The 261,782-nt window shown below is 34.0% G+C and overlaps 18 protein-coding genes and 6 pseudogenes across 19 annotated transcripts; 12 read left to right on the top strand and 12 right to left on the bottom strand.

The window, feature by feature from the left end:
• Nucleotides 1-14,918: 14,918 nt before the first annotated feature.
• Nucleotides 14,919-17,986, top strand: LOC120211931 (probable galactinol--sucrose galactosyltransferase 6). Its single transcript, XM_039210397.1, has 4 exons — nucleotides 14,919-15,122; nucleotides 15,219-16,588; nucleotides 16,670-17,014; nucleotides 17,161-17,986. Exons 1-4 carry the CDS (start codon nucleotides 14,922-14,924, stop codon nucleotides 17,852-17,854), a joined length of 2,610 nt encoding a protein of 869 aa, XP_039066328.1. The 5' UTR covers nucleotides 14,919-14,921; the 3' UTR covers nucleotides 17,855-17,986.
• Nucleotides 17,987-18,103: 117 nt separating this feature from the next.
• On the bottom strand, nucleotides 18,104-21,790 carry LOC120211930 (zinc finger BED domain-containing protein DAYSLEEPER-like). The gene is made up of 2 exons (XM_039210396.1): nucleotides 21,674-21,790; nucleotides 18,104-20,283 (listed from the first exon to the last, which is right to left on the bottom strand). The coding sequence occupies exon 2, from the start codon at nucleotides 20,256-20,258 to the stop codon at nucleotides 18,225-18,227; it is 2,034 nt and encodes a 677-aa protein (XP_039066327.1). The 5' UTR covers nucleotides 20,259-20,283; nucleotides 21,674-21,790; the 3' UTR covers nucleotides 18,104-18,224.
• Nucleotides 21,791-43,345: 21,555 nt separating this feature from the next.
• LOC120211988 (crocetin glucosyltransferase 3-like) lies at nucleotides 43,346-44,141 on the bottom strand. Its single transcript, XM_039210441.1, has 2 exons — nucleotides 43,705-44,141; nucleotides 43,346-43,655 (listed from the first exon to the last, which is right to left on the bottom strand). The coding sequence occupies exons 1-2, from the start codon at nucleotides 44,139-44,141 to the stop codon at nucleotides 43,346-43,348; spliced, it is 747 nt and encodes a 248-aa protein (XP_039066372.1).
• Nucleotides 44,142-46,504: 2,363 nt separating this feature from the next.
• Nucleotides 46,505-47,847, bottom strand: LOC120211794 (transcription factor MYB82-like). The gene is made up of 3 exons (XM_039210269.1): nucleotides 47,631-47,847; nucleotides 47,276-47,405; nucleotides 46,505-47,111 (listed from the first exon to the last, which is right to left on the bottom strand). The coding sequence occupies exons 1-3, from the start codon at nucleotides 47,758-47,760 to the stop codon at nucleotides 46,670-46,672; spliced, it is 702 nt and encodes a 233-aa protein (XP_039066200.1). The 5' UTR covers nucleotides 47,761-47,847; the 3' UTR covers nucleotides 46,505-46,669.
• A 4,370-nt stretch (nucleotides 47,848-52,217) lies between these two features.
• On the bottom strand, nucleotides 52,218-53,173 carry LOC120211987 (putative pentatricopeptide repeat-containing protein At1g12700, mitochondrial). The gene is made up of 3 exons (XM_039210440.1): nucleotides 52,912-53,173; nucleotides 52,650-52,754; nucleotides 52,218-52,549 (listed from the first exon to the last, which is right to left on the bottom strand). Exons 1-3 carry the CDS (start codon nucleotides 53,171-53,173, stop codon nucleotides 52,218-52,220), a joined length of 699 nt encoding a protein of 232 aa, XP_039066371.1.
• Nucleotides 53,174-62,770: 9,597 nt separating this feature from the next.
• On the top strand, nucleotides 62,771-73,484 carry LOC120211795 (auxin-responsive protein IAA29-like). Its single transcript, XM_039210270.1, has 4 exons — nucleotides 62,771-63,096; nucleotides 72,931-73,175; nucleotides 73,261-73,345; nucleotides 73,433-73,484. Exons 1-4 carry the CDS (start codon nucleotides 62,816-62,818, stop codon nucleotides 73,482-73,484), a joined length of 663 nt encoding a protein of 220 aa, XP_039066201.1. The 5' UTR covers nucleotides 62,771-62,815.
• A 12,947-nt stretch (nucleotides 73,485-86,431) lies between these two features.
• On the top strand, nucleotides 86,432-105,420 carry LOC120211927 (annotated as a pseudogene).
• LOC120211929 (BRAP2 RING ZnF UBP domain-containing protein 1-like) lies at nucleotides 95,766-99,211 on the bottom strand. The gene is made up of 11 exons (XM_039210395.1): nucleotides 98,843-99,211; nucleotides 98,587-98,695; nucleotides 98,039-98,153; nucleotides 97,838-97,935; nucleotides 97,512-97,618; nucleotides 97,118-97,367; nucleotides 96,817-96,870; nucleotides 96,537-96,680; nucleotides 96,369-96,433; nucleotides 96,134-96,188; nucleotides 95,766-96,053 (listed from the first exon to the last, which is right to left on the bottom strand). Exons 1-11 carry the CDS (start codon nucleotides 99,127-99,129, stop codon nucleotides 95,898-95,900), a joined length of 1,440 nt encoding a protein of 479 aa, XP_039066326.1. The 5' UTR covers nucleotides 99,130-99,211; the 3' UTR covers nucleotides 95,766-95,897.
• LOC120211928 lies at nucleotides 102,376-104,875 on the top strand (annotated as a pseudogene).
• Nucleotides 105,149-108,349, bottom strand: LOC120211986. Its single transcript, XM_039210439.1, has 10 exons — nucleotides 108,344-108,349; nucleotides 107,945-108,032; nucleotides 107,772-107,860; nucleotides 107,333-107,431; nucleotides 107,083-107,204; nucleotides 106,860-107,004; nucleotides 106,622-106,714; nucleotides 106,113-106,186; nucleotides 105,761-105,814; nucleotides 105,149-105,676 (listed from the first exon to the last, which is right to left on the bottom strand). Exons 1-10 carry the CDS (start codon nucleotides 108,347-108,349, stop codon nucleotides 105,646-105,648), a joined length of 801 nt encoding a protein of 266 aa, XP_039066370.1. The 3' UTR covers nucleotides 105,149-105,645.
• Nucleotides 108,350-108,715: 366 nt separating this feature from the next.
• Nucleotides 108,716-111,793, top strand: LOC120211985. Its single transcript, XM_039210438.1, has 6 exons — nucleotides 108,716-108,720; nucleotides 110,344-110,522; nucleotides 110,967-111,061; nucleotides 111,162-111,259; nucleotides 111,382-111,566; nucleotides 111,699-111,793. Exons 1-6 carry the CDS (start codon nucleotides 108,716-108,718, stop codon nucleotides 111,791-111,793), a joined length of 657 nt encoding a protein of 218 aa, XP_039066369.1.
• Nucleotides 111,794-115,403: 3,610 nt separating this feature from the next.
• Nucleotides 115,404-118,345, bottom strand: LOC120211926 (glucan endo-1,3-beta-glucosidase 14-like). The gene is made up of 3 exons (XM_039210393.1): nucleotides 117,990-118,345; nucleotides 116,364-117,406; nucleotides 115,404-115,678 (listed from the first exon to the last, which is right to left on the bottom strand). Exons 1-3 carry the CDS (start codon nucleotides 118,039-118,041, stop codon nucleotides 115,601-115,603), a joined length of 1,173 nt encoding a protein of 390 aa, XP_039066324.1. The 5' UTR covers nucleotides 118,042-118,345; the 3' UTR covers nucleotides 115,404-115,600.
• Nucleotides 118,346-143,554: 25,209 nt separating this feature from the next.
• Nucleotides 143,555-145,601, top strand: LOC120211925 (axial regulator YABBY 5-like). Its single transcript, XM_039210392.1, has 5 exons — nucleotides 143,555-143,677; nucleotides 144,354-144,465; nucleotides 144,545-144,593; nucleotides 145,242-145,317; nucleotides 145,531-145,601. Exons 1-5 carry the CDS (start codon nucleotides 143,636-143,638, stop codon nucleotides 145,588-145,590), a joined length of 339 nt encoding a protein of 112 aa, XP_039066323.1. The 5' UTR covers nucleotides 143,555-143,635; the 3' UTR covers nucleotides 145,591-145,601.
• A 1,931-nt stretch (nucleotides 145,602-147,532) lies between these two features.
• On the top strand, nucleotides 147,533-153,458 carry LOC120211924 (annotated as a pseudogene).
• A 4,463-nt stretch (nucleotides 153,459-157,921) lies between these two features.
• LOC120211922 (CBL-interacting serine/threonine-protein kinase 24-like) lies at nucleotides 157,922-163,904 on the top strand. 2 transcript variants are annotated; one of them, XM_039210391.1, is made up of 15 exons: nucleotides 157,922-158,040; nucleotides 158,152-158,353; nucleotides 159,106-159,168; nucleotides 159,258-159,329; nucleotides 159,449-159,556; nucleotides 159,643-159,717; nucleotides 159,813-159,866; nucleotides 159,972-160,088; nucleotides 160,544-160,633; nucleotides 161,146-161,223; nucleotides 161,500-161,619; nucleotides 162,059-162,175; nucleotides 162,699-162,755; nucleotides 162,846-162,920; nucleotides 163,519-163,904. In XM_039210391.1, the coding sequence occupies exons 2-15, from the start codon at nucleotides 158,189-158,191 to the stop codon at nucleotides 163,579-163,581; spliced, it is 1,254 nt and encodes a 417-aa protein (XP_039066322.1). In that variant the 5' UTR covers nucleotides 157,922-158,040; nucleotides 158,152-158,188; the 3' UTR covers nucleotides 163,582-163,904. The 2 variants fall into 2 exon arrangements, with proteins under 2 accessions (XP_039066322.1, XP_039066321.1); XM_039210390.1 differs by having other exon boundaries at nucleotides 161,146-161,265; nucleotides 163,519-163,903.
• Nucleotides 163,905-175,199: 11,295 nt separating this feature from the next.
• LOC120211808 (ethylene-responsive transcription factor WIN1-like) lies at nucleotides 175,200-175,945 on the top strand. The gene is made up of 2 exons (XM_039210278.1): nucleotides 175,200-175,330; nucleotides 175,414-175,945. Exons 1-2 carry the CDS (start codon nucleotides 175,251-175,253, stop codon nucleotides 175,943-175,945), a joined length of 612 nt encoding a protein of 203 aa, XP_039066209.1. The 5' UTR covers nucleotides 175,200-175,250.
• Nucleotides 175,946-198,802: 22,857 nt separating this feature from the next.
• LOC120211809 lies at nucleotides 198,803-199,210 on the top strand. The gene has a single exon (XM_039210279.1). It carries the CDS (start codon nucleotides 198,843-198,845, stop codon nucleotides 199,164-199,166), a length of 324 nt encoding a protein of 107 aa, XP_039066210.1. The 5' UTR covers nucleotides 198,803-198,842; the 3' UTR covers nucleotides 199,167-199,210.
• Nucleotides 199,211-200,716: 1,506 nt separating this feature from the next.
• On the bottom strand, nucleotides 200,717-203,704 carry LOC120211799 (protein BUNDLE SHEATH DEFECTIVE 2, chloroplastic-like). Its single transcript, XM_039210273.1, has 5 exons — nucleotides 203,545-203,704; nucleotides 203,356-203,456; nucleotides 201,766-201,829; nucleotides 201,331-201,427; nucleotides 200,717-201,011 (listed from the first exon to the last, which is right to left on the bottom strand). Exons 1-5 carry the CDS (start codon nucleotides 203,600-203,602, stop codon nucleotides 200,933-200,935), a joined length of 399 nt encoding a protein of 132 aa, XP_039066204.1. The 5' UTR covers nucleotides 203,603-203,704; the 3' UTR covers nucleotides 200,717-200,932.
• Nucleotides 203,705-219,207: 15,503 nt separating this feature from the next.
• On the top strand, nucleotides 219,208-221,483 carry LOC120211921 (1-aminocyclopropane-1-carboxylate oxidase 1-like). Its single transcript, XM_039210389.1, has 3 exons — nucleotides 219,208-219,340; nucleotides 219,473-219,696; nucleotides 220,790-221,483. The coding sequence occupies exons 1-3, from the start codon at nucleotides 219,239-219,241 to the stop codon at nucleotides 221,370-221,372; spliced, it is 909 nt and encodes a 302-aa protein (XP_039066320.1). The 5' UTR covers nucleotides 219,208-219,238; the 3' UTR covers nucleotides 221,373-221,483.
• Nucleotides 221,484-223,687: 2,204 nt separating this feature from the next.
• Nucleotides 223,688-226,330, bottom strand: LOC120211920 (annotated as a pseudogene).
• A 750-nt stretch (nucleotides 226,331-227,080) lies between these two features.
• Nucleotides 227,081-232,842, top strand: LOC120211984 (annotated as a pseudogene).
• Nucleotides 232,843-232,902: 60 nt separating this feature from the next.
• Nucleotides 232,903-260,873, bottom strand: LOC120211918 (F-box/kelch-repeat protein At1g55270-like). Its single transcript, XM_039210388.1, has 4 exons — nucleotides 260,863-260,873; nucleotides 259,802-259,822; nucleotides 235,186-235,263; nucleotides 232,903-234,429 (listed from the first exon to the last, which is right to left on the bottom strand). The coding sequence occupies exons 3-4, from the start codon at nucleotides 235,210-235,212 to the stop codon at nucleotides 233,170-233,172; spliced, it is 1,287 nt and encodes a 428-aa protein (XP_039066319.1). The 5' UTR covers nucleotides 235,213-235,263; nucleotides 259,802-259,822; nucleotides 260,863-260,873; the 3' UTR covers nucleotides 232,903-233,169.
• LOC120211919 lies at nucleotides 241,347-244,637 on the bottom strand (annotated as a pseudogene).
• On the bottom strand, nucleotides 247,439-251,764 carry LOC120211916 (mediator of RNA polymerase II transcription subunit 17-like). The gene is made up of 8 exons (XM_039210385.1): nucleotides 251,563-251,764; nucleotides 251,253-251,460; nucleotides 250,181-250,294; nucleotides 249,930-250,015; nucleotides 249,375-249,762; nucleotides 248,866-249,294; nucleotides 248,455-248,772; nucleotides 247,439-247,955 (listed from the first exon to the last, which is right to left on the bottom strand). Exons 1-8 carry the CDS (start codon nucleotides 251,649-251,651, stop codon nucleotides 247,629-247,631), a joined length of 1,959 nt encoding a protein of 652 aa, XP_039066316.1. The 5' UTR covers nucleotides 251,652-251,764; the 3' UTR covers nucleotides 247,439-247,628.
• Nucleotides 260,874-261,782: the final 909 nt, after the last annotated feature.

The following is a 261,782-nucleotide window of genomic DNA, read 5'->3' as shown; positions in this document are numbered from 1 at the left end:
AAATTACCCCACGTTAGAGATGGCCACGTAGCATGACTGATAAACATAATAAGAATCTCATTTTCAATTTATGCTATGACCTGGAATGTTAGGTATTTTTTTAAAAAAAAAAATCAAAGAAAAATAGATGAATGATTAACATGAAAAATAATATTTATGAACTATTATTTTTAAAATGAAGTATTAAAGAATTATATGATTTAGAATATAGTGTTTAAAATTTTGGGGTTTAAAATTAAACAACAAATAATTTTGATTATTGTGTAATGGAACCATCCCTTAGGATTAAACAATAGATGATTTGAGGTTTAATATATAATATTTAGGATTAAACATTAAATTATTTAAGATTTAGAGTTTAAGGATAATTGTTAAATAATATATATGATTTGAGGATTAGAATTTATGGTTTAAGATTAAATAAATGATGATTTAGTGTTTAAGATTGAGCAACGAATAATATTATTATTATATAATAGAATCATCGTTCAGAGTTAAAAGATAAATAACACGAGATTTAGAGTTTAGGGTTTAGAATCAAATAATATATGGATTAAGATTCACTGTGTAAGGTTAAGCAACATATAATTTAGGGTCAAGAAGCACAATGGGTTAGAAAGGTGAACTTTATTTTTGGAGTCTGACTCGTAAGTGGTTTTGAAATGAATTTTGATTTGTTATTGACAGTGACGGAATTTGGTGATAGAGTTTGGGGGACAACTTAAAACTTTAAAAAATTTAGAGGTTTAAATTAAAAAATTTAAATTTTTTGAAGAGTTCAATTTATATTTTCTTCAAAAAAAAAAAGGGTCTAATTAAAATTTTTGAAAATTTGAGAGACTCAACAAGAATTTAAAGCATGGTGATTCTGAAATTTTTTTAACGAAAAATACAATTTAAATTTCGAGATTGTACGATTAAATCCTTAATAAAATCATAATGGTCGGCAACAAAAGTTTAGGGTTAAACCACTATAATAATAGTTAATTCGATTAAGTGAACCCTAGATTAAGACAACTTGGGATTCTAGATTTATCTTTGTTGTTGCTTTTGTATGCAAATCTCGTGGGACGTGGCATTGGATTTGGGTAAATGTTGTTGAAATACAGATAAAGTACAAAACAACAGATCCCATGAGATGGGGAAATTACGTCAGCTTGAAATTTGACATAATCCTAATCATATATCAATAATTGATGAATGATGCAAATTAACTTAGTTGATTAAGTCTCCTTTTCAAATCATTAATTATATACCTGTAAAAACACATCGCTTGACAGGTGAATAAAAATAAGGGTAAATTATGTGTTTAGTACCTAAATTATAAGTGTTAGTCCGTTTTAGCACCTAAACTTTCAAAAATTTCAAAATCATACCTAAAGTTTAGTTTTTGTTTCATTTTAAGTACCTCGCCGTTTAAAACTTTAGTTTTTCTTTCATTTTAATATCTCATTTAAGATTTAACGTTAAGTTTTGAAAAAAATTGAAAGTTTAGGTATTAAAACGGACCAAAACTGATAGTTTAGGTACTAAAAGCGTTAAGTTTTTTGACGGCGGGAGTACTAAAATGAAATGACAACTAAAAGTGAGGCATGGTTTTAAAAAATTAAAAGTTTAGGTACTAAAACATACAAAAATTGATAATTTAGGTACTAAATGCATAGTTTACCCTAAAAATGCAAAGTGAAAGAAATAAATATACTTAAAGAACTAATTTGTGAATTAAAACATTAATCTTTCCTCATTAAAATTGGCAAAAAAAAGTTCTATCAACTTTTGCATTATTAGGAATAAGTATGAGATCCGAATTCGATTGATTTTGACTCTACCTAGGACCAAATTTTTTAAATTCAAGCCTGAATCGGATCGAATTTGGATTTAGGATTAATTTTTTTAATCCATTAACAAGACTTGAAAAAATATATATACTTAAAGGATAAATTTTTGAATTGAAACATTAATTTGTTCTTGTTAAAAATGTCAAAACAATTTTCACCACATTGGATATGGATGAATATGAGACTCGAAGCTGACTGATTTTGATCTGACTTTTTAGGGTCAATTTTTAAAAGAATTGAGTTTGGATCAGACAGACTCTGATTTTATGATGAAAAATTTTCGACTCGTTCTGACCCAAGATAATAATATAATTATTCCTTATATATTTAAGGATATTTTTAATAATACCTTTCTCTATCTTTTTTCTTCTTCTTCCAATTAGGTCTATATTTTACTTAATAAAAAATAATTATATATGTGTGTGTTAAATCAGATCGAATGTGAACTTTTACCCTAAAAATCAGATTTGATGAACTCTCTCTAAATTTAAATTAAGTAACGAGTGAAGCGATAAAATGTTAGAGTCATTCAAAATTCGGCCCGACTCATACCCATTTTTATATATTTCCAGTTCATCTTATTATGAAAGGTGAATAGGGATGGACACAAGATTTTATGTTAAGGGGGTGAACTTATAAAATTTTAAAGGAGAGCAAACTTATAAAAATTTAGAGAGAGCGAAAATTGATTATAAAAAAAAATCTAAAATATAGGAAATTTGAAAATTTAAGGGGGACGACTATTAGTGCCCTAGACATATTGTATGGACATGGTATTTTTTATTATTGGGTTTTATTATTATAATTTACTTGCAATTTTATTTTTAATATCCTTGAATAATATTGTTAATTATTTTAAATATCCTAATCGATTATTATTGTGAGAACAATAATAAAATAAGATTGGTATGAAATTTGATAGATATTCATGAGATGAATATGTGAATGAGATTCAAACCAAATTCATATGTATTTGTTGAGAACAAATATTAGATTGACTAGTCTTGCGATTAATACATTGATTAAAGTTATATATTAATTTCAAACAGTTATGTCATTAAGTCATGAATTGTTACAATTCTCAACATGATGATTATTATGTTTTAACATAGTCAAACGTTGTCTTTAATCTGAAAATTATAAAGGTTATGCTTGAACATGACATGAATCATGTAGTGAGATATTAGTGACTAAGATGAAATTTATCTCTCTTATCATTAGATAAATATCTCAGGGCCCCTTGATGATTAGGAATGAGAAATGGAAGATTGTGCTTAAATGAGTTAATAGATATCAATGTAATTTGTTTAGTTAGTTCAATTGAGTATCGAGAAACTAAAGAGATAGGGATATAAGGTTGACATTTCCATGTCTTATATTCTATCAAGATATCATGAAATAAAAATATTATGACATGAGTTGTGTTAAGGTTATCTCGGATCATAAGCTTTCCATTTAACTTGGGTAGTCATAATGCCTTTGTAACACCCCAATCCAGTTCAACCCGAAGACCCATGGATTACAATGTCACACAGGGACTACCAAAATAGTAACCCAAAAAGTTTCCTTAAAAACTATTTATAATCACTGGAAATAAAACCATCCATAGTAATAAAAATAAAACAAGATAATTTGGTTTACAAAATGATAGAAAGCTCCCAAAATACATCCAAAATAATACAAACACTGAGTACCAAATAAAGTTACGACTGAATACAAAATAGGTCTACAATAGTACATGTCCTCTAAGATAACTCAAGTCCTCTAAGATAACTCAAGTCGTACTCTGAAGGTATCTGCTAGTCTGAACTGTTGTACTGGAATGGCTGGTGATGATAACTCCCCTCGAACTGCCCCTAAAAACCTACGCACAAAAAACATTCCGAACATTGAGCTTATGAGCTCAGTGTCTCACTAATAACTGTACTATACTACATGTATTCACTAAATCACATAGCTGATGAAACAAGTCTAAACATGCAAAACTACTGATTAACTATTGAGTATGTATCATGGTGCAACTGAAGTTTTTGCATCTCGGAGCTCACGCACCCTTCTAGCTCTTTTGATATACCCTTGGGTATCTAGGGTGAGATCCGAAGCTGCATCACAAACGTACACCTACCAACTCATTCCATTGAGTCTTTGGGCATTTGCGCCCAGTCGGTTGTTAAGTGTCTTGGCACTGACTTGGATATCCACCGACTGTCATTATTTTGCTAAGAGGAACTCGGGTGTCATGACTGTTTCTCGAGCGTCAAATAAGGTTAGTTTTATGTAACCCTAGTTGTTATTGTTTCTACTGTTTTGATATTTATTATTGTTCTCCCTTAAAGTCTTATTTGTTGTTGTTCTGAGTATATGAAGACCTCGAGTCTAATCCCTTAATCATTGGACTATTTATCGAAAAATGTCTGTGGTTACCTATATTGACCCTTCAGTATCGGTATTTAACCTTTGGTATCGATACCCATCTGCTGGTATCGATACCCTCTGACTGATGTGGCTTTTGGGTTAAGGCAGTATCGATACCCTAGGATGAGTATTGATACTACGGTATTGGGGTATCGATACTTGACTAAGTATCGATAACAAATTTCAGTTCAATGTTTTGAAAAACACCCTAGTATCGATACTCCCTATAGGGGTATCGATACTTCTGCACCGGGTATCGATACTCTTTGAATGAGTATCGATATTGCCCTTTTAAAGTTGCCTAATTTTTTTCCTGAATGATGAAAAATATTGTTCTTACATTATTGATACCGTCACTACGAAATGCTCTATTTTGGTACGAAATATCCTATCTTTCTGCCCCAAATGCCCTATTGAGGTCTCCAACTGATGTTTAAGTATTTTATTTGATATTAGGGGTCATAAATAGGTCTTAACACTGCTAAAACACCCAAATTATGAATCTATCATGAAAACGCTTCAAGCTTATGCAACCTATCAAATATTATCTAAATGAGCTACACATGGTATAAGTGAGTTAGAAATGGGTTACCTTGAGCGTCTAGACTGCTGAGAGAGTAAAATGGCTCAACCCAAGGTGAGATTTTCTTTCTCTCTTACTTGATAGTCTTCTCCAACTTCTCTCACTACAAGATAATCAAAGTATTGTTTACTAACTAGTTTTAGGGATTAAGGAGGGTTTAAAGACACTTAATCAATCTAGAAACATCAAAAAAACGGGTTGAAATCTTGAAATCTCTTAAACCCACGAAAACATGTTATTGGTTTCCATGGTGAAATGGTGAAGTCGAGGGCTCAATATAAAGCTGTGAAGATGTTGGGTTCAAACATTACCTTGGCTTGCTAAGAGGTGTTAGAATTAAGCTAAAGTTTTTACCTTTGCTTTAGCTTCCAAAGGGAGAAGAAGATGATGAATGGAAAAGGAAGAAGAAAATGAAGAGTTGAGAAAAAGGGAGATGGGGACAACATGAGATCACCCACAATTAAGAACTATTCAGTTTTTGATATCTTTAATGGTGAAATTACTTCCTTAGTCCCTCTGATTCTGACTGTAAACTAAAAACACCCTTTTTTTACTCTTCATTGGGCTTGGCTCAAGCCTAAATCCATCTCAATTTAGGCCAAAACTCCTCATAAACTAAAGAAATAAATTTAAGGCCCAACCTGCGTTAGTACAAACCTCCTAACCTAAAATTCGGGGTGTTACAACTCTTCTCTCCTAATAAGAAATTTTGTTCTCGAAATTTTGCCTGAGAAGAAGAGATGAGGATATTGGAGCTGTATATCCTCATTTGTTTCCCAAGTTGTTTCCTCGATGCCATGGTTCCTCCATAGTACCTTCATTAAAGGAATCATCTTATTCCTTAACTCTTTTACTTTTCTTACCAAAATTCTATCTGGTTCTTCTGAATAGGTCATGCCTGAGTTGACTTCAATATGGTCTAAAAGTATGACTTACGAATGATCAGAGCAATATTTTCTAAGCATAGATACATAGAACACATTGTGGATGCGCTCCAACTCTGGTTGTAAGGCTATCCTGTAAGCCACTGGTCTGATTCTCTTAAGCATATCATAAGGTCCTATGAAACGCAGAGTCAACTTTCCCTCATGGACAAAGAGAAGCACATTCTTCTATGGGGAAACCTTGGGGAATACATTGTCCCCAGCTACTAAGTCAATGTCCTTATGTTTCAAATTTACGTAAGACCTATACCTGTCTGAAGCTTCCTTTAGCTTTCTCTGAATCAACCAAACTTTATTCTCTGTCTTTCTAATCAGGTCTGGTCATACTATTTTACTCTCACTAAGTTCTGTCCAACATAGCAGAGTCCTACACTTGCACCCATACAAGGTCTCATACAGAGCCATCTGAATTCTCGATTGGAAACTATTATTGTAGGCAAACTCCACTAGAAGCAAGTGGTCCTCCTAACTACCCTCTAGGTCAATGATAATACACCTGAGCGTGTCCTCGAAGATCTGTATAACTTGCTCTAACCGGCCATATGTCTGAGGCTGGAAAGCTATACTGAAGTGTAGTTTGGTGCCTAAGGATTTATGGAGGGCTAAAAGTGAAAAGTAAATCGTGGGTCTCTGTCTGATATAAGAGAGGTCGATACACGGTGCAACCTCACTATCCCACGGATGTACAACTGAACTAACCTCTCTAAGGTATATTTCATCCTAACAGGGAAAAAGTGAGTTGATTTGGTTAAGTAGTCTACTATGACCTAAACTACGTCATGCCTCTGTCTGGTCATTGGTAACCCGATCACAAAATCCATGGTTACCCTATCTCATTTCCACTGAGGAATCTGAATGGGTTGAAGCAAACCTGAGGGAACCTGGTGTTTCATCTTAACCTGCTAACACACTAGATATCTCGCTACGAACTCATACATTTTTCTTTTCATGCCCGACCAAAAGAATAATCGGCGTAGCTCCTGATACATCTTATTATTGCCTGGGTGCACTGTGAATGGATTGCAATATGCCTTATGAATAATCTTACTACACAACTGAGTGTCTGCAAGTATGCATAAATGACCTTTCAAGTACAATACATCTCTATCGTACAACTCGAAACCTGGGGCCTCGCCTTGACGGACATGTTCAATCTATTCTCAATCGGTTATCTGAATTCTTTAGTATTTTGGTTTCATCTACCAATTCTAGTTTAACTCATAACTCGGTTAATAATCCATTATCACTGGATAAACTCAACCATTCTAGAATGGCTCAAAACTCTGATATTGACTTCCTGCTCAAGGCGTCCGCTACAACATTGGCCTTTCCTAGATGGTAATCTATTACACATTCGTAGTCCTTAAGCAACTCAACCCATCTGCACTGTCAGAGGTTCAACTCATTCTGACAGAGGAGATACTTAAGGCTTTTGTGATCGGCAAAGATGTGACACTTCTCACCAAAGAGGTAGTGCTGCCAAATCTTCAAAGAGAACACCACTGCTGCTAATTCAAGGTTATGAGTAGGGTAATTACACTCATTAGGCTTAAGTTAATGCGATACATAAGCCAAAACTTTACCATCATGTATCATAACGTACCCAAGTTTATTCAACGATGCATCACTAAAAACTATGAAGTCGTTATCCGACTCTGGTTGGGTCAACACTAGGGCTTGAGTAAAGATGACTTCAACTACTCAAAGCTCTCTTATCGCTTCTCATTACATACGAAAGAGTCTCTTTTATAAAGTAATTTGGTTAGTGGGGCGAATATTATCAAGAAACCCGATTAATCCAAGAAAACTACCTTTGACATATTTTTATGTGGTTTCTATCCTACTATGGCCTAAAATTTCTAGGGGTCAACTCTGATGTCATCTGTTGAAATGACATGCCCGAAGAATGATACATCTGATAGACAAAACTCACACTTTCTGAATTTGGCATACAATTGTCTCTCTCTGAGGGTCTGAAGGACGATACAGAGATATTGATCATGCTCTTCCTCTGATCGGAAGTACACCAAGATGTCTTCTATAAACACCACTATAAACTGATCTAAGTACATGGGTGGAAGACTTGATTCATTAGGTCTATGAATATCGCTTGAGCATTGGTGAGTCCAAACGGTATTGTGAAGAACTTGCAATGAACGTACCTCATCCTGAAATATGTATTTGTTACATCTGTATCCTTGACTTTCAACTGATAGTAGCCTGATAGCAAATCAATTTTTGAGAAAATGCACGCCCCTTTCAACTGGTTGAAAAGATCATCAATCTTGGGAAGTGGGTATCAATTCTTGATGGTTAACTTGTTTAACTGCATGTAGTCGATGTATAACCTTATCGACATATCTTTCTTTTTAATAAACAAGACTGATACTCCCCAAGGAGAGATACTATCGGCTGAAGCCCTTCTCTAACAACTCCTGAATATGAGCCTTTAGCTCTTTTAGTTCTGTCGGTGCCATACGATGGGAGCAATGTACACCAAAGTTAAACCTGACATTACCTTAATGCCAAAATCTAACTCATACTTGGGTGGAAAACCCAACAATTCCTATGGGAAAATATTGCACTATTTGGATATCCTCAATGGTAGGTACTAAAATTCGAGTGTCAACTACATGAGCCAAGAAGGCCTTATGCCCTAGGTCGATTATCCTTTAGGCTTTCAAAATTGAAATTATCCTTGTCTATCGGGACCTCTCACTAGTCGTTACTAATTTGGTCCTATCAATTGTTCTGAGTTTAAGCCACCTGGCTTTGCATCTCAAACTAGAATCGTACTCAGTTAGCCAATCAATCCCCATGATTATGTCAAACTCTTTGAAGGGTAACTCCATCAAATCTACGGGAAAGGTCTAATCCTAAATTCTTACTAGACAACACATAAAGATTTTATCCACGAGGACATCTAGACCTAAGAGGCTCGTTACTCCAACACTTATCACGAGATCCTCTTCTAAGGTTTCTATATCTTGGACTAAGTTAGAGCAGATGTAAGACTGGGTGGAATCAGGGTCTATTAATGCGGTAACTGGAATGAAAAAGACTGTAAATGTATTTAATATCATATCCACCACATCGATCTCCTATCGGGCTCGCACATCATACTATCTGGATACCATTATCGGCTCTACATCGGTCACTGATCTAGTTGTTCCATGGCTCTACTACCCAAACACAAATACTACCACCCCTAGCTGGCTCTCGCCCCTTCTGTACTGACGGTACAAATCTATGAGTCATTGTGGATGTCGTACCCTGAGCACTTGGGCAATCTCTAACGAAGTGGTCCAGAGAGTCATAACTGTAGCAACCCCTCAAACCCTACTAGTATGTCCTTGAGTACCTCTTCCCACACTTAGAATAAATAGGGTGAGTGAAGTCTCGGGTTGACTCACTAGTGCTACCCTCGGAGGCTAAGTTCAATTGTCTCATCTTGGAATCAGACCAACCTCCTCGACTAGAACTATGCCCAATCCTCCTTAACTGAGTTGCTAGGGATATCGACGAACCTTGACTGTCTTTGGCCCTCTTAGCTAGAGTATGAGATGAACTTACTGGCTCAATGGCTCTCTTGATCTGTCACAGAGTATCGCTGGACTATCTATAATGTCTATCTAACGGCCTCTCGACTATTTTGGCCTGATGGGTCAACTACGCAAAGACCTTGGGAGAATCAGCTGCAAGGTATGTTAGAATGTCATAGCGAAAACCTACGCTAAACCTACGACAATGAAGTGTCTCTGTCAGAATTAGCTCTGTATCATACTTGCTAAGTTTGAAAAATTCTCGCTCGTACTCTATCACTGAGCCGTCACCTTGAGTTAGGTATAGGAACTACTCCATTAAGTCGTCAATGTGGATCTACCCATATACTTCTCTTGAACTCGATGAGAAACTGCTCCCAAGTCGGCCTTTTTGGTTTCATCTCCATTTCAATAGTCTCCTACCACTCTATCGTGTTACCCTTAAGTAGGGCGGTAATGTACTCGAGGTTACCTACTGGAGTAAGATGTAACTGCTTGAGGGTATAGAGTGTCTCTTTAAGACATAGGTCGCATGTTATAGGATCCTCCTCCTCAAAACTGAAGAACTCTATGGAATTATATCTACGGAGTCTCTATTGAGGACTCATGAGGAATGGCCACTGGCTGAGCTGGGGGTACTGGTGAGGGATGTTGTGCAGCTGAAGTATTAGGGAGAGACTTAGCTAGCTGTCTAAGTACAAATGTGAGGTCCTTGAAAAATGTAGCCTCTTCAACCCCCGCATCTACTAGTACTTGCATCTGAAATGTATCTGAGACAAACTCATCGCCATAATCTACTGCTAGTGATATATGAATCTCATCCCTACCCTCCTAACTATGGGTTGAATCGTCTAACATGGGTGTTATATGAAATTAGAAAGAGAAATGTGATCATCATCGTCATTCCAGTTGTTATTGTACTCTTGACTCCCGAGAGGTATGTGCATATACAGACACTGCCTGACTCTAACCCACGGGTCCTAAGAATGACTAAACTTAGACACTATAATACCACTAAATGTAATACCCTAATCCAATTCGATCTCAAGATCCATGGATTACAACGTCACACGGGACTACTGAAATAGTAACCTAAAAGTTTTCCTTAAAATATGTTTATAATCACTGAAAATAAACCATTCATAGTAATAAATAAAACAAGATAACCTGGGTTTACAAAACGATGAGGAGCTCCCAAAATACATTTAAAACAATAAAACACCTAGTACCAAATAAAGTTACGACTGAATACAAAATGTGTCCACAATAGTACATGCCCTCTAAAATGACTCAAGATGTACTCTGAAGGTCTCTGCTAGTTTGAACTAATGCATTAAAATGTCTAGTGAAAATAATTCCCCTTGAACTGCCCCTAAGAACCTACTCACGAAAACACATTCTGAACATTGAGATTACTAGCTCAGTGTCTTACTAATAACTGTACTATGCTATATGCATTCACTAAATGAGATAGTTGATGTCACATATCCAAACATATAAAGCTACTGATTAACTACTTAGTAGTCATCATGGTGCAGCTGAGGATTCTGCATCTTGGAGCTCACACATCCTTCTAGCCCTTTTGAGATACACTCAGGTATCTAGGGTTAGATCTAGAGCTACATCAGAAATGTACACCCGCCAACTCACTCCATTAAGTCTTGAGGCATCTGCGCCCAATCGGCTACTAAGTGCCTTTGATATCTACTAACTTTCATAATTCTTCTAAGAGGAACTCGAGTGTCCTGGCTATTTCTCGAGCTTCAAACAAGGCTAGTTTTATGTAACCCTAGCTGTTACCATTTCTACTATTATGATATTTATTATTGTTCCCGCTTGAAGTCTTATTTGATGTTGTTCTAAGTATATGGGGTGCCTCGAGACTGATCCCTTAATCCTTGGATTATTTATCCAAAATTGTTTATGGGTACCGATACTAACCATTCAATATTGATATTTAACCTTTGGTATCGATAACCATCTGTTGGTCTCGATACCCTTTAACTGATGTGGTTTTTTGGGTTAAGCCAGTATCGATACCCTAGAATGAGTATCGATACTACGATACTAGGGTATCGATACTTGACTGAGTATCGATACCAAATTTTGGTTTGATATTTTGAAAAATACCCTATTATCGATACCCCTATAAGGAGTATCAATACTTCTGCACCGGGTATCGATACTTTTTTGAATGAGTATCGATACTACTCTTTTAAAGTTGTCTAATTTTTGCATGAATAGTGAACAGTAGTGATACTATTCTTACAATATCAATACCGTCTGTTTTGGTATGAAATATCCCATCTTTCTGCACCAAATGCCCCATTAAGGTCCCCAACTAATGTTTAAGTATTTTATTTGATATTAGGGGTAATAAATAAGTCTTAACACATGCTGAAACACCTAAATTATGAATCTACCATGAAAATGCTTCAAGCTTATGCAACCTACCAAATCTCATCTAAATGAGCTACACATGGTATATGTGAGTTAAAAATGAGTTACCTTGAGCGTCTAGACTGTTGAGAGAGTAAATGGCTCAACCTAAGGTGAGATTTTCTTTCCCTTTTTCTTGAGAGCCTTCCCCAACTTCTCTCATTATAAGAGAATCAAAGCATTGGTTACTAACTAGTTTTAGGGATTAATAAGGGTTTAAAGACACTTCCTAAAACTGTAAATATCCAAAAATGGGCTAAAATCTTGAAATCTCTTAAACCCCACAAAAATATGTTCTTGATTCCCAAGGTGAAATGGAGAAGTTGAGGGCTCAATCTAAAGCTCTGAAAATGTTAAGTTCAAACATGACCTTGGATTGCTAAGAGGTGCTGGAATTAAGCTAAAGTTTCCACCTTTGCTCCAGCTTCCAAAGGGAGAAGGAGATGGTAAATGGAAAGGGAAAAATACAAGACAGACTTGAGGAAAAAAGAAGAAGGGGACAACGTGAGATCACCCACAATTAAGAACTATCCAGCTTTTGAAATCTTTAATGGTGAAATTACTTCCTTAGTCTCTCTGATTCTGAGTGTAAACTAAAAACACCATTTTTTACTCTTCATTGGGCTTGGCTTAAGCCCAAATCCATCTCAATTTGGGTCAAAATCGTCATAAACTAAGGAAATAAATTTAAGGCCCAACTCAGGTTAGACCAAACCTCCTAACCCAGAATCTGGGGGCATTACAGTCTTGCTAGAGATCACTTATAACTTGCAGGATCAAATATGATCTTGTCTACTGTCAACGTTAATTAAACCTATAGGATTGCACATTAAGAATGGATAAGAATAGATGTGTTTATTACTCTCAATAATAATATAAGATAATGAGATTATTTTAAATGGGCTATTTATTATTCGAATTTAAGAAGCTAAATTCATATTCTTTTGAAAGAATATGTTATTTATTATTATTATTTATTTGATTCAAGAATAATGTTAAATAATATATTTATTAAGTTTTGATTGAAATTAAATTCCTTATCAAATAAGGGATATGATCTAATTGTTATTTAAATTAATTAAAAACGTATGATTTAGCTTAACCCTAATCAAGTCATATATATATAAATATTATATGCATGAGGGTAAGATTAATTACTCATCCAAAACCAAAACCACAAAATAGATTTTGAGAAAAACATATTAGAACTAACATTCTATAACTATTTATCGTTTGTTCGCGTGTGGATACTTGTAGAGGGTGGTCGTTTTTTAGAAAGGTAGAACATTTAGAGATCGAAACAAAATCAAAGACATCATAGAACAATTTTTGAATCAAAGATTAAAGTAATCTCACGACTTTATTTTATCATTGTTAGTATGATATGCATGAGATTCTAAAATTAACCAATGTTATTTAAATTTTCGTTACGTTTTCCTTGCCTTGATTTTCAACATCTACCGCCTCGTCCACCCCTCAATCCATCTCTAAAAGCCCAAAAAGTGAGTATATATATTAAAGAAAACACAAGAGAAAGCCTTGATTGAACTTCATCAGGGATAACAAATGATGATAAATGATATAAATCCAATAATTGGTGATGAATCTCATCTTCTTATATAACTTTTTGGCAAGTGATTTTATTATATTATCATATAAGCTTGGAAATAAAGATATCAGCAGCATGCATGCACATGTTGAAGGATTAAAAACCTTAATTTTAGAAAGAGATTATTTATTTATCTGAAAATAAATTTATTTTTGTTAATTCTGAATAAGATAAATTATTATTTTAAAACCTTTTCAGTGTCACCATGAGACCTTGATATAGTTGGGGTGCAAAATATATTTTATAAGTTTTCATATAATATCTAAATTATTTATATTTTATCTATTATTTATTTAAAAACATTTAAAATATTTTAGTTTATTGTAAGAAATGATAACAAAGTTATATTAGGGATGGATAAAACGAGACATGACAAAATTTTGATCATTCTAATTGCTACACGATATATTATAATATTTCATTGAACTTATACGTATCCCAAATAATTAAGATAAATTCTTTGTTGTCGTTGTACCTCGATTTTAGGGTTTTATCTTAATCAATTTGCATTGATCCGTATCATATATCTAATTTTAATGAGTACATTTCTTAGTAGTGATTTAGTATGGACAGATTAGATAAAATTAGAAACATCGAAATGTAATAAAAGTAACAAACATGAAGAAATTTTAAATAAAATATAAACCCTATATTGAACTTATTGAATGGTATTGATAATAATTTTTTTATTTAGAAAAATTAGATTTAAACAACTACGTCTAATAAATTTGAAATTAAAATATTAAATCTTAAAATTAAACCATAATAGTATTACTTATAAAATCTAGGGCAAATTACTTGTTTAGTATTTAGACTGTCAGTTTTGGTCTGTTTTAGTACATAAACTTTTAATTTTTTAAAACCATACATAACGTTTAGTTTTTGTTTCATTTTAGTACATTGCTGTTAAAAACTTAACGACACTTCATCTTTTATGGGTAAATTACATCATTCATCATTCATCACTCAACTATCTTCTTACTCTAATTTTGGTACTAAAGTTTGTAAATGTGAGATACTAAACCGAAACAAAAACTAAATATTTGATATGATTTTTAAAAAAATTAAAAGTTTAGATACTAAAATAGACTAAACTGATAATTTAGGTATTGAATGCGTAGTTTACCCTAGAATCTAATAAAGTCCTATGATTCCGAAAGACATGATTTTGGTTTAAAGTCAAATAATAATATTAAAAAAATGGTTCCTTGAAGAATTGTCCAAAGCAAAATACAGAACGGAAGCTACGCGTTTGGCGTACATTCGAGGCGCGTGAATACGTCAAAAAGTGCGTACGTGGATAACAATCATCCCGCAACAAGAAAAACATGTTATTATCCAAAACAAGACGACAACAGTACCTTGCACGTGACAAAAAACCCCTCGAACGTGGCGCAATCTAACCAACGGCGGCGAAGGATTCCCCGCCGTCCGATACGTCGCGCTAAAAGGATTATTCGTGAACCTATCAGGAAATCGGGAACTAATCGAATCAAAGAAGAAGTTTTTATTTTATTCTTTAAAAAAAGGGGCTCTGATTGAAGGGGGGAAATGGTGTCAAATACTTGTTACTGTACACGATTGTTGGCTATAAATAGGAGTCGTTCTTTCAATTATCTTCCCTCTAAATCTAAACAGCCTGGAAATTCACTGTTCTCTCCAATCTTTTCAAAGCTAAATCTTCAAAGACGTTTTAATTCTGGGTTTTCCAGAGTTTCTCATAATCCAGCGTTGTCGGTGTTATCTTTTAAGGTAATTCTAAGCTCGATTTTAAGTGTTTGATGTTTTGTTTTCATGGTTTCCGAAAATGGGTTAATTTTGTTTTTTTGTTGTTGTTGGAATTTTCAGAGAAGTGATTTAAAGAAGCAGGAGGAGGAGGAGGAAGAAGAAGAAGGGATGACGATTAAACCGGCCGTTCGGATCGCCGAGAGGAAATTAGTCGTGAAGAACCGGACAATCCTAACCGGAGTTCCCGAAAATGTTATGGCGACGTCCGGCACGGGGTCCGGTCCGGTGGAGGGGGTTTTCCTGGGAGCTGTTTTCGACGAAGAGAACAGCAGGCACGTGTTGCCCATCGGGACTTTACGCGACGTCCGGTTCATGTCGTGTTTCCGGTTCAAGCTATGGTGGATGGCCCAGAAAATGGGAGATCAAGGCAAAGACATACCCATGGAGACCCAATTCCTATTGGTGGAAACCAAAGAAGGGTCCCACCTGGATTCCTCCGGAGAAAATCAGATCGTTTACACCGTCTTCCTCCCGTTGATCGACGGCCCGTTCCGAGCCGTTTTACAAGGGAACCAGGACGACGAACTCGAACTGTGTTTAGAGAGCGGCGACGCCGACACCAAAGCGTCGTCGTTTACACATTCCGTTTATATCCACGCCGGCACCGATCCTTTCGCTACAATCACGGAAGCAATCAGGGCCGTCAAGTTACATCTCAGAACTTTCCGGCAACTACATGAGAAAAAATTGCCCGGAATCGTCGACTATTTCGGGTGGTGTACCTGGGACGCTTTTTACCAGGACGTGACTCAAGAAGGCGTCGAAGCTGGGCTCGAGTCTTTAGCAGCCGGCCGAACGCCGGCGAAGTTCGTGATCATCGATGACGGATGGCAATCCGTAGGAGGCGACACAAACAGGGAAGAAACTCCGTCGTCATCTGCTGATCAGTCGGAAACGAAACAACCGCCGTTGCTCCGTTTGACGGGGATAAAAGAAAACGAGAAATTCCAGAAGAAAGACGATCCGAAGGTGGGGATCAAAAACATCGTCAACATCGCAAAGGAGAAACACGGGTTGAAGTACGTGTACGTCTGGCACGCGATCACCGGGTACTGGGGCGGAGTCCTGCCCGGGGTTGACGAAATGGAAGGATACGGGTCGAAAATCCGGTACCCGTTGGTTTCCAAAGGAGTGGTGCATAATGAACCGGGTTGGAAAACCGATGCGATAGCGGTTCAAGGGTTGGGTTTAGTGAACCCGAAAAATGTGTACAAATTTTACAACGAATTGCACAGTTATCTGGCGGATGCGGGCATAGACGGAGTTAAGGTGGACGTGCAGTGCATTTTGGAAACCCTCGGCGCGGGTCTCGGCGGCCGAGTGGAGCTGACGAGGCAATATCATCAGGCTCTCGATGCATCGGTCAACCGGAATTTTCCCGGTAACGGGATCATCGCTTGCATGAGCCATAACACCGATGCACTCTACTGGTGATTTTCTTTTGATTGTTATTGTAATTTGAATTTTTGAATTTAGGGTTTTGTTCTGATGTTTGAATTGTGTCGAAACAGTTCGAAACAGACGGCGGTCGTAAGAGCGTCGGACGATTTCTACCCCCGGGATCCAGTCTCACACACCATCCACATTGCGGCGGTGGCCTACAACAGCGTTTTCCTTGGTGAATTTATGCTGCCGGATTGGGATATGTTCCACTCTCTTCATCCGGCCGCCGAGTATCACGCCTCGGCACGCGCTATTAGCGGCGGCCCGCTCTATGTCAGTGATGCCCCCGGACGACACAACTTCGAGCTCTTGAAGAAACTCGTGTTGCCTGATGGGTCCATTCTCCGTGCTCGTTTGCCTGGACGGCCTACTCGCGATTGCTTGTTTACGGATCCGGCTCGTGATGGTGTTAGGTAAGATCAGCTCTTGAGCTCTGTTCATCTGGTACTGGAATTGAATTGATAAGCTATATATGCATTAGAAAGTGAACATGTACACCGGAGTCATCGGTTTAAATCGTTTGCATTTCCTTATCGTCTCTGTTTTTCTTCGATTGCAGCTTGTTGAAGATATGGAACATGAACAAGTACACCGGAGTCCTCGGTGTTTACAACTGCCAAGGTGCAGCATGGAACAGAGCTGCAAGGAAGAATACTTTCCACCAAACCAATACGGACTCCATAACAGGCCATGTGAAGGGTCGTGACGTCCATCTCATTTCCGAGGCCTCGCTGGACCCTGAATGGCCCGGTGACTGTGCAGTATACTCCCACCGGACCCATGAACTAATCACCCTTCCATACAATGCATCCATGCCGGTTTCCCTCAAGGTCCTCGAGCATGAAATCTTCACACTAACACCTATCAAGCACTTGGCACCAGGGTTCAGTTTTGCACCCTTGGGACTTATCGGCATGTACAACTCCGGTGGCGCCATTGAGGATCTAAAATATGAAGTTAAAGATGGAGCCAAACTATCTGAGCTCGATATCGGATATGAAGGTGAAAGCAGTGGTCTTGTCGGTGCGATGGTGGAGAATTCTAGCAATGAATTGGTAGGAAAAGTATGGATGGAGATCAAAGGTTGTGGAAGCTTTGGTGCTTATTCATCAGCCAAGCCGAGGAAGTGCACCGTCGGATCTAGTGAAGTCGAGTTCGATTACGATTCTTCCTCTGGGTTGCTGAAGTTCGGTTTGGGAAGAATGCCGGAGGAATGGAAGAAGGTCCATGTTGTTGAAGTTGAGTTGAGTTAAACGTAGCAGAAGAGTAGTATCAGATTCACAAGAGAGTAGATTTGCCTCCTATTTTTTTACCCATTTTTTTAGGTTTCATGTATTAAATATGGAGTGAAAAAATTGAAATAAAAGTTTCTTCTTGCTATTAAAGCTTAATGTACCAATTTGAATATGGATCAAAATTAGAGTACGAGATAAGTATTCGATCGAATCGAACAAACTTAAATGAATCAAGATAACTGTAAAAGCTTAAAACAAGGTATGCTATATTAAAAATTCCTCAAGTAATTAAGGTTTTCATGTCCATGCATCCATACAAATACAATTGTTTTCTAATTGTACAAATTAAAAACCTAACAGGTGAAACAGCATCCTAACATGACTACATCTAAAATTCCATTTTAACTAGTGCATTTGATGCTACGTCAGATCCATGATGAAGCCAGTCCTTGGCACAGATCAGGGCTTCCACAGTCTCTGGTCGCAAGGAGCTTCGGTACTCGTCTAGTTGCTTGATTGTGATATCAAAGACCGAATCAGAAGCAGCAGCCGAAACTGGAATCGACAAAATGTCACGAGCCATCTTTGAAAGTGTTGGATACTTCATCTTGTTCAGCTTCCACCACCCTAAAACGTCGAAGTCTTGGACACGAGGCAACAACGACTCTTCCAAGTACTGATACAGCTCAGATTTCATCTGCTGGTTGCTAGTCTCCATAATGTAGACATCGAAATCCAAAAGTCCTTGGTCCGAAAGAAGGTTTCCTTGATGAGACTCGTCGCACTTCCCGTTTCCAGCATTGCCATCTTCTGCATAAGTTGGTGTCAAAGGCAGTGGAAGCGCTACATATTCAATAAAGAGCTCATTAATTCCATCATCAACAATTTTGATATATGTGGGAGCATCTTCACCATATATCTTTGTGAAACTGAACTCGACAAGCTTCATCTTGAAACGAGGATCCATGACCACAGCAATTGCCAAAATCAAGCTACAATCCCTCCAGTACTTATCAATCTTTTCTTGCATCGACTTAGCAAGATTGCTGATGAATGGATCCTCGCTAGTGATCGAACGACCCAAGTCTGCATGTATTTTCCAAGCTTCATGAAAGAAAGTTATTGCAGTAGGGTTAGTTTTAGTTGTAAGGATGCTAGCTGCATCGAAGAGAGGTTTCAAGAAAGTGCATAAAGTCTCAGCCAGCTTCCAGTCTTCCACCAACGGAGCTAGCTTATAATCCAGATCAGATGTAACCAAACAGTTAAACACTTCCTTCAATTCGGTAGCAGCTGCCAGCATATGGTATGTTGTGTTCCACTGAGTTTGATCATCAAGAATCAGGCTCTTTTCACTTGGCACTTGAAGCTGGTCTTTAACATGGACAAACTTTTCATCATGCGAATCTGAAGTCATCACGTACTTTACACTATCACGGATTTTCTTGACAATCTCTTGCCCTGCACCGAGCACATCCTTTACCATGCTGCTCAAAGTACGAGCTACACAATTTCCAAGTAACAGTTGACCATTAAGAATAAGGGGATTCTTTGTACAGAGCAGAGGTCTAAGATTTTCAAGCCCGGCTTCAATTGTAGGATGATTGAAGGTGAGGGAAAACAACTTGCCTTCCAAACTCCAGTCTGATAGGCAGGCAGCAACAGCATGACTTACAGCAGAATCGGAATCGGGATATGGTTCCATTATGACATTGAAAACACGTCTTTGCAACTTCCATTCGAAATCAATGAAGTGTCCAGTTATAAATACATAACCCAGTGTTTGTTTCGAAGTCCACATGTCTAGTGTAAGACAAACACGCCCGGGAATACCCTCAATAAACTTCATGACGCTTTGCTTTTCCCTGAGGTAAGTTGCAACACAATCCCCTTGAACGGTGTTGAAACTGACTTTGTCAAACCGAGGCTGAAGATTCTGAACAAAAGCTATGAATCCCGGATGCTCAACCATGTGAAGAGGGTACTCGTGCATGATAATCATTCTCGCAATTTCAAGGCGGCAACGGTCCTGATCAAATGGTATGAAAGGTGAGCTCGGAGTTCTATAGCGCCGTTTTCGTGTTTCACTTCCACCAACCGTTGGTGTATACGAGGAGAATTGATTGTTATCCTGGTCACGTAGGAACGCCCGACAAGTACCTTTAGCAATGTGACGTTTGAGGTGGCTGGTCCCTGCTACCTTGGAACCAGTACTATAAGCGAAACTTTGTTTGCAACGGTTACAGCATGCTCTTCTACATCCAGGACTCACGTTTTCGATGGTGAAATACTCCCAAACCATGGACTTCTTTTTCCTTCGCTTAGGCTGCGGTTTGGGCTGCGTTTCAGGACTAACAAGAGCCAGCTCATTCTTATTCTCCACCGGGGCAGTTTCCATTTCGAGCACTTCTGTCATTTCTTCCATTTTGATCTAGAAGTAAAATTCGCAGCTGAAATCAAAAGAAAACTTCAAAAAGGAATTCATAACATCCATACATATCAAAATAAAAGAGCAGCTCCAATTACCATTAAGGTTCAATAAGCTCATCAAAACAGAATCTTATCAGCTTTGAGCTGCAAAAAACAGTCTGGAAACTACATACTATACGGAATAGTTGATGAACATCACTATAGACAATGAACTCTAAAATTCTACCCACGAGCTGGCAATCCATGATCAAATATAAGTAGGACGGTAAATGAGATGAAACGGATCATGAACTATTCGAGTTCGACTCGGTCAATACTAGAATCAAATGAACTCGATTCAAATTCTTAACGAGTCAAAACAAGCTACTTTATATCAGACTTGAAAAGATAATATATTTTAATTTTAATCTTTAAATTAAATTATTAACAACATTAACATTTATATGTTGTTTTCTTAAAAAATACTATAAGGTTTTTATGTATTTAAAGTTCATATTTCAACTTGAGTTGGAGCTTCAATCAAGCTAAGTCTGAAAATATTTCGGGTCAAAATCTTTCTGGGCTCGAATCGAGTTTCTATTTTTGATTTCAAATCTAGCTTAAAAATTTGAAGCTCGAGAGCTTTCGAATCGAGTTTCGATTTTGATTTCGAGTTAAGCTTAATAATTTTAAGCTTATGAGATTTAGAATCGAGTCAAATCAAACTCAACTTTAAACTGTAGAGTAGAGTGGAGATTGACCCAGCTTGTTTGCATATGAGTCAGGCATTTCACATCTGAGCAGACCCAAATTATGCACCAGAGCTAAACTAGGCATTTCACATCTGAATGGCCTTTTCTAACATCGTCTACGTTTTACATAGCACAAAAGAGGAAAAAAGAGTAGATCTAGGGTTTCAAAATTATATTTTCGAAAAAACATAATAAACATGAAGAAAAAGGAAAAGCCCAGATCAAACCCAATTCGATTTCAAACGCAAACTTCCCAGAATCCAGATCAAGAGCAACAAACAAAACAAAACAAAACGTTAAAAACCCAGATCAACAACAAGAGCAAAAAGACCCATTAACATTACAGAGGCAAAACATGAGCTTAAGAATAGGGGACTTTCAATAAGTACATACGAAAGTATGAAATCACCAAATGAATTCATATAAACAGCAAATCAGTTTCAAAACAAAAACTCCAACTTCTGCAACTTATATAAGGACAACCCCCCCCCCCCCAATAATTTCTCATGCTTGATAACACAATCGAGAGCAATCATCGTTAATTCCCCCACAACACTGAAACACCAAGCGTTTAAAATCGAAGCTCAAAACTTTACAACAACATAGCAAACACTAAAGAAAGGAAGATCGGACAGATGAGGAAAAACCCAAAATTATGTTAAGAGGAGGAGAATTTTACCGGTCAAAGCCCCAAAGAAAAGCGATCTGGGAGCGGATAGGAAGGCCGGAAAGTGAGGCCCGTTGAAGGGGAGACAGATCTAGGGTTTGGGGGAGGAGGAAGACGAAGAAGATTTGGGCTTTGAAACAATCATCTGCCACTCTCTCTTTTTTGGTTTTGGACTTTTATTTAGGGTTTGGTGGGAAGAACCAATTTGACTTTGAAAGGCAGCCCAATTGGCAATAATGGCTGGTGTTAGGGGTATTTTGGGCCAACTACATTCTTTCATCAAATTAGGAGATTTATTTGTAATATTGTTAATAATTGAATGACTTATGATGTAATTTATTCAATATAAAGTTATTAGAATTTTTTTTAACAGTTCTTTTTATGGTTTATTTCATTTTTAACAATAACGATATGTTTGTGACAATCGATTAATTAAATGGTTTATTTGTAACCTTTTAAAATTAGATGACTTATTTATATAATTTCATTAATAATTGAATGACTTGTTATGTAATTTACCCTAATTTTAATTAAGCTTAATTGAAAAAAAAAGACTTTAGGTACTTCAAGTGAAGAATCAGTTATGGGGAAAAAAGTCCTTTAACTGTATCAATGGATTTATTTATTTATTAATTTGGGTAAGTACATGGTATGCGTGTAAGGATAACTCTTAATCATTTGATATTAAACACTCACATCCTTGACATTTGATATTATCTACGCTTGGGTTTTTTTTGTCAACTCGACCCGATCCGAATATATATATATATATATATATATATATATATATATATCTCCACCTAAAATATTATTCGACCTAAGTTTAGAGGTGACTTCATCCGACTAGAATCATACTTTACTTTTTAAGATAAAACCCGAATCTGACCCGACGTTCCTCGAAATAAATATATTTATAAAAAAATATTATTTTTATTCAATAAAATATGGATCTAATTGGAAAAAATATAGAAGGTTATTATTACAATTATCCCTAAATATCCAAGGTAAATTTATATTATTTTTTGGGTTGAGCCGATTATTTTTTATCATAAACCTGAACTCGACCCGACTCGAACATATTTTCTAAAAGGCTCGACCAGACTTGACTGAATCTGAATTTTTTAAAGAAAATTGACTCGATTGATTCAGATTGAAACCCGTCGAATTCAAATATCATACCCATCCCTCTATAGAAAACATTTAACAATTATACTTAATTGCAGTTGAGGTTAAAATATTTAAATATTTCCTGATGTATTTTATATGAAACAACCTTTCACCTCAATATGAGTTCTTTAAAAAAAACTATAACACACGTAAAGATAAATAGTCTATACACAAATTTTCAACCATGTTGTGGTACTTTTTTCGAAATAATTTTTGATTGGAAATAATTATGATTTTATTTTTTGAGAAATTGCGATTTTCGTTTTAAAATTGGAGTCGCCGTCGACCTTTTGGTTAGGTAGGCCGAATATTAAAAAGATCTTTAAAAACAGTTTTAAGAAAATTATTTTTTAAGACGAAAATTGGTCTGCGTTTAATCCGAAATTCATTTTTAAAGATTCGGGAGTCGGTTGTGCATGGGGAAGGATAAGCACCTCTACAACGCCCAAGATTAGGATCTCTCTATTATATGTCATCGAAAATGGTGAGGTTTTATAAATTTGAACTCGATATTTAAATTACGATCTTTTTCATTTCTATGACCTTTTTTTTTAAAATGAGTGAATTCATTTTTTCAAAATATTTAACTCGATGAAAGGTTTAATCCACTCGGTTTTATTTAAAAAAGGATGTCATCTTGCTACGTGAATTAACAGAAATTAAAATCCAGTTATATTAAACGTAATTTTGTTAACTCATGACGCAAGACAACATTGCCTTGAATTCTTGTGGAGAACGAGTAATCGAATGCATAATTTATGAGTGCAATAATAACAAATGACACATATATAAAATAGAATAGATATTCATATGAAGTAACGAATAGATAAATAAACTAAGGGAAAAAGTAACAAGCTAAAGTAAATAAAATAGATAATAAATATTTACTTATCAATATAATCGTGTCAAAAATAAAAATATATAAATAAAAGATTTATTTAAGAAGATTAAATATAATTAATTGACTCGGTATATCATAAATATAAGTAAATAACTAAATAATATTAACATCATTTTATTCGAGTAACCCTTGAAAGGGCACTCCAGGCTTTTGGAGATCTTCCATAGGTTAGTCGAATAATTAACACATAATCTCATGAAAATTTTAAAATATTAAAATTAATATTTAAAATATGCATATATAAAAATATATACAATATATATTAATATGCACCATATATTTAGAATTTAATTTTTTTTTTACACACTTTAGGAATACTAATTGAAAAATATAAAGACTAAAAAAATTAAATTAGTAAATCTATAAACTTGAAACAAACTAGGTACTAAATAAAGATAATAAAAAAAACCAAAAAAAAGGCAAACATGGGTCAATACCATTTTATTTCATGACAACAAACCAACTGAAATATTGATCACACTCGAATATAGAATTTATATTAGAAATTAAAATCCTAATAAGCATTTTGAACTGATACTAGTGCTAAGGACCAAAACGTAATGAACGTGAAATTAACAACCATAAACAATAATTTACCCAAAACATAATAATAAGCTTGCGGTGACTAAATTGAAATAAATTGAAATAAATTAAAATTAAATATAAAAGATAATTATTAGGACAGTGATCTAAATGTAAAAACACTCTAAAATCAGAGGGACTAAAGCATGATTATCTCCGGCTATTAAACCAAAAATACACAACATACCAAAAATGGATTTATTACAAGATAAGGCCACAAACATCGAACATAATTGCAAAACAGACACTACACATGATCAAAACATAAATACAAGGCAGAGTTAGAGGGATTAAAGCCAAATTAACCCCTAAAGTTTCACTATATAACACACATTTCTTTTCTTTTTCTTTTCCTTTCCATTTGTAACTAAACCCTCCCCCCCAAAAATCTTTCATCTCTCTCAACTCTTTCTTTTCCCTCTCGCAGGAGACCCTATCGGAAACCTACACCATCACTTAGACCACCTCTCCGGCCACCATGAGCAGTGACCGAAGTTCCTAAACCCCCCAAATCTAATCACCCCGATCTACTCCCCTAAACCCAAAACAGAGCCAAAAAAAAGCCTAAATAAGGACTAAATACACCCTAAACTAAGACCCACCCTCTCGGCTTCCCTACTTCGGCGATGCCACAACTCTGACGAGACCCACAAAAACCAGTAAAATTTTTCACTTTCCTTTTTCCTTTTTATTACTATATTTTTTTTTGTATTCGAAATATGCTGGAAAATAAAAAAAATAAGCTTTTTTACCTTTATTTTTTTTTGCTTCCTATTGCTTTTCGAAAATGAGGGGAAAAAAGAAGTTCCTCCCAGCTTTTCTTTGTCTGGGTTTTATACCCGATTTTTTACAAAGATTTTATGCGATTTTTTTATAATAAAAAAAATCGAATCCCACTTGTTTTTACATCCACTGTGCATGATTGTTGATGATGAAAACCGGCCACATAGGGGATGTCCTCCTAATCAAATAGGTGAGGCCATTTAATTGCCTTGGATTTGATGAGAATAGGTTAGGTGGCTCTGGCTTGATGGTGGCTTCGCTGACCGGCACAGCTAGAAGGTGAGAAGATACTGGACGGCGACGACTGAAGAAGCACATTAGAATTAGGGTTTAGAATTTAGGGTTTAGGATTTCATGTAATTGGGTCCGAGTAATGGGCTCAAAGTTTATAAATAATAATAATAATAATAATAATAATAATAATAATAATAATAATAATAATATACGTTAAAATAACGATTGAAAAATGGTGACTACACATGTATGAATAAATGTATGAATAAATGTATGAATAAGGAGTTAGGTTAATACTGAATATGAAAGAGAGTTCATTAATAGTTGCCCAATGAAAGAAAACAATCCGAACCAAGTAAAAAAGAAGACTAAAATGCAACCCCAAGCTGATATAAAGAAAGAACCAAAGCATTTTTTTATGTAATAAAGAAGAGGCACTTAAAGAACGATTGTGTTAAATTTAAGAACCGACTTGAAAAGAAAAGTAAATTAATCTCACTTATATTTTTTCTATCAAATATTATTATATTTTGATATTTTTCTCTCACATATAAAATTATTTAAAATTTAAAATATTTTAAAATAACTATAATATTAAAAAAATAAAAATGTCTTCAATTTTTTGAAAAAAATGGTAATTAAACACTCAAATGACAGTTATCTCATCTATCACATCATTATTTATCGTATATCGCCATAATAATATCGTTGACTATTATATTTATCTTGAGGATGATAGATCGGTGCTTGAGAGAAGTAAACACCTCGTGGAGACTGTGTGCCGAGTGCAAAAATGGGGGCCAGTGCGTGGTGAGCCTGTGAAATGAAGGAGAACTGATGCGAGCCAATGGTAACGTCCACTAGTAGGGTGGGTGAAGGTGAATTCCGATGGGGCTCGATAAAAGAGTGCGGGGCTAGCAGCGTGTGGGGGGCTTATTAGAACTAGCATGGGAGAATGGAGAATGGGTTTTACAAAATTCATTGGTATTTGTTATGTTACGGAGGCTGAATTACGGAGAATATACTTGGGTCTCTTGTGTGGATGGGACGTGTGGGAACGACCAGTTATTTTGGAAGTCGATAGCCTCGAGGCTATTCACACCGTCCGGCGAGTGGCTGAAGACAGTGGCACAATAACGTTATTGGGACACATAATGGTACTGCTCCAGCAAGACTGGAGTGTCGAGGTCCAACATGTGCGAAGGAAATGAAATAGGGTGGCCGATGGCATGACGAAAGAAGTGGACAGAACGATATATGAAACTACATGGTACTTGGAGCCGCCTCTCAGGGTGGTCGAGTTGCTGCAGGAGGACTTTAACACTGTTAACTCACCTAAACTCTCCGAAAACCATTAAATAACTCGAGCGAACCCTCCACAGAAATAAAAAACCCCAACAATCAGAAATTAAACTGCAACATGAAAAACCACAACACCATCTAGCACCAGATACATATGACCGCTCTCTCAGACATGAGAACAATCAACGAATCAAATGAAAAACCTCCACCTTCAAACCAAAAACGTACACCCTATATGGAGTTAGAACTAACTCTGGGTTACCACATTAAAGGAGGTGGGAAGTCAAGTTCGTGCACGTGCATCGCGAAGGAAACATGATAACGCATGGAATGGCGAAACTAACAAGATCAGGAGATGGCCGATTATGCATGGTCTATACACCGCCCAACGAATTGAAGGCGTTGCTGATGGCAGAAGAAAAAAAACCAAGTTAATAAGTTAGGAAGTTTTATCTCTTTCTTATCAAAAAAAAAAAAAAGATTTATCACTATATTGTCTTTATATTAATTTCTCATGCACGAATAACAATAATGTCTATAAACCGACACCTAATTCTCAGAAATCCAAAACAGGGCATGATCCAAACATTTTTAAACGGTGAATTACATCACACATCATTAAATTATGTTTAAACAACTATTTTATCAATATTCATTTAATAATATGAGATGATTATAAGATAATTAAATTTGCACGAACCTTAAAATTTTGGTTAGTGACCAAAATATAGATTTTGAAAATTTAGTGGCTAAAGTATAAAGTTTAAAAAAATTTAGGGACTAAAAAGGTAATTTTCAAAAGTTTAGTGACCAAAAGTGTACTTTTTAAAAGTTAGGTTTTTGAACCCATAAATGAATAGTTCACCCTCAAGAATGATGTTTTGGTGGGAATCAGATTTTTGATCCAACATTTATGTTAAAAGTAGTAAAATATTAAAGTCCGGTAAAATTGGAAAATCGAATCGAACAAAAATTTTGAGAAAAATTGAAGGATATTAAATTAAACTTAGAAATATTATTTTTCACATTTTAAAATGATGAAAAATAATATAGACCATTGGATTTGAGAATTTATTTCCATGTTCAATTTGGATCGTTATATAAAAATGACAAGATTAAACTTCTTGGAAAGTTGCATGGATAAAGTTGTCAAGAGTATAATATTTTGTTCATCGTTGACTTTGGAAGATGATAACCAACATGTGGCTTGGTATGAATGTAATTATCAAGTTTCATTAATGGTAAAATTGCCATTTCCTAATTAAATGAATTTTAAATTCATTTAAGTTTAATAAGTGACAACTTAACATGAAATTAACTATAAATTTCATGAAAATAAGGCCTTCTTCAACTCAATTTCGTGCTCCTCGTAACCTAGGTAAGAGAAATTTTATTTTTCATTTTTTAGCAATTTCCTTTGGATTTTGGATCAAACTGTGAAATAGAAAATTGTTCTATTCGAAAAGCTCTATCATTTGGTACCATTATTGCATGCTAATCTTGCTTAAATGTTAAGTTCTCATATTTTAGGGTTTATGCTCATGTTAGGATTTTATGAAATTGAGTTAGGGGTTTGATTGTAGAGGTTTCAAAATGTTGAATATAGGTTGATATCATGCTCGAATCAAATTGAAATCATGAAACCATACCCCCTTAACATTCGTCCTAAGCTTTTGGAAGTGATAAAATTTATACAAGGGTTAGAAATGATGTAAGAAGGAACCTACAAGCTTTAGAAAGTTATTTGGATCAGTTTGTAATTTTGAGAAAGATGGGGGACCTATTCAGAAATTTTGAAAAGTTATTGTGTTGATGTGTAATTATTCAATACATAAAGTATTATGCTGTAAATTAATGTTAGAGTGATGAATTTGGTGTTAGAATGTGAAATTTGACTATTTTGGGAAGTTGTCAAAGTTTGAATAATAAAGGGCAAATATTAAGGAAGTTAGTGATTTAAGTGGTAATAATTGAATATTTGAGGTATTGGGATGGAAATTAGATGCTGGAAATTTAATTAAGTTGTTTGAGACTTGAATTGAAGTAAAAAAGGCAAAGGACTATATAGAATAAAATGAGACTTGAATGGTCAACTTGAAGTGTTAAAGTCAACATTTATGTTGTGACATGAAATTAGTATCGAATGATTTTTAGGAATTTTTTTCTATTGTGTGCCTATGTTAGTGAGATTCCAACATGTGGTTTGAAATGTACATGTTTTGTAAATATGAATTTATTTAGATTGTGTGCTTGAAATCAAGATCAAACAATGTTAAAGCTAATGAGAGCTTAAGGATGAAATATGAATTTCTAAGGAAAATTGCAAGTTAAGGACTCCAGGTGAGTGCATATTTAATTTGTATTTATGATATTGTGCAAACATTGGCTTGCGATTAGCCAATGACAGAGTTTTTATGGTAAGAAGTGGCTCCTAAATGTTATAAAATTTTGTGATTTATGCATATATGTTCATTTGGCATGCTACTAGAATTAGTGAATAGCTGAAAATATAAGTAAAAAATATATGAGTTTTTAATCGAGGATAGGTCAGAAAACAAGGCAACAAATTCTGCTCAAAATAACTTGTGTAAGTCAACTTTGAAAATTCACTATAAATTGTACAAGATGAACTAGAATGATTGCCTTATATGGTCAGATTTTTATTCGAGTCTAGTTTCCATTAGTATAAACGGAATAATTTTTAAGTGTATATATTAATAGATAATAATATTTCTTTAAAGGTAATGCAAACTGCCATCATATGAAACTTGTCATAAATTATGTTTTCATGTTACTCCTATGTTATATGCTATTATAAATGTTAAAATGAGTTAACTTTATTACATTTGGCATGATAGTTAAGATTATTTATTTCATGACGAATATGATGTGTTTATGTTTAAGAAAGTTAATTGATGATGATTATGATATATAAAAGTTATGTGAAATGAAATGTTTAGGGTATGAATTGCCCATTATGTTATGATATGAAAAGTCAATTATGTCGATATATTGATATCTTTGATATTCAATAACGTATAATAATTAATGGAAAAACTCATTGTATGTTGCATTGAGAGTCATAGGTACACTTGGTATGCTAGGAAGTTGAGTAAAGTTCAAGTTAAGTCAAGTTATGATACATTCGTGTACATTACGTATCGCACCTCTTGTGCATATGATATGTTTTACACTTAAAGTACATCTTATGATGATGATTGGCACCATGAAGTGCCTAGTGCGTACATTATGTATGACTCACATACCTTGCATTCTCATAAATATGCATTGGGCTATGAACTTGAAAATAAGATATGGATCTGAAATAAATTTTGAGTTAGGAAACGAGTTCCAAATCTGAGAATGAGTTCTAAAATGTGAAAGTGAATATGAAAGTGAAAATGCAAATGAGATATGAAAGTTTTGTATTGTATATGAATGAAAAAGAATATGATATGACTATTATGTATAATATTGTTTATCATGGCTTTGATATGACTATTATGTATGATATTGTTTATCATGGTTTTGATAAAATCATGAGATGATGATTTGCAGGTCTTTGATGAGGAAAAATGACTTTCGTTTTATTTTAATATCCCACCATTATAAACTTAACATTAAATTTTGAACAGGGTACAAAAATGAAACAAAAACTAAAGTTTTTAATTGTGGGGTACTGAAATGAAACAAAAACTAAACCTTAAGTATGATTTTTGAAAAAATTGAAAGTTTAAGTACTAAAACATATCAAAATTAATAGTTTATGTACTAAACACATATTTTACCCCATTTCAAATTACTATCAAATAGTGTATACATTGGTCAAAATTAGATAGGGGTTATAGCTATAAGTAGATGCATAACATAGAATGGAAAGGAATCAATCGCGTGAGCTTACAGCCAAATGTACCTTCTCATGTATTTCATATGTCATGCATGCATTCTATCCGTCGGCGCAATTTTAGACTTTTCCTTCTTTTTTTTTTTTTTTTGCTGCATTGTTATCAACATACAGGTAGAGTCCGTAAGAACGAACGTAGAATCTTATATTAGGGAAACGATTAATAAAAAATTCTATAAGAATAAATTTATAAAATTTTAAAGAAGGTTAAACGGATTATCAATCGATAATATAAAAAAAATCTAAAATATATAAGAATTTGAAATTTTTAGAAGACGACCGCTCTCGTATGCTCCCGTTGATCAGTCCTGCATAGAGGTCCTATTCTATATCTCTAATCTCTGTCTCGTTTACCCTATAATATATGCCTACACCAAAAAACCAAACTGAAAATATTAGTGGAAGTGGATGGATCTTCTCCAAGTACTTTTTGTTGCTTGTAAGATGAATGATGAGAGACACCCACAACTATTTGAGTGTAAGGCAAGTGGGAGTACGTGCATGATTCTCATAACATGCACGTGGATTTCAGCTAAGCCCTATAATCAATGGCGGGTGTAGTTTGAATTCTCATCATGTCTTCTTAAAATCTGAATTTCTTTATATTATAATTTATTTTATTAAAGGTGTATGCCCTAAACTTTTATTTATGTTCACCTCATACGAAAGATTTTTGTCATTAATATATACGTGTCCACTATTAACAAATTTATAGATCTGTCACTGTCTATAACGTGTCAATATTATGAACATGACTGAAACTGTCAAAATATAGTGGTCGAGGGACTCTAATATCTCATGCAATTCAATACTGTTCATACTATTTTTTATTGTTTTAGTTGCATTTTGAAGTCGTTGAAGTCGTCTAGGGACTCTAATATCTCATACAATTCAAAATTGTTCATACAATTTTTTATTGTTTTAGTTGCATTTGAAGTGTTTTTAATAAAATAATAAAAATAATTAATGGGATTGGTTCAAGTGGTAAGCAACTTGATATTGTTTAAGCAAGGTCTCAGGTATAAGTCTTTGTATATACAGAAAACCTCCGTTAGGAGACTCACCCATCAAAAATCAGGTGTGTGACCCAGGTCGATCTAGATTAGTCAAGGCAAAGCCTTGGAACTAGAGAACAACCAAAAAAATAAATAAATAATAAAAATAAGGGTTTCATAAAATTTAATCATGTTTTCATGATTTCTTAATGAAATATTAAATTAATTGTTTGAATAATGAAATATGCTTTTATTTTATAGAAATTAATTTTAAATTTTCATTCATAGTTTCGAAAATGGCTTGGCTCCGAGAGATTGAAATTTAATACTAAGAGTTACAAGGAGAATCTTTTTATAAGGATTTAATAGAAAGATTATGTAAAATTATTTTATACAATCAATTTATTCTAATTTTAAATCTTAAGTTTACACATTATGTGTACAACAAAATTTCCTTTTTATAATTATTTTTTGCTAAGATGATTATAAAGTAGTATTTGTTATAAATACTTTCAATAATTTGACAATGAACTTTCAACCACACTGCTGCAGTTGTTTGTGATCGAATCCGTGACCTCTAGGAACAATAATGATTCATTTAACCACTGAAGTAAGTTTGTTCGTGCATAAAATTAACTTTTTTTCATGAAAAGAATATAAAGAATCTAAATGGCATCTTATGAATAAGAAACATGAAACCAATATAGTAATAATGAAGGTTAACTATACAGATGATCACTTATGTTTGTGTTTTGTCCATTGATTTCAATAAACATAAGATATGATCACTTTCGTTTTTATTTAATTAAGATATGGTCACTTTCTTTTTTATTTAATTAAGATGTGGTCACTCCAAGTTAACTGTCGTTAACAACTGTAAATATTTTGATATAATTACATTTTTGGTCCCTATTATTTACATATTCTCTCAATTTAGTCCTAATTTGATATAAATCTTAAAGGTTGAATTCTCATTTTAGTCCCTTTATTATGCTTAATTTTGTGATTGTTGTTTTTTAAAAGTTAAATTACATTCTTAAATATTAAACTTTGACCATATTTTTGTTTTGATCATTGAGGTATAAAAAGTTAAAACTATAGTACTAAAGTTTTCTAATTCATTTTTTGTCATCAAACCGTTAATATTTTTAATGCATTTTATGACGTGATTTTTTTCTTTTATAAAAAGATTTTAAATCCTTTCAATTATCATCTACCAAAAATGACATAGATGGTACAACAATGTTTACCTTTTACCACCCATTTTCTTCTCAATAATTTTGTTTTTATCAAAATTAATTCAAAATCAATTGAAATCAAGTCAGAATTTTAATCTTCTAATGCTCAAATCTCTGTCGATAATAGTCCGATGAAGTTAGTTTCATAATATATTATTTTTCTTATTGAAAGCAAGTTTCTTACTATTTAAATTTTTGGTTGATCACGTGTAAAACCATTAATCCGAAAAAGTTTTTACCCCTCTAAGAAAGAAAGAGATAAGTGTTAAAATTTTGTGAATTTTATAAATATTTTGACAAAATTAAATTGATAAACGACAGTAAAACAAATTTATAAGTGTCCAAAGTGGCCAAAGATATAAGAGAATGTGATAAAATGATAGTTGGTAAACAATATAATTAGACTTTCTTTATCATATATATCAATCGAATAAATCTTATAGTTAACAAACTAAAATAACAGATTTAAAAGTAGGACTAAATTGAGAGAATATGTAAACAATAATGGCCAAATGTGTGATTATATCAAAATATTTAATTGTTGTTAACGGCAGTTAACTCGGGGTAACCAGATCTTAATTAAATAAAAACTAAAGTGATCATGTCTTAATTAAATAAAAACGAAAGTGACTATATCTTATGTTTTTTTAAATCAGTGACCAAAAGTGGATAAAACATAAATATAAGTGATCATATGTGTAGTTAACCCTGATAATAAAAGAAGCAAATTAAGAAGGACTAATGGAAGGACAGTTTGTTTGCCCCATCACCAAAAACGTCCCTTTTCTTTTTGTTCTTTTGCCTCTTCTTCATTATTGCTTCTTTTCCTCTCTTTTCTACTTACCCTATATACAGATATTGCACTTGGTTATCTTTGTTCCACTCAATCAAATATTTGATAATCAACGCTCAATCACCCTGCTATAGTCGTTGATATTCGAACCCGTAGCCTTTAGTAACAACAACAATTCCTTTAATCACTAAAAGAAGTTAGTTCGTGCGTAACAATATTATAAAAGATCTAGGATTTTATCTCTCGATCATGTAACTGATCTTGATTAGTTGTTTAATAGAATCTATATTGATTGGGGAGTCCCTTTAAGGGAATCATCATGAGTTCGAGTCCCCTAAATGATATTTTCTCTCCAATTGTGTCATCATATCCGCTAAGTTTTTCATGTTCTATAATCAAGTTTATGTCATCTTCAAACTCTTAATAAGATCATCAGACGGTGTCAAAATGTAACATCCCTATGATAATTTATCGGTATAATGTTGGGACACATTCTCTAATATAATTAAGATATTATTTTGATAACAAGTCCAACTATGTATGACTATGTGTATATATTAACCATCGATACGAATAGCAATTATGATTCTATATCTAACACCAATATCATTGATTAAAAGTTGTACAACCATCAATTATGTTTTTTTTATCTAAATCAGACAATCGATATAATTATTTTATTTCAATCAACCAAATGTATTTTACTATGTTTGTATTTTACTATATTCATGTGATATATATTTCAATTATTATTATTATTTCAATACTAATTTGCATATATCATATTCAAAATTATTGAGTTTTGTCTTATAGTAAAGCATCGAAAAGAATAAAAGGTGTACGTTGAAACGGGACGGGGCGTTGATGGGAATGGCTGAGAGCTTGTCGTCATCCGTTTTTGTGGGACAGTGTTGTGTCATATAACAGCCTGTTAAGTATAAACAGTGAAATTGGGGAATGGTGGCCCAAAGCCTCAATTATGAATTCTCAAGATATACCCACGGATGACAATTTAAACCGAAATCGATGGTTTTCGATCTGATTTGATATGGTTATATTTTTTTAAAAAGAAATTTGAGTTTGAGTCAGATAGAGTCGAATCTTTTAAGTGAGTGAGGTCGGAAAGTGTTCGGGTAGAAAGTAAAAAACTCCGACCCAACTTGATTCGAGAATAATAATGTAATTTCATTAAAAATACATATTATTTTTTAATTAACTCCTTATTTTATAATAGCAAGTTATTTTTTTTAATTAAGCTACGGTGATTATAAAATAGTATGTATTCTAAATACTCTCAATCATCTAATAATGAATCGTTAGTGTTCGAACTCGTGACCTCTAGAAACAACAACGATTCTTTTAACCACTGATATAAGTTGGTTCGTGTTACTAATGAGCTATTTAAAACAGGCTAAAAAAAGCTGAATTTGGTTCTATTATCGTCTTACTTAATTTATTCTTAAATAAGATTTATTGAATGCATTCTGTGACTAAACTAAGTGTTGTATTCCTTTGAGATCCTGGGTTCGATTAGTTACATTTGTAGGGTGTTTGCGTTGTCAATGATCAAAAGAAATTATGAAAAAATATTACCTTGTAATTAGTCCAGATTAATAAATTGATCTGCACATGTGAATCGATCCTAGGCTCCACGGACTTTTTGCGCCTTGGTGCATCTTGCTCCATGGTTCTGGTTTGATATTAGAAAAGTCTTGGCAAGTATTGGGAATATTTTGCGTTATGAACAGATGGTCAATGGGTGTTGGTAATTTGTTCATTTGTTTCTGTTGTCTCACTTCTGCCTAGTGTTTGGTCGTGTAAGGTATTTGGTTCCTAAGCTCTGGTGTTTTAAGCTTTTGTTGCCTCTGTCGAGTGGAAAGTCTTTGCTTGTTTAGGTTAGTCTGATTGTGTCGAGGAATTTGCGTAGACTCGATCGTGTAAAGGCTGGTTTGTCGTTCGTTGGCGTGTAATTATCTTTGTATTGCCCCGATCGAGCTGTACTCTTTCTCCCCCATTTAGGGTTTCGGGTCTTTGACGAGGCTCTCGATTGGGGTTTAAATAATTTCTAAAAGATATTTATCAACTATTAATAAAATAATTTACATAACATTATCTAACAACAATAAATTCAATAATTATTTCTTAAAATATGTAATTTATTTTACAAGAATTAATTTTCAAAATTTACAAACGGACTCTTACTCACTTTAGTACCAAGGCAAGAACCATTTTATGATACCAGAGCAAGATTTGAAGCATATGGGGAAATGAAGTTACCTCGAAAAGAATGCCAGAACTATGGGACAGATTTGAAGCGTATGGGGAAAATCTTAATCACACTATGAACTATGAGAAGACCATTGTGATGATTTCGACTTTCAGATGAGGCAGATTCAGTCGCGGAGCCACAGGTTGGTGAGAATGGTACGTGTTCATCCTAGAATCCGAATTTTCTTCGATTAGTTACTTTTTTTACAGATGGTGTCCATCCTGAATTTTTATCTGTACTCACCCTAAAATTCCGAGCTCATAAAAACATGATTCTTTGGCTGGTCATCCGATGTCTTGGTGGCCGGTCTTAGCGGAAAAGTGCGATTGGTTTGGTCATTCTTAAATTCCATCGAGTCCTTGCAGATCTTTAGTGGATTGGTTGGACGATGTTGGAATGTCGAGACTGGAGTTTTTTAAAGCTTGGTGGTAAGTGTTCACTGTGTTTCAATTAATAATGTATTTTCGTCCTCCTAAAATTTTATAAGTTCGTTCACTCAAATTTTTTTTTATATAGAAATTCACTCATAATATAAGATGATATGTCCATTCCTGAATAACTTAATAACAATAATGTATTGTTATTCATTCTTGCAAAAATGTAAATTAGGGATTATTATTTTTATTAACCATGAGTTTTTCTTTTGTACGAACCAAACAATCTCAGTGATTAAGAAATTTGTTGTTATCTCTCGAAGTCCCGAATTCAAGTATAGCAAATGTCAAAGGTACGAATGCTCATTGTGTGTTTGAGTCTTTCAACGTAATTATTCATACAAAACACTATGAAAGTATGCAAAACTACTTCATTTTTACATTGGTGTAAGTCCCCCCCACCCCCTCTCCACAAAAGTAATGGCTTAAGAGTATATGATGTCCTCAAACATAAAAATAAAAGTTAATGAAGCCCTTAAATTCTTTTACACCCAGAAATAAATATGATGCATATTATTAGAGTAGTGTGGTCGGAATTTCATTATGAACCTGTTGAGTCTATACAAGATTTATATAACTGTCGTTAGAGTAATAAACTCAGTTTGAGTATATTTTTTTTACGTAAGTTCTCATTGTATTCGAGTATTTATCCTTATAAATAAATATTATAGATTAAAGTTAGATGTTAGTTGATTAACCCTTAAATTGTGTATAGTAGTAACTCTCTTGTACTCTCCTTTTCAATAGGGTAAAATTTCTCCCCATTTTTTTTTAGTTTTTTGTTAAGATTTTTTTTTCTCAGCAAATAGATTTTATTCAATTGAATCGAAAAAACGCTTAACTCGTATTTGTGGGCAAAACTTTCGAGATAATGTTCTGAAAAAAATTAATTCACGAGATAAATCACTCCCAAGATTAATTGCTCAAATAAGGTGAAATCCACAATGTTGGTCGTAGGTCGCCATGGTGTTGGTCGTAGGTCGCCATGCCTTCCGGGCGACCTACTAGGTCGCCATGTCTTCCCGGCGAGCTACAAGAGATTGCATGTGCCATGCACGTCCCAACACGCTGGGCATCCGAGGTCATCCGAGAGCATCCGAGGCCATCCGAACGAGCTATGCGAGGGCATCGGAGGGCAATCGAGCGAGCTATGCGAGGGAATCCGAGGGCAGCCGAGCGAGGGTAGGTCGCCCGGAGTGCATGGCGACCTACAAGGTCGCCCGGAGGGCATGACGACCTACAAGGTCGCCCTGAGGGCATGGCGACCTATGTGTTGGGACGTGCATGTGACATGCAACACGTTCATTCTCTCTGTTTAAGCAAGGGTAGGTAGCCCGGAGTGCATGGTTACCTACAAGGTCGCCCGGAGTGCATGGCGACCTACGGCAAACACTGTGGATTTCACCCTATTTGAGCAATTAATCTTGGGAGTGCATTAGCTCGTGAATTAATTAATTTCAGAACATTATCTCGAAAGTTTTACCCGTATTTGTGGGCCTCACACATATATTTTCTTAACCTTAAATCTTGCATCAATGTCATCAAAATCACTCTATCGACTAACATGTAGCAAGAGAAAAAGGTTAACCTCGTCTTTTTTGTTGCCCTCTCGATTCTTAAGGTTTTGTCTTGATTAATCTGGACTGATCGGGGTCGCATACCTGATTTGGTGGGAGGGACTCCCAACGGGAATTTTCTGCATACACAAGGACTTGAACTTGAAATTTACTTAAGTGATATCAAGTTGCTTACCACTTGAAACAACCTCATTGGTTCAACCTCATCTTTGTTCACCATCACTCACAGTGCCACTGACATTGATGTTTAAGGAACCCATTAAGCCCCATGAATCGTGCTCATATCTCATTTGATTGAACAAAAGTCATTCAACTACTATATTCATTCGAAAAAAGATACTAAGAAAGTATGTTTGCTTTTCTTATTCATGGTAATAAAAGAATAAAAGCCAACATGGACCCTATAAATATGAGTAAAAACATGGGTGCCCCATTCTTTAAACAAAGACTCAATACCATCCTTGGAAAATCTATGTTCCCATTGAACCAATTTTGCAATTTCTACATTAAACTAAAGTATAATAATCTATACAACAACAACAAAAATCTATAGGTTGTATTAGGCATGTCATTCAAGCAGGTCGAATTAGGTCTATTTAAATCAAATAGATATATTTCATTTCAAGCTCGAGTCATTTAAATTTGAATTTTGGGTTCTTTTGATCAAGCCATTAAGATTAGAATCATCTCATATTTTGGATCTATTTTTTAATTCAAATTAGAGTTGATAGGTTTAGGGTATACATAAAATAACAGTAGTTAGTTGAAAAGGAGATTAAAGTTTTACTTATTTTATCCACACTTGAAGTTGTTATTTTGCCATACATATAAAACATGTGGCGGTCCAAAAGTATAAATGTTGAGAGATGAAAAGGAAGGATCGAGGGGCTAGTGGGGCAGTCGTTTCCTAAATTTTTTAATTTTTTTAATATAATTTAAGTTTTTTATTTTTTAATTTTTTTAATATAATTTAAGTTTTTTATATATTTTATTGATAAATTATTTTTTTTTATTAAAATTTTATTAGTCCAATCTTAAAATTTTATAAATTCGCCCCCTAACAATAAAACTTTTGTGTTCATCCTGTTCGGCTGTTTCGAGTTTCCTCCATGGACGTGAGGCTACTTTTGGTAGTGGCATTCCCACTTATCCCTCAAAATCATGAGTGTGTGTGACAAGAATTGCCTAATATTAAAGTTTCAACATTATTTTACAGTTTCCCACGAGACTTGACTGATTGAATCCCTTCGTTGAAAGAAAGAAAGAAAGAAAGAAAGAAGAGCAAAAACCAAGGAGTGTGTTCCCTAGTGCAGACCCAAGGTAAGGCTCCTTCAGCGCCGGTGTCCCCGCTTAGGGCTGCTGCCAAAACCAAACAATTGCTTACTGCTTTATTTAAAATGTTTGGGAAATGAAAACTAATGAGATCGCTTAAGCAATATCTTGAGTTTGAATCTTTGTGTATATAGAAAATTTTCGTTGAAAGACTCGTCCATTAAAATCAGTTGTGCGATGTGGATTAGTTCGAATTAGTTAGAGTGAAACTTTAAAACCGGAAAGACAACAAAGAAAATGCTTGGAAATTAAAAAAAACAATCATCTTTCCCCTCCATTGGAAACTTCTTTATACACAATCCCCTTCGCTGACATTCTGCACTCATGTTCCCAAGATTCACCTACCCTAATCTCTCATTCTCTTCCCTCCAATATTTCTATTTGATGTTATACTCAAGAGATGATCTTCGAAAACCACAACTACTCCACTAATTAAGAGTCTCTAATAGATCTCTCTGCTTACCCGAGCCTTCGAGAAATCTAAAGTATAACCAAGACCTCTGGCAAGTCTACGTGAAACACCACATGCTCATTTAATCCGATGACCTACTTATAATTATCCTATGCATGATACCACCAGTTAAGGATCATTGTAGATACCTATCAGCTAAGATTGAGAAAGGGGGTCAAACCTTGGCAATTTACACGTAATGATCTTCACCCTCTTCTTCATGACCAATTCTCTCGTAGAGCTTATATAGAGCCAGTCAAATGGTCGTTCTCTAACCGACCGCAACTCGTCGCCCAAATCAGTAGTCGTAAACCAATTGCAGTATTGCTAGTTTGATTCTAAATGGATATATACATATAAGCGAACTACCTGTTACTTGATTAACCAAATGCAAGCATGATAATGGAGCAGAAAGGTGGGGAAGTTAAAATAATACACCATGATTCTAGAAAAAGAATAGTACAGTCAAAAGGGTTTTCAATTTCCTTTTCTTATAGGTTTTTAAAGGAGAATATTTGAGGTGCATGCGCAATAGGAGGAGTTTGAACTGTATTGAGTACAAACCAAGCATGGGGAAACCCTAAAAACCCACTTTTGACATCATTTCCCTCACCTTCTTCGCCTCCCCATCCCTAGGCAAAAACCCTTCCCTTCCTCTCTTATATCAACATCCCCTCACCTCTTTTCTCCTTCACTCAATCTCTAATCTCCCCTTCTTTTCCTTCTTCCTATTGTTTGGATATTGATCACTATCTTATACATATGATTTATACATACGTGTGCTCACAGTGACAGATGTACGTATATTTCAGGGTGGGCAAATGTCAGTCCTGAATTTTAAATTTCTTTCAGTTAGTTATTTGTTTTACAGATATACTGAATGTGTTTCCCGTGAAATTTTATTCCTGCATCTGTCACCACTGTAAACATGTTGACAGCTTTTTCTTTTATTTCTTCGCTTAAAAACCCTAATTGAGTTGAACCCTTTGAAAAGTATGTCTTGTTTTTCTTATTGATTTGATGGGCAATGAGCCAACAGTATGATGATCTTTAATGAATAATTTGCTGAAAACGTCGAGGTTTTTACGTTTTCTTATGAATGATTTCATGTTTTGTGTGCCCCCAAAAACATCATATCTTTACTGTGTGATTCACTGTCTTGCTTCTGGATTATTGGTCTAGACTTTTAGATGGTCTTCCATCATGATTAATTTCACTGACTAGTCATAGTAATTGCACCCAATTTGCCTTGATTTTGACTCAATTCAAGGAATACAGAATCATGAATTTAAGATCCCACTATGTCATTAATCATTATCATTTCCATCCACCATTATCACCTTCCTTTTTTCCCTACCAAAAAGAAAATCAAATTTATTTTCATGGGGGACCCTAAATAACTTTATTTCAACTACTGCTTATAAAAACACCAGAAACCAGTAAAAAGCCTTTAACGCCGATCATGGTGTGTTTCTAGTTGCATCCGTGGGAATTTAATTTTGTGAATGGGAGAATAAACTTTTCTGGGTGCTTGGGAAGCAAAAAAGAAATGCGATGTTGGTGAGGTTCAATCCGAAGACGGATTTACGGATGATTCGGTCGTAAAATCCGATCTCAGATTGAGCCGCGCCAATATCACTTTTCCATTACTCTTCTAGTCTGCTTCCTAAGCTCACCCCTTATTCTCCTTCTCCTCTACTTCATATTCATTTGCAGACCTAAATCTAAACTCATGCATGTGTGTACATATAATGCTTGTCAAACTCAGATCATCTAGAAAGAACAATATTACATTATGCAGGTCTATGAAGATTGGGCTCAAAGATAAGTGTGGATGGATCGAGGGGTTATAGGAGCTATTGTACTATCTCAGAAGCTTTAAATTTTCATATAGTTTAAATATATTCATTATATTTTTTATTGATAATTTATTTGTATTTTTCTAAAATTTTATTAGTTCATTTCCTAACCTAAAATTATACGTATTTCTTAGCATTCAACCCAGCATAGTAAACTTGATGCTGGTGCCCATTATGATTATGTTTATGAGAAGCTGCAATCCATGAGTCTCTACGAAGGTTGTGTTGAATCCCACTCTTAGATAACTGGGAAGATAAGCATAACCGTGTTTTGAGAATTTTTAGAATATATATTATCTTATAATCAACATAAATTAATAAAAAAATATTATGATAATGTGATTGATGTATAAATTAAAATGCAAAGAATCATGGAGAATTCATGATGTGAGATTCTACTTGCATGCAAATGTGAACATACCTAAATTGTTCCTAATCATAGTATTAACAAGATAAGACATTGTTAATGTAAATATACTAGCACATCACATGTTATACTCTTTAATTAGGTCAAACATTTTTCTTCTTCTTCTTTTATTGTCCTCCAGTTTCAAGGTTTTGCCTTGCGATCAATCATTTCTTACCACAATAATGTTTTAACTATTTTATTAATGTGTTATGTCAACATGTTTCTGCTATCTTAACGGCAGATAATGGATAGATAATCAATCTATAATAAATTGATAATGTCGGTGATTAAAACTTAAACTTTAATTATCAGGGTAAAATAAAAAATGGTCTCATGATTATAGGGTACTATTTTATTAAGTCATTTGACTATTAAAATTTACAAAATGGTCACTCGACTATTCATTATGTTCTAAACTTATCATTCTCTATTAAGAAATTAGCAGTTATTTTAGGTGGACATTAACATGATGATTGGAATATAAATATGATAGTCATTTGAAAATCTAGGATAAGATTTTATCATATCACATTCAACAGGTTCACGTTTAGCTCAAAATACCGTCCTTTTTTTGATGAAAAATGACGAGTTTGGAACATAATGAATAGTCAATTGAACATTTTGTAACTTTTAATAGTCGAGAGACTCAACAAAGTAACACTCTATAGTAAGAGGGCTATTTTATAATTTTTAATAGTTGATGGACTTAATTTACCCTAATTATTAATGAAAAAAACACTTACTTAAAAGCTGAGTGACCAATTACTTCCGGAATGAATGGATGTCCTATTGAAATTTGATTTATGCATAGATTCATTAATTGATCGAGTAGTTAAGGATATTCACATTATAATATTTTATGTGAGTTTGTATTCTAGAATTTATTTTAAAGGGACCAAACGACCTTAGTGGTTAAAAGGATGATTGTTATCTCTATAGGTCCTAGATTTGAGCACCAACGACTACAAGATATTTGAATGCTCATTATCAAATGATTTTTTATCGAATATGTCGGGACCGCCTTTCTGGTGGGCCCGGAATTGAGCTTCGACTTGAATTAATTGGGTTAGGAGTCGCCACCAATCACTTTAAAAAACATTTAGGTGGATCGGACACCATCTTACCTGATCTGCGTTTTACCAGAAATGTATCGGGTTCGGGAGTCGGTTACGGTCAAGGAAGGATTAGCACCCTTGAACCGCCCTTTCGGTATCAATTAATTTATCGATTGTCTTTGATTGCGAAAATTGAATTATTTAAATTAAAATTTAAAAATACGATTTGAAATGATTACCTTTGATCGGTTGGATTCCCTTAAAAAATCAAGATAAATATTAAAGGATGAAATATATATATATATATATATATAAAAGGAATAAAACAAAATAAAAATAAATAAATAAATAATGATAAATAAAATTAAGAACATTAAAAAACCCTAGGTCCCTAGGCCCTCATGTTACCGCCTCTCTAGCAACAAATTTGGTCTCCCACTTGACTCCATTGGAATCCATGGTGCAAATGAAGGGTTTGTCTTCATCTCCTAATCCAGCAATTATAGGTTGGGAGAAGTATGGACCAAATCTTTTCTCGTAAAGAATAGCAGAAACAAGGTTAGCAAAAGTCTCAGATTTCATGTCCCAACCAACTCCACGCCTTGCCAACGACCTCCACGAGCCACCAGTTGGGCGCAATAGCCTACTTCCAATTAGTTCTCGATCGTAGTCATGCCCCCTTTTAACTTCCGCAAAACAGATTCGTAATCTGACACGTTGTTGACATGAAGCATATGCCATAGTCCAACACCCATTACCTAACGTTTACGGTTCCCACACTGTTCGCAACATCAACAGCCCACCCGAAGAACACATCGGAAATAACACAAACTGGTGGTCTGCCCTGTTGTTTAACTATCTCCAACAACGCATAATGAAACGGGGTTCTCAAACAAACAGACGAAGAAAAGAATTTACCGATAAGATCCAACATCAAGTTCTCGGTGTTCTCCGTGTTAGGCGGCAACCCGTGATCAGAACTGGTGAACGGAAGCTCGAACAAGCGGATTCCGGGATTGGGTTCTTGTCGGAGAGTGGAACGGAGGTATTGGATGTTGAGAGGAGTATTGGCAATGGCGACGTTAAAGCCGGTTTGGTGATGGATTTGCTTTGCTAAAGCTAGAAATGGAATGAGATGGTCGTGACCCATGAAAGGAAACATTAATATGTGTATGTATTCGTCGGCAGAAACCATGATTGAGCTTGCTGAAGATGGTTTTTTCTGGTAAATTGCGGTTGCAGACCCATAGTATTGAATCTGGTTTTAAAGAGCAATAATGGCGGTCCCTTTTGATGTGGGAAGAGACCTTGTTCGTTCCCCGTGGTTCCTGGCTGGTTCATGCATGGTTGCAACAGTTTGGTTTCTTTGGGATACATGAAACTGACGAAGGTTGTTGATTCCCGGGCCATGAGCGTTTGCTTCGTTCAACACTTGGTAGATGAACATGTCTTGAGAACCATACTCGTTAAACGGCAGCTGATGATCACTGGCCCCGTTAAACGGCAGCTGATGATCACTGGCCCCCTTCCAGTTTTCTTCCCCTTTTTTTGTCTTTTTTGATGCATTGTTCTTGCCTCCCCCTTCACGCAATATATTGCCCCCTTAAAAAAAATGAGATTTGTTTTTTAGTTAGTTAGTGGGGGTAGTGGAAAGAAAATGGAGAGCAGTCTTGAGTTGTTTTGGATTGATTTTAAAGTCCCAAATTATAATAGGTACAACTATAAATTTAGTCCTTTCATTTTTTTCCTTTTTAATTCCCGGACAAAATTAGGGTATTACAGAATACAAAACACAATTTTATTAATTTAAATTTTTGGATATCTAAAATTTTGAATCGAATAATATTGGATATTGAAAATGCACACTACTATATTCTGATTAAGGTTTTCATTAAGCAAATGAGGTTGGTTTGGGCCTTCGGCAACTGGAATACTAAAACAGAGACAGCATTTTGATGATTATGGGCCATAGTAACAAAATCAAACTCTATTTGCGTTAATTGGGTTGAGGAAATTTCATCTTTATGGGTCGGGGTTTTAATTTAAATTTGATTCTGGTTAAATTTTTGGGTAAACTATGCACTTAGTACCTAAACTATCAATTTTAGTCCGTTTTAATATTTAAACTTTCATTTTTTCTTCAAAAACATATCTAACGTTTAGTTTTTGTTTCATTTTAGTACTCCACCATTAAATACTTAATGCGTTTAGTACCTAAACTATCATTTTTGGTCCGTTTTAGTACTGAACTTTCAATCTTTTTCAAAATTTAACATTAAATTTTGAACATGGGTACTAAAATCAAATAAAAACTAAACTTTAGGTATGGTTTTGAAAAAATTGAAAGTTTAGGTACTAAAACGAATCAAAATTGATACTTCAGGTACTAAACGCATAATTTATCCTAAAATTTTTCTTCAAAGTGATATGGTCAGATTTAAATTTATGGTAAAAAATTTGATCTGATATAATATTATAATTATTATTTATATATTTAGGGATAATTATAGTGATGTCTTTTTCTATTTGTTTATTTTTAATTAGATCCTTATTTTACCTAATATATATATTGGGTTCATGTTTTAACCTAAAAACATGTTAGGCTTCAGGTTAGGTGGGACTCTCTTAAACCCAAGTTGAGTCGAGTGCGAGTGGAAGATTTCAATTTTTTAGTGAAGTTCAAGTGAATCAAAAATTCAACTTGACCTGACCCGTTGTTATCCTTAAAAGAATGATTACCTAAAATGGGTGGTATAACTTCAAAAAGTTTTCATTTTGAGAGCTTTAAGCTTGGAAGGCAATAAAAGGTTGAGGGAGGAAGAATGAAGAAAACCTTGTGGGGGAAGAGAGTGAGTCAAGTGCTTATAAAACACCTCATAAAACTCCACAAAGATACAAAAAAAATTGGTGTAGACTTGTTTTCACAAAATCGGTAATTACCCCACAAGTCCTCCCCCTATAAGTTGGAGTGTAAAACTCTCCCTTTTGACTAGTTAATTCTAATCAGTTTGATTTTCATTTAAATATGATATCTTATGCTCGACCGGGCAACAAGTGTTAAACCAATAATCATATTTGAAAATTTCTAGCCAAGTGTTTTCAAGATCAACATCTCTTGTACGAACTGAATGAACTCAATAGTTAAAGGATAGTTGTTATCCCTAGAGATATCAAGTTCGAGCACCAGTTATTGCAGAGTATTTAAGCGTTCATCGTCTAATGGTTTAAAATCTTTAGAGCAAATACTACCGGTACGTATCCTCTCGACAATAATGGCCATCATCAATATTCATGGACAAAATTGTTCATTTTTTTAGGCCACTTTTTCCCCACGATGGAGGTACTTGTTCTCTTCTTTTCAGCTTTTTTGGGATGCGGATTTTGTTTGAATTGGGGAGTTTCATACAGAAATGTTGATAATCAATGCTAATAATAGAAAACATTGGCAAAATTGATTCCAAAGCTATTAAACTTTAATTTCCGAAAAGGAAAGAATTATAATTTTAACTTAAAGCATTAGGATCAAAATACAAAAAAGTTAAAATTATAATCCTCGCTTCACTAAAAAGAAAAAGAAAAAAAATCTTGATAATGCACTAGTACTCTAGCACGTAATGCTGGCAATGCTGGCAATGCACCCAAAGGTAAAAAGCCTAAAGCCGTGGGAAAAAAGGTAGCAAAGTGGTCTGCCCAGGTGGTGGTCCACGTTAAATACTGTATCTTTTAAGGCAAGAATGATTTGATTCCCAATCCCACATCGGAATCGATCGCCCCAAATGCTTCAAACAGAACAAAGGGGTCCATGTAGGATGCGAAAGGCTCTTCATCAAACACAAGGTTTGAGTAGTTGTGGTGCATCATCAGCGGTGTTCCCGTCGTCTCGTAGTCGAGACACCGGACCACACGTTCCATCCACGCACCGGCGGTGACGTCTCGAACGCCGACGTTATCGTCTCCGTTCGCTTCTTTGTTTTCGTCCAAATCATGCGATATTTGCCTCGGTTTCTTGCTGTCGTGATCCTCGATATTGTCATCGTGTCGTGTGATCGAGTCGATGGTTTTTCTTTTTTCGCCTAAAAGGGTTTTCTTGTTCAAATGTGTATTCCAATAGTTCTTCACCTCGTTGTCGGTCCGACCGGGAAGTCTACCGGCAATTAAGGACCATCTACATTTTTTTAAAATGAAGATGTAACGTTGATCACATGGACAAAAAATATAAACTATGCCAGAAAATACGAAAGTTTGTAATTCGAATTACGGTATAATCTAATAAATCCATGCAATTATCTCTAAAATATGACATTCAAGGTTAAAAATTCGAATACTAACCGGTTACCGAGAAGCTTGTGCATTCGGATAATAAGGTCTTCTTCCTCCTTGGACATTCCTCCTCGTTTGATGTTTGGTCTCAAGTAATTCTTCCATCGAAGTCTACAACTTTTCCCTCCCCTCATCAACCCTGAAAACATATACATATATTTTCTATAAGTTGCATATAACCCGACATATAATAAAACTAACACAAGAACACGTTGAATACCATCGAATCTCGCCCATTAACTCCCAAGTTGCCACACTACCAGACTAAGATATATTGAACCCTGCATCTCCATTCATGCATAATATAACTTGAAAAGTAAAACCGAACGAAAATCCGATTGTGTGTGTGTGTATATATATATACCTGATCTCTTAGACACAGTTGCCCAGTTGCCTTCTCCATAAGTCTCTACATAGTTTTTCAAGATCATGTCTTCTTCTGGTTTCCATAAACCTCTTTTGGGGTGCGCCTTCTTTTCCTTACGATTCTCCATTCTCAATTTGCTTCCTCTGATCTCTCTATCTCGTGTTGACTCACTCACTCGGCCCGAAAAGGAAGAAGACGATCATTAATGCACCGAGTTAAATGAGAAAGGGATGATGATTATATTTATGTGTATATAGAAAATGACAAGTCTATATAGCCAACTGAGATGTGCAAGGCATTCGTGCAAGGGCCCCTTTGTTCATCAACTTTGCTTTACTTTCACACCATCTCTCTCTAATATGTAAAAGCAAACTAGCAAAGCAACGCATATATTATTGGATTAAAATCCGTAATTATAGTATATTGTATAATGTTATTATAAAGTATGATACAAAATTAAGTGATCATATGTTTCATGTGTCACAGGTATTAAAACGTAATAAAAATAAAATATAGATCATAAATTGTATTTATAATTTGATGAGGGATAGAATTATAAAAACTTAAAAGCTGACCTAATATTCAGTTTATATGAAGGGTAGTGGTCTCCAAGAAATAGATTAACTTGAATTACTCTTATCCTATTAGAGAATTTTTTACTAAAGAGAAAATATATATATCTTCTTGAAAGATTTTAATCTTCTAGGTGAGCTCTAACAATAGACTTTGGTATGCTTCCGCAAATTTATTATTTTATTGTTAATGATTTGACATGATTATATATATCATTAACTTTCTCCCTAAATATTCAAAGAGCAGGGATGAATCAGGGTGCGGGCGGCTAGGGTCGTCATCCCCTAAAAATTTCAAATTATAATATATTTTAAATTTTTTTTTGTATTTTCTATTCATAATTTATTTTCGCTCCTAGAATTTTATAAGTTCATCCCTCTTACAATTTAGAAATCCATCCCTAAAACAGTGACGAAGCCATGGTTTAATATTGGCGGGGCCAAAATATTAGACTTTTTAAGAAGTATATAATGACTTATTAGGTATTTAAACTCAAAACTTAGAAGACAGAGCCTAATTTATCTAATATTAAAACTCGCAATGACCTAAATTGTTAATGGACCCAAAAATATGAGAATACGAGATTATCTTTCTTTAGTTTTGCCCCTACTTGATTAAACATTTAATAAATTCTTGTATTTTTTAATCTTAATATTTGTTTTTACATGAGCTAAAAAAATTACTAAACTAAAATTTATCGAATATATAAAACTTTCAATCGGGTAGAGTCCTTCTGAACCTCAACAGAACTTCTTCAGCTCTACCTTATCATAAAAAATCTGCGTTGAGGATGCATATACAAAGAGAGAGAGAGATGTTTGTAGTACCTCCTGGCTATTCATCCGAACATGTGTTATTATTACCAAGTTGAAAGATTTAAGTTGGGTATTCAACCGAACATATCTAATTATTACCAAATAATTGTAGTACCTACTAGCCATTCATCTTGTCGTAAAGTTAACTTCAATTTTGACATGATTTTGCATGTGCTTAATCATACTTTAACCAACAAGTGTTTAACTTGATCTCCATTTCTCTACCAAATTTATGAAATCCTAAACGATTAATTAATTGATCTCCAAGCACTTTTTAACTCAATAATTATGGAGACAAAGAAAAATAAATGAGAAATAATGTGACTAAAATGGCATTGGGGTATGTTAATGTTCTGAGGCACCACAATGTACATGTCTCCCCCATTGCAGCTTTTGTGAGCCCCATGAAATGAAATGCATTATTTAGTGTTTTCCTTTTTCTTTTCGATTTGCTTGTTATTATTCTTTGAAGATTCGAGTTCGAATATTAAGAATATAAAGAGTATCAACGTTTAATATAAATGATTGAGAGTTATCTTTAAATAGATATTGTCTTGTATTTATCCTAAATTAATTTAAAAAAATCATGTTCTCCTCCAATATTTTATTACATAATAGAAGACAGACAGCAACTAACATGGTGTTGGCCCTTGGGGTTAAACTAGCAAGTGAATGAAACCAGTCCAAGAGAGAAGACAAGCATTTGAAGTTAAAGAACAAGAAAGTTGGTTGCCAACTTACTCCCCAATTTGAAAGTTTGGGAACTCTGTGCATGTCAGAAACTACTGCTACACCATTATTCTCTTATATGTATGTATGTATGTATGTATGGTTTCATCAATTGTTCTTTTCATGTCATTGTCAAGGTGTAAAGGGTCTCCCTACCTTTCACGTCCCCTTTGCACGCATGATGAAGGCTGTGCAATAAATTCTCGGTCTATATCTCGCCATGGTGCAATATTGCTAGTGTAAATGACATATTATTTGAAGAATTATTCATGAATTGTTTATATAATGTTTATTTATGTTTGTTAATCGAGTTGAATAAATGAGTATGAACCAAATTTTTTATCTTCATTTAATAAATGAACGAAGAAGAAAAAATATGTGTTTGGTTCGTTTATGTTCACGAACAAATTCGTTTATAATTTATTATTGACTTGTTTATAAGCTTGTTTCTCCTTTTATTTTTTTTACATTTTAAATATTAGAAAGATAAGAACTAAATTTAACACAGTGTGAATTTTGAAGATCAAACAATAAAGTCTAACAGCATAAGGACTAATGAATAATTTCACCATTTTTCTTTTGTATGGAAAAAGGGTAAATTTGTGTTTAGTACCCAAAATATCAATTTTGATATGTTTTTGTACCTAAAGCTTCAATTTTTTTCAAACCATACCTAAAGTTCAGTTTTTGTTTCATTTTAGTACCCCTCCCTTAAAAACTTTAATTTTGTTCCATTTTTGTACCTTTCAAAATTTAATGTTACTTTCAAAAAATTGAAAGTTTAAGTACTAAAACGGATCAAAACTGATAGTTTAGGTATTAAACCGATAAGTTTTTAATGGTGGCATACTAAAATGAAACAAAAACTAAACATTAGGTAAGATTTTGACAAAAATAGAAAGTTTATTACTAAAACAGGCAAAATTAATAGTTAAGGTACTAAATGTGTTGTTTACCCTAAAAAGTACAACAAATATATTTGTGAACACTAAATAAACCGAACACAAATATTTTTAAAAATAAATAAACAAACAAAAATGATAAAAAAAAGTTTAAACAAACATAAATCAAATACAAATACTTTAAAAAATAAACAAATAAACACGAATACAATCCGTTAGTGAAAACCAATTAATTTACAGAGTAACCAATTTTACTTGAGAAATTTGGGTGCACATATTACGAAGTGTGTGCAATAATGTGTGTATACTTTTAAGCTGGCATGTTGGGGATAAGCTTTAGATCACGATTCTTTCCACTTTTCCCATCATTTCTGCAATCATATTTCACTTTGTTTATTCGTTCTTCTTCAATAAATCTTGCTTCCAAAAGGGTGTTTTTCACCATCAAATTCGATATTTACCTCCTTTGTATAAAATATAAAACATACAAATAGTCCCTGATTATTAAAAGTTATTAAATAGTCCCTTGACTATAGAAAATTATTTGTTGAGTCCCTCGACTATTAAAAGTTACAAATGGTCACCCAACTACCCAAACTCGTCATTTTTCGTTAAAATTTTGATGGCCGTCTGAGTTGTACGTTAACTTTCTAACTGAGACATTATCAAATCTTATCCAATAATCTCAAATGACTATCATATCTCAGTCAAAATGTTAACGTGTACGTCCAACTCAGACGACCGTTAAATTTTTAACCGAAAAGGAAGAGTTTGGAATATAAATAATAGTCGGGTGACCATATTGTAACTTTTAAATAGTCGAGGGTTCATTTTGTAACTTCTATTAATCAAGGGACTTAATAAAGCCTTATCTATAGTCGGGAGACCATTTGCGTACTTTACCCAAAAATATCATGTATCAGTTCAAAGCAATCTTCTTTCGTGGAAAGATTCTGCATTTGAGTATTGTGACAGTAGTAGTGTGACAAGATTCACATGCATGTATATATATTTTCAGATTGAGCAAATATACGTACATAAATATGGAGAGACCATGACTAGCAATATTAGGGAAATTGAGTTTCTTTATACCAAGGAATATTAATGTAATAATTTTAATAAGGATAAAGTAAATTTTAATCCCCGAACTTGGCATCTTTTTCTAGCTTGGTCCCTGAACCTTTTTTGGTCTACATTAATTCCTGAATTGGGTAATCTTTCCCCTTTTCAATAGATCGATACATGTAACACAATCTTAGAGTCACACTCATCATAAAGACTAAAAACCTCAATATTTGAAGGGGTCAAATGTGATTAAACCTTTTCTTGAAATGATAATATGTACAGGTTAAAGACGAGAGATAAAATTTAGGGGTCGCCCTCCTGCCAAGTCCTAAAATTTAGGACTAAAACCCCAGAAATATATTGAATAAACCAAGAAATCTAACTGACCCATTTGACATTTTGAGCTAAAGAATCCAAACATGAATATCCAACCTCCAAATTCAAAAGCATGCAATGTAACTAATTTTAACCATAATAATAAAGGAAAGAAAAAGGGTACCTCAGATTGAGTCATTAGATCTTAAGATGCGATCCACATATAAGGTGGCGGTGCATAAATCTGCAGAAAATCCCTTCCCGACCATTTCCTTAAAGAAGTTGTGTTGCCTTTGAGGTATAGTTGTTCGAAGAAACCCCTGGATCGTTCCGTTATAACAGTCGCTATTAGGCAAACAATCATCATCTTTGATGCTCCTAAACAACTTATATGCTTCATCTGGCAATCCCTCTTTACAGAGTCCATTGATCAATATAGCATATGCGTAAACATTCGGTTTTAAGCCATTGACTAAGAGATCGTGAAATAACTCCTTTGCGACTTTGATCTGCCCAGCTTTGCACAAGCAATCGATTAGGATTATAGGAGAAAATATCGAGTTTCAACCCACTGTTCCGTGTTGCTTCAAAAAGTTTCAATGCCTCTTCAAGTTTACCTCTTTTGCATACACTGTGCACCAAGATCGAGCAGGACACTATGTCCGGAACTTGTCCCAAAGCAACCATCTTCCTCAAAAGTTCACACGCAGCTGAAATTCTCCCTAATTGACACATACCGTGCATAAGAGTGGTGAATGTGACACTAGTAGGGATTGGTCCTTCCCGAGATATTTCATGAAAGAGTTCCATTGCTTCGTCCAACCTTTAGCTTTGCAATATCCTTTGATCATAATGTGTAACTAAATATATCAAGCAAACACCTGTTCTCAATCATCAATTGAAGTACTCTTCTAGCTTTATCCACGTTGTTTTGCGAGCAATGACTGTCTATTAATGCACTATAAGTAACAACATTAAGCTCAACGCCTCTCTTTATCATTGACTCAACAATATCATCAGCTTTAGAAACCATCCCGTTCTCGCAATGTGCATCAACCGATGAATTATAAGTAACAACAACATTAGGCTCAACGCCTCGCTTTATCATTGTCTCAACAATATCCTCAGCTTCACGAATCATCTCGTTCTTGCAATGTGTGTCAACCAATGCACTTAACCTTCGCTTCGGTGATCGAGAGCCTCCTTTAACGACCCGTTCTTACAAAGAGAGTTGACAACTGTGATATATGCTACAATATTGGGCTCGAAACCCCTTCCTTCCATCATCCTTAAAAGCCTAACAGCTTTACCAGTATGGCCGCTCTTACACAAACCCTTGAGTATTGTACAGTAAACAATCGAATTAGGTCGATAACCTTGTCCGATCATTTCATCAAACAAACTCACAGCCTGAAAAATCTTTGATTACAAAGTCCATTAATCAAAGTGGAGAAAGTAACAATACTGGCTTTAACATTTTCCCAAAAACAGAAAACCCTAAATCAATTCGACCTAATCGACAAAAGCAATTAATCAAGATGCTCAAAGAATAATCGTCGTGGGAGATTCCCACTGATTCCATCCGTCTACACACAGAAACAACATGGCATAACGTTTCGATCTAACAATGGCTCTTAATAACATGGTTTCAAATCACGGTCCGAAAACGTGATAGCGCCCGCGAAATAACGGTTTCGCCGCCATCCGAGCAATAGCAATTTGAAACCCTGCTTAATAATTTAGAAAATTCCACAATTGAAGGTTGTGGGTGCTCGTTAATCATCCGATTAAACAAAGCCAAAGCATCATCAGCATTATTGAAGTTATCACCAGGGTTTCAAAAAGAGGTCGAATAGCGGTATCGCGGCCGTTATATCGGGGTCACGACGGTGTCCAAAACTGCTGTCGCGGAAAATAATAGTGTGAAGCACGATCGCACCAATAGCGGCGGATCGCGGCCAATCACGACAATAGCGGACCGCTATTTTATTTTATTTAAAATATAGGTTTTTTATTAAAATAATCAGCTACTTCAAAAAAATCATGATCGCGATACCTATAATAACCACAATAGTATCATTATATCCGCAACCGTGATAAACGCGACGCGACTAAAAACGTGACCGCGAACGCTATTTAAAACCCTGACTATCACTCTTATTTCGCATTCCAGTTACAGACAGGGAATTGTTACTTACAGCTTCAACGTGGGTACGAAGATTTCTTGGAACATTAACAATTGAACGAAGAAATAGTGAAGAAATAAGCTTACCCATATCTTGAAATTGAGCAAAATGGAAAATGCAAGAGCTGGGCTTGAAATGAAATCCACAAATGGCGGCGGCACTAACAGTCTAACAGAACAACTATGTGAAGTGTTTGTTTAAGACTTTAAAAACAGGGTAAACTACATCGATGGTCACTGATGTTTGAGTAAATGTTTATTTTTTCCTACCTAAATTTCAAAAGTAAAATATTACTTACTAATATTATCGATTTGTAACAAAACTATAACTCCATTGTCATCCCGTTAAATTGATGATGTAATAATGTTAACAAAAAAATGATAATATTTAATTTATTGCTAAATATTATTAAAACATTAAATAAGTCATTGAATAATGATTTATATCTAATTTACTCCCAAATACTTTTTTAATTTTCATTTTTTTTCTAGATACCTCACCATTTTCATTATATTTGAATCACCTTTCACACGAATATATTTTTTATTTTGCAAGATAAAGAGATAATTTAAAATATATATAGAAATGAGCATTGTAATAATTATATTTCCATAGGAAGAGACATTATTAACTAATATCACACATTTAATTCTTAGATTTTTTTCTCTAATTTTCTCTCATTGGTATATCGTTCATTTTTTTTCTTTTCATCTTTATTGATCAATGATGGAATTAATTTTAATGTTGGTTGTCGATTATCGATATTTTTTATTATCCTTTTATTTTCTTTTATTTTTTATTTTTCAATAAGTTTACCTATATGGCACATTTTCTTCTATCTTTTGGCATTTTGTTGGTGTTTGGGCGTTGTTTTCACTTATATTTTTCTAATGGTTGATTTGACATCACCACGACTAATCAAGACGGCACTCATCTATAATGTTGTTGATCTTCCTTGCTTTGGACTCTCGGATTGGATTCAGATACCCATTATACATTTGTGGATAGTTTTTCACGTTGGTCGAGTCTGATTTGTGGTTTATCGATGGTCTTTAAGTAGTTTGATTCCCTTTTGTGGTTCGTTTGTCGATGCGATCAGATCTGTTTTATCCATCTTTGTTCAAGTTTCTTGGTTATATTTTAATCTTTCCTTATATGATCTTTATGTTATCTTAAGTTATTAGTTTTGTTTCAATGATTATAGAAAATTGTCCTAATTATATGCTTGATTTACAATTATGATTGTAAATCTTTATTGTGATTTGAATATTTTCTATTTTAAATAAAATTAGTGGTTTTTATAAAAAAAAATATTCTAAATTCGACTATTTCCCAACTCTGACTCTCTCCTTCATAAAACTCGTCTCGAGCCTAAAATTCAAACAAGACTAATTTTATAAAATCATATCAAAATCGATTAAAATTGAAATATTTAATTTTATTTTTTTGGGGGGTTATTTTCTTCCATTCCTCTTATAGACCCAACACTAGCAAAGGCTAATGTCTTGGGGTGTGCAAATCCGGGTACCCGGATTTTCGGGTACCGGATTTTCGGGTACCCGGAACTTCCAGGTCGACGATTTTTCGGCCCGTGTTTCGATCCGGATGTTACGGGTACCCGGATTTTGCGGGTACCCGGTAATCGGGTACCCGATATCCGGTTTTTAATTTTTTATTTTCAAATTATTAATTTAAAAAAATATATATACAAATTTAAATGTTCGAAACTTCGAATTACATACTCTAATATCCAAACATAAAATTTAAAAGTTCAAAATACAAAATATAATAATCCACAATATAAATAATTCATTATATTTTATATAATTATATATAAAAATTAAAAAAAAAAAAAAAACTAACCGGGTACTCGGGTAACCAGGTAACCGGAAAAACTAGATTTTGTGACCCGGGCCCGACCCGGGAAATGTCGGGCCGGGTACTCGACCCGGCCGGGTAATTTTTTTTAGAGAATTACCCGATTTTTTTAGATCCGGGTCGACGGGTCGGGTAATTTTGCACACCCTACTAATGTATATGGATAGCGCGACCATTGTTATCAATGCACTGAACAAAATTTGTAAAATCTATTTAAAAGATGCTTTAATTACTGCATTTGTATCTTTACTTTTCATTCCATCCCATGCCTAAAATTACTAAACGATGAACCCCTAATGGACCAACCATATAATTAATGTACTAACCCTAATGATATTTGGGGGGTCAAATTCATCCTTTAAAGGGAAAATTAGTGTAAAATCTGGTCATAATAGATTTTTCATTTTGGTGTAAACCAAAAACACGCTCAACCCTATCTAAGATGGGAACTTAGATAGCTTATAGGCCAACAAGATATGGGTGGTTTGAAAACGACCCATTAGTTGAAAGGCTCAAAAAATATTTTTAAATAATATTTTATTTTTAAAAAAAATATAAATGTGATACGTGCCGCATAGCAATTTTTAACGGTAGAAACTTAAAAGTGTAACGGAGAAAATAATAGACACCTGTTTTTAACAAAAAAAATTCTTTAAACACCAAAAATAAATTTTGGGTATAGTTTAGACACTTACTTTTGTACTAAGCCTAGTTGAAAAGATGTGTAAAAATTAAATTCTAAATGGGTTTTATCAAATAAATTAGGCTAAAGAACATAAACGTTCCCTGGTTATATGATATTGCTTTATTAGGTCTGTCGATTATTAAAAGTTTACAAAATAGTCCTCTAACTATAGGGAGTTTGTTTGTTGAGTCTCTTGACTATTAAAATTTACAAAATGATCACTTGACTATTCATTATGTTTCAAACTATTCATTTTCTATTAAAAATTTGACGACATACTGAGTGAGATATGATAAAATCTTATCTCATAATCTCAAACGACTATCATATCTCAGTTAGCATGTTAGCGTCCAACTCAGGAGATCGTTATTTTTTAACATAAAAGGATGACTTTGGAACATAATGAATGGTCAAATGACCATTTTGTAAGTTTTGATAGTCGAGTGACTCAACAAAGTAATCCCCTATAGACGAGTGATCATTTTGTAACTTTCAATAGTTAAAAGACTCAATAAAGCAATAATCTATATTCAGGGGAACATTGTATATTTTGCCTAAAAAATATGACATAAAAAATAATTAAAATGTAATCTAAAAATAATACATAAATATTAAAAAAATATAAGAAAAATTATAAATTTATAGGATTAATAATTTTAGAAATCCTCGAATCTGCACGAATCAACTTACCTCAGTGATTAAAGGAATCATTGTTGTTTTTAGAGGTCACAGGTTCGAGCACCAGAGGTTGCAACAGGATGATTGAGCGTTCATCATCAAATGGTTGAAAGTATTTAGAACATATACTACTTTGTAATCACCTTAGCTTAATCAGAAAACAAAAAAAAAAACCTTGAATTTTATGGGGGAAAATCAAAATTCTTGTACTTTTTACATCTAACTATTTTATTATACTCTAAAATTTGATTATTTCAGTCGTTTGATCGATGTTGATCGTTATATCTAACTGATTTTTGCATCAATTCATGCTGCTTGTTGCATCAAAATGTTTCCACATTACATTTCCAACTTTTTTTTTGTTTTTTCTTTTTTGGATTTTTAAAAAAAAAATCAATATCGATAGAACCGTAGTATGTCACTTGACTATAATATCTAAAGAAAACATTATTAAGATTGAATGATCAAAATTATTAAATAATTTGATTGATTTTGTTGTCGTCTTCCAATTCTAAGGTTTCACCTTGATTAACTTGGACTGATTCGGGTCGCACACATGACTTTAGTGGGTATGTCTCCCAACGAGTATTTTCTGTATACACAAAGACTCGAGCTTAAGACTTTACTTAAACGATATCAAGTTGTTTACCACTTGAACCAACCCAATTGGTATAATTTGATTATTTAACTTTTATATATGTGTTTTTATCTTCTCATACTTTTATATAAAATCATTAATAAAATAATTTAAAAAATTATTATTTAAGATTCAAACACATGATTAATAAAATTGTGTATAAATAGATTTTTATATAAAATACTTTCGCTTATACATGAATATAATAAAATTTAATATATCGTAAATATATGAATCCACGTATTACTTTATTTATTGAAATCTCAATTCCCAATATTATCCCTTAACTTTACCAACTACCAAATTTTATAGTCCATTAGGTGGAACAGTTTGTGCATGGTTAATTTAGGAAAGCTAAGCTGTCTAAAGGCACACCACAATGCACGTATTTATATTTTTAGGGTAAACTACGTAAGATACCACTTAACTTTAGGTAGTATATCATTTATACTATAAACTTTTAATTTCTCTAAGTATAGTATTTAACATTGATTTTAACCTCAATTATGTTATTGCGCCGTTAAAATCCAAACAGTGTGATGACATGGACAAAATGATATCGTTTGGTGTGGTTATTGTTCCCTAAAACAAAATCGTTTTAGGTATTGAACTTTAGTGGTGTATCGATTTTGTCACTAAACTTTTAAACAATTCACTTTTTAGCACTACAATTTTTCAACCGCCACTGATAGTCAATCATTCCCCGTCATTGATCGCCTTTCCTAGGAGAAACGATACCAAAATGTTCTCAAAATCGATAAAATTAAACAAAAAAATCTACCATTTTTAGGGGTTCGGATACTTTCTTAGATTTGAGAGGCTTGAAGTGTTTGTTTGAAAACATGAAGGTAAAAAACATTATTTCTACAAGACGAACTACATATCTCAAAAATAACCTCATCGGACGATCATCGGAAGATAACTGAGTATTAACACGTCAAACTTTTAAATGAATTTTCATTGCTTGTGATTGAGTTTTGTGGAAATCCAATCCTATGAGATGAAAGTTAAGTGAAATGAAAACGTTTTTGTACCGATTTTGTCGTAAAAGACGACTGATGATGGACAGTGATTGGCTGTCGACGACAGTTAAAAAACTATAATGCAAAAAATATAAATTATTTAAAAGTTTAGTAACAAAATCAATATGTTCCGAAGTAGTGTCACCAACTTAGTGCAAAACTAAATTACTATTACAACCTTATAAATGTATTCTTTTGCTTTTTTTACTTTGATTTTTGTATTCTTTACTAAAATAATAATTTATAATATAAAATGTTATTGAAAAATTAGATTTATTATAAGAAAATAAAATAAAGATTATAATAAAATAAAATTTAAAATAATAAATAAAATTGAAAAGAATCTAAACATATAAAAAATCAAAATGGAAGAAGCAAATAATTGTACTTTTCAATGGAAGCCTAAATCGCTAATACCTTTCAATTTTGTCATCAATTTCTGCCCCACGTGTGAAATTGTCATCCAAATTCGGGTCGCACACCGTTTTTTGATAGGCGAGTCTTCCAGAGAAATTTTCTGCTTTCATAATGACTCGAACCTGATATATTGCTTAAGCGATATCAAGCTGCTAACCACTTGAACCAACCTCATTGGTATCAAATTCATGATTTAGTATGTTGTTAATGTTTTTTTATCTTTAATGTTAAGATTTAGGGTTTGTGAGCAATCATATTTGATCGGTTGATCAAACTGCTCATGTTTATTCTTTATATTTTCTTAGGTCATGGGTTCTAGATCCACTTGGACCACTCCCCTTCCTTCCTCTAGAATCTCTCCTTAGTCCTTCCCCTACTCTCTATGTATAATTAAAATTATATTTAGAATTTGTCAAAAAAAATTGTGACAGTTTCGTTTAATAATGTGATCTCTTAAGATTGAATTTAATTTTTTTATGAGTATATTATGTCTTATTATTATATCTAACATTTATCGATGATAATAAAATGTTTTTAATTCTATAAGTGAAGTTCAGATGCTGTCAACGATTCAAATAAATTGAGTTTTCGAAGAGTTTGTTACGTGGTTGAAGTCGACATTAATTATTTTGATAGGTATAAAAGGGAGACTTACGATTGGACTTTAGATGAAAAGAGAAATATTTCATAACCAGAAAGGGTTCATTGCGTCGAGTTGATCCGAGTCTAGATTTAGTTTTGAGTTGATCCGATTTAATTTGGGCTTGTTTGACTTGAAATTGAATCCTAAAATTGACCAGACGAAAGTATGTGCTTACAATATTTTTTATAAAATTTAAATCTAAAAATCTTTAAAAAAATCAATATTTGTGATCCCAACTAATAAAATTATTCTATCTTATTATTTTACTAGGTGAATATTCATCTCTTTTCTACACGTAAATAAAGAGTGGGTAATTATTTGAAAGTTACTTTAAGATTGACGAATCTTATTAGTTGGACCATGAATGATATGGAGAACCAGATCCATCAAATAATTTCACCGTATGTAGAGAGCATTTTTTATTTGTTTGTTTATGCTTGAAGGTGTTCGTGTTCTTTTATCTATTGTTCATGAACATGTTCATTTATATGTTTAGAAATTGTGAAATTCAAGTCCAAAAATATTTTTGCCTTAATTGTTATATCAAAATGTAGTTCAACAGTGTTAAAGAGATTTTAAGGAAATCTAAAATGATAGAGTGATAGTCGACTTTAAGTGAATTTGTCAGTGTCTTGAATGGTTAAAGAAGACACTAGATAATAATAATTTCGATGACGACAACACATGAGATGAAACTATTAAAGATTTCTTTTTTTGTTAAGAATGTGATTAAATGGAAAAAAATACATTAATGACAAGTGGCAATCATATCAGTAAGATTTATTTCACATCAACATAAAATAATTTATGTCACTCTGAAATTTTTTTATTTAACACCAGAGTAATCAAAATAGAAGAATTCATAAATTTAGTGATTAAATTAAAATTTTCTAAGTTGAGTGATTAAAATTCGAACAGAATCAAAGTTGAACTATAAAAATGTAGTTTATCCATAATAGGTTAAGGGTTAATATAGTGGGAGCAAATTATATATAAGAGTAATAAACTCATTTTATTCCCTTTAGCATACAATAACCTACCCTAAACATCTCCTTTAAATAATCTAGTGATTATAAAATAGTATTTTTATTATTTTCTTGATCAATTGATAATACGTTCTTCGTATATAACTACTCAAACTTATTTTTTTTTATTAATTATTTATAATTTTCTTGATCAATTGATAATACATTCTCCATATATAACTACTCAATTTTTTTTATTAATCTGAGATAAGTACAATGTAATATCTGTTGTTCAAAGATAACTCAAACACGAGACCTCAAAGAATAACAATAATTCATTTACCATCGAAGTCACTAATTTAGTGTTAACTGTTCAAACTTAGAATCTATAAAAAAAGAATAACATTTTTCCTTTAACATTTAGTTGACCTAAAAGGGTTCAAAATCTACCCTAAAGCTTGAGTGTTAGCAAATGAGTGTAAAGAAAAAAAAATTCATTGAATTCACCTAGAGTTTAGTTTTTATTTCATTTTAATATTTCGTTCTTTAAAAAAGTAACTTCTGTTTTATTTTAGTACTCTGTTCAAAACTTAACGTTATGTTTTGAAAAAAAGTTAAAAGTCTAGATAATAAAACGGATCAAAACTGATAATTTAAGTACTAAATGCATAATTTATCCTAATATTTATTTATAATTTTCTTAATTAATTGATAACACACCCTCCATATGTAATTGTTGGAACAAAAAATCCAAAAAAAAACTAAACAAACAAACAATTTTCTTTTACCATGGAATAAAAGGTTCAAAATCTACCCGAAAGCTTGAGTGTAAAGAAGAAGTAGATATGCCATTAAAGAGGTGAAAGAGAGGCAGAACAAGAAACTCCCACTTTTGATGCGCGTGAACCGTGAAGAGTTGGGTGCAGAAAACAATGGCGGTAGAAGTCTAGAAGAAGAAGAGGAAAGGGGAACAAATAGGTCGGCTAAAAGTGTGGCAAAACCCTGACCCACTTCACCAAATGTTTCCCTCTGTCTGCTCCATGTCCCAATCGGAAAAAATAAACCAAAAAATATAAGAATTTTAACGAGGTTTGATAATATATTTACGTTCTCGGTGCCTAGACGATGTTAAAAATTTTATTCAATATCTCATAGGTTTATGTTACATCTTTATTTATAATACAAAACTCTGCTACATTTAATGTGGGTTGGATTAACTTACTTCTTTAACAACTCGAAACATTCAATAAGTCCAAGCAATGCTTGAACTTGTCTATCGTAACTGGCCATAATCAGAAGTTACTCAGACCATCGAATTTCGCAACTTCGAATTTTACTACTGACATCTGATACCAATTGTTGAAGAATCGAGAAAAGTAAACGAAAGAACACAATAATTTTAACGAGGTTCAGCAATATGTTTACGTTCTCGGTACTTAGACGACGCTAGAAATTTTATTCAATATCTCATTGGTTTAGGTTACATCTCTATTTATAATATAAAATCATAATATATTTATGAGTTATACTCTACCCCCATCTCCCTTAAATTCCCCCCTCCCCCTCCCCCTCCCCCTCCCCCTCCCAATAAACCCAGATTTCTTCCCGTTTTCCTCCTGTTTCAAGTGCTTTAGTTTGGAGCAAATCCTTGTGCTTTTGTTGTTTTTCGTGCATGGAGCTCCACCTTGGACTCTCTCTGCCAACTAATCCTTTTCTCCCCATCGGTTATGAGCTAAAACAGTGTCCGTTCGACGCTCATGTTAACGACGGCGCTGGCGGTTGCAGCAGCAGCGTTGGTGGCGGCGGAAAAAAACGAACCTGCTTTGACGACGAGACTCGGGTTGTTCCTAAAACTCTGCCTCTCTTGCTTTGGAACAATGACCAACCTAATGAAGAAGATGACCCGAATGATCTCCATGACAACTTTTCTTCTTCTTCTTCTTCCATTCTCAAGTACCCTTCACTCTCCTTTTCTTGGTAAATAAAAATAATAGAGAAAATCGCCTCAGTGACAAAAAAAAAGTTATAATATACGATTTTAACCAACTTTTTTTGGATTTGCCAAAATGACCAACAAAATCGCAACGCGAAATAAAAATCGCAACGCGATCCCCAGAATCGCAAATCAGTTTCCAAAATCGCAACGCGATTCTTGAAAATCGCGATGCGATAGTACAAATTCGCATTGCGATTTTCAATAATCGCAACGCGAATATGAAAATCGCAACGCGAACACATAAATCGCAACGCGTATCCGTAAATCGCAACGTGTATCCGTAAATCGCAACGCGTATGGGTAAATCGCAATGCGTATCCGTATATCGCAACGCGTATCCGTAAATCGCAACGATAATACATAAAATCGCAACGCGTATCCGTAAATCGCAACGTGTATCCGTAAATCGCAACGCGTATCCGTAAATCGCAATGCGTATCCGTAAATCGCAACGCGTATCCGTAAATCGCAACGATAATCCGTAAATCGCAACGCGTATCCGTAAATCGCAACGATAATCCGTAAATCGCAACGAGAATCTGTAAATCGCAACGATAATCCGTAAATCGCAACGAGAATCTGTAAATCACAACACTGAAATTTGGGTATATAACACTGAAATCATAAACTAAATCCCTAAATCGCAACTCATTCCATCTCCATCTATCACTCTCTCCGGCGACATCCGTTCCTATATCCAACGACATCCTTCCCAATCCGGCAACAGGTTTTAGTTTCGCAGCTCGTCTGTTTAGTAAATTAATTTACAACCATGAAATCATCTGATCATGTTTGGATAGATTTGTGTTTTGGAGGGTCATGGGATAATGTTCATGGTGTTTTACAATATATGCCTTTACCCATGAATCTTCAACTAAAATTGTCTTTACAAAAGTTAACTTATGAAACTCTAATGCTACGTGTTTCAAATAAATTGAATTTAGAGCCCCTAAGTGGATTTAGGCTATCTTATCAGAGAAATGGTAAAGTTTATTTGTTAACCGACAATGAAGATGTTGAACGATTCATTGCTTACATTAGTGTTTCACAAGATGATGTTACATTGTATGTTGTTGAACCTAGAAGTAGTATTGTTGGGTCAGTAGCGGGTAGTAATCAACTAAGTTTTTCTCAAAACCCACAACCTTTCTCTAATCCAAATCCCAATCAACTTTCAGCACCAAATTCCGGTTTTCGTATTGACCAGTTAGACGATGATGAGCCAACAGAAAAAATTGTGAGTACTAGTCAGTATTCGAAATTTGGTCTTGGTCAATATCCGGACTTGATATTGGTCAATACACGGATTTTGATGATGTTTCAGAAGAAGAAACAGACCATGTGTGTAATGATTTTAATATTGGTCAATACCCGAATTTTGATGATGAAACACCCGTTGCCGAGGAAGATGTTGTTGATGATAATGAGGAGGAAGTTACGACTGTGAATGAACATGTTGAACATCCATTCTGTAATTCATATAATCCTGAAGAAAAAAGAAGAAGAAAAAGTCCCCGAAGAAAAGAAAATGCCACGGGAGTATAACTGGAATATGCCAGAATTACTTCAGTTACCGGAAGAAGAGTTGGCAAAGAAAGCAGTTGATTGTTACACAAAAGTTATTCGTGTCAAGAAAGATGATTGTTTTGATACAAAGGAAGACTTGAAGATAGCTTTGTATACAAAATGTGTGGAAGATGGCTATCAACTAAAAGTTAACAAATCAAGCAAAGATCGTTTCGAAACAAGGTGTATGATTGACAAAAACTGTACGTGGCGTATGATTGCAAAGAGAATAAAAGATTGCAAAATGTTTCAAGTTAGGACTTTTATTGATAAACATACATGTTCAAGAACCCTCGTTTTTCCTCACCATAGACAGGCAAACAAAAAGGTGTTGGGTGGTTTTCTGGCTGAGTTAATGTTTTTGAATGGCAGGGTATATCGGGGACATGAAATTATGACTGACATGAATGCTCGGTTCAAGATTAGTATATCATATTCTCAAGCTTGGAGAGCCAAATGTTATGCCTTGGAATTGTTGAGGGGGTCGCCAGAAGCATCGTTTGCCCAACTGCCGGCTTATTGTCACAATTTAAAGCTGAAAAATCCTGGGTCGGTAACTCATATCAAAACAGATAGAGATGACGCTTTGAGTTGCTGTTTATCGCCATTGGTGCTACGGTTAGTAAATCAATATAATTTTGTTGACTCATTTTTGTTAGTTACATGCATTTCACATTTAAATGATTATATTTCTTGTGTATATTATTTTGTAGATTCGTTCGTTTATTACTTGCATGCGCCCAGTTATTATAGTTGACGGAGCACATTTGAAAGGTCGATACCTTGGAGTAAACTTATTAGCAGTAGCCATGGATGCTAACAATGGGATATTGCCAATAGCTTACGGGGTTGGCAAATCTGAAACCTCTGATTCATGGACATGGTTTATGGGGCATCTTAGGGATTGCATAGGTCCTATTAGCAATCTGACAATCATATCCGATAGGGCAAACTCAATTGACAACGCTGTTAGAAGGTGTTTCCCAGATGCTTTTCATGGACTTTGTGGTGTTCATTTGTATAGAAATCTAAAATCAAGGTCTGCTGGTATAAAAAAGCACAAATGGACATACTGGAAGGCTGTAAAAGCTTATCGGGAAGTGGATTTCAATAAGCATATAAATTGTTTAAGACGTGTTTTGCCTCAGTGTGCTCAAACACTAGAAGATGTCGGGTTTGAAAGATGGTCAAGAGTACATCAACTTGGAGCAAGATATGGTTTCATGACGTCTAATAGTGCAGAATCAATCAACGCTCTAAGTCGTCATTCCCGGAAATTACCCATTACTATGTTAATGGAGTTTTTCGAGCCTCTATTCAACAGTGGTACTACAAGAAAAGAAACCATGCAGGTATTATTTCTTTGAATTCGTAACTTATCATATTTATATATTTACTAAGTATTGTTATTTAAATTTACAGGAACATTGGAACATCGTGTTACACCATGGACTGAAAAAAAGATAACGAAACGTGTGTGAAGTCAACGTCATGGAGAGTTGAACCATGTTCAAACACTTTGTTTCAAGTACTGGATAATAACTTAAATGGGCTAGTCGATCTAAATGCAAAGACGTGTAATTGTATGAAATGGCAAACATCTGGTTATCCGTGTGGCCATGTTATAAAAGTTGCTCTTCATTTAAACCAAGATGATTCAAGCGCATACGCTATGGATTGCTACACTACAGAAGTTTATCGACAGACTTATGCCGAGATTGTCTACCCTATTCCACATCCTTCTGAGTGGGACATACCAGATGACTTACAAACAGTTTTGCCACCAGCCATGGACAGAAGGCTACCTGGCCGACCAAAAAGTCACGATCGTATACCGTCTAAGGGTGAAGAGAAGAGAGATCGACATGTAGTCGGTGCAAGGAAAGTGGTCATACAAGGTTGACATGTGGATCACCAGTGCCATCAAAATCATCTTTTCCTCTACCAAAATATGGATCCTCATCAAAATCCAAAGCTCATATGGTGTCAAGCAAAAGGCAATCATCTTTAAAATCCCAATCACGATTGGCTTCACCTTTTGAGACTGTTAACTTAGGTGATTTTTAAATGCAAACGTTGTATTATGTGGATTTTATGTGTGAACTTTTAACATTTTCAGTTGAATTAATGACTCAGGCCAACCATTTTGACTTAACCAACTCTTGTTATTCAGTTGTTATCACTATTAGGCATGCATTTGACTATCGCAACACGGAAAATACAATCGCAACGCGAAATGAAAATCCCAACATGAAAATCGCAATGCGGAAATGAAAATCGCAACGAGAGAATCGCAATGCGAAATGAAAATCGCAATGCGAAATGAAAATCGCAACGAGAGAATCGCAATGCGAAATGAAAATCGCAATGCGAAATGAAAATCGCAATGCGAAATGGAAATCGCAATGCGAAATGAAAATCGCAATGCGAAATGAAAATCGCAACGAAAGAATCGCAATGCGAAATGAAAATCGCAATGCGAAATGAAAATCGCAACGAGATAATCGCAATGCGAAATTATAAACGCATTGCGATTTTCATTTCCGCATTGCGATTTTCATTTCGCATTGCGATTCTCTCGTTGCGATTTTCATTTCGCATTGCGATAGTCATTTTGCCTTCAACATAATGCAGATTGAAATCAACAAAATCAACCATTACATTTCAATCAATTAAACAAGCACAAATAAGAATTATGTTCGCATCAATTACACAAATCAACTTTTACAAATCATCTTTTACAAATCAATTAAACAATCAAAAAATAAGCAATAATTCTTATTTCCGATCATCTACTATTGAATCAACTTTTACAAATCAATTAAACAATCAAAAAACAATCAATTAAACTATTGAATCAACTTTTGCAGCTCGACATCATTTTCACGCAGTTCACTTCTGAGATTAACCTGCAGAAACCAAACATTTGTTCAGACAACACTTTCTACAAATTATTGAATTCTAGTTACTTAACCAAACATTTTCAAACCAAAAGTATATAAACTTACCAATTGTTTATGGACATTTTTATAACGCGGATGCAGGTAGGCAGCGTCTCGTATATATCGATTTAGCCATATAATGCCGAAACCACAAGCCTACTGCAGCTTTATCTCTATCGGTGGGAGGTAGATACTTGATGCTTCCCGTCGTCAAACGCTCCAACGCCAAGCATACGAGAGGACCACAATCTCCTCTGGCTCCGCTCGTTTGTTGTGGCGCGGTCTCGTCTCTAATAACTGTAATATTGAGCTTCTTTGGCTTCTTGTTTCCAGAACGAGTCCAATAATTGATCGCATCCAAGAATTTAGCCAAATGAGAGCTCCATCCCTTAATAACATCTCTTAAATCAGCCAATGATATGTAATTTATCATGCTGTCATACACTATTGTCTTAAGGGATGGGAGCTGAAGCTCGACGAGAATCCAATGTTTACGTTCCAAAACAGGGATAAACACCTGCAATCATAAGTAATAATTCATTCATTTGCGCACTTATTTCATAAAACCTTTAAACTCAATCTAAAATAAATACTAACCTTATCGACCTCCCACCATGCAGGATAAAGTTTAGCTTGTCCATTGCCCAAATCAAATGATTCATCTCGTGCATTCTTCAAGTGAACGGCGTGAAAAGACGTCGGCATTATTGTATATCGTATATTTTTATTTTTCTTAAGTTTTCTTATTATTAGAAGACGTGTCACCCACGCATCGATATGCTGTTTTACAAAAAAAGACATATATTAGTGACTTACATAAATTTAAAAAAAAAATTAATCAAATTGAAATATAAGAAAAATATAAGACTTACCCCCCATCGAAATAGCCATTGTCTTCGACCCCTAATAATACGCCCCACCAAGGCCGTTCAAGCAACAAAAAGATATCATCGGTGAGCTTGCATATGTCAGTGAAACACCCCTTGCTCCGCTCATGTAGATAAAAATCAACTGCGGTCTTAGCCCAAAGGGTGTTATCCAAAATTGTGTCCGGTAGTTGTTCCCTCTCCTCTTCAGATACCGGTATGGTACTGGCCGGTAACTCATACGAGAGCCAACTTGAATCCATCATGTCCGGCACGACAGAGGGTTTCTCAAGAAGCCTACATATGACGCCATGTGAATCGGGCTCTTGAATGGTGGGAGGGACCTCTTCAATGATGACAGTGGCCTCTTGAACGGTGGGAGGGGACTCTCGAGGAATGATATGGGGGGCCTCTTCAACGATAGGAGTGGACTCTTGAGGGATGACAGGCGAGTCGGGCTTCTTCTTGCGGTGTCTTCGCACTATTGGGGTGTACGGAGACTTAATAGCACGTGCACGCTGTCTGATGCGTGAACTCCGTCGTGCAAGCATAACCCGACGTAAAGCATCCACTCTATCGGGCCGCTAAATAATTAAATACAAAAATCAGTAAATAAACAGACATGATATTTAAACAGTGAAAACAAAGACAAATATGTTTCAAACTTGCATTGTATTCACCCAAGTCATTATTCTATCATAGTTCACAAAATGCATCAGATAACAAAGAAAAATATGTTTCAAACTAATACCCTGAAGTTAGTATTTGTTTTGTCTATTGGTTGAAGTAAATTTATCCATTCAAGTTTCAATTTGCAGAAGAAGAAATAGTTTACTTTCGCAACACGAAACTTAAAATCGCAACGCGAAACCAAAATCGCAACGCGAAATGAAAATCGCAACGACAGAATCGCAATGCGAAATGAAAATCGCAACGAAAGAATCGCAACGCGAAATGAAAATCGCAATGCGATTTTGGTTTCGCGTTGCGATCTTGTCGTTGCGATTTTGGTTTCGCGTTGCGATTCTGTCGTTGCGATTTTCATTTCGCGTTGCGATTTTGGTTTCGCGTTGCGATTTTAAGTTTCGTGTTGCGAAAGTAAACTATTTCTTCTTCTGCAAATTGAAACTTGAATGGATAAATTTACTTTCAACCAAAAGACAAAACAAAGACAAATACTATTTCACAGTGTTAAAGAATACACAGTTTAGCAGAATTGGCAGCAACCGAACAAATTTACTTTCAACCAAAAGACAAAACAAAGACAAATATATTTCACAGTGTTAAAGAATACACAGTTTAGCAGAATTGGCAGCAACCGAACAAATTTACTTTCAACCAAAAGACAAAACAAAGACAAATATATTTCACAGTGTTAAAGAATACACAGTTTAGCAGAATTGGCAGCAACCGAACAAATTTACTTTCAACCAAAAGACAAAACAAAGACAAATACTATTCACAGTGTTAAAGAATACACAGTTAGCAGAATTGGCAGCAACCGAATAAATTTACTAAGCAATCTAAGTGAAATGGCTAATCTAAGTGAAATTACGAGTAAATTTATCATTAAGTTAAATATGGAAAATCTTAAACTTACCTCGTTGCGTAGAGTATGAACCTCATTCTGCAACGATACTATCATCTCACGTAGAGCGGCAACCTCACCACGTAAAGTTGACACCTCCACACGCCATGCACCATCGTTATCGCGTAGAGTACCGATCTCCTCACGCAAGGCATTGACCTCATCACGTAACTCCCTTGACTCATCCCGTTGAGGTGGAGGTGGAGAACAGGGAGATAGGAGTCGTGGCATCTTTGCCGGTCGCCTATCATGAGGTGATGGTGGAGAAGAGGCTCGATGATGTGACGGGATAGGTGATGGCTCTCGTTCTAGAGGTGTATAGTCGTCACGATCGGGTGATGGCTCTAGGTGAGGTGATGGCTCTCGAATTGGAGGAAGTGGATGCTGCTCATCATCCGTGCCATCAAAAAAACTCTGACTAGCTTGCCACCAATCAGTGGCAAGCTCTTCCTCCGTGGGTGACAGTCTTTGTAATGGAATGTTGGCCTCCTAAAATATAAAACTCAAACAAAGTTAAACGTCTACTATTAATAACTTGTTTATATATTATATGAAAGTATTTGTGTTAACTTACATTATTTATTGTGGCATATGGTATTAAGTCTTCCCAATCCAACAGAGTTTTCCTCTTCCAGGAAATAGCCCTGGGAATATCATTTGACGTTTTTATTGCATATGTACGCATGCTGGGGAAAGCCTCGAATATCCAAATCTACAAACAATATAATAACAAAATTAGTAATTGTTAATAATTAATTATAATTTTAGAAACATTATATAGAATTCTTACCTTAAAGGCCCAAACAAAGCTTGACAAAGTGTATTTGGACCCATCGCCCCGCAAACTTTTGCGGTCATCAAAGGCAGACGACAACTTAGTCCAGGTAGCTTTCCATATATACGAACCCCACGGAAACAGATTCCATGCATTCAGGTCCTCTACCAATATTATTAGCTCCCGATGAATAGGTTGTCTGACCTCTCTGCCTAAAAAGCCGGCATACACAAGTAGTAGAAGGCATACTCGGACAACATCGACGTCTTCCATCCGAGTGAAACCAGCTTTCTTATTAAATAATTTCTTCAGGTCGTCGACATGTAGGTTCGGCTTCTCCATTGACTCATCCGGAAAAACCCGGGATAACCATGATGGGCGGGCGATATGACGAGTGTACCGGCCTACATCATCGTGTCCGAATCGTAGACCAGTGATTAAGCAGAACTCCTTCCGCCCAAAGCAAGTATACGCTGGTGGAAAATGAAACCATATCTCTTCCTCACCACGTTGTATACTGTCGGGTAGATTTGATGTCATGGTCTGAAGCCACAAATGGGTCAAATTAGCATCTCCACCCGGATGCTGTACTCTCAGCCATGGCCCGAAGCAGGTTTCCTCAAACAATTGTCTTTGAGCAGGTGAAAGCTTCTTTGCAATTGTAGTGGCCAGGCTGACTTTATTTCTCAAGGTCAATTGAGCCGAAAAAAATTTCTACAAAAACAATAAACATACCAAGTTAGATATACCAAAAACTACACTGTGAAGATATACCAAAAACAATAAACATAAAAAGTAGTAGTTTATTCTTGAAACTAAAATTTGCAACACTGTTTTGTCTTTTGGTTGAAATGAAAATCGCAACGAGAGAATCGCAACGCGAGATGACAATCGCAACGAGAGAATCGCAACGCGAAATGAAAATCGCAACGAGAGAATCGCAACGCGAAATGAAAATCGCAATGCGATTTTGGTTTCGCGTTGCGATTCTCTCGTTGCGATTTCATTTCGCGTTGCGATTCTCTCGTTGCGACAGTCATTCTCTCGTTGCGATTTTCATTTATCTCGTTGCGACTCTTCTGCAAATTGAAACTTGAATGGATTGCATTACTTCAACCAAAAGACAGAACAAAGACAAAGACAAATACTAACTTGAAAATCGCAACGAGAGAATAGCAACGCGAAATGAAAATCGCAACGACAGAATCGTAACGCGAAATGAAATCTAAGTGAAATGGTTAATCTATTATTGAAATGACCAGTAAACTTATCATCAGTTTCAATATGAAAAACCTACAAAAATGCAAACATTTCAAAATAAAAATAATTAAAAAAACTAACCCTCGGAGGTTGATTTTCCATTTCTGAATATTGTGAGGGATTTCTGACCGTGAATGGTTGTGAGGGATTTCGCCGGAGATGGGGACGGAAATCTTCGGAGATGGGGACGGATTTCTTCGCCGTAGAGAGTGAGAGATGGAGATGGGACTGAGTTGTGATTTTAGGTTTTAGGTTATGAGTTGCGATTACGGGATTTTGTCTTAATATTCTTTTTGTAATTTGAAAATAAAATACGCGTAGCGATTATAATGGCGCTTTAAATATCGCGTTGCGATTTACGGATACGCGTTGCGATTTTATGTATTATCGTTGCGATTTACGGATACGCGTTGCGATATACGGATACGCATTGCGATTTACCCATACGCGTTGCGATTTACGGATACACGTTGCGATTTATGTGTTCGCGTTGCGATTTTCATATTCGCGTTGCGATTATTGAAAATCGCAATGCGAATTTGTACTATCGCATCGCGATTTTCAAGAATCGCGTTGCGATTTTGGAAACTGATTTGCGATTCTGGGGATCGCGTTGCGATTTTTATTTCGCGTTGCGATTTTGTTGGTCATTTTGGCAAATCCAAAAAAAGTTGGTTAAAATCGTATATTATAACTTTTTTTTAGTCAGTGAGGCGATTTTCTCAAAATAATATACTTATGGGTATTTTACTTTTTATAATTGAATTGAATTCTTTGGTTTGGATTTTGGAAAGGGATGACGGAGAGGGTTTAGTGGGGTGGCCGCCGGTGAAAGCCTGGAGGAAGAAGCTCCGCCGCAACGTACACAGCGGCAGACCAAATAACAATCGCATGGTGGCGGCTACGACGGCGGCGAAGTGTGGCTCAACCTACGTGAAAGTGAAAATGGAAGGGAATGCAATTGCCAGGAAGATTGACATCAGTGTTCATCGCTCCTTTGAATCGCTTACAGCAACCCTGATGAGAATGTTCGATATATGTAAGTACAAAAAAAAACCCAGAACTTTATCGAATTCAAACATGGAGATTAATTGAATCCAAACTTGTTTTTTTTTTGGTAACAGGCGACGAGCATTTGCAGAAGAGCTTTAAAATTGCTTATCAAGACAGAGAAGGTGACTGGTTGCTAGCTGAAGATGTTCCCTGGAGGTACTTTTCTTTTCCCCATCACATTTTCCTTCTACTGTTTGGTTACCTAGAAACTACTGGGAAAATGAAACTCTGGGTTGTTTTCAGGACCTTCATCCGTTGCTTGAAATGCATCAAGTTGATTCGAAGCGGATGTTAGCAGCAACCCCATCGAAGATCAAAGTGTCGGGCCATGTTCAAGCTTTTCTTGTGTGTAAAATCTAAATTATCAAATACAATCGGAAAAGACCTAAGCCATGTTTAAGCTTTTCGGTTCCTATAAAATCGAGGAGGATCGAAACCTATCGAGTTCGAGTTTCATATTCATCCTCAGTTCATTCCTATAAAGTCATATCGAACCGAAAATCTTTAATCTCAGGTTCAGATTTTACGTTTATTCCTAATTCGTTTTTAGTTGTTTTTTATAAAATCGAGTTTAATCAAAATTCATCAAATTCGAATATGATGTACTTCCCTAGTTCAATGTGAGCCATCACTAATGTAAAGGACTTGAGCTCACTACTAAATGGTCTAATAAGTTTATTGCTGCCTTTGTACTAATGTTTTACCATGTTAAACACGTTGATCCTTGTATAAAATGTATTAACATAATAATTTATAGGGTAATTTAAGCGTTTAGTAGTTAAACTATCAATTTTAGTATCTAAACTTTTATTTTTTTCAAAATCATATTTAAAATTTAGTTTTTGTTTCATTTTAGTACTCCGTTCAAAATTTAACGTTGAGTTTTAAATTTTTTGAAAGTTTAGGTACTAAAAATGGATCAAAACTGATAGTTAAGGTATTAAACGTTTTAAGTTTTTAAAGACAGTGTACTAAAATGAAACAAAAATCAAACTTTAGACATAATTTTGAAAAAATTAAAAGTTTAGGTACCAAAACTTATAGTTTGTGTACTAGATGTGTCTTAATTTATAATCATTAATGATCAAATCACTAAAATAATAAGAATGATAATATTATCAAAAAGGGCCTAAAATCCCTTAGCCTATTCATTCGAGGACCATGTGCATATTAATTCACTCAAACATAGGGCTGTAAATGAGACGAAACAGATCGCGAGCTATTAGAGATCGACTCGGTCAATGCTCGATAAATACTCAGATCGAATGGACTCGACTCGAACTCGAGCTCGACTCAAATTTTTAACGAGCTACTTGATACTCGACTCGAAAAGCTCGTGAGCAGCTCGAAAATATAATATATTAAGATTTTTTTAAAAATAAATTATTAATAATAATAATATTTATGTGTTGATTTTTTTAAAAAAATACAATAAGGCTTTCATGTATTTAAGGTTCGAGTTCGAGGATTCAATATTGTTAAGTTTAAGATTTTTTTTTCATTTCGAGCTTTTTCGAGCTGCTCACGAGTTATAGTTTAGTATTTCGAGTTCGAGTCGAGCTTAAAAATTTTAAGCTCGCGAGTTTTCGAGTCGAGTCGAGCTCAGCAATACTCGAGCTCGACTCGACTCGTTTACACCCCTACTCAAACATGTTAATTTCTAAAAGTTTGAAATAATAATATTTGGTCGATAATTTTTTTTAATCTCAAAGCTTTTCGCCTTTTCCTTGTTTTGGGCTTTAAAAATGTTTCGTAAATATTATGAAAAAAAATTAATTAATAAGAAAAAAAATTAATATTTTGTAGCTTTAGAAGAACATCTCAAATTTGATAAAAATGAACTCAAAATGAAACAAAATATAGGATAAAAGGAAAGTTAAATTACGTATTATTATCTAAATTATCAGTTTTAGTTTATTTTAATACATAAACTTTCATTTTTTTCAAAATTGTGCCTAATGTTTAGTTTTCGTTTCGTTTTAATACATCGTCGTTAAAAAACTTAACGGGTGATCTGCGCGTGGCACTTTATTATGGATAAAATGCATCGTTTATCACTCAACTATCTTCTGACAAAAATTATTAATAAAAGTAAATTAGAGTGGTTAAAACAAGAGCAATTTGAAAGTTGAATAATTAAATTGAAATTTTTTAAACTTAGTACCAAAATAGGGGTGAGAAAATAATTGAGGATGAATGATGTAATATTAAATATTATCGAGTTTATCGAGCTGACAAATCATACTTTATCATTTATACTTTATTCAAAAATTTTAATTTAAATCGAATCAAATTTTCAATCGAATTGAATTTCGATCACATCAAATTATCACCTTATTTGTGCAAAATCTTAAACATCAATCAATTGGAAGAGTGGATAATTGCCAAAATAATGTCTTCAAAAAAATTTTCCAAAATAATCCATCTCGAGCTTTATTAATCAAAATAGGTTAATTCTCACAATACCTTTAGAAGATTTCAGGATTGAACTGAAGACTCCAAAACTACTATTCGTCTTTATCCTTGACAAAACTAAAATCGTATGGTAATCTATGCGTCTTCCATATGAAAAAAATTGAAGTCACACAGTGTTTCTGATATCCTTTCCTTCAGGGTCGGTCTAATAAATTTTAATACTCTGGGTGAGATAATAATTTTATGTCCTTATACTTGTATCGTATAATAGACAAAACATAAATATTTTTTTAAACAAAAATGTAATAGAAATTATAGTCAAACAATATCAATACTAATACAAACCAAAACCTACAAGGCTACAAATATCACCTAAAACGATGTCTTCGTGTATTTTTTAAAGCAAAAACCTCTATTAAGGATGTCTCTCAAACATGCTGCCATGGATTAAGGCTCATCTGGTACATGTATTGGGCCGGACCTACTTTCTTTAACATGTAGTAATGGTTTTAGATCCCTACATGGGCAAGGAAGCCGAAGGAAGAGACTAAAGGCAAATCATAAGTTGGTAAAAGAAGTAATGTTTTTGTGGTTGAGCCGTCCTATGGTTTATAAGACAGCTACTCGGATTGACTCAACCATTGTCCCTCCATTTTTGAGTGCAATAACTATATAACTTTTAAGACTCTGCGCTCTGTTTCGTGGAAGCTTTCTGGTTTACCCTCTGTCAGGTCACTCAAAATTTGTAGCCTTTTAAGCCCTACGGTTAGGGATTACAATTTGACCAAAACTTAATGGATCCTTATCTGATTTAGTTTTATAGGATAGACCATTTTTTTTAGGTTTGAATCAAATTTTGTAGGGAATAAGTTCGGGTTGGATTTTTGGGCAAAAAATATCTTACCTCATCCGATTCGAGAATATTGATATAATTAATTATTATATATTTAAGGTTAGGACATGATCTACTTACACTATGTAAAATTAATAATTTTAAATTAACTTATAACCATTATATTTAAATATATAAATTACTTAGATTTAATTAAAATTTATAATTCATAAATAAATATCTTTTAACTCACACTAAAACTATCTATTTTTACTCCAATTCTAAATCTCAAACACTAAAATATACCAAAATAAAATAGATATTGAAATATGGCATGACTAAAGCATGGATTAACCCTTAGATGATCCAAAACACATCAATTTACACCTAAACACACGTCAATTAGCTTATGGATCCCATTTATAATATTTTTAAAGGGGTTTTACCCCAATATTTGCACAACAACTCTACCCTCAAATTCAGCTAACCCTATCTATCCCGTCGCCACTAACATCCCCTGATCTCAAAGTCAATCTTCTAATAATCTGAGCTAAGCCAATCAAAACAAGCAAAAGCACTAAATTCTTAACAAGAATACTAACCGCAGCCGACCACCGAGGTTTTTTCGGTCTTGTTAACTGCTCCTTTCCGCGACCGCCGCAGCAGTCTGTTCCAGTTTTGACCTTCGGCAACCTTTCTAGCTTGCATCGAGTCCTTTGACAGCTCGGCACGACCCGAATGGTGGCTCAGATCTCTACTGTAACCGACAGTGTTGATGTACAATACGGGATGATCAACGACCACCGAACTATGATCTTCATCGAGGAATTCGTTGTGAGTCTCGATCGTCGACTCACGCCGTGTATTCGATCGTCTAGAAGCACCGGACCACCGTTTATAACACTTGGTGGGCGACTTCGAGTGATGAGCCAGAGCAAGGAATATGAGATTTTCATCATCATCATCATCACCACATAGCTGGGCATAATTTAAAACACGATGATGATGATGCACAGATCAGTTAGCAATCAAAATCATCACAATCTTCTGGTAAGGATTGATTTGATCATCTCCCGCAATTCTCTTCAAGGCTCAGTTCCCGGTTGGTTCTGGTCTATGTCCGCACTTGTCCATGTCAATCTGTCGAGAAATAGGTTCGGAGGAACGATTGGGTTCGAGCCCACCTCGGGGATTGGCTCGTTTTCGTCGGTTCGGGTACTGAACCTTTCGACTAACAGGTTCACCAACTTGGTTGAACTCTCTGGTTTTCCCAACCTTGAATTTCTTGACGTTTCAAACAATGTTCTTGGTGTTCTTCCCGATGGATTCATCAACCTTACCAAGCTTCAGCGTCTGGATATTTCGAGTTGCAAGATTTCTGGCAGTGTAAAGCCTGTTTCCACTCTTCATTCATTGAATTACTTGGATGTATCAAATAACTCCATGAATGATATTTTCCCTTTCGATTTCCCTTCTGCTAATAACTTGAAGTTTCTAAATTTCGCTCAACCCCCTCCATCCTTCCCGTTGGGTTTTTTTTAACCCCTTTTATCCTGATTTCCTCTGTCCATTTGAAGGAAAGAGAGCCCGAAATTGATGGCCAAATAATGGTGGGCGTTGGCAATTATGGGAGTAGTGGTTTAGTGGGTAGGTTGTTTGAGTGGGTGAGGTAATGGTGGGTAGTATATGGGGCCAACAAAAATAAATAAATAAAATTATTAATATAAAAAATAAATATTTTTGTAGATCCGGACAAAAACGAGTGTCTACATATGTACACTTAAATAATTAAATTTTGAATAATTTTTATATAATTATTTTAAATTTGGACCGATCGATAAAAGAACCTTAATTTTGTCAAGCTTATGAAGTTGAGCTTGTTTTTTAAGGCTTGTATTATATATATGTATTTGAAGTATTTTGTTAGTCAAAATAAATATATATGTTTATCTTTTTGATCAAAATAGGTATCTAAAGTATTTTTTTGGTCAAAATAAGTGCTTAAAATATTCAATTTTTTCATCTAAATTCTAAAAAAAGTTTATATGTGACATTAATTAAATAATATTTTAGGTACTCAGATGAAAAAAATCGAATATTTTAGATACCTATTTTGACAAAAAAAATACTTTAGGTATCTATTTTGACCAAAAAGATAAATTTATATATTTATTTTGACCAAAAAATACTTTAGGTACTTATATGAAAAATATGATATACTTTATATACTAATTTGTGATATAAGTTTTTTTTTAACATAGAGGCAGAGTACCATGCGCTCCCTCAGTCGAAGTCTCTTCTATCCGTCTTCATAAAATGATGTGTTTGATAATATTATAAGTTAGTGATTGCTCTTTATTATTCTAGTATTATTTAAGGTGTTTTTATAATAAAATAATGAAAATAATATATTTTGATAAAGTTTAATTACGTTTTTATAATTTATTAATAAAATATTAAAGGATAAATTACGCATTAATACTTAAAGTTTTATTTTTTGTCTACTTTAATATCTAAAATTTTGTTTTTTTTTCAAAATTATGTCTAAAATTTAATTTTTATTTCATTTTAATAATTCGTCTTTAAAAAATTAACCCACACAATTTTTATAATCCATGTCAGCTACACACGTGGAAATGTGGAAAATGAAGTGGAAAATCCTTATTCTCAGCGTTTTGAAATCAAAGAAACCCATTAGGAAAACACGAATGCTAACGGTAAAAACCACCGCATACGGCTCACCATTGGGTTTTCCACAGTGTGATTGTCTTCTCCCTTTCTCTCTCTACTCACATTGTCTGTATCCCACTCTCTCATTTCTTATCCCCAAACCCAAATTTCGAAAGCCAAAAACCGCCGCATATGGCTCACCATTGGGTTTTCTTGACCGTCGGAGCTGGTGGTTGCTTATTGGTAGCTGAAGGGTTCACTTTTTTTAAATCTAAAAATGGGGTGTGCCCAGTCTAGAATCGAGAATGAAGAATCAGTGGTTCGTTACAAGGACCGGAAGTACTTGTTGAAAGATGCGGTTGTGGCTCGCAACGCCTTCGCCGCCGGTCACTCTGGTTACGCCATTTCATTGAAGAACACCGGCGCTGCGTTGAGTGACTACGGTCATGGAGAAGCCGAAGAGCCTTTCGAACACCAGCATGAGATTCCTCCTCAACCGCCGCCTATGATGGACAACCTTCCTCCGCCTCCTCCGCTTTGTAATTTCTCCCCTAGCCCCGTCCCGTCCATCAAACGCGTCGTTAGCATTCCTCATGTACTGAAGTAGTTTTATTAAGGCACAAACCTCCAAGAGAAAATTGGGAATTAGTGGCCAACAAAGGTTAATGTGCAGCGGCTACTACTGCCGGGCAACTTCCTCATGTATCCCATGCTTCCCATCATACTCGATATTTTTAAAGATTTTATATTCAACCACGATATTAATAGAGGTATATGAACATTTATTGTTAAAAACGATATTATAATCATTTAAAGTCAGTGACGGATACATATATATATATATATATATATATATATATATATATGTTAGGATATATATATATATATGTTAGGGTCAATACCCATATGTTAATAATATAAAATTTTTAAATAAGACAGATATAAATAAAATTTCAGAGTGGACATTATCCGTAAAATAAATCACTAATCGAATAAAACTTATATTTCATGGTGACACAAAATTTCAGAGTATACACCATCAATAAAATAACTAATAGAATAAAATTCAAATTTTAAGATATACACGGTTCACTCTCTGATCACTGTTCAAAGTACAGTAAAAGAAAGTGTGCATTGCCTTGGCAGCCTTTTTGAGTTTTTCTCTTCGTAGAAACTTCCAAAAGAAAATCTTTAATAAGTTTTCAAACATCGATATTGAATATTTACATAAAATATTTTATTATATTTTTTATTAGAAATAAGAATTCATATTTAAAAAATAAATAAAGGACACGTATTAGAGCTACTTTCTCCGAGACTTGTTAAATTAGACTTGGTCGTTATTTTTCTTAAATCAATAGATTTTGAGTTTAATGATCTTTATTCTTGGTTATAAGAAATACGATGAAGATGAGACTTTAATATCAATTGTTAGTTGGATCGATCAACTAACAATGGTTAAGCTAAAATCGTTGTCATTTTTATGGTTAAATTAGAATCACTTTCTTATACAACGTTAGGTTTACGTAAATAAGGGATACATCTCTAAGGTGTTATTTACGAAGATGACGTTCAAAAATAATAAATACAAGAGATATTCAACGAAGTTTTTACACATTGTGTACAAGAAAAAATGGAATGATAAAATCTTTTTCTCTTGATCTTTAAGCTCGTACATGTGTAATAATCTTCTTCAAGTGTTATTGAGTAGATTTTATAGTGTGAAATTAGTTTTAGTCGTTGGTGATGCAATATAGTTGTTACATACAAAAAAAAAATTACACCACTAGAGATCAATTATTTTTTGAAAGGGGACGATTTTTTGGAATAATTAGTTATCGTTATTTCAGAGGGATTGATACTTCGATGAAAGGGGTTACTTTTTTTTTTGTCTTTCATAGAAAAATTATCAATATTTTTGTTCATTAGACTGATGCAGGAGTTGTTGTGATAAAAGAGATCGATCCTTTATTAGACGGTTTAATTTTATAATTTATCTTAAATTCGAGTCTAGAAAGAATTTTATTATACTCCATTACTTATCAAACTCTTATAAATAGGGTTGGGCCAGGTCAAGTTTCTGGCCAACCAGGTCCGATTCAAAAATTTTATACCCTCTACCTGAAACTTGATCCTACCATAATTTAGGGTCATTTCATCTAATCTAAAATTCGACCCGACTTTTGAGATAAAATCCAACTCTAATCCATTCAAATCTAAAATAATATAAAATCATTGATTTTATTCATAAAATAGGGACTTAAATGAAAAAAATAATATAAATAGAGTGATTCTTAGATTTATCCCTAAATATATAAGATATAATTGTATTATTTTTTGGGTCGAGTTGTATACTTTTTATTCTAAATCTGAATCAGACTCAACTTAAGCTTATCCTCTAAAAAAACTCCAATAAAATCGAATTGAATTGAAATCTGTTGGATTCGAATCACGTGACCAATTCTACTTATAAGGGGGTGTTTGGATAATGGGAATGGAATCCACATTCTCCTGTTTGGTTAGCTCGGGAATCTCATTCCCGGTAATGTAAGATTATCAATAGTGGAATTTTTGGGGTATATTACCGGGAATGTCATTACCTCAATTTCCTTATGTATTGTTGAATTATCAGCGTTTTAGACTAAAATGCCCTTACATTTTTTTTAAATATCCCTTTTCTATCATTGAATAATAAAATTTTTACGAATGTTAAATTACAAATTTATCCTTAAACTATTTTAGATTTACAAAAAAAAATCTATAATTAAAATTTTATATGAAGTTCAGGGGTTAAAATAAAATTTTATCCTTTTATTAAACCTTTTTATATTTTCAATTTTGTAAAAAAATTATATAAATTTTATAAACTTAAATTTTTTAAAGAAAATATATAAATATTTTGTAACTTGTTAAAAAAACAAATATATAATAAGGACAATTTGGTCAAATATACCTTCCAATAAACTTTTATTCTTTTAACCAAACACGGTAATCTTACATTCCTACTAAGCTAACCAAACATAAAATATAACATTTCCAGTAATCTTATTCTCTGATAATATTATATTTCCACTGATAATATTCATTCTATGAACTAAACGCATCATAAATGAAAAGACCTTAAAAGAACACCAAATTAAAGGAGGGCACCCCCTTGTACCGCCCCTACGATTGTAGAGGTTCGATTAAGGGAATGTGCGGTGCGGCTGCGTTGACAGCGATGTTGGGTGATGGTGAGTTCAGTTGATAATGGCGTTTGGTGGAAACGTGGCGCTGTGGAATACAAGGTGGAAAAATGAGGTCACATTATAATTGGTCATTGCTAAGATTTAAATTCTGATGTTATCACTCAATTCAAAAATCGATTTTTTCATTCGAATTCAATTAATTCGTAATTTTATAAATTTGATTCAATTATAAAAAAATATCGAATTTAAGTTAAATTATAAAATAAAACTCGAATAATTCAAATAATAATTAGGATAACTCGAAATTCTTAGTAATTGATTGATTGATTTTTAAATTTGAGTTGAGTGACTCAATTCTATATGATGTATATATATGACATATGAAAAAAATATATGAATTATACATGATCATAGAAAACCGTTTAAATTAGAATCAACTAGTACAAAAATATTATAAATATTTACGATTAAATTTAAACATATACTCAAATAACTCAACTCGAATCAAATTTATAAACTTGACACGATAAAAAATTCAAATAAAATTTGAGTTATAAAATAAGATTCGTCAACTCGAATAACTCAAATTTTTTTACTCTACTCGATCGAACGTTCACCTCTAACTGTATTTGCAGGGTGTACAAACGTTGTCAAATGCTAATAAAGATTCTAAAAATATATTATCTTATAGTTATCGTGTACTATTAAAGATGGATGTAATAAATGAAACAAGTTAAATTTAAAAGGATTATTCGTATAATAAATTTTTACAGTATTGATCCTGATTAGTTATCATTTGGTTCTGATATGATTTTAGTAAAGTCGAATATAAATTTTTATTTCAATGAGTATGAATTTAAGAATTTATATTAAAAAGTTAAAATATACGAAAATAGATCATCGATAAAAATATAAATAATTCTTTAAAATATACGAAGATTTAAAAGTTTTAGGAAAACAACTCCACTCTTCGATTTATCCATGGCTCTTGCCTATTAAATAAAATGGTAAATTATACATTTAGTATCAAAATTATAAATTTTGAGTTGTTTTAGTATCTAAACTTTCATTTTTTTTCAAAACTAATACATTACATTTAGTTTTCATTTTAGTACCACCGTTAAAAACTTAACGAGTATAGTACCTAAACTATCAATTTTGGTTCGGTTTATTATCTAATTTTTTCAAAACCATACCTCAAGTTTAGTTTTTGTTTAAAAAATTGAAAGTTTAAGTACTAAAATGGATCAAAATTGATAGTTTAGATACTAAGTATTAATTTGCCCTAATTAAAATAAAATAAAAGAAGTATGTTTCAACCTGTTTCTGTCAGTGGAACCCACACCAGATTTATGAAGGGGAGCGCCTCATGTGATTCCAACTTCTCTCTTTTTTTAAATATATATATATATATAATAAATACAAAATATCATCCGATGAGAACGGTTCATATCGCGTCACAGTGAGTTGACGTGCGACTGTTTTTTTATTAAAACGAGAAAATTCGATTTGATTGCGAGTCATAAAAGGGACAACACGCAATATCTCTCTTCTCATCGCGATATGTATTCGATACGATATTTTGCTCTATTTTCACTTTCCCTTATCCCAAATCACATAGTATGTCAAAGATTCTGTTATTTCTTTGAAAAATAAGGCTTAAGTCACATTTGTGGTTGTATTCGATTTAATTTATCATTTTTTATCTTTATCGTATTTTTGTATTAATTTGGTTCTTAAAATTTATCTAATTGCGTAATTCTATGGTTATACCTTAACTTAAAATCTTAAATTATAAATCATAAGATAATATTTAGGTTTTAAAATTTGGGGTTTAGAGGTAATAGAGTTATGGTTTAAGGTTTATAATTAGGGTTTTAAGTTAGAGTTAGGGTATAAAATGATGTAATTGAGTAAATTCGATGACTAAATTGATGTGAAAATACAATAGGGGTGAAAGTGATAAACTGGGTCTAACTACAGGGGTAAAAGTTACCATTTTACCTAAAATTAATATCAAATGAACCAACGAAGTTGGTTCAAACAGTAAGCAACTTGATATCGCTTAAGCAGTGTCTTAGGTTCGAGTCCTTGTATATGCAGAAAATCTCCGTTGGGAGACTCACCCACCAAAGCCAAGTGTTCGATCTGAATCAATCTAGATTAATTAGGGCAAAACCTTAGAACTAGAGGCAACAAAAAAAATATTATTAACTGAGTCCTCAACTTTGTTTTCTTTTTTCCTTAATTAGTTTTTTTTTGGTAAACTACTCTATTGGTCATCAAATAGTTATCTTTCAATCAAAAAAATAATTTATGCCAATAAATTCGTAAATCATTCGATTTTTTGTCTAATTAGATTAAGAGCAATAAACCATGATTTCATATTGAAACGAACAATACACACAGGGACGATGATTTAACTTGAACATAACGGGTTTTGACTCGACTCGATAGGGTCGGATTTTTTTTAAATGTTTGGGTTGGTTGAATTTTTAAGGGGTGAAGTCAGGTCGGGTAGAGGGTGAAAAAACTCCAACCCAACTCGACCCAAAGATAATAATGTAGTTTTCTTAAAAATACATATTTTTAATTAAATCCTTATTTTTTTATAGGATAGGGTCGGGTCAGATTGAATTTAGAATCTAAAAATTCAGATCGATTTGGAGTCAGTGGATGATATATATTTTTGGGTCGATCGAATTCGAATGGAATATACATATTTTCGGGTCGTGTCGGGTTGACCAAAAATTCGATCCTAACCCGACCCGTTGTCATCCCTAAATATACGTCTATTTGATAGACTTTCACAATATAATTGATTCACCTAAAATAGAAGACAAACACACTAATAAAACTAGCTTCATCATTATTTGTCACCCAGTTTGTATCAGAGCATTTCTCTAAAACTGCAATATGTCACATAAATTTTACTTTTCAATCAATTTTACCATTAAGATACTAAAACTATAGGTATATCAATTTTGTCTATTCACTGCATAAATAATATTATATTGAGTATAATTCATCAAAATATTAGACATCCAATAATCTTAGCATATTCAATTTGGGATACACAGTTTTTTCCCATTATTTTGATCATAAGTATTATTCGTAATATATATATTGTAACCGTTGATGCTGAATGAGAGGAATGATGATTGTGTACGTTGATGATGATTCGTCTCTTTTGATAAAAATATATATTTTAGAAATCTTTATCCAAGTAGTTTCAAAATATATATTTAATAAAATTCATTTTTTTAAATATTTAAAATGATAATGGCCAAAGTTTAAAAAATTCGTATTTTAAAAATTAAATAAGAGACTCTTTTTAGTGGGAAGGAGGTAGTATGAAATTTTCATGAATACTATTGATATATATCTATTTTGAGCATAACAACAACAATTTCATGGGTAAACTACGTATTTAATATCTAAACTATCAGTTTTTATCCGTTTTACTACCTAAAATTTTCAATTTTTTAAAATCATATATAATATTTAGTTTTTGTTTCATTTTAATATCACATCGTTAAAAGCTTAACACATTTAGTATATAAATTATCATTTTTGATTCGTTTTAGTACCTAAGCTTTAAAAAAAATCAAAATTTAACATTGAAGAACAGAGGTACCAAAATGAATCAAAAATTAAACTTTAGGTGTGGTTTTGAAAAAAATGGAAAGTTTAAGTACTAAAAAGCTTAAAACTGATAGTTTATGTATTAAAAGTGTAATTTACCCTAGTTTTAGTCAAAAAGTTTATTGTTGAAATTCTTGTCTGGTAAACTTCGTTTACTTATGAAACTTCTGTATATTGAATTATTGATCGCTTCAAATTAAAATTATAAATTATAAGATTATTTTATACAAATGGCAAGAATACCTAAAAATAAAAAGTCCACGACCCCAACCTAATCTACAATCACTGCGCTTATCAGATACCCTATCATTTTATAAGCGAAACTACTTATCAATCGAGTTCCAACTTTTAATTATTTCAATATCTCATATCTCGTCTCGTTCTGATCACGATATGTCTGCATATTTCTTTTTTGTTTGTTTCCTTGTTCTTTCCATTTTCCTTTTGATTTTTCTTTTTTCACCTTTCAAATCCCTAACCCTCTCCTCCTTTCTATAAATACTTCAGCCAGAAGCAACTCCAAAGAAGAAAGAGAGAGAAGCATTCAAAAAAAAAAAAAAAAATCTAAAGAGAAAGAAGTGAGAAGACCGCTCTTTTCCATTCGCTTTCTCCGAAGAAATTATCCCGATCTGTGAAATTAAATCTGGTAATTTTTTCTATCATTTCTATAATTTTTTGAAGTTTATTGGATGATTTGTTTAAGTTGGTGGATTTCTTGAGCTGAGACCCTAATTTCTTACGGGTTTTTGGTTATCTTTTTGAAGTATAATTGATCTACGAGGAGCTCAGATCTCTTTTCTTTTTCTTTTCTTTTCTTTTTGTTGTTTTTTTACAGAATTACGATCATGTCCTCACTTAGCAGAGAACTCGTGTTCCTTATACTTCAATTCCTTGATGAAGAGAAATTTAAAGACACTGTTCACAGGTATGCTTTGATGTTTGCAGTTTTATTTTTCTATTTTAAAAAAATATATATATAAATGCGTTGAAATTATGTTTCTGTGTTTTTTGTACTTGTTGGTTAATGAATTTTAATTTAATTAGATTGGAGCAAGAGTCAGGATTTTTCTTCAATTTGAGATATTTTGAGGACATGGTGACGAATGGGGAGTGGGATGAGGTAGAGAAGTATCTCTCGGGGTTTACAAAGGTGGATGATAACAGATATTCCATGAAGATATTTTTCGAGATTCGGAAACAGAAATACCTTGAAGCTCTTGACAAGTAAGCATTTTTTTCCTCGTTAGCTTATAGTGTCGTCTGTACTTATTGTTTAGTTTGTTTGTTGGCATTTTTGCAAGTCTGCGAGTGAATTTACTTACATAAAACGGGAAGTGTCCTAAGTTCATTTGTATTTTCACTGGAACAAATGCAGGCGAGATCGTGGTAAAGCCGTGGAGATTTTAGTTAAAGACTTGAAAGTGTTTTCAGCATTTAATGAGGAGCTTTTTAAGGAAATTACACATCTGATGACATTGGACAACTTTAGGTATGGATGAGATATTGATACTCGGTTTATTTTTTGTCCACTGTGGCAGCACTTTGGCATCTTTGTGTCTCTACTTCATAAGTTCCTGCAATTTTATGGTTTATGTTTATATGCAGAGAAAATGATCAGTTATCTAAATATGGGGATACCAAATCTGCTAGAGGCATAATGCTTGCAGAATTAAAGAAGTTAATAGAGGCTAACCCTCTTTTCCGTGATAAGCTTCAGTTTCCTTCCTTGAAGAATTCAAGACTGCGGACACTAATAAATCAAAGGTCATATTCTTCTTTTTTTATTCTAAACTTAATTAATTCCTTCCGCTTTGAGCTTCTTAATGGTTTTTGTTATTATAATGCAGTTTGAATTGGCAGCATCAGCTTTGTAAGAATCCAAGGTCCAATCCGGACATAAAAACACTGTTTGTAGACCACAGTTGCGGACAACCAAATGGTGCACGAGCTCCATCCCCTGTTACTAATCCTTTAATGAGTGGCATCCCGAAGGCGGGGGGTTTTCCTCCACTGGGTGCTCATGGTGTAAGTTGGTAGAAGTCCTAAGTAATCAAGTTGTTTCTGGATTGTTCATTTCTTTTGACATCTTACACATATATACACAGCCTTTTCAGCCCACACCTGCTGCTCTTCCTATCTCTCTTGCTGGATGGATGGCTAACCCAGCTCCTATGCCTTACCCTGCAGCTTCTGCCGGACCAATTGGACTAACTGTGCCAAATAATGCAGGTAGTTATTTAAAGAACTTGTCCATTGTGTTCAAACTTCAAATTGCTTCTTCTTTACTAAGTTCTACACTTGTCATGCTGGTGTGGACGTGCATGTTGTAAAACTTCATTTGCGTGTTAGAATTACTTTTGTTGCCTCTGTCAAGATGCATAATGTATAAATTTGTTAGGAAAAGTCATATTTGTTGCTAATATGATATTATGATGTAAGATCATGATACATCGAGAAGTCACCAGAACATAAAAATTTTAGGATATCATACAGTTTTTTCTAGTGAAATGCATATCTTGATGGATTTTTATTTGACCTTCTATATTTGTTTCTCATGCTAGCTGCAATCTTAAAACGCCCTAGAACTCCTCCAACCAATAACCCTGCCCTGGACTACCAGTCAGCAGATTCTGAACATGTTTTGAAGAGACCAAGGCCCTTCGGAATGCCAGATGAGGTATGTCAAGCTAATCATACCATATGCGATGGTTTATAATATAGATTTACCTCCTGAATAGCAAGTGTGACATATATGTGGAAACTCACGAGAATAGTGAGTATTTTTATGTATCTCAAATGATGAATTACAGAGTCTATTTAAAGACTTAGGATACAAGAGTTTCACTGCAACTAGGAGTTATTTAAAACACAAACCTTATCTTCTGTTATTAAAAGATAAGATCCTATCTCTATCACTAATTACAAATAAACTCTAATATTTACAATTGTAACAACTTACACTCCCCCTCAAGCTCGAGTATATACATTGTATAAATCCAGCTTGGACAGAAACTTCTCAAAAACTTGTTTGGATAGAGCTTTGGTGAGAACATCTGCTAGTTGTTCCTCTGTAGGGACATAAGTTAAGTTTACTATCCCACCATTCACTTTTTCTGCAATAAAGTATGTCGATTTCCACATGCTTAGTACGATCATGATGGACGGGGTTTTTTGCAATTTGAATAGCTGATTGATTATCACTAAAGTTTTCTAAGTTTCTTTCATACTTTACGTCCAACTCCTTTAGTAGTCGTAGCAACCACATGCCTTCACAGATTCCCAATGCTAAGGCTCTATACTCTGCCTCGGCGCTGCTTCTAGAAACTACATTCTATTTCTATCAGTAATTACAAATAAACTCTAATATTTACAATTGTAACAATGTACAATATACAAATCTATTATTTTTGTGGAAGTATGACCATGAGATGTATGTGATGCATTTGTAACGAGGTTTAGAGTATATTAATTAATTCATGTGAAGAATGTGATTTAAACAAAAATTTTAGTCCTGATGAAATTTATTTGCATGTTATGGCTTTTCTGGTTATAATAATTAGCAATTGAAATTTTGGTGCTCCTCTAGTTCTCTGAAGATGGGTAATCAAATAAAGAATTTTTCTCCTAATTTTAAACCTCATCATGTTTCCCTTATTGTTGAAAGCAAGAAAATGGTACTTTACAGTTTAGGTAGTTTTGATAGTATTTTTTGGGTCTTAGTTGTCTTGTTTTCACCTTAGTTTTTTTCTCTTCCTTTTCTTCCTGCCTGCTAGTCTTTTGGCTGTAACCAGGAGGTCTGCTTCATCTTGTAGCATAGCAACATCCTTCTAGTTTTTGTTGAAACTGTATATTATAAATTAATGGTACCTAATCAGCTATGCTTCACCACCAGGTCAATAATTTGCCTATAAATATTTTGCCGGTTCCATATGCCGACCAGAGCCATGGTCAAAGTTCTTATTCTCCTGATGACTTGCCTAAGACTGTTGTTATGACTCTAAGTCATGGGTCTACAGTCAAGAGTATGGATTTCCATCCGGTGCAACAAATTCTACTTCTTGGTGAGAAAGGAACAAAAATTTGCATGCGTGCTCAGAATCATTTTCTGTAAATTATGTTATCATAAGCTGGTTTTTTCTTCCCTTTATTGTTCTGTTCTAATTTTGTGTGTTTTCTTCTCCCATATTTGGTTTTATAATATCAGTGGGAACAAACATTGGTGATATCATGGTGTGGGAAGTAGGTAGTGGTGAAAAGATCGCCCATAAAACTTTTAAGGTCTGGGACCTTTCAGCATTTTCGATGCCACTGCAGGTTTGGAATTTTTTTGCCGCTAACAAGATTTATTGAACTTGAAGTAGTCACAAATGTTAACCTTCTGATTCTCAATCAGGCATCTCTGGCAAATGATTATACTGTAGCAGTCAACCGTGTTGCTTGGAGCCCTGATGGAGCACTTTTTGGTAATGCCTGGGGCTGTAGCAATTGAATTTCTGATTGTCTGCCACTTTGAAAAGGAAGTAAATTCATCTACCTAGTTTTGAAATTTTCTACCTATTTTCAGGTGTTGCTTATGCCAAGCATATTGTGCACATATACTCCTACCATGGTGGTGATGATCTACGTAATCATCTTGAGGTTTGTGTGACTAGTCGATGCAGTTATGTCCAGCAAGGATTTTTATGCTGATATCTTCCTTTCTCCTAATACATTCATTGAATTCTTTTCTATTTTAGATTGAGGCTCATGTTGGAAGTGTCAATGATATTGCATTCTCTTATCCAAACAAACAGTTGAGCATTGTCACTTGTGGCGAGGACAGGGTTATTAAGGTTGCTGTTCATCTCATTTCTTTTATCTTATTGCATCTGTTTGAATTAATTACTAACAGCTTAATCTTTGTAGGTTTGGGATGCTACTACTGGCGCTAAGCAGTATACTTTTGAGGGTCATGAAGCACCTGTCTATTCTATATGTCCTCATCACAAGGAAAATATTCAGGTAACAGACAACAACATGGAGATTGGCACTCATTTGTCCCTTTGTTTTAATTTCCCTTCCATTTCAACAGAGTAAAAATGGGGGTATATTAATTATTTTCCTCTTAGTTAGAAAATGAGCCAATATCACACTCAGAAAACTAAGGTCTAAAGTTTTTACCAGTCTTTTCATAGATCTTAACAGATTAAATGTATAACATTGAATCATTATACAGTTGATATTAAACAACAATCATTGGATGCTTGAGTTATATTCAATCCGAGTCTGTTTTTAGCCTTGGTGATTATTATTATTTTTGGTTGTTTCATTTAGTGTTCTGGAGTATTTTGTGTGCAAATTTGATTTTGGCTCCTAGCATGGTATCTGCTGTGTAAATTAAGCTAGTTTTACCCCCCAATGTCCATCTCCTGCTTAAATATTTTTAAATAATGTACCCGAGTTAAAAGATATTTGAAAGTATATATATTCTATGGAAACCAGAATTTGTGAAACGATTTCAGATTTTGGGATATTTTGTCATAGAACAATCAGATTTAGGATTTAGTGCGTTTTTCTTTCAACCATAGAGTCCACAACTCCTTTCTAAAGACTCTGCATAAGAATCTCTCTATTTCTCTTCTGGTGATACTTGTATTTTTGAATTGGACATTCTAATCATTAGCAGTTGATATCCTATAAGTTTCTTATTACTGTAATGCTTAAAGATTTCCATCTTCTTCTGTCTTATTCTCCCTTCTCAGTTCATTTTCTCAACAGCAACTGATGGGAAAATAAAGGCATGGTTGTATGATAATATGGGTTCAAGAGTTGACTATAATGCACCAGGCCAGTCCTCGACAGCAATGGCATACAGTGCTGACGGAACAAGGTTCTTATGTTATATGTCCACTCTCTGACTTGGTCTTTCTTATTTTGAGGTTGTTCTTATCATCTTTCTATTCATTATGGTAGTACTTACCTTTTCAATTTATCGGCTACTATAGGCTGTTCTCATGCGGGACAAATAAAGAAGGGGAATCATTCTTGGTGGAATGGAATGAAAGTGAAGGAACTGTCAAGCGTTCGTATTTTGGTCTTGGGAAGCGATCTGTGGGAGTTGTTCAATTTGATACCACAAAGAATCGGTTCTTGGCTGCTGGTGATGAGTTCACTGTCAAATTCTGGGACATGGATAATCTTAATTTATTAACAAGTACTCCAGCAAATGGTGGATTGCCGGTATGTAAGCATTTGCATTATTCCTTGTACGGTTGTCTGGTACTAACTTCAACCTCCTAACTGTACTTGTATAACAAAATGCAGCCTTCCCCTTGCATTAGATTTAACAAGGAAGGAACATTGCTAACCGTTTCAACTGATGATAATGGAGTTAAAGTTCTAGCTAATTCAGATGGCATTAGGTTGCTACGGACGGTGGAGAGTCGTTCATTTGATGCTTCTAGAGTTGCCCCTGCTGCTATAGTAAAGGTAAAAGCTCTTAATATATGAGAGAGATACTATAACTATTCATTAATGTACAAATATTATGTGAAGATATTTTTGTAAGTGGCTGATTTATGTACCAGGCTCCAAATATTGGTACATTTGGCTCCAACAACGCAACTATTGGAACAACCATGGGTGATCGTGCAGCATCAGTACCTGCTATGGTTGGAATGGTGAGTTACTATCATAGTCATAACCTAAATGTTTTTTCATAAAGTGACATGGATGCACCTATCTTTTGAAAGTGAATGTTTACGAAGTCTAATTTATGCATGATAAAATTTATGATCTGATCTTTTTGCTTTTGGGTCATTTCAGATCAACGATGGTAGAAGCGTGGCCGATATAAAGCCAAGAATCACAGATGAGTCTGTGGAGAAATCTAGGATCTGGAAACTTACAGAAATCAATGAATCATCACAATGCCGCTCCTTGAGGCTTCCTGATAGTTTGACAGCTACGAGGGTAAACCTATGTCTCTAATTGTGTACTTCTATAGAATTTTGAAATAATTCTGATGGAATTCCACCTTTTGTGGCCTATCTAAAATCATCTGCTTAGGAATAATTCACTAAGATTTTATCCTCTACTCACTCTATGGCAAATCTACCTGTAGAAAAGTTTGCAGTTCACATTATGTATGGTTGTGATTTTATTCTGAGTAGATTATGATAGTATATATTTATTTTGTAAAGACAAGGAGAATCATTTAATTTTTTATGGTGTCAGGTTTCTAGACTAATTTATACAAATTCTGGAGTTGCCATATTGGCTTTAACATCTAATGCTGTACACAAGCTTTGGAAATGGCAGAAGAATGATCGCAACTTACCTGTGAAGGTATTAAAATTTCTTTAACAACTCTTTACTATTTTGCATACTTCGTATTATAATATATTTGTATTGTTTCCCCCCTTAATATTATTAGAAACTTGGTATTAACTAAGATTTTACCTGTTGTAGGCCACAGCCAGTGTTGCACCACAATTATGGCAACCGACGAGTGGAATATTAATGACTAATGATATAAGTGATACCAATCCTGAAGATGCTGTTCCATGCTTTGCACTTTCAAAGAATGATTCCTATGTTATGTCAGCTTCCGGGGGTAAAATTTCACTATTCAATATGATGACATTTAAGGTATCTCCTTTCTCTGCTCATTTCATTCTGGACATGACTATTTTTAGGGAAGCTATGGTGTTTTAAGTGTATAACGCTTGTAGGCTATACTTTTATAGTGTAATCGTGAAGTTTAAAAGAATTTTTGTTTAAATAATGAGGGTATTTCATTTGGATTGTTGGATTGAAATTTTGACTGACGATGACGTTATTCTTTCTTTTGAAAAGGGAGGGGGGGTCTAGTTTGGTTAAATACAAATCTTGCTTTCTTCACATTTATTTTGTATCTTTGTTCTTTCTTAATGTGCAGACGATGACAACATTCATGCCCCCACCGCCCGCAGCTACCTTCCTTGCATTTCATCCTCAGGACAATAACATCATTGCCATTGGCATGGATGATTCATCAATCCAAATTTACAATGTTCGGGTGGATGAGGTCCTCAATTGACTTAGAACTTCGATATTCTGTTTAGAAATAAGGCGATTTTTTTTGGTTTAACTGCGTGCTCTATTTTCTCAGGTGAAAACAAAGTTGAAAGGCCATCAGAAAAGAATAACAGGCCTTGCATTCTCTAATACCCTAAACGTGCTTGTTTCTTCAGGAGCTGACAGTCAGGTTGGAAATATCAGTGTTTCTCCGATGTATACTTGTTTTATCCTAGAACAGTTTAACAACCCACTGTGAGAAAACTAAAATAACTGATACACTTGACATTGAAACTTGCATATGTTTAAAGCCAACTCTCGAAATACGTGATATGTTAAAAAGCTCATGCTTGTAACAATTGGCTTATTTCAAGCTAATCTTGTCAAGGATACATGGAATAAGCTTCTTGCTGAAAACATATTAATCTATTACGCCTATATGAGGTCTTTTTTGCATGTTTTATTGTTTAGCTATCCTTACAAAAAATCTATGGCATTTCATAGGATTTACCTTGTATATTCATGTCTTGTAAAATGACTTTTAGTATTTGTTTGGATCATTATCATCTGATTATGTCAAATCCTTTTTTTCGCTGCAGCTGTGTGTCTGGAGCACAGATGGATGGGAGAAACAAACCAGTAAGTTCTTGCAAATCCCGAGTGGGCGAGCACCGTCTCCTCATGCAGATACCGGGTTCAATTTCACCTGGATCAGACGCATTTGCTGGCAGTACATGAATCACAAATCGCTATTTTGAAGCACAGAAACTAGAATGTCTAAAACAGGTATGTGAGCTTATTTTTCTGCATCGTATACTATATATATTGCTTAAATCTATGTTTAATCAAGTGCACTTTAGGAGGTAATTGCTTTGCAGTTTCATGCATGCAGTAAGAAGTGTCCCTGCAATGCCAAATGAGTGTATAGAGTATGCTTTGTTTCCGGTACAGTTTGCTAGTGATTTATTTTGAGGTTACTTATGTTACTTCGGAATTATTTTCTCAAACAGTGGGTCCCCCGAGAAGCAAGTAGTCCCATCACACACGCGACGTACTCCTGTGACAGCCAATCAATATACGTGAGCTTCGAAGGCGGAGGTGTTGATGTTCTTACTGCTTCAACACTGAGATTGAGATGCCGAATAAGTCCGGCTGCATACTTACCTCCCAATGCAAGGTGCGTTCTCCTTTCCTATTTATCAAATCAGTTATACCCCAATGCGTGATGTCATCATTTTACGTTTCGTAACGAATGCACCTTGGAACAGCTTGAAAGCTTATCCACTCGTCATTGCGGCACATCCATCGGATCCAAATCAATTTGCGTTGGGACTAACAGATGGCGGAGTCCATGTCATTGAACCATTGGAGTCTGAAGGAAAATGGGGCACTTCTCCTCCAGTTGAAAATGGTGCCGGACCAAGTTGCACATCTGGTCCAACTGGTTCAGAGCCACACCAACGGTAACCCCTCCACGAGCAAGCAGGCATCTCTTCCGTGCTATCCCTGCCAGCGCCAAATGGTTCCATGTCGACATGACCTTCGAGGGAAGGCCGCACAAGGCAAAATAATAGGTTTACATTAGAAAAGGCATGATATGGATTTTGCGGCGGAGGCATAGTGTTGGTTGATTCGATTATTTATCGAGGATTGGTCGTAAATGTAGGAGTCGATCACCTGCAATACGTAGCCTTCGAAAAAGGGAATTAGGGACAATATGTGTTGGTTTTAAATAGTTAGGAGTGCTGTGTCTGTATGTTTATTGTTTAGCTTTTCAGAAACTGTTAAATTGTTTAATATCTCACCAATTTGTTTAGCTTGTTCATCTTCATGCAAATGTTACAAGACATTGGCCATTCATACTGTTCCTTAATCTTCAGGAATCTATTCAACTATACAAAAACCATGATTGTGCATTTACCTAATTCCGTCTTCGACTCGATTTCTTGTGCCTCCTGCTGCTAGCAGATGACGATTGCGTAGACGGAACAGGCAAGACCGTTCCACCCCGGATACTATCTGAATCCGCCGTATCAAGTGTCTTCTGAGCTTCGATATAGACCTTGAGATCGCGTATCTGTCGCAATAAACAACGATCAAAGTCGGAAAATCTCGAGCAATTGCATAGAAAACTATAAACTCGGGTCATTAAGATACCTGCTCTTCCAGATCAATTATCTTCTCATCCATCAACCTTGACTCGGAGGCTTCCCTAAAAGGCAAAACAAAGACACCGTGTGAGGTCTGGAACCCGAAAAAGAAAACGAGAGAAAAAGCCAAATGCTAATACAAAGAACGGAGTTGCATTTGACTGGTAATGGGTTTCCCTTTTTTGGGGCAAGAAAAGTAGATTATAATTATGTTAATGGACCCAGGGTGGAAAATAGAGTACCTCTTTTCGATTTCCTTGACCTTATCGCGCCAAACTTGTTGGTCTTTTATGAGCTTACGATTGACCTACGACGGACAATGATGTTATATAAAGAGCCAACAATGCAAATGCCTTTTCGCAAAGTAAAGCGCATGCAGAAACTGTGTAACGGAAAATGTCGAAGCAGACCTCGGCAAGAGCATTTTTTTCCTCTGTGCACTTATCCAGATTACTCTGGATGTCCTGCATTTCCGATGTCACAGCCTTCTCCACGGCTTCGGCAATCGTACTCTCTCTTTTGCTTTTGGCTTCCGCGAGCATAGATTCATAATTCTGTAGGATGGAGAGTAGCGCAGGATATAACAAATAGTTCTTTATACCGTAAAAATCGCAATAGCACCAGTAGGACAAGAACACACTAGAACAGAAAGAAATCCTTAAATTAAAACAAAATCAGTGTTCCTCTTACTTGTCTTTGTTTCTCTAACTCGGTAGCCAGAAGTCGGCTGTACTCATCGAAAACCTGTTTCATTGGCACATATGTCAAAGTCGGATTATTACTTAAAAAGCTTTTCAAATAAATTTGAATAATCGGTGTCAAAGCCGTATATGTGGTCAGTTGTAGCTAATGAAATTGTTCTATTCGTTCAAGGAAACCTATTAAACTTACAAGATTGGTACAATCAAGATTTCCTATCGGCTAGTTTAAGATATCCATAATTTATCATTGAATGATAAGTAACCTGCCAGAAGTAATTTAAGGAATATACCGCTTCAACTTTGCTGCTATAGATGACCTCGTTAATTCTGGAATCATCACCGCAGCCACAGGAACGACAAGTTCCTTCGATTGATGTGCAACGAGAGTCCATCTCGACCGGTTTGCCATCAACTCTTGAATGATTTAATCGATGAACATAACCATCACCCACATAGTCCCATATCTGCTGTGATATCGACTCAAGGGAATAGCGATGCTGTGTGTCTTTCCAATGTCTAACGGCATGGCCTTCTTTATATCTGCAGTGCCCATAAATAGTTACTTGAAACATAAAGACCATGAATTCTATTAAAAAATTCAAAACATACTAAAGTAATAACCAAGCCCGGATAATGTTACCGTGTTTAAACACGATAAGAAAGGGACAGCTTCTAATGCATTACCTTCCACACCCCATGAAACCACATATCAAGCAGATCCAAAGATTCTCTCCAGATCCACAAACAGAACAGACCGGATTCTCGTCCTGCTGCTGGCAAAACCGGCAGACCTATCAACATAATGATGCTAATTAGAACATTATTCCATATGGGAAAAAAGCGAACACAAATTTTAACGAAGACAAGTCCTAAACAAAATAGATGCAGATGCAATAATATTAACTGATACCAAAACATAAAGTCAGCTTCTCTGGGATAACGATAGAAAGATAACAGGCAAGAATACAATATAAAAAGCATAAGTTTCATGGAAATAAGAACTAGCTTACTGTACAGGACATGTAAGTCCATTTTGACGTGCAAGAACATTGAAACGAATGGTCACAAAATGTATTAAGTATCCCACTAGTATCTGGGTCCAATCTCTCTGTCATCAAACACCGAAAAGGGAAGTTAAATTAATAGCCTAAACAAATAAAACATCATGAACACACTAGATCGAAAAGGATGATTTCTGCTTTATCACTAACCGAGACAAATGGGGCACGTAGGCAACGCAGCAAATCCTTCAGGAGGCGTGCTTGCAATCTCGGACAATTCCGTGTATTCGACAGAATGCATAAAAAGGATGTGGCATAACTCAGCCTAAAATGAATTCAAGTCGTTAATCAAAATTGTTGCTCTCAAGTATCAAAATGAAGTGATTAGGAGCAGGGATTTAAATAGCGATCCGCTATTGGAATAGCGGCCGTTATATAATGATTTTGGTGCCATCTGAAAACGTTATCAAAATGAAGTGATTAGGAGCAGGGATTTAAATAGCTATCCGCTGTTGGAATAGCGGCTGTTATATAGCGGTTTTGGTGCCATCCGAAACCGTTATCACTTGACCGCAATACCCGCAATGATTGCAATAGCACCCATTATGTTTACAATCACGATAAATGCAACGGTACTGAAAAACACTCGATCACGATATTACTAAAAACGCAACCGCAATCACGATAAACACAAAGCAACTGTAGAAGCAATCGCAACCACAATTTAAATCCCTGATTAGGAGATGAAACTTACTGACCTCAGCAGGCGAAAACCTCTTCCCGTTCAAGCTAAAATAGAACGCATCAGCCGCCGACTGGTTAACCAACTCAATTAATACGCTATACCTATCTTCTATTCCATCATTCCTATCATTCCAAAACATGCACCGTTAACGAAAAAGAAAAAGGAGTTTTAAACGCAAGTACCATACGAAGATAAAGATTTTCTTTCTTTAAAGTGAAAATTCATCAAATTGGGGATCAAGAATGATCTATTAAGGCGATGAATGATACCGGATGAAGAGGAGGTAGGAGACATTCTCGAGGTGGGAGCCGGCGAAACGGACGAGATCGGCGGCGGAGAGATAGTTGGGGACGGCGACGACGAAGAGGGAAGTGGAGCGAGAGCTAGGGTTGGGGAGGGAGCTCTGTGAGGCCTCTCGATAGAGGTTGACGATCCCTCTCCTTTCACGTAATTTAGGGTTAGGGTTTGATGGGGAGGTGGTGGCATAGAATTCGATTTCTTCGGCGTCGGCGAGTTGTAACTCGGTGTCCACTGAGTGAACTCGGATGATGAACATGGTGGTGTAATTGAGTTCACTCGCTTTTCGGAAAGCCTGACACAGCTCTATCTAATAAAGGAAATGATCCTTGAAAATTGAAATTTTCTTTTCTGCTTTGCAAATATGCAATTCAAAATAAATATTATTCTATATATTCATGAACAATTTGATATTACTCTTCAAAAAAAAAAATTAAAAGTGTTGCAACAAAGTTTTGGACAAATTACACAAATAGTCCCCTGACTACAAGATACTATTTTATTAAGTCCGTCGACTACTAAAAGTTATCAAATAGTCCATTGACTATAGAGAGTTATTTTATTAAGTCCCTCAACTATTAAAAGTTATCAAACGGTCACTCGACTATTTACTATGTTCCAAACTTGTCATTGTCCGTTAAAAATTAACGGTCATCTGAGTTGGACATTAATATGCTGACTGAGATATGATAATCATTTGAGATTATGAGATAATATTTTATCATACCTCAGTTAGTAGGTTAAAATACAGTTCAGACTACCATCCATTTTTTAATGAAAAAGAGAGAGTTTGAAAAATACTAAATAGTCAGATGAACGTTTTGTAACTTTAAATAGTCAAGTGACTCGACAAGCAACTCTATGGTTAGAGAATCATTTTGCAACTTTTAATAGTTGAAGGACTTAATAAATCAATATCCTACAGTCAATAAACAATTTATGTACTTTACCCAAAGTTTTTAAAAAATGTAATTTAAAAATACTGTTAAAATGATTTTAAAAAGAAAAAAAGTTCACCTTACAGATTATGCTGTAAATTGAAAATATAGTATTTGAGAATAAAAATATAATTTTAATCAAAAAGTGATTTTGCACATAAAAAATTAGAAATTTGAGTCCATAGATTAAAAATTATTTTTATAACCTAAATCAAGCATTCTCAACCTGACTCAGTATTAATGGTTAAATCAATTAAGCACAAATGATTGCAGCGTATTTGAACGTTTATTGTCAAATGATTGAGAGTTTTAAAATAGATACTACACTTATATTTATCTTAAATTAATAAAAAATTAATTCGATTAAATAATTTAAATGATAGCATGTATTACTACACAAGGATAAAGTGCACAAATGGTCCCTCAACTATAGAGTATTGATTTATTTAATCCTACAACTTTAAAAGTTACAAAATAGTCATCTGATTATAAGATATTTTTTAAGCCCATTGACTATTAAAATTACAAAATGGTCACCCGACTATTTGTGTTCCAAACTCGTCCTTTTTCGTTAAAAAATTGATGGCAGTTTCAATTGGACGTTAACCTGCTGACTGAGATATAATAGTCGTTTAAGATTCTGGATCATATTATATCATATCTCAGTCATCAGGTTAACGTTCAACTCAAACTGCCATCAATTTTGTAATCTAAAAGGGCTAGTTTGGAACATAATGAATAGTCGGGTGACCATTTTGTAACTTTTAATAGTCAGGGGATTAAAAAAATATCTTATAATCGGGGATCATTTTGTAACTTTATAATACTTGAAGGACTCAATAAAGCAACACCTATATTCAGGGTACTATTTATATACTTTACCCATTATATAATTATTAAAATTAATTTAATAAAAACAATAATAAATATAATAAATAAATTAATATAAAAATATCACGTTATTTATTTTATGAATAATAAATATTACTATTTTTATTTTAAAAAATTATTCTAATTTAAAAATAATGGTCAAAATGGTAATCTAATTAAATGTTAAAGACGAAACTTAATATTATAATTTTAAATCGTATAAAAATATTTTATATAAAATTTATAATACCCAAATCAAATTAATTAATTAATAAAATAAATATTAATAATTGTAAAATAATAATCTTAAAACTCATCACTTTAGGGGTGTTTGGTTCAAAGATTGTGATTCTCATGGGATGGGAATCCCACATTCCCATGTTTGGTTGACCGGAATATCATTTCCGGTATTTTATTACCAATAGTAGATTTTTTGGAGTATATTACCGGAAATGTCATTACCTCCATTCCTTACGTATTGTAACATTACCGGCGATTTAAACTAAAATGTCCTTAAATTTTTATTTTTTTTCAAAAATATCATTCTTTTGTCATTGAATAATAAAAACTATACGAATGTTAAATTACAAATTTATCTTAAATTATTTTAGATTTACAAAAAAAATCTATAATTAAAATTTTATATAAAAAATTTACCCTTTCATTAAACATTTTTTATATTTTTAATTTTGTAAAAAATTATATAAATATTATGAATTTAATTTTTTAAAGAAAATATATAAATATTTTACAATTTGTAATATTATACAAATATATAATAAGGACAATTTGGTCAAATATACATTCCAATAATCTTTTATTCCTTTAATCAAACACGATAATCTTACATTCCTGTTAAACCAACCAAACACAAATATGTCAAAGTTTTCTCAAAAGAAACGGTTTCTTGCACGTGAAAATAGACCTTTTCTTTTTGTAATTTTAGCATTTATATAAATTTAATTTCATGAAATTTTTATAAAATATATCTAAATTATAATAACATTTTAACATATGATTTGATTAAAATTTAATCAAATTAATAAAAGATTTAAACGATAATATGGGATTGATTTAATTTATAGGATAATTTGGGTTAAGGAGTAATCAAAATTTAATTCCTTACATACAAATAGGGTAAAGTACACAAATAGTTTCTCGATTATAAGTTATTGTTCGGTTGAATCCTAGAACTATTGGAAGTTATAAAATGATCCTCAACTATAAGACGTTACTTCATTGAGTCTGCCAACTATTAAAATTATAAATCAGTTAATTGACTATTCATATGTTTTAAACTTATTCTTTTATGTTAAAAAATTAGTGATCGTCAGATTTAAATATTAACCTCTCGTTAGGATATTAAAATTTAATCTTAAAATTGTTGAGTTGTATTTTTGTTGGAGTCTCTGTTTATATTATATTGTTGATTAATGTTTGAAACATTATATCGTCGAGTAAGTATTTAAAGTAACGCATTGTCAATAGACATTATTAAAATATAATTTTTTTTATATCATAATAAATATTAACATTTAATTTGGACTATTATTAATTTTAAATAAAAAATACGAGGAAAAATATATAAATAATAAATAAATTATTTTATAAATTTTAATAATCGACGTGACTCGCCGCCTATTACGCGCTTTTGTAAATCTTTGCGCATTAGAAATGGAGACAATCACGTAATTTTAGATTCTTCACTTTCACTGGTCAATCTTATCTCTACACTGAAACCACCGTAAAATTCCAACTTTATACATTAACCCCCGTTAAGTTTCTTGGATCCGCTTCCACCGGCTGTTCGGCCGCCATCTCCGCCGTCTAAAGCTTCACCGTTTGTGATCATTCAAAGTCTTGAAAAGGTAAATTCAGATAAACACCCCATTTTCGTTTTCGTTTTCGTTATCGTGTTGTGATCAAGATTCTGTCTATCACAAGAACAAAACAAAACCCAATTTCAGTTTCTGGTAAAGTTTCAATCCCAGTTTCAGTTTTTTTATTGCTACGTTTTTTTGGAGCACGAAGATTTCATCGTTTTTTTTATGTATGTACGGAACTTAAGTTTCAAGATTAAGAAGGAAAGCAGTCTTTTACTAATGGCGCCAAGCACAATCCGTAAAGCGATCGGGGCCGTGAAGGATCAAACGAGTATAAGCATAGCCAAAGTCGCCGGGAACATAGCGCCGGAACTCGAAGTTTTGGTTGTAAAAGTCACGAGCCACGATGAAGATCCGGCCGATGAGAAGTATTTTAGGGAGATCATAAGTCTTACAACATATTCTAGGGGTTATATTAGTGCATGCATTGCTACGGTGTCGAAGCGTTTGAGTAAAACTCGTGATTGGATTGTTGCACTTAAGTCTTTGATGCTTGTTCATAGGCTTTTAGTTGATGGGAACCCTGGTTTTGAAGAGGAGATCGTGTTTGCCTCCAGGAGAGGGATGAGGGTTTTGAATATGTCCGATTTTAGGGACGAGGCGCATTCGAATTCCTGGGATCATGCTGGTTTTGTTAGGTTTTATGCTATGTATCTAGACGAGAAGGTCGAATTTTCGGTGTTTGAGAAGAAGAGGAGAGATGGGGAGGATAAGTTTGCCGGGATAGATGAGAGGAATAGGCTGCGTGAGTATGGAGAATTTAGAGATGATTATGATCGCGGGACTGATAGTAGATACGGTGATTTGAATGATTCTGTTGGGAGAGAGCAGAGGAGAGAAGCGACACCGATGAGGGAAATGAGGCCAGAGAGAGTTTTAGGGAGGCTGCATCAGTTGTTGAAGATTCTTTATAAAGTATTGGGTTGCAGGCCGGCCGGTATGGCAAAAAATAGCAGGTTGGTGCTTGTTGCACTTTATCAGATTTTGAAGGAGAGTTTCGGGCTTTATGTCGAGATATGCGAGGCATTGGGGATCTTGCTGGATAGGTTTACCGAGATGGAGTATGCCGATTGTGTGAAGGGTTTTGATGTTTATGTTAGTGCTGCAAAGATGATTGATGAGCTTGTTGGGTTTTATGGATGGTGTAAGGACATGGGAATTGCTAGGTCCTCCGAGTATCCTGAAGTGCAGAGAATTACCGATAAGCTTTTGGGTACACTCGAAGGTTTTCTGAAGGAAATGACCAATGGCCGAAAGAGTCCGGAGAGAATTAGAGAAGAGAAACTGCCAATTAACGAGGGCCTGAAACGAACATGAACGAAATAAAGGCTCTTCCTGCACCAGAGAATTATAATCCACCTCCACCTCCACCACCACCTGAACCTGAACAACCTAAGATGGTGCCACAACAGGTTACAGAGGACCTAGTGAATCTAAGGGATGATGCCGTTTCAGCCGATGAGCAAGGGAACAAATTGGCTTTGGCCTTGTTCTCCGAAAGACCTACTTCAAATGCTAATGGCTCATGGGAAGCGTTTCCTTCAAATGATGAGCCAGAGGTTACTTCTGCATGGAAAACACCGGCTGCCGAGACTGGTAACACAGATTGGGAATTGGCATTGGTCGAGTCAGCTAGTAATTTATCAAAGCAGAAAGCTGCATTAGCTGGTGGATTTGATTCATTGCTTCTGAATGGCATGTATGATCAAGGTGCAGTGAGGCAGCACGTGAACACTACTCAGTTAAGTGGTGGGAGTGCAAGCAGTGTCGCCGTGCCTGGCCCGGGAAAAACCGCTACTCAAGTGCTGGCATTGCCTGCCCCAGACGGGACGGTACAACCGGTGGGAAATCAGGATCCTTTTGCAGCGTCACTTACAGTTCCACCGCCTTCGTACGTGCAGATGGCAGACATGGAGCGTAAGCAGCAGCTACTCGTGCATGAACAAACGCTATGGCATCAATACGGAAGGGATGGGATGCAAGGTCAAACAAGCTTGTCCAAGATCACCGCTACTTCAGGCTACTACTCCCCTGTTGCACATCCCGGAATGATGCCTTATGGAATGCCGCCGGTTGATGGCATGGGGCAGCCGGGAGGGTACTATTATCCTCCCTACTGAGTTATTTTTTCCCTCAAGCTGGATTAGTTCTTGGCATGGTTCACAATATTATTTTCGCATCAACATTTCGAGTATTCAGAACTTCAATTTTTTTGCTACTTCATCTATTTACATAGCCTCCTGCATAGAGGGTACCTTAGTTTGATAAACTATTCAGTATACGTATTTTGTCATAATTAAGGGCAGAACTTACGTGTAGTGACGAACATTGAATTTATAAATATTTTGGTCCTTATATTTCATAAAATGATCAAATCGATCTCTAAACATTTCGGAACTACAAAATATGAAAGAATTCGTTCAAAGAAACAAAATGGAACAACTTCCAGTGTAAAGAATGTTACAGTGCAAACCAAATGAATGTTTATCTTATGGGCAACCACTGCTCACTCCCGAAAACCCAAATTCTGGGGATGAAGTTTTGGTAAGATTTGTACATTTCAGCTTACAACATATTTGACGTTTCATTAATGGTTTCTACATAACCGAGGGTTCACCATCGGTCACCATGCTATGGCTCCGCTGCAAAACAAATCGGTGTGCGTACTCCGATTACTGGACTGTAATACAAGGAAAATCTTGACAACTTGGGGCATAAGAGGCTGAGAGAGGACCATTCTGCTAGCACTCAGGTTGTATGTTTCTCTCAACAAAAGACCCAAACTAAGTTTTGAGACAATTTTGGGTTATAGCTGGTTTCATCTGAAAATGGTTGAGCGTCCATGCATAGGTGCACCAATTTCTTTTGGTACTACCCAAAATATTCCCCAACTGCAATAACATCATCATTTGCCGGTTTAAACCAGGCAAGTAAACTACTGAATCATTGATTGATGATCCTGATTCATCCTCTGAGCCCACTAAATTAGTAATGAATCCGTGTGAATTTCACGGCATGCCAGTATAAACATAGCAACTGTGTTGGGCTGCTGTGCCTCACGGAGGGCTGCCAATGCCTCCTGGATCACCCGGATGCAACAAATAAGATAAGAGCCCTGCACCGAACCGCATCTTAAGCTTTAGAGTGACAATTAGGCACTGGATACCGAGTATTAGAAGAAGAATAAGAACCATTGTACCTCCAAATGTTGTGTTCAGCATGATGGACATGCTCTGCCCACCTTTGTAAGACCCTGCAATTAGAACAATGTTAAACAAAGGTATCATAAGTTAAAGTAACCTCTGTTGAAAGTACATTAAGAAATTAAATTCATTTCTCCGCAACAAGGGATCAGAATTTCATTGGCTTGGCATCAAACATGGTAGATGAGCATTTTACACTGGATGAAAGGGTGTGGTCAAGCCATGACACAGGTAAACTTGAGAAATCTATTGAAATTAAAAGGGGTAATGCTAATTCTAGGAATTTAAATGCCAGAAAAAAAATTCTAACATGTCCTTCCTGAAAGCCGGGGAAGAAAAAAGAGAAACCTTGCATAGTCGGATCCCTTTAAATGAGCTGCAGCTAAAGTAGCAGCATCAGTCCAGCATCCAGAATCTTGTAGCCGCATAAGGTTAAAATAACCATCAGCCAAAGACATACTACAAGAATTAAACATGATATGTAGCTGCTCTATGAAATGTTGAGAAATAATAGACAAAAGGGTTTGCTTAAAAGAATAAACAAGCTCTTGTTGAGCTTGCTTGTGAAGTTCTTATCAAGCTTGTTAGTAAAGCTAAATGACCCAGGTTCACATATATTCGAACTTGTCCTCATTTATTCAATGAACTTGAATTTTTGAGTCATATATGTTTTATTGAGCTTGATAATCCACCACAAATGACCATAAATCAAACTCATTCAGGTGCTCTTCAATTAAAAAACATAGGTAAATGCATACCAACACATATATAAAATCATGGATAAGAATAGAATAAAACAAGAACCAAATATACATGTATTGGGTTGGATTTTGATGGTTGACTGAACAGAACCAAACCTGTGAACAAGCTTCCTGATACCTTCCAACAGCACAGGGAAGATGGGTGCCAGACAGTGACCGGTCAGTTCGGACCACATTTGCAGCAACAACCTAGATCATCATCATACAGCAGTAAATAGCACCCTAAATATACATGGAAAGTTTGAAAGAATACCAAAATAGACAGGCATTATCGTTAAACCTAGAAAAATCACATGCTTTAATCTAGATATAAGAAAATAAAGTTAACCCTCACCTTAAGTGCCAGCTGAAGAAGAGATCTTGACACTGCAGAAGAAAGGGCAACTGCACGTAGAGCATTTGGGTAGAAGTATGGAGACTCTGGAGAAGCAGAAAGCAATAAACTGACAGCACCTTCGAAGTTTCCAACTGTGACAAGCCTGCACATGGCAGATACAAAGAATAATTACTAGTGTGGCAAACACAGAATAATAACATTCAAATGAACAAAAACTCACTCATGCACACGGTTCTGAATTGCTTCTTCACCCTCCAATTTCCCATGCCAAGGGATACACTCATTAGCCCTTTCCCACAAGTCTTCTTGCTCAAAAGCCATTAAACTAAGTTGACCTTGAGTCTGCCAACCAGAAACATGTCTAGCCATCAAAAGTTTTAAATCACAAGAGATATACATGGCCAACCGAGATTGTACTTCTCATCCTTTCAGTTACTTAAATAGAACCGTTAAAACCACTAAAAACTTACCAATGCATCTCTCTGCCCGGTTTGATGTCGATTTCCCCTTTGACGAAATTCTACTAAGTAGAGATATATTGTCAAGATATGAGAATTTAGAAGGGAAACCTTCCAGATGAAGAAGTCCTTAAAGCTCTTATAGGTGCACTCTCTGGCTTTTGTAAGACCCGAAGAGTTCTATTAAGCCCACTTCTTAGACAAGTCACAACAAGTTTGTTAATGTAGCCTGCAGTTTTCTCATTCACTTGAGTCCATAGAAGTACTATGTAAATATTATACTGCCAAACAAAGCAATGATATTAAACAAAATGGAAGGCCTGCAGATAAAGAAGAAACAAAGCTAACTATGATGCAACAGGCAAATATGGTTCTTGGAAACTTGATAGGTTACCTGTGTGTATGAAAACGAAACCAGTCTAGAATTACCAAGCCATCATAAGCCTCTCACTGTAATATTATGAACTTCAAAACTTGCAGCAACAGCATTGGCAGAGACATCGATGACGTCAATTGTCCCACTTTGACTACCCAAAGCAACTAGACAAAGTAGCATGTTAGTCAACTTGTGAAAGTTTAACAGAAATGAAAATTCAGGAAACAGATTGAGGAAGTGGAACTAACTAGACAAAGTAGCTGCTAAAGAAGGGGATGGTACTGCCAGCATAGTAACTGTAGAAGAAAGAGCCTGAAGCTGCCCAACTAAGCTACTCTGCAGTAATGAATAATTTGACATATAAGTAGACATTAATAGTCCAAAGAATTTGTGTTAAAGCAAAACAAAAAGGAAATTATTCAGCATTAACAAATGTTTTCATTTCATTCTCAAAAATAACTTACAAGGATAAAATTATAAGCTTCCATCTGAGAACCTAAACATTCTTGATAAAGAAGAGACACACAAGAACATACCCTACTAAACATATTTCTTAACGAACAAATGCGAACAAAAAAAATTATTTGCTTAGTTGTTTGTTACAATCGGTTGTTCGTTTAAAGTTAAACAGATGAATAAGAACATACCCTCATTCGTGTTTATTCAGTTCGTTTACATGCCTATTCAATATAAACTATGGTAAAGAGACAATCAAGCCCTCCTAATTAAATAAATTACACAGTTAACTCAAATAATTGCATTCATTAAATTTATCAATTTAATGTTAGAGTAATTATAAAATATTATTTTATAATAATTTGATAAAAATTAACAATAATTTAATAAATTTTATTATTTTTTTAATAATATGATAAAATATAATAAGTATTTTATAATTCTTGAATGTTTAAGGATCGAAATGATAATTTAAGCATAATTTAGTGATCTTTGGTGTACTTTATCTCATATATGTATATCACAAAAAATTAAGGATAAATTACACAAATGACTACTTAACTATGGGGTTAGTATCAATATGAGCACCAGACTTTCAATTTTGGTAATCTGACCACATAACTATTTAAAGTGGTTTCAATGTAACCACTTGTCGTTAAAAACAAACGACGCAGCTGATATGGACTGTTGACTCACCGTTAGTCAATAACAACCACATCGGTTATGTCGTTTGTTCTATAATAGCTTATGACTACATTAAAACCACTTAAATAGCTATGACTACATTAAAACCACTTAAATAGTTATGTGGTCATGGTCAAAATTGAAAGTTTGATGGTCATATCAACATCAACCCTATAATTAAGTGGTCATTTGAGTAGTTTACCCAGAATTTAATCTGTAACCAAATGCACTCCACCTTTTATCTTAACAATTCCAAGTATAAGAACAAAACACATATTATTAAAATTATAAATGTTGCAGCTCTTGACCCATAATTTAAAACATTAGAGTTTCCCTGGTTTTTTTCCTACATACAAACAAATTACTACAATAATAGTTCCAACAATGCTTGGCTTTGGAATTATCATGGCATGAACATGCAGTGAATTCCTTTTCACCTAAACATCCAAGCTAATAGAATCTTTTCCCTTGATTTCAGTTTTGGAATCTTCCAATCCATGTTCTTAATGAATTATACATTGAACCACAAAAGGGTAAACTACTCAAATGATCACTTAGCTACGGAGTTGATATCGATATGACTATCACACTTTCAATTGGGTTGATATGACCATATAACTATTTATGTGGTTTTAATGTAGCCAAATGCTATTACAAAACAAACGGTGTAGTTAATGTCAGGGGCGAAGCTTAGTGAGGGCCCAAAGGGGCCCTGACCCATGTTAAAGTTTGTATATTTGGTATAATTTTGGTCTAATAGTATTTTGGTTCATGTAAAAATAAATATTTAAATTAAAAAAATATAAGAATTTATTAAATATTTAATCAAGTAAGGAACGAACTAAAGAAGGATAATCTCGTGTTCTCAAAATTTTTGGTCTAATAACAATTTAGGTCATTGTAAGTTTAAATGTTAGACAACTTAGGTGTTATCTTGTGAATTTTGAGTTTTTTTTTATAAATATAGGGCGAATACAAGGTAATATTTGTACAAAGAGTCTCAACTATTTGACAATGAATTCTCATACCCCTACATGCGCAGTGCTTGAACTCGATACCTCAAGGATAATAACAATATCTTAATCACTAAGGTCGCTTGATTCGTGATGAATTTTGAGTTTAAATACCTAATAAGTATTTACTTTTTTCTTAAATATTCTAATATTTCGGCCCATGTCAATATTTAGTTCTGGTTAATGTGGTTGTTATTGACTAATGACGAGTCAGCTTGTTTTGTAATGGCAAGTGGCTGCATTGAAACCATTTAAATAGTTATGTGGTCATACTGTCAAAATTGAAAGTATTGTGGTCATATCAAGACCAATCCCATAGTTAGATGGTCATTTGAGTAGTTTATCCAACCAAAAAAACAAACACTTTTACAGGAATTTGGTGTCAAACTTTGACACCGGCAAAACTATAAAGTAGATAACTCTAAGATTGTAATGTAGGAGAATGAGAGACAGATAGCTTCAGAAAACAGATTTGGGGGTTTCAAATTCTGCAGTGGAATATCAAAGAGTAATGGTAATCAAGATGCATCTAAGCAAGTTTGTTCAAGTGCTATTACATGGGCAATTCATGGCTTACTTCTCAAGCCTGGAGATTTGATTGTCCTCCTTGGAGTTCTTCATCAGGTTAATGATCCTACTAAACCTGTATCTGTCAAGGGGACAAGGAAGCTATGTAAGATTACATAATTTTTTTGGTCAACTACGTATTTAATCACTCACCTATTTCCGCAATTTTATTTTCGTCACCAAACTATTTTTTCCCCTTCAAAATCATATTTAACAACACGTTTTGGTTGCATGAAAAAAAATTAGTGGCGTTGTTGACGTGTCACCTTAAGATAATTTTCGATCATCACTGAAAAAAACAAAAAAAAATTATCTCGTTAGTAATTTTGTTTATTTTTTGACGGCGGGTGACCTACACGAGCCCAAACCTAAAGTTATGCATGATTTTGAAAAAGAACATAGTTAGGTGACCAAAACGGATCTGCGACAATAGGTGGGTGACTAAATACGTAATTTTCCCTTTTTTCAATATTATGAGATTGTTTACATCACTTTGACTGGATTTTTTAAATCCAATTTTTCTTGCTCTGCTTTTTGAAGTGGGGTGTAGCAAATCACAGCATTGCTGATATGGAAGCAGCAATGAAGGAGTTTGAGAATAATGCTGAAATATTAGAAATTTCCAAGGTCTGCAAAGCTGAAAAGGTTAGTCAAAAATGATTTTAACTATTTAGATTCGATTGGGTCGGGTCGAATCAGGTGAAAAATATCACATGTTAATGAGAGATCACCATTGGTAACTTAGGTTGAGTTTAGGGTGGAAGTAACATCAGGAACATCACCAGCACTTGTGGCTATGCAATCAGCACAAAATATGAAGCCAACATGGATAATTCTAGACAGGTTTGTCAAAAAAATCATATAGAAAACATTGCATTAGCTTGCATTATTTAGAGATGAAAAACCAAGGATGTATAAATAGAAATGCAAATGAATTTGATTCAAAAGGTCCTTTTCTGAACCAGGAAGATGAAGAAAAACAAGAAAATCTTCATGGAAAAGCTTTCGTGTGGCGTATCGAGGATGAAGAAAAACAATGGCATCAAGCTATTACGAGGACCGACAACAAAGTTTTGTGCAACTTATGATGATATGATGCCGGGACTCCTAGATGAAGATGATCTTTTCAGCATTGAACTTTTCCCAACAGGTAAGATGAAATGATATAATCTAGCCAGTAAGGCCTAATGCCATAGCTCAAAATGCCGAAGCGACTTAGTTGACCGATATCGAATGCATCTAGAAAATGAAATTTGTTCATCAAACATACAACATTATGCAGGTGGATCGGATGGTAATGAAGTAAGTGAAAACCAGAGACTTGTAGATACCAGCATTTCTTCAAACACAAGGTTGCAGGCCGAGGAAGCCCTTTAAAATCCAGGGTGCAGCATTTGTGATAAAAGAATTCACATCACTGAATGGAGAAAAGATTCACATACGTCGAACTCCATGCAGCTACAGATGGATTCATCGAAGAACGATCTATCACGACGCGGTTTCGAACGTACTTTCAGAGGTCAGCTAGAGAACAAGCAGGCCATTGTCGTTAAACCTGCAAAAAACAACATTTCGTTTCAAGAACAGAAGGAATTCGAGTAAGAAATCGATAAACTCATCAGAGTTAGACACAAGAACTTAGGCATACTGTTGGGTTGCTGTGCAGAAGGGATTCATAGGCTACTTGTTTACGGGTATGTCTGCAATGGCTCACTTGATCAACATTTATCAAGTAAGGACAACTCTGGCTCAGGCCTTTTAGCATGCACTTGGCATTATCGACAACGTTGAAACTCGAAAGCTAATAATTTATACAAATGTGCATCAGAATGTCAAGCTACGCCATTGAGTTGGACACAAAGGGTAAAAGTAGCAGTTGGGGCAGGCAAGGGTCTAAGCCACCTACATCAAAACAACATCATTCACAAAAATATAAGATCAAGTAACATTTTTCTAACTCATGGTTTTGAACCACTGGTAAGAACAACTTATGTGTCATAATTACATCTTTGTTAAACCTTAATGTATCCGAAAGTTCATGTTACAAATGTTTTGTTTAAAGCTTGGAGATTTTGAGGTAGCAGGGCAGTGCTGGAAGCAGAACAAGATTCAGACATCTAAGAATTTACCCCCAGAATGTGTTGAGAATGGGACATTGTCTACTCAGATAGATGTATACTCTTTTGGTTTGGTTCTACTAGAGATAATTACAGGGAAGACGACATGGACAAGATTATGGGGCATAAAGATTTTTTGACATGGGTAATTTGTCCTATTCTCTCTTTTTTTTTTTGAAATACTTTAACTTTCATTTTGGGGTAAAATGTTCCAGATGATAACGGTTAGTTGAGTTGAGTAACAATAATCATTTTGTCGTTGATATGACAAATTTTGTGTTTAAAGTGATATCGTAACACGCCACATGTTTAAAGTGATGACATGACACATATCATGCGACTGAAATGATGACGTGACACATACTAAATATCCAAAGTGATGATGTAACAGTGTTACATCCAAAATGACGACTTGATATGTCCCATACGTCAAGTGCCACATCATCAATTTGAAAATGTAGTATATGTCACATTATCGCTTTGAACATATTATATGTGCCACATCACTACTTTAGACATATGACATGTACCGAGTAATCATTTTGGACATGAGGTATATGTCATATCATTAATTTAGATACTTTGCATGTGTCACGTTAGTGCTTTGGACACATATGACTTATTACGTCATACGTAAACGTTGACCTTTAGTTAATTAACGATTTACATCAAGACGTTTTCGTTACATTGATCTATTTTTCCACAGGCAAGAACACTGATTAAACAAAGAAGGTATTTACAGCTAGTTGATCCCAGAATTGGTGATTCCATTGATATCTTCCAGCTTTACAGGATGGCTCGACTTGCAGCAAAATGTATAAGCAAAAATCCCAAGAAAAGATTCACCATGGATAAGGTAAAAACATCAAACTACATCATACATGCATGCATGCATGCATGTGCTTATACTCGAATCAAATGCTTCTTTTCCTGTTCAGATTTTTGATTCGTATTATCTTTGATTGCAGGTGGTTTCTACTCTTGAATATATTACAGGAAGCAAGGCAAGTAGTTTAGATGAAGAGTGAAGACCGATCTCCATTAAAATCAAAATTTACTCACAATCGTGTGAAGACGATGGAACATGAAAACTGCAATGAAGATGAAGATGTAAGAAGTGGGATGAAGAGTAGATCTTTGCCGGAAAATCTTTGGAGATGCCGAGGTTTTGGGATTTCCTCTTCAGCTGAAGCGAAAAGCCATAAATTTAAGAGGGCAAATACAACAGGAAGCTCGAATCAAGTGAATTATGGAGAAATGCTCAAGTGAATCACTCGCACTATTTCTTTTCAGTTTTAGTTTCTTTGGGTAAAGTACCAAAATAGTCACTAAACTATGGGGTAAGTTCTATTTAGACAACCGAACTAATATACTTCTTTTCAATTAGACCACTCAATTATTAAATTGCTATCAACCAAATCACTTATCGTTAATAGCGGATGGAAATGATGTCGAATAAGTTTTATAATTACATCTTTACATCACTTGTCTATTCTATCAATTTAATCTTAATTTTAATCTAAATCAATAAATAATCATCTAATCAGATGATAATATATCATCATTTTCATCAATTATTAATTGTCAGTAACTTGATTGATAACAATTTAATAGTTGAGTGATTTAATTAAAAAAAATCAGTTCGATGATCAAAATAGAAACAATTTTATAGTTTAGTTATTATTGAATACGTTATCATGATAAGTGGATCAAAGTAGGGACGGGAGCTCCCTTATGACCCAAGGGCCCTCGGCTCGTGTTAAAATTTATATATTCAATATAATTTTGATTTAATAATATTTTAGTTCATGTAAAAATAAATATTTAAATTTTAAAAATATAAAAAATTATTAAATATTTAATCAAGTAGGGGTCGAATTAAAGATGATAAGTATGTGTTCTTAAATTTTTGATTAATTACAATTTAGGTCATTGTAAGTTTAAATATTAGACAAAGTAGAAGATGTCTTGTGAATTTTGAGTTTTTTTTTTTAATTTAACGTGAATGCAAGTAACATATGTACAAAGACTTTCAACTATTTGACAATGAATGCTCATACTCCTACATACGTAGTACTTAACTCGGACCTCAAGGATAACAACAATCCCTTAATCACTAAAGTCGCTTAGTTCATGCTAAATTTTGAGTTTAAATACCTAATAAGTCTTTATATTTTTCTTAAATAATCTGATATTTCGATCTATTTCAATATTTAATTCGACTCCGTCCTTAGATCAAAGTATGATTTTTTTCTTTTTTGAAATAGAAACACTGATTACATTAGTCATAAAAGATATTATTTAGAACAATATCGGAAATACATTAAGGACAATCATAAATAAAAATATATTTGTGTTTCATAAAATATTAAAAAATATCTTTCGATATTAGCCGAATATTTTTAAAAACCTAGACCTTAAACCCTAAATTCGATAATATAAAATGACCACACACTTGTTAATATTACAAGAAGGGCATGTCTCTTTAATAAAAGGAAACGAAGACGTTAGTTTCTTCACGAGCAAATCCATGGACAGATGAAAGATGTTATTTTCCTCACGATTATTCAAATGGATTTCCTGAATCTGATTCCACAATTTGTTTCTGCTCTCGTTGAACGACCGAGAACCGACAACCAAGCTACGATAACACTAGAAGATGTAGCTCTGCCGATGAACCTTCTTATCGACGGCCACACGATAACTGAAAGTGGTCAATTTAATGTTTCGGGTTATTTCTCGACTTGTTTAGGTGAACAACACATGCAAAACTCGACTCGACGAGATTAGTCTCGAGCTTCTAAAAAACAGTAAGCACAGAGGATTCCATTATACTAAGTTACAAGAGAGTAACGAGGCACAATATACATAATTTGAGATATTTGTGATCAGCAACTTCCCAATGTGTTTTCTAAAGGTATAAAAATCAGGTGTATTGGACTGTTCTCTGAAGTTTTTATGTAACCCTAAAACTATAGAATCTCCGGGTTCGGGTTTAGCATCGAATGCAAATGCAAGTGCAGAATAGAATGCGACCCAACAGATATTCATTGTTCAATCACCATCTTCAGAATAGAAGCACTAGTGCAGTAGCTATTGTTAATAATATGGAGTAGGAGATGAACCGACCGGCAGCTCGGATTTCCTGTGAAATTTCACATAAAAAATACAATGAAATAGGAGGGTAAAAAGAACATACTATAGCAACTTTTATTTTTCATGTGATGTTATACGAGCTGATCATCATTACATTAACAAGTGAATCATTCAAACCACATGTTTGCTATGTGCAAGTAGCCAAGTTTACATTGCATCCGTCCGGGATTCCGAGTTATGCTATCGAGAAACCAAACCAGAGGTTCCAGGTATGAATGCAGTACTGACAAGTAAAACACTACATAAAACATATGGCATTAAGATGCTTCTAATCGAAGGAAGTGCTTCCCGTTTAGCATTGGTGTAACAGTATGATTGTTCGGTTCGTAACACTGGATGAAGTAGATCGAGTGCAAAGGCCCCTATATAGTTTCACTCGATAAGAAACCATTTATCATTTTTAAGCTACTCTGGTCACAGGTAGTTCAGGAAACAGTTAGACTGCATTGGTTCGGCCTAGCGATACCAGCATTCCTGCTAATAAATCGACCCACCTATGGTTATTTGACATCTTTCCAGCATCATATGAACATTAAATCATTTTGGTTCGACAAGAGGTAGTCCGAGAGAAAACTGGCAAGTCAGAGAAGATTTGTTCTACGAATATGCTAATTCCGTCTGAGAATACACAAATCTAGTAATATATACATCAAGAGTGGGAGAAAACCTTGTACCTTCAAGGAAAGCAGTGATGAATCTGCAGATGAAGATTTATATCCATGAAACCCGATGTCATACGAGATGCTCCCATCCGGTTTAAACAGTCCAAAATTCTTCTCGGAAGATGCCCCGGGCTTCAAATTTTCATTAAAGATCGCAAAAACATATGCCTTAACCACATTTTTTGGTCTGAATGGAGTTCCTTTCATCTTTGCAAGCCTCTTCCGCAAATTGTAGTTATACGTCCTTGCATTACTTGCCGTTGCCGCGGCTTCATTCTCATCTCCATGTGAAGCCCATCCGGTCTCTGTGATGATGACTTCCATCTTTCCAAATCCGGCTTTTTCTAACGCAGCATAGGCTGCATCAATCTGAGCATCAAGCAGGTTATCGTAATGCAACTTAGTTTTCGGATCATCTGCTCCTTCCGTTGGTAGGAAGAGAGCATAATTGATATCAATTTCGTCTTTATTATACATGTAGGCTAGAAACGGGTAAGCATTTAAACAGAACGGCGAGCCGATTTGCGAAAAAAACTCCAAGAGTGGCTTCATGTACTGAACAACATTATCTTTGAATACACATGATGAAGGAGGGAAGGAATCAGCAAAAACAGCTTGCGAATGTGCTGTCGTAACCTGAACTGCATGACTCAATTTAAGCTTATCTAATGCATTGTAGACATTCTTAACTGCATCCAAAAGAAACCCCGAAAATTCATCACTCCCTCCTAAGACTTCATTCCCTATGGCGATCCCACGAATCTGCGTATCGGGGAGATAAGCCTGAACGTTGTCCTTGACCCAATTCATGGCATGATCTGCGTTGGCACTCATGTCTCTCAGATTTTCGTTTGGGAGTCCAACCACAAGTTCCAGCCCCGTCCCACTAAATGCGTTGATGACGTTGTGATCGAAATCATAAATGCGAACATTCTTTATTTTTGCAGCCTTAAGAAGTGTTACAACTTCATCAGGTGAAAGTATGTTATTCGCTATTCTTCCATAGTTAATGCCATACGTTCCAGTGAATGCTTGCACAGTCACACTCACAGATGCTGGAGACAAGATTCAAAACACAGCTTTTTAATCAGACATTTCATTTCGAAGAACCGTGCAATAAACAATAGATCCCGACATTATAAAACCCTCAAACTGATCGAAAGATAGGTCGAAAAGAAGGAAGCGACCAAGGGCCACATACAAAGATATGCCAAGACACACAATGCCATTAACAATTGAACATATAAACCTTGTACACTAGTAAAACCATCACTGTGAATCGAAATTCGACGTTCTAAGGAAGAAAAATAGCATATTTCGACGAGACGAGAGTCGAAACATTATCCACCGAACTGATTTCCTATTCAATCTACTAACCCTAGCATTCAAATCCCAAACCCAACTAAATATATACAGCAATTAGAACACAATTGCAGCTTGCAAAAAGAGCAATCCTTTCAAAGAAAGCATGAACAAGGTAAAGTTTCATTAGAAAAAGACTATAAACTGATCAAAACAAACAATTCAACAAGTTCCAAGATCAACCCAATTCCGACAACATAAAAAACATAAAAAAAAACAATCCACAAACGAATAGATCATAACCCTTTAAAAACAAAAGAGTAAAGGAGAAAGTACCAATTGCAGCAAGAAAGACCAGGAAGAACGGATGAACCCAAAAACTTTTCATTGCCTTTTTATTATTATTAGAATCGATCCTCACAAGGGAAAGAGACAAAAAGAAGATGGAAGGGATTCCTTCAATGCAATGCTCTCACTTTCTACTTCACTGTCCCTCCATGCCTCTGTTTTTTCACTCTCATGACGATCTCAGCTTCTTTTATTTCTTCAAATAAAATCTGGGTAAATCTGGGAATGGAAGATTGTGAACTGTGAAGTGATTTTAGAACAGAACAAAAGCTTATCTCTGTTCTCTGTGGGATTTTGCTGAGGGAGAAGGGTTTAGGCCAATTTTTTTCCCTTTGAATTATCGAGTATTGCTGCCTTAGCAGAGCTGCTGCTCCTTTTAAATCACTAATATATTCTTTATTGCACTAAAAAAGATAAAAAGAACAGATTTTTTTTTGTTATCTTGCTAATTTTGAAGTTTGGTTTCTTACCCACTCGCTTTGTTCTAAGTTTGTACATACGCGCCAAATGTGGGAAAGGGTTTTGATTGAGGTGAGGAAAACTTTATTCGACTAAAAAATTTAATTTTTTTTAATTTTGAGTTATTCGAGTTAAACCGAATTATCAAATCATTTTTTTGATTGCAGTCGAGTTGAAATTTTGAGTTACTCAAAAAATAAAAAAATTCGATTAAATATTTTGACAATTTTATAATTTTGTCACCGATTTCATTATTTCTACAATTTCTCCTTCATTTTGAGTTCTTTTATACCAAATTTAAACCACATGCTCCTAAACCATCATAGAATATATATGTGCATTCAATTACTCTTTTTAATAACAAATTTCATTTTTTTTAATTTAGTCCCTTAATTTTTCATAATTTCCTTATTTCTTTAATTCATCTTTCATTTGAAGTTCGTTTTCTCTCAAATTCGAACACATGCTCATATACCAAAATAGAATACATATGTAACTTCAATTCTTATTTTTTTTACTAAAATTATACTCTTTTTTCAGCTTAACCTTGCATTTAATTCAATTTGTTCTTTTGACTATAATTGTTTGAATATTATTTATTTCCATAATTCCCTTAACTTTTTTATACTCTCATCAATATTTTACTCTCAAAATAATTTCTTTAAAATATAATATTATGAATTTGTTTTATAATTTTATATTGTATTTAATATATATGAAATAACAATATAATGTTAAAGAAGGTAAAAAAAATTGGAATAAATCCTTATCATAATAATATAAATAATTATAATAAAATTAGTATAGAAACTAAAATCAAATTTCTTAAACTCGAATCGATTTGAAATTTTTTTCTAAATTAAATTTAAATTATAAAATACAACTTATTAACTCAAATAAATCGAATTTTTTTACTCGTCGATCTAATGCTCACCTCTAGGTTTTGATTAAGATTGAAAGCGCGTGGAAGTATGCGTGTGGTAATCTTTTGAAACGCGTAAACTGCTTTTTATTTTGCATGTTGTCTTGCCGCCACACGTTCGGCCTACTAATGGATTGGCAATGACTTGATGAAGCAAACTCAAAATTTCCTACTTTTCCACGAAGACGAGCAAAACTAGGGGACGTGGTTTGATAAACTCGTTAACAAAATTTAAGTTATTTAAATTAATGAATTATATTTTATATTTTATAATTTGAATTTGATTTTAAATTTTTTTGGGTCAAATTTTTAAATTGCTGTTTAGATCTAATTGTAAATATTTATAATATTATGATATTATTTTATTTTAATTTAAATGTTTTTTACAATTATGTATATATATATATACAAAATTGAGAACCAATGACAACATTTAAAAAATTAAGAGGGGACTTAATTAAAAATATTCAAAATTTTCGAAACATAATAAGAATTTCTAAAATTCTTGAAAGACTAAATGTTAATTTACCAAAAATTTCAAGGGCCAGGGCCGTGTCTCGCCCCATTATGATCCTAGTACAACCGGTTATGAGTCAGACATCATTCAGATCATAGTACTAGGGACGGAAACATGATTTTCTATTATAATTTTATGGGTAAATTGCACCAATTATCACTGAATTTTATTTTATCTCTTATTTCACTCAATGTACTTTAAATCCGTTTAATTTCCTCACTGAGTTTAATACAATTAGCTTTTTTGATCACTCGACCGTTAAATATTTAAAGGCGTTAAAATGAACCCGTTTTAGAAAAACAAAATTTTCACCAAAACGGCGACGTTTTGCATCTATATAACAACTCATTTATAACGTCATCTAGTGAGAAAACGGTTGAGTGACCAAAACTGTAATTATGTTAAATTCAATGAAAAAATTGAACGGATTTAAAGTACAATAAGTAGAATAGGAAAGAGAGTAAATATCAACGATGATCGGTGTAATTTACCCTAATTTTATATTAGATGACGAATTTACGGAGAACAAGCATGACCGTTAGGGGTGGGAATAGGCCAGGCCAGGCCAGACTTTAATAGGCCTGGGCCTGGCCTACACTGATTTGTATTGGCCTGGGCCTGACCTGTGGTATGTCAAAGGCTTTTATTTAGGCCTGGCCTGTTTAAAAGCCTGTTTAACAATAAACATTTAATATTTTCAGTTTAGCCATTAATTTTAGAGTAAAATCCCATTAAGTCACTCTAACTTAGTATATTTTACAAAGTAGTCACTCTAAATAGGCCGACTTATCAGGCTTATAAGGCTTTTTAATAGGCCTAAGCCTGACCTGTTTAGTTAAATAGGCTTTTAAAAAGGCATGGGCCTGGCCTGTTTAGTTAAAAAAGTCAGGCCAGGCCAGGCTTTATACAGGCCAGGCCCAGGCCCCTGGAGGCCGGCCTGGCCTATTCCCACCCTAATGACCGTTTACAGAGATGGAATAAAAGGATCGGCCCAATTCAGACACAAAGCATAATACTCGCTACTCTGAATTCATACAGCTGCACACTTGTACAACGAATAACATTTAACAGAGAAAAACAAACCGAATCTGGAAGAAGACTCCAGGTTGAAAGATTAAGCGAGCAAAATCCATGAAGTTAAACGCCGAGCTAAGCATTAGAACTCGAAGAAAACAACAATGGAGACCGACCTGCAAACGTTAAAAAGACGGATGAAAATAAACCGTGTGAACCATTTCTCAAATTTTCCATCATGCTAATATATGCTGAATGCTGATTCCTATAATATAAGGGTTTCATTGTTCTGATTCATATAGATGCATGATATCTAGTTAATTCGAACTAAACCTGATGCTCAGTTAGCTCATGTCACACTGAGCAAGGCTTTTATACGATCGAAATCAACAACGGAAGGCTGAAGCTGAATTATCTCATGCCACACTGAGCAAGGCCTTTATACAGTAGGAAGCAACAACAAAAGGCTGAAGCTGAATTAGCTCATGTCACACTGAGCAAGGCCTTTATATGATCGAAAGCAACAACGAAAGGCTGAAGCTGAATTAGCTCAAGTCACACTGAGCAAGGCCTTTATACGATCGATAGCAACAACGATAGGTTGAAGCTGAATTAGCTCCTATCACACTGAGCAAGGCCTTTATATGATTGAAAGCAACAACGAAAGGCTGAAGTTGAATTAGCTTCTGCCACACTGAGGAAGGCCCTTGTACGATCGAAAGCAACAACGAAAGGCTGAAGTTGAATTAGCTCATGTCAAACTGAGCAAGGCCTTTATACGATAGACAGCAACAACGAAAAGCTGAAGCTGAATCAGTTTAGGTCACACCGAGAATTTCTTCGGAGCGACAACCTTTACGGATTCAAAGTGACAAACTGACATTCATTAGAGTCTGAATCTGCAAGACCAGTACATGAAATTTTGATCACTCAAACCTCTTTCAGCATGTCAACTGCAGGTGAGTTTGAACCTTTCAATTCAAATTCATTCTTCAAAGGCACCAAATTCCAGTTCAACATGCAGCATTTGGTGCTTCAGCTGGGGTAAATAAACAATAAACTTCTTAGCATATCATGTATACAAATTCTGGTCAATATCACATTCTCCGATTCCATAGCATTACTGAATCAAATAGTTAGGGTTGGAATATAAAAGATAAATCCAATTTCTGCACAGGACTGAATATCAGCATTCATAAAGTAGACTTTGCAGCAAGCACCTTATAGCTAAGATGGAACTTACAGTCAAAAATCCAGAAGCTAATCCAGCAAACTCGGATCACCAACTAAATCAAATTTCTAGATAACGAATCTCGTAATATCGAAATACTCACTGTTCAGGAGCGTTAAGAAAGACGAAGCCCAGATTGTAATGCAATGTGAGCAAAACCCATGGAACCAATCGTCAAACTAAGCTAAAAAAAAACACAGCAAACAGAGAAAGAGATGGAGCCGAAGATCAGGGGAAAAAACTTGGATCATTTCTTGATTTGTGCGTGAGCCATGCAAATATTCTTCCAATGCTTCTATATAAAAGGCTTCGGTATAATGTTTCCAACTGGTGTGGAATATTTAGTTGGCCCACGACTAAAGACTGAACTACTAGTCATCGTGTGCCGGAAGGGACCTTGACCCCTGATTAAAACGAGCAAAATTCTATTATGGTCCTTCTAAAAACATTACACTTCAAATTATACTAAATCAATTCTTGAATTATAGTTAGGGATGGCAATGGGAGGGTTAGGGTTAGGTTTTTGATCAACCCAAAATATGTATCCTCCACTTAAATCCAACTTGAAAATTATTTTTCTTCCATCCGATCTGACCAACCCGAAATTATATATCCTCCACCACACTCCGACCCATCCCGGACTTTTAGAGTGTAAATCTAGCCTGACCTGACCCGACCCGATATAAAATGAAGACATAATTAAAAAATTATATTTTAAAAAAAAATTACATTATCATCCTCGGTCATAGTTTTTACCCTCTACTCGAACTTGACCCAACCTCTCCCCTTTAAAAAATTAGACCCGACCCAGCTTGAACGCATTTAAAAAAAACAACCCTATCGAATCTAGTCGAAACCCATCAATTTCGGGTTAAATTGTATCTCTAATTATAGTAGTTGATAAACATATTATAATTCAATTTATACTAATTTTGTAATACTTATAAATATAATTATTCGCGAATAAATTTTATTATATGTTCATAAGAGTATTTACAAACCAAACGATCTTAGTGATAAAGGGGATGATTGTTATCTTTAGAAGTCTTGATTCGAACACTAACGACTACAAATATTTGAACATTTATTATTAAATGGATGAAAGTTTTTAAAACATATTGTACCATTTATAATCATCCTAAGTTAATCAAACATACTGTAATTCCTTTGTTAGTTTAGTGATGAAATGACTGGAGCAGATGACATAGCGGAATCCAGCAGCCTTATCTTCTGCTAATACCTCTAACTTTTCCCATCAACTTTACCACAAAAATAAGGGGAATTTTTCTTAAAGAAAAATAATAATGGCAACTGCATTTCTCTCAACTGCTAATTCCTTCTTCCCATCTTCTCTTTCCCCTTCAACATCTTCTTCCTCTTCATCTTCTTCATCATAATGATCATCATTAGGGCCTGCATTGATTTATCTCAACAATCAAAATGTCCAAAGAAGAACCCTTTGCAAAGCATTGAATGAATCCCCAGTTTTAAACAAGAGAGGCTTTACCCTTTCCTTCATCACCAGATTGGTGTTGGGTGCTGGTAATGGCTGCTCCAATGCCATTGCAGCAATCCTAGAGGCCGATGATGATGAAGAGCTTTTGGAGAAAGTCAAGAAGGATAGACAGAAGAGGCTTGAAAGACAAGAGTAATCAGTTCATCAACCAAAGAGAAAAGTTGGTTTTCTTCTTTGTTGGATTGAAGAATGAAATTAGGGTGTAACTGAATAGATGTTTGATGAACTATTCGTGAATCGTTCCTGTAATGTTAGGTTGTGCTCGTTTGTTACATTAAATAAATGAGTAAAACAAAATTTTTATGTTAATTTTTAAATAAATGAATGAAACGAACAAAGATGCGTTTTGTTCCTTTATGTTCACGAACCGGTTCATTTGAAAGCTGGTTTATTGATTCGTTTATAAATATTCTTGTGTTTGCTAAAGATTACTGCAATGAAATGGAATGTTTCATGGTATTTGCATGATCTTGTGTAAAAGTTGAGCCAAATTGGACAAGCCATTGACAACAACGATCTATCTGCAGCTACTTCAGTTCTTGGGGGAACCACTGATAGAGAGTGGCTCAAGAATGCTAATGTAGCCTTCAACAAGGTCACTGATCAATCTTCTTAACAATATTTGCATATTTAATTTTGGATAAAGTATACAAATGATTCTTTTTATTTTTTGCTCAGCAAAGGGCAATTTATTATAGTAATTAAAGAGTCGAAGTTCAACTTATGAACCTCATTAAAAACCTCCCTGATCTAATTGGAAGAAAAGAATACTACGTAAGAGAACAATACAAACACAACGAACCAAAAACAGAATCCTGAAACTCAAGTAACCCACCCCCTACAAAAACAACTCTTAACCATCTATAAGAAGCAAAACTTTACAGCCAACAAAACTCACAAAGGTAAAAAACAGCAAAACAATTACAATCACCAGTTCAACTCACGACACCAGCAAACTCATACGAGACACAAAAGCAATTCCATACACTCATACCAAACAATCACCAACCAAGCAACCAGACCGCAATCGTCTTTCACCCAGCTGTGCAATTACACCACCAATGATATGGCGCTTCCATTATAATACCTACTAAATAACCTCCACTTAATATTCTTTAGAGCAAGACCTAATTGACACTTAACATCCAGCCCTTGAATCGTTCTTCACAATGCATTGTCCAAGACTCCTAAGACAATCCAAAATGAGAGAAATAATGCCTCCACAAAACCTCCTGCAGTACAATCATTCCCCCACAATAGACATCATACAAAACAATATATCCAAATTTTCTAGCTTATAAAAACCAACGCAAACCATCTTTCTCAAGAACAATGATACTTAAATTCAGCACTATAACCTTAATTTGAAGTAATCCACAATATCGACTCGGATTCCACTATTTCGAGTTCAAAAAAACCAACAACAATCAACTGCCTAATCTCAATTGTCAATTTCTTGGACACACTCCATCTCAAACCAGCAGAATCCAAACTTTTGTCAACACAAACAGCATCACCCTCTGTTCCATTCCAGACTCAAAGATAACAAAACAGTAGTACAATCAGTAAAACATTGAAAAAACATCCAAGTACTCTTCCCCCAATCCTCCAGTAATGAACAGCCATGAATTAAACACACAAACTCTCTAAGTACATCGAAAAAAAACAAAGCCAGCATAGTAGAGGCAAAAAAATAACAGATTAACAACCAGGATAAAAACTTCTTTTCGAAACTTCCCCTTAAGAATACAACTAAATTCAACGGACATAGATTGAGATTCACCTTCCAATTCCTCCAAGGCTATTATTTCCCGAACCAACTTCTCTTCTAAAGTCTTTGAACTCTATACCTAATTCTCTAGTCCTGAAGAGACGATGCAGGTCGAGACGTTCAATTCTTCGTTAGTTTCATTGATAACATTAAGTAGTTCATTCACTCATTCGAATAAAAATAAAAGAGAAGTTGATATTCGAGCATCGAGATCGAATAAATGCATAGCTGCATAGTCTCTGCAGCTACCTGTGTTGTGATTATGGTTTTTTGTTTTTGTTTTGCAATGTACCCTGCAGCTACAAAAAAGGACCTTGACAGGACTTACTGGGCAACTTAGAGGAATTTGAAGTAAAGGATGATGAAATCTTCATTTTGTTCCATATTTTACTCAATTTATTCGAGCTTCGGTTGTTAGTAAGATTTATCAGTCTCGATAAGCATACAAATTTGTAACATTTCTGTAACAATGTGTATTTATCCTTCCAATCACCGGCAATAACCAGTAATGACCACATGTCGACCATTTATTATCTGTGTGAACGCATCCAGCAATCACGTGTTGATACATGTGGTCTCCTAGTCTAAGCCATGAATCCATGAGCTCCTAGAACACTTAATCAGTATCAATGACATGACAACTACCTATTGACACTCACCCAAAACATTATAAATAGCCATGCAACAGATAGTAAAAATAGAAGAGACATTTCTTGATCACAAAACTAGACTAGCACCATTAGAATTACCAGAATTATCACCGGAACAACCCTTCTACTACCGTCTACATTTGGAAATACTATTACATCAACACAATGGCGGATACAAAGCATGGTAAGTGCCCACCATAGAATCTAAATTTCTTTATATTAGGGGCCCATTTTACTATTAGCATACACCCTAAAATTTTATTTATGCCCGTCCCATACGAAAAATTTCAATAATTAATATGCGTGTGTCCTTTCTCAAAATTATTTTTGGATCCGCATATATATATATATATACACACACAATAATGTTACAAACAACATGGAATTATCCAACCTTAAAACCCTGGGTAAACTATGTATATATAGTGACAGTAGGACATGAACATATGTGATAGTAATTGTTTATCCCTAGGGCATCAAATGATACATTTGAAGACAAATAATTTATGCCAATATTTCAATATATTGCAATGAAACAAAAGAAAAATCACATCACATGATGCACATGCAATTTCATGGTGAATTGGTGATGATTTTGATCAACAAAGAGAAATAGTCTAGGATGAATTGAGGAGATGCGGAGAGGTCGTATCTTCTCGAAATTTTAAATCTTCATATAATTTAGATATTTTTTGTACTCGCTAAATTTTTTATAATTTTAAACAAAATTTTAATATAATTTCTTAAGTTTATACCTATAACATAAAAATTTACGATCTTTCTCGGCGTGGCGTAGACTCGTAGTCACTGTCCTTTGAGAGATTAGTAAATCTTGTACCTGTGGGAAAGTTAAGTATGTGGTTCTTGAGTAGACTCTAGTTAATTTTGTAGGGTGCAAGTTTGTAGTTTTGAACTTATTTTGGCCCTACAAGTGGGGACCAAGAAACTATATACCAACCATTTTACATGGTGTGAATGCTATGGTTATTCTATCTCTCAAATAAATAAATAAAAAATTTACTAGGCACCTTCAATTAAAAAAATATATTTCTAATATATATATATATATATATATATATATATAACTCCCTTTAATAAATTTTTAATTTTGCCCATGGCTTGCCATAACTTGGTTGCACCATCATTCTTTGTCACATATATTATGTCTCTAGAATTTGAAGCATGAATACTGATATTAATAATTAGGAAAATAGTTTGAAATTATTCCCATGAAAGAATGAAAATTTAAAAAGTAAATATTACTATTAAACAATAAAAATCTTCTACCATTAGTTTAAGTGATAAGCAGTTTGATATCGCTTAAGTAAAATCTCAGATTCAAGTCTTTGTGTACGTAGAAAAATTACCCAACAAAACCATGTGTAAGACCCGGGTCAATTCAAATTAGACAAGACGAAGCCTTGGAACTAGGAGGGAATAAAAAAATAAGAATAAAAACCTCCATATTTCTTTACCTCGGAAAAATATGATCCGTTCAATTGGTAGGTGTGGGTGCCCTTAGCATATGCCCAGTTGCCTAGAAGACACGATCAAACACAACTTATGGACAACTTGTCCTATTCTCTTGATATTTGATTTTAGCTCTATCCATAGTTAAATTTATTATCTGACAGTTAAATCTATTTAAGGTGATTTGATGTCAATATTAAGAGGTTGTACATAAATTGTCATACAAGACTGAAGAAAAAGATCAAGACTCTCTCCGACTGAATTTCTTTATTGTTTATCATCTCTTTTAACCCGTTAAATCGTAATATATGATTCTTTGTCCATGTTAAAAAAAACGAATCGTGACAAATCATCACAACCCCATTTTTATCATCAACAATATTGACCGCCCTTAAAAATCTCCATTTCCTGTCCGAAAGAAGCAAGTGGGATTTGGGGTGCTTCATCGATCAGTCGATATTTCAGTGTCCTTACCATAGGCAACACTGTTGGCAGTTTGTCGCCCTCACATGCTGATGCTGATGCTATTATGACCTGGCATGGAATTGAACTTACCTTTAAGCATCACATTGATCGATTATTTTGAAAAAAAAAGAATATATATGGGTCTCCATCAGGGACGGACATAAGATTATATATTAAGGGACGAATTTGAATTTATAAATCTTTAAAGGGGTCTCCATCCTTAGATTTTACTAGCCAGTGGCCACCCTTTCATATGCTTGTCATGGCTTGATTTGCCGGACGGTAAAGGATAATTTAAAATTATTATCTTTGATTAGTCACAAATCTTTTAAGATTTTATCATTCGTATATACGTTGTTATAAATTTATAGGTAGAAAAATAATTAAAATAATATCAACGTAAAATAAAATAAACGTAGAGACAAAATTTAATATGAATCGACTTTGTTTATCTGAACAGATCATAAAAACAATAATCCACCGTAAAAATAAAGATTACGGAAAATATAAGTACACAATATCACACATACACATTTATATTGAAATTCGATGTCTCCCAAAATACTATCTCAATATCTATACATAATATAAACCCCAAAGATTACATGTACTATTGTATTTTCGGAGATATCTATTAGAGATGTACTTCAAAAATATCTTCGTCCACTGTCCTCGTGGATTCTTATACTTCCTAGATTGTGATATCTTCACAATTGGACCTCTCACATTCTCGTATGATTTACTAGAGATAAATTTGACAGTTATCGTCATCGTAGATATGACATTTGACAGTTATCGTCATCGTAGGTATGACATTTGACAGTTATCGTCGTCGTAGGTATGACATTAACTCCAATACAGATTCTCATATGATTTGTCTTCTCCTATACGGTATCTCTTTTTTCCACAAAAAATATGGGTCATTGACCATCCTTTTATCGGGTACGTTTCTTCATCTATATCAAAAGTATCTACTATCAAACGACCAGATAAGTTTATTGTCGGCCCGAAAGATTAGGACATGACAATATTTTAAAGGGTTCTGTCTAGAGACTCCAATTTGAATCTATATGACAGCTATAGAGAACTTCTGCAATAATTCAACATTGGGGAAGGACTAATGATTTGCAAGAACCAAGGAGGAAAATGAGAAGGAAAACTAGATAGGGACTTAGTTGAATTTAAACAATATGGTTTGTAGTATTTAAGATAGCCTGTCGTTTTGTTCATACTAAGTATGAAAGCTTTGTGATATGATGTAGGCATTAAAACAACACTCACCATTTGTTTTTGGAGTATTGATTGGACGCAGAAGCTAGGGGTGTAAATGAGACGAGACAGATCGTGAGTTACTTAAGATCGACTCGGTCAAAGCTCGATAAATACTCGATTCGAATGGACTTGATTCGAGTTCGAGCTCGACTTGAGTTCTTAACGAGCCGAAACGAGCTACTAGATACTCAATTCGAAAAACTCGCGAGAACCTCAGAAACATAATATATTAATATTTATGTGTTGATTTTTTAAATGCAATATAAAGTTTTCATTTATTTAAGGTTCAAGTTCGAGTTCGAGTTCGAGGCTTCAATTGATTTAAGTTTAAGATTTTTTTTTTCATTTCGAGTTTTTTCGAGCTTCAATTCATGGTTTTGAGTTCGAGTTGATCTTGAAAATTTTAGGTTCCTGAATTTTTGAGTCGAGTCGAGCTCAGCAATACTCGAACTCAACTCAACTTGTTTACAACCCTAGCTGAAGCTTTATCAATAAGGCCACCCATATGTTAAACTGCAAAATTATTAAAGAAATGTTTACGTCATAAAAAATATTAGCACTACAGGCAACATATGCAACTTTATGCCGTTAAAAGTTGCAATAAAGTGTAACCAGAATAAGTTGCAGGAAAAAGAAAAAGAAAGTAGAAAAGAAAGTAAAAGAAGAAGCACATTTTTCAGGGCTATGAAATGGGATGGAGAGAGTGCCACGCACGGCTAATAAGTTAGGCAGACAGTTGCAGTTGCAGAGTCCTTCGCGATTAAATGACAATGTCATGCATGCATGCATGCACTTCATTTCCTTTTTCTTTACATGTTGGGTAATAGATACATGATATTGTTACGGCTTAAAGGGTCACCTTTATCTCTAAAGTAGACACGATTTATCACTTTCGCATTAATTTAACTCTCATAGTTGCTTAATTGCATCATTTTATACCATTCTTCTAACTTAAAATCCTAAATTATAAGTTAGTGTTTAAGGTTTAGGGTTTAGAGGTATTGGGGTTATGGTTTAAGGTTTATAATTTAGAGTTTTACGTTAACGGCGGGATATAGAATGATGCAATTGAGCAACTTCAAGGGCTAAATTAATATGAAAATACAATAGGGGCGAAAGTGATAAATTGAGTCTACTACAGGGGCAAAAGTTACCCTTTTGCCTATTATTATTATTAGGGTAAACTACACCAATGGTAACTAATATTTGAATAATTTTCATTTTTCTGGTCACTAACGTTATCGATTAATTGTAACAAAATGATCACTCCACTGTTGTCTCTGTTAAATTGATGGCGTGACAACATTAATAAAAAGGTCAACATTTAGTTTTACCCCTAAACTACTGCTAAAACATCAAATAAGTCCTTAAACAATGATTTGTATCTAATTTATCCCAAAAGCTTTCTAATTTATAGTTTTTTCCCAAACACCCCACCACCAAAACTATATTCGAACCACATTCCTTACAAAATAAAAACTGCATTGCATAGATAAATGGAGTTTTTCCATTAAAGACAAATGCATGAGTATTTAAAGTCATATATTCAATTACTTTTAATGCAAAAATAATACTTTTGAGATGATTTTCGTTTTGTAAGGAAAGTGGTTAGAGTATAATTGAGATGGTAGGTGTTTAAAAATCTGGAAATTAGAAAGATTTTGGGATAAGATATAAAATCATTGTTTAAGGACCTATTTAATGTCTTAGCGATAATTTATGGGTAAAACTAAATATTAACCTTTTTATTAACATTTTCATGTCAAAAATTTAACAGAAATAATGGTGGAGTGACCATTTTGTTACAAATCAATAACGTTAATGACCATTTTGTTATAAATCGATAATGTTAGTAACCAATTTGATACAAATTGATAACATTGGTGACTAATTTGTTACTTTTGAAACTTCAGTGGGAAAACAAAAACTTACTCAAACATTAGTAACCATTGTTGTTGTTTACCATTATTATTATTATTATTATTATTATTATTATTATTATTATTATTATTATTATTATTATTATTATTATTTAAAGTAAAAGAACATCACAATTTTTCGAGATTTCATTTATGTTTACTTGTAATGAAAAGGCAAAGACATTTTGTTTCTCTCTCCCCTTTTTCCTATTTTAATCTTTTTACTAGGTTGAAGATAGGACGTAAACGAGTAGAGTCTAGTTCGAGTAAACTCAACTCAAGTTGAAAAATCTAAAATTAAATTTGACTTGAAAGTTCGTAAGCTTAAATTATTAAGTTCGACTCGAAATTAAAAATTGAAATTGAATTCAAGCTTGAAAACACTTGAACGTGATAGCTTGATCGAAGCTCAAGTTTGATTCAAGCTCGAACTCAAGTTCGAACTTGAACCTTAAGAACACAAAAGTCTTATATTATATTATTAATAAAAAACATATAAATGTTAATGTTATTAATAATTTATTTTAAAATTAAAAAACTAATATATTAGTATTTTTTCCAAGTTGTTCACGGGTTTTCCGAATCAGATAATAAATAGCTCGCCTCGGCTCATTAAAAACTTGAGTCGAGTTTATTCGATTCGAGTATTGACCGAGCTTTGACTTAGTCAAACTTGAATGACTCACAAATCTCATTTCATTTATTAACAATTGTAGATGCTCCCCCACATAATATTATCTTAATATTTATCTCTATTAAGTGATTTCTCTTATACTCAATTCAACAAGTGATTTGAATTATGACATTATGAATAAAATAAAATAAATTGGGAGAGTGGATCCTATTATAAATCTATGTTATGTTTCGTTCAAATTAATCGATTAATAAATCAATTATCGATAAATAAAAGCGAACATATTTATAAGTTCCGAAAAAAAGATAATCTTTATGAGATTTTACTGAACACCGTGGTCCATGACCTATATAGCAATAGATTTTACCGAACATATTCACAAATTGTCGCCGAGATCAGTCACCATTGTCACTCCTTCCATGAATAGTCTAAATTGAACGACGATCAACGGTGCAAAGGGGAGAATAAGAAGGGCGACGACGCCATTTTCGTGATGAGTACAACTGTGCAGGCTCCCTGTCAGGGGTGGACCAAGGAAGGAGGGACTAGAGGCAGTCGTTCCCCTGAAATTTTGAAATTACCATATATTTTAGATTTTTTCTATGCATTTTTTAATTAAAAATCTGTTTTTGCCCCATAATTTTATAACTTCACATCCCCTTCTAAAATTTGAAAAACCCATTCTTACAAATGTAAAATCATGCGTTTATCCTTGCTTCGGGCTTATAATTGTATTGCTTTTAATTCATGTAGTTCACAACATAACCTAATAGAGACAACTAAGGAAATGTACAAAAGGGATTTACGGAATCAGGTATTTGGGATTTTAGGGATTGAAATGTAGGGATTTGGAAATTTTGGGTTCGAGATGATAACAAGGATTATGACCCAGTGGGCAGTCAGCGATGTATGGGTGGCCGTTCACCAACGGATGGATGGCCGGAGATGAATGACGATTGGAGTAAAGGGGACTAAAATAAGAGATTTTAAGAACTTGAGATTATTTTTCAAATTTTAAATTTTTAAAGTTTTTTTAAATATTAATTTTATTTTTAAAAAATAATTTTCAAAAAAAATAAATGTGACACGTGCCACTTAATGAGATTTTTAACGGCCGTTACAGTCAAGGCATCTAAAATGATAAGATTTGCAGCGTTAGGCACATGAATGATTCAAAAAAATTTGGGTACCTATTTCATAAAAAACGATATAGTTTAGACACATACTTTATAATTAAGACTTAATAAATTTACAATTAGATTATCGTATTTTTTTCCCAAAAAAAACAATCGATTAATTTAATAATTGGGTTGTTGTAGACATCAATTTTCATTTACATTTTGATTAGTGGACTTTCATTTTTAAATTTTTCCTCTAGTTTCATATAGGTCAGTGCAAGAGTAATTTCTCATAGTTCATTTTTAAGTTCATTTTTTCAAAACAATGTAGGATCTCATTAATGTATCATTTCAAGGGTTAATAATGCCTTTTAGATTAAATTTAATTTTTTTGAATTAATCACTGGTATCCGATCTATTGACCGACTAATCCAGATTGGGTACTGTAGAGGCAAGGACGACCCTCCCAACCCAGTTTGCTCCATTCGCAAACGTCAGAATTCGAACCCCTGATCTTGCTTAAGGGACCTAGTGTCTCATCCCACTAGACCAACTGGTTGTTGGTTAAATTCTTTTTCTAATAAGACTTCTCATTCATTGCATTCTCATTTTCCACTCGTAATCCTTCAGTCAAGGATTTAAACTATAATTACGATTGTGTTTTCGATTGTGGTGTGTCTATCACGATTACAGAAGTAGCATATGTTATTATACTTATTATAGTATTTACGATAATACAATAACAGTTTCGAATGATATAATTACCGTTATATAACAACGCTCGCTATTCTAATAGCATATTGCTATTCAAATCTTTTCTCGCCTGAATCACCATGTGAGTTTGTGTGAGCCTTATAATAATAATGAATACAATAAAGTGATCTACCATGATTCTACGACCCAGAGATGCAAAATTTTATTTTAAAGGATAAATTTATGATATTTTAAGAACGAGTTTATAAAACTTTAGAAAATAAAATAAATTATTTATAAAAAATTATTTAGAATATATGAAAATATAAAATTTGTAAACATTCTTATGATAATATACCTAGTAATGGTTAATAAAATTCTAGACTTTTGCACCATTTACAAATAAAAATAAAATTAGTATTACACTATCAAATAGATGGACTAAGGGGTGATCTGATTCTTTGAAAATTTTAAATTCTCGTATTATTTAATTATCTTTTATTGATAATTTATTTTTTTAAATTTTTAAATTTATTTTCTAATATAGAATTATATATTCCTCTCAAATTAAAAAAAATATTTGATGATTATTTATTGCAGAGCAGACATGGAAAGGGACCGAACCCTCACCAGCGTGCGTAGGACTTGGTAATGACTGTATCTGGTGACCAGTTATCTGCTTGACAGTATTTGTCGAGCTCTTTGTAATGATATTGATATGATGAATAAATAATTACAACTGTATTTTGTTTACCATTCTATAAACTTTTTTTTTATTTGTTTATAGATAAATTAATTACAATTTTATATTGGGTAAATTATAAATAATATTGAAGAGATTAATTCTTTCTAATAAAATATTTCCCAAATAACAATTCCATTTCTATTGATCCTAATTGAAACTTGTAATGTATAATGTAATCTCAATTAAATAAACTTATGATATACTTAGTTTTTTTAATTAAGTACAATTTATTGACTTTAATAGTTAAAGATAATAATGTTTTCTTTGAGGAATATTAATCAGGGATGGACGCAAGATTTTATGTTAGATGGGGTGAACTTGAACTTATAAAATTTCAAGGGGCGAATAAAATTTTAGGGGGCGAAAACAAATTTTCAATAGAAAATACATTGAAAAATATAAAATATAAGGTAATTTTAGATTTTTAGGGGGCGACCGCCCCTACCCGTCCTCGCCTAGGTCCATCCCTGATATTAACGACGTAATTATATATATTACATATATGATGTAAAACTTTTTAGTTTTACACAAATTTATGGCGGTTGGATGAGTGAAAATAGATGGTTGAGATTGAGTTTGACTCGTTTTATTTCCCAGTGAATATCTTCTCATTTCCTAGTGTTAATCACATCCATCTATTTTCCCTCATCCAATGGTCTTAAATTTATGTAAAACTAAATGAGTTTTACATAGTGTAACAATATCCTATCCCTATATATATATATACACACTATTTGTTTTAATTTAACAATAAACTTTCAAATACCATGTAATTGCTGGTGTTTGAATCTGGAATCTCCCAAAAAAAACAATCAACTCTTTAAGCAATAAGATATCATGTTTTCTTTCTTTTTTCATGAATGTGTTATGTTTTTCAGAATAAAAATGAGTCGTATAACTAATCAACCAAATGTACTTATTCAAAATTATTCAAGAATTTCATTTAAAATAAATATACATAGTTATAAAATAAATATTATAAAATATCCGAATTATAAATAACAAGAAGTTACCCAATATGAAATGACCATCCAACTCAGTTGGTAAAGTACAAGGTTCTTAACCTTGAGGTCGTGGGATCGAATCCCATGGAGGGCATTTCATAATTTGGAGGTCTCCTACGGAAGCTGCTCTCAACCTAGTGTTGGGGGCAGCCTACTATCTTACCTCCCCTTACCCCATTACATATGGGAACAAGGGACAACCATTTTTTTTTACCCAATATCAATGCATGAGTGATATATGGAGATGATTCAGGCGCCGTTAATTAGTTTCCTACTGCCTTGGGAGGTTCAAATTTCAAACTACAAAGCAATGCAATCATAGATGGACCGAAAGGGTGGGTAGGGGCAGTTACTCCCCATGAAAATTTAAAAGTGTCGTATATTTTATGTATTTTTTTATTGAAAATATGTTTTCGTCCTATAAAATTTTAGTTCACCCCTTAAGTTTAAGTTCGTCCTCAACATAAAATCATGTGTCCGTCCCTGAATGCAATATATTTTAGAAAGAGAAAAATGCCAACCATATATATATAATGTCACTTCTCTTTTACACAATAAAATCTCATCCTACATGAATTAATACCATACTCCTTTACTCCTTTACTCCTTTACTAAAATCATGCACCATTTGTATATTAATCCTCCATTTTGTAAAGTAAGATGAACTCTTCTCTTTACCAAATGAACTAACTCTTTTGGGTCATCATTACAAGGTGCACTTAATAATATATATAAAAGAACAAACTTAAAATTTTATGTTAGGAGTGATGAACTTAAAATTTTTTAGGGAAAAAAATATTTTGTCAATAGAAAATATAAAAAAAATGTAAAATATATGATAATTTAAAATTTATTTTTTATCTCCTACATATTTTTGTTTTGGAGTCACCAACTTGGTTTGGTGCTGCTGCAAGTTCCACAAGATGAATGCCGTGATGCCCTTCTGGAATCGACTGCTGAAGTTGCTGCTTTGATTAACAAGATCGGGTATTGTAGAGGCAATGACAATCCTCTCAACCCAGTGTGGTCCATTAACAATCACCAGGATTCGAACATCTGACATTGCTTAAGGGATTTAATATCTCGTCCTATTAGACCAACTTATTGTTGGTACTCATCTTGATATTTAACACACTTAAAAAACATGAGTTTATCTGAAAGATTTAGAGTTTGAATCTTTCTAACCTTTCTCTCTCTCTCTCATAATAATTTTTTTATAAATGAAGGACATTTAGTATACTGTTGTGATACATAGCCCGGTTTTAAAGCAAAGGAATCGAGAAAACAAAAGCTCTTTCCCAAATGATTCTTTACCCTTTTTATCTTCTTCTCGAAAGACATGTCGACGACCTGCGTCGAGGTTGCGCCGGAGATGCTCTGCTATATCCCTTGCAACGTCTGCAACATAGTGCTTGCGGTATCTGATCTCAACATACATACATACATACATACATATATATATATTCTGCTATATCCCTTGCACCGTCTGCAACATATATAGTTCTTACGGTATCTGCTTTCATACATACATACAGACATGTATATATATGCAATTATCCATGTATATATGGTACAAGAAAGAACAATTTAGATCCTGATAAAAGCTGCGGTTGTTTCGGTGAAATCTATTGCTTTTCTTCTCTGGGTTTTTTTTTCCTCTCAGCATTAAGGTCTCAGTTGTTAAGACTTTCCTTTTCCTTCTTCTGCTGCTGCTTCTTTTGCAGTCAAAGAAAATGTAATAACACAAAGACCCATAGGGCAAAATCTAAAGGGCTTGGAGAGTACTTAATATATTTTTTTTATAATTTTAGATTTGGACGGAGAATCGTAACCGGTCAATTTACGGCGGTCGGTCGGCGGTATAAAAAAGACAAGGAAGGACAGTTTGAGAATGTGAGAGTTCAGAGAGAGAGAGATAGAGAGATCCGTTTCGTTTATGTCGTTGATCTTTTATGGGCGTTGGTATCATACCTAAAATCATCGTATCGATATCGATGGTGATGAAGTTTATTTGTAGTAAATAAAAGAGATTAATTTAACGTCCAAAGTCCAAACACAGGCATTTTGTTGATAATCTGATGAGGACAACTCCTCAACTCCCTTTGTTGTCACATACCTGTCTCTTGCTAAAAACACTGCCACAACCTGCTTCTTCTGCTAACTCAGTTTCATTAGCTATTGGGGAAAATAAGCACAAACAAGATCTTTTATTCTGGCTTTGATCATTTTCTCAGGAAAAAAACACATTCTTTCCATCTAACCCCAAAATCAGCTCGAATTATAGTTAAATAGATGATTGTTATCCTTAGAAGTTTCGGGTTCGAATATCATGTCTACAAGAGTTCTACAAGAGTGTTTGACCATTTATATTCAAATGATCGAGAATATTTAGAACAGAAAGTATCTTGTAATCACCCATAATAAAAAAAAATCCATAAAGAAAGCTCATTCCCTCTCTCTCTCCCTCTCCCTTTCTCCCCCCCTCTCTCTCCCTCTCCCTCCATCTCTATCTCCCTCTCCCTCCATCTCTCTCTCTCCCCCTCTCTATATCCAACAAGCTTGTATCATTAGAAACTGAATAGAACAAGCCAAAGTCAATTGTAAGTAATGACATCAATTTAGTTTGGATTTGGGTTTAGGCTCCCATAATGGATCAAGTTTATGATCCAACAGTTTGACCGTTTATATTCAAATGATCGATAATATGTAGAACATGAAGTGCCTTGTAATCACCCAGATTTAAAAAAAAAACCCACAAAACCATAAAGAAAGCTCATTCCTTTACTTCTTCTTATGATTTTTTGAATGTTGTAGCTGATCTGGGATTTGATTTGCTAAGGGTATTTTATGAATACGCAGGTGAGTGTTCCATGCAGCAGCCTGTTTGATATTGTGACCGTCCGATGCGGGCACTGCACTAATCTATGGTCTGTGAACATGGCGGCTGCATTTCAGTCACTGTCGTGGCAAGATGTTCAGGTGATATATATGGAGAAATAACTTCTTATATCATTATGGCTTTTTTTCATTACTCACTGGAAAGTGGAAACCCTAGCAGCCGCCATGGTTAAACCTTTTTGCAGCAGTGAGTCAGTGGGGGGCTATAAACATGAATTGTTTTCTAAAAGATTTTTAGGGTCTGCTGCTTTGGGTAGCTTTGGTTTGATTGACATGTAAGTTTAGGGTTCTTAGGTTTAATGATTCCCCCTTCAAAAAAGAAACCCTTTGGTTTAGGGATCAGGGAAAACTGGGTTCTGTTCCTTAAACAACACTACAATTCTAACCGACTCAGTCACTTCAATGCTGGTTTTGCTCCTTTTCTCTCTCTCCAAACATCATTTCAGATCAGTTGACTAGCTTTTATCTCTTCTTTTTGTCCATTTTTGGCCAAAGCTACACTAATTGCTAAAGGGGAAATCAAATGGTTCATGTGACCTATATGATGATATAATTTAAATTTTTAATTCCGTCCCTATACGAGTAGTCATTATGGTTCTACGCCTGACATCAACATTAAATATCGATATATAAATCCTGAGGCTCTCTCACTCCCCCTCTCTCTCTCTCCTTCCCTCTCTCTCTCCCTCTCCCTTTCTCTCCCCCTCTCTCTCCCTCTCCCTCCATCTCCATCTCCCTCTCCCTCCATCTCTCTCTCTCCCCCTCTCTATATCCAACAAGCTTGTATCATTAGAAACTGAATAGAACAAGCCAAAGTCAATTGTACCTTTCAGATAGCGAAGAATTCTCTTTGCGGCTTTAAAATGGGTGGTTGTTGGGGATTCCATGTAGCGACTAACCAATCCAACTGCGTGAAGAATATCGGGTCTCGTGCAAGTTAGATAGCGTAGACTTCCTACCAAACTTTTGAAGAATGTTGGATCTACACTTTCGCCTTCTTCATGTTTGGTCATCTTGATCCCGTATTCTGCCGGTGTGCTTATTGGCTTACAGTTCTCCATCTTGAACTTCTTCAGTATCTCCTTTGCATAGCTTTCCTGTGAAATGAAAATTCCATCATTTTGTTGCTTAACTTCAATGCCAAGGTAGTACGCCATGAGCCCCATGTCTGTCATCTCGAATTCTTTCATCATCACATCCTTGAATTCATTAAACATGCTTGGGTTGCTTCCAGTGAAGATCAAATCATCCACGTAGAGGCACACGATCAAAATATCTTCATCTTTGATCTTGATATATAGAGCATGCTCGTAGGGACATTTGTTGAAGCCATTCTCTTGGAAGTACTTGTCGATTCGGCTATTCCATGCCCTTGGTGCTTGTTTTAGCCTGTAAAGAGCCTTCTTCAACTTCAACACCTTGTCTTCATGCCCTTTGACTTCATAGCCTGATGGTTGCTGAATGTAAAGTTCCTCTTCAAGAACTCCATTTAGGAAGGCGGACTTTACATCCATCTGTTGTATCTTCCACTTATTTTGAGCTGCCAAAGAAATGATTAGTCTGATAGTCTCCAATCGAGCAACAGGAGCAAATACCTCATCATAGTTAATTCCAGCCTTTTGACTATAGCCTTTAGCAACTAGCCTCGCCTTGTGCCTTTCAATCTCTCCTTTGACGTTTTGCTTTGTTTTGTACACCCATTTGACACCTATTGCCTTATGTCCCTTGGGAAGTGAGGTAAGTTCCCATGTGCCATTCTTCTTGATGGCCTTGATTTCTTCGTCCATCGCATCTCTCCATTTCTTTTCTTGTACCGCTTCTTGAAAGCTCAGTGGTTCACAATCGGCAAACAGACAAAATAATGTAAGATTATCTTGTCGTTCAGTTACCTCATAGAGATCTCTAAGGCTTCTTGTGCGTTGCACAACTCTTTCACTTTGACTCCCACTTGACGATGATGAAGGTGATGAGTCTCCTTGAGTGGTTGATGTTGGTGAAGTGGGTGGAGTTGCAAGCTCTTGTTGAGATTCATCTAGTTGCTCCCTCATTGTCTGCTCATCTTCTTCAAACTGAGGAAAGAAATTGAAGTCATCTGTATGAGAGTTAAAATCCCATTCTCCTTCTTCGTTGAAGACCAAATCTCGACTAATCACAAACTTCTTATTGTCTAGATTGTACAACTTGTAGCCCTTCGAATTAGCATCATAGCCGATGAAGATAAAACTCTCGCTTTTATCATCAAGCTTCGTTCTTCTCTCGTCTGGTACGTGAACATGGGCTATACTTCCAAAGGTTCTCAAGTGGGAAATGTCAGGCTTTCTTCCACTCCATGCCTCTTGCGGTGTCTTTCCCCATACACTTCTTGTTGGAGATCGATTTGACAAGTAGACTGCACACGATACTGCTTCCGCCCAAAATTCTTTGGGTAGTTTCTTGCTTTTGAGCATGCTTCGTGCCATGTCGAGGATTGCTCTATTCTTTCTTTCTGCCACAACATTTTGCTGGGGGGATCTAGGAACTGTCATTGGTCGACGAATTCCATTTGCTTCACAGAACTCTTGAAACTCCCTGGAAGTAAATTCTCCACCTCGATCGGATCTCATGGTTTTGATCTTTCTACCGCTTTCTCTCTCCACTGCTGCTTTGAACTTCTTGAAGACTTCAAAAACTTCTGACTTCTGTTTCAAGAAATATACCCAGGTTTTTCTTGAAAAATCATCAATGAAGAGAAGAAAATAGTTATTGTTACCGAGAGAGCTTGGCTTGATCGGTCCACACACATCGGTATGGATGAGCTCAAGTGGCTTCTTAGCTCTTGTCTCTGACTCCTTTGGAAAGCTTTTCCTAAATTGTTTCCCGACTAGACACCCTTCACAGAGCTGGTCAGGATGGTTGATGTGAGGTAGTCCTTTCACCATCTCCTTCTTAGATAATAGCTCTAGACCTCCAAAATTGAGATGCCCAAATCGAAGATACCAAAGCCATGATGCATCTTTGTAGCAAGCTTTCAGGCACTTTGCAACATCATTTTGTATGTTGATCAAGAACATTCTATTCTTTGACATCGGCACTTTAGCAATGAAGTTATTCTTATCATCTTTTATAGAAAGATTATAATTATTCATATGAATATCATAACCTTTCTCTACCAGTTGCCCTAAACTTAAAATGTTACTTTTCATATTGGGCACATAGTAGACATTTGAAATAAATTGATGTCTCCCATCTTTCAAACGGATAAGAATGTTACCTCTCCCTTTCACTGCTATTGTGGAATCATCTCTAAACAAAACATTTCCACTTACTGACTCGCCTAGCTCCACAAACATGTCTTTCCTTCCACACATGTGATTGCTTGCACCACTGTCAAGATACCAGGAATTTGCTTGGCCACCATCAGTTTCCTTTCGTGCTAGAAGAAGAGTTTCTTTGCCATCTGTCTTTTCCTCCACGTAATTGGCCTTCTCCTCAATTTTGTTGTTGGGAGCTCTACATTCTGAAGCATAATGCCCAAATTTTTGACAATTATAACATCGAATTTGAGATTTGTCATACTTTGAGTTTGGATTAATTCTTCCACGGCCTCGTGTTGAGCTTTCTCCTTTCTCATAGTTGTTGTTGGAATTATTATTGTTGTAATTCCAGCCTCGTCCACGACCTCGACTTCCAACTCGTCCATGGCCTCTACCTCTGCCTTGGCCACGTTGGTTTCTATCATTGCGTTGGCTCTCATGCATATCCTTGAGTTGCAGCTTGAGGAGTTGCTCAGTAAACTCATGCTTCTTTTTATGCTTCTCTTCGTATGCTTGCAATGATCCTTGGAGCTGTTCGATCTTCATTTCTTCCAATTCTTTAGTTTCTTCAATCGTCACGACGATGTGCTCAAATTTGGGATCCAACGAACGGAGTATCTTCTCTATTATCCTCACATCGTCTAACTTTTCACCATTTCTTTTTAATTGATTAGAAACAGCTACTACTCTTGAGAAATAATCTGAAATAGACTCAGATGCTTTCATGTTTAAGGATTCGAATTCACCTCTTAATGTTTGGAGAAGAACCTTCTTCACTTGCTCGGATCCTTTGTAAGAGGTTTGTAGCTTCTCCCACGCTTCCTTGCTAGAGCTTGCACTTGAAATCTTTTCAAAACCATCATCATCTAATGCTTGATAGATGAGGTAGAGAGCCTTCTTGTCTCTCTTTCTTGAATCCTTCAAAGTTGTCTTTTGATCTGGTGTAAGAGTAGCAAAAGCATCATCATCCGCAGGCTCGTTATAGCCTTTCTCTATGATATCCCACACATCTTGTGATCCAAGAAGTGCCTTCATTTTGATACTCTAATTGTCGTAGTTGTTGTTGTTGAGTGTCGGAACTTGGAATGGTGCCATACCATTTGCCATATCTCTCAATATAATGAGATTTTGTAAAATCCGATTGCAATGATGAATCCGGAACGATGAAAAAAAAACTTTGGAGGGACTTGGACAACTCGGTCAAGGACTCCAACTCGGCTGACTCGGCTCAACTCGGTGAGTCAACTCGATTTTCTAGCAGCAGTCTTCCGGCGGTGCGTGGCGGTGCGTCAGAACTCAGATTGAGAAAATTCTGGCGGCGTCGGATTCCTCTCGTCGAGACCTTCAATCTTTCCAACTCGCTCTGATACCACTTTGTTGGAAATAAAACACTCACACAAACAACTTTTATTAAAACTCAAACAAATATTACAAGAGTACTCTCACTCAAAAACAAGAACTACAACTCACTCTTATAAGACTTTACTTCTTCACTCACTTAGAAGCTCTTAATTTTTCTTAATGCTTAAAACTAAAATGGGAAGGGGTATTTATACTACTCAAGAACAATCCTACACCACACAAATAAACTAATTTAAACCATTACAAATTTAACAAATATCTAACTCTCACCTAACTAAATTGATGTAAGTAATGACATCATTAATTAAATGATGTAAGCAATGACATCTTTAATTAAATGATGTAAGTAATGACATCAATTTAGTTTGGATTTGGGTTTAGGCTCCCATAATGGATCAAGTTTATGATCCAACAATTTGACCGTTTATATTCAAATGATCGATAATATGTAGAACAGGAAGTGCCTTGTAATCACCCAGATTTTAAAAAAAAAACCCACAAAACCATAAAGAAAGCTCATTCCTTTACTTCTTCTTGTGATTTTTTTGAATGTTGTAGCTGATCTGGGATTTGATTTGCTAAGGGTATTTTATGAATACGCAGGTGAGTGTTCCATGCAGCAGCCTGTTTGATATTGTGACTGTCCGATGCGGGCACTGCACTAATCTATGGTCTGTGAACATGGCGGTTGCATTTCAGTCACTGTCGTGGCAAGATGTTCAGGTGATATATATGGAGAAATAACTTCTTATATCGTTATGGCTTTTTTTCATTACTCACTGGAAAGTGGAAACCCTAGCAGCCGCCATGGTTAAACCTTTTTGCAGCAGTGAGTCAGTGGGGGGCTATAAACATGAATTGTTTTCTAAAAGATTTTTAGGGTCTGCTGCTTTGGGTAGCTTTGGTTTGATTGATATGTAAGTTTAGGGTTCTTAGGTTTAATGATTCCCCCTTCAAAAAAGAAACCCTTTGGTTTAGGGATCAGGGAAAACTGGGTTCTGTTCCTTAAACAACACTACAATTCTAACCGACTCAGTCACTTCAATGCTGGTTTTGCTCCTTTTCTCTCTCTCCAAACATCATTTCAGATCAGTTGACTAGCTTTTATCTCTTCTTTTTGTCCATTTTTGGCCAAAGCTACACTAATTGCTAAAGGGGAAATCAAATGGTTCATGTGACCTATATGATGATATAATCTTTTTAGAAATTTAGATTCGAACAGCAACATCTATAGAATGTATGCACGTTTAGAAGTTCTAGGTTCGAAGGTTGTTGAGGTGTGTTCATATTTTTAGAAATTTTAAATTTTATATAATTTAAATATATAATTTTGTACCCTTAAATTTATATTACAACTTCTTAAGTTTACACTCCGACATAAAATTCTATGTTTATATAGGCACCCAGCTATGCAACACAAAATCACAGGATGGGTCAGGGTTCATCTTCCAGATGCAACAACACCAAGCTCTCTTCAAGAAATGCTACCGAGGAAAGGGTTGTTAATCGACGTAAGTTAACCAAATCTGTGTTTTAACTACTCAATTTCTCTTTTTCTTCAAGTAAATTTACTGTTACTTTCACTTCCAGCTCCTGAGAAGACGCAGCGACTGCCATCTGCATACAATCAGTTCATAAAGTATGAAACCACACTCTATAATTCTCATACATGATAGGGTTTCTGCCATATATTTGGTTTTTTTAATTTAAATATAAACAAAAATAAATTAATACGGAAAATAATATCTATTTGAGCTTATCTTTCGGATTGATACCTTTTTATGCCACGTATTTTGCACGAGTCGAGCGACGACGACACATATGTCGTAGCCTTATCTTCAATCACTCAATTAATGTATGTTTAAAAAATTATATTTAAACATTTGAAAAAACTCTAGCAGGCCTATATTGCGTGGATCGAGTTTTTTTCTTCAAATGCTTAAATATAACCTTTTAACCATGCATTAATTGAGTGATTAAAGATAATACTAACTCATGCTCATAGAATTACATGTCTTCAAAATGTATCGCGCACGCTTATTCTTTTTGGATAAAATTCATATAATTTTTTTTCACTTTTTACCCCTTTGTTTTTTTATTTCATTTAGCCCAATCTGTGTCGCCACGTAAACGGAAGACGTTTCTTGTAAAAAAAAAGTTGCCTTTATCCTACGTATCCCAAAAGGGTGTCAATTCGAAAAATAATCTCAAACGGGTGTTATTTTTTGTATTAATTTGTTGGGTGATATATTTACCGTTGATTAATTTTATATGGAAACTGATGTAGAGAGGAGATCCAAAGGATCAAGGCCAACAATCCAGACATCAGTCACAGGGAAGTATTCAGCACTGCTGCTAAGAATGTAAGTTCATTTTTTTTATTAATCTCGGGTAAACACAATGTAATTTTTGTTCAAAGATTCTCATCCATTTGACATTGAATGTTCATACCCCCGCATACTTGGTGCTCGAACGTAAGACCTTAAGAAATAACAACAATTCATTTACCATCGAGATCGCTTGGTTCGTGCAAGTTTGATCACACGTTGACTTATTTTATTATTTTATGTTTATAGTGGGCGCACTTCCCTCGTATCCACTTTGGCCTCATGCTTGAAAATCAACAACCAAACTAAGATGGATGATGAACAAAAGATTATGTTTTCATATTGAAGAAGAAGAACCCTAAATTCCCAGTGAATTTAAAGCTATGGTTTGAAGAAGATCCTATGCGTGTCTTGAGGACATGGATTTATCATTTCCTTATTTGTATTTTCTTTATTTTGTTATTATTTATTAATATATTCAAACTAAATTATGTTTTCGTAAAAAAAATAATAATAAATTCCACTAGGAATGTTAATGTATATATTCTTTGTGTAAGTCAAAATTGTTGTTAATTGTATTACTTAAAGTTGACTTATTAATTATGTTGTACTTTTCTTCATATTTTTTTTCTATTTTCGTTATTATCTTTCTATATATTGAAGTCTTTAGAGAATTTTTTTCGATGATCATAACCTCTAAAGGTTAATATCCTCTAATTAATCGTAATCATTTGACATAAACTCTGGCAACCTACGAGTACATGGTGGAACTAGGCAGAAACTAACAGGAGTCTTGATCCTTGCCAATTAATTTTTTTTAATGTTAAGTAATACTGAAAAATTATATTTCTTGAAAATAAATAAAATAAGTTTTATCGTCCCCAATTGAAAAAATTATATTTTTGAGAAATTAAAAATATTTGACCTCCTTTAATAAATTTTTAATTCCGTCCCTATACGAGTAGTCATTATGGTTCTACGCCTGACATCAACATTAAATATCGATATATAAATCCTGAGGCTCTCTCACTCCCCCTCTCTCTCTCCTTCCCTCTCTCTCTCCCTCTCCCTTTCTCTCCCCCTCTCTCTCCCTCTCCCTCCATCTCCATCTCCCTCTCCCTCTCCCTCCATCTCTCTCTCTCCCCCTCTCTATCTTCATCTCCCTCCTCTGTCTCTCTCACTCTCCCTCATTCTCTCTCTTCCTCTCTCCCCAGGGACGAAGCCAAAATTAAATATTGGCAAGAGTCGAAATATTAGATTATTTAAGAAAAATATAAAAACTTATTAGGTATTTAAACTCGGAATTCAGCATGAACCAAGTGACCTTAGTGATTAAGATATTGTTGTTTCCCTTGAGGTCTCGAGTTCAAGCACGTATGTAGGGGTATGCACGTTCATTGTCAAACAGTTGAAAGTATTTGTACAGATATTACCTTGTATTCATCCTAAATTAAAAAAAAAACTCAAAACTAAAATACAACTTCTAATTTTTCTAATATTTAAAATTACAATGACTTAAATTGTAATTAGACCAAAAATTTGAGAATACAGACTTATTATTCTTTAGTTCGACCCCTACTTGATTAAATATTTAATAAATTTTATATTTTTTAAATATTTTTTACATGAATTAAAATACTATTAAATTAAAAGTATATTGAATATATAAATTTTAACGGGGGTTAAGGCCCCCAGAACCCTAAGGGAGCTCCATCCCTCCCCCTCTCATTCTGAAACAGATATTATATTATAATCACTCTAGAGTATTAAAAAATATGAATATAAAAATAATATTCGATACAGAAAAAATCAGATACGGTCGTGAAAGAACACAATCAGCCAAAAAAATACTTTAAAATGAATAATTAAATCATAAAAAAAAACTCAATTATAATTAACAGTAATTAAATTTATAATAAAAATAACGCAACGATATAAATCCTGCCAAAGAGAAGTCAAAAATCCAAATTTGAGAGGCTATTCTAATATAAATTTTAAAAAATATATATATTATTTGACTAATTTAAAAATAACTTGAGGATTAGATATATTATTTTACCAATTTAAAAACCAACCACGTTTATCCCGTTGCTAAAAACTTAAAACAGAATTGGACTAAAAAAGAACAAAAAGAAAAGTTAAGTGCCTATTTTCTAAATTTTGATAATTGGTAGGAGGCTTAAAGATAAGAGTACCAATAGTCTAATGACTAATGACGTAGTTTACCTGTATAAAATGATAAAAGAGAAAAGAAAACGAAGGTTCCAGCTCCGTCGTGGCTGGCTTTGATCAAGGATCCATTTGGAGCCGCAGATCGGGACAATCCGTCGGCGAAGCTCGGTTAACCGTTTTTTCTATCCTTCTTGGAGGTAAGATTTTGGCCGGAATAATATTTTAATCAATTTTCTTTCCAATTTCTCAGCAGCCAAAGCAGCATGAACTGCAGAATTCTTTAATTTTCATGATCTGTTGGGTTTTAGGTGTAAATTATTAGGTTTATCATGAAGTTGAAGAATTATGAAGAAAATAACAAAGAAACTAGGCAAGTATGAGATTGGTCGAACCATTGGCGAAGGAACATTCGCCAAAGTTAAGTTTGCAAAGAATACAGACACTGGAGAGAGCGCCGTGAAAGTTTTGGCCAAAACCACCATTCTTAAGCACGGAATGGTTGATCAGGTATTTAGTTGATTTTCTCAAAAAGATACCCGAAATCCTTTGGCTTTACCTTGTTTGATTCATATTCAGTTTTTTTATGGAACTGCTACTGTTCAATTTAAAGAACTAGAAGAAAATAATAATTCTTCTCATAAGTTGGTCAAAAGTAACTGTATCACTGCTAATGACCCAAATTGGCTCTGCCTTTTGATTGTTTGGTTTGAAAGGAATTTGGGCTGTTTTATATTTTATGCTTGAATTGTAGTTGGTAAGATTATGGCTATGGGACATGCTGCAATAAAGAATACATGAAATTCTCTGGAGTAGGAGGGTATTACTTGAGAAGAAAACTCTTGCTTAAAAACTTTTCTCTCGGCCATTGAACCTTTTTATTGGAAAAGATAGATCATATCACTTTTCTGAAATTAAGTAACCAAAGGTGTCTGGAGAGTGGAGATTATTCTTTCCCTCTTAAAATAATATGAATTCAAATAAATATCATTCATATGTTGCTGTTGTTTGGGACTAGAGAAACCTTCTTGCTGTAGCTCACTTGGGACCGTATCTGTGATTGTGTGTCTGAGTTCATGCTTCACTGGTCGTTCAAATCTAAGGCCTAATGACTTTAAATGTTTAGCTGCGTAACATTTGAGAGCTTCTATTAACTGTGAAACTGGAGAAACATTTTACCTACCAGAAGAATCTCTTTCTCTATGCCATTTAATTGGCTAAACTTTTTTGGGGTCTTAATTTGCTTTGCTCGGTTGGTTTCAGATTAAAAGAGAGATATCCATAATGAAGATTGTTAAACATCCTAACATAGTTAGGTTGCATGAGGTATGTGTATACATTAATTAATGGACATCATACTTTTAAGTTCTTGCTTACTTTGTTGATATTTACCTTGACCTTTTTTTAAAATTTAGGTATTGGCAAGTAGGAAAAAGATATATATTATTCTTGAGTTTGTCAGTGGAGGAGAACTCTTTGATAAAATTGTAAGGCATCTCCTATCTCATAATTATGGCAGATATTTTTTAATTTCTTGGAGTTTTTCCTTCCTTTGTTGTTAGTTTCTTCCTTTGAAATATTTATCTCCTCTTTACTCTGTGTGTAGGTTCACCGTGTAAGACTTTCTGAGAATGAATGTAGGCAATACTTTCAACAGCTTATTGATGCTGTTGCTCATTGTCACAGTAAGGGTGTTTACCACAGAGACTTAAAGGTGCAATATTTTGAAATCAATATCTTTGAAAATCAGTGTTTCATGATAATCCTGACCAACTTTTTCTTTTCCTTTGTAATTTATAGCCTGAAAATCTTCTTCTTGACTCTTCTGGAAATTTGAAGGTTTCTGACTTCGGACTGAGTGGATTAACTCAGCAAGTAAGCATACTGACAAGTTTCTGTGTTCTTTACAGAAAAGTGTCTTATCATGTAATTATTTTTCTTTCTCTCATTAAGCATTGATGTCCATGAGTGGGCAGGCGGACTTCTCCACACAATGTGTGGAACCCCAAATTATGTTGCACCGGAGGTACATTCCTTCAAGTTACTTGAAGTATTATGCATCAAATTAGCCTTAGTGTCTACTATGCTTTGCCACTGTGTTTGAATCTCATGGTAAATTAATACCCATCAGGTGCTTGGCAATTAGGGTTATGATGGTGCGGCTGCTGATGTGTGGTCATGTGGAGTCATCCTCTTTGTTATAATGGCCGGTTATCTCCCATTTGATGAGATAGATCTTCCAACCTTGTACAAGAAGGTTATTTCCATCATTTTTGCACCGTTAATTTATACACTAATAATTTGCAATGTACTTTCTCATTGGTAAATAATTTTTCCAACATTTGTAGAAAGATTGCTATTAAGCTATTTGTCTAGAGTTATGTTGCAAACTTGCAATGCTCTAACTGTTTTTCTTCCATTCTTTTGAGTTGTAATGAGTGCTTTGCTGTATCTTATTTTGTTCTTATAATTTTTTTGTCAGACTTGCATCCTGTGCTGAAACTGTAATTCATATATCTTTGCATATAGAATAATGGAGGCTGCTATTGCTAATATGTATTTGTTTATATCAATCTTGTAAAATCCTACCATTTAGTATATGTCTTTATAAGATGAACGACCTTCATTGAACTTAATGTTACCCCTTGAGCATTTAGTAGGAGTGCTGATATAACTGTGAAACTTCTAAGCAATCCTTTTGTCAATGTGCAGATTAGTGTTGCCCAGTTTTCTTGTCCACCTTTGTTTTCTCCTGGGGCAAAATCATTGATACAGAAGATCCTTGATCCCAATCCTAAAACCGTAAGTATATTTGGCTTACTGGTGAGCTCTAATTTTTGTTTATTTGAATGCCATCGTTAACTTGTCATATTTATTGCATTATCCTGTATGTCCATGAATACCTTATATTTTTACACACCCTTGAACTGCTCAATGCATCGTTTTTGTTATCCTACTCGGTGAAATATCTAACCTCAAGAAGCTTTGATGTCTACCACTCTGGGATCTGGTGGATGTTTCAAAGATCAAGATCCCCCAGTCAAAGCACTGCCCATGCAAATTGTCAAATGAATAGATAAAACTTGTTTTTTAAATGAAAAGTTGACAAGTTTTAGAAAATGCAGCCAATAGTTTAGGCTTGAGAATCGAAGAGTAAGATTTCATAGCATTTGATCTTCTTTATTTCCAAAACACTGCTGTTTGTGATTTGCCAAACTCTTATAAATATGATGGTGGCCATTAGTACAGTAACTGCTATGATGCTTGGTTGATGTTTCTGAACCACTCTCTAACTGATTTCACAATAACTGCAGCGTATTCAAATTGAGGGAATTAAAAAAGATCCATGGTTCATGAAGCATTATGTGCCTGTGAAACCTAGAGACGAAGAAGTGAGTTTGGATGATGTCTTAGCAGTTTTTGATGACATTGAGGTGGGGAATTTATTCCTTTTGTTCCTTGTATTATATCTCTTCTCCATAGCCTAAGAGATCTTCTGATGCCATCTTACATATATTTTTTTTTAAAATCATGTCAGCAGCACTAATGGTTGTTATTAGAGTCGATCATGTTAAAGCATCCTGGTTGCCTTGAGAACCGTTTCTCTGGATTTTTGTTTTGTTCTGTCATATTTCTCTTTGCCGAGTAGTTACTGGTACTTTGCAGGACCAATATGTATCCGAGCGGCCCTTAGTCAACGAGGGGGGTCCCCTGATAATGAATGCATTTGAGATGATTACACTATCCCAAGGCTTGAATCTGTCAGCATTGTTCGACAGGCAACAGGACCGACAATACATGTCAGTATTTTCTGCTACTTTATGGAATCTTAGTCCTTGTTGTTCGTTGTTCAAATTGTTCATATTTCCGTGTTTTAGAAGTTAGAGTTGCCAATATTTTATTGTGTTATTCATCTTCACCTCAAAGAATGGTCAATTCTATTTCTCTCACATTGTCATGGTTCCTGGTCGGTTATAGCTTATACTTTTGTTGCTTGTCATGCTTGCTTTAAATATGAAAAAGCATATTGAGTTGCTGTCAACTTGCATGGCATTCAGTAAATGAGAAAGGGTGGGCGGGGTGATCATCACTTCTCCTTTTTTATGATATCAATGCCTGTCTATGCTGTTTGCTGATAATATCTTTTGGAGAATAAGATATATATATACTGTTTAAGCTATATTGTACAAGCTATAGACATTGCTTTTCTTTGGTAGGATTATGTAAAACGGCAAACTCGTTTTGTATCACGCAAACCAGCTAGAGTTATAATCTCAAGTGTTGATGCTCTTGCTGAATCAATGGGACTGAAGGTTCATACACGTAATTACAAGGTATTATGTATCTCCATTACAAAATGCAGTTGGCTGTTCATTACTGGTGTGCTTTAGAGAGACTTTTCCACAAAATGAAGCAATTTTATCTTTTTACTCCAATTGTGTGTATGTGTTTTTTCATGTGTTATCATTTTTTTGAAGATAAAAAAACAACCTAGGCATGCTAACATGCTGATAGAGCAGTGACATGGCTCCTTTGTGATAGGCACCTAGCTAATTCTAAATTTGAATACTTCTCAAAGGAACCTTCGGAAATAATTTGGTTAGTCTAATACCACAATTGAATATTTGCAGCCAGACATTATGTACTCATTCCCTTTTCGTAATAACAATATTAATAGAAAAGATTAAATGAGGAAACAACACTGCCTGGGTTACTTGAACTTTCTGTTCTTAGCAAAATGAGTGGGGTCACCCCATTTTTTGATTGAGCTTCATGTTTCATATTGCAAAAGAACATCAGTGTACAAGTGTACTATATTTTATATAATATATTTTTTCTTTCCTTCTAACTACAGACAAGACTTGAGGGAAGATCTGCAAATAAGGTTGGGCAATTTGCAGTTGTCCTAGAGGTAGACTCCTAGAACTTTTATCACATTCGGTAAGAAATGTGTTTTTGCATTGGCAGGTTAATTTCAAGTTAGTTTATACATCTTATTTAGGTTTTTGAAGTTGCACCATCACTGTTCATGGTAGATGTTCGAAAAGCTGCTGGAGATACTCTTGAATATCACAAGGTTGGTTGTGTGCCTTGCTCAGTATTTAAGACGTCCTATGATAGCCTTTTATAGGTTACAGGTTACATGCAATGTAAATTAGATTAAACTAGAGTGGATTGAGGAATTTTCTGTTATTCTAATAAGTATCAAGTCTTCTGTCTATTGTAGTCTATCCTCTCAAATTGGTCCCAAAAGCTACAATTCAACCATTTTTGGCTTGCTAGAGGGATTGAATTTTCATTATGTTCTAGTAAATGGCTATGTATTTTGCATGTTCTTTGTTGTAAACGATTAAAAGTTTTCTAACTGTTGATGGGGACAAATGGGTTATGTCGACTGTTGGCAGTTCACCCCTTCTGGTTTAGGGTTTACTCTCTCTTCTTAGCTGCCTACACTATAGGCTGTTGACCAATAGCAACCTTGATCTAGCTTTGCAAAACCTCTTTTTGACTTGAATATGAATGCTTATTAATCAAGCAATTAACTGCTCATAAATTTCTCTTAGAGTTTGTGATGATGCTAGCTTGTTCTTGTATCTTGTTTGATATCCGAGTAAATCGTCAGCTAATGTCTGTCACCAATCAATTACTGATATACTAATGTTTCCTTTCGGCAGTTCTACAAGAATTTCTGTGCTAAGCTAGAAAGTATCATCTGGAAACCAACAGAGTCTTACTAAAAATCCCAGTTTTGTTAGGACAATGACCTGCTGATCCTTTTCAAGTGGACGTGATGCAAAATCCGACTCACAAACACGCCGAAGCAAGCGATTCCTCTTCAGCTAAGCTTTTCCAACCCACCGCCCCGCAAATCGGTTTCCAGGTTTTGCCGATGATGCATTCCTCTTTTCGGATGAAAGTTACTCATGTTGAATCAGTACTATAAGTTGCTATAATAAAACGAGTTGTTGCTAGAAACTGTAAGAGTAATAGATGCAGTTGGACTTCAAGTATTGCCTGAATTATTGGAATGCTCCTTTACTGCTGTAATTCACACCAATAAGGTACGTATAAATATTTGAAAACAACTAATCCCGAAACTTTCATTTATATAATAAAACGATAATGTAAGTGATCGGAATGTAATTCACACCCATTGTCTTGAGTAAAATATTAAATTTAGTTTAATTTGTTAACGAGAATAGGAAAAAAAATTCATACCCAAAATTTTTAGAATAAAGTATACAATTTTGGACTCATTTTTTTAGTTTCTAGATCCGTCATTGTTTACAAGATAATAATTGTTCAAACACCCTTAACATACTCTCAACTCATTTTTTTTTATTAATTTGGGGTAACTATAAGGCAATATCTATTGAAATACCTTTGAGGGTGTGTTTGGTTCACGGAATGTAAGATTACCAGTGGGAATGTAAGATTACCAGTGGGAATGTAAGATTACCAGTGGAAATGTAAAATTACCAGGGAATATGATTACTGAGAATATTGTATTTCGTGTTTGGTTGGTTTAGCAAGAATATAAGATTACCGTGTTTGGTTAAAGGAATGTATATTTGACCAAATTGTCCTTATTATATATTTGTTTTTTTTAACAAGTAGAAAAATACTTATATATTTTCTTTAAAAAATTTAAATTCATAAAATTTATATAATTTTTTTTTACAAAATTGAAAATATAAAAATGTTTAATGAAATGGTAAAATTTTATTTTAACCCCTGAACTTCATATAAAATTTTAATTATAATTTTTTTTGTAAATCTAAAATAGTTTAAGGATAAATTTGTAATTTAACCTTCGTAGAATTTTTATTATTCAATGACAGAAGAATGATATTTTTTGAAGAAAAAAAATTAAGGGTATTTTAGTCCAAAACGCCGGTAATCCAACAATACCTAAGGAAAGGGAGGTAATGACATTCCCAGTAATATACCCAATAAATTCACTATTGGTAATCTTACATTACAGGGAATAAGATTCCCGGCTAACCAAATGGGGGAATGTGGATTCCATTCCCATGGGAATCTCATATTCCTCTAACCAAACTCCCCCTAAGTACTCTTAACTCATTTGACAATAAATGTTCAAACATCCTTAACATACTCTCAATCAATTTTTTTTTATTAATATGTGTTAAGTACAAGATAATATATGTTTAAAGATAAACTCAATATTTTGATATTGAACGTTCATACCCTAACTTTTATAGTGCTCGAATCCGGTCCTCAAGAAATAACAACAAAAGATTGTGCATTAATTTTGTGAGTAAGAGTAAGGCAATCGTTGAACACCACAATCCCTTAGAATTGCATTGTAGAGAGCAACTCTGTTTGCAGGCATTTCACCTCCGTTTTTACCACCCCCTTTGCTCAAAGCCTCAGTTGAAGACGAATCATGGCCGAATATTCCAGCAGGATTCTTCACCTGTAATCTCAACTCTTCTCCATCGCTTCTCGTATCCGTCAAATCTTCAGCAAACTGCACTTTCTTCTTCTCTCTTTTCTTCCCTTCTTCGAACACAGATCAATCTCAACGTTTCGTTTTAGGTAAAAGGCTCGTTTAACTAATTAATCACTTTGATACATTTTTTTCCAACATTACAACTCTTATTGTTTCATTCCAGGACAAAAAATCTCTATTTTAGAGCACTGATCATATGCTAACTAACGATTTTCATTTACGTGTGGGTATTTATTTTTGTATTAAGCCTTCTTATGGGATAAGATTTCTTTATGATTAAGTATTTGATTTTATAAATATAAAATATGTCAAATCTTCAAATGCTTAAATATAACCTTTTAACCATGCATTAATTGAGTGATTAAAGATAATACTAACTCATGCTCATAGAATTACATGTCTTCAAAATGTATCGCGCACGCTTATTCTTTTTGGATAAAATTCATATAATTTTTTTTCACTTTTTACCCCTTTGTTTTTTTATTTCATTTAGCCCAATCTGTGTCGCCACGTAAACGGAAGACGTTTCTTGTAAAAAAAAAAGTTGCCTTTATCCTACGTATCCCAAAAGGGTGTCAATTCGAAAAATAATCTCAAACGGGTGTTATTTTTTGTATTAATTTGTTGGGTGATATATTTACCGTTGATTAATTTTATATGGAAACTGATGTAGAGAGGAGATCCAAAGGATCAAGGCCAACAATCCAGACATCAGTCACAGGGAAGTATTCAGCACTGCTGCTAAGAATGTAAGTTCATTTTTTTTATTAATCTCGGGTAAACACAATGTAATTTTTGTTCAAAGATTCTCATCCATTTGACATTGAATGTTCATACCCCGCATACTTGGTGCTCGAATGTAAGACCTTAAGAAATAACAACAATTCATTTACCATCGAGGTCGCTTGGTTCGTGCAAGTTTGATCACACGTTGACTTATTTTATTATTTTATGTTTATAGTGGGCGCACTTCCCTCGTATCCACTTTGGCCTCATGCTTGAAAATCAACAACCAAACTAAGATGGATGATGAACAAAAGATTATGTTTTCATATTGAAGAAGAAGAACCCTAAATTCCCAGTGAATTTAAAGCTATGGTTTGAAGAAGATCCTATGCGTGTCTTGAGGACATGGATTTATCATTTCCTTATTTGTATTTTCTTTATTTTGTTATTATTTATTAATATATTCAAACTAAATTATGTTTTCGTAAAAAAAATAATAATAAACTCCACTAGGAATGTTAATGTATATATTCTGTGTAAGTCAAAATTGTTGTTAATTGCATTACTTAAAGTTGACTTATTAATTATGTTGTACTTTTCTTCATATTTTTTTTCTATTTTCGTTATTATCTTTCTATATATTGAAGTCTTTAGAGAATTTTTTTCGATGATCATAACCTCTAAAGGTTAATATCCTCTAATTAATCGTAATCATTTGACATAAACTCTGGCAGACCTACGTTATCTGTCAAAACAAAACCTATTATCATGTGGTCATGTCTATTTGCCCTGTCAACCTACGAGTACATGGTGGAACTAGGCAGAAACTAACAGGAGTCTTGATCCTTGCCAATTAATTTTTTTTAATGTTAAGTAATACTGAAAATTATATTTCTTGAAAATAAATAAAATAAGTTTTATCGTCCCCAATTGAAAAAATTATATTTTTGAGAAATTAAAAATATTTGACCTCCTTTAATAAATTTTTAATTCCGTCCCTATACGAGTAGTCATTATGGTTCTACGCCTGACATCAACATTAAATATCGATATATAAATCCTGAGGCTCTCTCACTCCCCCTCTCTCTCTCTCCTTCCCTCTCTCTCTCCCCTCTCCCTTTCTCTCCCCCTCTCTCTCCCTCTCCCTCCATCTCTCTCTCTCCCCCTCTCTATCTTCATCTCCCTCCTCTGTCTCTCTCACTCTCCCTCATTCTCTCTCTTCCTCTCTCCCCAGGGACGAAGCCAAAATTAAATATTGGCAAAAGTCGAAATATTAGATTATTTAAGAAAAATATAAAAACTTATTAGGTATTTAAACTCGGAATTCAGCATGAACCAAGTGACCTTAGTGATTAAGATATTGTTGTTTCCCTTGAGGTCTCGAGTTCAAGCACGTATGTAGGGGTATGAACGTTCATTGTCAAACAGTTGAAAGTATTTGTACAGATATTACCTTGTATTCACCCTAAATTAAAAAAAACTCAAAACTAAAAGACAACTTCTAATTTTTCTAATATTTAAAATTACAATGACTTAAATTGTAATTAGACCAAAAATTTGAGAACACAGACTTATTATTCTTTAGTTCGACCCCTACTTGATTAAATATTTAATAAATTTTATATTTTTTAAATATTTTTTACATGAATTAAAATACTATTAAATTAAAAGTATATTGAATATATAAATTTTAACAGGGGTTAAGGCCCCCAGAACCCTAAGGGAGCTCCATCCCTCCCCCTCTCATTCTGAAACAGATACTATATTATAATCACTCTAGAGTATTAAAAAATATGAATATAAAAATAATATTCGATACAGAAAAATTCAGATACGGTCGTGAACGAACACAATCAGCCAAAAAAATACTTTAAAATGAATAATTAAATCATAAAAAAAACTCAATTATAATTAACAGTAATTAAATTTATAATAAAAATAACGCAACGATATAAATCCTGCCAAAGAGAAGTCAAAAATCCAAATTTGAGAGGCTATTCTAATATAAATTTTAAAAAAATATATATATTATTTGACTAATTTAAAAATAACTTGAGGATTAGATATATTATTTTACCAATTTAAAAACCAACCACGTTTATCCCGTTGCTAAAAACTTAAAACAGAATTGGACTAAAAAAGAACAAAAAGAAAAGTTAAGTGCCTATTTTCTAAATTTTGATAATTGGTAGGAGGCTTAAAGATAAGAGTACCAATAGTCTAATGACTAATGACGTAGTTTACCTGTATAAAATTATAAAAGAGAAAAGAAAACGAAGGTTCCAGCTCCGTCGTGGCTGGCTTTGATCAAGGATCCATTTGGAGCCGCAGATCGGGACAATCCGTCGGCGAAGCTCGGTTAACCGTTTTTTCTATCCTTCTTGGAGGTAAGATTTTGGCCGGAATAATATTTTAATCAATTTTCTTTCCAATTTCTCAGCAGCCAAAGCAGCATGAACTGCAGAATTCTTTAATTTTCATGATCTGTTGTGTTTTAGGTGTAAATTATTAGGTTTATCATGAAGTTGAAGAATTATGAAGAAAATAACAAAGAAACTAGGCAAGTATGAGATTGGTCGAACCATTGGCGAAGGAACATTCGCCAAAGTTAAGTTTGCAAAGAATACAGACACTGGAGAGAGCGTGGCCATGAAAGTTTTGGCCAAAACCACCATTCTTAAGCACGGAATGGTTGATCAGGTATTTAGTTGATTTTCTCAAAAAGATACCCGAAATCCTTTGGCTTTACCTTGTTTGATTCATATTCAGTTTTTTATGGAACTGCTACTGTTTAATTTAAAGAACTATTAGAAAATAATAATTCTTCTCATAAGTTGGTCAAAAGTAACTGTATCACTGCTAATGACCCAAATTGGCTCTGCCTTTTGATTGTTTGGTTTGAAAGGAATTTGGGCTGTTTTATATTTTATGCTTGAATTGTAGTTGGTAAGATTATGGCTATGGGACAAGCTGCAATAAAGAATACATGAAATTCTCTGGAGTAGGAGGGTATTACTTGAGAAGAAAACTCTTGCTTAAAAACTTTTCTCTCGGCCATTGAACCTTTTTATTGGAAAAGATAGATCATATCACTTTTCTGAAATTAAGTAACCAAAGGTGTCTGGAGAGTGGAGATTATTCTTTCCCTCTTAAAATAATATGAATTCAAATAAATATCATTCATATGTTGCTGTTGTTTGGGACTAGAGAAACCTTCTTGCTGTAGCTCACTTGGGACCGTATCTGTGACTGTGTGTCTGAGTTCATGCTTCACTGGTCGTTCAAATCTAAGGCCTAATGACTTTAAATGTTTAGCTGCGTAACAATTTAGAGCTTCTATTAACTGTGAAACTGGAGAAACATTTTACCTACCAGAAGAATCTCTTTCTCTATGCCATTTAATTGGCTAAACTTTTTTGGGGTCTTAATTTGCTTTGCTCGGTTGGTTTCAGATTAAAAGAGAGATATCCATAATGAAGATTTTTAAACATCCTAACATAGTTAGGTTGCATGAGGTATGTGTATACATTAATTAATGGACATCATACTTTTATGTTCTTGCTTACATTGTTGATATTTACCTTGACCTTTTTTTAAAATTTAGGTATTGGCAAGTAGGAAAAAGATATATATTATTCTTGAGTTTGTCAGTGGAGGAGAACTCTTTGATAAAATTGTAAGGCATCTCCTATCTCATAATTATGGCAGATATTTTTTAATTTCTTGGAGTTTTTCCTTCCTTTGTTGTTAGTTTCTCCCTTTGAAATATTTATCTCCTCTTTACTCTGTGTGTAGGTTCACCGTGTAAGACTTTCTGAGAATGAATGTAGGCAATACTTTCAACAGCTTATTGATGCTGTTGCACATTGTCACAGTAAGGGTGTTTACCACAGAGACTTAAAGGTGCAATATTTTGAGATCAATATCTTTGAAAATCAGTGTTTCATGATAATCCTGACCAACTTTTTATTTTCCTTTGTAATTTATAGCCTGAAAATCTTCTTCTTGACTCTTCTGGAAATTTGAAGGTTTCTGACTTCGGACTGAGTGGATTAACTCAGCAAGTAAGCATACTGACAAGTTTCTGTGTTCTTTACAGAAAAGTGTCTTATCATGTAATTATTTTTCTCTCTCATTAAGCATTGATGTCCATGAGCAGGCAGGCGGACTTCTCCACACAATGTGTGGAACCCCAAATTATGTTGCACCGGAGGTACATTCCTTCAAGTTACTTGAAGTATTATGCATCAAATTAGCCTTAGTGTCTACTATGCTTTGCCACTGTGCTTGAATCTCATGGTAAATTAATCCCCATCAGGTGCTTGGTTATGATGGTGCGGCTGCTGATGTGTGGTCATGTGGATTCATTCTCTTTGTTATAATGGCCGGTTATCTCCCATTTGATGAGATAGATCTTCCAACCTTGTACAAGAAGGTTATTTCCATCATTTTTGCACCGTTAATTTATACACTAATAATTTGCAATGTACTTTCTCATTAGTAAATAATTTTTCCAACATTTGTAGAAAGATTGCTATTAAGCTATTTGTCTAGAGTTATGTTGCAAACTTGCAATGCTCTAACTGTTTTTCTTCCATTCTTTTGAGTTGTAATGAGTGCTTTGCTGTATCTTATTTTGTTCTTATAATTTTTTTGTCAGACTTGCATCCTGTGCTGAAACTGTAATTCATATATCATTGCATATAGAATAATGGAGGCTGCTATTGCAAATATGTAATTGGTTATATCAATCTTGTAAAATCCTACCATTTAGTATATGTCTTTCTAAGATGAACGACCTTCATTGAACTTAATGTTACCCCTTGAGCATTTAGTAGGAGTGCTAATATAACTGTGAAACTTCTAAGCAATCCTTTTGTCAATGTGCAGATTAGTGTTGCCCAGTTTTCTTGTCCACCTTTGTTTTCTTCTGGGGCAAAATCATTGATACAGAAGATCCTTGATCCCAATCCTAAAACCGTAAGTATATTTGGCTTAGTGGTGAGCTCTAATTTTTGTTTATTTGAATGCCATCGTTAACATGTCATATTTATTGCATTATCCTGTATGTCCATGAATACCTTATATTTTTACACACCCTTGAACTGCTCAATGCATCGTTTTTGTTATCCTACTCGGTGAAATATCTAACCTCAAGAAGCTTTGATGTCTACCACTCTGGGATCTGGTGGATGTTTCAAAGATCAAGATCCCCCAGTCAAAGCACTGCCCATGCAAATTGTCAAATGAATAGATAAAACTTGTTTTTTAAATGAAAAGTTGACAAGTTTTAGAAAATGCAGCCAATAGTTTAGGCTTGAGAATCGAAGAGTAAGATTTCATAACATTTGATCTTCTTTATTTCCAAAACACTGCTGTTTGTGATTTGCCAAACTCTTATAAATATGATGGTGGCCATTAGTACAGTAACTGCTATGATGCTTGGTTGATGTTTCTGAACCACTCTCTAACTGATTTCACAATAACTGCAGCGTATTCAAATTGAGGGAATTAAAAAAGATCCATGGTTCATGAAGCATTATGTGCCTGTGAAACCTAGAGACGAAGAAGTGAGTTTGGATGATTTCTTGGCAGTTTTTGATGACATTGAGGTCGGGAATTTATTCCTTTTGTTCCTTGTATTATATCTCTTCTCCATACCCTAAGAGATCTTCTGATGCCATCTTACATATATATATTTTTTTTAAAATCATGTCAGCAGCACTAATGGTTGTTATTAGAGTCGATCATGTTAAAGCATCCTGGTTGCCTTGAGAACCGTTTCTCTGGATTTTGTTTTGTTCTGTCATATTTCTCTTTGCTGAGTAGTTACTGGTACTTTGCAGGACCAATATGTATCCGAGCGGCCCTTAGTCAACGAGGGAGGTCCCCTGATAATGAATGCATTTGAGATGATTACACTATCCCAAGGCTTGAATCTGTCAGCATTGTTCGACAGGCAACAGGTACGACAATACATGTCAGTATTTTCTGCTACTTTATGGAATCTTAGTCCTTGTTGATTTGTTGTTCGTTGTTCAAATTGTTCATATTTCCGTGTTTTAGAAGTTAGAGTTGCCAATATTTTATTGTGTTATTCATCTTCACCTCAAAGAATGGTCAATTCTATTTCTCTCACATTGTCATGGTTCTTGGTCGGTTATAGCTTATACTTCTGTTGCTTGTCATGCTTGCTTTAAATATGAAAAAGCATATTGAGTTGCTATCAACTTGCATGGCATTCAGTAAATGAGAAAGGGTGGGCGGGGTGATCATCACTTCTCCTTTTTTATGATATCAATGCCTGTCTATGCTGTTTGCTGATAATATCTTTTGGAGAAGGAGATATATATATACTGTTTAAGCTATATCGTACAAGCTATAGACATTGCTTTTCTTTGGTAGGATTATGTAAAACGGCAAACTCGTTTTGTATCACGCAAACCAGCTAGAGTTATAATCTCAAGTGTTGAAGCTCTTGCTGAATCAATGGGACTGAAGGTTCATACACGTAATTACAAGGTATTATGTATCTCCATTACAAAATGCAGTTGGGTGTTCATTACTGGTGTGCTTTAGAGAGACTTTTCCACAAAATGAAGCAATTTTATCTTTTTACTCCAATTGTGTGTGTGTTTTTTCACGTGTTATCATTTTTTTGAAGAAAAAAAAAACAACCTAGGCATGCTAACATTCTGATAGAGAAGCAGTGACATGGCTCCTTTGTGATAGGCACCTAGCTAATTCTAAATTTGAATACTTCTCAAAGGAACCTTCGGAAATAATTTGGTTAGTCTAATACCACAATTGAATATTTGCAGCCAGACATTATGTACTCGTTCCCTTTTCGTAATAACAATATTAATAGAAAAGATTAAATGAGGAAACAACACTGCCTGGGTTACTTGAACTTTCTGTTCTTAGCAAAATGAGTGGGGTCACCCCATTTTTTTATTGAGCTTCATGTTTCATAATGCAAAAGAACATCAGTGTACAAGTGTACTATATTTTATATAATATATTTTTTCTTTCCTTCTAACTACAGACAAGACTTGAGGGAAGATCTGCAAATAAGGTTGGGCAATTTGCAGTTGTCCTAGAGGTAGACTCCTAGAACTTTTATCACATTCGGTAAGAAATGTGTTTTTGCATTGGCAGGTTAATTTCAAGTTAGTTTATACATCTTATTTAGGTTTTTGAAGTTGCACCATCACTGTTCATGGTAGATGTTCGAAAAGCTGCTGGAGATACTCTTGAATATCACAAGGTTGGTTGTGTGCCTTGCTCAGTATTTAAGACGTCCTATGATAGCCTTTTATAGGTTACAGGTTACATGCAATGTAAATTAGATTAAACTAGAGTGGATTGAGGAATTTTCTGTTATTCTAATAAGTATCAAGTCTTCTGTCTATTGTAGTCTATCCTCTCAAATTGGTCCCAAAAGCTACAATTCAACCATTTTTGGCTTGCTAGAGGGATTGAATTTTCATTATGTTCTAGTAAATGGCTATGTATTTTGCATGTTCTTTGTTGTAAACGATTAAAAGTTTTCTAACTGTTGATGGGGACAAATGGGTTATGTCGACCGTTGGCAGTTCACCCCTTCTGGTTTAGGGTTTACTCTCTCTTCTTAGCTGCCTACACTATAGGCTGTTGACCAATAACAACCTTGATCTAGCTTTGCAAAACCTCTTTTTGACTTGAATATGAATGCTTATTAATCAAGCAATTAACTGCTCATAAATTTCTCTTAGAGTTTGTGATGATGCTAGCTTGTTCTTGTATCTTGTTTGATATCCGAGTAAATCGTCAACTAATGTCTGTCACCAATCAATTACTGATATACTAATGTTTCCTTTCGGCAGTTCTACAAGAATTTCTGTGCTAAGCTAGAAAGTATCATCTGGAAACCAACAGAGTCTTACTAAAAATCCCAGTTTTGTTAGGACAATGACCTGCTGATCCTTTTCAAGTGGACGTGATGCAAAATCCGACTCACAAACACGCCGAAGCAAGCGATTCCTCTTCAGCTAAGCTTTTCCAACCCACCGCCCCGCAAATCGGTTTCCAGGTTTTGCCGATGATGCATTCCTCTTTTCGGATGAAAGTTACTCATGTTGAATCAGTACTATAAGTTGCTATAATAAAACGAGTTGTTGCTAGAAACTGTAAGAGTAATAGATGCAGTTGGACTTCAAGTATTGCCTGAATTATTGGAATGCTCCTTTGCTGCTGTAATTCACACCAATAAGGTACGTATAAATATTTGAAAACAACGAATCCCGAAACTTTCATTTATATAATAAAACGATAATGTAAGTGATCAGAATGTAATTCACACCCATTGTCTTGAGTAAAATATTAAATTTAGTTTAATTTGTTAACGAGAATAGGAAAAAAAATTCATACCCAAAATTTTTAGAATAAAGTATACAATTTTGGACTCATTTTTTTAGTTTCTAGATCCGCCATTGTTTACAAGATAATAATTGTTCAAACACCCTTAACATACTCTCAACTCATTTTTTTTATTAATTTGGGGTAACTATAAGGCAATATCTATTGAAATACCCTTGAGGGTGTGTTTGGTTCACGGAATGTAAGATTACCAGTGGGAATGTAAGATTACTGGTGGGAATGTAAAATTACCAGGGAATATGATTACTGGGAATGTTGTATTTTGTGTTTGGTTGGTTTAGCAAGAATATAAGATTACCGTGTTTGGTTAAAGGAATGTATATTTGACCAAATTGTCCTTATTATATATTTGTTTTTTTTAACAAGTAGAAAAATATTTATATATTTTCTTTAAAAAATTTAAATTCATAAAATTTATATAATTTTTTTTACAAAATTGAAAATATAAAAATGTTTAATGAAATGGTAAAATTTTATTTTAACCCCTGAACTTCATATAAAATTTTAATTATAATTTTTTTTTGTAAATCTAAAATAGTTTAAGGATAAATTTGTAATTTAACCTTCGTAGAATTTTTATTATTCAATAACAGAAGAATGATATTTTTGGAAGAAAAAAAATTAAGGGCATTTTAGTCCAAAACGCCGGTAATCCAACAATACCTAAGGAAAGGAAGGTAATGACATTCCCAGTAATATACCCAATAAATTCACTATTGATAATCTTACATTACAGGGAATAAGATTTCCGGCTAACCAAATGGGGGAATGTGGATTCCATTCCCATGGGAATCTCATATTCCTCTAACCAAACTCCCCCTAAGTACTCTTAACTCATTTGATAATAAATGTTCAAACATCCTTAACATACTCTCAATCAATTTTTTTATTAATATGTGTTAAGTACAAGATAATATATGTTTAAAGATAAACTCAATCTTTTGATATTGAACGTTCATATCCTAACTTTTATAGTGCTCGAATCCGGTCCTCAAGAAATAACAACAAAGGATTGTGCATTAATTTTGTGAGTAAGAGTAAGGCAATCGTTGAACACCACAATCCCTTAGAATTGCATTGTAGAGAGCAACTCTGTTTGCAGGCATTTCTCCTCCGTTTTTACCACCCCCTTTGCTCAAAGCCTCAGTTGAAGACGAATCATGGCCGAATATTCCAGCAGGATTCTTCACCTGTAATCTCAACTCTTCTCCATCGCTTCTCGTATCCGTCAAATCTTCAGCAAACTGCACTTTCTTCTTCTCTCTTTTCTTCCCTTCTTCGAACACAGATCAATCTCAACGTTTCGTTTTAGGTAAAAGGCTCGTTTAACTAATTAATCACTTTGATACATTTTTTTCCAACATTACAACTCTTAATGTTTCATTCTAGGACAAAAAATCTCTATTTTAGAGCACTGATCATATGCTAACTAACGATTTTCATTTACGTGTGGGTATTTATTTTTGTATTAAGCCTTCTTATGGGATAAGATTTCTTTATGATTAAGTATTTGATTTTATAAATATAAAATGTCTTAATTATTAAAATTACTAGAGAGAGAGAATTATGGGAAATATGTAATTCTTATTGGGCCTTTGTTTGAGAGAGAAATTTTGTAGGAATGCAAGAAGGTTTTTTTGTAATACACGTAATTTTTGAAGTGTATAAATTTTTTTGATAAAAAAATTCACGTTTTTTTAACTCTTTATTATCCTTATTAGATTTTTCTCTACGAATTAAGCGATTTTAATTGGTAAAAAAGATAGTTGTTATCTTTAGATGTCACGAGTTCGAACACAATGTTTGCAATAATATTTGAATATTCATTGTCAAATAATTAAGAGTCTTTTGAACATATATTACTTTGTAATCATTTCAGATTAATAAAAAATACTCATATATATGAAAATAAATTAATTAATTAAACTACATTAATTTTTTTATTTTTAATTAATTTTTTTATTTTGTGATTTCATATTCATTTTGTTTTGATTAATTTTATTCATATAAATTGACTTATGCAGAGATGTGACAGGTGGGAGTAACCGTCCTTTTTGAAAATTTTAAACTTTCATATATTTTAAATATTTTTTTATATTTTTATTGATAATTTATTCTCACATTCTAAAATTTTATAAATTAGTCAATTTTATAAATTAGTCTCTTAACATAAAATCCTACATAATATTTAGGGGGCGTTTGGATGGGGGAATATGGGATTTCTATGGGAGTGAAATCCACATTTTCCCGTTTGGTTAGCCCGGGAATCCCATTCCCGGTAATTTAAGATTACCAATAGTGGATTTTTTAGGGTATATTACCGGGAATGTCATTACCTCCCTTTCCTTAGGTATTGTTGGATTACCGGCGTTTTGGACTAAAATGCTTTAAATTTTTTTTCTTCAAAAATATCATTCTTCTGTCATTGAATAATAAAAATTCTACGAATGTTAAATTACAAATTTATCCTTAAACTATTTTAGATTTACAAAAAAATTCTATAATTTAAATTTTATATGAAGTTCATGGGTTAAAATAAAATTTTACCCTTTCATTAAACCTTTTTATATTTTCAATTTTGTAAAAAAAAAGTATATAATTTTTATGAATTTAATTTTTTTAAAGAAAATATATAAATATTTTCCAACTTGTTAAAAAATAAATATATAATAAGGACAATTTGGTCAAATATACATTCCAATAATCTTTTATTCTTTTAACCAAACACGATAATCTTACATTCCTGCTAAGCCAACCAAACACAAAATACAACATTCCCAGTAATTCTATTCTCTGGTAATCTTACATTCCCACTGGTAATCTTACATTCTGTGAACCAAACGCACCCTTAGGATAAAACCACAAGTCATCAATCCCATAAAAGGAAAAAAAGGACCACGGTGGTTGATAAGTTATAAATTTATAGCTTAATATAAAATCAAATATATAAACTATACTCAAAATTGACTTTTTGATGTTTAAATAAATTTTTGTTAAAAGTATGTGATTAATGTTTATTTTTTTTATATTTTTAGATGTCTACCGTTAAAAAAAATCATTAAGTGACATGTGTCACATTCAAATTTAAAAAAAATAAATATATTTTTAAATAATATTTCATTTTATAAAAATCAAATGAATATAAATGTGGCACATGTTACTTATCGAGTTTTTTTTAACGATATACACCTAAATTTATTTAAGTGGGGTCGACTTTGGGTTCCTTGGCCTATGGAAGTCGGTATCTTCGCTTCTATTCTTCGGCATTTCACCGTCTAGCTGTAATGGGCTCCATTGTTTTCTTCGCCATCACTGCTGTGTAATTAGTAGGGATATAAATAAATCGGGTTTGAAATATTAAAATTATCTTTACGGTCGTGTGATTTTTTAAGTATATTTATTTTTAATGATGTTCATATTCATTCGTCTAATATTTATAAAATTATTCGTGCAATATTCGTAAACATTCACGAATATGTTCATTTAACATCGTTTAGTATTTGCAAGTCAAAGAACGGTGCAATTACACCACTAGTTCTTAGGTTCTTTAAGCTTCACATATTGAATTCCAAAATTTACCTAATGTTTAAGTTAAACCTTCATAGATATTTAAAATATAAAAAGGAAAAATAAAAATAAAATGAGAACCGAGTAAATGTCTATTTGTTTAACGTAAAATCTTTTCCGAAAAACCTTTTCCTCATTTTTCAGTATATGATTGGAAGAAAACTGGTTGGTCAACGTAAAATATTTTTCTGGTCAACAGAATTTCCTTTGCATCTTTTGAAAAATGACTTATGGTCTGATTTTCATTAAGTTATTTTCTGAATATATTAATAATCATATACACAATTATATATAATAAGATATTATTTTTATTTTAATAATATATAATAAATTATTAATAAAATTAATATTATTTATTAATTTCATAAAAATAATATTATTAAAGTATTAATAATGAATAATATTATTTATGTATTTAAGAATAATTTAATAATCCAATAATTTTTAATAAAGATATTTAAAATATATTAATTAATACTTTTTAAAATATAATATAATACTATTACTTTAATAAATAATTAATATATTTTATAATATTTTTATTTCAATAGAATGTATTAATCTTAATATTTTTATTAATAGAATTATAGAAATAATATTTTAATAATAAATAAATAAATTATTCTAATATTAAATTTTTATGATAAGTAATATTATTTATTGTATTTAATATTTATAATAAATATTTTTTTAAATTCATCAACTAGTGAAAAAATAGTTTACACAACATCTTTCAAACATCAAACCTAGTAAAATGTTTTCCAGAAAATGTAATTCATTTTACGGAAAGCATTTTACATTTTCAATGAAACAAACAGACTATAAATTAGCTTATAAATGGACAGATAAAATAGCCTATAAATGAGTTTGTTCATGAACATAAATGAATCGAACACACCTATATTCGTTCGTTAATTTATTAAATGGACATAGAAAATTTATTCATACTCGTTTGTTTAACTTGATAAACAAACACTATACATATATTTTACGAACAGTTTATCAAACACTATATTCATTAATCCCCACTTAGATGAATGTGCGTCTAAGTGATTCTTATTCAGCCACGACAACAGCAATTGCGTTTTATGGCTTGGAATGCGTAGTATTGAGATAGCCATCGCATTGACCAATCCGTGCAATAGATTTTAATAAAAGTTTGGTTGTGAGGTATCCACTTACACGTATAGTAAACAGTGGTGGGAGTTAGTTATATAATTTGAGGAATAATTTAAAAAATTAAAAAATTAAGAGATTCGAATTAATTTTTTCAAAAATTTTGAAGGTTTAGTTTATATTTTCAAAAAAAAATTAGGGTCTAACTAATTTTTTTTTAAAAATTGAGAGGCTTAACGAGAATTTTTAAAAAATATATGAAGTTTAATTAAGAACATTCAAAAATTTTAAAGTTTATTATGAATTTCCAAAAAATTTGGGGGCCAATTGTTTTTTAAATTAAAGGTCTAAATCATAATTTTTAAAATTCGGGGGGCATAGCCCCCATTAGTCCAACTTGTGTTTCGCATCTGACCGTATCTCTTTTAGTTTTACGTTTTTTTTAGAATCATTGGATAAGTGAAAATAAACGGTTTAGATTATTTTTTATTTTTTCTGTGAATATTTTCACATTTTTTTACGGTTAATATCATTCGTATATTTTTACTCATCCAACGATTTTAAAAAGATATAAAACTTAAAAGTTTTACATTGTAACAGATCCTACCTCATATATTTCACTAATAATCTCAACTATTATTTTCACTCCTCCAATGATTTTAAAAAGGTATAAAAAATAATAATGAGTTTTACATTATGTGAACAAATCATGTCTATTTAACTCTATTAAGTTTTAACGATTGATGGTTAGGTTGATAACAAATTAAACAGTTAAGGGATCTGATTGATAAAATTAAAATATCAAAGGTTAAAATTAGAATTGTCCATAGTTAAGTGGTCATAAGTTTATTTTATCCTAAAATCAATTAAACCCCTATGGTATATTAATATTCACATGTGGATTGTTGCATCATCATCATGAATCGTCACGTTAGTACAAATAATTATTACATCAATATTGATTAAAGAAAAAATTAATACAATTAAATGATGCTAATTAAATTATTAATTTAAGTTTATTGCATAAATAAAAGTATCCCTAAACCTATAAAATAGGGATGACAAATGGGTGAAGCAGGTGCGGATACCATTTTGGAAGCTTAAAGACCCTATTTCCAACCTTCTTAGATCCTTAAATGAGTTTATAACTCACTTCTTTGATGTGTTCTAGTGAGAGAACAAGGTGAAAGCTCCAAGGGCAAAGACAAGGAGAATGAAGTGCTTGGGTGATTTTGAGGTTGCTTTTACAACTCTTAGGAGTGAGGTAACATATTTCTAACCTTCCTCTACTGTTTGTAATTCAAATGTGAAGCTTTGATGCATGTTGTGTGTAAGGATCCTTGTGTGCACTTAGGTGGGGATTCCAAGCATGGAAATGGGTTTTGCCCCTTTTAGTTTGAATAAGCATTAAACATCATTTGAGGACCCTTCTAAGTGTTTTGGGATAGAAAGTTAGGTTTTTTCGTGCTAAAATAGAGTGTTCTGCAGGTTCAGTCTCAAGATTGGAAGAAGAGTCTCGGGATTGTTCTTAAATTTCTAGGCATATTCATGGTTTTCTAGGCAGTAGTATTGATACCAAGCCTAGGGTATCGATACTAGGGCCACGATCTCAAGACCGACTAGCTCGGTATCGAGACCTAGATTCCAATAGCCATTTTCGATTTTGAGACTTGCATACAGTATCGTGATCTGGTCATAGGTATCGATACTGAATGACCAGTATCGGTACCAACAGTCATATTTGGGTAAAATGGGACTAAAATTATGGAAATTGACTCGAGAGACCTAAGGAAAACTAAGTGTTAGCTTTTCATGAGATTTCAAAAGAAAATTGTAATAAAATGTGTAATAACATAAGATTTTATTGAGGTAAGATTCCCTAAGACTTATGCCTTTGTTTGATGCTCGGGAAAACGATGAGGACACCCGAGTTACTTAATGACGTTAGTATGAATGTGTAAGGATTATCTGGATAATTCCAAATAAGTGCTTAAGCACTCTAATTGCTAGTTGGATGTTGTACTGATGCTATGTGACATAGACACGTCCCGACTATTTAAAGGAGTATACTAGTCGGGTAAAGTGTCGATGCTTCGTGACCCAGACTTAGCCCAATTATTAGGTAGACATTGATGCTATGTGACCCAGGTCTTCCTTAGGTGTTGTAGTAAGTAAAAAAAAGGTATGAGTTTCGTGAAGCTAAGTGACCCCGAACTACACCACGATACTTACTTGATTGCTTAAGTGTTTACATTCGTTCATGACCATAATGTATCATGCTTATATGTTGGATGCATGTAGTATAGCCTAGTTATTTATGTGGCACTAAGCTTGTGAGCTCAGTGTATGAAATGTGTTTCCGTGTGCAGGTCCTTAAGTGTCGATCGAGGAGTACGTCGTCGATTCAGATCTTTTCAGGCCTGATTGTTTCAGAGTACGTCTCGAGTATTTTAGTGGGCATGTACTATCATAGACCCTTATTTTTATTTGAGTCATAAACTCTTATTTGTATTTGTATTTTGGAGACTTATTTTGGGAGCTCCCTCGTATTTAAACTACTATTATTATTTGTCGGCACGTGATATTTGGAATGATATATTGTTATGTTTTTGATGAAACGATTTAAAAAAATTGTTGGTCACTTAGGTAGCTCCGTGTGACATCATAGTCCATCGGCTTTCGGGTTTGATCGAATTAGGGTGTTACACATTATTTTACGATTGGATTGCCATGATGTCAAAATTAGCTCGTAATATTTATTAAAATATTTATTTTAGTTCATTGTTTAATGGTAAACTACTTAGTTGACCACTTAACTATTTAGCCCTTTTACTTTTGTCATCGATCTTTTAATTTTGGCAATCACACCACATAACTATTTAATTTTTTCAATCAAGCCATTAGCCATTAACAGTTGACGAAAATGATGACGCGACAATTAAAAGGAATTGGCATAAATATAGTTATGTGGCTTGATTGAAACAATTAAATAGTTAAATGGTCAACTGAGTAGTGGCTTTTAATTGCCACATCATCATTTTTGTCAACGTTAACATCTATTGGCTTGATTGAAATAATTAAATAGTTATGTGGTGTGATTGACAAAATTGAAAGATCGATGGCAAAAGTAAAATGACTAAGTAGTTAAGTGGTCAACTGAATAGTTTACCCCTTTTTTTAAAGTATTTTTATCTCAACATTTTATTTTATGATGAAATACCCCTAACCAGAGATGGACAGGGGTGAGGTAGTCGTCTCCACTAAAAATATAAAAAATTTCATATATTTTAGATTTTTTTCTATGTAATTTCTATTGAAAATCAATTTTTGCCCTTAGAATTTTAGTTCGTCCCCTAATATAAAATCATGCATCCGTCCCTACCCCTAACTTTTGACCAAGTAGTCACTTTGGCTCTTATTCTTTTTTCTAAAGCATTTTCGTCCTCAATATTTTATTTTAGAATAAAAAGATCCCTTTATAGATGGAAATCATTAGTTAACTAACAAGTGGGGTTATAAGGCTTTGTATTGATTAATTCGGATTGACTCAATTCTGCATTACACACTTGATTTTAGTCGTTGAGTCTCCCAACATGGATTTTCTGTATACACAATGACTCGAATTCAAAATCTTGCTTAAGCAATATTAAACTGCTTATCACTTGAATCAACCATGTTGTTTTATTTTAGATTTTTGTTCGTTAATTGCATGCTTTTATCAGCTCATGGCCTACATCAATAGTTCTCCATGTGAAGTTCATAAGCTTCCCTAAAAAAAGGGCAGACAAGCCCCATTTACTCTGCATAATAACCTTCCCATACTCATTAATAATCTGCATTAATTTTGCGGAGTTACTGTAAATAATCACACTAGTAGTTTAATTGATCAAGGGGAAGTTGTTCTGTCATTTTTTTTCCACATTATTTCCATTAATTACTCATAAATAATCACTGGTACTTTAAATTGATGAACAAAAACTTGTCCCATCAATATCTTTTTTTTTAAATTATACTGATGAACACTCAATTATAGTTAAAAATTATTTTTATTATTGATGTTTTAATTTGATCAAACAGATTATCCAATTATTTAAATGGTTCAATCAAGTCACTGACAGTTAACTTTTAACGGATGATGTGACATGTCAGTTAAAAAATTTGGTATAATTGTATATTTGATCCTTAATATTTATACATTCTATCATTTTAATCATAATTTAATTCAATTAAAATAAATTTAATCTCCAATTAAATCGTGATATACATGATTGGAAGATACTTTTATATTTATTTATTTATTTAAAAAAATTTATATTTACTGTAATAAATGGTTGGAGGAAATAAAGTTCTTAATGGAAATCGAACCGTTGTTATAGTGATTAGTAAGCGCATGCTTGAACCACTGCGCTGACAACTTCATTTGGTTCCAAATCACAACATATTTAGTATAACTTATTCCACTTAATGATAGCAAGGATGAAATGAAATCACTTTAATCACTAAGGGGTTGTTTGATAAAATAAAATGATTAAGCATTGAATGATTCAATGGTCTGAATGATTCAAAGGCTCTGTATGAATTGGCTCTGAATGTGACAATCTATTTGATAATGGTTTTGAATGTACAATATGAATTATGAATATTTTCATTTTTACATTCATAATGATTTATTATATTATAAGATATGATTGTTTAATAAGACAACATGTGAAAAAATAGGTATTATGGTAAAATACCGGGTGCTTAATGATTCAGAATGTACTTTAATGCTGAATTATTTAGCAGTGTTTTGTTGTTTCATTCAGCATAGTCTTCATTCAGAGGTGAGAATCAAACACGTTGAATGCTGAACCGTTCAACATTCAGCAGTAAACAAACAACCTCTAAATCTAATCATATGTTTGAATATAATTTATAACATTTTTGTATATTTTAGAATTTTGTTAATGGAAAATCTAATTATTAATTTTTTATTAACTATAATTTATAACATTTTTATGTATTATTACTTTTGTTAATGAAATAAATAATTTTTTTATTTAATAACTATAATTTATAAAAAAAAGTTACATATTTTTCATTTTTGTTAATGAAAGAAATATAATTATAGTATACAACGCTTTTATATATATATTTAATTTTTTAATAGAATTTTTTATTAATTATAATTAATAATTATATATAATATTAAATTACAGTTAACGAAAGAAATAATTCCTAATATGATACATAACTATTAAATTATAATTAATACATAAAATTAAAAATCATTTCTTTCATTTTCATTTATTTATTTATTTTTCTTTTCTTTTTTTGCTATCATTAAGTAGATTAAGATATATAAAATATGCTATGCTTTGAAACCAAATGATGTGTACGGCGCGATGGTTCATGCATGTTCATTCCCACTTTTTGTTTCACTCTTCGTTTTCTCACTTAATAAATTGAAATAAATAAATATGAAAATATCCTTCAATTAGATAGTAACATGTGTCACCATCTAGTTGGAGATTAAATTTTATTTTAATCAAATTAAATTATGACTAAATAGATATAATGTATAAATATTGAGGACCAAATATGTAATATACCAAGTTTTTTAACTTTCACTTCACCTGTTAAAAGTTAACGACCATGCTCTTGATTGAAACATTGAAATAGTTGGATGGTATATTTGATCAAATTATCAAAATGATTTTTTATTATAGTTGAGTAGTCACCCGTGTAACCCCTTTTTTCACATTGTTTTCAATCATATGGAAAGTACACAAATGCTATTCTTATTTTATTGAGTCCCTCAAATAATAAAATTTATAAAATGATTTTTTAATTATAGTACATTGTTTTATTAAATTATCCGACTATTTTAAAGTTACAAAATGGTCATTTGATTATTTATATGTTTTAAATTATTATTATTTTCATTAAATACTTAATAGTTGTCTATTAACATATTGACTATGATACAATAAAATTCGATCCCAAAAATGTTTTAGTTGTATTTTGTGGTCCGACTCTCTGTTTACATTATATCACCTAAGGTAATGATGTGTCATGTTACCTAAAGTGATGACATCATAATTGACATATCATGTCAATAACATAAAATGACCATTACCCATTTAATAATTTTCGTCTAATATAGATCATTCTAATAAAAAATTAAGATATTAATAATTAAAATACTCGGGATAAATTAAAATAATCATTCGAATAAATTTTGAAGGCTAATTTTGATATTATACCTTGTTTCGACCCATGCCATTTATTTGGTAGGTTTTCTTGTTCGTTTGTATGGGGACGACGGATAGTATGAACATTTTTTACTATTGCCGACAACTCATCTTTTCGGATTAAATCTTTCTTCATATATGATCATCCATCTCTTAGCTCTCTTATGTACTTTCATTCATCAAAAACTCCATTTCTTCTTCTTCTTCTTCTTCTTCTTCCTCCTTGAGCTGGTTTTTCCCTACCCTTCGTTCTTTTCATAATCATGGTGCAAACCAAGAAGTTTCGAGGCGTCAGGCAGCGTAACTGGGGCTCCTGGGTATCTGAAATTCGTCATCCATTACTGTAAGTATCGTTTAACCAACAGGATTTTTCTGTTTTTTTTTTTGGGTATATTTGGCGAAGGTTTATGATTCATGGTGACACAGAAAGAGAAGGGTGTGGCTGGGAACATTCGAAACAGCCGAAGAAGCAGCTCGAGCATACGATCAAGCAGCCATTTTAATGAGCGGAAGGAATGCAAAGACAAACTTCCCGGTACCACCTGGCGGAGGAGCCGACGGAAAAGCCGCTGAAAACATCCATCCAACGCCGCCCGCCGGCGCCGAGTTATCCGAGCTGCTTTATTCCAAGCTCAGAAAATGCAGCAAGGCTCCTTCTCCTTCGATGACTTGTCTGAGGCTCGACAACGAGAATTCTCATATCGGAGTGTGGCAAAAAAGGGCCGGCCGGAGCTCGGATTCCGATTGGGTGATGACCGTTGAGCTTGGAAAAGGAAATGCCGTGCCGGCCGATGCATCGGCTTCCGATTCCCCGGTGTTAAACGGTGCTGAAGCTGCTGAACTGACAACCGACATGGATGAAGAAGAGAGAATTGCACTGCAAATGATAGAGGAGCTGCTTCACAGGAACTCTTCTTCTTTTGATGTGCAAGAAGGCGAGGGTAACTTGTTGCAGTAATCTGGGTATTTAGGTTGTAAAACTTTTAGTTTTACACCTTAGATCAGTGAAAATAGATGAGTGAAAATAGACGGTTGAAATTATTTCGTTACTTTTGTGTGTGTATTTTATCATTTCTTACCGATAATTAATCTCAACCATCTATTTTCGTTCATTTATCCTAAAAATATAGTTCAAAACTTATATATTTTACGCAATATAAACATGTATTTTCTTATATAATGTGGGTGAGAATGAGAAATAATTGAGTCATGTATGGATTCTTTGTCTTGTATTTATATAATTTCAATTATATTTTGGGGTATAATTACTACATTTTTTTTATTTTTTTAAGCAACAATTTGATCATCTTCAGAATTAATTTCTGTGTGGATCGATATGGGAAATTAAAATACCGATTTCTATTTATAAATTATACAATTCATTTCTTTATATAATTGATTATTGAATAAGTTTTTAAGTATTTGTAATTCTTCTCCTCGTCAAATTATAAATATAATTTACAATATGTACACTTTATTTTTATGATACTTTAATATCTATGCCATGTGTAACATAATCAATCACTTAATTTTGTATCATATTATACGATAGCATTATACATTATATATATATGCTCACAATTACGGGTTTTATACCAACAATCTTTTATTTAGATAACATATGTTTCCTGATAAATGTACAATTTTATTAACTCAAAATTTATTATCATATAATAAATATTTAATAATAATCTTACTCATCAACTACATTCATATAAGATTAAAATAGCTTTTTCTATCGTACGAATATTCATGGATTTTAAAACTCAAAATCAAATCCAAAAGTGAAAGAATATTAAAAGTTCATCCCTAAAATTATATACGTATCACTTATCATATGACTAATATACTAATAACCAGAGTTTCAAATCACGGTCCGAAAACGTGATATCATTTGCGAAATTGTGATTTTGCCGCCGTTCGAGTTACCCGCTACACCCACAATAGCGCCCGCAACGGCCATAATCACGGTAAACCTGAAATGATAAAAAACACGACCACGACGCAACCACGATTTGAAACCCTACTAATAACTTCAATTGGTAATATCAAGTCTTTTGAAATATTGAACCCTAAATAACTAAAATGACGTACCCTAATTCATGCAAAATGTCTAAATTATAAAACATAAGCATGCGTACGGTGACGATCAATTAAACGTACATATTCATGCAACTGAATTAAAGCATAAACAAAAGGACGTGAATGAGAGACGTCTAACCAAATGATGTTGAGATTTGGATTGGATAATGAAGAATTAAATGAAAACAAATCTATCTGTTTCATTAACTTAAACAGCTTCCATTAATTTTAGAAGAAAAAGATGTGAGTGATAGACATAGGAACCAGTAACAGCATCCAAGATTAGGGCAATTTCAGGTGATGTTTCATTAATTAAAGATTGATGTCTAAATCTTAATCATGTTGTCGAGGACCAGGATTTGATTAATCCATGTCAATGTAACAACACGCAAGGGGAGCTTTTTGCCGGACTGATTAATTGTGATTACATATAAGAAAGCAATAACTTTGGTGGGTGATCATTCATTATTTTTGGACCAGGGATGTGCACAATACTCTGAATCCTACGGATTTCAATTCGACCTGACTTAATCGAGTCGAATTCATTAAAAAAATTGAGGTTGGGTCAGGTCGAGTTTTTTAGAAAATATGTTTAGAGTGAAAAAATACTCCACCGACCCACCCAAAAAATTAGGCAAATTTACCTTGTATATTTAGGGATAATTACAACAATAGTCTTTTATACATTATTTTTTTCAATTAAATCTCTATTTTTATTGAACAAAAAGTAATATTTTTATAAATATATTTATTTCAGATATGACCGAATTTTAATTCAAAAAATAAGTTCGAATTCGGGTCAAATGAAGTCGCCTCTAAAATCGAGTTGAATCAAGTTTTGGGTGAAGGTATATACTTTTGAGTCAAATCGAGTTGACTAAAAACCGGATCCGACCCTTCCTATGTCCGTCCCTAGTTTGGACTATGTGCACATCCTTCAACTATAAACTAGAAACAGTGTTTGAATCAATATATTAAGTGTAAAATATATTTTACAACGTTCGAATCAATATATTACATGTAAAATATATTTTACGTTGGTGATGGTAAACTTTCATTGTAATTTAAATATTTTATTTTTTAATAAAACTAACCACTTCTATTTTTATCAAAAAAAAAGTCATTACATATAATTATATTCTTTTTTATTTTTTATTTTTACATTAATAAATTTATTTTCATTTATTTTCTTATTTAGAGTTTTCTATATAAATCTATTTTTTTGTTCTATGATTTTATTGTCTTTATCTTAATATTATTTACGAGATCAGTATAAATATTATTTGATACTCAAAATTTAGTCATGTTTATATGAGAACGGGCAGATCTCCATTTTGGAATTCAATATTTTTTCAGTAATAGTTATTTATTTTTATAATTATATTCATCTTAAAATTTTATTTATTTTTATCTCATATGTAAATATTTTGTGTTATTATTTTAAAATTTTATACGGGTTAGATATTTTTTGTATTTTTATTAATATTGTGTAGAAATTAACCCCATGTATGTAGGACTAAAAGTCTAAAACTAAGAAAAGCTTCACATCAAGACTATAAATGTGCATCACATCATGAATGATGCTTTCATGACAAATGCATGCAACCATTTGTTCTTAAAACACAGAAGAATTTGGTAGCTCCTAAGGCCTACCAATAACCTATAAATAAATAATAATAAACAAAAAAGAAAATAGTACATCTCAATCTAGTAATCACAAGTCCCTACCAAAACAATCAAACCCCAAAAAGTAGGAAACGAAAAAATAAGAATGGATATACAAATTTATGTAAAAATATGAATATTTAAAAAAAAATTATATTTTAAATTTAGGCGTAAGAAATTATAAAATTTCAAAAGATAAAAATTAAATCATTAATAAAAATATGGATAAAGCACATAACATAGAGTCATTTGACTATTAAAAGTTACAAATAGTTCATCTGACTATAGTAAGTTGTATTGTTGAGTCACTCGACTATTAAAAGTTACAAAATTGTCACTCGACTATTCATTATGTTCCAAACTCGTTCTTTTCCATTAAAAAAATAACGGTCATCTGAGCTAGACATTAACATACTGATCGAGATATGATAGTCGTTTGAGATTATGAGATCATATTTATCCTATTTCATTCAGCAGGTTAACGTACAACTCAAAATGTCATCAAAATTTTAACGAAAAATGATGAGTTTATGAATAGTCAATTGATCATTTTATAACTTTTAATAGTCAAAAGTAACTCTATGTAAACAAAAAACTTAATAAAATAATATCTTAAACTCAGATAATCATTTATAAAATGTAATTTACCCTGAAAATATTTAAATGATATAATAATTTATAATTTTTAAAGAATACAATCACTTCTGACATCTTAAAGGTTATCAACAAAATGAAGAAAAAGTGTCTTTAAAAAAATAAAGGATAAATAAATAAATAGAGAAACTAAAGCCAAGTAGTAGCCTAAGTTGTTGGTTGGCCTTGAATGCCGTAATGTTTTGTTGGATTAAATAAGCTGTCCTAATCTTTTAGGTTTATTTTACTTAAATGGTCCTTAGAGATAAGAGGGCCAGTCTTGTATTACCACATTGATTTGACCTCTAAATTAATTATTAAGATATTAGGTAAAAGTAAAAAAAAATCAATTAGCATACAACAAAGACAATCACTAATAATAATTTTCTATAATTTTAGATTTGAAATTTATATTATAATACTAATAATAATTCATTTTTTTAATTTTAGATTTAAAATTAAAATATTCTATAGTATTATCAACCAAAATAATGAAAATAGGCATGGAATTAATTTATATTAACAAAATAAAACATAGTTGCTTGTATTAAAAAGTAAAATGCAAAAAAATATTAAATATTATAATGGTTTAACGTTTTTACACATAATAAAAAATTTATTCATTTTTAATTGAAAGGGTAATAGGAAGATTAAGTTAGTACTTAATGAGATTTAAACAATGCTACTAAAGTTATTCAGCGCTTTATAAAATTACACATTACAAATTCTACAAAAGAAAGTTGAATTTTTATAAAAAAAATTGACATCAAACATAATTCGAATAAACAAAAACTTTGGGGGCAAACATAATATTCATATTTGAAAGAATTTAAAACTTAAAGGGGTTAAATGAAATATGAAAAAAAAATAGTGGCCCGGTCAAACCCTATCTCTAGACAAAATTAGCCTAATAGGCCAAGCAAATGAAAAAATTAACCCATTAGGTCATCTCGAAAAATAATTTAAAATCTACAGCAAATACTAAAGGTGCAGAAAAACTCTTCACGTCCACATAAAAGTTTGCCCAAATAATGTGGCACCCCAAAAATATTGAGATTTAATTATTGGATTATAGTAAGTTAATTATGAGGACCAAATCGTAAAACTTAGGATCTTGAGATCAGTTTTTTAAAAGTTTTAGGAAGCTTAGGGATCTAAACTGGAATTATCCCATCAATCTATAGTTTTGAAATAATAATAATACTAATAATAATAATAACCAAACTCCAAATTTATGCTCATGTTTGAATAAAAACCCATAACCCAACTCACTGTCTCATCGTCGTTCACCGATCTCCGACCAGTGGTGACGTGCACCGCCACCACCACTTCGTTCCCCATCGTTCTCCAATCAAAACCCCTTTGATAATTTGTCAAAAATCGTCGCCGATTGTCGTGGAGAGCCTCTTGAAGGTTCGTCGAAACCTAAAAGCCCACTGTTGATATTTTCACGATTTCGATCGTCGAAAGTGACCATAGGTCGTGTCACCGCCACCAAACAACTCGCTGTCCTAGTCCGATCAAAACTCGACAAGCCTTGCTCTGAATAAGCTTGTCGCTCGTCGTGAATCAACCGATAAAGTTTTAACGAAAAATTCAACCATCGATGTTGTTTTTCGTATTTTTACGTCGATCTCGATGCCAGCTCGGCTCATCGTCGCCACCTTTGGACTTCTCATCCTAGCCAAGTCAAAACCCGACCAGGTTTGTTGCGTCATAGTTGACCGCTGTTTGGTAAGCTTCGATTGTTTTATTTTAATTTTCTGCAAAGTTTGGTTGGATTATTGGGATTATGTGAGATGATTTTGGGCGTTTGGTGTTTTTTGGTTAAACAACCGTCTTTCTCGTTCCCTTCATCAATCGCACGCGCTGCCACGCACGTTGGCTTTATTTTTAGTCGAGTCAATCGAACTTTCTGGATATCGAGTCAACTCAGACTAAGTTGACCGAGTCAACTCGCCAAGTCAACTCATACCAATAACCCGTTGATCTGACCGTTGACCCGATTGTTGACCCTTTGACTTTGATCGCGTTAACTTTGGCAAAAAGTCAATTGTTCCGAAAAAGACATATTTTATGTTTTTGGAAGTTTTGAGTTCGAATCTGAAGCTCGTTTCACCAAATTCAAACCCGATAAGCTGTTTTTCAGCGTTTTATCTTTCGATTCGAATAGTTTTCCTGTTTAAGTTTCGTTTTTGACGTTTATTGTTTTGCCATGTCACCGAGATATTATAAGACGTCAAAATCAAGTGTGAGGGCATTCGAATGGGGTTTAATTGGTTGACTGATGTGTATGAAAATCGAGGTAATATTTTACTACCTTATCCAATATTTACGGTACATGTTGGTAATTGATCGATGCATGATTTATAATGCTTAATCAAATAAATCCTGATGAATATTTTTTAAATTTGTACTGAATATGGAAAAAGGATATTAAATTGGTTAAAACTTAAACTGAGTACGGTCTAAAGTTGGTATACTGAATAAGACTCAAATAACTTGCTTAAGAAATTGAAAGACCGATAAGAAAGAATTTCAAGATCAGCAATCGATCTCGGGATCTATGAATTCCAATTATTTTCTTTTAAGGTTAAGTGTCGAGAATACTTGAATAAGAAATTACAAAAATTGGCCTATGGAGTAAAATTATGAAAATGCCCTCGTACTGTAAAAAGACCAATATTGTCCATGATAGTGAAAAATAACAATGAAAGGATGTAATGGACTAAATCCCTAAAAAAATCAAAATACCTTAAACTCTAAATGACCCAAGTAACCTCTAGTACGAGAATGGCCCAAATACCCTCATGACATAGAAATAAGTGAATGTTATTGGATAATTCTAGAAAATTGATAAACCTAATTATTGTACCACCCCTCAAGATTGTGGAGTATAACGTGAGTAAGTTGGTCATTTTAGAGATTATTTCAATTCAGAAATAAAAAAAATACCATCGAAATACGCATAATTCCTCAAGATCTATTCAATGATGGTTCTAAAGGTGATCAGCTCGACAAGTGTTGTTAGTATTAAGGAGTGAATATTCTTGAAGTACATCGATTCGAATAGTTGACAGATATCATAGTGTTGGGTTTTGTCTAGTTCAAGTTGACCCGATGCCTTGATAAATTGAAATGAAACTTGAATATCATAAATCATCATTTCACTCTTATTGGATTAAGTTGCTAGGAATCCATCTGAAATCAACATGTCTGAAATATCCCTGAAGGCCTATAATGGAATCGATTTGGTTATATCTGAAATCGTAAATTATTCTGATGTAAAGGTTCCTAAATACTTTTATAATGCATCAGAAATCCTAAAAGGGTTCTGATGTATCACTTATAAATTTATGATTAGATCCATTTGTAATCGATCCTTTTTAATTAGGACCTCATCCCTAAAATCTAAATATTTTACAAAAGTGTCATGTTTTCCTTCCTGATAATCTCTAAGCACCTTAAAAAATAATTGGATCCTCTAGTGCGTTCCCTATAGACAAAAATGTTTTTTTTCTGATTTATATAAAGTATGATTTATGAATATCTGGTTTTTGATTACTGGTTCCTGATTTCTTATATTTCTGTATATTACTTGATTTGATTTACTAGGGTATTGTTTGGGTATGTGTCTGTAGACTCTAAGGTTCAGCTAGCTGGTAAATCCTTTATGTCATGATCATTTATATTGGACTCTTATATCCTAGGGGTCTAGGGTAAGTCCTTATGGATGTTTGTTCTGGGGTACTACATTTTATGTAAGGTTGGAGGAAAACTTTGTATTTTAAATAAAAACCCAACTTCTTATTTTTGTTTTATGATATTATTTGTTCTATCTGAAAATGTTTTATTGGGGGGTTTGATTGGGTAGGATTATGGAGTCTTTGAGGTTCAACTAGCTAGTAAATCCTTTATGTTTTGATCATTCATATTGGACTCCTAGATCCTATAGGTCTAGGGTAAATCCTTATGGATGATGTCTTAGGGAATTTCACATGTAGTATTTGGATGGAGGGTACTACAATGATTTTAAAAACTTGTTTTACTTTAATAACTACTACTATTTTTAAACTAGAATTACATTTTATTCTGGTTTTGAAGGAACACACTAGACGTCTTTTTCAATCTCTGAACTTGGACTTCTGAATATTTCCTTTGAGATATAAACTACATGTCTATTATCTAAAAAAATATTAGTGAAACCTTAGCTCATCACGAACACTTGTAGATGCCTAAATCAATAAGGAAATTTTTATACTTGACTATTATCTGCATGTCTTTCAGTGTCATTTGGTAGTTCTGTATTATTGAGCTTCCTAAAGCTTACTATTTTACTCATCATTTCAAGTTAAAAGAATTGATCTAGTGCAACTATCGAGATCAGTAATGGGATACAAGTGTAATTAGAAAGCATTTAGGTCATATTTGATTTTTATACTAAGTCTGGAACTTGTATGATTTTAATTATGTTTGTAATATATGAATGATTTTCTGAACTTGTATTTTATATATAATTTGTTTTATGATTTTACATGTTTTAACAAAAAAATTAATTTCTCTTGGATTTTTACTATGGGTCGCTTTGGTGACCCTAATGTGACACCTCAGATCGAATCGGGTCACCCGTATCGGTCTGAGGGTGTTACATTTAGTGGTACCAGAGGTTAGGTTAAGTCAAGTCTTCTGGGTAGACCAGTTAGTAAACTGTCATAAGATGTATGGTCAGTACATGCTTCTAGATTATAACCGCATTTCTCTAAGCCAGAACTCCAAGGTCGAGTCCCTCTCTATAATAAGCTAATATAAGTTTTCTATATGTTAGGGCTCGATCTGTTCATAAAAGCATACCATCAAAGTTTGTCTAAATTTTGTAAAACACTTCACGAGTAACGTAGGAGCTATTTATCCGAGAAATTCTGGCCGACTCCAGATATGAAGTTGGAATATGTTACCCACTCTATGAAACTAACCTCATAGCTAAGTTCTGATTGCTTCCACAAGGATAATTCTGATAAGATTCTTAAATTGCGATAAGGAAAGGTTCTGACGAGAACGTATATTTAGCTGGTTAAGGTTTAGTGAGGATTCATAATCTTGTAAAAGCTTTATGAGAGATTGAAGAATTGATGAAAGCTCACTTCTGCATATTTGTTACTTGGGTGAATTTTGAGGACGAAATTCTTTTAAGGGGAGGAGAGTTGTCACACCCCAAAAATATTGAGATTTAATTATTATATTATAGTAAGTTAATTATGAGTACCAAATCATAAAACTTAGTATCTTGAGATCAATTTTTGAAAGTTTTAGGAAGCCTAGGGATGTAAGCTGGAATTATCCCATCAATCTAAGATTTTAAAATAATAATAATAATAATAAAATCCCCAAATTTATGTTCCCATTTAAATCAAAACCCCATAACCCAACTCATTACCTCATCATCGTTCACCGATCTCTGACCAGCAGTAACGTGCACTGCCACCACCACTTCGCTCTCCATCGTTCTCTGATCAAAACCCCTTTGGTAATTCATCAGAAAATGCTATCTATTGTCGTGAATAGCCTCTTAAAGGTTCGTCAAAACCTAAAAATCCACCGTTGATATTTTTCACGATTTTGGCCATCACAAGTGACCATAGCCACCGCCACCAAACAACTCATTGTCTCAGTCCGGTCAAAACATGATAAGCCCCACTTCGAGTAAGCCTGACATTCATTGTGAATCAGCTGATAAAGCTTCGACGAAACCATCACCATTGTTTTTTATTTTTTATGCTGATCATGAAATCAACATGTCTGAAATATCCCTAAAGACCTATAATGAAATCCATCCGAAATCAACATGTCTAAAATATCCCTGAAGGTCTATAATGGAATCGATATGGTTATATATAAAATCTTAAATTATTATGATGTAAAGGTTCCTAAATATTTTTCTAATGCACCTAAAATCCTAAAAGGGTTTTGAAGTATCACTTCTAAATTTCTGATTATATCCGTTAACAATAGATCCATTTTAATGAGGAACTCGTCCCTAAAATTTGATTAATTTACAGGAGTTTCATGTTTCCCTTCCTGATAATCTCCAAGCACCTTAAAAAACAACTAGATCCTCTAGTTCGTTCCCTATATACAAAAATATTTTTCTCTGGTTTATATAAAGTGTGATTTATTATATCTGGTTTTTGATTATTAGTTCCCGATTTTTGATATTTCTGTCTGTTACCTGATTTGTTTTACCGGGGTACTATCTTAGTAGGTGTCTAGAGACTCTGAGGTTCAGCTAGCTGGTAAATCTTTTATGTTTTAATCATTCATATTGGACTCCTAGATCCTAGAGGTCTAGGGTAAGTCCTTATGGATGCTTATTCTAGGGTACTGCATTTGGTGTACGGTTGGAGGGAAACTCTGTATTTTAAATAAAATCCCAACTTCTGATTTCTATTTTCTGATATTACTGGTCTATCTGAAACTGTTTTATTGGGGTATTGATTGGGTAGGATTTTGGAGTCTCTAAGGTTCAGCTGGTTGGTAAATCCTTTTATGTTTTGATCATTCATATATGACTCATGGATCGTAGAGGTCTAGGGTATGTCCTTATATATGATGTCCTAGGGAAGTTCACATAGAGTATTCGGATGGAGGGTACTACGTTATTTTAAAAACATGTTTTTACTGAAATAACTACTACTATTTTTAAACTAGGATTACATTTTATTCTGGTTTTGAAGGAAAACACTAGACATCTGTTTCAATCTCTGAACCTGGTATTCTGACCATTTCCTCTGAGCTATAAGCTACATGTATGTTATCTAAAGAAATATCAGTGGAACCTCAACTCGTAAAGAAAATTTGTAGATGCTTGAATCAATAAGGAAATTTTTATATTTGTTTATTATCTGCATGTCCTTCAGCAACATTTGGTAGTTCTGTATTACTGAGCTTTTCAAAGTTCACTCTTTTACTCACCATTAGAGTTGGGTATATGGGCTAAGGCCCGCGGGTTACCCGTTTAACCCGCGATCCATGCGGGCTTCGGGCCTAAAAAATTGAAGATCATTTAAATTGCGGGCTTTTTAGCCCGGACCGTTAAACCCGCGGGTTTAATGGGTATAACCACGGGCTACCCGTGAAACCCGCTAAAGCCCGCTTAATTTAAAATTCATAAAATTTTAGATAAAATAAACTTAAAGAATTTTATAAAAAAAGAAAATAAATTACCTATAAATATGATATTACTTATAACTATTGTAGTTCTTAAATTTATTAGGGCGTTTGTCATAAATTTACTGCTGCTTGATATTTTTTTCATTTAAATATACATCATTATCATTTTGGTATTTAAAGAGTTTTTTATTTAATTTTGACCTTTATTTTTTTCATGAAGTATGTTATCCATTTTGTTCTTTAATTATAAAAAGTCACGTGATATTCTAATAATATATCACATGACACGTAATATTTGGATTAAAAATAAGAAAGAAAAGTAAAAGAAAAAATTGAAAACATACTTTTCAACTTTTAAAGACTTTTACGAAATAAATATATTTTAATAAATTAATGACTTATATTTTATCAATTTCAGTATAATTGTATCTATCAAATTTACTCTTATACTGTAAGTATTTTATTTTATATTTTCATATTATGTTTTAATCTTTCTATAAAGTATCCATAAAATACAATTATTAGGACCACTTACAACTTTCTTGTTAGATTTGTATAATGTTTGACTTTGTTGAATTTTGATGTTTTAATTTCTGCTTTCAGAATTCAGACACTTCTGTGTCTTCGTATTATAGCCTTGAATAATCGTTTTTTATAAAAGTGTAATGTGGTTATTGTTTTATTTGTTTTTCAATTTGGTGATATAAGTGAATATTATTTTTTTTAATTTGAGTTTAAGTAATTATATCATATTATATATTAATGATTAAAAAATTAAAAAAAAATATTATTTTATAATCATTTCCGGCTATTTAAAATAAAAATTAAATATTATTTATTGTTTTGAAAGTGCTACCTTCATTTTTAAGTTGCTCGATCATTTTTAAAGGTGTAGTAAGTTAAAATATTTTTTTATTGCATTTAAAGTATTTAAAATTATTTTTATTAAACGGGCCGCGGGTAAGCCCGTTTAGCCCGTGTGCCTTAAAATTCAAAACCGTTTATGAATGCGGGCTTTTTAGCTCGCTCCGTTTAATCCCGCACCGTCAAAACCCGCGGGCTAAAAGGGCGGGTAGCCCGTATACCCACCTCTACTCACCATTTTAGGTTATAAGAATCGATCCAGTGCAACTATCGACTTCAATAATAGTTCTTTCGGCTTTGTTTGCAGATATAAGTATAATTAGGAGACATGTATGTCATATTTGATTTTTATACTGAGTATGAAACTTGTATGATTTTTATTCTGTTTGTAATATACAAATGATTTTCTGAATTTGTATTTTATTTATATATTATTTTATGATTTTATATATTTTAACAAAAAAATTAATTTATATTAGATTTTTACTGTGGATCATTCCGATGGTCCTAATATTACACCTCGAATCGGATCGGGTCACCCGAAATCAGTCTTAGGGTGTTACAAATAATATTTTTCTTATTTAAAAGCATCACGTCGAAGTGACAAATTTTAATAAAATATAATTTATATTAAATTTTGTCGTGTCGGAAGGATAAATTCTAATAAAAAATATTTTTTTATTAAAACTCGTCACTTCGATGTAAACAGTAACGAGTTTCAAGTCACTATAACATATACAAAATTCTTATCACGTGGTTGACCGTCCATGAACCACAATTCTTCGTTTAAATTAAAATGGATGAAAGTGGAATTTAAAATTTACTTAAACTTAAATAAATAAATTTCAGCACGGTGTCTTTAACAATTTAAATTAGTTAAATAAATAACTAGAAACGGAATTTAAAAATTCAATGTTTAATTAAATATTTTATAAAAAAGAGATAAGGGTAAACTACGCATTTAGTACATAGACTATCAGTTCTGTTTTAGTACCTAAACTTTTGATTTTTTTTCAAAATCATACCTAACGTTTAGTTTTTGTTTCATTTCAGTACTCTGTCATTAAAAACTTAACGGACGGGCTGACGACCCGTAGCTCCGGTGAACGGGTGACCAATCCAAATAGTGGACCACGAGACTATTGACGAAGGAGATTGGAGGATGAAGAAATCGAAGAGTACATCGTCAATTTGGAGAGACTGGAGCATTTTCAGATGAAACGGAGGTCAGAATCGCGTTTAGGGGGTCGAAAAGGTGTGAACTAGAAAGTTCGGGCTTCATAGGTCGACGGATGCGATGGCCGGAAAGTGTAGATTCGACGACCGACAAAATCGTTAGTTAAATTTTTAACGTTTTTAACAATGAAATACTAAAATGAAACAAACTCTTAATATTATGTATGTTTTTTTTTTTAAAAAAAAAAGTTGAGGTGAACATGTGTGGCGGCGGAGGCATGGCGTAGGCCATGACCATTGTGGAAGCTTCTTGGAGAGGACGTTATTACCACCACCATTTTTCCTTTCTTTTTTTTTTTGGCTTTCCAGATAATTCTAGAAGCTCAATAAAATTACGCGGTTCTTTTTTTCCTTAATTAATTGAAATTTGTTTGTTTTACCAAACTACCCTTCAATGCTTTTTTCCCTAACATAAAATTTCCTTTTATAATATTTTCAACCCATTATTATTAATCCAATTATTTACCAAATATATCACTACAAATTCAATGTGAAAAATCAAGATAATAGGAAAATGGTTAAGATAAAATAAAAAAATAGAAAGTAATTATCCAAAATAATAATACACTTCCTGTAAAGAAAGAATAATTAAAAACAATATTATTGAACTATCAAGATAGCTGAGCTATCAAAGAATGCAAGAACTGGAGGATATCAAAGAATGCAAGAACTGAATGATTTTACTTCTTCCTATCAACTCATCATTTACAGCCTATATATAGTTCCAAGTAAACAGTCAGTTACTCATTTGTTACAGCTACTAACAGATATTCAACAACCTAACTGACTAATGCTAACAGACTAATACCTTAACTGCACAAATTCAATCAGCAGCACCTATCAGCTGTGCACCACGAGCACGCATATTCCAACATTCTCTCTACTGTCTCTCTTCTCCTGCTTCTTCAACACAACTTCACACACAATTTTTCTCGAAAATCTTCAAAGGCATTTCGAGCTAGTGGCTTGGTCAGGCCATCAGCAACCTGATGAGCAGCGGGCACGTAGTTAACTTGCATTTGCTTTGCTGCAACCTTCTCTCGCACAAAGTGGATGTCAAGGTCAACATGTTTGGTGTGTGCGTGGAAGACATGGTTTACGCTCATGGCCATAGCGCTCGTGTTGTCACACCATATGGTTGGTTGTTCCTTTTGGCACACACCAAGTTCTGTAAGCAACGCACTAATCCAAACCACATCTGCTGTAGTGTCAGCCACTCTTTTGTATTCTGCCTCCATTGTGGATCGCGAGACAGACTTTTTTTTCTTGGAGCTCCAAACGACCAAGTTGTTGCCAATAAAAACACTATGCCCGGACACCGATCTCCTATCATCAAGACTGCCTCCCCAGTCTGCATCGGCAAACGCAACAACTTTCACCCCAGCATCAGCAACAGTGAACACCAGACCAAGGTTTATCGTGCCTGCCAAGTAACGCAGGATCCGTTTTACTGCAACCATGTGTGACTGTCTTGGAGCATGCATATATTGGGCCACTTTATTCACACAAAATACGATGTCCGGTCTCGTGTGACAAATATAAAGCAGGCCTCCAACGATACTGCGATAGTTGTACACATCAGAAATTAGTTCTCCTTCATCACTGCGCAATTTAGTGGCTGCAACCATGGGGGTTGGTGTAGGTGTGGCTTTTAACATGTCTGTTTTTCCAGCAGCTCAGTAATGAACTTCTTCTGTGTCAAGGCTAGATATTCATTTGTTCTTCTTACTTCGATGCCAAGAAAGTATGAAAGCTGTCCGAGATCCTTAAGTGAAAACCGATCACTCAACATTCGTACAACTTCATCTATCTCATTGCTCGAGTGGCCTGTGACGATTATGTCATCAACATACACCAGCAGATAGACATAGTTCATACCCTTCTTTTTGATGAATAGCGAGACATCAGCTCGTGACTCTTGGAACCCAATGCTCAACAAGTTTTCTCGAAGTTTGGTGTGCCAGCTTCTCGGTGCTTGTCTTAGGCCATAAAGCGCCTTCTTCAGTCGACAGACCAGCTTGCTGCCATCAGGACCTGTCTGTTCAAATCCTGGTGGTTGTTGTATGAAGACTACTTCTTGAAGCTCACCGTTCAAGAAGGCATTGTTGACATCCACTTGTCGAAGTGTCCAACCGTTAGTCACTGCTAGAGACAGAATGACATTCAGGGTAGTGAACTTAATCACAGGACTAAATGTATCTTTGAAATCATACCCAGGAATTTGTGAGAATCCCTTAGCAACCAAACGTGCTTTGTAACGATGAACTGAACCATCGGGGTTCTTCTTGAGCCTGAACAACCACTTACAGCCAACCACTTTTCTTCTTTCTGGTAACTTGACTAAGTCCCAAGTTTCATTACGTTGCAACGCATTATATTCTTCATATACAACTGTCTTCCATTCTGCTTGAAGTGCTTCACGTACTGTGCATGGAACATGATCCAGAACAAACCCTATGTATGCTTTGGGTTTGTACACACCACACTTGCTCCGAGTTAGTATGGAGTGGGTGTTGCCACGAGGTTCTATAGACTGAACATTATGCTCGCCGACTTCATCATCAGTATGTTGATTTTCAGCGGATTCATTAATAAGTTGGCTGACAGTATCATCATATGCTTTTAGACTGTCAGATTGTTGTTCCGAATTGGCTTCATGATCATCGTTCCCACTGTTGGCATAAGTATCTATAATCAACTCATTTTCAGGCATGGATTCAACACTACCTTCCAAACCATGAGTTACATCTGCTGCTTGCCTGTCACCAGACGTATTTCTGCTTGTACTTGTAGGTTGTCTACCGAACTCATGTTGCTGAGTACTGAGTTTGGTGACATCAGTGACTACCTCAAGTGACTGAGAGTGTTTCAAATTCGATCTTGCCATGGAGATCCTGTTGAAATCACCTGCAAAAGGAAACACATCCTCATTAAAGACCACATGTCTAGAGACATATACACGTCCATCTTTAGCTAAGCACTGAAATCCTTTGTGTTGCATGCTGTAACCAAGGAATGTGCACACTTGAGACCGAAACTCTAATTTGTGATGCAAGAATGGCCTTAGATGAGGGAAACATCTGCAGCCAAATACTCTCAAGCCATTGTAATATGGAGTCTTGCCATACATAACCTCAAAAGGTGACTTATCATTCAGCACTCTTGATGGCAACCTGTTAATCAAGTGGAATGTAGTCTGAACAGCATAGGACCAGAACTTAATAGGCATGGATGCATGAGCAAGCAGAACAAGGGCCATTTCAACAATGTGCTTGTGTTTTCGTTCGACTACGCCATTTTGTTCGGAAGTGTGGGGACAAGTGATTCGATGAAGCACACCGGACTTGCTTAGTTCATCTGTCAATGGGCGAAACTCTCATCCCCAATCGGTTTGAAGTGCCTTAACTACACTGTTGAACTGTGTAGCAACTAAATTTTGAAAAAGTTTGAACGCTGTTACAGCTTCAGCCTTGGACTTTAGCAGGTATAACCACGTAAATCGTGTAGCAGCATCAACAAACGAGACATAGAACCGAAAGCCATTTGAAGACACGTGTGGGGGTCCCCATAGATCCGAGTAAACAAGTTTAAATGGTTCTGTGTAAGTAGTACTAGATTGAGGAAAAGGAAGCTTGTGGCTCTTACCCAAATGACAGGCCACACAATTTTTATTGATATCAAGAAGAGCTTTTACATCCATTCGGTTACAAATTTTAACAAACGTGTCATAGCCAGGATGTCCCAGCCTTCTATGCCAAGTTTCAGAAGTTTTGGAGGATGCTATGGCAGTATGAACTTTGGCTTTATCACTTCCTCTTATTGTGCTGGCAGCTTTGAAGGAGTATAGACCACCACATTCGATACCATGCAGTAACACAGCCTTCGTGTCTTCATCTCTAACACGGCAGGTTTTAGCATGGAATTCAAGGAACACGTGGTTATCCCTAGCAAGCTTAGAAACAGAGAGCAGATTCTTAGTAATGGAGGGAACATGTAGAATATCACTTAAAGATAATGTGCGTGAAGGGACTTGTAACTCAGCCTTGCCGACCTTACAGACAGTTAATGAATCACCATTCCCAACCATTAGCTTACCAGGATTATTGTAGTTGGTGTGTGAAGTAATAGTTGCTGCGTTAGGTGTAACGTGATGGGTAGCACCTGAGTCAATTACCCATTGTTCTTGATTAGCAGTACCGGAAAGCACCTGATTCTGCCTTGCACTTCCGTTGCCATCATGGTATGTATTGTCATGATTACCACTGACTCCGTTGGCAGCATAATACGCTTTAGAGCTTTCAGACCCTGAGACATGATTATCAAGTGTGATGCCAGTAAACTCTTCATCAAACCTATGCCAGCACTGACTGACAAGGTGTCCATTTTTGCCACACAACTGGCACTGCACCTTGGGTCGAGTTCTGCCCCTGCCACGAGATCTCCCTCGAGAGTTGGCCGAGTTGTTGGCTCTGTATTGTTGTTTCTCACGATACGTGTTGGTGTCACTTTCTAGCTTTCCCTGTGCAAGACTTGCACTAACAGGTAAAGGCTCATGCTGATAATCGAAGCCCTCAATTTGAGTTTCAGCATCAACAAGCATGGTACAGATGCTGTCAAGCGACAAAGAGTCACGCATAGCAGATATGACTGCAATGAAGGGCTGATACTCCCTTGTAAGACCTTTAAGGATGCTAGCAACATGTTCAGATTCTGGAACTGGACTGCCACAAGAAGATAACGCATCAATAACTTCTTTTATCTTGGTAAGGTAGACCCTTATGTTATCTCCTCCTTTCTTGAGGAACTGTAATTTGTAATGTAAACTCATTACTGCAGTAGCAGATCGGTTTACAAAAAATTGTAGAACTTTATTCCACACCTGCGCCGACGTTTCAGTACCAACAAATTGAGGAAGCAGGTGAGGACTTACTGTAGATAGTAACCAGGAAGCTAGCGCGCTATCTTGGGCCAAAAATTCTTCATACTCGTCATTGACGACCGTGATTCCTCCTTCTCCGGTCACAGTTTCTGGAGGGGGCAGCATCAGTCCAGTTAGCATCCGCTCAAGACGATGACTGCGCACGGTGAGTAGCACTTGTTGCTTCCAAAGTAGGAAGTTTGACTCATCAAGAATCACGTTCACCCCTTTTGTTGGTGAATGCCTTGGTATTTCGGGTTGAGAACTCCATTGAAGTAGCTGTAGATGAGACACTTTGATCTATAGCACCACGAGCAGCGGAAATAGCCCCTAGGATACGGTGGCGAATGATACCATATTGAACTATCAAGATAGCTGAGCTATCAAAGAATGCAAGAACTGGAGGATATCAAAGAATGCAAGAACTGAATGATTTTACTTATTCCTTTCAACTCATCATTTACAGCCTATATATAGTTCCAAGTAAACAGTCAGTTACTCATTTGTTACAGCTACTAACAGATATTCAACAGCCTAACTGACTAATGCTAACAGACTAACACCTTAATTGCACAAACTCAATCAGCAGCACCTATCAGCTGTGCACCATGAGCACGCATATTCCAACAAATATAAATTTACTTTTGATTAAATTATAGTATTACAAATGTAATTTTTTTATTATTGATTGATTTTACCATTTGACAATGAACGTTTAAATCATTGACATTTCTAGTAGTGAATGAGCCATGTAGGCCCCGGGAGGTACTGCCCCCAAAAAATTTTACCATTAAAAAATAGGGATAATTACCAATTTAAACTTTTAAATTTTGATTTTTTTGATTTTGCTCCCCATTTTCTATTGTTAATTATACTTTGTCCCCTAAACTAAAATCTTGGTTCCATCCCTTATTCCTAGTACTTAAACTCGGGAACTTGATAAATAACAACAATTCTTTTACTACTAAAGTCATTTGATCGCACAGACTTAATTTATGTAAATATACACTAATTTTACCGTAATATTTTAAATCTATTTTACAATCTAAATTTAAGATGATATAGCAATGCTTGTTTAATTATTAATATTTAAATGATTAATAAAAGCATATAACGATTGATTAAATTCATTTATGGAATTAAAAAAATCACTAAGAATAATTAGTGTTGAATCATACCCTCAAATAATCCTTATCCTATCCTAATCAACCATTTTTAATAGAGTAAATATATCTAACTTTAATCACTAGAGTAATTTAGTTTTGAATGAAAATTTTCAAAAATAATGATTTTATTAATTTTTAAAATTGGTTTTTGATATATTAATGGTATTTTTTCCCTTCACAATCAATATTAATATATTTTATTTATTTAAAAATGTTCATTTAAAACTTATAATGATGGATTAAGATGGAATATAAATTGAAATTAAGACCTTACATTTAGGGATGAATATTTCATCCGAACTTAATAGATTTCGACTTACTCAATCATATAGGGTCATGATTTTTCTAAAAAACTATAAGTTTAAATAGGTTTGGTTTGATTTTTTTGAAGGTTGAAGTCGGTTCAGATTTAGAGTGAAAATATTCGATGTGATTCGACATAAAAATATTAGTATGATTTACCTTTATATATTTATGAATAATTATTATAATATACATCTCTTTCTCTATATTTTCAATTAAATTCTTATTTTATCTAATAAAATGAGAATTATATGTACTTATGTTGAATTAAGTTGAACGTGACTTTTTACTTAAAAGATTAAATTAAAATTTGGATCAAATAAAATTTATCTAAAATTAAACCGAATGAGTAAATGAATATTATACTTGATTTAAATTTGAGTAGACCAAAAATCTAACCCAACTCACGAGTATCTCTAATTACGTCAATATGCAAAACGACAAACGATTTGGGCAAAAAGGCGCATCCATAGATAGAAATAGTTAGCTTTTTTATAAAAAAAAAGTTGAAAATAATTAGTTAAAAATGACAAATGATCTAAAACAAGGGTAAACTACGCATTTAGTATATAAACTATCAGTTCCATTTTAGTACCTAAACTTTTGATTTTTTTTCAAAATCATACATAACGTTTAGTTTTTGTTTCATTTTAGTACTTCGCCATTAAAAACTTAACGGACGGGCTGACGACGCGTAGCTCCGGTGAACGGACGATCAATCCAAATAGTGGACCACGAGAGAATGACGAGTCGACCAACATAGTCCAGTTTCAGGCCCATCGGACTATTGACGAAGGAGATTGGAGGATGAAGAAATCAAAGAGTACATCGTCAATTTGGAGAGACTGAAACGTTTTTCGGTGAAACAAATGTTAGAATCGTGTTTAGGAGGTCGAAAAGGTGCGAGCTAGAAAGTTCGGATTTCATAGGTCGATGGATGCGATGGCTGGAGACTGTAGATTCAACGAGATCGTTTGTTAAAATTTTAACGATGTGATATTAAAATGAAACGAACACGTTAGGTATGTTTAAAAAAAAAATAAAAGTTGAGTTGAACATGTGTGGCGGAGGAGGCATGGCGTAGGCCATAACCATTGTGGAAGCTTCTCGGAGAGGACGTTATTATACAAAATTTCCTTTTATAATATTTCAACCCATTATTATTTCTCCAATTATTTACCAAATATATCACTAAAATTCAATGTGAAAATTTAAGATAATAGGAAAATGGTTAAGATAAAATAAAAAATAAAAAGTAATTGTCCAAAAAAATAAATAGTACACTTTATGTAAAGAAAGAATAATTAAAAACGATATAAATTTACTTTTGATTAAATAAAAAAATAGAAAGTAATATTTTTTTATTTTTGGTTATTGAAATTGAAAGATTTTCCATGAGATTAAAATATACATTAATTTTACCATTTGGTATTGAACATTCAAATCGCTACATTCCTAGCAGTGACGGAGCCAATGTAGTCCCCGGGAGACACTGCCCCCAAACTTTTTTACCATTAAAAAGATAGAGATAATTACCAATTTAGACCTTTAAATTTTGATTTATTTTGATTTTACCCTCATTTTCTATTGTTAATTATACTTTATAACCCTGAACTAAAATCCTAGCTCCGTCCCTGAATCCTACTAATTAAACTCGAGACCTTAATAAATAACAACAATTGTTTTACTACTGAATTCATTTGATCGTACATACTTAATTTATGTAATTATACACTAATTTTACCGTATTATTTTAAATCTATTTTACAATCTAAATTTAAGGTGATATAGAAATGCTTGTTTAATTATTAATATTTAAATGATTAATAAAAGCATATAACGATTGATTAAATTCATTTGTGGAATAATCCTTTAATCACTAGAATAATTTAGTTTGAATGAAAATTTTAAAAAATTATGGTTTTATTAATTTTAAAATTAGTGTTTGATATATTAATGGTATTTTTCCCTTCACAATCAATATTAATGTATTTTATTTATTTAAAAATGGTCATTTAAAACTTATAATGATGTATTAAGATGCAATATAAATTGAAATTAAGACCTTACATTTAGGGATGAATATTTCATCCGAACTTAATAGATTTCGACTTACTCAATCATATAGGGTCATGATTTTTCTAAAAAAACTATAAGTTTAGATAGGTTTGGTTTGATTTTTATTTGAAGGATGAAGTCGGTTCAGATTTAGAGTGAAAATATTCGATGTGATTCGATATGAAAATATTAGTATGATTTACCTTTATATATTTATGAATAATTGTTATATTATACATCTCTTTCTCTATATTTTTCAATTAAATTCTTATTTTATCTAATAAAATGAGAATTATATGTATTTATGTTGAATTAAGTTGAACGTGACTTTTTACTTAAAAGATTAAATTAAAATTTGGATCAAATAAAATTTATCTAAAATTAAACCGAATGAGTAAAAGAATATTATACTTGATTTAAATTCGAGTAGACCAAAAATCTAGCCCAACTCATGAGTATCTTGCAAAACATATCCCTTAAATAAAAGGTATAATGCTAAAATTTAACCCACAGTGCTCATATTTTCTTGAAGCATCTTGGTCACAACTTTTTGTGCAAAAAGACGAATTCGTAGATAGAAATAGTTAGCTTTTTTATAAAAAAAGGTTGAAAATAATTAGTTAAAAAAACGACTAACGGTCTAAAATAAGGGTCTTTTGTACCCTAAAATAAAATCCTAAGGGGTCAAAATACTATAAAAAATAATAAATGCCAAAGTGACTATTCAATCAAATGTTAGGAACTTTTTGCCCTAAATGAAATGTTGGATGGCCTAAATGCTCCCAAAAAATGAATATGGGCCAAAATGACTCTTTTAATAAACACCTGGGGTTAATTTTGACATGATACCTAAATAAAAATAAAAATGTTATTTTTGTGATTTCAAGCCAATCGACAAGACTAGTTTTTTTATTCAAACCAAAATGTAGCATTAGATATAATTTAAAAAAAAATCAAGTGATCAAAACGAAACAAAAATGATAGTTATAATACTAAACATGTAATTTGCCCAATAATCTAATATCATTTCCAAATTGTTTTTTTTTTGTGTGCGCGTGAGCATCTATTTCCCTCTGACTAAGCTGGCAAAACATAATGAATCCACTTACTCGTCTCAATATTAAAAGAATGGTTGTTCTCTTTAAAGGTTTCGAGTTAAAATAACTGTCACTAAATATGTGCATTATTAATAGTTAAAAATTTGCATGGTAAATTACGTATTCAATACCTAAACTATCAGTTTTGATATGTTTTAATACCTAATTTTTTTCTTCAAAATCATACATAATATTTATTTTTGTTTCATTTTAATACCTCACCATTAAAAACTTTACGTATTTAGTATCTAAATTATCAGTTTTGATCTATTTTTAGTACATAAACCTTTTTTTCCTTCAAAATTTAACGTTAAGGTTTTAAAGGTACTAAAATGAAACAAAACCCCAAATTTAGGAAAGGTTTTGAAAATTTTAAAAATTTAAGTACTGAAATGGACCAAAATTAATAGTTTAGATATTAAACGCGTAATTTAACCAAAAGCATAAATCGATATTACTTGTAATCACCTAAATTATTAAAAAAAAATTGAGAAACATATTCCTTAAAGAAGGAATGAAAAGGTTATTTTGGTAATTTCGAGCCAATCAACTCCGCCAAATTTTCTTGGCTGTAGTCTATATAAAAGTATCAAGCGGCGTGGATAAATTAAACGTCTTTGCATTGCCAAACTCTTAACCAATATTCTCTTTCTTACATCTCTCGCAATGGAAGGAAACAACTCCTACGGCTACGGGTCATCGTGGGCAGACCAGTGGGACACCAGCAACCCGGAGGCTCCCACCCAGAAGAAAACCGGCGGCGGCGCAACCGTAAAGTACAAGCTGAAGGTGGGGGATGGGCTTGAGAAGACTAAATCTGCAGCTTCGGCAGGGATGAAGAAGGTTAAACAAGGAACGTCTTCGGGGATTCAATGGATCAAGGCAAGTATCATAGAACTACCCAAAAGAAGTAGATCATCTCTGTTGCTTCTCCTTAATTGTTTTGATTTGGTTTACTCAGAGTTGGATTCCTTTGTTGTTTTGTTTTGATGTAAAACTACAGATTAAATCACAGTAATGAATCCGTTTTCTTCTGTTCTGATGTAAAAATTACAATATAATTAGCCTCTGTGAAGGGCACATGTATGAGATATGCATGTGAATCATCATTCAGACTGCGAGTATGTTATGGCATTGATGATAACGGGTCGGGTTGGATTAAAATTTTAACTATCATAAACCCTAAATCATAAATCCTAAATTTATTTCATTTAAAATTTGATCTGAATTTTTAAATTTTTATGATGAAATTTTATATTCGATTCGACTTAAACTGTCTCTCTATATATAATTATTTTTATTTAATAAAGCAGATAGGAATATTATGACAATTATTTTTAAATATGTAAGAAAATTTTATATTTTTTTAATAATGTGTTAAAAATATTTAATCATTTAGAACGTACGAGAAATATTTGTTACAGTGCTTATTGAAAGTCGCTTGGAACATACGACGATTTCTAAAATTTATCTAAAATACATGACGTCTTCTTCATATTTCATACATGCACGATAATAAGGATAGCTGAGTGGTGATGCATGAAACGTAGGGTAGCTTATGTCTTCTAGAAGATGCTACGTGGTCGAAACGACTTCCGATGAATATTATAGTAAAGACCCTAGTCGGAAAAAATAATGTCTTTTACACCTTACATGATCAAATATTTTTTTCGACACATTATTGGAGCAATTTTACCAAGAAAAATTATATTATTATCACACAGGGGTTAGTATTTAACCGAGTAGAGTTTGAATAAAAAAAATTCTAGATGTATTTTATAACTTAAAATTACTTGAAAATGTTTTCAATTCAAATCGAGTTTATAAAATTCGAGTAGAATACATACAAAAAATGAAACATGGCTGGAACGTTTAGCGAAATATGTAAAAATGTTGATCAAAACAAAAATATACAAGAGGTATAGTGACTAAATATGTTGTTTATCCTAATATAATTTGATTTGAGAATAAATATTTTAAAATACAAGTTTAAATTAAATGTCGTGTAACATTTGAAATTTCCACGGATAGACATGGGTCGGTTTCCGTCAACTCGGTCTGAAAAATATACCCTTCATCTGACCCAAATTCGACCATTTTTTGAAATAAAATCGATACCTGATCTTACTCGACCCTAAATAATAATAAAATATTATTTTTATTCAATAAAAATAATGATTTAATTAAATAATAATAATATATATAGAGGGGTATTATTATAATTATTACTAAATATATAAGTAAAAAAATTTCGTGTCATATCAGGTCGAGTATTTTTCACCCTAAACCCAAATTCGAACCGACCCGAACATCACATTTAAAAAACCCGACCCAAAGCCGATATTTAAAAAAAAAAAAACCAACCCGATCATATCGGGTCACACCCCATCGAATTCGAATCCCATGCCCATCCCTAATTGCCACCACATTCAACAAACCCCCAAAAAAACGTCGCCTGAGAGATTCGAACTCTCGCGGGATGAACTAACCACTCGGCCAAACCGACGCTGATACTTTAACTGCAAAGAATACTTATTAGATTTAAAAATACGACAAAGCTACTACCATTGCCAATTAGATTTAGGGATGTGCATGGCAATGACATGACAACATGTTATGATAATCAATCCCATTACAACATGACTTAATCAAGGGGTATCATTGTTTACACAGAAATAAAAACAAAACTCCAAAACATGTTATGATAATCATACATGTCCTTAAAAATAACCCATAATTTGAGCATTATTTTACATTTAGTCATCAACCGTGCTCATAAATCCACCAATAAAGCCAGCCCCATTACAGTTTCCGCATAAAATCTCCCTTTTCCCCCTGCAACACACAACACACACAGATCAATCGTAACAAGCAATAATTCGAAACATTGCCGCTTCGTGTTTCATGCCTTCAAGGCTTTACACAATAGGGTTCATCTCACTTTCTTTTGCAACAATGACATCAGTGTTCCATGTTGTTCTCGATAATGATTCGAAGTAGGAAATCAAACTTTCAACGGCTGCTTACCCCATAATGCAAGCAGCAGGAGTAAAGAAGAATAAATAAAAAAATTTGAATGTGATCAATGAGTTGTAATGACATAAATGATATTAATGCAAGTTATCATGACCGGAGGAGGCAAAGAGATTGGCACCTGCAAAGCCAGCACAAGCCACCGGCTTTAAATCGTCCGTTGAAATGATCAACAGCATTAACTCCGGTACCTTTGCATTGATGACACTGTTTGGCACCTGGTAGTGGATATAGAAACTAGTTGTAATTGTATGCCGGTTTTCGTAATAAGAAAACTAAAACAAAGAACTCCATAAGTGAGCATCATGGGGTGCATATAAGACCATAGGTGATGGACACTAGTATTTGCTTATTCTAACATATAGTATGCAAATATCACTCGTCGGCAGGAAATATATGGATAGATAGATAGACAGAGAGCGAGCAAGCGAGAGAGAACGGAATGTCATCACTAAACACACTAATAAAATTGGCAAATCAAAGGCATCCTTCTAGGTCGATGTTCAGGATAACATGTGTCCAACTGCATAAAGAAACTAGCCACAATTTAGCTTACCGTTTCCCTCACAATCTTCGCAAACGATGCTCCTTGGTTTAACACTTCGATTTTTATCTGCAGCCTGTTAAAACAAAAACTAAGTAAACATGCAAGCAGAAAATTACAGAAAGATAAGAAGAAACTAAGAAGAGAGATTTTAAAGCCTAAATCCGATGCCCCAACAAGACAATGCCCATTCATCCCCTCAGAATCAAGGGTGAATTCATAATCCACATACTCTCACTAGTCACTATCCTATGTGTTGAATAATCGGGTAAAGAAAACGAAAGAACACAAGAATTTTAACGAGGTTCAGCAATGTGCTTACGTCTTCGGTGCCTCAGGCGGCACTAGAATTTTATTCAATTCAATGTCTCATAGGTTTAGGTTATATCTCCTTTTATAATAAATAAACACTGATACATATTTACAAAAATAACCCTGTCCTCTTTACCGGTATATTTGTGAGTCATACCTAACATTATGAATCGATTCCTTATTCATAACCGGCATACTCTCGTACCCGGATACCTATATATCGACAATCTTGGTCCAGCTTACTGACAATAAAGTTGAAAATTGCATTGCTTTCCCTAATTATCTATTTTATCATCCATCTCTAGAATGGGAAACTTCCATAGACATTCCCAGAAATATAGTCCACAAATCCAACTTACAAGTTACAAGCCATCAGCCCCTCAGTATTCTAAATCTCCTTCATGGTCAGGGATGGCCCAAGATGGGTTTTTGGGTTGTAAATGAGACGAGACGAATCACGAGCTATTTGAGTTTAACTCGGTCAAAGGTCATTCAACACCCGAATTGAATGGACTAGAATCGAGCTCGAACTTAACTCGAGTTCTTAATTATCCGAAGCGAGTTACTTAATATCTGACTCGAAAAAATTGTGAGCAACTCAAAAAAATAATAGATTATATTTTAATTTTTAAATTAAATTATTAATGATATTAAATTATTATATTTATATGTTGTTTTTTAAAATACAATATAAGGTTTTTATGTACTTGAGATTCAAGTTCGAACTAGAGTTCCGGTTTCAATCGAGCCAAGTCTGAGAATTTTTCAAGTTCATGTTTTTTCGAGCTCGAGTCGAGCTTTAACTTTTTATTGAAAATTTTAAGCTCGTGAACTTTAGTCAAATCGAACTTCAATTTTTGATTTCAAGTTCGAGTCAAGTTTTAATTTTTTATTTCGAGTTCGTGTCAAGCTTAACAATTTTAAGTTTGCGAGCTTTCAAGTTGAGTCAAGTTCAATTTTAAACTTTTCAAGTCGAGTTTAATAATAGTCGAACTTGACTCATTTATAGCCCAAGGCGGGACAGCGCTCGCGAAAATTTTAAATTCTCATAAAATTTAGATTTTTTTTTGTTTTTTCTATTAATAATCTATTTTCGTCCTTAAAATTCTATAAGTTCACCGCCACCAGTATAAAATCCGACATCCATCCCTATTCATGGTAACGAACTCGAAAATTTACAAAATGGGTACGAGTCCATTCGCAAAATCAGTTCCCAAACCTCACTAAAAATTTCAGAATTAAGACAATTCAACAGAATTGTGAATGAAATTAAAAGAAAATAACTCTTACCCTAGCTTCCAAAGATTGAATTCTGGCATTCCTGGGGCTCTTAAACACCTCATTTACCCGAAAACCCATCCTCGGGAAAAAATTATTATCAACAACTAACCCTAAAACAGACGCAGAAAAAAAAAGGGGGTCAAAACTTGGCCGTATATGAATAAACCAATATCACTAAAACGTCTACTTGTTGATTACCTGGTTTGCAGGGAGCATTGAAGGAACAAGCAGAAGTAAAACACACAGAGCTCGCCATTCTTAAATCTTAAGAGATTTTTCCAATTTTTGAACTGCTTTACGTTTATAGAGCTTTGAATTGAATTTCAGAGAATGAGTTTGTGTGTGTTCGACTTGATAAGGCTAAGCTGAAGATAAGAGGTTCAGTTTAACCGAATTACCGAAGTGCCCTTTGCTTAATGGTTAAAATTTAAATTTTAAGGATTAACTACTTCAAATATTAGAATCTTAATCTTGAAGGGCTGATTCGTTTATATCACTAATATTTTAATTTTATCAATTTTAACGTTAATATTTACTTTTAAGTATAATTATATCATTTCATCGTTAATAATTTAACGACACGATAATATAATATCTCTGTATCGCAACATTGTTGACGTAAATACTTCACTAAAACAATATCGTTGCGACACAATTATTTTGATGTTCAATAAACCCAAAACGCGATTTTGCTTTAAAACAATTATTGAAATATTATGGTTAGGGGTATTTTAACCCAAGCCCCATGGAAATTGTTCTTAATCCTTATCCACTGGGCTACCTTATCTGTTCCTGCACTGACTCCAATGGTTTCAAATAAATTTCTAACTCCAAAATCTGCAGCTTTCCCACCTCTTGTCCATCGGTTCTGCATTACACCACCCCCACGGCAAGGGAACTATAATTTACAGTTATGGGAATGGCAATGATTTCTAAGCAACGTAGCATAGTTGGTTTTGGGGTTGTTAGTTGACAGGGAAAGTAACGAATTGGGCAGAACCCGATGAAGCTTTCAGGGGCAAATCATCGAATAGTTGGTATACCAATAAATATCTTGTTGGGCTCGATGAAACTCGTTCAATAAACCGAAATATATCAGGAGAAGGGTGAATTTGCTTTTTGAAATTTAGGGAGTAAGGAGTATAAAGATAGAAAAATTTGCACAATGATTTATAGTGGTTCAACTTCCTCAATGAAATTTATATCTACTATCTAAACTTTTCACTTAGGATTTTCCAACAAATCTATTAATTTATTCTTTCTTTTTCAAGGATAAAGAGATAACCTTTACAATTTCCCTAACTTTTTCAAAAGATTAGCTAGAACCAAAACCCCTTTATAAAAAAAATCTAAAATTGAATGTGTTTACAAATTAAAGCTCACAAAACACAACTATTTATAAGAGAAAAAATAAAAAATGAAAAGTTTTTTTCTTGTATTTGATTGCTTGGATAGAAGTTGTGTAACATTCTTCAAATGTCATCAACTAGTTTTTATATGTTAGAATGAGTTACAAGTCATTTCTAGCCATTTGGGAAGGTTTGGAGCCATTGGAAGACTTTTTGCACACAAAATTTCGAAACTCTTCGAAAGAGCCATTGGAAAAATTTGACCGTTGGACACAAAGTCTTGAGATGGTTTCAAAACTCTTGAAAGTATCGTAACTTTTTGGGAAATTGTCTTGGAAAGTTTCGAAACTCTTGTAGAAGTTCGAAACTTCTAGTCAAAATACTCATTTTAAAGTTTTGATTGGACTTTGAATTATTTTGATGAAAACTTTGAATAAATTCAATTTAGTCCAAAATATTTTGCCCTTATTTGTTATATCAAAATATTAGTTCTACAATCACCCCTTTTTGATATATCAAAACCTTTGAAAAATAGTTTTTTGGCAAAAGTTTCCTCTTATCCAAACATTTAATGGAAAAAAGAAATATTTTAGAAAATATTAAAGTTCTCCATTTTCATTTTTGAAATTGAATTTTTCAAACATATACTTTTCTCCCTTATTGTTATGTCAAAAATAATTCAAACTTTAGGTTAAAAAATAACAATGGATAGTAAGTAGAGGATCTTAGCATTAAAATCATTTGAAAAATCAAAAGCTCCCTCTCAACAAATGCATTCCAAACAAAAATTTGACTTTAAAAGCTTGACACTTAAAAGACATTGAATTTCAACAAACATGAACAAACAAGTTAGTAGCACATGAAATTCAATATATCTAAGTCTAATATACTTTATGCAATACCAATTGTTGTATTTAAGTGCATGTGCATAAATCTATCCAACAATATTATGCATTTGAAAAATTGATATCAATTGTTAGAGAGATATCATTTGCAATAAATCACATGCATAAACATTTAAATTAAGGTCAAAAATTAAAATTTATAAAAACAAAGCATTAAAACCAATTTTGACCAAAATTCATTATGATGAACAAACATTTATTAAAAATCATTAAAACTTTAGAAAATGTTCATCATAACACTTTTTAACATACATGAGATAGAAAATCAACACAAAATCATTTAAGTTCAAAACTCATGCATGTATACAACAATGAGGCAACCAATTAATTAGAACAAAAACATTAAGCTTAGAGGTTACCCATTCCTTTTCAAGTGTGGCTAGAGCATTTGGATATCTTCATATTCATCACCATTCTCACACACCTACAAGAGACATTTATGTGGATTTTGGTATCCAAATTATTTTGGATCCTTGAACGTTAATTTCAATGCCCCTTGTTCATTTTGGAACTCACACTTGTTTAATTTTAAAACGTTTTTTTTCTTTAAGGGACAAATATGTTCCAAATGACCATGATAACGACAATGTGAGCACTTTGTCATGAAATTAGATGAATTATTTAAAATGATTTCATTTTCTTTGTTAAGTATTCAAGCTTAACTTTTAAATGAAAACATTTTTTCAAAATTTTCAATTTTAACTTTTGAAAGCTCTAAATCATTTTCAAAAGTTCATTTTGTTTTTCAAAATCCAATTTTTCTTTTAAAAGAAAATTCTTTTTCAACTTTAAATTTTGTAATCATTTTCTTGTATTTGGAGTTCATGGTCTCAAACTCTAAAAATAATTCATCGTATGCATCTTGTAACTCATTAAAAGAATATGAATTAGATTTACTAGAGTTAGAAGATACCTTGGGCTCTTCGAGAGCCATTAAGCACACTACCTTTGGTGATTCTTCTTTCTTGTCACCATGAAGTTCTTCGAGTTTATTCCAAAGCTCCTTTGCATTTGAACAAGAAGAAACACCTTCATAGACATTAGGACCAAATGCACAAAACAACATGTGAATGGCATTGGCATTTTGTTGGGCGTTTTTTTCGTTCTTGGTCACTCCACTCCTTCGCCTTCTTCGTTAGAGAAGAGTAGCCGTTCTCGATCATCTCCTATGTATCAAGATCATATGATTGGATGAATAGTTTCATTAATTTCTTCCAATGACGGTAGTTAGTTCAATTGAAGTATGAAGGCTTGTCGATCGGTTAGGAGTCTTCCATGTGGAACGAGCCGGAGATGGAAGCCATCTTCTCGGTTATATTGGAAATGAATAGAGCTTCTTCAAGAATCGTATCAAGGTTGTTAGACTTTATAATGAGTCAAACTCTGATACTAATTGTTGGACTCGATGAAGCTTGTTCGATCAATTGAAAATATGCCAAGATGGGGGTGAGTTAGTTTTTTGAAATTTAGGGAGTAAGGAGTATAAAGATAGAAAATTTTGCACAATGATTTATAGTGGTTCAACTTACTCTATGAAGTCTATATCCACTACCTAATCTCCTCACTTAGGATTTTTTAACAAATCCTCTAATTTATTCTTTATTTTTCAAGGATATAGAGATAACCTTTACAAACTCCATATCTTGTCAAAGGATTAGCTAGAACCAAAATCTCTTTACATAGGAAAAGAATTGTAAACAAGAAAACCTCTAACAAGGAAGGTGTTTACAAATTAAAGCTCACAAAAACACAACTATTTACAAGAGAAAGAAAATAAAGAATGAAAAACTTTTCTCTTGTGTTTGACTGCTTGGATAGGTGTTGTGTAACCTTCTTCAAGTGTCCTCAACTTGTTTTATGCTGGAATGAGTTACTAGCCGTTTGGGAAGGTTTGAGGTCGTTGTAAAACTTTTTACACACAAAGTTTTAAAACTCTTCAAAAGAGCCGTTGGAAAAATTTGACCATTGGACACAAAGTATCGAAACTCTTGAGATAGTTCCAAAATTTTGAAAATTATCGAAACTTTTTGGGAAACTGTCTTGGAAAGTTTCGAAACTTCTGGTCAAAATACTCATTTTAAGGTTTTGATATGACTTTGAATTGTTTTGATGAAAACTTTGAATAAATTTAATTTAGTCGAAAGACATTTTGCCCTTATTTGTTATATCAAAATATTAGTTCTACAATCTCCCTTTTTGATATAACAAAACATTTGAAAAATAGTTTTTGACAAAAGCTCCCCATATCAAAACATTTTAATTTTGTTTCCTGTTGTTACTTTCTGTTACGGACTTTCAAAGTTCTGTAAAGTTAACCCAATGCTGTCTCTATAATGGGCAAGATATGATAGCACTATCTTTCTCGTTGCTCTTTGAGCCCTTTATCAAGTTAATGCATGCAGATGAAGGTCTTGGATTGGTTATGATGAATAATTTTCTATATTTCACTTTATCTTGGTATTGATGAATGACATGAGACCTTTTCCCCGGCAGGTAGAAGAGTTGCAAAGCAAGATACGTTCTAATATAAGTTCCGAGTACTGGCTTCATGTAAACTGTGCATATCCTGACAAGCAATTATTTGACTGGGGCATGGCACGATCGCCTTTTCCTCCATACGGTATTTTTGTTCCATTCGGTACAGAAGCTGATGACCAAACGAGAAAGACACAGGATTACGAGGTCATTTGCTTTATTTATGTGTCATTTTAATTAACGTTGCCTGAGAAAGTGGGTATTGAAATCTACATTGATTTTTAATAACTATGTAATAACCGAACTTCAACTTCATGGGATGAGGTTGTGCTCAGAAATTTGTGGTTTCTATTTAGTATTTACCTTTCGAATCATTTTCCCTTGGAGATCTGATTTCCTAAGCTCTTCATATATTTGGACACGAGAAGGCTATGCGAAGGATATGGCAATCGACGACACATGCAGAGATTTTCTAGAGGATTTTGAGGAAAGGATAAAAATTACTAAGAGTGTTCAGTTAGTCAATTTATGGTATGGTAGAATCATAGGAACCCCCTTCAACGTGTGATGCCAACCTTTGTATTAGGAGAAAAAGAAGATAGCTTGTGGAATGAAAAATTATTCTATGCTCTATCTAAAAGGAATATGTATATCTATGTCTCTTTGTGTGTATGTATATATATTCATGTGTCAAAAGGAGATTGAAATTTCTGATGTGCTGTTGATGAATTGTGAACTTAAGCACCGCATAGAGTGCCTTCTAGCCTTTTGATATCTATCTACTATAGGCATTAAACTCTTTGATATGGACGCTTACTTGCATTATAATAAAGTCATACTGTAACTGGTATAATTTAGCATAGGTCTTCAATCCAACACAATTTCAGATAAAACTAATGAATTCTGAACTCTTCTTCCATTAGTATGGAGAATTCCAGTACTTGTACCTTCAATCAAGCATTTTCATAGTGGCTGGTGTTTCCCTATTATTGGAAATTCCTCAGTTAATATTATCTGGAGGTTTATTCATGTCATAGAAGCATACCAACTCTCTAACACCATGGTTACAATATTTAGATATTGAATATATTTTGGTAGAAGTGTAAGCACTTATTTTAGACGAAAGGAAGACTTCCAAGAAATAAGGTGCCCAGTTACAAATAGCTGTAGTTAGCATATCATTTGGTATAAATCATAAGGAACCTATAGCATAAGTTTGATATTTTAACAGGCATGGCATGGAAGGCAAAGACAATGTGCTACAAGAGCTGAGAAATTGAGGTTCCAGGCCCTGAAGGCTGATGATCAAGAAGCATATATGAGACTAGTAGAGAGAAGAATGAACGATTAACTATGCTTCTTTCGGAAACAAATAAGCTCCTTGTTAATTTAGGAGCTGCTGCTCAGCGTCAGAAAGATGCTAAACATTCAGATGGTACGAGGATTTAGATTCTGATTCACCTGAGTTGGATGCTTCGAAAGATGGAACCCCTCGAGATTCACTTCCTGAAGAAGATATAGATGCCACTGAATCTGATCAGAATGATGAATCCAGTGATTTACTTGAAGGTCAGCGGCAGTATAACTTGGCCATTCACTCAGACAAGAAAAGGTAAGATTGTAAACCTTATTATCGGTTAAAGAATCATGAGTGTGCTCTTGCACGAACCCTTATTTCAGGGTACGCTGATAACCTTTATGTTTGCTCTTTCTGCCAGATTGTATCATGCTGTTTGGGAAGGATGTACAGCCACTTTTTCCTACCATTGCCTGTTGGTATTCTTGATCCTTTAGATGTCTCATCTACATTTTACTTTGCATCTTAGAGGCCTTTAGTTTGGTTTGTTTAAGTAGGGATTCAAATGTGTAGAAACATAGATAGAAGCACTAACTATTAATTATGCTATGTAGTGTTGCTTTGTACCCCAGGTTATACTCAATGTGATCTGTCAGCGTGGCAGAAAGCATACTATCAGCAAGTAACAGAAAAGGGCAGGGTCGGGCTGGACAACGGTTTGTAGAGGATAGAGCCCATCGTATAGGACAGAAGAAGGAAGTCAGGGTCTTTGTGCTGGTTAGTGTTGGATCAATTGAAGAGGTTATTTTAAAGCGTGCAAAGCAGAAGATGGGCATTGATGCTAAGGTCATCCGGGCTGGATTGTTTAGTACAACTTCCACGGGTCTGTTGTGCTTGGATTGATTTTATGTGTGTAATGCATGCAACATAAAATCAGCATGGCATGAGTAAGAATAAGGAATATTTCCCGGGTTCTTTCGTGCTGTATTCGATGATCAGCAGTCGCAAGATCCATAGGGTATCGCTGGACATTTATGTGTGACTAGTGTGAAAACGATTGTACTAAAAATCACACCAAGGTAGATTCCAGGAAAGAGGGGGGTCACAATAGTCCCTTTTAAAATCCACTTTCCTTAGACAGAACTACCAAGACAAGTAATTTTAATAGGACAATAATTAACAACAACTATACTCGACAATAGCTATTAAATAGACATAAAGAGAACACCAAAATTTAACAAGGTTAGGCCAAAATTATGCCTACCTCCTCGAAAACTACTAAAATAATATTTCACTAGTAGATGAAATATTACAAAGAGAAAGAAAGAATACAAATAGCCTTTAATATAGAAGAAGGCTTATTTTTGTGGGATACTAAACTAAGGAGGAGGAGGGCTCTATTTATAACAAAAGAATTTCCCCTCCTCCTTATACAAAACCAATGTGGGATATTTGCCAAAAACCAACAAATCTCCACCTTGGCAAATTCCACACACTTATCTCAAAAAATCCAATCTTCAGTAGTGTCTGCAAATTCATCTTTCAATTTGTAACAATATTAACCAAGTCTAAACAATGTTTAAATTTGATCGCAGTTACCACTTTTGTCAACATATCAGTAGGATTCTCAGTGGTCCGAATCTTCTGGATTATGACTCCACCTTCTTCTAGAATCTCTCGTACAAAGTGATATCGAACATCGATGTGCTTCTTCCTTGCATGGTAAACTTGGTTCTTTGCTAAATGAATAGCAATCTGACTGTTACAGTGCACTTTGATGTGCTTTTGTTCCATTCCCAATTCACCAAGCAACCCTTGAAGCCAAATTGCCTCCTTCACAGCCTCTGTAACTGCCATATATTCTGCCTCTGTAGTAGACAAAGCCACTATTGACTGTAAGGTGGACTTCCAACTGACTGGTGCTTTTGCAAATGTAAACACATAACCAGTAGTTGATCGACGCTTATCCAAATCACCTGCATAGTCTGAATCACAATACCCAACTACAAACTGACCATCTTGTTTGTCCTGCTGAAAGACCAAACCAACATCTACGGTGTTCAGAATATACCGCAGAATCCATTTCACAGCTTCCCAATGCTCCTTTCCAGGATCATGCATATACCTGCTCACAACCCCAACTGCTTGTGAAATATCGGGTCTCGTACACACCATTGCATACATTAAGCTACCAACAGCACTTGCATACGGAACCTTTGACATGTATTCTCGTTCTGCATCATCCTTAGGTAACATGGATGCATCGAGCTTGAAATGAGGAGCAAGAGGTGTACTAACTGGTTTTGACTTCTCATTCATGCCAAAACGTTTTAGTACCTTCCTCAGATATTCTTTCTAAGACAAACAAAGCCTCCCCAATTTCTGTTCAATTGAGTCTTTAGTTTCGCAATTTCTGTCTGACTCCTGGAAGCTATCATCATATCATCAACATAAAAAAGAAGATATATAAAGGATTCATCTTGTAGCTTGCGTAAATACAGACAATGATCATATTTGCTTCTTGTGTACTTCTGCCCTATCATAAACTTGTCAAATCGCTTGTACCATTGCCTTGGAGATTGCTTCAATCAGTACAATGATTTTTCTAATTTGCACATCATCTCTTCTTTTTCAGCAACTTTGAATCCATCTGGCTGAGTCATGTAGATTTCCTCATCCAAGTCTCTATGTAAAAATGCAGTTTTTATATCCATCTGAACTAGTTCCAAATCCAACTGTGCTACCAAAGCCAACAAAATTCTGATAGAGGAATGTTTTAAAACTGGAGAAAATACTTCATTATAATCAACTCCCTCCATTTGAGCGTAGCCTTTAGCCACCAATCTTGCTTTGTAGCGATGTTATTCTTGTCAGGAAATCCATCTTTCTTTGCATATACCCACTTGCACCCAATTGTCTTCTTTCCCTTCGGAAGACTAGCTAGTTTCCACGTCTGATTCTTTTGAAGGGATTGCATTTCTTCATTCATGGCGATCCTCCAATTTTTATGTTCTGAACTTTGGACTGCTTCATTAAAAGTGGCAGGAACGTCATTAATTGCAATTGGTGATGCAAAAGAGACCATATCAGCATAATGAGCAGGTTGTCTAATGGTCCTCTTTACCTTTCTGAGTGCAATTGATTCATGTTGTTGTGGAGGTTCTTGGGTCTGAACCTCTTCTTCATCTGACTCTTCTTCTACCATAAGAGAGTCAACATCAGTTTCTTTACTGACTGGGTCAATTCTACTTCCTTCAAACTCCACCTGTTTGGGAGTTCCATCTGTCTGCTCCAATTTTTCTGAAGTCACCTTTCTCAACATGGTAGATTCATCAAAGGTAACATCTATGCTGAAGATTATTTTCTTTTTTTCTGGACACCAAAGATGACAGCCTTTCACACCAGAGGTGATCCCCATAAAGATCGCCTTCTTTGCTCTTGGATCCAGCTTTGACTCCTTAACATGGTAGTATGCAGTGGAACCAAACACATGTAAGGAATCATAATCTGTAGCAGGTTCTCCAAACCATTTTTCTAATGGTGTTTTACCACCAATAGCAGTCGATGGTAAGCGATTGACAAGGTGACAAGCATAGACCAAAGCCTCAGCCCAAAATTCTTTGCCTAACCCAGCATTAGACAACATACACCGAACCTTCTCCACTAATGTTCAGTTCATACACTCTGCCACCCCATTCTGTTGTGGTGTACTTCTGACAGTGAAATGCCTGACAATACCTTCTTCTTCACAGACTTTCAGAAATGGATCGTTTTTTACTCTCCACCATTGTCTGTACGGAGACGTTTGATTTTTCTGCCTGTTTGAGTCTCCACCATCTTTTTCCATTTAATGAAAAATCCTAGCACCTCATCCTTTGTCTTCATTGTATACACCCAAACTCTCCGGGAAAAATCATCAACAAAGGTGACATAATAATGTGTTCCTCCCAATGAAGTTGTCTTGGAAGGCCCCCATACATCTGAATGAACATAATCCAAAATACCTTTAGTATCATGGATTGTTGTTCCAAATTTCACCCTCGTCTTCTTCCCTTTGATGCAATGCTCACAAAAAGCTAATTTGCAAGCCCGAGCACCCTTCAATAATCCTTGATCTATCATCAATTTCAAGGATTTTTCACCAACATGCCCAAGCGCATATGCCATAACCTGGTTGCTTCTGACTCCTGTTCATCAGTAGAAGCTGCCACTGCTGCTGTCCCAACAATTGTACTACCCAGAAAGTAATACACATTGTTTCTTTTCCGGATTCCCTTCATTATCACCAGTGCACCAGAGATAATCCTCATAATCCCATCTTTTGCCCTCACTTCTAAACCTTTTGACTCTAAGGTTCCCACAGAGATGATATTTCTCATTAAATCTGGTACATAATGGACACCTGTTAAGGTTCTGATTGATCCATCCTGATTCCTCAAGCGAATTGAACCAATCCCAAGTGTGTCAAGAGGGGAATTATTTGCTGTGTAGACAATTCCACCTTTTAGTTCTTTAAAATCAAAGAACCATTCTCTATTGGGGTCATATGGTGGCTACAAGTTGAATCTAACAACCATGAACTGGAACAGCTGGTTGATGGCGTAGCAGCAAATGCAAAATCTGAATCTGCATCATCATACTCGACCACATTTGATTCTGAGACAGCCTTTCCCCTTTCAGGTTTGCCTTTGTTCTTTAGCCTAGGACATTCTTTCTTCCAGTGCCCTTTTTCTCGACAAAAGGCACATTCATCTTTGCTCAATCTGGACTTTAACTTCGATCTCCCTCTCATTCCTTTATTCTGACTCTTCAACGGCCTCTAACAACAAGAGCTTCTACTTCGACACTTGTGTTTTCTTGTTTGTCTTTCTTTCTCAATTCATAATTATACAAGGCAACAGTTACTTCACTGAGAGACACATCAACTTTCCCATGAAGTAGAGTAGTTTCAAGATACTCAAACTCATCAGGAAGTGATCCCATCAATATTAGAGTCAGATCTTCGTCTTCAAAAGTCACGTCCATATTCATCAGATCAGTCACCAGCTGATTAAAGCTAGTAATGTGATCATTCATAGTAGTACCATGATACATAGTTGAAGCGAAACAATCTCTTTTTCATGTAGAGCTTGTTCTGACCGCTTTTCTTCAAAAATTTCTCCTCCAGTGCCTTCCACAATTTACTTGCAGAAGTTTCCTTAGAAAATGCATACTTCTTCTCTCTAGAAAGACACGATCGAATAGTACCACATGCCAATCTATTGATCCTCTTCCATTCTTTCTCCTCAACATCATCTGGTTTCTCTCCTTCAATAGCAATGTCTAGACCCTGCTGAAATAGGGCATCTAGAACCTCACTTTGCCACATGCCAAAATGACCGGTGCCATCAAAAATCTCCACTGCAAATCTAACATTTGTCACAGCTGTTGACGACGATGTGGATGTTTTTGTTGCGTCTGCCATTTCTGCTACAAATTCTATTTAATAGCTGTCAATGCGGAATGCCAACTATCCCAAGGATTTTTTTTCTGATGTGGAAGATCAGCCTAAGCCGCAACCACAGAGCATACTAAAATAAACCAAGAGCGCTGATATCAATTGTTGTGGAATTCGGGTTAATTTCCACCAATAATAACAAATTCACCTTGAGAACTATTATCTAGGTGACTAGTGTGAAAACGATTGTACTAAAAATCACACCAAGGTAGATTCCCAGGAAAGAGGAGGGGTCACAATGGTCTCTCTTAAAATCCACTTTCCTTAGACAGAACTACCAAGACAAGTAATTTTAATAGGACAATAATTAACAACAACTATACCCGACAATAGCTATTAAATAGACATAAAGAGAACACCAAAATTTAACGAGGTTAGGCCAAAATTATGCCTACCTCCTTGAACACTACTAAAATAATATTTCACTAGTAGAGGAAATATTACAAAGAGAAAGAAAGAATACAAATAGCCTTTAATATAGAAAAAGGCTTATTTTTGTGGGATATTAAACTAAGGAGGAAGAGGACTCTATTTATAACAAAAGAATTTCCCCTCATCCTTATACAAAACCAATGTGGGATATTTGCCAAAAACCAACAGAAAGAAGGTAAAAGAGAATTATCGGTCTCGTCTCATGGAGACCATGAGGTACCCGAAGAAGCCCGGGAACTATTACCCCGATACGATGAGTGACTTACAGTTCATGAGGGTCGTGGACTTCACAATCAAGTCCTCTCCACCCTCATGCCCTTAATTAGGTCATCCTGTGATGCTATAGTCAAAGTCATAGTAAACGATTTACGCCCTACATGATCTTTAGATTGTGCTCTCTTTCCGTAAGTTACTCCCCAAGATTCATTAGAAGGTAAGAGAGTAAATATTAAGCATTTCATGGTATTGTCACCTAAAAACTACAATATATAATTGTTGAAAGTTTCGATATTTCTTAAGTAGCAATAACAGATCCATAAATGTTTTTCAGAGTGGACACATATGTACTAAAAGAGGAATTTTTTTGTACGAGAGAGGCACCATTAGTAAAATGGACAACAAATATAAAGAAATTCATATTCCAGGATGAACATATATCTATCCGCATCTGCCACTGCTAAAAGGTAAAATCGAGTGATTTGTACAATGTTAGGAGGTAAGTCATAGTAAACGTTTTACGTCCTAAATGATCTTCAGATCGTGTCCTCCTCTCCGAGACACTCTCTGGTGCTCTTTAGAAGACGGGAGATAAAATCTTGGACACTCTACGATAATGTCACATTGAAAATACAAAATATTGAATTATTGAAAGTTTCAACCGATTATATAATCAAAATATCTCTTGAAAAGCTATAACCGAGAGCTGATATAAACAGTGGTGGAACATAAGTAGGGCTAGTGGGAACATGCCCCCAAAATTTCAAACATTATAATTTAGATCCCTTAAATTTTCAAAAAATTTAATTTGGTCCCCCTAAAATTTTTAAAAATTCAGATTAAACTTTAAATTTCTTAATGTCCTTAATTAAATCTCCTCCTATAATCTTAACAAAATTCTTATTAAGCCTCTCAAAATTTAAAAATTTTAGTTAGACCCTAATATTTTAAAAAAATATATATAAATTAAACTCTTCGAAGTTCTAAATTACCCCTCAAATTTTATCACCAAATTCCGCTACTAGATATAACAATCGTAATCAAGACGGGTTTATGATAATTTGGTGCAGCAACAACTCTTAAAATATTCGACCTAACAGTCCCACAATACAAGTTCCCATAAATCACGATAGGACAACATCAAAAATGACAAATTCGAACCGCCCATTGTTAAAATTCTTTAATATAAATTCTGTCCCCTGTTTCTCTTAGGTTGTTTTCATATGTTTGTTTTATGTTCATTTTATTTCCACTCATAATTAATATTCAAAACATTATAAATTTTATAAATATTTTATTGATTTAATTGATATTATTAAAAATATTAAGAATATATAAAGTTAAATCTCACACGAGATAGAAGGAAAAAAAGGGTTATACTAATCAAAATAATTTATCTTTTAAGACAATAATTAATCTATTACACGATTTCTAACTAATATTATCATTGTAATAACTTAAAGATTATATATTTGAATAGTTAAAAAAAGGGTCAAGACCACTTACACCGTGTAATTTTTTTTAAAATTTTATATATTTAGGATCATTGGATCGAAGGAAATTAAAGGCTGAGATTCATCCTTATTTTTTTCGGAGTGAATATATTCTTATTTTCTACTGTTAATCTCATTTTGTAATTTCTCTCATCCAATTGTCCCAAAAAAGATATAAAACTATAAGGGTACGTTTGGTTCATGGAATGTAAGATTATCAGTGAAAATAAAGATTACCAGGGAATAGGATTACTGAGAATGTTATATTTTGTGTTTTGTTGGTTTAGCAGGAATGTAATATTAAAGTGTTTGATTAAAGGAATAAAAGATTATTGGAATGTATATTTTACCAAATTGTCCTTATTATATATTTGTTTTTTAACAAGTTGAATTCTACTATAATAGTACTATAATTAATTTATATATTTTCTTTAAAAAATTTAAATTGATAAAATTTATATAATTTTTTTACAAAATTGAAAAGATAAATATGTTTAATGAAAGGGTAAAATTTTATTCTAACCCCTGAACTTCATATAAAATTTTAATTATAGATTTTTTTTGTAAATCTAAAATAGTTTAAGGATAAATTTGTAATCTAACCTTCGTAGAATTTTTATTATTCAAAGAAGAATTTTTTTGAAAAAAAAATTAAGGGCATTTTAGTCCAAAATACCGGTAATCCAACAATACCTAAGGGAAAGAGGTAATCACATTTCTGGTAATATATCCCAAAAAATCTATTGTTGGTAATAAAAGATTATCGGAGCTGGGAATGTTGACCAACCAAACGGGGAATAAGGATTACATTCCCCGGTAATAAAATATACATTGAACCAAACATCCCCTAAGAGTTTTATATAATGGAACTGGATTTAGCCCTATAAATAATACTTTATATCTGTGGATTTTAGTTGTTTGAGACCAAGGAATTGGTTGTGTCCACCCCTAGTTTTTGTTGAATGTAAGAAAACTGCTGATCGGGCAACTAGATTTCCAACAAATTGGATCGATATGAAAAGCATAGATTATATTAAATAATCAGCAAGTACTGAGAAAAGTCCACATGATGTGAATCAGTGAGCCAATGAGGGGAAGTGTATTTTCCTTTTGTTTCTCGGGAAAATGAAAGAAAATTCATGATTCCTTCACATGGCATGATTGCTTTCCTTACACCGACCCCCATGGTGTTAAATTAATTGAATTTGGACAATTAATCACTCCCTTTTCAATGACTTTTACTTTGTAATTGGACCAGTCAATGAAGTTAGTTTAAATTTAATTTTTTATGAATTATTTCAATTTTATTATTTTAAATTTTAGATTTGAGTTTAAAATGATTTTTAATGGGACAAGTTGTTCTGATATTGATCTATTGTGATCGAATATTGAGATGGATAATTTGTATGAGTCTAAAATTAAGGGATTTGTTATATTTTAATTCGAGAAATTAGAGAGAATGAAAATCAGTTTTACTAAAATTTAAATCGATAAGGATCTAAAATGTTATTAGACTAAAATTTTGAGATACTCCCTTCTTACTTTTTATCTACCTTCGTCCCGATATTTAAGCATAGATTAGATAAATTACAAGTATCAAATTTTTATTAAGCTTAGGTGATTACAACGTGATATCTGTTATAAAGATTCAAGTCATTTGACAACGAACGCGCTCGATCACCTTGTTTACAATGCTTGAACTTAATACCTTTACGGATAAATCATCTTTAACTACCAAGATAATTCGATTTGTGCAAATTTAAGTTCATTAATTTTATATTTATCTAAACTTTAGTGGGAAAATGCTGAAAAAAGAAAAAGAAAAAAAAAAGAGTTTTATAGTGCGGCACCCTTAATATACGGTTAAATAAATGCGCTACCGGTTTTGTTATTATTATTTTTTTAACAAAACCGGTAAAAATATTACCTAAAACATTAATATTTTTTAATAATTCCGGTAAAGTATCTAATAATAACAAAACAGGTAGCGTTTTATCGGATTTATTAATAAAATTAGTAAATAATCCAATAATAATAAAATCGGTAGAAATAATAATATTTCTGATAATTTTTTACCGATTTTATTAAAAAAAATAATAACAAAACTGGTAACGTGTGATCATTTCCTTAAAAAAAACTACACAACTTGAACCAAAGCAAGCAACCTCTTGATAGCCTATAAATAGTTTTCCAAGTTACCGGTTTCTTTGTGATATGGGATATTAGCAATGGAGCTTCCAGTGATAGATTTTGCTGCACTCAACGGCCAGAAAAGGAGCAAAACAATGGCGCTCCTCAACGAAGCTTGTGAGAAATGGGGCTGCTTTCAGGTGAAAGACATCATCCCATCCTCCTCTTTATTTCAACTCCAGATTATGATTTTCTTTTATAAACCTTTCGTGCTTTTACAAAATTTGCACCTGCAAATGTGATTTTAATGGTGGGTTTTCCTTTTTCTGCAGGTCGATAACCATGGGATCGACAAGGAGTTGATGGAGAAGGTGAAAGAATTGGTGAATGTTCATTACGATGAGAATCTGAAGGCAAAGTTTTATGAATCTGAGATCGTTGAAAGCTTAAACAGCAATGGATTCATCTCAGATAGGGACTGGGAAACCACCTTCTTCATTTGGCATCGTCCAAATAACAACATCCATGAGATCCCAAACATTTCAAAGGAACTCTGGTGAGTTAGTATTCACATTCGACACTTGTAATCAATAAAAATAAATAAATAGGTGGGTACTGCTTTATTAAGTCATTTAACTATTAAAAATTATAAAATAATCCTCTGACTATAGAATGTTGTTTTGTTAAGTAGCTTGACTATTAAAGTTATAAAATGATAGTCCGACTATTCATTATGTTTCAAACTCGTCCTTTTTCGTTAAAAGATTGACGGTTGTTTAAGCTGGACGTCAACATGATAACTGGAATATGATAGTCATTTAGGATTCTAGTATTATATTTTATCATATCACAGTAAACATATTAACGTCAACTCTAAATATAATCTATTTTTTAACGAAAATGACGAATTTGGAACATAATAATTAGTCGAGTGACCATTTTGTAACTTTTAATAACCGATGGACTTAACAAACTAACACTTATAATCGAAAGACCATTTTATAACTTTTAATAGTTGAAATACTTAACAAAACAAGACTATCTGTGTACTTATCATGAAAAAACCGTATCTAAACCAACACGAAATAATATTATAATTTATCTATTATATATTTTAAAATAATTATAGTAATACATTCGTATATTATTTTTTAATTAAATTCTTATTTCACCTAATAAAAAATTAAAAACGATACATATATAAAAGTCGGGTACAAGTTTTGATCTCAAAAGTGAGTCAGATTTTGGACCAGATGAAATCCTTCTTTAACTCCGAGACGGAGTAAATGGACGGATTTAATTTTCGGATTAAGTTCGAGTGGATCAGAAATTTGGCCCGACCCATAATCATCTTTGAATATAATCATATTTCCAAAGAACGGCTTGAACCGGTTTACATATTACATATTAGAAGAGAAAAACTGAATATACAACTTGAATCGGTTTTATATATATTATATAGACAGACATAATGTAAACACTTCCAAGGTGACTTTAATATCGAAAGGGTTCGAGTTAGATGTAATCGAGTCGAATTGAGTCAAAATTAGAAATTCCATCCAACTCGGTCTGATATAGAGATGTAACTTCTAAGGATGCTCTAAGTACATGATTCATTGGTGGCTAAAAAATGATGAATGTTTTTACAGTGAAACAATGGATGAATACATAGCACAGCTGCTGAAACTAGCGGAAACCCTCTCCGAACTCATGTGTGAGAATCTAGGGCTGGACCCAAACCACATAAAGAAAGCCTTCTCGGGCACCAAAGGCCCATCCGTAGGGACGAAAGTGGCGATCTACCCTCAATGTCCTAACCCGGACCTCGTGAGAGGTCTCCGGGAACACACTGATGCCGGCGGTATCATATTATTGCTCCAGGACGACCAGGTCCCGGGCCTCGAATTCCTGAAAGACGGACAATGGCAAAGGATTCCCCCCTCGAGAAACAACACCATCTTCGTCAACACGGGCGACCAGCTCGAAGTGTTGAGCAATGGGAGGTACAAGAGTGTGTTGCACCGTGTGATGGCCGAAAAGCATGGAAGTAGGCTTTCGATCGCTACGTTTTATAACCCCGCCGGTGATGCAATGATTTCTCCAGCCTCGGAACTGTTGTACCCTAGCGGTTATTGTTTCGGGGATTATTTGAAGTTGTATTCGACCACGAAGTTTTCGGAGAAGGGGCCGAGGTTCGAGTCGATGAAGATGATGGCTAATGGCCATCATTGATCTCCATGTTTAGGGGACTGAATACTTGGATTGCATTATACTTTTATGTTTTTTTGTTTTGTTGCTTTGTTTCCTACATAAAAAGATGTATTTGTGCTTTCTTTTTAATCATGCATGCATGGGAGGAAGATTGCTTTTTTATGATTACAATAGAAGGAAAAGATAGTTTTTTCAGTTAATTACATCATGCATCCCTCAACTATTACTTATTTTAAATTAGTCTCTAAACTTTTAATCATTCTAATTTCATCCCCAAACTATGATTCTCTACTTTAATCCTCAAACTTTAGAACATTTCAACTTCATCCCTAAACTATGACCCTCACTCTAAATTGGTCCCTAAACTTTTGAATCTTCCAATTTCATCCCCAAATTCATCCAAATATATAATCAGTTTCAACTATAGTTTAACCTACTTCTTTCGAACACATAATAATATAACTTGGTCTAATAGTTTTATTAACATGGTATGTGATTAGCATATACCGATAGTTTGTGATGAAATTGAAATTTTCAAAAGTTTAGGGATGAATTTAAAATGAGGGTTTTAATTTCATGATGAAATTGGAATATTCAAAAGTTTGAGGACTAATCTAGAACTAGAGTCATAGTTTGATTATGAAATTAAAATTATAAAAAACGTTAGAGATTAGTTTAGAATACAAATCATAGTTTAAGGATGTGTGGTGCAATTAATTCATTTTCATGATTTGACTCTGAAGCATAAACCCTATTAAGTATGCATGTGATGATTAAGCATGGTTTTTGGTTACGAGATTGAACTTTGCTTAACGCTAAATCAAGAGATTTAAACTTTACTTTTAAAAAAGGGTAAAGTACACAAATGGTCCCTGAAAATAGAGTACTACTTTATTAAGTCCCTCGACTATTAAAAGTTACAAAATGTTTACATGATTATTCATTATGTTCCAAATTTGTCATTTTCCTTAAAAAAAATTGACGGTTGTTTAAGCTGAACGTTAACATTATGATTGTGATATGATGGTCGTTTGAGGTTCTAAGATCATATTTTATCATATCACAATCAGCAAATTAACGTTCACTCATAATACCAATAGAAAAGGACAAGCGAACATAATGAATAGTCGAGTGATCATTCTATAATTTTTAATAGTCAAGGGACTCAAAAAAACAACACTCTATAATTGGAGGATCATTTTATTACTTTTAATAGTTGAGGGATGTGATATAGTAATACCCTATAGTTGGGGACCATTTGTGTACTTTACCCTTTAGAAAATGCTATTAAATGGAAGATCAAATTTGGTTTGCGCGTTAATAGAACCAAAATTGTTTAGAAACTCCTAAAGGTTTGCATCGAATGGCTCAAACTTCATTTATAAAGGAAGAAGAATAGGTCCATTAGAAAATTGGCATTAGGACCTTAGCTAGTTTAGTGGTTTCGTCCACCGTCCAATGAGTCTGAAATTGGACTATGTTAGTCGACTCGTCATTCTCTCGTGGTCCACCGTCCGGATTGATTGTCCATCTATCGGAGCTATGCCATGTCAGCTCGTCTATTAAGTTTTTAACGATAGATACTAAAATGAAATAAAAACTAAACGTTAGACATGATTTAAAAAAAATTAGATATTAAAACGAATCAAAACTAATATTTTAGGTATTAAATGTGTAATTTACCCAAAAAAGAGAAAACATATAATTCTTTGGTCTCATGACATATAGATAAGCAAACCCACCTTCAGTGTTTGTGAATTTAGTGGTATAAGTTGAAACTTTTACATACAAGTCCCAAAATATTCTAAAATTGTATACCACAGAACCCCACGAAATTAATGTAGCAGACCCTTGGAGCAAGGAGAATAATATATCATCAATCAGTCACCCCTTTGTTTCACCAAAGATTTGACACCCAAAAAGCAATGAATACGATGAATTTTATACTTAGAATATACTTTTTATTTCTCCTATTATTGGATGGTGGAAAAGATGTGATCCCTTTGACAAAATTTGGGACTTTAGGCTCTATTCCACAATTTGTGTGATTCCAAACATGGGGTATAGAATCAATATAACCCTATTCAGCAACAGATACATGATATTTATTTTACTTTTTGGATAAGTTTGTATTTAGCACCTAAATTATTAGTTTTGATCCGTTTTAGTATCTAAACTTTCAAATTTTTAAAAAAACATATCTAAAACATTTTAGTATCTACCGTTAAAAACTTTAGTTTTTATTTCATTTTAATACCTTGTTCAAAATTTAACGTTAAATTTTAAAAAAATTGAAAATTTAACGCTTATCTTTAACAAAGTGATTACGTAAACAAAACCAAAGCCAAACCTGTTGTTTAATCCACAAAGATGACAAAAGTTACAATAACACCAATTATTATCGTGCAAACTGTGTAAAGAACCCTAGCACTTATTCTCAGCAGATGAGCCATTGACAATGGTCTCCATCTGTAAGGCAGGTTTAGGGATCCTTGGCTTGTACCACGAGGCACAAACAAGATACAGTACAAAGTTTATGATCCCCAGAACTGCTAAAAGTCCATAGAAGCAATCAAGTCTCCCATGGTTTATGTTATCAGCCAGCCAGCCTTGCCCACCATTGCTTCCTCCTGTTACTCTCTTCACCACGGATACCAAGAAGCTGCTGACGAAGAAACCGAGCGATAGCGTCGTGAGGAAGAGGCCGGTGCTCATTGTTTTCATTCCTTTGGGTGATTGAGTGATGAAGAAATCGAGTTGGCCTATGTATATGAAGGCCTCGCCGGCTCCCACTAGGAAGAATTGTGGAATCAGAAAGAACACGCTTATCGGCAGCGTCATCGTCGTCGTGGTGGTTCTCGCAACCGACAATCGTTTCTTCTCAGCTAGTGCGGCGGCCGCCATCCCGAACGATGATAGGACTAGGCCTATGGCAATTCTCTGTAGGTTGGTGAAACCTGTTGCGGAAAATGGTTGCTAGCTAATTATGCACATTGCAACAATTATTTGTAGATAAAGGTAAAATTTTGTGTCACATGCTTACCTGGTTTTCCTTTCCATTTCTTCCAAACCGGCATAATGAGACGGTCGTACACGGCGAGTGTGATCAATATCGCAGCGACGAAGAAGACCGTGAGGGAACCGGCAGGAATTAGGAAACCTCCAATTAATCTTTCCATGGTGGAGGCTTGCTCCACTGAAAAAGTGATCATCTGTGCATAAGTGGTCCAAAAATGATGGTTGTGGCCCATATAGGCAGAAGTCCCACCATCATCTTCACTTCTTCCACACGTGTCACCGAGCAAAGTTTCCATGGATTCGGAGCCGAAACGGTGACACTTCTTTCGAAATCGCCTTCGGCAACAATGGCTGCCTTGTCCAAGAAGCTAAGGTAACAAAAACAAAAAAGTAACTGATTAGGACCTTAGGTATGGTATTTATCCCCATGCAAACATTGAAGAACAATGAAATAAACTCACCGGAATTGATCAGTGTGATGAATTCTTTGAGCCTCTGGTGTATCCTCATACAATAATTCAACACTATAAGGTAGTTCCATCTTCCTTTTGTTTATTGCAGCAACAATAACTTGGAAAATCTGAACTATTGGACTACCTGAACTTTTCTTGTACCTGTAGCTTTTAGTCCCTGATAAGAATATCAAGATGGCTACAAGCATGGAAACACAGCAGATTCCGTAACTCCAGCTTCGACCGACTTCATCTTGTAAGTAGACGAGCACGGTGACCGCCGTCAGGGTTCCGATACTGATGAAGAAGAAGAACCTGTTGAAAAAATAGGTCATTTGAGCTTTCTCCTTCTCATCTTTCTCATCGAATTGATCGGTTCCGAACCCGGAGACACTTGATTTCAGGCCGCCTGTGCCTAGTGCAATTAGGTATAAGGCCACGTATAAAATCCCCATCTGAAATCCATTTGCCGGTCTGCATGTATGGGATGCCGATGCATGGCACGGCGGAGGGCGTAACTGTGGCAGCTTTGTAACTATTGCTAATGCCCCAGTCCCCTAAAAAATGATCACCATTTGATCACAGATCAAAAGCTGAACATGCAGCACAAAAGATGATTGAAAATTATAAACAATTTTCTTCAAACACCCACCAGTGTCTGTATGAAGGAAAAGATGGCGATCGTCTTGTACCGGCCTAAGAAAGAATCGGCGAGAAAGCCTCCGAGCAAACACAAGAGGAACGATGTGCCCATGAAATCTGTCACGACATTGGCCGACGTCGAACTCGGAAAATGCATCACCCCAACCAAGTATGTCACAAGGTTAACTGCAATCCCCATTGTTGAAAGCCTCTCACAGACCTCAATGCCTGTCAAATAAGTCCAAAGTTTATGAAAAAGTAAGAGCTCAAAGAAACCCTAGGATTATTTGTTAATTATAGTTTAATTAAGTAAATAAACAAAATGAATGTTAGAAGAAAGTGAAGCCTATAATGTTGTAAAGGTGGAGTAATATTAAATACCACAAAGAACTAGTGGCAAGCAGACTGGCTTTGAGGAAATCTCAATAATTCAGAGCTTTCTACATGCATGATAAAGATCTTCCTTATCCCATCAAACTCCAATCAGAAAATGACATGACATTTATTAACATTCAAGGTATTCGAATATAAAAACCGGTTTAACCGTGCTCGAAATAGTTCGAATCTCAACATCTACGATTTTTTGTTTAAGTTCATGGTGGTTGATGTGACAAACATACCTAGGACGAGTGCAGCCGGAACCCAACCGCCGGTTTTCAGCCTGTCAGCGGGGAAACCCTTGTAGTCCACCGCGTCGGCCACCGTCCAACTCATCTTCCCTTCCTGGAAATCCATTAACGAAACATTTCAGAAGCTTTGATTAATACAATACAATATTTCATAGTGTTAATGAACCTTAGATAACTGACCATTTTTTCTGATATTCAAGAAAAAGGAAGAGCACAACAATGCTGAAAAGGGGAAGACAAGAGAGAAATATATGTTGTAAGAAAGGATTTAAGCTTATATTTTAACTTGAACTCACAACTTGGATGTGTTTTGGGAACTAGCTTCCCCTTTTATAGGCAACAAATCCAACAATTAAATGAACAATGTTGAAGTTAATAAGGACCCTCCACTAATTAATTGAGACAGATTATTGCTCAATGTTTCTTGATATAAATTAAAGGTAGGGATTAGGTTTATCAAGTTATGAGTGGAAAGGCTTTACCACTGACTAAAATCTTTTTTTTAGAAAATAAAAATGGAATTTTAAAGGTGATGGTGATTGAGGGTGGTTAAGATGAAAATTGGAATCTGAAACACTCAGAAACCAATACATAATCTTCAATCTTTAGTATTGAAATTTGTGTGAAAATAATGAACCGTAGACAGCTTTTATTAGTGCATTTGATGCCCCCACAAGCCCCCCAAAATGCTCCTTTATCATTTGTTTTTCTGCATGAAAAACAAAAACAGAAACCTGCAGTGACTTGAAAAAGTTTCACAGAAAAAGGAGAATTTAGAGCATGTTTTACAAACCCTTTTTGTTTGGCATATGAAAAAAAGGGAAAAGAAAGCAAACTTTTCCCAGAAATGCAGCCAAAAGATAATGGAGTATGAGAAACGTTTCACATTGAAACACAGACACAGTGTGATCCTTTCTGTTTGACATGAAAATAACGTTTCTGCACTGCATAAACGATAGTTCATTAAGCTTTCCGACGGTTGATTTCGATGGAGGAACACAGTGTAGCCGACTTTCTTTGCAGGGAGAATGAAGATCACAGATGTATCTATCAAGAAATTGCTTCCATTTAGATAAGATTATATATATTTTACAGAAATCTGACATGGGATCATACAGATAAAACCCTTTTGTTGCTGCAAATGAAAAATCAAAGATACCTTGACCTACAAGTCAAGCAAAACGGGATTGAATAGATTTGGGTCATTTGACAAACACCCATTCTTTTACCTTTTTAATTATTTTAGGGTTTGTTAAAGTTGAACCTAACAACCTAACATTTAGATACCTTTCAATCAACATGAATGTATGTGTATCAGTCCTGCCACTATATGAAGACCCAAATACATTGATGGGGGCAAATGCTCAAAATCGAAGTTGACAAACATAATAATGATTGTTGAGTAGGGTCAAGCAAAGTTGACTATGAAATCATCTCTATCCCTAACACATGCCTAAATACAAAAACAAATTCTACCAATGTGCTCCGCAGGTGTCGGATGGTACTCGAGTTTCGTGACAGATTCGAAAATATTTTTAAGAGTGGAAACACACACCTGTATATATTTTAATAGTTTTGAGATGAATAAAAGGTAGTATTTGTTTAAAATATTTCTTAGTTATTGGCAACACATATACTATGCAGACGCACGTGCTCTAATTCGGAGTCAATAGAAAGAATAACATTCACTTTTACCATTGAGGTCACTCGAGGGGTTCGTACACATATTTTAACAACAAAAAATCAATTGACACAAATAAAACTTTTAGGATGAGCACAACAGACAAAATACATAACTAACAAAAGAAGATTCAGATTTTAAGATAGATACACGTCTACCTTAAACATAAGATGGATCCGCCACTGCTTGAGCTTCACACGTGCGATAGAATTATTTGCACACATATCAACAGACACCACTCAAGAAACCGATCAAACCCACCTGCCATTGCTGCCACATGGTTCATGAAAAGGGATTTTCCACTTCATGTAAGTCCAAATGTGACCCGTAACTAGACAATACCCTCTCACCCATGGGATCCTTTTCCCTTGCCCTTGCCCTTCCACCATCAATTCAAGGATTTGTATAATCTCTTCTCAGGCATATGCCACAGAATCCACAACCACCCCCATATTGTTTACATGATCTTTTCGCCACTTGTGTCCCTATGGAGATTGCTCCAAGTGTAAAGGAAAACAGTAGCATGGGAATGAACTAGTTTCACTTGTTGTTCCAACATGTAGTTCACCCCTCAATTATAGGATGAAAATTTAATCCGAATTCGACGGGTTTCAACCCGACTTGATCTGACCAGGTTAAATTATTTTTAAAAAGGATTCGGGTAAGGTTGAGTCAGATTTTTTAAGAGGTAAGGTCGAGTCGGGTTCGAGTAGAGGGTGAAAAAACTCCAACCCAACCCAACCCAAGGATAATAATATAATTTCTTTAAAAATTTTATTATTTTTAATTAAGTCCTTATTTTATAACAGATCAAATCGGATGGAGAATATATATTTCAAATAGGAATATTCAATTCTCTCACTAACTTACTGCAAATATAAGAATAAATAGACCCTGAATCAATCAGTACAAACACATTCTTGTCATACAACTGAAAAATACTTGTTATTATCTTTGGGTCATCTCGATCCTCGTTAGTCTTACGATTATACACACGAGCTGTAGAACGTATCTCTTGTGGAGCCGATGACTCTGATTGACTTCTTCATCTACCTCTACCTCTTCCTCTCTGGGTAGCCGAGGCAGACCTCTCTGGCTGAGCAGATTCACCAGCTAACATGGGACAATCCCGAACAAAATGCCTGGTGTCCCCACATTTAAAGCAGGCTCCAAAAATCATCCTGTAAATCCCCAAGTGATTCTTTCCACAATGTGGACATGGTTTAATTTGACTCGGATTAGATCTCCTATCTCCATATCCCACTAATCGTGTTTGTCGTCCCCTCATCATATTTGATCCCTTCGCGTTGGATGCCATAAACTCTGATCTCGTTTAGGGTCAAAAACCAACATGTCTGCCCCTTTTAGATGGTGCATCACTCGATGACTTAATGGATTTTAGTTGATGGATTTTAGTTGATGGATTTTGGTTGTTATGATATGAAGTGCTAAAACATTGCTTGTAAATTGTCTCATATATCTTCTGTGGAGTGTTTTGGTGGACTAAGCTGTCAATGACTTAATGGATAAGTAATCTATTCTAGCCAAGTTGTGATTTCTTTTGAAAAGTTTTGCTTACATGTATGTATTAGGGTCGGACAAGGATATGCTAACAACTGCAAGTTCAAAGGGAATTCAAAAGATGGTTTTGTACGTCTTTTGGTGTTTTTCAAACTAAATTATTGCTGGTTATGATGGTTCATACAACATTCTTTTTTTTGGTTCCATTAATACCTTTCTGTTTGATAGCCTTCTCATTTCATTCTAAAATTGTATCTTTATATTGTGTTAGGCAATCAAATACCTCTCGGCTGCAGGATTTGGTGCCAAGTTGCTTGGTGTATTTGGAAATGGGATGGTACAATCTTTCATACATGCACGTACCTTAACTCCGTCAGGTAAGCATGAGAGATCTACTCTGGGAGTTGGCCTTGCACATAATGATGTTTTCTTTACACATCAGTTATTTGGGAGAGTTTATGCCTTGAGCATCTTAGTCTCATGTTCTATGCCGACAGCATCAGTAATAAAGTTCTCCGCCTCTTGAACCTTTTATGGTCCTATTATTGCATGACCATCATCAGTATTTGGCCTAGATGCTATAATTAATTAGTCTACAAGGCATTGGCTTCTGTGGGAACTAACTTGTAATTGAACTGCAAGTTATTGTTGGACCTGCTAGCTGTGTACTAATGTACTTTTTACCTGTTTTTCCTTTTGCCAGACATGAGAAAGCCAAAGCTGGCTTCTGAAATCGCTAAGCAACTTCGAAGGTTCTAAAGAACCTCGACCATGGATTGACCTCTTTAAGTTCTTTGAGAAAGGTTTGAGAACCAACTTCTTTTACATGTTTACATAAAAAAAATGAGATGGGATTACTTCGGTTGCAGTGGTTTCAACATTTATCTTCTTTGTTTTGTTTATCTTCAACTTTTGGCTTTTCAGATAGTATTACTTGTGTGGAGTTTTGACTCATTATGTCTTCTTTTAACAATTGTCATTAGCAATGTCCAGGGTGGGAACATTGAGTTTTCTTCTTAAGATTATTACCTAGCAGTATTAGATGTATATCTAACACACAAGGCTTTCTTTTGCAGCATCTTCTCTCCAGTTTGAAGATACCGATAAACAGAAGATATATGAGACAATTTCGTTTGAGGAAGTGCATAAGGAAGCTACACAGCTGAAGGTAAGATCTCTTTTTATGTTATAGTTTATTCATCTGGTGCTGATGAAGGGAAGATGCTATGTATTTCTGATTATATGTTTTGATTCAACATCAAGAAGTTTATCCCTGTTTATGAGAGTGTCTCTTGATGACGGATCAGGAATTGACAGGTCTTCTCAATGCTCCAGTGGTGTTTGCTCACAATGATTTACTCTCTGGAAATTTGATGCGTAATGATGAACAAGTTATGTCAGAACTTGCAACTTTGAGTTTGTTCACTCTGCTAACCTGCCACCTTTCTTCTCGTCCCATTGAAACTCACAGAACGCCCATACATGCTATTCATGTGTAGGTTGTAATGTTGTATCTATTTACAGTAGACACATCTTGCATTCTATATGTGCTGGTCTCTCTCCCCTCTATCTCATAACACACGCAAACAGATGTTTGTGGCACGTGCATGTGCACACTTTTGCACTCATATTTCAAGACAAGTCCAGTGTCCTTATCCCTAGCAAATTTCCATATGTTGATATTGGGTTTGGTTTTTGCTCTTTGTACAATCAATAGATAAGCATATTACCGGTAGTGACAAGGGAAGCAACACTGCTGGTTAGGCATAACATAAATGATATCTTAAAACTATTACACGATGGTTCTTAAAGATGGAACACTTTGGGTTGGTAGATATGACAATGTTAAGTTGTAAACGGGAAGGGTGTTGGCATAGGTATAGATGTCAATATGGGTGGAGTGCAGTGCAGTGTCTTTATCCAAAGAAATTTTTGGTTGCTAATATGGGTTTGATATGCAAATTTATGCAATGAAACTGAACCAACACCGTTGCTTAGACGTACGGTACGAAAGAATAAGAATATCTCTAAACTATTCCATATTATAGTTCTTAAAAACAAAACTCTATTGCATGTTGATTTGCCAATCTCAATATGAGATCTAGTAGGCGTAGGATGCTAGCAATGTGGTAAATACTGCAAAGGTGTATTATGTTTTACTAGATTTTTCTTAAAGATAAGACATGGATCATAAGGCCTTTTCCAATCTTCTTACTTGAAACTGCATCAGTTGGGCACTAGTCAGTATCCAAGAAATATTGTCTATAATATCATCTGATATGAATACAACCTCAAAACAAGTTCACAGTAGTGTGTGGAATGACACTCATTCAAGGATGTACTATTTGACGATACGTTTGTCACCATGCTAGACGCTTGGGAACAGGATGTCTCACGAAACCCATACCCGAAAGAGAGAAGAATGCGATATTGTGTTGGTGTCTAACTACCGGATGGAATTTAAGAATATAAATTGTTCCAGTTTTTTTTTATGTGCCGACTTAACTGTTGATTTTGTTAATGTCCAGAAAAGCTCTACATCATAGACTTTGAGTACGGGTCTTACAATTACAGAGGCTTCGACATTGGAAATCACTTCAATGAATATGCAGGCTATGACTGTGATTATAGCTTGTAAGTTTCATCTATATCTTCTGCATTGCCATTCTCTGTGTGTTCTCGTGCATCGACGCTGAGTTCTTGAATAGATTGGCACATACCTACTGATTATTGAACATGGTGTCAAATTGTCAATGCAATGCAGGTATCCTTGTAAAGACGAACAATATCATTTTTTCAGGCATTACTTGCAACCTGAAAAACCATACAAGGTATGTATCTCTCTGATCGGTGCATTTTTGGTTTGATAAAATTGCCCCCTAAATCGAATATTGCTGTAAATCGATCTTGTTTACGTATTCGGAATACCTTTAAAGAGGCTTTTTTACTCGGGGATATATTTAGATTTTAAATTTGTACTGCATGCTTTGTTTCTGGTTTGAAAAACTCTTTACAGTAAAGCTCCTTTTATCAACCACAGGTATCAGAAAAAGATCTTGAAGCTCTCTATGTGGAAGCAAATACATTAATGTTAGCTTCACATTTATATTGGGCGTTATGGTCCTTAATCCAGGTATCTTCATTCCCCGATTATGCTTTTTCATTCCCCGGAAACCATCGCATTCATTCGAGTCATTTTCTTTCCTGCTTATGATAGGCAAGGATGTCTCCAATCGATTTTGATTATATCGAGTATTTCTTCTTGCGGTACAACGAATACTAGAAGCAGAAGGAGACGATCATCTCCCTTGCAAAATCTCACTTATCAAGATCTGGAAAAGCACAAGTTTGTTGGTGTTTCATGAATAGCCTTTCTATATGGCATAGCTTTCTGTGTCGAGCATTCCGATCCCTTCCGTGTTAGTATTCTTGTAAAACATTTTAAAGAATAAAGCGATTTGGGTGAATGTCGCCAGATATATCCTTTTGTCTTCGATGATCTTGCCGGATGTCACTGTGGTTAACAGGATCGGATCAAGGTGTATTGTTGGCCGGTAATCGCCTCTATGTAACATATGGCGAAACAGGCATGTAGTAATTTGATGAGGTGGAAGAATTGAACAAGCAGTTTCAATTTTCTATATTAACAACTGTGTATCATATAGATGTTTCTAACCTTAACAATCTAGCAAAAACAGAAATCATTAATACCACTTCATACCTAGCGTATATCGAATCCGACGCTGAATGATCTCAGTCACGAGAAAAGTCATCCCGGCCGAGTTGTTGGCGCTTCAACCCTCATCGTGTTCAATGGGTACCAAAAGGCTTGAACTATGGAGGAGGAATCCCTCTGCCGGAATAATTTACGGTTACTATGCCTGGAGAATCTGGCAGTGAACAATGTGGCTTTTCAGCCGGTTCCTGCCGGCGAGGCTAGACCAAAGATTAGTAACCAAGGTTTTGAATTGACCTTTACCTGCTATGGTTTCCCATAAATGTTCAGCACTTGATTCTCTCAGATCGTCGGATTTTGAAATGTCGACCAGAGATATACTCATATTATTTCGAACGATGCAAAGTTTTCCATTAAGCGGAACAAGAGCTGCCGCCTCCAAAGCCCGAGAACTGCCCAAGTGTATCCTACTGTCAATATGCTTACTCCAGGAATCGCTCACTTCATCATACACCCTCAGCTTGCAACCATCCTTGCAGTCCAAAGCGTAGAGGTTCCCGTTTAAGGAAGCACACGGGTTCCTCCAGCCTGCAACCATTCCATTATAGAAAGGATACCAGCCGTCCGTTTCGGGTCGGTAGACCTCACTCATCACTTGTCGTTGAGGCCCAAGCCCCTTCAAGAACCACTTCTCCTTGTATACAACCCCAATGAAAGGCACCATGGCTGTGCTCATATCTGAAATAAAGGACCATCTATTCTTGGCGGGATCATAAACTTCAGCTGATCTCAACGAACGATGCACCCCCTCGTTCTCTCCACCAGCAACATACAAGCGATTCTTTATAACACATGAACCGAAAAAATGTCTTCGACGGAGCATATCTGGTGCACGGTGCCATTTATTTGTCCTGGCACTGTAAAATATAACTCGTCGCATCGATCCCTTTAATGGATCTTTGCCACCAAACAAATAAAGGTGACAACCACCAAGGACGGCACATCCAAACCCAAGGGCTTCGGAATATTCCTTGGGGACTGGAGGGAGTGGCTGCCAGAGCTGGTATATGGGATCGAAGGCATGCCAAGAAATTTTTCCGTCTCGATCTCTCTTAATGATGTAAATCCATTCTTCTGCAATCCCAAGGCTCTTACGGAGTGAATAAAAGAAGTTACCTGACACAAGTCTATACCATCTTTTGCAGACCAGACGTAGCTTCCGATGCTCTACACGGGGAACCCTTATCAGGCAAGCAATAGCAAGATCATCGGGGAGTCCCGGGAGCAGAGGAGATTGGTAGCTGCTCCTATCACCGCGTGTTGCTTTGCTTCTTGTCGGATGGATGGATGATTTTATACTTGGCTGGAGACACATCTTTGTACCAGGTACATATCTTTTTGCTCCAGCAACAGTTTTGAGTCCAGCATCTACTCGACATAAACAGGTCGTCGTATCAACCTGCCAAGAACATTTACAACTGATGAACGATTATTGTCATCCCTAAAAGGTTCTTACTACAGTAACACAAAACTTGTAAGATGCACTAGGTCGTCGTGGTATCAACGAAAACATGGATACAAAACCACCAAGGTGCCAGTGATATAATTTATTTCCAATGAAGAGAACGGGTCTAGCATGTAAAATCTGGCTAATAATGTTTGCATCTTTTATGTTAAACCTGAGCAGATATCGAACTTTGTGTTCTACCAGTATGATGAGTCTGCATAAAACAACATCGAACCGTTTGGAACAAACTGGAACCAAGATTAAAACCAAAGACAATTGCACCAACATAAGTTGTTGGTGGAAGTATCATGTCAAAGATGAGACAATTAACCATACACACAGGCTTCAACCCAAAAAAGAGAACCAGAAATCGATGGAATGCACTTTCTGAACTAAAAGCACCGGATCATACATATAGCAACTCGGTCTATATCGCAATCATTTGAACCCGGAAAACCTCCTCGAATAGGTCAAGTCTTCGGCTTTGACATTCAAGTCCTTAAAGGATCCATAAAACCAGCTTTAGGGCATATCCATGAAGGATGTAAGTTCAAGGAAACATGTTTCTGAGTACAGTTCTAATGTTATTACATTAATAACTTCAATAAGATAACAATTCAGTCTAGAGCAGTGCAATTAATATGATTAAACCATTAACTGAAACCTCTTTTAACAGATAATATGATTGAACAAAAAGGCAGAGCTTACCAATGGAGGATGAACCATTCTGTCCATGCTTTTCCTCTTTCAACAACTAGCCAAAACACCAAACTCAGAACACAATCTACTTGCGAGATTCAAGCCCCTATCTCACAATCATCATTATGAATTTTCCATTTTTTCCCAAAAGCACAATCTCTGAGATTTGTGTTGAACGAAAAAAAGGAGATTGAAAAAAGTACCTAAAGCTTAAGGACCACACACCACAACAATCTCAAACAGCTCAAAACCCAAACCCAAAATTCCCTTTTTACCAGATAATCTACAAAACCCATGTGTAAAATCAAAAACCCAAATTCAAACCCCCCATCAAACAACCAGCCATGGTCTCAGAAGGGAGAAAACAGAAATCCCAAAATCTCATTCTTTGTTTGGCATGAAGAACTAAAAACTTAAAATGAGAGACAGAAAAGAGAGCACTGAAACAAGAGATAGAGTGCCATTAAAATTGTTTGAGTGGAGTTGAGGGCCCATCCATCTTCCTTCAATGGCACAGCCTACAAGAGTTTATTCAACGAGGGAAAAGAGAAAGGGCAAAAGAAGGAAAGAAAAGCAAAGCTAAAAAACATCAAAAGGAGGAGAGAAATATGAGGCCTTCATGATTACACTTTTGGTGATTGGAAGAGAAAGAAGTTGTGAACAGCGAATCACAAATGGAGAAATAGCTGTTTGACTGTAATTCAAGTATGAACAGGTCGACAAAGATTTTGTCAAATTTTCTTTTTTTTAATTTTCTTCGAAGAACCGGACAAACACTCGAAACCAGAATCAATGAACTGTGGGTCTCACCATCTCCACAACTCCAACAAATGGGGTTTTTTTACTTCCTTTTTATTTGGTTTAAATAAACCGATGGTCCCTGTACTATTCCCAAAATATAAAATTTAGTTCCTATACATTGTTTTTGTAAAATTAAGTTTTTATATTAATTTTTATTTGAAAATCTTAACCTATGCTTAATTTATAGGGTGAACTATGCATTTAGTACCTAAACTATAAATTTTGGTCCATTTTAGTACATAAACTTTCAATTTTTTTCAAAATCTTACTAATTTTTAATTTTTTGTTTCATTTTAGTACCTTATCGTTAAAATTTAACGAAAGCATAGCTCCAGTGGACTGACGACCAATCCAAACGGTGGACCATAATAGAATGACGAATTGGCCAACTTGGTCCAGTTTCAGGTCCATCGGACGATTGACGATGGAGTTTAGAGGACAAAGAAGTCGAAAAGTCCATTGTTGATTTGGGGAGATTGAGGCATTTTTCGAAGAAACAGAGGCCGAAATCACTTTCAAGTGATCGAAAAGGTGTGGGCTAAAAAGTTTAGGCTCCATTGACCGACTGATGCGAAGGTTGACGGCTGTAAACTCAACGATCAGCGAGCCCGTCCGTTAAGTTTTTAACGACAATGTACTAAAATAAAACAAAAGTAAACATTAAGTATGGTTTTAAGAAAATTGAAAGTTTATGTACTAAAATGGACCAAAATTGATAGTTTAGGTGCTAAATGTATAATTAACAACTCATTATATATATATATATATATATATATATATATATATATATATATATATATATATATATATATATATATATATATAAATATATATATTGAGAACCAAGTTATTTTATATTTTAATAGCTATGCATTTTAACTTTTAAATTAAGTGAAGATTGGGGAGATAGATTTAAAAGAAATTATCCTATTAATCATCAAATTATAGATTGATTCTATTCTGATAATCAAATAAAAACTCTTATCAATTAGATCATTAATTTTTTACTCGGTATTAATTAACTCATTAAATTTTCATTTTGATGTTGATAATTTAGACGGTAGTTAATACAAAAAAATTTATCATTATTGACTTAATTTAAAAAAAAATTCAAATGATGAAAGTAAAATTTTTAATCTCATAAGTTAGTGACCAATAGAATAATTATCCAATAAAGTATAGGCACAATATCAAATTTAGCTCCAAACTTTATCATGATTGTCATTTTGCCCCCTATTCTATTTTTTTTAGCATTTCCCCCACCCAAAGTTTCATTTTAGGGTAAAAAAATCTCTAACATTTGATAGAATAATCACTTTGTCTCTTATTATTTTTTCTGGGGCATTTTAGCCATTAAAGTTTTATTTTAGGTTAAAAAGGCTCATACTTTATAATGTTAATCGTGTGTTAACTAATGATTTTTTATCTATAGAGGGAGTTTTTTGACTCAAAATGAAATGATGTGGTTAAACTGTTTCAAAAAAAATATGGGTCAAAATGAGAATTTTGATACACGTTGGAGCTATTTTTGACATTATACCTAAAATATAATACAAAAAATCAATTTTATAAAAAAAATATGAAAAATTTAAAATTTTAAAACAATACCTAAACATTCGTCATGCTTAAACTTTATACTTCATTATCTAGTATTATAAGCTAAAAAAAAAAAGGGATTTTGTTGCTCATGTTGAACCACCACATGAGATTTTGTACACGTCATCAATGGACCTGCTCCACAAAGTGTCATTTTTGTCATTTTAGCTAAAGAGGATGATGATGAGATCAATTCATTGATTAAAAAAACTAATGGGGCCATGACATGTACATGTAAAATATAACATCACAGTGATTACATGATGGTAGCCATACATACCCATCACATCCATAGAGGCATTTTACATAATTTTTTTTGCTTGGGTACTCAACGTATGGTCTTAGTAGTAAAAATCGACTTATTTTTCGGTACTTATTTAGGGTTAAGTATTATTATTTAGGGCTAATTTTATTAAAAATAGAAGATATTCGAATTGTAATAAAGATTTACGATCATAATCGTAAACTAAACATAAAGTAAAGATATTTTTTTAAATACGAGAAGACTAACCATTTTAAAATCACAAGTACTATACTAAAAAAATCTAACCAAATAAAAGGTAGATAATAATATATATGATCGCATCGAAAAACGAATCACAAAAGCGATGAAACTATTGAAATATCATCGACAAATCGTAAATCAGAATTGAGTGATGTGAAAATACTATCGACAAACGCAAATCGAGTATCTAAATCTAATCAGTATGACAACAAATAAAGTGTCATATTGATTAGTTTGACGATGCCGAATCTAACCCTAAAAAAAGATAAATGAAAATAATAGTCAAACGACCGAAAATATGTCAAAATATATATAAAAAATGTGTCATATAAGCAGAAGAATACGTGCTATAAAGATACAATTATTAAAATAAAAAAATAAAGATACTCTATAATAAAATAAAGAAAAAATAATGAATATCAATTGTCGACAATCAACACCAAAATTAATACCGTCGACGACCTTAAAGATGAAAAAATGGACTAATGACAGTTAAAAAAATAGAGAGAAAAATTGGACAAATCCTAGGGTTAAGTAATATTATTGTAAATGTAAGTAAATTTATTTATCTATGACAAATGTTACACTGCAGAAAAAATTATCACATTCATATAATGAATTTGTTCAAATAATATTAATTTATTTAAACTCATCACGTCGATGTGATAAATTTAAAAAAATTATTAAAATTTATCATATCGGAGTGATAAAATAATTTTTTATTAAATACTTATTTAACAAATAAATCTTTTTATTTTAAGATTAATATTCGGATTCATAATTATACCTTTTAATAATATCATTCTTAAAGTTGAAACTTATTTTTTTTTTCCGTGAGCAATTAAGGACAGTTAATTGCAACATTAACATTTTCATTAATTTTATTTGAGATATAAAGTGTGAAGCATTGGTGTGAATAAAATTTGGCTCAATTTTAACATAATATTTTTAAAAAAATTAGTTATCGTTTTAAATTATTCGAGTCAATTTAAATTTTAGTATTTGGATAAATAATTTGATTATTTTCTTATTTGGTATCTATTTTTTCTTCGATCCATCTTTTGTTTTTTATTTTTTAATCAATTTTGAATCACATTTTCCTCGATCATCGTAGAATATCTATATAACTTTAATTGGTCTTTCTGAAAAATATGTTTCATCTTTATGTAATTTAATCTCTTAATTTTATTAATTCAATTTAATCTTTTATCGTAACTATTTGTAAACATATTCGATCAATTAGACTAAAAAGTATTTCTAATAAAATTTGAATGATAAAATAATACATATAAATTGATTTTTCTTCTTTCGACTCGACTTAATTGAAATCATTGGATACTCAATCCCAAATGAAGTGTGAACTTTATAGTGGTCATGCACCTCAAATGCAGCTTGACCTATGTCAATAGATGGACTGAAGGGGCGGATGAAGACAATTGCCCCGAAATTTAAAATTACTGTATATTTTAAAAAAAAATTATATATTCTTTATCGAAAATCTATTTTCGTCCCCTGAAATTTTATAAATTTAAATTCACCCCTTAAATTTAAATTCGTCACATAACATATAATCATGCGTCGGTCTCTACTAGGCCAACTGACATTGCCATCACCCAAAAAAGAAAAAGAAAAAAAGGGGAAATAAAGCTGAGGAGAAAGAAAAACAAGACGCCACTTTGTTGAACCACATAAAAATTAAAGTGAATTTAATTGGTCTGCAAATGCATTTGAAAAATTGATCCATGTTTGAGAATTGCATAAGGGTAAATTACACCATATGTCTCTGAATTATTCTTAAATAATTGTTTTGATCATTAGACTTTTAAAAATTATAAAATGATTGTTAAAGTTCATCAAATCATTACAAAATGATCACTGTAATACTATAAGAGTCGTAAAATTTTGATAAATTGAATGACCCTTTTGTAAAGGTTCGATAATTCAATGACCATTTTATAATTTTTAAAAGTTCAATGTCGAAATAATTATTTCAGCATAATTAAGCGATTATTCATGAAATAATTATTCAACAAAATATGGGTTTAATTCATCCGGATTTCAAATAATTAATTTTACCGGTTAAATGAATCATTGTTGTTCTTAGAAGTCATGGGTTCGAACACCAGCGATCGTAATAGGATGATTGAGTGTTTATTGTTAAATAGTTGAAATTATTAGAATAGATTAATCGTTTTAGCTTAATAAAAAAAACTCGAATTCGATAACTACGATCAACCAATGATGTTGTCTTTTCGGTGACTCGATATTCTAGAGAATAACTTTAGGTGACGTTAACCCTATTAAGAATTATTATGGGCACCAAGGTGGGAAAACTGTGGTGCTTTTTTGATTTAATGGATAAGTTTGAGGGGTGAGATGTTGAAAGATTGTTTTTTTCCAATCTGGGGGACAAAACATGGTTGAAGCTCTTTCTTTGCAATAAAGTCTTAGCCGTGGGGTTCCACTTTTCTTTTGGACATCTCTCATACAAAATTCATGCATTGGATTGGGTTCTTAACTATGGATACATGATCATTAGAATAGTTATCGCTAGGATTTGTATGGGTCGGGTTAGGTCGGGATTTTAGATAACCTTACTTTACTCGAAATTATAAATTCTTCACATGATATCTAATCCGACCAGAGTTTAGGAGTGACTTCATCGGGCCTGAATCCAACTCGATTTTTTGAATTAAAGTTTGAATCCAATCCGACCCAAAATAAATATATTTATAAAAAAAAAATTATTGTAATTATCCCTAAAATATATAAAGTAAATTTCGAAATAAGATGAAACGGGAGGAAAACGTCCATGTGAGATATATACATAAAATCCAGTTGCACTTGCCTTCTAGAGTTTTTCTTGTTCTTTAAGCTTAGAGAGAGTGATTTCGAATTATAAATTTTCAAGAGGGTTGAAAATATAATTTTACCATTCTATTAACTATTAACCTTGTAACTTTTATAAAGGACCGAATCTTAATTTTATCATTTTGAAGAGATAAAAATGGGGTCCATCTAAGTCAAATGAACTAATTATGTATGATTATAATGACCTAATTAGACGCTTTATTTTCAATAATGTCTGATTCAATAAAAAAAGGATAAATTACCTATTTAGTCATTCAACTATTATTTTCTTTCTATTTTTCACCGAATTATTAAAAATATCATTTTAGTCAAGATGGGTTTTACACTAGTAGAGAAAGATCACTGGAACTCATGCATTTATGTGTATTTGGAAATGAAACAAAAGCTGGCTGTAACAAGCTATACAAGAGAGCTAAAGTTCTCAAGACTGTAATATGAACACAACACTCTTTCCATTATATTCTCTTCGATTCGGAGAAAGCAAACACGATCGAAAAGCAATGGAGATGTCGTATGCGGTTCGATTTCATCCGAAAGAACTATCATGTCTATCACTAAATGATACCTCACAATATCATCAGACGAACTCAAAAGTTAACAGTAAAAGAGACCTTCCCTCTGCATTTGATCATGGTACTCGAAATCGTAACAAGGGGAATCAAGCATTACCGAGGCAAGGTATAGGAGATGAGATTATAGTTCATGACAATCAGCCGTATCGATCAGTCATTCGCGCCAAGAGGGAGAAACTGTCGCGATAAGCTAAGGCAGAATCCTAAAAAAAAAGAAGAAAAAACCCACTCCGGCCAACAGCTGATACTGCCAACCATCTGTTGTTTAGATTCTATCCTGTAAGTCAGTACTGTGTCTTTATAGCAGAATGATTAGTCTATACAGAAAGAATCATTTTGCGGCCTCAACGTCTCGATCCTGATATGAGGGTATAGAACAAGGCCGCCCATAAAAAGTGTGAGCTACAGGAAGAAAAATAAAAAGAACATTAAACAGTTTCGAAAGGTCGTATATCGGTAAAGTGAAAACAACGGAATAAACACCATGAAATGTACCATAAGAGGAAGGGTCAAGAAACCCCAAATAGGCCACAGAGCAAAGCAGAGCCTGTATTAAAAAAAGTTAGAAAAAGACGAATAAATCCGTAGATGCCACAATGAATCTATGACGAAATAACACAATCGTTTTCCTTACAAGCAGAAGGAGACAAGTCCGAGCAAGGTAAGAAATGGAAAAGCAATAGGGCTTAAAAGTTCCCACTTCTCGTCAAACCTTCTTACACTCCAGGATAACATGCTTATACAAAAGAAGAGGGCAACATTCAATCCGATTCCAATTAAGCCAAGGTATAAAGCGGAATCACATCCATGAATATATACACAGTACCTCTATGTAGAACAACTACAAACTGCAAATGAAGCAAATGTTGCAACTCATAACTAGCATTAAGAAGTTAAACTAACCATTTGATGAATGAATAATGAAAATCTTGTTATCACAAATTTACAGAAAAAAATAAGTCTTATTGGCTGCTATATTAAAGAGGAAATTTATACAATGCGTGTTAGATAAATTGAAAGGACACTCGAAACAGTTAGTTTCGGTTTGCAGTCGGAGGAGAAAACTGGATAAATCAAGAGCATGGAAGCTTGGGATGAAACCACAATGTCATTGCACAAATTTTCTAGAAATTTTCCATTGGCAATAATATCACAGAAGAAATCATAAGAAAAAGCAGATTGCATTTCTTGCAAAAGTTGAATATTTTTAGATCCCGGATCCTAACAGAAGCCCATCAACACCACTACATAAGGAAATGACCAATACCAAGGTATCACTTTCTAGACGGTTGATATTACAACTGAATGAGGCTTTTACAAGGCTATTGATGACACCACCCAGGACAATTGCATTTTAAATGCAAAGGTCATAGGTAGACTGTTAGTTACATTATAGGGTGAACTTCACCATTTTAGCAACGTGTTCAACATGTCGATAATCTGAAAAACATAATTATGTGTGATTTACCAATAAACATATATTTGGATATCTGATCTCAAAAGTTAAAAAGATTTTTATATCATGATCCATGTTCTGATTCTGGTCATAAAGGATTGTAAAAATGATATGAGCAGCACAGCTTACAAGGTGATGCTAATAAAGTTCAACTGACTAGAACATGACACTGGCTAACTAAAACGTATTTTACGATGAGTTTGTATCACATCCATTATGAAGTTCCTTGTTAGAAGTGCCTTGTCACATCAAAGGAAAGCACATGGATTATGATGAATAATAAAACACACACAAAGAACACATGGTGCTTCAATATCATCAGAGAATATCACACAAAAGTCTTCATCCTGAAGACATATCTAAGAATGTTAATGTATGTAATAATGTTAACATAAATAGTATAATATTGAACATGATAAAATAGATAAAATGAAGAAAAAGTACTCAACTGAAATAAAATAGTCAATAGCCAAATTCAATTAGTTAATAATTATGGATACTTCTTCCAATTTTTGTAAATAATTTGATCATTCACAATAAGCTTGATTTTATCATTGGATGTGCATGCACACACATGTACAAAAATATACATGGTCACAACAAGATTGACAAAGTAAAGAAAATATAGAATATTAAACATTAAAGTTTCCTGATGACCATAAAGTATTAAACATTAAATGTAATATTCAAAAGAAAAATTGCCTAAAAGGGTAAAGCTTTTCAAAACAAACTTTCCCAGACATTTAGATGAATCCACAAAAAAGAACCTAATATCTCTATCAACAACAGAGCTTCCTGAATTCTTCTATAACTAAGCTGGTGCTTCCTTTATTGTGTACATAAATTTCGTGCTAAATAGATCTAAGCAGTAAGCACAATTGCACATAAAAACAATAATTCAAACCCAAAAAATTAACTTCTCGATTAGACTTAGGAACAAAGTGCAAAGCAACACTTAAAATGGAAACTTGGAGCTCAGCAACAGCAATGTAGTTCTACTTTTAAGTCCACCGGTTTAGTAGTTCAATTGGTTCTCCCATTTCAACAACAATATCAAATGACTCCAAAACACATCAACTTTTGAACCAATTGAAGCAACATTTCAAACAATCCGAGGAACCCTTTAGAATTGTTGTTTTTTACTTTAACTAGTTTAACTGAATTTAATTCCAGCGTTAACTAGCTCCTAGAACTTTGACATTGAAGCAACCAAAGCAAAACTAATAATGAACCTTGCGAATATCATATTAGCATTTATTCAGCATCCAAATAACAATTCTAGCATCAAAAGCACTTAACTAAATCTAATTCTCATAAATCAAACAAAAACAGCATATTTGACTATTCTAAACCACACTAAGTTAAAAATTCAATCCACTCGGTTACCTCCTGATTCGCTCATCGTGCCACAACAGATATATCAAATTGGAGTGCCTATCACCAAAGAAGATTATGAACAATGCTGAAGCAACCCAAAGCACAGTTTCCAGAATCTCATTCCAAGTCCTAGTTCTCAGAGTTTCCCGTGACAAAGAATGTAACCTGGAGCATGCATCATCCTCAAGGTCCTCGTTGCTCGATGCATATCCCTGACTATGCCTTTGCCTCACATACCCGCCAGCAACTGGTACCCGCCAGCAACTGGTGACCCACCAGACATATTTCTAATCCTTTCTCACAAGATTAATCCCCCAAAGGAAAAAAATACAAAAATGCAATCTTTTCAAGAACTAAAAAAACCCCACTTCCTGGAATGGAATTCCATTAAGAATCTAGTAAGACGTACTTCTTCAACTGTTAAACCTCACTCCAATGTCCAAACCATAACCCTCTTTTTGAATCACAATTCCAAGGAATTGGAAATGAAAACTGAAGAAGATTCAATGCAAAAACGAAAATCCAAAGTAGAAATGAGACTGGTGAAGGAACCCAGACGGCAAGTTCCAACTTTTATCGTCTAAAAAAATTCAATGAAAAATCAAAAGAAGGAATGAGAGGAGTAGAACAAACCCATCAAAAGCCCCCCACAAAATCTCACAAAACCCAGATACAGATACAAACACAGATACAGATGTGGATTCAGCTTCCCTCGACACGCAAATAATAATTTTCCTCAGATTCTAGTTATCAATGCCAATGAAAAAAAAGGAAAAAATATGATGTAATAAATGATAATAATTACAAAGAAGAAGAATTTTGTCTTTTGATATTTTACTTAGAGAAAAAATTATAGGACAAAACTTAAAAAATGTGCCTTTTTACCTTTGAGGAGAAAGAGAAATTGATTCGTTTCTTGTACTTAAATGAAAAAATGTGTTGTCCATTTTTTTTAATTCTACCTTAAGTTGAAATGAATTACGTATTTAGTATCTATATTGATTAGTAGTTAAATTTTTTATTTTTTTTAAAATCATACCTAAGGTTTGATTTTCATTTCATTTTAGTAATCTACCATTAAAAATTTAACTCGTTAATATTTAAACTATCAATTTTGATTTATTTTACTACCTAAACTTTTATTTTTTTCAAAACTTAAGCGTTATATTTTGAACAATGACACAAATGAAACAAAAATTAAAATTTTTAACAATGTATTAAAACGAAACAAAAATTAAATTTTAAGTATGATTTTAAAAAATTAAAAGTTTAGATATTAAAACGAATCAAAATTGATAATTTAAGTACTAAACGCATAATTTACCCTGATTTATAATATATTTGATCACATGACGAGAGTTAATTGGTGGGAATATCAAGGCTTTGTTTACTTTAGGTTTGACTTTGCAAGGCAAAGGCAAGTCCTTTTTTTCCCTTAGTTTTTACTTTTAGGCTCTTGAAAGTCAAGATTGGTTTTGGTCCAAAGAATTCATTGAATTATATTTAAATAATTATTTTAGTTAATTATTAAAAAAAATTAATTTTAGAGGATACATCATAACTAATTCTTTTTTATTGAAAAATAACCTACGCTCATCACGCCAACGATCGTCCACCGTTGCCCTTATCGTCGCATCACCGCTAGTACTGATGTGAGTGCTAGGCCACCGCGACCAAAACCCTGATGGTCGATCTACAATGCTCCTCCTCGTTCGTCGTATAGAAATTATTCAAGGTTTATCGAGAAACCAAAGCTTCCCATCGATTTTCGTCGATTTTCAACCACTCAACCGTTCGTTCGTCTCACCGCCGTCACTGCTGAAATCCTCTCCTATTTCAGACCAAAACCCAATCGATTCACCCTCTCATCATCACTGCCTAAGTCTGACACTATTTTCCGACCACCCCACGCCCGTTAATCCCACCCGAACCAAAAACTCAATCTATCAAGTTGAGTGATCAAAATTGAATTTTTTGAAAGTACAATAAGTAAAATAAGAATAATATGAAAGTTCAATTATCAAATTTGTAATTTACACTTATTATTGTTTTGTGCAAATCCGATGTGGTATGTTTAATATTAAAATATTTCATGTCAACAAATTGTTAGTGATATAACGGTGGAGTAATAAAAAAAAGTTCAATCCATAAAATTGAGTGAGCAAATTGAAAATTTTAAAAGTATGATGAGTAAAATAGGAATCGCATGAAAATTCATTTACCAAATTTGTAATTTACCCTTTAGTATAACAAGTGTAAAAACATTATAACAATTGGATAAAATTTAAACGATCATTTCATTAACCTACTTTCTCTTTAAATAAACAAATAAGAATAGCAGGATTAGTGCGGGAAGACTTGGCCGCCACTTCTCTAAAACACACCATCATCTTTCAATTCCAACCACCATATTAAAGGGAATTTGCATTTACAGACTGAGCTGGATTATGGGTGACAATTGGATAAGATATTTTTGATTAATCATGCATTAACAACCTTTGGAAAGTTTGGTTATGGTTGCAAAGCACATGCTTTTTCTTTTTTTAAAAAAGAATCTAAAAAAGAATCATTTGGAATTCTTTGATTCGTTTTAAGAAAAGATAAACTACATGTTTGGTAAGTGACTCATCGTACTTTCAATTTACTCACGAAACTTTATAGATCAATTTTTTTTATCACTCCACCGTTAAATAATTAGCGACTCGTACTTTAATCATAACGATGTCGTTTTGATGTAAGTTGCTATATCGTAACACCATTTAATTATTTAATGACAGAGTGACAAAAATTCAATCTATTAAATTTAGTGAGGAAATTGAAAATATAGTGAGTGAGATAGGAGAGTAAAATTTAGTTACCCAACGTGTAATTTACCCTTTAAGAAAATGTGGAGCCAAGAGGCTCCATGGGCATGCAGGCACGTTCTTGATAATTTGATGCCCTTTTAGCCGACTCTTATATGTTGGTTGAAAGTGAACTGACCTGGAAATTTTAATGAAAGCTCCTCCTCAGGCTTTTCCAGCTTTGCCGTAAACCTAGAACCTGTATAATCAATAAGCTAAAGCAGTCCATTTAGATAGCTGGTGAGAAAATATCGAACAAACGTCGTTAAACATTCCATTCACCAGCATTAATTCTAACCCCCAACTGCCCATTTACAAACTAAGCAATTGATGGCTTTTAAATCTATTAGGGAGGGGAACTAAAGAGCGGAATTACTTGCTAAATCGTACAGGAACCCGATTGACATGCATCGTAATGAAACAAAACGGGCTCAGTGGTTTCGGCTTCCACCGCACATGCTAACCAAGTCCATCAAGGTGGAGTATAAAACATCCAAAGTTAAATGCCCCAAAAACTTTCTGTAATCGGATGCACCATCATGCATGTCCATTTGAAGTTTCCAATCCTCTGCAAAACCATCTTCCATTACTAGCCACCAAGATATGCCACCTTTAATGTCTCCTGGGTTCACATGGGCAACCAGACTAACATTCTCTCCCTGTTCTAGCTCAAATGTCAAGCAAAGGAAATCGCGATTTGTTTTTATTCCCACCGTAAGAGCTTCTTCATGAAGCCAGCAAATTACTTGGCTTGCAACCTGTAGCCAGAGTCGATTAACGTGTCAATTCGCATGGAAGGACTATATCAGCAAAAATAATGACACGGAAACGTGTATATTTTCTAATCGCACCTCCACAAGACCACAGATAAACAACATGAAATTATCATATTAAAACCGTTGATAATGAAGTTAAATAGAAAAATTGAGAGTAAACAAGTTATCATGCAAGAATACCAAATTTCATCACCAATAACTAAAAACAGTATACTATAGTTCAGAACAGTAGGGGCCTTTCCTTTTTCTTGCTTTAGGGGGAACAAAACAACCATCTTTCTGTTGCTTAGTAGGAAAGAAAGCTGAGAATAAAGCAAAAATGAGAAATAGGGCTATGTTTCACACTTACTCCAACATTATTACTCAGCAGCTTACGTTAGTTGATTAAATATCAAATGAGATGCAGATCATGTCAGCATAAACATGGTCCCAAAATAAAACTTGGTGATGTCATTCCTAGAAATTGACAAAAGTAACCTACCTGCAGCAGTATTATAACCGGAAGATCAGCCAAGTCACATTCATATTTGTTTACAGAACATACGTTCTCGGAACTTTTGAACAGGCCAACAACATTAGGAGCACCTTCCCCTTCAACATTGATACGGTCATCGTTCACCACAACCTTAGTACAGAATTGTGATTTTATAGAATTCTTCATGTTCTGGAGGTCTGATTTCGGGGATCGAGACTCTGCATGAAGAATGGATTGAGGAACTTTCATGAAGATTGTCCAAGAAGATGTCCGTGAATGCCAAGTGGGATGGGTCATCAAATGGAGATATGGGACCCTGCAAACCTAGAGATATCATGGAAAGTTATATTAGAAATACGAACAAAATCCAAAGAAAACTTGTAGTAAACCATGTCAAATGATTAGTGAGGAAAATACCACATTTTCCAGCTCCGTGAGAACTCTGCTTGAAAAGATTCTATGAGCCAGGGACAGACAGAAATGACCCAGAAGACTAGGTTCATCCTTTCCTGATTGAGCAGATGCTTGAGTACCAGATAAATTTGGTTTATCCTTTTCCTTTACAAATGCATTTTCATGAACAATTTGCTGCAGATAAATTTCACAACTGGTACGATTAGGGAAAACCCATTTCTTTCCAGTAACAAATGAGTGTGAAGGCACAATTGCAGATTCTATATTCTGGGTATCGCCACTGTCCTGACTATCACCCTTATTAGAAGGCACAAGTGAAATGAAAAGAGTGTTTCCTTGACCTATACTTAATTGCAGATAATTTTCTCGTATTCCAGTTACATTCACTCCAACAGATTGGTTGAATGCTTCACGATTCAACATCTCAAACACCTTAACCGAAGAAACATGATAATATTAAACAAATGCATATTTTTAAGTCATAAATAAGGATATGAGAAAGAAAAATCTACCTGATCATTAAAGATTGATTGATGAACTTCTCGAAGGAGACTATGTGTTTCTTTGACATAGTCATCATCGCTCACTGATTCTTTCTCGCTCTCTCTTGGGCGCTGCTCAACTGAGCCACGGGTTTTGATCTTACTCATGTTTTTTGGGATATCAGCAGAATGCACACCAAGAAAACCGAAGTGAAGAGACCGACATGAATTTGGAGGTAAGTTTATAGCAAGCATTCCAGCTGAATCATGTTCAACACGAATAGTAGATAGAGAAGATGGGCGACACATTGCAGCCAAATCATATAATGAATTATCAAAAAGATCAATAGTGAAGCCCTCATTGCTAGAAGCTGCAGCTGCCACCCGCTGTCGTTTAACTTTCCAATTTTGCTGCAATCTATTAGCTTGTTAGGAAATAAGAGAAATGGAGCATGTAAAAAAGAACAAGGCTTGCACAATGCAAACTACACAATAAGATTTGTAGACTGACAAGTAAAGAAGCTGAAACCTAATGGCAATAAACTTTCATAACATACATTCTATTAAATGAACTCAGAGGGATACCTTATTAGAGCACCATAAAATCTTGCTTCCCGAGCAATCTGTTCTTCAAAACCTTTTGCAGACTGTTTAAAGTATTTACCCAATTGCTGCAATAAAGAAGTAAAGTTCAACAAAAAAAAAGTTTGGTACCAAAACAAATAGGCATATTTTCAATAGCAATTATAACCACACTAGTCACACTACTCAATCTCATATTCAACCAAAGAATTAAGTTCAGCACTTTTATTCCCCCAAAAGACGAATAATAATACCCGGTAACATTGTAGCTTGGTGGCAGCACATACTGCAAGATCGGACAGGACCTCATTAGGTAAAGGCTTAGGCCTAGTCATGCCAGCAACTGTAACAGCATCATTAGCTTCCACCTTCCAGAGGAAAAAATGAACATTATATTCAAATAACTGCTCCTTTACCATTCAAAGCAGCACTCTCCACACTTTATCTTACTAAATCAAAGGAAAAAGAAAACTAACCAGACAAATAAAATAAATAGCAACTTCAAATATAGATCGTGCTTCACTAACTGAAGAGAATGTATTCCCATACTCTTTACCTTCAGAATTCATTAATTCAAGGATAAAGCCAATGATATGGCAATACAGGGCACCTAGGGAATGCAGATATGGGCAGACGACAAAGGTACAACACTACATGGACACAGCGATACAGGAACTTCTAGAAAGTCAAGACACAGATACTGCAATAAAAAAATATAAAATAAAAATGTATGATTGATACTTTACAATCAAATATTAACATACAATAGCATTTCGCTGAACAAGAGAATTCTTTTCATATTTGTATCATTAGGTTTACTTCTATGTTCTTTTTCTCTTGTTCTGTCCTTGTAACCTATTCATATTGATACTCTGCTTTCAACTCCTACTCTTTTCAACATTTAACTCTCCATTCTGTTTTTCTTATTTCTTTATGGATTTCAAGTATTTGAAATCCTTCAGGCATGTGTTTTTTATTCGTTGTCCATTTATGTCTCAAAAAATGAAGGTGAAAAGAACCCTTTATCATGTGCCTAGCTGTGTTTTTCAACATACCCAACACTCGCACATCGATTTTCAATTGTTAAAATTCAGATGTTTACTTAAGAAGGATAATGGTAATAAATTCAATCAGAGAAGTTTAAACATTAATACACAATATACATGGTTTTACTCCAGTATGAAACAGATGTTCATTTTTTATATTTACTAGAACTTTTAATCAAATGTAATTTTACTTTGGAGAACTAAAAGAAAGAAGGTTAGTTGCAAACGCAGCAAAAAAAAAACCTAACCTAAGTACACCATCAATAGCTAGGAAACTTACAGTGTTGATAAGGTCGATGATGACGGAGAGCTCCTGGTGAGCCAACTGGAGATTCTCGACCATGCTCTGCCACTGCCACGTTAAGGAGGCATCTTTGGAGCTCTTCTTCTGCTTCTTCTTCCTCTCCCTTTCTTCGTCGTCCTCCACAGCCCACGCGAAGTCTATTCTCCGTATAAGCGACACACGCTTCTCATCGTAGCTCGAATCTCTATATAATAAAGCAATTCAATAGCAAAAAAAAAAAAAAAGACGTTAGCACGAACCAATGGGGAAATGAAGAAGGAACTTGATAAGAGAGAGTGAAGCTTACGGAGGATATCGTTCGGCGCCGTTTTCTTCGATGGCGTCGAGGCGTTTAACGGGGAGTTTATCCAACGAGATCTCTAGATTTCCGTCCATATTTTATTTTTTTCCGGGGAAAATCTGAGGGGAAATTTTTGAATCGAGCCCTAGCCCTTAGGGTAAAGTGTTGCGGGTTCGGAATTCTGAGATGTAAAAGGAAAGGTCCATTTTGCCCGTAGAATTTCAAGATTCACCGATTGATAAATAGGGGCTTTTATTGAAGTCCGATAATAGAAGGGCCAAACAAGGGTGGTCAAAATATCTAAACCCGACGGATTTCAACGCAACCTTATAGGAGCAGCATTTTTTAATAAAATTTTGGAGCTTGAATCGGGTTATATGATATAAAATTTCGGGTCGAGTTGAGATTAGGTTTTAATTGAAAAATCATCGACCTAACCTGACTCGATTAATTTATATATATATATATATATATATATATATATATATATATTTAATATTTTAAAAATAATATTTTATATTATTAAAACATAAAAATTATTATAAATCATATTAATTTAACTTTTTAAAATATAATAAATATATTATTTTAATTATTTTAAAATTTTAATATATTATGATCGGGTTAAAGTTGGGGTTTTAGTCTAAAATTCGGAACGAATCCATAGCGAAAAAACCTAAATTTTTTTGGGACGGAACGTGATCAGATTTTTGGTATATGTTTCGGGTCGGGGTTCAGGTGGCCAAAAACCCGACCCGTCCCATGCCCATCCCCCGCCAAACCCAAATTACGACACAAAGATATGTTTCTTTTTGGCTTATTATACAAATTGGTAATTAAACTCGGAAACTTTTATCAAATTGACACCTGAACTTTGCTTTGTCTCGAATTGGTACTTGAACTTGGAAAATTTTCTCAAATTGGTACTTTTTTTTACTTGGCGTCTCAGCAACCAATCAAACTGTTAACGTGGCATTGATTGGTCAAAATGATAGGATTATCAAGTGATGTGTTATAATATGATTCATTGTTAAAATATCACATTAGCATCATGTACTATGTTAATAATTTTCTCCAAGTTCAGGTACTGATTTAAAAATTATTTTTGATTTTGTATACCAATTTGAGATTAAAAAAAGTTAGATACCAAGTTCATATATCAATTTGTAAAATAAAAAAAAATCAATTATATTGCATCTCAATCATGATGCAATTAATTGAATTAAGGATCGTCTTTCTCCCTCTTTTTTTTTCTGAACGAATTTTTAAAACCCAAATAAAAACCTCATGCTCCATTGAAATCGTTGCAAACCGTTAATTTTTTTAGTGGTGGTCGTGACCAAAAAGAAGCAGAATCGTAGTGTTAGACGTGATTTAAAATATAATATTTAAATAATCAAAACGAAACAAAAATGATAATTAAAGTATTAAACATGTAGTGTATACTTAAATATATGCATACATAATTATAAATAATAAATAACTTGTAAATAAACGGATTTTATAACTTTCTAACATAAAATAAGCAAATATAAATAAATACATAAATTATATATAAATAATTCGCAACCGGAAACCCTAGGAGGAGGAGAATAGAAGCTAGGCGGAGGCGGCGGAAGCTTTATCATCGTTCAATACATACTTCCGTCGCCTCCGTTGGATCGAGTACGTTGATTGTTGAGCTTCATTTGGTTCAAGTCTCCTGATAAGTGTTTGTCGTCCCATATTAAACCCGACGACCCTTGTCTCCGTAACTACGTCGTAGACCTGTGTTCTCCATCTCTTCACTTGCAATTCTTCTTGTTTGTAAGGAATTGAATTCTGGGATTTGATGTTCAAAAATTCTTTTAGGTCCACAGGTAGAAGTCGTTGAATGTGTTGTTGATAGTATATATATATATAGAATAATGGGGAAATGGGAAAATGACAAAGGAATATAGGAAAGTTCGTAAAATGGTATCTAAATGTGCAAGAATGGGGATTTTGGTGGGCTTAATTTCCTTAATTTTTGCAAACTTTTAAAGCTTCGAATCAAAGATTTTGGACCACAAATTTGTTTGTCTTTAGTATGAGATACTTTTTAGGATAAATTACACGTTTAGTATCTAAACTATTAATTTTGATATATTTCAATACCTAAACTTTTATTTTTTTCAAAATTGTACCTAAATTTTAGTTTTTGTTTCATTTTAGTACATTGTTCAATACTTAACATTAAGTTTTGAAAAATATTAAAAGTTTAGATATTAAAACGGACAAAAATTGATAGGTTAGTTACTAAAAATGTTAAATTTTTGAACGACATGGTACTAAAATGAAATAAAAACTAAACGTTCGGTATGATTTTGAAAAAATTAAAAGCTTAGATACTAAAATTATAATTTCCAAACTCAAGATAATCAATATTATATTTTATTTCTGGGAAATTATACCATGCGATAACCTTATATTAAGGTAAGATGCTATTAGTTTTGTTATTATTTTTTAACATAATCGATAAAAAATTACCTAAAACATTAATGATTTTTAACATTTCCAGTAAATTGCACATGAGGGGGGGGGGGATTGCCTGCTCTTTAAACTCGAAACTCAGCTCTCCACCCGACTGGCCAAATTGTGCGCCAACGGCGTATCATCGAGCCGATCCCCGTAAATCCTATTGATTTTCGTCGGTCCTTTCCACTTGATCAAGCATTTTTTAGCTTGGCCTTTTTCATCCAAACGATTCATGCTTATGAGCTGCCATAAAGAAACTCGAAACTCAGCTTTCCACCCGACTCGCCAAATTGTGCGCCAACGGCGTATCATCGAGCCGATCCCCGTAAATCCTATTGATTTTCGTCGGTCCTTTCCACTTGATCAAGCATTTTTTAGCTTGGCCTTTTTCATCCAAACGATTCATGCTTATGAGCTGCCATAAAGAAGCCTTGGTGCTCTGGATCTTGGGGCTTTTTCATCCAATTGATCATGCATATGAGCTGCCATAAAGAAGCCTTGGGGCTTTTTCAGCGAATGCTACAATCGAATATAGAGCCGAGCTACGTCACTTTCTTGAGCATTCTTCTAGCTTGTGCTGGCCTTGGTGCTCTGGATCTTGGCAAATGGATTCATGCTTATATAGACAAGAATTTTCAGTGTTCAAATAATATCTCTATTTGGACGAGTCTTATTGATATGTAAGCCAAGTGCGGAAGTATAGAAGCAGCACAACTTGTCTTTAATGGTACGAAACAGAAAAGCTTGGCTTCTTGGAAAGCAATGATATCTGGACTAGCAATGCATGGGCTGGCAGAGAAGGCCCTTGAGCTTTTCGCACGAACGACGGATGAAGGATACAAGCCTGATAATATCGCATTCGTTGGTGTGTTATCTGCTTGTAGTCATGCTGCTTTGCTTGATCTTGGACATCTGTATTTTAGATCAATGGTCCAAGATTATGCATTTTCACCCGATTTGCAACATTATGGATGCATGGTGAATCTTCTAGGGCGAGCTGGGCTGTTTGATGAGCAGAAGCTTTGATTCTTAATATGGAAATGAAACCAGATGGTGCAATCTGGGGTTCTTTGATTGGAGCTTGTAGGGTTCATAAACGCATCAAGCTAGGGGAATCGGTGGCCAAGCGCCTTCTTGAGTTGGAGCCTGAAAATCCTGGGGTTTATGTTCTTTTGTCAAATATCTATGCAGGAGCTGGTAGATGGGACGATGTAGCTCGAATAAGAACCTTTCTAAATAACAAGGGAATGAAGAATGTTCCTGGTTGCAGCTCTATTGAGGTTGACAGAGTTGTTCATGAGTTTCTCGTCAGCGACAAAGTGCATCCTCGCTGCAAAGAAATTTACAACATGTTGGATGAAGCCGACGTGCTTTTGAGAAGGCTGGATTTGTACCCGATACATCAGAGGTTCTTCAAGATATGGATGAGGAACGGAAGGAAGGGGCCTTGAGTCCTCATAGTGAGAAGTTAGCCATTGCTTTCGGATTGATCAGTACGAAGCCCGGTGTAGACATCATTTTTTTCATTTCATTTAAATTTATTATTATTATTATTAAAATTATTATTATTATTAGTATTATTATTATTATTATAATAATTATTATTATTATCATTATTTATTATTATTATTATCAATATTATATATTATTATTTAATAAATAATTACAACTGGACCGGCCCAGTTACAAACCAACCAGAACCGGTCCAGACAACCAGAAACCCTAAACGATTAGTAAGGTTTCAGCTAGGGTTTCTAAACCCTAGCCACCCCAGCCGCCTCTGATGCTTCCAGAATCCCAGCCGCCTCTGATGCTTCCAGAATCCCAGCCGCCTCTGATGCTTTAAGAATCCCAGCCGCCGCCTCACTGCCAGGTGGTCCAATGCCCCACTGCCGACGCCTCCACCGCCATTGCCGACACTCCATAACGTCGAGAAGCTACCCACGTTGAGCCTATGGCGAGTCACCACCATAGCTATGGTGACTCACCGGGCCTTTCATCTCTGGAACCGGTCCAACGAGAGCCTCGGTGGTGGCTATAAAAGCCACCCCACCTGCAAGAAAAAAGACAGCCACAGACGGCAGAGAACGACAAGAAAAAAAAAACAGAAAAGAAAAAACAGAGAAAGAGAACACAGCAACCAACAAAGCAAGAACTACACCAACGATCCCAGGAAATACAAACCAAAAGAAGAGAAAAAGAGACTTACCGAGAAAATCGCCGTCGTGAGAACCTCCACAAATCATCAGAGAACCAAAACGTCGAAGAGAAATATCCTAGATCTACGACGATTGGTAAGGTTTTAAGCTAAAATAACCTTAGATCTAGATATAGAAAAACAGAGGCTTTGATTTGGGGGGGTTTTGTAATTTCCGGCCACCGCTAACGGTGGCCGGCGGCAGCAATCGGAGCCCGACAGCGGTGGCTGACCGGGCCGGCTTCTCTCTAATTTAGAGAGAAGCCAGAGAGAAATCTTCTTCTCTCTGTTAGAGAGAAGAAGAGAAATGAAGAAATGAATGGTTGGCCCGAAGGGCCAACCGGTTTAGGGTTTATAAACCCTCTTACATACGACGTCGTTTAAGGGGGAGGGGTATCTGTGTAATTAACTAAAGGTTAAACCCTTTCAGTAGCCATCTAAACTTGTAACTCTTACATTCTAGTCACTAAATCAAATTTATAATCCTTTTAATTCGGTCCTTTAATTTTAGATTTATTTATTTTAGTCCTTTCTATTAAATAATATATTTAGGATAAATACGTATTTAGTCCTTTAGTTTTAATAAAAATAAATCCCGAGTATATATTTGTAATTTATTTTAAATCTGATATTGAATTTTTTTTTTTTTTATTTTAGTCATCAAATTAATAATAAGGAAAATAGCATTTTTAATCCCTATAATTTTAAATAATTAATTATAAATTAGGTATTTAATTTTATTAGATTATAATTTAGTCCCTAAGTTAAATGTTTTCATTTATTTTACGAGCTTTATTATTTTTTTATTGTATTTTAAATATTATTCAATCATATGTTACCTTTTTTTTATGTTCATACATATTTAATTATCATTACTATTATTATTATTATTCTTTATTAATTATGTCAATATATATAGTCTTATAAATATATATAATATTATTTATTCTATTTTCCTATTTATAATTTAATTTTATAAATTACTTTTAAGAAAAATAATTATATTTTGATATTTATTTATTTTTAATATCAAAGAAAAAAGTTGTCTTAAGGTACCTAGAAGCTTTTTTCTGATATTTTTTTGAATAAATAAATATCTTACTATATTAAAATAAAATTTTTTTTTTTATTTTTAAATATTAAATAAAGAGCTGTCTTAAAGCACCTAGAAGCACTTTTCTGATATTTCTAAATAAGTAAAATATTATTTATGTATATTAATATATTTTCTTTAAAATTTTGAAATAGTAGAATTATAAATTAAATATATTTTTGAATTTTTAAAATTTTAATAATAGAGACAATTTATAGTTAATAAAGTACCAATTTTGGGCGTTATAGGGGTGCTAATCCTTCCCTAAACGTAACCGACCACGAATCCCTTTTTATTATTAAAAAGAACGAATTTTGGTTAAAACGCAGATCAATTTATCTTTTAATTGATGTTTTCTTAAAAACTCTTTTAAAAGATATTTTTTAGGTATTCGACCTACCTGATCCAAAGGCCGATGGCGACTCCCAAATTATTTTCAAAACCATTTATTCATATCACTTTTCCCGCCAAACAAATAAATTCGTGCCCGGACGAAAATCGGTTACGACAGCTTGGCGACTCCGCTGGGGATCTGTCAAACTTCAAAATTAATTATAAATTGTCTCTATTAATTAGAAATTAAAAATTCATTTATTTAATTTTTAATTCTTTCTTTCAAATTTTATTATTATTATTATATATAATATTGTTTTTTTATTCAGGTATTAATTATTTTATTTATCTGTTAGAGGTTTGAGCATTCTCCTCACACAACATTGCATTGCATAAAGCTCTATAATTGAGTTGTCCCTTTTAAGTGGGAGTGAAAGCGACGTCTTCGTGAGAATTTATTCTCCGTGTCAGACCTAGCAAGTAACTTTTGGGGTTCATATGCTCTATGTCTTCGTGAGAATTTATTCTCCGTGTTAGTCATAGAGAAATGTATCCCTCGAATTGAACTCGATCCGTTTAAGTCTATAATGGACTATGATCGAGGGTTGATAGCCCAAGGGGGCATCAACAAGAACAATTCGAGTACCTTTACTCCTAGAACTGAACTCTGCATATAATGAACCCTAGAAATTCTTCTGATCTAAGACAATACTGAACCTCTGTTCATAGGTATACACAAAGGAGAAATAAGCTCTAGCTTTTAATTTATTTTATTTCCTTTTCATTTCCTGAATAAATGCATGTGAACTAGAAATCGTGCGGTTAAGTTAAATTTCCAAACAAAGCATGGAACTAGAAAGCACGAGGTTAAGATTTATACATTGATATACAGTTTTTTTTAGTTGGTACTAACTATTCTATTTTTTTTCATGTATATTACATGCTCTAACTTGTTATATTTGATTTCTTTTGTTTGCATTACATGATCATGGCATAACCAAAAGGTGTTTACTGAAGACTGTTCATCATATTGGAAAGAAATCGTAAATGGACAAAAGTTTTATGATCAAACAAAATATGATGCGGCCAAAGAAAGACATCCTGAGGAAACTCCAAGGATGGAAGCAAGCAAAGCACACAGAGATCCTGTTATATTAATACCAAAAGTAATCCATAAAGATTCTGCCAGATTGATACCAAAAGCAGTCTATGGTAAGAGTATCAGTCGGGACATTCAGAGTAATGGAGATTTTTATGAAGCTCAAGCATGTTATTTGAAGGACTTGAACGACCAAAATGAGAAATTGAGCACAGAAATGAAAACCATGCATGAAGATTTTCAGAAGATCAGTCAAACCTTTCAAAATGCTGGCCTAGGAAGTACCCCAGAAGAATGGATAACAGGGGTCACCAAGCTGAAAAAGAACTGCAACATATATGAAGTCTTATTCAAGAACTCCTTGGACAGAAAGATCTCTTACAAGGGAAAATGAGCAACTCCGAGAAGTGACACAGAAGATTAAGGAGAATGTCATGGAAGAAGTTGCAGTCCAGACAACAATATGTCCCTTAAGCTGATAAACTAATTTGGCTTTGGAGAAATTAGGAATAAAATATCCCTATATGTAAAGTTTTGTTTGATGTACCGAAACGTTTGTGTTCAATGAAATCTGTTCTAAGATGATCACTCTTGAGTAACACCTTTTCATGCATACATTTGTATTTTACATCCTTGCATTTTTCATTTTGCATTTATACTGTTATGTTTGCTTTTGTATTGCACAATTTGTATTCTTATTATTACAGTCACATATTTACATGTACATTTGCATTTGACATCTTTGCATTTTTTTTTTTTTGTCATAATACATTAAAACATTCATTAAAATAAGGATTTCAAACGAAGTGATCTTGGTTTTTCCTTGAAGCAAGAACGCTCAGCACGACACAAGGAAAATGTCTAAAGAAACTGAAGATAGGCTAGCCAAATTTGAGATAAAGCAGAAAGAAATACAAGAGGAATTGAGGAGTAAGTTGGCACAAATCGAAGCTAATTCTCAGGTCGATCTACTGACAATATGAAAGAATGATTGAGAAGCATTTGACTGCTAGAAAGAATCTTATTGAAAACTCCACAAATCCTCTGGGTATTACGCCTGCCATATTCCTAAGCACCTCTGTACGTCAGGAAATCCAATCACTAGTTCACTTCACTGTTAAGAAACAACAATATCAGGCAGGAGTTTCGTTCCCTACTGACTGTCTTACTGCTTCTGGGTTAAAGCCAAATGAATTCTGTACTATTTCTAGAGAAACGGTTGAGTCATTTTATGAGTTTGACGCCAAAGAACTGAACTTGGTCCCCGACTTAATTCTTCCACCAAATTTTAAAATTCCAGATTTTGAGAAGTATAATGGGACCACATATCCTGAATATCATATCACTATGTACTGTCGTCGTATGACTGGCTATGTAGAGAATGAAAAATTATTGATCCACTGTTTCCAAGACAGTTTATCCGGGTCTGTATCCAAATGGTATAATCAGTTAAAACGTACTCAAATACGTTCTTGGAGGGATTTAGCTCAAGCTTTTTTGGGTCAATACAAGCACATGACTGATATGGCCCCTGATCGAATAATGTTGTAAAGCATGAATATGAAGTGTAATGAAAGCTTTCGACAATATTCACAACGATGGAAAGACGTTGCTTCTCAAGTACATCCACCATTGACTGAAAAAGAGTTCATTACTTTGTTCATCAGCACATTAAAATTTCCTTATGTTAATCACATGATAGGGGTTGTCCCTAATAATTTCTCTGACATCATCATAATTGGAGAAATCATCAAAATGGCTATCAAGAATGGCAAGATAAGAGGCTCTGACAATACTAAAGTCAAGAAAGAAGTTGGGGTTAATACAGTGAAGTCTTATTCAGTTAAACATGGTGCCAAATCTTATAGAGTGATCAAGAAAAAAAAGAATGTGCAGGGATTTCAATTTCCTCCCTTCCATTGTTCGAGTGAAAAGTTGCATCCAAAAATGCTCTCAGCCAGATCAATTACTCCACAACTTGATCAATCACAGTGGCCTCCAAATGATAATTGGACCTATAAGGAAGTTCCTTGGATAAATCAGACTGGAATTCCAAATTGTTCAGTTAAGGTTCCTGGTAACCTTAAGAGAAATTTCCAAGACCCTTTAGAGCAAGCATTCAAAAATATAAGGTAAAGAAGGGGTGAAGTTCAATGTTCAGAAATTGTTTCTTCAACAGAAACTAATATAACCAAATCCTATGAAGAATATTGGGCACAAGAAAATGGGAAAAGAAATCAAAGGCTCCAATGATGTAATTCGAGATTGGCTTATAGGTCTAAGAAAGAATGAGGCAGATATAACCCAGAAGACATCTCAGATACCTATATCAGATTTTCCGAAAACCAGTAAGGCAAGGGGAAACTTAAGGAGTCTGGTTAATACTACCCCAGTTATAGCTGAAATGAGCATTCAGAACCCCCTCAATAACATGAGAGCATTCATTCGTTCAGAACGATCAAAGAAAGTGATAGCCTCGCGAGCAAAAAAAAAACTCTAAAGGTGTTTCAAGAATCTATCTCAGACTTGTACCCTCATTTGGTTAAAGGTCACTACATTACACAAGATTGGTGAAGGTGTCACCAAAGCCTTATGCCCATTGCTATGATCAAAATAGCTTCTGTAATTTTCACTTGGGAGTATCTGGACATTCAACATGGAATTGTTGGTCACTGTTAAAGGAAATAGAGACGCTCGTTGACAAGGGAGTCTTGACACAAGAAACGATCAAGAAATGGGGAGCAAATAAGGATAAAAATCCTGGGCCAAGTACATACCCAACAATAGAGGGTGATGAGTCATGATAAATAAATAAGTGGAAGTGTTATCTACCACTATAGTACTTTTTTATTTTCAGCATCTTGTTTGAACTTGTTTTTTTGTTTCTTTCTCCGCCTTTTGTGCAATAAATAAATATGTGTTTCTTTTATGGTTATGAACAAAGAATCAAGTTTTAATCTTGAGATTATTGAGTATCAAGTAGATTAAATATTCTTTTAAATTTGCAA

The sequence above is a fragment of the Hibiscus syriacus genome, unplaced genomic scaffold (genome assembly GCF_006381635.1).
Source record: "Hibiscus syriacus cultivar Baekdansim isolate YM2019G1 unplaced genomic scaffold, ASM638163v2 tig00109987_pilon, whole genome shotgun sequence".
In the NCBI taxonomy this organism is placed as follows: Eukaryota; Viridiplantae; Streptophyta; class Magnoliopsida; order Malvales; family Malvaceae; genus Hibiscus; species Hibiscus syriacus.
The sequence above is the reverse complement of the archived record's forward strand: the minus strand, read 5'-3'. Positions and strand labels throughout refer to the sequence as shown.

Coding starts and splice junctions, on each gene's coding strand:
- LOC120211929 (XM_039210395.1), bottom strand. CDS start 99,129: ATGTTCATCATCCGAGTTCACTCAGTGGACACCGAGTTACAACTCGCC. Junction 98,696..98,842: donor TCCTACCTCCTCTTCATCCG/GTATCATTCATC, acceptor TTGGAATGATAG/GAATGATGGAATAGAAGATA. Junction 97,619..97,837: donor GGACTTACATGTCCTGTACA/GTAAGCTAGTTC, acceptor TTATGTTGATAG/GTCTGCCGGTTTTGCCAGCA.
- LOC120211916 (XM_039210385.1), bottom strand. CDS start 251,651: ATGGACGGAAATCTAGAGATCTCGTTGGATAAACTCCCCGTTAAACGC. Junction 251,461..251,562: donor GGCGCCGAACGATATCCTCC/GTAAGCTTCACT, acceptor TTTATTATATAG/AGATTCGAGCTACGATGAGA. Junction 248,773..248,865: donor TCACGGAGCTGGAAAATGTG/GTATTTTCCTCA, acceptor TGATATCTCTAG/GTTTGCAGGGTCCCATATCT.
- LOC120211918 (XM_039210388.1), bottom strand. CDS start 235,212: ATGGACAGAATGGTTCATCCTCCATTG. Junction 234,430..235,185: donor GAATGGTTCATCCTCCATTG/GTAAGCTCTGCC, acceptor TGTTCTTGGCAG/GTTGATACGACGACCTGTTT.
- LOC120211808 (XM_039210278.1), top strand. CDS start 175,251: ATGGTGCAAACCAAGAAGTTTCGAGGCGTCAGGCAGCGTAACTGGGGC. Junction 175,331..175,413: donor GAAATTCGTCATCCATTACT/GTAAGTATCGTT, acceptor ATGGTGACACAG/AAAGAGAAGGGTGTGGCTGG.
- LOC120211799 (XM_039210273.1), bottom strand. CDS start 203,602: ATGGCGAGCTCTGTGTGTTTTACTTCTGCTTGTTCCTTCAATGCTCCC. Junction 201,830..203,355: donor TTCAATCTTTGGAAGCTAGG/GTAAGAGTTATT, acceptor TTGTTTTAACAG/GCTGCAGATAAAAATCGAAG. Junction 201,428..201,765: donor CGAAGATTGTGAGGGAAACG/GTAAGCTAAATT, acceptor ATCCACTACCAG/GTGCCAAACAGTGTCATCAA.
- LOC120211926 (XM_039210393.1), bottom strand. CDS start 118,041: ATGAAAAGTTTTTGGGTTCATCCGTTCTTCCTGGTCTTTCTTGCTGCA. Junction 117,407..117,989: donor GGTCTTTCTTGCTGCAATTG/GTACTTTCTCCT, acceptor TCTTGTCTCCAG/CATCTGTGAGTGTGACTGTG. Junction 115,679..116,363: donor CATCACTGCTTTCCTTGAAG/GTACAAGGTTTT, acceptor GAAATTTCACAG/GAAATCCGAGCTGCCGGTCG.
- LOC120211987 (XM_039210440.1), bottom strand. CDS start 53,173: ATGATTCGTGAAGCTGAGGATATTGTTGAGACAATGATAAAGCGAGGC. Junction 52,755..52,911: donor ATTGATGATTGAGAACAGGT/GTTTGCTTGATA, acceptor TGTGTCAATTAG/GGAGAATTTCAGCTGCGTGT. Junction 52,550..52,649: donor GCACAGTGTATGCAAAAGAG/GTAAACTTGAAG, acceptor GCTTGTGCAAAG/CTGGGCAGATCAAAGTCGCA.
- LOC120211988 (XM_039210441.1), bottom strand. CDS start 44,141: ATGGTTTCTGCCGACGAATACATACACATATTAATGTTTCCTTTCATG. Junction 43,656..43,704: donor GTGGGAACCGTAAACGTTAG/GTAATGGGTGTT, acceptor ACAACGTGTCAG/ATTACGAATCTGTTTTGCGG.
- LOC120211794 (XM_039210269.1), bottom strand. CDS start 47,760: ATGGAGAATCGTAAGGAAAAGAAGGCGCACCCCAAAAGAGGTTTATGG. Junction 47,406..47,630: donor AACTGTGTCTAAGAGATCAG/GTATATATATAT, acceptor ATATGTTTTCAG/GGTTGATGAGGGGAGGGAAA. Junction 47,112..47,275: donor CACAAGCTTCTCGGTAACCG/GTTAGTATTCGA, acceptor AAAAAAATGTAG/ATGGTCCTTAATTGCCGGTA.
- LOC120211986 (XM_039210439.1), bottom strand. Junction 106,187..106,621: donor ATCAGGAAGCTTGTTCACAG/GTTTGGTTCTGT, acceptor AACCTTATGCGG/CTACAAGATTCTGGATGCTG. Junction 105,815..106,112: donor AAGGGATCCGACTATGCAAG/GTTTCTCTTTTT, acceptor TTCTAATTGCAG/GGTCTTACAAAGGTGGGCAG.
- LOC120211985 (XM_039210438.1), top strand. Junction 111,062..111,161: donor AGGTCTGCAAAGCTGAAAAG/GTTAGTCAAAAA, acceptor TTGGTAACTTAG/GTTGAGTTTAGGGTGGAAGT. Junction 111,260..111,381: donor ACATGGATAATTCTAGACAG/GTTTGTCAAAAA, acceptor TTTCTGAACCAG/GAAGATGAAGAAAAACAAGA.
- LOC120211921 (XM_039210389.1), top strand. CDS start 219,239: ATGGAGCTTCCAGTGATAGATTTTGCTGCACTCAACGGCCAGAAAAGG. Junction 219,341..219,472: donor AGAAATGGGGCTGCTTTCAG/GTGAAAGACATC, acceptor CTTTTTCTGCAG/GTCGATAACCATGGGATCGA. Junction 219,697..220,789: donor AACATTTCAAAGGAACTCTG/GTGAGTTAGTAT, acceptor ATGTTTTTACAG/TGAAACAATGGATGAATACA.
- LOC120211931 (XM_039210397.1), top strand. CDS start 14,922: ATGGTGTCAAATACTTGTTACTGTACACGATTGTTGGCTATAAATAGG. Junction 16,589..16,669: donor AACACCGATGCACTCTACTG/GTGATTTTCTTT, acceptor GTGTCGAAACAG/TTCGAAACAGACGGCGGTCG. Junction 17,015..17,160: donor CCGGCTCGTGATGGTGTTAG/GTAAGATCAGCT, acceptor CTTCGATTGCAG/CTTGTTGAAGATATGGAACA.
- LOC120211795 (XM_039210270.1), top strand. CDS start 62,816: ATGGAGCTCCACCTTGGACTCTCTCTGCCAACTAATCCTTTTCTCCCC. Junction 73,176..73,260: donor GATGAGAATGTTCGATATAT/GTAAGTACAAAA, acceptor TTTTGGTAACAG/GCGACGAGCATTTGCAGAAG. Junction 73,346..73,432: donor GCTGAAGATGTTCCCTGGAG/GTACTTTTCTTT, acceptor GGTTGTTTTCAG/GACCTTCATCCGTTGCTTGA.
- LOC120211922 (XM_039210390.1), top strand. CDS start 158,189: ATGAAGAAAATAACAAAGAAACTAGGCAAGTATGAGATTGGTCGAACC. Junction 160,634..161,145: donor TTGATCCCAATCCTAAAACC/GTAAGTATATTT, acceptor CAATAACTGCAG/CGTATTCAAATTGAGGGAAT. Junction 162,176..162,698: donor TTCATACACGTAATTACAAG/GTATTATGTATC, acceptor TTCTAACTACAG/ACAAGACTTGAGGGAAGATC.
- LOC120211930 (XM_039210396.1), bottom strand. CDS start 20,258: ATGGAAGAAATGACAGAAGTGCTCGAAATGGAAACTGCCCCGGTGGAG.
- LOC120211925 (XM_039210392.1), top strand. CDS start 143,636: ATGGCGGTTGCATTTCAGTCACTGTCGTGGCAAGATGTTCAG. Junction 144,466..144,544: donor GGAAAGGGTTGTTAATCGAC/GTAAGTTAACCA, acceptor TTTCACTTCCAG/CTCCTGAGAAGACGCAGCGA. Junction 145,318..145,530: donor TCAGCACTGCTGCTAAGAAT/GTAAGTTCATTT, acceptor TTATGTTTATAG/TGGGCGCACTTCCCTCGTAT.
- LOC120211809 (XM_039210279.1), top strand. CDS start 198,843: ATGGAAGGAAACAACTCCTACGGCTACGGGTCATCGTGGGCAGACCAG.